The sequence below is a fragment of the Meles meles genome, chromosome 3 (assembly GCF_922984935.1).
Source record: "Meles meles chromosome 3, mMelMel3.1 paternal haplotype, whole genome shotgun sequence".
In the NCBI taxonomy this organism is placed as follows: Eukaryota; Metazoa; Chordata; class Mammalia; order Carnivora; family Mustelidae; genus Meles; species Meles meles.
The window spans coordinates 150,670,291-150,958,648 of NC_060068.1; the positions used below are offsets into that span (position 1 = coordinate 150,670,291).

The following is a 288,358-nucleotide window of genomic DNA, read 5'->3' on the forward strand; positions in this document are numbered from 1 at the left end:
CTCTGTTCTATTCACCAGTCCAATGTGTGTGCGTGTGTAAATATATATATATTTTTCCCTTATTTCTATATATATATATATCTTTCTCTTTTTTTCCCCCTTTAGTCTCCTCCCAGTTTTGGGTCTTTTCTGATTAGGTTAGTGTATACTTTTCTGGGGCCATTGTTACCTTTTAGTATTTCACTCTCTCATTCATCTATTCTTATCTGGATCAAATGGCAGGGTGGAAAAACTCACCACAAAAATAAAAGAACAAGATGTAGTGCTGATGGTTAGGGACCTAATAAATATGGACATTAGTAATATATCAGAACTAGAGGTCAGAATGATGATTATCAAGCTGCTAGCTGGGCTCGAAAAAAAGCATGGAAGACACTAGAGAATTCCTTTCTGGAGAAATAAAAGAATTAAAATATAACCAAGTTGAAATTTTTAAAAAAGCTATTAGTGAGGTACAATAAAAAATGGAGGATTTACTGCTAGGACAAATAAAGCAAAAGAGAGAATTAGTGATACGGAAGACCAAATGATGGAGAATTAAGAAGCTAGGCAAAAGAAAGACAAACAAATACTGGACCCCAAGGGGAGAATTTGAGAGATAAGTGATACCATAAGACGAACCAATATTAGAATAATTGGGATCCCAGAAGAAGAAAGAGAGAGGGGGGCAGAAGGTATATTGGAGCAAATTATAACAGAAAATTTCCCTAATTTGGTGAAGGGAACAAGCATCAAAATCCAGGAGGCACAGAGAACCCCCCTCAAAATCAATAAAAATAGGTCCACACCCTGTCATCTAACAGTAGAACTCATAAGTTTCAGTGACAAAGAGAAAATTCTAAAAGCAGCTTGGGACAAGAGGTCTGTAACATACAATGGTAGAAATATTAGATTGGCATCAGACCTATCCACAGAGACCTGGTAGGCCAGAAAGGACTGGCATGATATATTCAGAACACTAAATGAGAAAAATATGCAGCCAACAATACTATATCCAGCTAGACTGTCATTGAAAATAGTAGGAGAGGGGCGCCTGGGTGGCTCAGTAGGTTAAGGCCTCTACCTTCAGCTTGGGTCATAATCCCAGGGTCCTGGGATCGAGCTCCGCATTGGGCTCTCTGCTCCATGGGGAGTCTGCTTCCTCTCCTCTCTCTGCCTGCCTCTCTGCCTGGTTGTGATTTCTCTCTGTCAAATAAATAAAATATTAAAAAAAAAAGAAAGAAAATAGTAGGAGAGATTAAAAGCTTCCAAGATAAACAAAAACTAAAAGAATTTGCAAACACCAAACCAGCCCTACAGGAAATATTGAAAGGTATCTTCTAAGCAAAGAGAAAGACTAAAGTAACAGACCAGAAAGGAACAGAGACAATATACAGTAATGGTTACCTTACAGGCAATACAATGGCACTAAATTCATATCTTTAAATAGTCATTCTGAACGTAAATGGGCTAAATGCCCCAATCAAAAGACACAGGGTATCAGAATGGATTAAAAAAACAAGAACCATCGATATCCTGTCTATAAGAAGCTCATTTTAGACCCAAAGACACCTCCAGATTTAAAGTGAGGGGATGGGAAACAATTTACTATGTTAATGGACATTAAAAGAAAGCTGGGATGGCAATCCTTATATCAGATAAATTAGATCTTAAACCAAAGACTATAATAAGAGATGAGGAAGGACACTATATCATACTTAAAGGACACTATATCATACTTAAAGGACACTATATCATATTTCCAATGAGAAGATCTAACAGTTTTAAATATCTATGCCCTTAACATGGGAGCAGCCAATTATATAAACCAATTAATAACAAAATAAAAGAAACACATCAATAATATACAATAATAGTAGGGGACTTTAACACTCACCTCACTGAAATGGACAGATCATCTAAGGAAAAGATCAAGAGGGAAATAAAGGCTTTAAATGATACACTGGACCAGATGGACATCTCAGGTATATTTAGAAGATTCCATCGCAAAAAAACAGAATACATATTCTTCTCTAGTGCACATGGAACATTCTCCAGAATAGATCACATCCTGGGTCACAAATCAGGTCTCAACTGGTACCAAAAGATTGGGATCATTCCCTGCATATATTCAGACCACAATGCTTTGAAACCAGAACACAATCATAAGAGGAAATTTGGAAAGAACTCAAATACATGGAGGCAAAATAGCATCCTACTAAAGAATGAATGGGTCAACCAGGAAATTAAAAGAATTTTAAAAATTCATGGAAACAAATGAAAATGAAAATACAACTGTCAAAATCTTTGCGACACAGCGGAGACATTCCTGAGAGGAAATATATAGCAATACAAGCCTTTCTCAAGAAACAAGGTCTCAAGTACACAACCTAACCTTACAGCTAAAGGAGCTGGAGAAAGAACAGCAATGAAAGACCAATCCCAGGAGGAGAAGAAAAATCATAAATACCAGAGCAGAAATCAATGAAATAGAAACCAAAAGAACATAGAACAAATCAATGAAACTAGGAGCTGGTTCTTTGAAAGAATTAATAAGATTGATAAACCCCATGCCAGATTTATCAGAAAGAGAAAGCACCCAAATAAATAAAATCATAAATGAAAGAGGAGAAATCACAACCAACACCAAAGAAATAAAAACAATTATGAGAACATATTATGAGCAACTATACACCAGAAAATTTGACAATCTGGAAGAAATGGATGCATTCCTAGTGACATATAAACTACCAAAACTGAACCAGGAAGAAATAGAAAACCTGAACAGACTCATAACCAGTAAGGAGATTAAAGGAGTCATCAAAAATCTCCCAACAGAGGCTCGGCAGGGAAGATTGAAATGCTCCACACATCTTTCTCTGGAGTCTGAATTTGTCCTTCTTGAGTGCCCTTCAGAGGCTGGAACCAAGTTCGCTGCCACTCCTGGGGAACGCGGGAGTCATCTGCTCCAGCATGGGAACACAGATGGGGATGGGGGGGAAGGACCTCCTGGAGCCTCTGGGCCTTGGGCTCCACCTCTGTAAAATGGGGGTTGTGCCTTCCTCAGTGGCTCCAAGAATGACAGGGGTCCTCTCTCTTGATGTCAGAGAGAAGACTCATGTCTAGATGAGTCTTTGGCCTCAGCCCCCTGCTGGCTCCAGACACTACTGTGAGTCTGAGAGATGAGGTCCCAGATGAACCTCCCATAGTGTCCCAGTGGCTGCCGCCACCTAACCGCCCTGGCGGGGCTTAGCCTGAAATTGCCACGGAGACTTGGGGTCTCCCCACAGGACTCACCCAGAGGGGGTGTGTGCTTTTGTGCAATGAGGCTGCAACACACATAACATGATCTTATTCCCACTGGGAGGAAGAGGTGTTATGTATGGGCATATGTATGTAAATGCAAGGAAAGTTCTGGAAGGCCACCCACTGAAACATTATTAAATGGTTTTGTAGATCTTCATGTTGTTTATCTCCAAGGAACATGTATTATTTCTGTAACAAAGGGGGGTGAACAACAACAAAAAAAATCTCCCAACGAACAAGAGCCCAGGGCCAGACGGCTTCCCAGGGGAATTCTACCAAATTACAGAATTAATACTTGTTCTCCTGAAACTGTTCCAAAAAAATAGAAATGGAAGGGAAACTTCCAAACTCATTTTATGAGTCCAGCATTACCTTGATCCCAAAACCAGACAAAGATCCCATCAAAAAAGAGAATTACAGACCAATATCCTTGATGAACACAGATGCAAAAATTCTCACCAAAATACTAGCCAATAGGATCCAACATTAAAAGGATTATTCACCACGACCGAGTGAGATTTATTCCTGGGCTGCAAGGTTGGCTCAACATCTGCAAATCAATGTAATGTAATGTAATACAATGCATTAATAAAAGTACATGCAAATGTAATACAACACATTAATAAAAGTAAGAACAAGAACCACATGATACTCTCAATAGATGATGAAAAAGCATTTGACAAAGTACAGAATCTTTTCTTGATCAAAACTCTTCACAGTGTCAGGATAGAGGGTACATACCTCAATATCACCAAAGCCATCTATGAAAAACCCACAGTGAAAATCATTCTCAATGGGGAAAAACTGAGAGCTTTTCTGCTAAGGTCAGGAATACAGCAGGGATGTCCATTATCACCACTGCTATTCAACATAGTACTAGAAGTCCTAGCCTCAGCAATCAGACAACAAAAGAAATAAAAGGCATCTGAATCAGCAAAGAAGAAGTCAAACTCTCACTCTTTGCAGATGATAGGATACTTTATGTGGAAAACCCAAAAGACTCCACTCCAAAACTTCTAGAATTCATACAGGAATTCAGTAGGTGTCAGGATATAAAAATCAATACACAGAAATCAGTTGCATTTCTATACACCAACAGCAAGACAGAAGAAAGAGACATTAAGGAGTCAATCCCACTTACAACTTCACCCAAAACCATAAGATGCCTAGGAATAAACCTAACCAAAGAGGAAAAGAATCTGTACTCAAAAAACTATAAAGTACTCATGAAAGAAACTGAGGAAGAAAAAATGTTCCATTTTCATGCATTGGAAGAATATTGGGAAAATGTCTATGCTACCTAAAGCAATCTACATATCTAATGCAATCCTTATCAAAATACCATCAATTTTTTTCAAAGAAATGGAGCAAATGAAACTAAAATGTATATGGATTCAGAAAAGACCCCAAACAGCCAGAGGAATGTTGAAGAAGAAAACCAAAATCAGCGGCATCACAATTCCGGACTTCAAGCTCTATTACAAAGCTGTAATCATCAAGATAGTATGGTACTGGCACAAAAATAGACACATAGACCAATGGGATAGAATAGAGAGTCTGGAAATGGACCCTCCGTTCTGTGGTCAACTAATCTTTGACAAAGTGGGAAAGAATGCCCAATGGAAAAGACAGTCTCTTCAACAAATGGTGTTGGGAATATTGGATGGCCACATGCAGAAAAATGAAACTGGACCAATTCCTTACACCACACACAAAAGTAGACTCCAGATGGATAAAAGACCTCAATGTGAGAAAAGAATCCATCAAAATCCTTGAGGAGAACACAGGCAGCAACCTCTTCAACCTCAGCCTCAACAACTTCCTAGAAACATTTCCAAAGCAAAGGGAAGCAAAGGCAAAAATGAACTACTGGGGCTTCATCAAGATCAAAAGCTTTTGCATAGCAAAGGAAGAGCCAACAAAACCAAAAGACAACTGACAGAATGGGAGAAGATGTTTGGAAATGACATATCAGATATAGGTCTAGTATCCAAAATCTATAAATAACTTAGCAAACTCAATACCCAAAGAACAAATAATCTAATGAAGAAATGGGCAAAAGATATGAACAGACTTTTCTGCAAAAAAGATATCCAAATGGCCAGCAGACACATGAAAAAATGCTCCACATCACTAATCATCAGGGAAATACAAGTCAAAACCACAGTGAGATACCACTTCACACCAGTCAGAATGGCTAAAATTAACAAGTCAGGAAAGGACAGACACTGGCGAGGATGTGGAGAAAGGAGAACCCTCCCACACTGTTGGTAGGAATGCAAGCTGGTGCGGCCACTCTGGAAAACAGTATGGAGTTGCCTCAAAAAGTTGAAAATAGAGCTTCCCTACAACCCACCAATTGTACTACTGGGTATTTACCCTAAAGATACAAATGTAGTGATCTGAAGGGGCATGTGCACCCAAATGTTTATAGCAGCAATGGCCATGATAGCCAAACTATGGAAAGAACCTAGATGTCCATCAACAGATGAATGGATAAAGAAGATGTGGTATATATGGTATATATGGAATACTATGCAGCCATTTAAAAAAACACCAAAATCTTGCCATTTGCAACGATGTGGATGGAACTAGAGGGTATTATGCTAAGCAAAATAAGTCAATCAGAGAAAGACAATTATCATATGATCTCTCTGATATGAGGAATTTGAGAGGCAGGCAGGGGGTTGTGGGGGATAAGGAAGGAAAAAAATGAAACAAGATGGGATCAGGAGGAAGACAAACTGTAAGGACTCTTAATCTCATGAAATAAATTGAGGGTTGCTGGAAAGGTGGATGTGGGGTGGGATAGGATGGCTGGGTTATGAACGTTGGGGAGGGTATGTGCTATGGTGTGTGCTGTGAAATGTGTAAGCCTGATGATTCACAGACCTGTACCCTTGGGGTAAATAATACATTAAATGTTAATTAAAAAAGAAGTCTTTTTAACAATTAAAAGCAACTATATCTTACACAGAAGGTACTTAATTTATAATAAGTCATTATTATTACTATTACATGCCCTTAAATTTTGACATGTGACAGGAGGAAAAAAATCAAATAAGCACCTAGTCAGAATATTCAGCCTCAAAGAAAGTGTTTCATAATTTCATAACTGTTTAAAACACAACAAATAAAACCCCATAAATGTTTGTCAACAGTTTGACCGGGCTTTGGCACTTGAGGCAAAATAAACCAAAAGAAGTTCAAAAGCATTCCCCTAGAGACTTGTGATTTCCCATAGAGTGCTGCCCTCTGCCGGGAACTGTGGCCACATATGATCCCATAAATGAGTACTTTTCTGTGGTACTCATTACCAGTTTCGTTTTCATGAATGAAATGTATCTATCTTCCCCTTAAAACACTTCATTTGAAATTAGATGTAAACAAACTAAAGATGTCTTATGATATATTTTCAAGTAAACTTAAAATTAACCTCTTTTTGTATTTGAAAAGAAAATCATAAAATGATAAGCTATATACTTTCCATTGAATTGCATTAATCAGAGTACAAGAACTAAAGTTTGAAATATTTCAAAGTAATTTTAAAAACAGGTTCAAACAATGAACAATGAACAATAAAAATGAATTTAAAATTACATGTTCCTCAATACTTGGTTTAAAATAGTATCCCATAATTAAGCAGCCATCATTAGAAACAGTTTTCATATTTCAATGATGCTGTTATCATTCAAAACCAGTTTTGAACGGCTTGTATAGAATTGCCTTCAAAGTTGTTTAAAAGAGACATAAGACAGTCTATTTTATAATTACAATGTTTTTACTAAAACATTGTTAAATTTTTAACAATGAAATTGTTAAATTTCATTTAACAATGAAATTGTCAGCATTATTTATGAACTTAATTTTGAATGTCATTTTTATTTTAGAGCAGATATGATTTTTAGAGCTAAAGATTTTCTATTACTGCGGGTATTCAAGACTGATGAATGATTTTAAGAAATTCTGAAAGAGGAATTCTAAAAAGAAAATTTGTCAGTAACAATAACTTTTGTCAAAACAATTATGTATATGTTTACATGTATATATATAAAATATATATTTTCCCCTTTATATTTATATATAAATATGAAGGAAATAAATATATATTCCCTTTATATATATAGTGGGAAAATAATTATGTATATGTAAATGCCAGGTGTCAGCTTCTGCTTAGAATGTAGAAAGTTACAAAAAGAATCCCATTCCTACCCTAACAATAACAAGCCAGATAACCAATAAAATCATAGTTTATTAAAATTCATCAGAGAGCTAAATATGGGGGGAAATATCTAATGACTAAAACTTAGAAAGTTACAGACCTCTCTCTGCAGTTAGAGACCCAACAGTTTCCTTCATCCTTGGTGAAGCAGTGGGAAGGGAGAAAGTTGTCAGAGAAACAGGTAAAAGGAAAACTGCTGAACTTCTAAAAAAAAAAAAATGTGTAGACCAGGTGTGGCCTGTCATGATGGTTGAGAATCCTTAAGACACAGACCATGCCCACCTACCAATATTTTCTCATGGGCCTTCACAGAGTGGCCATGAGAAATCCTGGGGTTGGGGTAAGAATGCTAAGAGAGACTTTCAAGCACTCAGGCTTTATGGTGATAAAAGGCAGCAGGCACCTAATTTCAGTGGAAAAGGGGCAGGAATGCTGAGAGAGATCTGCTCCTCCGAGGTACAGTGTACAGAACCTCATGAACTCTGAGGGCAGGAAAGGAGAACTGAAACAAGTTCTATAAGTTCTCAGGGCCCACACTAAGTAAGAGACAGTGATAATTTATAATTGGAGAGGGGCAGGAAAGCTGAAAGGGGCTCTCCTTTGAAATGTAAGCACAGGGGGTTTATTGCAGTCTGGAAGCAGCAAAGGAGAAATGAACTGAACTCCTTAGGTACTTGGCGTCTTCAGTGAGTAACACGTAATGACCGATTGGACTGGAGTAGAGGCAAGAATGCTGACACACACCCCTCTGAGATGCAGACAACCAGGATCTGCAGAAGGCTGAAAGCAAAGCAGGAGAATGGAAACAAATCCGCCAGACACTCAGACCCAAGTCTGAGTAAAAAGAAAATTCTGATCCCTTGCACAAATTAGTTGAAGCCTGCAGTGAAATAAATCCAACTAAAGAAGGAGACAAGTCCAGATCCAACTCAATTATAGATGAGATTGACTTATCTCCTTAAATTTCATCTCCTCTTTTTAGTGGTCTGACCAAAGGAAGGTACCCTTTGTTGGTAAATATTATTTGCTTCAGCTTCTATTGTACTATTATCAATATCAAACCATCAATCAAAGAAAAAAAAAGTGACTTGTTCTCAAGAGAGACAAGAGTCAATTAAAACCTGATCCAAAAACAGTCCAAGTGCTAGAATTATCAAAAAGGGACTCCAAAATAACAATAATAAATGTATTAAGAAATCTCATGCAAAAGGTAGATAGCAGGTGTGAACAAATGGGGAATCATAGAATAAGGATGAAAACTATAAAAAGGAGCTAGATGGTAATCTAAAAATGGAAAATAAAATATAAGATGAAGAATTATTTTGATGGGCTCATTAGCATAATGAACATATCACATGAATCAGTGAATTTGGATTTAAAATTGAAACTAAAATTACCCAATTTAAAACACAAAGAGAAAATATTTTTAAAAGAAGGGTGATAAGAACATCCAATAACCGTGAAACAATATTAAATAGGCTAACATTTGTGTATCTGGAGTCCCACAACAAAAACAACAACAAAATAGAGAAGTAGTATCAGAAGAGATAATGAGTGACAATTTTCCAAAATTGACGGAGGATGTCAACATATGGACCTGAGAAGTTCAGAGAAACCCAAGAAAAGTAAATAAAAAGAAAGCCATACCTAGCCTTATCATAATCATACTGCTGAAATCTAAAGAGTAAAGATAAAATCCTGAAATCAGAAGAAAAGAAATAGTTCATACAATGAACAATGATGAGAGTGATGGCTGACCTCTTATCAGAAAAAAATGAAGGGGGTGAGCAATGGAGTGGCATCTTAAAGCTCTTAGAGAAAAAAGAAAAACTATTAATCTAGAATTGTATATCCAGGAAAAATGTTATTTTAAAATGAAGTCAAAAGAAACATACTTGGAAGCAAGCAAAAACTGAAAGGATTCATCTTACCTCCCACAGACCTGCACCACAAGAAGTATTAAGCACTAATGCTCAATGGGGCTTTTTCAGTAATTTTTCTGTTTCATTTGTATAGTTTTGATTGCTGTGTCTTCAAGTTCAGTAATTACTTCTGCAATGTCTAATCTATCATGAATCCCACCTATTATACTTTTCATTTCACACACTATAGTTTTCATCTCTGGAAGTCCAATTTAGGTCTTTATAACATTTTTTTGTCTTAACATGGATAATATTTCCAGTTTCTTGAAATAGAGGTTGTAATTATAGTAATTGTTTACTGTCCTGGTTTACTAATTCTGTCTTCTGTGCCAAATCTGGGTTGGTTTAATAGATTATTTTTCATCTTCATATGGATAATACTTTGCTTCATTGCATGCTGATAATTTTTGACTGGATGCTAGATATGAATTTTATCTTGTTGGATGCCCTATATTTTTGCATTTCTGTAAATATTCTTGAGGTTTCTTCTGGATTGCCGTTAAGTTACTTAGGCACAGTAAGGTCTTGCTTATGAGTGTTGGGAGGAGGAACCAGAATAGCATTTAGTTTAGGGTTGATTTTGCTACTACTGAGGCAAAAAACACTTCTGAGAATTCTACCCTGATTCTAGAATTACAAGGTTTCCCACATTGGCCGATATCTTCTGTAAGCCCTCATTATTGTTCCCTCTAATCCATTCTGGTTGTTCTTTCTCCAGCCTCAAGCAGTTTCTTCACCCTCACGCACTGATCAGTGCAGAGCTGAAAACATGTAGAGGACTCTGCAGACCTCCAGAGATTTTCCTCCCTCTTTCTGCATAACTCACTCCTCCGTGATACTCTTCCTATGAACTCTGGCTTGGTTGGCCTTCCCAGATTCCCTGCTGTATCTTCTCGACTCAGGGAGACCACCAGGCTTTGTCTAGGTTCTCTCTCCCTTGTGGCCTGGGAAATCTACAGCCAATAAGCTGGGGAAATTATAGATCTCATCTCATTTGTTTATACAGTGAAAGGAATCACTATACTTCATTGCCTAATGTTCGATGTATTGAAAACTGCTCTTTCATATATTTTATTCAGTTTTTTTGTTACTTAGACAGGAAAGTAAATCTTCTCTTTCTAAATTTACCCTCCATCTTGACTAGTAACAGAAATCTTTGTATCATGCAATTTTAAATGTTCTAAATCCACGTATTCTGTATTTTATGACTGAAATGCTTTTCCTTTGAGACCCAATCAAGTAAAAATCCTTTTCATTCCTGTATGATGTCAAATTTAGAATATAATATGAACTGTGGAGGGAGCAAAACTATCCATAAAGTAGGGGCTCACACATAAAAAGAAAGGCATATGAAAAAACATTGACCCTATGATATTCACCCCGTTTACCTACTTCATTTTCCATTTTGAAATTCTTCTCTAACTATAATTGTCCTAAAGGTAAGTTCCCGCATTCCCTGTGATTAGTTTCTACTCTGGGGAAGAGAGGGGTAGCATAAATTGTCTAAAAGCCCTTTTGTATACCAAACCTTTTTCAAATTTGCAAACTCTCTTTCCTCTAGGTAAGGTAGCCTTTCCTACTTTCTCTAGAATTTCCCTACAACTGAAGAAACACAAACATATACAACACACACACACACACACATCTATCAATTTCATACTAAGTGTCTACATTTTAGCTTTCAGTTGGAAATGTACTTTTAACAAAAATTAATCTCTGATGTCTCTCTTTTAGCCATCCCTCCCTCACTTCAGACAAACATTATTTACCACAATCAATCAATGATTATGAAGTGATTAAAATATAAAGTAACATCCTATCTTCCTAAGTACAGTGAAAAAAGGCAACATGAGTAGCCTATAAATCCTTCTATTACTTTCAGTATAGAGAACAGGCTACCAGCTGGTGTTCAAATAACTAAATCCTTATACTCAAAATGTAGAAGAGAGGGATTGGCTAGATGTGGATGATGCATTATGCTTAGATGATTCATTGCTAGCTTCAGGGCTTCCTGTTTTGAGGAGAATGGTTATAAAGCTCCAATGACTAAACATCTTAATTTGAAACTCATACTACATGTTGTACACCAATGAAATAGAAAAAAAAGGGGGGATTTCATGACATTCATGATAGAATATGCTTCCATTTCTCATAATAAAAATATATTAACAGCATTCATGAAATGTTTACTCCTCAAAAAATTTTTGAATTTCCCATTTTTGAAAAATACCAGCACATTTTAAATATTCTCTTAAGTATTTTTTAAAGTCAAGCAGTTTAATCCTGTATCTCTCAACTATGTTTGAGTCTAGTAAAGCAAAACCAAGGAGCCAAGATGGCAGAGTAAGAGGAACCTAAGCTCACTTCATCCCACAGATAAAACTAAAAATACTCACATCAGTGTAAATAACACAGAAAATGACCTGAAGACTGGCAGGACAAACTCCACAACCAAAGGTAGGGAAGAAGCCACATGGAAGAGAGTATGAAGGGAAGACACATGGTGGGTAGTGAAACTCTGGCTATTCACAAAGTTGGGGAAGGGAATCGAAGATGTGAAAAAGGGTAAAAAACAGAATTATCTATGCATCTCAGAACATATCCCAAAGAGGCAGTGTGCATGGAGGGACTTCTCCAGGAACAAAGAAGCAGGTGCCATCTGCCTCTCCACTCCCCAGCATAAACACATGGCCATCTGCAGGAACCAGCACAGCACCCACATTCACTACCTAGCTTAGACTAAGCCCTGCCCGCCTGCACTTTGGTTGATCAAAGTAACTCTTGCCTCAGTCTAGCCTCTGTGGGTACTCTCCCCCAGAAGACTGCTGCAAACCTTGCCATTGCTGCCTCTCCTGACCCACATTTTCCAGAGCCTCTGTCCCACTGGTGGTGGTGGCAGAGGCGGGCCCTGTGGAAGCCCAAGGTGCACCTTGTTAAAATTGTCCACTCTGCTCTGGTTGAGGACCAGACACTACCCACAACAGGCAAAGACAGCCTCTAAAGACAACTGGGCTGAAAGAAAAAGCAGCCAGGACACAACAGCTGGGTGCAAACAACATACATAGCTTTAGCTAAAGTGCCCAGTTATACTGAACAGAGGACATTGCTCTACAAGGCACTCTTCTTTATAAGGTCATTACTTTCAAGAGCAGGAAATGTAGCCGACCTCCTTAACAAAGAGAGACAGACATAGAGTGTTAGACAAAATGAGAACACATAGGATTATGTCCCAAATGAAAGAACAGGACAAAAGGATAGCAACAGGCCTAAGCGAAACAGATATAAGTAATATCTCTGACAGAGAACTTAAAGTAATGATCATAAAAATATTCACTGGACTTTGGAAAAAAGTGGAGACATCAGTAAGACACTTAAAACATAAAAAAGAACAGTCAGAAATTTAAAACGCCATAAATAAAATTAAAAATACGTTATATGTTTTGGGTAGTATAGACATTTTAACAATATTTGTTCTTCCAATCCATGAGCATGGAATGTCTTTCCAATTCTTTGTGTCATCTTCAATTTCTTCCATCAGTGTTTTATAGTTTCAGACTGCAAGTCTTTCACCTCTTTGGTCAGGTTTATTCCTACTTATCTTACTGTTTTTGGTGCAGTTGTAAAAGGGACACATTTAAAGTAATCCTTATCAAACTACCAACAGCATTTTTCACAGAGCTAGAATAAACACTCCTAAAATTTTCATGGAACCACAAAAGACGCAGATAAAGCAATCTTGAAAATGAAAAGCAAAGTTGGAGGCATCACAATTCCAGACATCAAATTATATTTCAAAGCTATAGTGATCAAAACACCTTGGTACTGGTACAAAAACAGACACATAGATCAATAGAACAGAATAGAAAATCCAGAAATAAACCCACAACTATGTAGTCAATTAATCTTTGATGATGAAGGAAAGAATATCCAATGGGAAAAAAGACAGTCTCTTCAAGAAATAGCGCTGGGAAAACTGGACAGCAACATGCAAAGAAATGAAACTGGACCACTTTCTTACACCAAACATAAAAATAAATTCAAAATGGATTAAAGACATAATTGTGAAACCTGAATCCATAAAAAATCCTAGAAGAGAAACAGGCAGTAGCCTCTTTGACACCACCCATAGAAACTACTTTCGTGATATGTCTCCTGAGGCAAGGAAGCAAAAACAAAAACAAACCACTAGCACTTCTTCAAAATAAAAAGCTTCTGCTCAGTGAAGCAAATAATCAACAAAGCTAAAAGGAAACCTAAGAATGGGGGAAGATAAGTGCAAAGGATATAATCTGTTAAAGGGTTAGTCTTCAAAATATATAAAGAACTTAAAAAACTCTACAGCCAAAAAATAAACAATCTAGTTAAGAAATGGACAGAAGACATTAATAGACATTTTTCCAAAGAAGACACAGATGGCAAACAGACACATGAAAAGATACTCAACATCACTCATCAGCAGGGAAATACAAGTCAAAACAACAATGAGATATCACCTCACTGAACCTGTCAGAATGGCTAAAATAAAAAATCCAAGAAACAACAAGTGTTGTGAGGATGTGCAGAAAAAGGAACTCTCATGCACTGTTTGTGGGAATGTAAACTATTGCAGCCACTGTGGAAAATAGTATGGCGGCTCCTCAAAAAATTAAAAATAGAACTACTCTATGATGTAGTAATTGTACTACTGGGTATTACCCAAAGAATACAAAAACGCTGATTTGAGAGGATACGTGCACCCCTAAGTTTACTGCAACATTATACTTAACAATAACCAAACTATGGAAGCAGCTCAAGTGTCCATCAGGAGATGAATGGATAAACATACAATATACATACATACAATAGAATATTGTCATAAAAAATAACAAATCCTGCCATCTGCAACAATATGGATGGAACAAGAAAGCATAATGCCAAGCAAAATAAGCCAGTCAGAGAAAGACAAATACCATATGATTTCACTTATATGTGGAATTTAAGAAACAGAACAGGGAACAAAGGGGGATAAAAGAGAGACAAGCCAAAAAACAGACTGTTAACAAAAGAGAACAAACAGACGGTTACCAGGGAGGCGATGGGGGGGTAAGGGGAATGGGTCAAGTAGGTGAAGGGGATTAAGAGTACACTTACCTTGGCCCAGGAGTCAAGATGGTGGAGAAGTGGCAGGCTGAGACTACATCAGGTAGCAGGAGATCAGCTAGATAGCTTATCTAAACATTACAAACACCTACGAATTCAACGGGAGATCGAAGAGAAGAAGAACAGCAATTCTAGAAACAGAAAATCAACCACTTTCTGAAAGGTAGGACTGGCAAAGTGAATCCAAAGCTACGGGAAGATAGACCGTGGTGGGAGGGGCCGGCTCCCAGCAAGCAGCGGAGCAACGGAGCACAAAATCAGGACTTTTAAAAGTCTGTTCCACTGAGGGACATTGCTCCAGAGGCTAAACCGGAGTGAAGCCCACACTGGGTCAGAATGGCCCCAGGTCCCGCAGGGTCACAGAAGGATCGGGGTGCCAGAGTGTCGCAGAGCTTGTAGGTATTAGAATGGGGAAGCCGGCTACAGAGACAGAGCTGAGGAGTGAGCTCTCAGCTCGGGGTTACCTTGAACCAGTCGCAGGCTGGGTGAGTTTGGAGCGCCGGGGATAGGGGAGTGATTCAGCGCTGTTCTCTGGGGGTGCACTGAGGAGTGGGGCCCCGGGCTCTCGGCTCCTCCGGGCCAGAGACTGGGAGGCCGCCATTTTCATTCCCGTCCTCCAGAACTCTACGGAAAGCATTCAGGGAACAAAAGCTCCCGAAACAAACCTGAGTGAATTACTTAGCCCGGCCCCTGGTAAAGGCGGTAGGATTCTGCCTTGGGCAAAGACACTTGAGAATCACTACAACAGGCCCCTCCCCCAGAAGATCAACAAGAAATCCAACCAGGACCAAGTTGACCTACCAAGGAGAGCAGGTTCAATACCAAGGACAGCAGCAGAATTACAGAGGAGGAGAAAGCAAAGCACGGAACTCATGGCTTTCTCCACATGATTCTTTAGTCTTGCAGTTAATTTAAGTTTTTTTTTTTTTTCTTCTTCCGCTAAATTTTTTTTAACTTTTACCCTTTCATTTTTAACGATTTTTTAACTAGTTTATGTAATATATATATTTTTTCTTTTTTATATTTTTTTATGTTTTCTTTTTTTAATTTTTTTTTTTTCTGAACCTCTTTTGGTCCCCTTTCTCCCCTCCACGATTTGGGGTCTCTTCTGATTTGGTTAAAGTGCATTTTCCTGGGATCTTTGCCACCCTTTTAGTATTTTACTTGCTCCTTCATATACTCTGATCTGGACAAAATAACAAGGCAGAAAATTTCACCGCAAAAAAAAGAACAAGAGGCAGTACCGAAGGCTAGGGACCTAATCAATACAAACATTGGTAATATGTCAGATCTAGAGTTCAGAATGATGATTCTCAAGGTTCTAGACGGACTCGAAATAGGTATGGAAGATATTAGAGAAACCCTCTCTGGAGATATAAAAGCCCTTTCTGGAGAAATAAAAGAACTAAAATCTAACCAAGTTGAAATCAAAAAAGCTATTAATGAGATGCAATCGAAAATGGAGGCTCTCACTGCTAGGATAAATGAGGCAGAAGAAAGAATTAGTGAAGACCAAATGACAGAGAACAAAGAAGCTGAGCAAAAGAGGGACAAACAGTTACTGGAACATGAGGGGAGAATTCGAGAGATAAGTGACACCATAAGATGAAACAACATTAGAATAAATAGGATTCCAGAAGAAGAAGAAAGAGAGAGGGGAGCAGAAGGTACATTGGAGAAAATTATTGGAGAGAATTTCCCTAATATGGCAAAGGGAACAAGCATCAAAATTCAGGAGGTGCAGAGAACCCCCCTCAAAATCAACAAGAATAGGTCCACACCCCATCACCTAATAGTAAAATTGACAAGTCTTAGTGACAAAGAGAAAATTCTGAAAGCAGCCTGGGAAAAGAAGTCTGTAACATACAATGGTAAAAATATTAGACTGGCAGCAGACTTATCCACAGAGATCTGGCAGGCCAGAAAGAGCTGGCATGATATATTCAGAGCACTAAACAAGAAAAACATGCAGCCAAGAATACTATATCCAGCTAGGCTATCATTGAAAATAGAAGGAGAGATAAAAAGCTTTCAGGACAAACAAAAACTGAAAGAATTTGCAAACACCAAACCAGCTCTACAGGAAATATTGAAAGGGGTCCTCTAAGCAAAGAGAGAGCCTAAAAGTAGTGGATCAGAAAGGAATAGAGACAATATACAGTAACAGTCACCTTACAGGCAATACAATGGCACTAAGTTCATCTCTCTCAATAGTTACCCTGAATGTTAATGGGCTAAATGCCCCAATCAAAAGACACAGGGTATCAGAATGGATAAAAAAAAACAAAACCCATCTATATGTTGCCTAAAAGAAACTCATTTTAGACGCGAAGACACCTCCAGATTTAAAGTGAGGGGGTGGAAAACAATTTACCATGCTAATGGGCATCAGAAGAAAGCTGGGGTGGCAATCCGTATATCAGATCAATTAGATTTTAAGCCAAAGACTATAATAAGAGATGAGGAAGGACACTATATCATACTCAAAGGGTCTGTCCAAAAAGAAGATCTAACAATTTTAAATATCTATGCCCCTAATGTGGAAGCAGCCAACTATATAAACCAATTAATAACAAAATCAAAGAAACATATTAATAAGAATACAATAATAGTAGGGGACTTTAACACTCCCCTCACTGAAATGGAAAGATCATCCAACCAAAAGATCAACAAGGAAATAAAGCCCTTAAATGACACACTGGACCAGATGGACATCACAAATATATTCAGAACATTCCATTCCAAAGCAACAGAATACACATTCTTCTCTAGTGCACATGGAACATTCTCCAGAATAGATCACATCCTGGGTCACAAATCAGGTCTGAACTGGTATCAAAAGATTGGGATCACTCCCTGCATATTTTCAGACCACAATGCTCTGAAGCTAGAACTCAATCACTAGAGGAAATTTGGAAAGAACCCAAATACATGGAGACTAAACAGCATCCTTCTAAAAAATAAATGGGTCAACCAAGAAATTAAAGAAGAATTGAAAAAATTCATGGAAACAAATGATAATGAAAACACAATGGTCCAAAATCTGTGGGACACAGCAAAGGCAGTCCTGAGAGGAAAATATATAGCGGTACAAGCCTTTCTCAAGAAACAAGAAAGGTCTCAAGTACACAACCTAACCCTACACCTAAAGGAGCTAGAGAAAGAAGAAAGAAAGCCTAAACCCAGCAGGAGAAGAGAATTCATAAATATCAGAGCAGAAATCAATGAAATAGAAACCAAAAAAAAAAAAAAAAAAACCAATAGAACAAATCAACAAAACTAGGAGCTGGTTCTTTGAAAGAATTAATAAGATTGATAACCCCCTGGTCAGACTTATCAAAAAGAAAAGAGAAAGGACCCAAATAAATAAAATCATGAATGAAAGAGGAGAGATCACAACTAACACCAAAGAAATACAGACAATTATAAGAACATACTATGAGCAACTCTACGCCAACAAATTTGACAATCTGGAAGAAATGGATGCATTCCTAGAGACACATAAACTACCATAACTGAACCAGGAAGAAATAGAAAACCTGAACAGACCCATAACCAATAAGGAGATTGAAACAGTCATCAAAAATCTCCATACAAATAAAAGCCCAGGGCCAGATGGCTTCCCAGGGGAATTCTACCAAACATTTAAAGAAGAACTAATTCCTATTCTCCTGAAACTGTTCCAAAAAATAGAAATGGAAGAAAAACTTCCAAACTCATTTTATGAGGCCAAAAACCAGACAAGGATCCCACCAAAAAAGAGAACTACAGACCAATATCCTTGATGAACACAGATGCAAAAATTCTCACCAAAATACTAGCAAATAGGATTCAACAGTATATTAAAAGAATTATTCACCACAACCAAGAGGAATTTATTCCAGGGCTGCAAGGTTGGTTCAATGCCCACAAATCAATGTGATACAATACATTAATAAAAGAAAGAACAAGAATCATATGATACTCTCAACAGATGCTGAAAAAGCATTTGACAAAGTACAGCATCCTTTCCTGATCAAAACTCTTCAAGGTGTAGAGATAGAGGGTACATACCTCAATATCATCAAAGCCATCTATGAAAAACCCACAGCAAACATCATCCTCAATGGAGGAAAACTGACAGCTTTTCCACTAAGGTCAGGAACACAGCAGGGATGTCCATTATCACCACTGATATTCAACATAGTACTAGAAGTACTACAAGTCCTAGCCTAAGCAATCAGACAACAAAAACAAATGAAAGGCATCCAAATTGGCAAAGAAGAAGTCAAACTACCACTCTTTCCAGTGATATCTTTATGTGAAAAACCCAAAAGACTCCACTCCAAATCTGCTATAACTTACATAAGAATTCAGTAAAGTGTCAGGATATAAAATCAATGCACAAAAATCAGTTGCATTTCTCTACACAAACAAGAAGATAGAAGAAAGAGAAACTAAAGAGTCAATCCCATTTACAATTGCACCCAAAACCATAAGATACCTAGGAATAAACCTAACCAAAGAGGCTAAGAATCTATAAGCAGAAAACTATAAAGTACTCATGAAAGAAATTGAGGAAGACACAAAGAAACGGAAAAATGTTCCATGCTCCTGGATTGGAAGAATAAATATTGTGAAAATGTCTATGCTCCCTAAAGCAATCTACACATTTAATGCAATCCCTATCAAAATCCCATCCATTTTTATCAAGGAAAGGGAAAAAATAATCCTAAAATTTATATGGAACCAGAAAAGACCTCAAATAGCCAAAGGAATATTGAAAAAGAAAGCCAAAGTTGGTGGCATCACAAGTCTGGACTTCAAGCTCTATTACAAAGCTGTCATCATCAAGACAGCATGGTACTGGCACAAAAACAGACACATAGATCAATGGAACAGAATAGAGAGCCCAGAAATAGACCCTCAACTCTATGGTCAACTCATCTTCGACAAAGCAGGAAAGAATGTCCAATGGAAAAAAGACAGCCTCTTCAATAAATGGTGCTGGGAAAATTGGACAGCCACATGTAGAAAAATGAAATTGGACCACTTCCTTACACCACACACGAAAATAGACTCAAAATGGATGAAGGACCTCAATGTGAAAAAGCAATCCATCAAAATCCTCAAGAAAGACACAGGCAGCAACCTCTTCGACCTCAGCCTCAGCAACATCTTCCTAGGAACATCGGCAAAGGCAAGGGAAGCAAGGGCAAAAATGAACTATTGGGATTTCATCAAGATCAAAGCTTTTGCACAGCAAAGGAAAGTTAACAAAACCTAAAGACAACTGACAGAATGGCAGAAGATATTTGCAAACAACATATCAGATAAAGGACTAGTGTCCAGGGACTGGAAGAGATTATGCTGAGTGAAATAAGTCAAGCAGAGAGAGTCAAGTATCATATGGTTTCATTTATTTATGGAGCATAACAAAGAACATGGAGGATATGGGGAGATGGAGAGGAGAAGGGAGTTAAGGGAAATTGGAAGGAGAGATGAACCATGAGAGACTATGGACTCTGAAAAACAACCTGAGGGTTTTGAAGGGGCAGGGGGTGGGAGGTTGGGGAACCAAGTGGTGGGTAATAGGGAGGGCATGTATTGCATGGAGCACTGGGTGTGGTGCAAAAACAATGAATACTGTTACGCTGAAAATAAATTTAAAAAAAAAAAAAAGGGCTAGTGTCCAAAATCTGTAAGTAACTTAGCAAACTCAACACCCAAAGAACAAATAATCCAATCAAGAAATGGGCAGAAGACATGAACAGATATTTCTGCAAAGAAGACATCCAGATGGCCAACAGACACATGAAAAAGTGCTCCATATCACTCAGCATCAGGGAAATACAAATCAAAACCACAACGAGATATCACCTCACACCAGTCAGAATGGCTAAAATTAACAAGTCAGGAAATGACAGATGCTGGCGAAGATGTGGAGAAAGAGGAACCTTCCTACACTGTTGGTGGGAATGCAAGCTGGTGCAACCACTCTGGAAAACAGCATGGAGGTTCCTCAAAGTGTTGAAAATAGAACTACCCTATGACCCAGCAATTGCACTACTGGGTATTTACCCTAAAGATACAAATGTAGTGATCCAAAGGGGCACGTGCACCCAAATGTTTATAGCAGCAATGTCTACAATAGCCAAACTATGGAAAGAACCTAGATGTCCATCAACAGATGAATGGATACAGAAGATGTGGTATATATATACACAATGGAATACTATGCAGCCATCAAAAGAAATGAAATCTTGCCATTTGCGATGATGTGGATGGAACTAGAGGGTATCGTACTTAGTGAAATAAGTCAATCGGAGAAAGACAACTATCATATGATCTCCCTGATATGAGAAAGTGGAGATGCAACATGGGGGTAGGAGAAGAATAAATGAAATAAGATGGGATTGGGAGGGAGACAAACCATAAGTGACTCTTAATCTTACAAAACAAACTGAAGGTTGCTGGGGGGAGGCGGGTTGGGAGAGGGGTTGGGGTTATGGACATTGGGGAGGGTATGTGCTATGCTGAATGCTGTGAAGTGTGTAAACCTGGTGATTCACAGATCTGTACCCCTGGGGATAAAAATACACTGTATGTTTGTTAAAAAAAATAATAAAAAAATTTAAAAAAAAAGAGTACACTTACCTTGATAAGCAGTAATATATGGAGCTGTTGAATCGCTATACTGTATACCCAAAACTAATAGAACACTGTATGCTAACTACACTGGAATTAAAATTAAATTTTTTTTTAAAAAGAAGCAAGGAGAAAGAAATAAAGTTGGCTAATATATGTAGAATAGGGTTCAAGCAGGATAATCCTGTGCAATACAATGTTCATATGTTCTCTTTTTTTCTGTCTCTCTCCCCTCACCTCCCTCTCCCAACTTCTCTTTCTTCCCCTCACTCCCCTCTCACTTGCTGGCTTGTTCTTCCCCTCCCATTCTCTGTTACATCAGCCTTCTCTGCTTACAATGCAGTTATAAGGACCAGAGTTAAAGGCAAGAAAGGTGACTCAGCAGATGACAGGTACCTGGAGCCTGCACACACTTGATCACTTAGAGATGTAGGAGCAATATTCCTGGCCAAGAACTTGCTAATAACCTCCCGGGCAGCCCCAGCAAAGGACACTTGTGGCCAGATTGGATATCAATAATAGATTGTCAATTTAAGTATATAACTGTCTTGAATATTTCGTGCCTTATGAATGTTAAGTGCCTATTTGTTCTTTCCATCCCTCCCTATTGTTCAGCACACATATGCACTACCGAATTCATGTATGCCTAACCTGATCCACAGGTTACATGCTTTAGTTTTATTTAAGAAAGACTATTCTTAAATAATGTAGCAAATATACATAAACATGATTTGCAAAATGACTATAATTATTAACCTACCAGTAGATTATTCTTATATTTTAAAAATGTTAATTGATCACCCATCATGTACTAGTGATTCTTTTGGGTGTTGGAGACAGGACAATGACTAAAAGAAATTAAAATCCTTACCCTTTCAAAGCTTACATTTTAGTGGAAGCTGTATAGGTAAGAAATATATCACATGTGCATGGGTATGGGTATCTGTATTATGTATTCACAGACATGTATGTGTGAGCACTTGTATGTGCAAGCATGTATGTGTTGCACATACTTAAAATTTTTTATTAACCTAGCTCAACAAGTATAAAACCATGTCTAAGAAGTATTTGAATATTGAGGATAACAATGAATTACATTACACTTTTTTAATATGCTGTGTTCCACTGACTACTGAATATCCGAGTGTTAGTACTGCCTCTGTCACGTACTATCTGGGTGTCTATGGACAAATCACTTAATCTTCATGAATCTTGCTTTCTGTGTATACAGTTTCTCTACAGACTTAGTGAGATAATATGAGGAATGTGGTAGGTACATTAGAAACTCATGCACAAATATAAGGTATTTTCTATATTAATACCTTGATTCGTAAAGTAAGCAGTAGTGTTATTTATTGATATTTAGTAGTGATTTTGTTCCTATGGTCCCAAACTAGCAGAGTAGCAGACCTTTTTTGTTGTTTTTGCTTAAACTTTATCCTCTAGGCTTAAGTTTATATTTCTTTCTGTACCCAAATCTTCAGTATTATTTCTTTGCTCTTCAATAAAGATATGAAAACACATGGAAGTGATGGTGGTAAAGTGATGTATGGAAATGCACCATTTAGCTTCATTAAGTCCCATTTTGGGTTTTCACCAATAGCTACCACCAAAGTTGCTAAGAAAATTCTTATCAACATTGTGCTCCCTCTACCTTCTCAGCTTCACTGGCCCACTCCATTTTACCACATTCTCCTTTCTATTTGAACCCTCTAAGAATACTGTGCTCGGTACTGAAAATTTTTAGCAACCCAGGTTTTACTTGCATCATTGCATAAAAAGGCATAAGCCTGTCGGTGCCACATAAATGAGAACAAGCAAAGCAGTGCTCTCTTAATTCATTAGCATTCACTTTACAGCACTGGTCTCCAAATTAAGATTCATAAATATTCATATTCATTCAGGCTATTCTACATTTTATTTGCTACATTTGGTTAGAAATATTTAAAGATTTTATTTATTTACTTGACAGAGATCACAAGCAGGCAGAAAGGCAGGCAGAGAGAGAGAGGAGGAAACAGGCTCCCCGCCGAGCAGAGAGCCCGATGTGGGGCTCGATCCCAGGACCCTGAGATCATGACCCGAGCCGAAGGCAGAGGCTTTAACCCACTGAGCCACCCAGGCGCCCCTGGTTAGAAATATTTAGACACATTAACTGTTCCTCCAGTCAGAACAAGTACTTCCTATGTTTGTGGATAAGCCAGTTGATAATTGTCCTTTGCCAAAAGCAAAATTTTGAAGCATGTTTTGTTCCCATTTTCAATTTTCCTTTATTTCTTTACATAAGTCATTGTATTTAGACACAGAAAAGTATATTGTTCTAAGAGTGAAATTTTGAATTGGTTTGTTAGCTTCTTCCAATGGTAATAATATCAAATTAAGCTGGTAAATATATTATATAAAACTATGAACCTGAGAAGTTTGCACCTTTGATAAATAAAGTGATCAAATGAGGGGAGGGTGAATTGAAGCTCCAACACCTCCGTAATGGTTGAAGGGTTGACAGATGATTATTTCAAAGGAAAGATTTTATGAGCTGGGGAACAGCTTTTGCTAGAACATGAGAGAAATTTGATTTATTCTATGTTGTCTCAAAAGATACAACCAGGATTGATATGTAGAAATTATAAGGAAAGAAATTGTAGTTCAAAAAAGGAAGATCTCAATAGTTATATTTGTTCAAAAATAACATAGTCTGATTTTGGAATCCCACAGGATTATGGGGCCACCAAATTTAGAGTCTCCACATATCTTCTGAATACCATACAGATCAGAGACAGTAAATAAAACTGCCAATAACTCAGGCCTACAACATGACTAAAACAGAATAATACTTCAACTTACATGTGACTAAGATAAATATTCAGAAACCAGAAGAACTACCTCTGGACTCCTCTGTAGAGCAGCAAGTGGGCACTTGAGGTGTGGAATACAGATATAATCATCTTCCAAAAGATAGAGTCCCACTATCTTTTGACAGAAAATAAATCTGATATCTGGATGTTCAGAGTTCTGGTTACGGGGAATTGAGAGGGAGGACCTTGAAAGTAGATGAAATCATATTGGGAGTTGTATCCCGTCTCCAGAAGAGTAGAAAGACTTAGAAGGAAGAATGGCTTTGGATCCCCATGGATTTGGGGGATAAGGGGAAAGGGAGAAATGAGTAGTAGAAAACAAAGACTTTATAAAAACAAAAGAAAATGGAAACATCCGAAGACATTAGTATCCTTTCTCCTATTCCCACAAAAAATGTGGACATTAATTAAAGAACCTGTAGTTCATCATACCAACAGAAGAGGGGACTCTTGCACTAAGAAATCTAAAAAGCTACCAAACTTCCTTTTTTCCTTACAATTGTTATTGCTGGCATAGGAAAATGTAAGATATCCCAAAATTAACAGAAAAAGGAAGACATTATCCATACTAAAGGTCTTGTATTAGAAAACCAAAATATGGAAAGAGAAACATTTCAGATGATGAAAATGATTCCCCCCCCAAAAAAACCACAAAGCACAGAAAAATATGTCATTTAAATTAAAAATCCCTGGGGCACCTGGGTGGCTCAGTGGGTTAAAGCCTCTGCCTTCAGCTCAGGTCATGATCCCAGGGTCCTGGGATTCAGCCCCACCTCGGGCTCTCTGCTCAGCAGAAAGCCTGCTTCTCTCTCTCTTTCTCTCTCTCTCTCTCTGCCTGCCTCTCTGCCTGCATGTGATGTCTGTCTGTCAAATAAATAAATAAAATCTTAAAAAATAATAATAAAATAAATTAAAAATCCCTAAACAAGTATTTGGTGATGTGAAAAAACTCTAAGAATATATTTAAAAGTTCAAAATAAAAATTAACATAAAAATAGGATATAAAATGAGAGTCAACTGAACTCAGGAACAAAACTGAAAATAAAGGAAAAAAAAAACCAACAAAACAAAGATAAAGTTGGAAGACATCCAAGTAACAACAGATTAGACTGAGAATATAATATGGGACATAAGCAAAAATCAAAACAAAAAAATAATTTAAATAAAATAAAGAGATGGGGCGCCTGGGTGGCTCAGTGGGTTAAGCCTCTGCCTTTGGCTCAGGTCATAATCTCAGGGTCCTGGGATCGAGCCCCACATTGGGCTCTCTGCTCAGCAGGGCGCCTGCTTCTCCCTTTCTGCCTGCTTCTCTGCCTAATTGTGATTTCTCTCTCTGTCAAATAAATAAAATAAAATCTTTAAAAAATAAAAAAATAAATAAAATAAAGAGGAAGGTAAAAAGGATCAGCAAGAAAATAATAGAAAAAGGGAAAAAGTCTAAATAAGGAAATGGTTATTAATGAAGATATTAGCACAAAGATAACATAAGAACAAAAACACAGAACATGTAAAATATATATTTTATATATAACATAATATGCAAAGTATTAAGGAACATATATATAGACAACATAGAAAAAGAAATGTAACAAATACATAACACACAGTAAATATATAAATATTACTTAAATATATAATAATGATATCAATCAATAAAAATGAATTTAACTCACCTATTAAATAAAAAACATTTTCATATTGGCTCATGTAGCAACACCCAACTGTTAAATAAACCAACCCACTTAAAACAAACTGATTCAGAAAAGCTAGATCTGGCAAGTGAATAAGAAACACTGGCATTCATGGCTTGGAAATATTAGACAAAAAGTTTATTTCATAATGCTAAAGGACCCAATTTACAGTGAAGAAGTAATGGTTACAAGCACATATTCACCATAAAATGCAGTAACTTCCTTAACAAAGTATAAATTACAGAAAACACAAGAAAAAACCCTTAGCCTTCTACCAAGACTCAAAGAATATGGAGGCAAACATACTTCCAACAAAAGAAAAATAAACAGTAAAAAGTCACACTGTGTAGTAAAAATGAACTAATACTGAAAATCAAGGGGAAAATGAGACAATATGAGAACTCTTCACAGTGCAAAATAATGATCAATATAGTTCAGCTACTGTGAATAGAAAAAAAGGCTAGAAATCTTTTGACAAATGAACAATGATCTGAGAAATCATAAGGCGTTAAAAACCACTAAGAATTTTGCTTGCTTTCAGATAGAATGTAGGTCACAAAGATTGTTACTGCAACAAGAATACACAGAATAAAATGAAAATTATACTTTAGGCCATCAAAGTTGGTACAAAAAGTCTAAATAAATTCCAAGGATAAATAGGCTCTTTTGGTGATCAAAGAGCTGTTGCTTTTATAGAACCAACTGCCTAGTCTGGGTTTTGTGTGTGGAATATCACACCTGTCACAAGGAGACAGATTTTGCTGGGATAAGAAAAAGACCACTGAAGTTTTTTGGTTTTTTTTTTTTAAAGATTTTATTTATTTATTTATTTGACAGAGAGAGATCACAAGTAGGCAGAGAGGCAGGCAGAGAGAAAGGGGGGAAGCAGGCTCCCTGCTGAGCAGAGAGCCCAATGTGGGGCTTAATCCCAGGTTCCTGAGATCATGACCTGAGCTGAAGGCAGAGGCTTAACCCCTGAGCCACCCAGGCGCCCATCACTGAAGTTTTTAACAAAAATATGATTGCTATACTAAATTGCAAACTCCAAATGTGAAAAAAGTAGAGCAACTCCAAATGTGAAAATAAATTGTTGAGCCCCTGACAGGAATTCTGACAAAAGACAGAGAGCAGGCGTGCCTGGGTGGCTCAGTGGGTTAAGCCTCTGCCTTCAGCTCAGGTCATGATCCCAGGGTCCTGGGATGGAGTCCGGCATGGGGCTCTCTGTTCAGCAGGGAGCCTGCTTCCCTCTCTACCTGCCTCTCTCCCTACTTGTGATCTCTGTCAAATAAATAAATAAAATCTTAAAAAAAAAAAAAGTTAAAAAAAAAAGAGAGAGAGCAGATCTGAAAAGCAAAAAAATGTCCTGATTTTGCTGAGGACAATTGAAGCCACTAGAGAGGAAAAAGGGAGTCTCAGAAAAGAAAAAGCCAGGAAAGGGATCACTGAATTCTGTCTATATCTTTGGCTGAACTTTGTGTGAAAAACCAACTCAAGTTGCTCACTTAAACAGAAAGATAAACTGGATGTAGAACTGTTGCTCAAGGAACAGTTTGCAGTTTATGTCTACCCATGTTAACTGTTTAAACAAACAAAAAAAAAAGTCACACATTGGAGAAAAATAGCAGAAGCCGGAGTCTCCACAACATTCATATTTTTCAGAACACAAAATTCTGCAAGATACAAAAAAAAAAAAAAAGAAAGAAAATGACTCTCATTACTTTAATTAAAAAAAGAAGAACAATAACAAAACTGAAACAAACACTTCCAAATTTGGAATAAGCAAACAAGGATTTTATTTTATTTTTTAAAGATTTTATTCATTTATTTGAGATAAAGAATGGGAGACAAAGCACAAGCTGGCGGTGAGGGGAGGGTGGTGCAGAGGGAGAGGGAGAAGCAGACTCCCCGCTGAGCATGGACTCAGGACCCTGGGATCAAGACCTAAGCAGAAGGCAGATGCTTAACCAACTGAGCCACCCAGGTGCCTCAGCAGACAAGGATATTAAAGCAGCTGTTACAACTGTGAATAGAAACTAGTATAGCAATCATATTTTTATTAAAAACTTCAGTGGTCTTTTTCTTATCCCAGCAAAATCTATCTCCTTGTGACAGGTGTGATATTCCACACACAAAACCTAGACTAGGCAGTTGGTTCTATCGCTCTCAGTGATATACAGGAATGTATGCCCTTAATGAAAAAAAAAAGAAAGAAAAAAAAAGAAAATCTGAGAAGAAAAATAGAATTTTAAAAGACAACCAAAAGGAAATTATAGAACCAATACAATAATAAATTATAAAAATACACAAGACTGATTTAACAAAATGTAAAAAGTTTGAAAACCTTAAGATTAATCATTGAAGTGATCCAAACTGAAGAACAGAAAGAAAAATAAATGCAAAGCCTCAGAGACAGCTTATAATAACAAATGGTGTAAACCATATTGTTACAAAATACAGACCCAGAAAGCAAGAAAAAATAGGGAAGAAAATACATTTGAAGAGATAATGACCTCAAATCTCACAAACTTGGTAAATGACATAAATTTCAATATTCAATAAGCTAGTAACTCCCAAGCTAGATAATTATAAACAAGGCCTTCCAAGGCACACTGTAGTTAAACCATTGAAAACCAAGATAAAAAGTAAATTTGAAAGAAGAGGAAAAAAATGTCGATTATATACAAAAGAATAAAAATGTAATTAGTGAGTAACTTCTTATCAGAAGCTAAAAGAAAACAAGGCTAAAAGAGGCTTGAGAAAGGCTAAAAGAGGCTAAAAGAAAACAAAAGAACCATCTTGAAAGTGCTGAACGAATAAAATTGTCAACCCAGGATTTTATATATCTTGAAAAAATAAAAGACCACTTTTATTATTTTGTACTATGTTTCTTTTTAACTTCTCTTTAATATATATGAACTATTTCAACAAAAACTGTAACTGTCATCTGAGATTTATAACATATAGTGGTATACTACACTTAACAGCTATAACAAGGAGTGGTTTGAAGAATAATGAAATCCACAGTTACAACATTTGTACTTATTACACAAATTGGTACAAGGTTAACTATAAGAAAACTTTCAAAAGGTACGGAAATATGTTGCAATCACTACAGCAACCTCTAAAAAATGAGGAGACATGCTAAAAAACACTAACAGAAAAACTTAAATCAATTTCCAAAAAACAATGAAACATCCAAAATAGAAAGAAGAGAGAAACAACAATAGTGAAGAGGAAATAAACAAATAATAAAATGGTAGATCTGAAGCCAATCGTATCAATAATCACATTAAATATAAATGATCTAAACATTCTAACTAAAATGTAGGTATATTACCAGAATGGAAAAGAAAAAGGCAAAATGTGCTATATTCTATCTACAAGAGATACACTTAAAACATAAAGACAGATTTAGGTTGAATGGATATTTCAGGAGATCAGTATTTTTTTTAATATCGGAGGGGTTATATTAATGTTAGAGAACGAATTTTACAACAATGAGTATTATTAACAAAAAGGACATATTAATAATGATAGATAAGGGTTGACTAATCAGAAAAATATGTCATCTATGTACGTGCACCTAAAAACATCATCAAAACACATTGAGCAAAAGTTGACAGTTAAAAAATAGGCAATTCTACATAAAGATTTTAATGCCTATTGGTAACTGATAAAACTACTAGATCAAAATCAATATGGGGCACCTGGCTGGCTCTGAGTGAGTGACCCTTGATTTTGGGTTTGTGGGTTCAAGCCCCAAGTTGGGTGTAGAGATTACTTAAAAATAAAATCTTTAAAAAAATCATATAGCCCATATAGAATATGTGAACATTATCAATTACTTTTACCTATAGATAGCTATAAAGTATTCCACCTAACAACTACAGAATATAAACTCTTTCAAGTTCATGTGGCATATTTGCCAGAATAGATCATAACTTGGGCTAGAAAGCAACGTTCAACAAATTTGAAGATTGAAATTTTAAAAATGTTCTCTGATAAAAAGAGACATTGAATCAGGTATCAATAACAATAAAATATACAGGTAACAGATTAAACAACACTAAAACAATAATACTAAATAATCCATGGATTGAAAAGTAATCTCAAGGCGTTAGAAAATATTTTAACTGCATAATAATAAATACATATTATTTCAAAATGTTTATATGAAGTTAAAGAGGGCTTAGGAGGAAATCAATAGCTTTAAATGATTATTTAAAAAAAATAAAAGAATAGTGACACCTGAGTGGCTCAGTCAGTTAAGCGCCTGACTTTTAATCTCAGCTCATTCAACCCTTGTGCTGGGCTCCACACTGGGCATGGAGCCTACTTAAAATAATTTTTTAAAAAAAGAATAGAATTGATTATCTAAATTTCTACCTTAAAGAACTAGAAAAGAGAAAATTGAATAAAAATTCAAAACAAATTTTAAAGCAGGAAAGACTATCAGAGCATAAATCAATTAAATATAGAATAAATCAGCAAATCTAAAAGGTGGGGATTTTTAAGGAATAATAATAAAATCAATAAAACTTAAGTTAGACTGGTCAAGAACAAAAAAGATATAAATTACCAATATCAGGAATGAACGAGATGACATACTACAAATATTAAAAAGAAAATAGGGAGACCTAATTTTGGCATAGTAACATAAGCTGTTCTGTGGAATGGCTCCTAGAGAAACTGGAGAAACTTATTAAAAAACAAAACAAAAAAACATTTAAAGTCTCCATAAATGGTCCCAAAGCATACAGAAAATGAAGACATATTTTCCAAAAAACAAACAAACAAAAAAAACAACTACTAAAACTCAGTAAGAACACCAAGTGTCTGGGATTTGAACAAAGACTCACTCCCTCCATCCTTCCTTCAAATCAGCAAGATGGAAACTCCAACCTAGACTGGGGCAGCCAAGGAAGAAGAACCGAAATACCTCTCTAAGTTAGAGAAGTATCTTCCCAGGAGGAAGAATGCCCAGCATTTTCCATCCTGCCCCCAACTACATGTTGCTGAAGCCAAGTTCTGAATGACTGTATCCAGGTGTAGGAACTCCCTTTTTTAGAGCAGCACCCACTCATGGACTGGAGGCTGTATATTAGTACTACTAAACTTTTTTTTTAAACTCTAACTCTAATCCTAACCCAAATACTGTGCTCTTATTATAATGTTAAAATTCCTCAGTTCTAATGAGATAGGAAAGATATATAACATTTCCTCTGCAATTTGTGAGGAGAAGGTCTTAGATCATGTCTTATGGAATGTTTTCTCTACAAGTATGGAATAGAAGTTGGCTTTAAAATGTTATTAACTTTTGGGACACCTGGGTGGCTCAGTTGGTTAAGCCACTGCCTTTGGCTCAGGTCATGATCCAGGGTCCTGGGATCGAATCCCACATTGGGCTCCTTGCTCAGCAGGGAATCTGCTTCTCCCTCTGCCTCTGCCTGCTGCTCTGCCTGCTTGTGCTCTCCCTCCCTCTCTTTGACAAATAAATAAATAAAATTTAAAAAAAAAATCTTATGAACTTTTGGTTATATGAAATAGCAAAAACTTCCAGGAAAATTATTTTCACTGAATTAGTATTAAATAGGATAGAAAGTTAATTTCTACTGTTTCAGGGAAAAAAACAAAACAGAAGCTGTATGACCATAACAATAAGTGCAATTCCAATGAATATTCCAGTCTTTAAGCAGTATATTTATTAAAAATAGATAAAAACTTCTTTTTGATAACCAGTTAAGGATCCTTGAGAAGAACCTATAGAAAGCTTAGCAAATTTGCTATTCTCCACCAGGGCAACCTTTGAACTGAAACTAGAAATCACAAAGAATGAGAGAAGTACAAACTTGTTCTTTACAGAATTTAATCTTTTAAAAAAGAAAATATAAAAGTTATCAAAAAAAAAAGTCTTGAAAGGTTCATTCAGGGGCTAAATGCTAGCACTGAAACTTTTTTCTTGTAATTGATTTAAGGTAAAAAATAAAAATTATGTAAAAAACACAGCAGTTACAGCTGTCCCAATATAAAGCCCACCTGCAAAAAGGCAGGACAAAATTAGCTGAGCAAATATCCACATCATGACCTTAGTAACAAGTTTCAAGTGGTTTCAGTTCCCAAGGTCTAAAAGAAGGCTCATCTTGCATGCTTAGATTCTACTTCTTCAAGAATCCACTGAATGCCATTCAAAAAACCAGTTAGAGTTTCAGCCTCTGTATCCTGGACCTATGAGCAGATAAGAGAGACCACTGTAAGAAACTGAGCCCAAAATCTTATTATTAAAAGAAATGTTTTTCTAGATACTAAAAAAAGAACAGGATTTTTAAAATCCTAATAAACTCTGGGTGAGTCATTTGTTCTGTCTTCTAGAGAACTTAGATTTAAAAAAATGATCTTCTGCTTATAATTATTACCAATATGAGGCTTATTGCTTATCTTGGAATTCAGTTTTGGGAAGGGGAAGAACTACCATTTCTATGACTTATTTGTATGTATTAGAAAAAAAAATTGCTCTAAAGGATCCATTTTGAAAACTAAAACATTTTTAAATGAACTCAGCTAGTCAGCTGATAAATGTGATATTCAGTATTGCAAAAATGTACTTTTTAAGACTGCCACTCTTCCTAGCCTACCACTTAGGAAGGTACACCTTTATCAATAGCTTTCCAGCTGTGTTCTAGAGAGTCTTCAGGATTCCACAGGAGGTATACGGGAAGGAAGGAAGAAAATCCTTTAACTTATTAAGCATAATCATTTCCAATTTTTATTTTCCTTTATTTTACTTAGGGGCTTCATGTAAGGTTTCATTTGAAGAAAGGATTCCATGATTAAAGTAAAATTTGGAAATGAAGAAAGGATAAAATGAAATTTTTATTTCTGATTACCCTTAAAACATATTTTAATGCTGAAAAAAAATGATACTGGTATCTTTAAAAAAAAAAAAAACAAAACTCCAAATGCTATCTCACTATATCTATGAGAGAATAGACAAGTAAGTAGTGAGCAAATGATAGGTGAAACATTGATACCAATCAATAGTTTCCCCACTGATTAAGCTATTAAAATTAACTTTAGAATGCTATTTCATTAAAGAGAATGAGTAGAAAAGAATAAAATTGGATAGAGAACAGTGAAGAACTAAAATAAGATTTTCCTCACCAGAGAAGATAGGACCTTACCATCCATGGGTGGTTTAGATGATTTAGATGCAGCTCATGAGCCAAATAAAAACAGGGCATTCTTTTTACATTTGCTTGAGAAATACAAGATAAAACCAGCATAGGTCTTCCTGAAGATCCAAAAGCTGGATCTGTCATTGCCATAATACGAGAAAATTCATCTTGCCATTCATGTCCTAGAGAATGTAGTCAAAACCCGTAATTTACATTACGTATAAGGATTTTAAAAATAAAACAAACTTAAAACAAAACAAGGAAATAAAAATATTACCAGGAACCAAACATAACAAACTGCCTCTATTGTTGTTCATTTACAGCTCTTCATTTACTGATCTATCATAAAATTACATTATGTAGCCTTCAAGGATAGACATTTCAGTGAAATTAGAGGAAAAAAAAAGTCTTGGTACCATTCAGATGTCTCCATATTTTAAAGGCAAAAATACATTGATATAGGTATTTTCCTCTCATACATTTTATAGCTATCACCACCCTTTCCTTGAAAGACTAGTTTAAACAATTTAAACACAGACTTGGGTCTAGCACTATTATTCAAACTAACAATCTCTGCCTTTCATTGGACTGTGTAAAATCACTGATATTGTGAGGTAGTCAAAATTCTAAAAGGACCCCCAATGACTCACACCCTTGTATAATATATGAATCTAGAAGGGAGGAATCTAGAATCAGTGATGAAATATCACTGCCACGAGTAGGCTACATTTTAAGACACAGCTGAATTCAAGAATGAGTGATTATCATCAGTGATGCTGATCTAATCAAGGTAAGCCCTTAAAGAGATGAGGTTCTCCTGGTGAGAAAGATTCTCCACTGTGGATCTGAAGACAAGAGGGAGTCACAAGGCAAGAAATGAAGGTATCTTCTAAAAGATGATGTCAGCCCCCAGCTGATGGTTGGCAAGAAAACAGAAACCTTCTTCCTACAATAGTAAGGAACTGAATTCAGCCAATAACTTCAGTGAATTAGAAAGCAGATTTTTCCCAGGAGCACCAGAAAATGCTGCAACCCATCTGACCCTGATTTCAACTTGTGAGGCCCTAAGCTGGAAATCCAGCCATACTGTGCTGACTTCTGACACACAGAACTATGAGCTATCAGTGTTGAGAACTATGAACGATGAGTGTTGTTTTAAGCCACTAGATTGGAGGAAATTTGTTATATATTAACAGAAAATGAATAAATATTGAATGTCATTATCAACAGGGTGCATTTAAATCTAATCATATACCTCTTAGATTTTGACTTGTCCCATCTGTTCTTTGTTCCTTTATCCCCCTTCTTTGGACTGAGATTTGTAATAGTTCCATTTTTATCTTCACTAATGGCTTATTTAATTGTACCTCTCTCGCACTTTTTTTCGTGGTTACTCAAGGATTTACAATGTACATTTTTAACTTCTGGCAGTCTACCTCTAGACAGTATTACACAACTTCACATACTGGAGAACCTTATAACAATTTATCTCCATCTGTCCCCTTCCATTCGTCTGTATTGGTATCATATATCTTACTTAAAGGAATCATATGCCCGCAATACAGTCTTACTATTTTTCCTTTACATATTATAAAAAAAATTTAAATTAGGAAAAAAAATCTTATCTATAGCTACATTGCTTCCCTCCCAGGTCTCTTAATTTTTTTTTTTATAAAGATCCATTTTTCCATCTGGTATCATGTTCTTCTGCCTTGAAGAGCTTTCTTTAATATTTCTTGTAATATAAATCTGCTGATATTTAACTTTCTCAGGTTTTGTCTGAAAGTCTTGATTTTGCCTTCATTTTAAAAGATATCTTTGGATACAAGATTTTCCCCACTTTGGAACACTGTAAAGATTTCCCTTAATTGCCTTCAGCAATTCTTTCAGGAATTCTCGGTCCTTATCTTTGGCCCTCTATATATATGATTCCTTTTGCTTTAGCTGTATTCAAGATAATCTGTCTGTCTTTGGTTTTCATCAGTTTGGCTCTAATGGACCTAGATTTTTTTTTTATGTATTATTATTATTTTTTTTAATTTATTTGGAATCCTCTGAGCATCCTGTCATCTTTCAGTAATTTTGAAATAATTTTGGTCATTATTGGTTCAAAAATTTCTTTTTCCTTGTTCTCTTGCTTCATATTTTGGGACTCCAATTACACATGTGTTAGACCAGGTATTGTCCTACTGTAGTCTATAGATCTATTTTTATAAATAATTTTTTTAAACATCCATGCCTATTCATTTATAAATTGTCTATGGCCACTTTTGCACTCTAACAGCAGAACTGAGTAACTATAAGAGATCATATTTATTATATGGACCCTTAAGAGAAAGTTTACTGATCCTTGAGTTGGGAACCCCTGATGGGTTCCTCCAGTTCTTGGACGCTCTGTTCCTCACTCCTACTCTTTTTTTCTGTGTTTTACTTTGGATAATTTCAGTTTATCTTCAGATTCACCAAAGGTTTCTTTTGTTGATAAATCTACTATGGAAAGTGTTTACCTCCTATATTTTCATATTTAGCATTCCCATTTTACTTTTTCACAGCATCCTTCTCTCTGCTGAAAATCCCTATCTATTCACACATATTTTCCATCTTTTCCACTAGATCCTTTAACATATTAATCATAGTTATTTTAATGTCCCTTTCTGGGAGTGCCAACATCTGAGTCATCTCTGGATATGGTTCCACTGATTGCTTTATCTCTTGAAATGGGTCATTTCATTTTGATTTTTTTGTCTTATAATTTTTAATTTAATGCTAAATGTTTTATGTAGAAGAACAGTAGAGATTGAGGTAAAAGAATATATTCCCAGAAATGGGCATGCTTCTCCTGTTAGACCGCTAACGCTGTGGGTTGATTCCAACTAGTCATTAGTTGAGCTGGACTTAGCTTTTGTTGCTCTGGTTAACTTCAGTGCACCACAAACTTTAAATCCTTTCAGCAATGTTGCTACCTTGTTCTGAGTGAGAACAATATAGTATATATTCATTCCCTAACTTATTCACAAAAGATTTGGGAGAAAAATTATAATACTGGTTTATGGTCCAATAATATTCTGATTTGATGCCTATATAGCATCGTGAAGGGCAATTATTCAGAATATGTGGAGAGTGTTCTTAACTAATCTACTTAATTAACACTCCACCCCACCTTTCTCTTGACTATCTGGGTAATTCAAACAAAGGTAAAATTTTCCAGTTATCTACATAAATTATTTGAATAGAGCTAGAAGCAGATAAAACATCAATAACAAGTGCAGAAGCATACAACAAAGAAACACTATGTACTTACACTATAAAACTTCGATATGCATCAGAATTTTGTAGGTTTATTAAAAAAAAAAATACCCAAGAGAAAACCCAAATCTATGAATTATAATCTATCAGAATAGGAATCAGGCAGCTGTTTTTAACAAGCTCTCCAGGTGGGTGATCCTAATGCACATTAAGGTTTGAGAACTCATTATTAGCAATAACGGTCATTAAATCACATTTATTAAATTAACCATCATGCTTTTGAGAAGCCACAGTAAAGCCTAAAAATGTATTTTCTTATTTGCTTAGAAAAACGTTTCTTAAAAAGAAATAAAATAATGCTTACTTTTATGAGCTTCAGCATTTGCAACATAGATGAATCCATCAACAACTTCACACACCTTCTGAATTTGTGGAATTACACTATACCGGCTTCCTTGTTGATCATCTCCTTCATTCTGTACACTGAACATCTTGTTAACTGCACTTGTATGCTCTTCTCTTGCTCTATCTCTTTCCTTTCTGTAAGAAAAATGTAAATATAAAGCATAAATATTAAAGCATAAATACCTCCCCCATAAAGTACCCAAGTTCTGATGCTCCAGGTAGGCCACCAAGTAGGCAGCCTTACCTGGTAGTTGAATATAGTATCAGGATGTTGAATTTATGTTGGTTGCTCAACTGAAAACTGACTCCAGATCCAATACCTAAAGAAGAAAATTATAGTTATCAAAACAAGTCATTAATAAATAGAGAAAAAGATCACATTGAAAAAAATTACCTAGTGCAAGCAAAAAGAGCAACCAAAAAGCCCATGACATTATATATAGCTTTGGAATAAAATGAAATGTTTACGTTGAAGAAAATGTGCTGTATGCAATTTTCATTTACATGGTAATAAAAACATGGATAAAGAACAAAGAACAGATAGGCTTATAGCATTCCTTCTGGATCATCATATCAGTAGCAGCTGCATCATTAACAGTTACTATTTATCACCAAGACTAAGACTCATTTTCCAACTTTTTCATTTCTCATTAGTCATATACTCTGCATATACATTCAGTGTTTTCTCTCCCTGAAAATGTTTTTAAATTGATGGGACGTCACCACTGGCACTGTAGAAAACTGAAGAAATATTCAGATAGTAAAATTTGAAATTAAACTTGGATTTGCCACATTTCCATTTTTTGTGAACCTCAGTTTTGACATCAAAATATAGAAATAATATTGGGCACCTGGTGGCTCAGTCAGTTAAGCATCCAACTCTTGGTCAGCTCCGTGGGGAGTCTGTTGGAGATTCTCTGATCCCCTAATGTCCTCTCCCTACACGCTATCTCTCTCAAATAATAAATAAATCTTTAAAAACATATATACATAAATAATGCATACTTCTTAGAGATTTTGTAAGCATTAAACGAGATTACATATGTAAAATTCCTAGTAGAGTGGTAAATAACAGATACTAAATACTAGTTTCTTACTACTTTTACCTGAATTATTCAACATTGTTACTTGTCCTTGTTTCTTAACCTCCTCCCTTCTTTGGCTGTGTTAACACTCGGGCTGCTTCTCCTCTTGCCTCGTGAAAAGATCTTCCTTTCTCCCATGGCTCTACTACTTTTTGCTATACAAATGCCCCTTTAGTTCTGTCCATCCTCAATCCCTCCTTTTAGTCTAAATTACTATACCCTCAACTAGAAACTAGACTTTTGCAATCACTTCTAACTAGTCTCCCACATCCATTTTTTACCCCTACTTTCCATTCTTCTGACAGCCAACTGGAGAGATGGCTTAAAAATGCCTATCTTGGGGCGCCTGGGTGGCTCAGTGGGTTAAAGCCTCTGCCTTCAGCTCAGGTCATGGTCCCAGGGTCCTGGGATCGAGCCCCGCATCAGGCTCTCTGCTTGGCAGGGAGCCTGCTTCCTCCTCTCTCTCTGCCTGCCTCTCTGCCTAGTTGTGATTTCTCTCTGTCAAAGAAATAAAAAAAAAAAAAAATTTTTTTTAAAAAAAAATGCCTATCTCGGGGCGCCTGGGTGGCTCAGCAGGTTAAAGCCTCTGCCTTCAGCTCAGGTCATGATCCCAGGGTCCTGGGATCGAGCCCCGAGTCAGGCTCTCTGCTTAGCTGAGAGCCGGCTTCTTCCTCTCTCTCTTTCTCTCTCTCTCTGCCTGCCTCTCTGCCTACTTGTAATCTCTATCTGTCAAATAAATAAATCTTAAAAAAAAAAAAAATGCCTATCTCATTATGCCTCTTTCCTTCAAAGCCATTGCTCTTCAAAAACAACTTAATATAACCTTACCTTTACTTTAGGACAACTCTACTTTTCATACCTTTAATCCCTGCATCATAACCAATCTAGTTGTTTAAATTAACCTGTCACACCATCTTATGTCACCATTTCAGTTAACACATATGCAGAAATCTTGGTGGCTGAGACTGCAAGCATGACCCTAGTCCCCTGGCCAAAAGGTTTGGTGCACAAACTCTCCAAAGAGATCAAAGAAAAAAATTCTACTATTTTCTCTGATGTTTGTTTTCATCAGCTTAATTTCCAGACATTACCTGCTTAACACATCTAACCTCAATCCAATATGATCTCTATGCTGTTCTGTACCACACTGCCAACAACCCATTCCCCCTTCTTCCTTGATCTTGCAGGGTTTGAGGCATAATTAGATTGGCATTTATAAACAATCATTTCTGCTGCTGTCTAGAGAATACGATTGACAATTCATGATTAGCAAATTTCCCCATATCCTCAACCTCTTCTTTAGAGAGTCTTCTACCCTATGGCCTTACCTGAACTAGCCTACCCTTAGGGGCTGCTTCTCTTGCAGTATATCTCAAGAAACAAAAATGTTTCTTCTCACATATCTCAGGGTAAAGACGTGGAGTCAATGTTCTCTTTACTCATCACTGCCATGTCCTGTTACTCACCAACCTTCTTCAAAACTCCATCTCTGAGATACACCATTCAGATGCAGTACCATCCCCCTTTTCTCAACCTCATCATTTGTGAATCTCCTTTTGATAACCCCTTCCACCAAACATTCACTGAAAATTTCACACCTGGTTCACAATATTCCTCTACATCCTCAAAAACTTCTAAGTCCATGTGGACACCATGAGATTTCCAAATCTTGATTCCTTACCCAGATCTTTCTCTTGAGATATGGATGCATAGAGTAATCCACAAAGTTATTTGTTCATTTAGTCATCAAATCTATATTGAGTGCCTACTACATGCCTGAGTTCAAACACACAGCTAAGAACAAAGCTGGTTAAGACTCCTGCCCTAATGGAGCTTCCATTCAAATGGATTGCTTATAGCAGGCATCTCCATTTATATATCCCAGAATTATCAAAGTCAGCATATTCCAAATAGCACCTGTCCTTCTTCCTATAAAGATCCCTCAAAAAACTTTCTCTTCCTCCTCCTTATCCTAGTGAATGGCACTATCATCCAATATGAAAACCACATCAGAAATAACACTCAAACATATTCAGTCAACGCTATTCCTCATGTTTTTACAATATTATAGTGCTTTCTTAACAGGTCTCCATGTTTTGTAACCTCTTCTAATCAATTTTCCACTCAGGAGCCAGATCTTTCTAAAATGTAATCTTGATCATCTCACTGCTCTGCTTAAAATCTTTCAACGGCTCCCAAATGCTTAAGCATGGCATACACATATCTTCTCACCCAGCCCACTCTAGATACATAGATCTACTTCAAATGTGTCATATGTATCCAGAGCTCTGTGCTTTTAGAAATGTAGTTTTCACTGCTCAGAATACTTCTGTCCCTTTTTTTTTTAATGGCCTACTTTAACTCATCATTATGACTCAAATAAGGCATCATGTTCAACAAAGAGCCTTCTTCAAGCTTTGTCTTGAAACTCTACTTTGAGTAGAAACTCAGGAGCTAATTACACCATATTCTAATCACCTATATACTTGTCTTTGTCCTTATCAAGACCAAGTGTCTTCAGGGCAGACAAAAATTTTTGATGTTTGTTTTTAATAGCTACACCTCTAGCATTTTAGGTGCTCTCAATAAATGAATAAGCAAAGCATAAGCTAGATTATAGTATTATTTATACTTATATTTCCTGCTTGCCAACTAACTACATGATTATTGTTTCCACAGAAAGAGGAGGTGTTAATTTAGCTCTTTTTAAAAATTCCACTACATATCAAAGTACTTTACACATAGTAGATGGGTTTTTGCCATTAACATTCTTTTAAAATATGGTAACCTCTGTACAAACATCCCGATAACATATAATTTACTTGCACATAATCTTATATTCTGGATTACACAAATCTGAGGAAATAAGAGGAAGCTCACCTCTGATAAAAAGTAAATCAACCCTTTCAGTCCACTGGGACCTGGGGAGGAGGAGTGCCTATTCACCAAAATACTATATTTCATTATATCAATGAGTTAATTAAAAATTTCTTTTGATTTAACATTAGTGTCAAGATCAAAGTGTTTTAACTATTATATGCTACAGATTAACATGAAAATTACCATCAATCTGCCTCTGAGGCAAACCAGCTGTTGGGCAAAGTTCCTCAGAAGACATCAAGCTCAACACCAAAGATGTATTCAGTTCTTCCAAACCTGGTCCAAACATAGCAAATCGTGGTTCATTCTGAATGATCAGTGAGTGTAAAAATGATGTGACAGCTCCATACATAGGACGGCTAGATTTCAAGGATCTTCTTGTATATGGACAGCACATTTTATAGCTGCACAAAATTGTCACAATTAGAAAATAAACACAGAAGAAAACATAGCCAGTTATTCATTCAACAATATATAGTTTATTGAGAACCTGCTAGACACATTATATTATTACTGTATTATATAATACAATAATTATATAGTTCCAATCCTCATGGAAGGAAGTGGAGAACAGACACATTATAATATGTATGCTGGATGCCATCACATGAGAAAGCAAAGGCACTCTGGGAGTAGAAGTGGTCCAAATGTTAAGGAAGTCTTCCCCAGGAAATGGTTACTTACTTTCTAATTTTTCATTTAGATTTTCTCATGGAACACTTGGTCTAACACTTGTTTCAGTCATAAATATTCACTACACAGAGCAGTGATTCTCAGTCTGGGGAGATTTTGCCTCCCCACCCCAAGAGAGCATTCATTTGGCAATGTCTGCAGTCATTTTTGCTATCATGACTAGGGGTCAGTGTGTGGTGTGCTACTGGCATCTAGTGGACAGAGGTCAAGAATGCTGCTAAACATCCTACAGTGCACAGCACAATTGGTCTGAACACTTGATCTAAAGCGTCAATGGTGCCAAGATTGAGAAACCCTACACTAACCTATATGGATACTTAGCATAAATGTCTTTAGAGGTTTAAAAAAAAGATAGAAATTAGTAATGCCACCAATAGAACCAAATTTCTTAAGTACTCCTATTAACAGCCTCCAATGTTAACAGTTTAGTAAGTGTTAAATATACAGGGAGGATCTAATGTTCCTTAAAGATAACCTAGAAAACTCAGAATCATGTGAAAAAAAACAAACCAGGGGCACCTGGGTGGCTCAGTGGGTTAACCCTCTGCCTTCGGCTCAGGTCATGGTCCCAGAGTCCTGGGATCAAGCCCCACATCGGGCTCTCTGCTCAGCCAGAAGCCTGCTTCCTCCCCTCTCTCTCTCTCTGCCTGCCTCTCCAACTACTTGAGATCTCTGTCTGTCAAATAAATAAAATTTTTTTAAAAATTAAAAAAAAAAAACCAACAGTTTCTTTCAATAGCTATAAATTTCTAAATTACCAATTCTACATGTTATCAAAAATTAGAACACAGTAACCAAATCAAAATAAAACCTAAAGCCCTTTGACTAAATCAAGGTGGTTAAGACAATTACTGACCTAACAAGACCATGATCTTTATTTAGGAAACTTGTAATTCAAGAAGGAAAAAAAAATCAATTCTTGAGGCTAGGTAGATCTGACCACTTTATTTATATAAGCCACTTATATTATGAACTTATGTTTTTTCATCTGCATTATTTGAACAATAACAATTAACCCAGGGTTGTAAGGGACAGAAATTAATTTATATGATTTAAGGAACAAAACAATGAACAAAGAAAAAAAACAGACAAAAAAAGAAACTGGTGGTTGGCAGAGGGGAGGTTAGTGGGGTGGGTGGTATAAAAGGGGATTAAGAGTACACTTAAAAATGACAAGCACTGAGAAATGCATAGAATTGTTGAATCATTATATTGTATATCTGAAACTAATATAACACTGTCTGTTAATTATACTTCAATAAAAAATACTTTATATGATCACAAATGGTAGTTCTATGATTATTACTATTCCCAGGGAAAAGCTGGTTCCACAGCATTATATACTTGATGCTATGGTTGGTTGTGGGACAATGTAGAAGTAACAACCAGCAAGTGAGAGGACAATAGCACTTACTGAAATTATATATATCGCATACATTTTAATCAAATAGTCTTAGAAGACTCGGCTTTTAGATTGAAGAAAGATCTGAATAACTCAAAATATGAAAAAAAAATCCTGTATCTATATACTAAATATAGCAGAGCAAAACAGTTCTTATCTAAAACATAAATTTTTTTAAAAAGATTTTATTTATTTATTTGACAGACAGAGATCACAAGTAGGCAGAGAGGCAGGCAGAAAGAGAGGAGGAAGCAGGCTCTTAGCAGAGCAGAGAGCCGGATGTGGGGCTCGATCCCAGGACCCTGGGATCATGACCCGAGCCAAAGGCAGAGGGTTAACCCACTGAGCCACCCAGGCACTCCTAAAACATAAATATTTTTAAAATTTTATTTACAGTGTCTTAAGTATGGGGCCCTCAGTAAAGTAGGTTATATCCAGATCCAATGACATTATATATTTTTAAGGTGGCATGATGGGGTTCTGATCTGAATAGTCCCTTATAAGCTATATAACTAGGTAAATCTATAACCATTCTGAGCCTCAATTCCACATCTATAACACAAGGGTAATACTTCCTTATTGGGTGATGGCTAAATAACTAAACATACATAACACATCCCTCAAAGAATTCAATACACTTACAGTTGCTCAACATTAATTCTCTCAGCTACATGATATTTAAAAGTGTCAATGCTTCTGGGTGATAACAAAATCTTAGTTCCCAGAATCTTGAGAATGGTTTTCTTCCTTGCTAAAGAACTGGTGTCTGATCACTGATCATTCGTTTTTTGGGTAAGGAAAAGTATTCACTATTTAACAAAATGACAAGTGTTGTAAAGATGATGAAAGCTTTAGGAAATGTTTTACTTCTTTGCATATGAACTATCTACAATTATTCAAATAATTACCACAGGTAAATAACAAAATGTGAAAACTGAAAGGGTCATATGAAGGAATTTAAGTTAATCCCCAACTTTTACAAACACAACCAAATTCCATGAAATATATTATTGGCAGAGCCAAGACTAATTTAGACTATTAACTTGCAACACAGGCAAACTTAGTATCTTCTTTTTAATTCATAAAACTAGATACTTACACTGCCATGTAGTCAAAAAATGCACCATCAGTGACCTCAGATACAGGCTTTTTTAAGATTTCTAGATCTGGAAGAGACTTCCAGTCAACAGAAGACCAGGAAGGAAGATCCCGCAGCAGAAAATATCTCCACAGAATTGGATCTCGTACAGTTTCATTCCAATAATGGCTTGTACTTCCCAACTGACACAGATCATGAGGTGAAAGAAATGACAAAATATATAGCTGTACGTCAATCTGAAATAGAAATGGCAAATAGGTAAAAGGGAGGAAAAACTTAGCTTAAAAATTTTCTGATAATTATAAACAAATAATTATTTTATTATACTGGGAATCCAAAGGTCAACTGGACAGTCCATCTTTTTAATAATTGTATCTATCATGATGAATTACAAAACAATTAAACTATATAACCAAAGATCAGTTTAACAGTATTTTTAGTAATTAAATCTGTAATGCTGAAGTTATTTTCCTGCCATCAGAAGAGAAACGTATCTGAACATTCAACTGTTGACACACTGAAACATTCATGAAAGACCAATCATTGTTCTGGTATTTTTCAAGCAAAATAAACAGGTCCTTTAATTTCTCATGGAATTTTGCCACTTCATTACCTGAACAAACCATTTAAGGAAACAATCTCGCCTTCAGAATAAAACTTCTTTCAAAGCACTTCTGATTTTGTCATTAGTTCTAATCAAAGAGTAAAGCTGCCATCTCACTTTCTCCATAAAATCAGGATTTCAAAGAACTTCTACAAAAGGGAGAACCTTGGAGGCGTCCTTAGCCTGCAGTTGTTCATTTCTGATAGACGGCGCAGGGAGGGAAGTGTCAACAGTCCAGCTGAGATATAGAATTTGTATAATGTCTAGGAATTTCTCTTCTCTCCCATTTTCCAAACTGCCTGAAAAGTTTAACAGTAAGTGGTGTGTATAATTCTTGTGGTGTCTTGTAAGTTGAGGCACGACTTAGTCACTGTCAGAGTGAGTTCTGTTACGTGAACTGCGCGGTAAGGGACCAGCCTCGATCGCCTCGCGGTGTCCTGGTACACTGAACCTCAGATGAAAGACACCGAGCACCCAGCGGCAGAAGGCTTTCCCAGTGGTCTCCTCCTATTTCCTTAACCTGACGTTCGGGGTGTTCTAGGGCCAAAACTTGGTTTGGGGGGCGGAAAACTTGAGGGGGACCTGGCCGGTTACCGGGGCGTTTCGCTGCGACCTTCGGTCCGGCTGCGGAGCACCAAAGGTCAACGCCTCGGCGTTTCTGGTCAACTGTTGCTCCCAGGTGACGACACTGCCCGGAACAGCCTCGCTGCAGACACACACTTGAGCGCGGTGAAGCCCCCTGAGGCCGCCGGTGCGGGACGCCGCCCCCCGCCCCCGGGCCGGCCCCTAGGTCCTCCGCGGCCAGTGGCCGCCACTCACCGGCAGCCGCGTCAGGGTACTGGCCTCCTCATCCGCCTCCTCTTGAGAGGCCCTCGGCGCTGTCCTCTCCTTGCCCACCGACTGCCAAAAGTTCCTCCAGCCGCTGAGGATGGCGGCCTCTAGACGGCTCCAGTCGCTATGGTGCGGCTGAGGGGAGCTGCCTTCCCGCTCGCTTCCCGCCATGGCTGCCGGCGTCGCACGTGACGCGCCGCAGGGTCACGCACGCTCCCCGCTCCGGGCGGCCGGCCTCCCGCCTCGCGCCTCCCTCCTTCCACGTCGGCCCGAGGACGGTCTCGGGACCGGAGAGGGTACGGAGGTGTGGCCCAATCAGATGTGTTGTCTCCAACGGAGCTTGAACCTCGCGCCAAGAACTTAATTCAGGCCTCAACCCCGCGAACCTCGCTTCATTCACGTGCAGCCTCTCCCCGCTTTATAACTTCCCCCAAAGTCGTTCTCTCTGTCTGGGACCCATTTCCACTTAGTCTGGGTCTAGGTGGCCCCTACTTATTCGATAGCTGGCCCTCCTTCCCTACTGTAGGCTTAATAGCCGGTTGCTTCCTTCTCAGCACTGGCGTGCTGGGTGTGCTGGGTTTTTTACTGTTTTTCAGTCTCCGATTTACTATTAGTTATCCTGCGGATTAGCAAAAATGGAACAGGGAGGTGACCCGGCACCCAATCACGAGAAAACTCATACCAAGGCGAGGAGTCTATATTTTCTCTATAAAATTTTAGGTACATTTAAAAATTCCTGAAGGTAGGCAGGCATCCCTTAAAAGGGCAGCAAAATAGGGCTAGAATAAGAGGAGAAACCAGATATGGTACTGTTAAAATCCTGCTAGTTGTTTTTGTTAATCTGTCAGAACAGTTATCCATTTTACTTACTTTGTCCAGCCTTACTTTGAAAGGGTTTTAAGAAACTATACTATAGGCCACATTAAAAGATATTAAAAACAAATACTCAGTTGAGTAATGTAAAAGATCAAACTGGCTTTATTGAACAATTCATGAATCTGGAAGCATCCCATCCAGCAAATGGAAAGGAGCTACAGGACAAGGAAGGATTTTTTAAAGATAGAGAGGCGCGTGGGTAGCACAGTGGTTAAGGGTCTTATTCTTGGTTTGGGCTGAAGTTGTGAGGGCAGGGTCCTGATCTCAGGCTCAGTGATGCGCCCAGAGTCCGCTTGGGATTCTTTCTCCCTCCCTCTCTCCCTCTGCCACACTTCCTCGGCCCCCCTCAAATAAGTAAATACATCTTTTTAAAAAATTGAAAATAAACGCAGAAAATGGGGGCAACTGCCTGGCTCAGTTGGTGGAGAATGTAACTTTTGATATCAGGGTTGTTCAGCTCCACATTGGGTGTAGAAATTACTTTAAAAAATTAAGTCTTTAAAGACAGAAAGGAATGGGGAAAAGGAAATTATTGACAAAAAGTACACTACTGTAGGCCAAGTCAACCTAGTGCTAACCAGGAATTCCTTGTTGAAGGTTACTTTCTTGGGGTGCCTAGGTGGGTCAGTTGACTAAGACTGGAACTCCTGATTTCAGTTCAGGTCTTTATCTCAGGGTCTTGGGGTTGGGCTCCATGCTGGCCATGGGGCCTACTTAAAAGGAAAAAAAACAAAAGTTTACTTTCCTGAGGGGTCTGAAACTGCAGTTAGGTTAGTCTTGGTTTGCTGAAGTGAGGCCCTTAAAATAAGTGATTCCATTTGGGGCCTGTGGTTTTCTTTTCAACAAAGGTAACCTATTATTTGGAACTGTATATAGTCTCTACTGGTAAAATGGACACACTTATTTAGTACTATGTGTCATTCATTTTTAAATAGATTACTTCAATCTAATCCAAAGAATACTCTGCTCAAACTCTAGAGCTCTGTTCCTTAAAGGAATATTTCATTCTAAAGTTATAAATATAAAACTTTAAGTCTCTAGGATTATTCAATAAAGAGCAAGACAGCATTATCTGTTACAACATGCAACAAGAAAAATACACAAGCCACAAGAAAAATACATTCAAAATAATCCAGGGGCTTTAAAATTCCATTTTTGAGGACATAATAGATCTCTACATAATCTGGCTTAAACTCATTGTCAACCAGTAGTTGCTTACAATATCCAGATCTGCAATTATCTTTTCTTTTTGTGAAGATATCAAATATGGAAATTTCAAATTTCACAACCAACCTGTCCATCATTGTGTTATCTTGTCAAAATAGTCTCTCACATATAACCCAAATCACATATTGAAAAATTAATCCCCTTTTTTTAGTCTTCAAGACAAAAGGATCACCAACTTCATAAAGCTATTAGTCTATAAGGATCATGATAAGCTAAAGGGAACATATACGTAAGTCGTATGTATGTACAGATATTTAAATGCCTAATTATATTTAACATAATATACATACACCTCTCTCACACACTGTCGCTTCACATATATTAAGCAGAGTGCTTAATGCTTAATAATGAACACAATAGTTACTGGCTTGAATTTAGACTTCAAAAGTAAGTATCTGGGGATCTAAATATCAAATAACAGAAATCCAGTAAAGCCTGATCACTGAGGTTCCATGAGATCTGAACTTAAAGTTTCGTTATTTTCCTTGCATGCTCTTGCTAATGGCCAATAACTGATCCAATTGCAAGCTTACTTCTGTGAGGCTGGCCGGACAAGAAAAAGAATCGTGAATTGATTAATCGTATGGCATTTCTTCCCCCTCTCTAGGAGGAAGAACTAGCACAAGAAAAAAATATTTCAATTCAAGTATGAAGTATTGAAATGATTCTCGGCTTTACAAAGAAATGTGAACACTTACAAAGGTATGGGTTATAATTTTTTTATCATGAAAATTTTTAGAACATGTATAGGAGAATTAATAATGGAATGGAATCCCATGTTTCCACTAGCTGATTCAAGTTACCGATTTATGAGTCTTGCTCTATCACCATCTCTACCTAATACACATCCACGTTATCCCTCAGTTATTCTGGCTGATGAGTATTATATTTTTCAGGATGATTAACTGATATATAGAACTAGACTTAAGTCAAATAATAACTATTTTGAGCTCTTAGATGTGCTAAGCATCCTAAGAATTAATCCAATTGAATTAAGCAGTTTGAACATTAACTCATTTAATCTTCAATAACCTGTGAGGTAGGTACTATTATTATTCCTTTGTTAAATAAGAGGATGTTAAGGTACAGAAAAGATAAATAACTTCTGTGGAGTCACATAACTAGGAAATGACAGGGCTAGTAATCAACCTCAAATTTCTGGTTCCAGAGGCCATACTCCTAACCACTATACTACCTTGTCTGAAAGTTATTAGAACCATAAGAAATAACATTCAGATGTCAATGTAAACTGACACAGAGTTTTCATTCTGACACAACACTCAGATATGAAAGAAAATGAACAAGATACAAATATGGGAATATTGTTTTATTAAAAAAAATTTTATATGCTCCAAAACATTTTATTTGGCAATCTCCACTAGAAGTAGGAAAACAAAAAACAGCAAAGAACACCAGCATGAATACATAACAAATACTTTAATTGCAGATACATTAAATGTATTTTAATATAATACTTCCAATAACATACTATCTCATACTGTGTCAAAAATAATACAAGGAAGTGACACTAGAGAACTACAGAATCCTGGATTCTGTTGCAGATAAGGTATCCTTATTAGAGCCAGGAACAGAACCCTGAAAGATGACAAGAGAAAAGTGACACATAATCCAAAATCCAAAACTAGCATGTCATCCAGCTGTGGGTTTTTAAAAATGCCATTAAAATAAATCTGAGAATTACCTTTAGACACAGTTCTCACATTAATGAACATCATAGAATCCACAGTGTGAGTGTAAAAGTTGGAATATAATTTTATTGCAGGGTTTTAGCCATAACTCTCACCTCACTCTACTATATGCAAAGGAACGAGGGAAAGTCTTGTCATGATTTATACCTTAATCAACATCATACAATTCACAGTAGCCAGAAACCGTATAAATGCCACAAAGCAGACAGGCCTTTAAGTTTCAAAGCCTACTTAACATCATCATCATCATCACCATCATCATCATCATCATCGTAATTTGCACTGGGAAAGAACCACACAAATTTAAGGATTATGAAAAATCCTTTAACGGAGTTTAAGTTTTTGTAACGATCAGAGAACTCAAAATGTAGAGAAACCCCCAGTGTAATAAACAGTGTAATAAACACAATAAGGCCTTTAGGTTATCACTCACTCATGAGTGAAGCCCACACTGGAGAAAACACCTTAAATATAATCAAAGTAAAAAGGTCTTAAGTAATGACTCATTCCTTAATTCTGTATCAGAACTGTATCAGAAAAAACCTTTATGAATGTACTGGATGGCAAGGTATTTAACCAAAGGGTCAGAATTTGACAACACTAATGCTGAAGTACACCGGTGCCTTCCCAACCCCATAAATAATATAGTACTACTTTCCAGATTGTAACAAGCCCTTTACCCTGCTTTATTTATAGTGCTAACCACTTAATACACTATAAATTTATTTTGTTAAATGTGTTAACTTCCTCCATTAGAATATAAACTCCAAAAAATTGGTGTTTTACAAAGCTATATCATCAAGGCCTAAGATGAAACCTGGCATGTACTAGGCACATAATAATTAGTGATGAGGAAATTATACTGCTTTCCTTATGCAAAGTATCTGTTATCTTAAAGATACTTCATTCTAAATGAAATAGAATTTACTTAGGCTTTAACATATAAAAAAATCTGTTGTTCCTTGTTTTGTAATACACCACAGTTAAGAGCATTATAACTGCTATGGTCTACAAATTATTCTCCAATTGTTGGGGGATGGAAAAGTACAAAAAGCACCCAGAAGTGCCCTCAGAACTATACCAGTGAGGAACCCAAGTGGTTCACAAGGGTCATGAAGGCAAAATGGAAATTTCCATTTCTGAAGAGAAAGTTCTGGTTTTCTCAAGGTCTAAATCTATTCGATACTTTACTCCCCTGAGGAGTAATTCCTTATCTGCCTTGTCAACCACTGGTATAAAGGGCATGGCAGTTTGGAATCCAATAGCAGCAATCCTTTTGTGCAGTGTTCTGCACTTAAGAACCATGTCTCTTATTAATTAAAAAAAAATACTAAGGGCCTACCATTCATTAAGCACAATGTATAGATAATTTTTTTTTTTTAAATAGAGTTCACCAACTCATGAAAACTATAAAGCAGTGTTACCTGTTTGATTAACATGGGAGGGAATATTAAGGGAGCAGAAGCAAAGGAACATCTAACTTTGAGTGAACAGGGCTGGAAAAAGCCTTTGGGATACAGTTATCACTGGAGTATTCACTTGGCCACAAAGAAAGGCAAAGGACTCTCGGTAGAAGTAATGAGATCTTCAAAGAGTACTGAGGAGAAAAACACATAGCATGTTAGGAAAGGAACCAAAATACTTCCAACTGATCATGATGCTCCAAAAAGAGTGGGGGAGAGTGGTCTGTGGTTCTTAAAACCACACTAAAAATGATATAAATCTTTATACTTAGAAAGCACAAAGGCATTTTTATAGTAAAACTTGTTGAAAAGTGATGTTAAATAAATATCTTAGTTGCGTAAGATTAAGCGAAAAGACGGGGCAGAGATAGGGAGATATTTTCCTTATACCAAGAGGCTCTATCAGAATGTACATATTTATCAAAAAAAGAGCCTGGGTTATTAATGTTTGAGGACTGGACTAGAACTGGACTATGACGTGATTACACAGGATACATTGCAGAGATAAAACAGGGAATGTGGACAGAAACTAGATTATGGCATTCCTTATTGCCCTGCACTGTGAAAGATCAAAACCACCAAAAACATGAACCAAAAAAGATTTTAGATAAAGATGAGGGTTAGTTATTTGGACATATTGAATTTAAAATTATCTAAGTGAAGACATTTAATAGGCAGTTAGAAATAAGGCTCAGAGAGCAGAAGCTGGGATTCAAGTTGCAAGTCTAGAAGTAAGCTTAACATTATAGGTGTCCGAAGAAGCCATGGCTATGAATGACATCACCTAAGAGTAAGTTTAAAAGAGAGAGAGAGAGAAAGGAAAAGGGGGAGAAGAGGGATAAAGAGAAAAAGGATAGACCTCCAGGGAAGAGTAATACCTAAAAGGTAGGCAGAAAAAAAAGCCCCAGGGGAAATGAGGAAAGGCAGAGACTGGCTTTCAACAGCGTGCAGGCAACCTCTTTCCTTCTAAAAATGGGGAAAATGAGTAGGGTAAAGCCAAGGAATAGAAGTTTAAGTCCTCATAGTCTTAATTTTCTGTAAGATAGGACCAAGAGCCATATGCTATGGTAGAGGATGGGACAGAGGACCTCATGAGGAAAGTGAGAGGTTTAGATTAGCCAGCCACACCAGAAACAAAGAGAAGGCTTGTACTGAGGGCTCTCCTAAAGTTGAAGCTGAGGTACTTATAGGGATTACACTTTGAACGGCTGCATGTACTTTACATGGGATGCAGCATTCCAGAAAAGGTGGGTGACAGGATTAATTCAACACTGAGACTTGCAGAATGGTCAGACTGAAGGACAAGGGGACAGTGGACTTGAAGGGACTGTGAAGAGCACTTCATCTGGTATCCCATATTAGGCTGAGGCTGGATAAGGAAGGAAGAAAATCTCAAAGGGGCTGATGGTTTAGGAGAAAGAGGAACAGTCAAGAGAAAGGGGCTGTGAAGAAGCTGAAGAGATAGAATAGAAATAAAGGAGAAAGAAAAATCAATAAAAATGAGGAAGTGAAAAGCTGGAAAGATGTGAATTACCATCAATTACTGAAATTTAAGATTTCAGAAAGAAAAACTCAGGATGGTGATATTCATTCAAGGTGTAGCCATGGGAGTTAAGTTCCTGGAATGTGATGAAGTCACTGGTACAGAAGTCAAGGATATCAGCAAATTATTCGATCATCCCAAGATGACAATAGGAGTTGAGGTAGACAGTAAGCAAGATAGCAAGTTAGGTTCTCTGGCCTTTATCACTCATCTCTACTATTAAAGACAAAAATACTAAATTTTCAATACATATGAAAAGGTACACTCTAAACACATACGAGTTAATGATGGACTAACCTAACTTGATTTCATCTTCATTACTCATTTGATAAACCATCTGTTTTCTTTTAAGTAATTGTAAAGTTAATTTCCAATTTAAGTAAAATTGGAAAATCACTTGAAAATCTTACATAATGCCCAATAGCATAAAAATTGTAAATGCCATGAGTAATGGTAAAACAAAAAAATGAAACATTTCTTTCATCTTTCATTATTTATCTATAATAAAAAGTGGCATCTTTCATTATTTATCTATTCTGGAAATGGAGCCTGAATACTAGTCATAATTTTTTATTTTGCCAATTTTTACATCTTTAGAATATATCTAAAGCGATGAGGTGACTTGATTTTATTCTCTGAAGCACAGCAAACTTCAAGACAGATTTAAAAATAATCTGAAGATATTTAAAATGGTCAATTTATGTCACAAAAAAGCTAATAATTAAAAAAAACTTATTATAAAGCTAAACTCTATTCCTACTTATTATTAGTTATAGAACATCTGCAGTTCAGGCTGAGTTAGAATAACATACATGCCATCTTAAACATTAAAGAATCGTTCTTTCATAGATTTAAAAATATATAATGAAAGATGATGATGGCATTAAAAATAGGTAACCACACTGGGTATCTTTATGTAGTGTAACATTCTTAAACACACTGTCAGTATGTCTTCTTTTCTGGAACTTTTCCATTTCATGGGTTGTTTTGTTTTCCTCTTTGAAAAGGAACAGATGACCTTACTGGTTAGTGTGATGCTGAAAAAAGTTTAAAATTTGTTTTGCGTTTGTTGTATTCCATTCTTGTTCCTTCAGGGGTCCTTCACACACAAATACATACTTTTTCAAAATTTTTTCTCCTACTTCTCGGAAATCCAGAGGTTCTTTTTGTGTTGTGTAGCTTGCTCCAGAAACACCAGAATCCACTTCGTGATTTTCTGGCTGTTGATCTGCACAATGCTTCAATCCCCAGTAACACATTTCTCCACTGTACATCATAGCCAGCAAATGAATGTCACTAAATATTCCTGGGGAAATCATTTAGGTTGAGAAATTAGAATTTAAGTGTTTAAAAAGATAACCTGGCTACTTAAACTCTAATCCATTCCTTTTATGTCATTAAGCATTTTTCCTCTTCATTTAACAATTACCCGAGAAAAGCTGAATTATCACTAATACATTCTTTATGTAATTGGCATCTCTATCTACTTATAAAGAGATCCATCACCCGCACCCCCCAGAGTACTGTCAGAGAATTTTTTAAAAATAAGTATTTAGGCCACTTGTTCTTAACCTTTAGGGGATTCTCTTTAGGCCCTCTCTGAGAAACTAATATAATCAATGGAACCTCTCCAGGAATATATACCCCAAACTCTCCATAAAATTTCAGAGCATTTGGAGACTCCCTGAATCTCATCCATGAACACAACTTCTTTTTGGGATATAGTCTAGGATCAGCAATACAGTTCCAGTCAAGTATTCTACACCTCCTGTATTTCTATAGGAGTCACCAGAAATTATCATACATAAATATAACCCCAGGAGGCCATATAATTCTAAATTATGTAAGATATTAAATTACATACAAGATACTTTATATTCCCAGAAAAAAAGGAATACAATGTAGGACTGCCATCAAGAATTAAAAGCATTCTTATTATGAAATAAAGTAATTGAATAATTAAATATTTATGGCACACTTAAGTATATTAATTAGGTAGACAGACATATGTCTGTCTACCTAATTAATATACTATACAGACCTAGAATCAAAAGACTTGGGTATAAATTATTGACAATGATTTTGGAAAACTTTGAGCCTAGGTTTGCAAATCTGAAAAACGTCTTATTTTATGGAGCTGTCTTAAGGAATACATAAATAAAAATATATAAAAGAGTTTTAGAAACCATAAAATGCTATTAAGATACACTAACTTCTTGAAGCCACTAGAATACAAATAAATGATTTACTCTAATGTATGATTAGAAAAGTTTACCTCACATCAATGAGTATCATAATCTCAGCTGCTCACCTAATATGGCTCATCAGGAATGACTATGATGGTACCAGAGATATACAAATAGAAGAAATATCCAACATTCAAATCTATCATAGTTTCGATTGTCTTGAATCTACTGCAAGCTTTTTAGTCTCAGAATTTGTCCCTAGTCTCAGAATTTGTCCCTAGTTATCCCCCTCACTTCGCCTCAAATTCAGGATCTAGTACCACCAAGAGAAAAACAGGTTTAGCAGGAGAGATGACTCGCTAAACCATCAATAAAAGAAACAGTCACTGAAGAGCAGAATCTGAGGCCTACATTCATGAAAATGATAGGCTACTCTACATTAAGTATGCTTTCTATGAATAAAACATTATATACATATTATAAAAGTGTTATGTACTATGTTTAAATATAAACATTATTGTAAATGATATATAGATATTAATATATATAACCATTTTTCACTATTCCTTCAGTTAAAAGATCATAAACCTCAGAGAGGAAGCAGTAGATGTTATTCAGAATTATATTTTGTATCAGTTATGGCATTTTGTTGAATGCATGTCATTTTTATTTTTGTAATCCTATACCTTGTCTAGTTATTCCTAAAAAGAATGGTAGAGGGGAATAAAAAGATAGAAACAAAAATGGAGGGAAGGATGAACTTTTAAACAGGCTAGAGCTTTGGGAGGAGGAACAGAAGTATGTTTCACAAAGTAAGCCTCTTGGGAAGGGTGAGAGGAGTGTTTGCTTAGGGGACATCTGGGATCCAATTTGTGCCCAAGTCTAAGCCACAAGGAGTGACTGCTGAACAGTGGACACAGGTGTTCCATAGGAAAATGTTACTAGAGAGAATGAACGGCTATATGCTAAAGAGTGGTTCTCAAACTTGAGCCTACATCAGGATTGCCTGGACACACTAACATGTTGATTGCTGCACCCCCAACTGTAGAGCTTCAGATTTGAGTATAGGGTTGAGCCTGAGAATTTGCATTTTTCACAAAGTCGTAGCACTTATGGTGATGCTGATCCAGAGACTATGCTAAGCTACTGCTGTTAAGTATCAACAGAAGAGATGAACAATGTAAATTAGGTACTTTCTCCCTTTCAACTCCCCCAAGGATTCCACTATTCTCTAGCTGTGGAGTTTTTGTTCCTATGAACTTTCCTTGATATTTTTTCTCTTAATGCTCCGCATGGTTTTCAATACAACATTCCACTTTGCACTATGCAAGTCAGTGCACTTGGTAAAACACATGTGATAATGGGGGCTGCAGGCAGGGAAGAGGAGAATAACCCATGAAGTGAGAATGGGGACAGAAAGACTTCTATAGGAAGGAAAAAAAAAAAAAAAAAAGGCGGCCAGATTGATATCCACTAGGAAGAGTGATGTCTAAATCTGGTGCATCATATTATGGAAGCTTCCTTTTATTTTAAAAAGATGTTATTTATTTATTTATTTATTTGACAGGCAGAGATCACAAGTAGGCAGAGAGGCAGGCAGAGAGAGAGGGGGAAGCAGGCTCCCCCGCTAAGCAGAGAGCTGAGGACCCTGGGATCATGACCTGAGCTGAAGGCAGAGAGGCTCTAACCCACTGAGCCACCCAGGCCGATTATGGGAGTTTCTTAAAAAGAAATTCTCACACTCCATATATTGAACTGACCCTGCAGGGGGTATACAGAAATCTATTAATTTTCAACAAGCTACCGAGGCAAATAGTAATGCTAGTTCAGAGCTCCTTCTTTCAGGGATCTAAAATTCCAAGTTCTGGGTTAAGCTATGAGGCAAAATGCTGCTGAGAAGGTACCAGGGAGGTCCTCAGTGGTATGAAAAAGGTCATAAACCAAGGGTGTGCAAAATTCAGAAGTACTTTATTTAATCCCTTGACTCCAGGGTTATTCTGATAAGGCTATTTCTACAAGGGCCCACAGAAGAATGAGACTCAGAAATGACATAAAGAGGATTACTGAAGACATTATTTGGTAATTTTTAAAAGCTAAAAATTTAATGGCATATATAAGTAATGTTCAGAGGACAAAATAATTATCTCATCTTGGAAAAAGAAATAACAATCATACTAAGTATACAGTGCTTTGAGTTTTACCTAAAGCTGGGTAAATTATCATTAAGATCTGGCCACAAAAATATTTTGTTAATTCATATAAACTTTTTAAATTAATATTAAGGATTATTCAGAATTATGCTTCCCCTCTCTACTGGGGTTTCAGGAGTAATTCAGCCTGTGAAAGACAGTCTTGCTAGCTTCTAACCTACATCTTGAAAAAGAAGTAGGGAAAAGCAAAATGCTTTAGATGACAGCAAGAAGCTAACACCAGAAGAGGACCTAGCCCTATGGCAAAAGTGCTAGGGAAAAGATATGTTTTCCTTCTTCCTGGAAAGAAGATCTGTCCCTCTGGATTCTTCTGTTGAAGAAGCAGTGGAAGCTAGGGGCTAGTGCAATCAAATTATGATTTAAGAGAAGACACCAGTACCAAAAACATCCTAGAGAAAATTCCAGGCCATTAAAGTATCCTACCCTATAACTAGAAATGGGAGAATAAGGGAAATTGGTGATCTTCTTCCTTTCTTTCATTTTAAATAGGCTTTGGTGCCAATCCTGCTGTTTCTTCTCTGTCAATCCATGCGGGTGGGTTAAGATTTTAGAAAGGCCATTGCCAATGCAGCTATCACTGTACTAGTTATCTGAAAGAAATACTTTCTACAAATATGTCAAAATACCCGATGTTTGTCAAAATAGCATGCCCACTGGAATGGCACTTGGTATTCACAATTTTTAGGACAAACAACTTGCCTGAATTAACTGAAAGTAATAACTTTCAGTAGTCAGTCCTATGTTAATGATACTTAAATCATGCTGTTTTTTTCTAAACAATGTTTCCAATGAAAAGCCTACAGGAGCTAACAAAGAAAAATATTTAAAAATATACTTATAAAATTAAACTATAGAATTTTCCCTAAGTTTTCTTCTTCTTCCCCGTATTTGATATTTCCCCATCACGATTTCAGATGGAAGTATAAAAGACAATTTACGCATATAATGAAATGTTACTCACCAGGTATGTGACCTTTAAGCAGATCATCTGGCTTATTAGGACCTCAGTTCCTCCATTTATAAAAAGATGGTAAAAATAAGTGGTTCTTCCCTCTCACACCTCAGTCTAAAACCCAAGTGATGAATCTGCAAGGCTTTCACGTTATCTTATTTAATCTTCACAATACTTCCTATTTGTTTAAGAATACATAGCAAGTAAAGAGCTGGAATATAAAGCCTAACATTTTTAAGTGCATAGATATTTATGACAGGAACTAACAGTTGCCACCCTATACTCATTCCTCCCTTCTTTCTCAGTTAAGAGATAATTTTATTTGGGATGGCAGTGTATCAGGTAAAGGGCTATCCAGTACATCCCAGGTTCCCTTGGAAGTTGAAGTGTCAGAAACTTCTAAGAAGGATACTCTTTTAGTCTTGGCTGGAAGAAACATCCTTTTGCCATTCTATAGACCGAAACATAGATGAGGTGAAAGGAGCTCTAGCGTGCCACCTGAGTGGCTCAGTCAGTTAAGCGTCTGCCTTCAGCTCAGGTCATGATCCCAGGGTCCTGGGATTGAGTCCTGCCTCTGGCTCCTTGCTCACTGGGGAGCCTGCTTCTCCCTTTCTGTCTCCTGGCTGTCGTTCTCACTCTTTATCTCATATAAATAGAATCTTTAAAAATAAAGAAAGAAGGGTGCCTGGGTGGCTCAGTGGTTTAAAGCCTCTGCCTTCGGCTCAGGTCATGATCCCAGGGTCCTGGGATTGAGCCCTGCATCGGGCTCTCTGCTCAGCAGGGAGCCTGCTTCCTCCTCTCCGTCTCTCTCTCTCTGCCTGCTTCTCTGCCTACTTGTGATCTCTGTCAAATAAATAAATAAAGTCTTAGAAAAAATTATAAAAAAAAAAATAATAATAAAGAAAGAAGAAGAGAAAGAAAGGAGCCCCAAGAGCATCCTGAGACACTGAGAATGCACTATCCTCAATGGGAAGTCTTGCTGCACAACTCTGAGAAGCGTTTACATGGTGGTCTATGTGCCTCCCTCTGAGGCCATAAGCTGTAGTTCTGAAGACGATGGAGGAAAAAGGCAGGAACCTGATGATGCCATAACCAGCTCCAGACCATTTTTATGTGATAGGGCAACATAATATATAATTCTCCCAGAATTGCTAGAAAGAGATTAGCAGTAGTTTTCTGTATTATAGGAGAAGATATTTAAATTTTTTAAAGTCCCTTTTATTATTTTTTGGTATATAATTTAACCTGAAATTCATTTAAATCAGAGTTAAGTCTAATAAATTTCTTAAAATTTTTTAAAAACCTTCAAAACAGAAAACTTCAAAAAGAGAGCACATTACCTTCACTCAGTAATTTAGCTGTGTCTAAGTCTTGGAAAGAAACTCCTTCATTTAACTGGACAGGACACCGATAATTTAACATCTGTAGCAAGTAACTGATTCCATCAATAAGGTACTAAATGAAAGTCAAAGTCAAAGAATTACAAGTATTACATGCAGAACTGTAGAAACTTCAAATGCTTATTCCCCCCCATTCTTTACTCAAGAAAAAATTGGCCATGATATAGACATAGCTTATGGTTATTATATTACAATGGTAGAAGGACCCACCACCCCAAACACTTTTATAAATGTAACCTTCCAAATGCTCCAATTTGCAAAAAATCATGTAGAAAAAAAAATTAACCAAGAACACATGATTCAGTAATATTCTTGCCAAAATGTTATCAGAGGAAGAAAAGAATAAAGATAATAAAGATGAGTTCAATAACAATTTATTAAAATATGTATGCACTTACAATTTAGAAAGATTATGACCAAACTTTTGTATCAAGTGTGACCTCTCACTAACAGACTCACATAAACCATGTGTACAATTAACTCAAGTTAAACTTCCTAGTGATACTTAACACTAAGATTTATTGATTCAGTCAGAAAAGCCAAGATGAATCAGAGGGCTACAGTATTCTAGCAGCAGGGTCACAGTGGTTCTTTATGAGTGATCTGTTGACAGAGAGGTTCACAACCAAGTTTGTTTCCTTCAGGCCAAATATATGCTTAGAAATTAATACAGACTGTCTAGCTTGTATTTTAAAAAATAAAAATTCAGAACTTAAAAAAAGCACATAGAATTTCCCAGTTTGCAAGGCTTTCACATTATCTTATTTAATCTTCACAATAACTCCAATTTGTTTAAGAATACAGAGCTAGTAAGTACAAGAGCTGGAAAATAAACCCAGACTACTGACTCCACCACTTTTCTTAATACAGCAAGGACAGCTTTTTGAAACCTATAAATGTTAATGATCAAAAATGTGTAAGGAATGCCCTTTTACCTTTTTAAGCAAATTGGATTTTCTTGTGAGCCACTCCCTCCTTTTGGTCAGAGAATGACAATACATATAGAGTAGGGCTCCCCGTCTCCAAGAGAGACATTCCAGGAGTTCATCCCCAAGCAAATCGCAGGGCTGAAACAACAAAGACATAGCTAAAAAAAGAAACCTTGCATCTGTAAAAATCAAAATTAATTTCAAAATATTGAGCAATTCAGAAAACTTTCATTTCACAAAATTTGCCCTTTACTTAGCTACTTACACATGAATGCCTTGCTTTGAATCAGAAGTATAGAAATCTACTGCTACATGAAAATTAAAATAACTATTCCAACTTACATTTTTTTACAAAATAAATGCTTCAGTATTTTAGTAGCTAATTCTAATATATCTAAAATAAAAGTTTTTCATAATCTAATTAAAAAGATAACTTTTCATTCAGTAAGTGGTGTGGGAAAACTGGATAGCTACATGCAAAAGAATGAAAATGGGCTACTTTCTTACACCATAAGCAAAAATAAACTCAAAATGGATCAAAGATCTCAATGTAAGACCTGAAACCATAAAACTCCTAGAAGAAAATACAGGCAGTAATTTCTTTGATATTGGCCTTAGCAAACTTTTCTAGGTATGTCTCCTGGGGCAAGGGAAACAAAAGCAAAAATAAACAGAAAAGAAATAGTAAAGAAAAAGAAAGAAAGAAAAAAGAAGAAAGAAAGAGAAAGGAAGAAAGAAAGAAATAAAGAACACCAAAACAAAAAGCTTCTGCATAGCAAAGGAAACCATCAGCAAAATTAAAATGTAACCTACTGAATGGGAGAATATAATGTACACATGATATATATAGTAAGGTGTTAATATCCAAAACATTAAAGAACGTATACAACTGGGGCTCAGTGGGTTAAAGCCTCTGCCTTAGGCTTAGGTCATGATTCCAGGGTCCTGGGATGGAGCCCCGCATTGGGCTCTCTGCTCAGCAGGGAGCCTGCTTCCTCCTCTCTCTCTGCCTGCTTCTCTGCCTACTTGTGATCTGTGTCTGTCAAATAAATAAATAAAAAAATCTTAAAAAAAAAAAGAACGTATACAACGTAATACAAAAGAGCCCCCAAATCATCTGACCAAAAAGTGAACAGAGGACCTGAACAGATATTTTTCAAGAGAAGACATACAGAGATGGCCAACGGGCACATGAAAAGATGCTCAATATCACTAACCTTCAGGGAAATGCAAATCAAAACAACGAGGTATCACCGCATCTATCAGAATGGCTACAATCAAAAAGACAAGAAATAACAAGTGGGGGTGCCTGGGTGGCTCAGTGGGTTAAAGCCTCTGCCTTTGGCTCAGGTCTTGATTCCAGAGTCCTGGGATCCAGCCCTGCACCAGGCTCTCTGCTCGGCAGGGAGTCTGCCTCCTCCTCTCTCTCTGCCTGCCTCTCTGCCTACTTGTGATCTCTGTCAAATAAATAAATAAAATCTTAAAAAAAAAAGAAGAAGAAATAACAAGTATTGGTAAGGATGTGGAGAAAAAGGAACCATTATACACTGTAGGTGGGAATATAAATCGGTGCAGCCACTGTAGAACACAATATGGAGGTTCCTCAAAAAATTAAAAACAGAACTACCATATGATCCACTGATGGATCCACCAGTATGTAATTCCATTAGTGCGTATTTACCCAAAACAAAGACTAACTTGAAAAAAAAAAAAAAATACACACACTCCTATATTTATTGCAGCATGATTTACAATAGCCAAGATATGGAAGCAACCCAAATGTCCATCTATAGATAAATGGGTAAAGATGTGGTGTATATATACAAAGATTATTCAACCATAAAAAAGAATGAGATCTTGCCATTTGTGACACCATGGGCAGACTCAGTATAATGCTAAGCGAAATAAGTCAGACAGAGAAAGACAAATACCATATGATTTCACTAACATGTGAAATCTAAAAAAAACAAAAACAAATGAAAAACAAACAAAAAGCAGAATCAGACTCATAAATACAGAGAACAAAATGATGGTTGCCAGAGGGATGGGCAAGATGGGTGAAGGTGAGTACAGGCTTCCAGTTACGGAATGAGTTAAGTCACAGGGGAAAAAGGTACAATAGTACTGAAATAGCCTTGTAAGATGTAGCTACACTTATGAGCATAGCATAACATACAGAGCTGCTGAATCACTCACTATCTTGTACACTTGAAACTAATGTGACGTTGTATGTCAACAATATCTCAATAAAAAATAATTTTAAAAAAGGGTAACTTTTCAGAAATGTTACCTGAAACAAGATCACACTTATCTGTACAACTGCTAGAATAATAATGAAGATAAATAAAAAAAAACTTTTAATAAATCGAACTTTTAGTGACGCCTGGGTGGCTCAGTCCATTAAGCATCTGCCTCCAGCTCAGGTCATGATCCCAGCGTCCTGGGATGGAGTTCCACATCAGGCTCCCTGCTTAGCCAGGAGCCTGCTTGTCTCTCTTCCTCTGCCCCTCCTCTCTCCATTCTTGCTCCTCACATGTGCACACACACACTCTCTCTCTCAAATAAATAAAATCTTAAATAAATAAATAAGGCTGTTTCCTGAGTTAAGATTCCTAAAATTAGGCTGTTGTGATTTCGTCCTTTATCCTTATAAAAAAAAAAAAATCAATCAACCAAACTTTTACTATGATGTATCATTTAAAACTTGGGATTATGTGTTTCCACAGTTGGCATCCCCTGACAAACACACAGAGAAAAAAAAAATATCCTAGGTAAAGAGAGCCGGCAAGCAGTTAAAGAATTATTTGCCTGAAAGAGTAGCCGGGTCTAGAGATAAAAATCTTGGAATCATCTAAACAGGACACTAAAAAGCACGTGAACAAGTTATGAAGCAAAGACAGAACAGATAGGATCAGAGATGAGGAAGACATTCTTGGCAAGGGCCTATCTTTCCAGGATGGGAGAGAGGGGAGATGGGGGAAAGAGCAAGAGCAAGGCTCTGAGACATGAAGAGGAGCCTGCAGGACCTCAGACGGATGGGGTAATCAATGGGAAGGAAAGCAGCAAATGTCCAGGGGGATGAGAACTGTAAAAATGACAAAAGAGATGTGGTAATTAGATCACTAGGGACTTTCGGGGAAACAGTACCTGCAAAAGTAAAGGGAACAGAAACAGCAAATATCTGTGTTTAGAAAATGATCAGGCACCATCAATCCCAACACAATTCCATCATGCAAATATTCTGAAACATATAGGTGATACTTTAGTTATGATGTTGGTCTGAAGTGTTAAACTCTCATATACCCCTCCTTTAATCTTAATTTAAAATAGAGACAAACACACATTCCAGAGGAAAAATTACAGACTCTGAAGAGCAATACAGCAAGAATCAGCACCATTTCACTATAGAATCAGCACATTTCACCATTTCACTATAATTTATAGGAGTGCAAAACTTACTTTTGGATGCATATTATTTTCTTTAACTAAAATTTCTGGTTCTGAAAGAAAACTGATCAGCTCTTTTACTTTCTGTGAAGAATCTTCAGGAAAATCTTCATCTACTAGTTTGTTCTCCTCAAAATATGTCATGTCCAAAATTGCCTGAAGGGGAAAAAAAAGAATATCCATAAAACATGAGTAATTCTTACAGTTTAACCTTACATATACAGATGCTTTATTAGACAGTTAAATCTTCAGCACTATATTTAAATTTGAAAAGTAGGAAAAATGTCTAAAAAATATTATCTGTATATGTAAAGAATCTGAAAATATATAGAAAAATATAATCTGAGATGCACTTTATAGGAAACTTCATAGGTATTTTACTAAAATACTGAATTAATGATCTTGCTTCTCTCAAAAATAATAAGTAAATAAAATGGAGACTTTAGATAAGCTAATCACACATGATATAATTATGAAAAATAAAATTATTATGCTCTTTGCAATTTACACATAATACTTCTTGAACATTTTCTCAATGCTTGCTCTATCAATTTAAGGTCAACAGCTCTAGTTTTACTTATTTAATCTTCAAAGGATTTGTTTCCTTAAGTGCAGAACCAGCATTTGGGTGATTTGTATCCTGCCACCCAATAAAGGCAGCATTATCACCAACATTATGCAATTTAAAACATCAAATCCCTAGCATTCCTAAATACAGGGATGCTCTGTTCAAGTACCTTAAAACTAACCAACCCTTTCTCTTTTTTTAATTTATTGGACTAAGACTAAGGAAACTGAGTTCTACCACTAATCACCTAACTAACTGAGGACAAGACTATTTTCTTTTGTTGGTAAAATTGCTTTTCAAAGCTCCTTGCTTTGAGGATAAAATGAATTCACATCTGTGAAGCACACAGAACACGAACTAGCACACAGGATTACTTAAGTGCTAAGTGTTCTTGTTCGGAAGGCTTAAGCCACAAAGGGCAAGAAATTATCTCATGGAGAATTACCTGTTGATTCAGAACCAAAATTAGGGTCCAAGGAAGCCTAGAGAATTTAAATCTATATCTCTAGGCCTTTCATCTTATCTTTAGGAGTAAATTAAAATGTTTAGGGTCACTTGACTGGCTCAGTCAGTACAGCATGCAACACTTTGTCTCAGGGTCATGAGTTTAAAGCCCCATGTTGGGCATGGAGCCTACTAAAAAAAATGTATTAATAATAAATAGATAAAATCTTTAGAACTCTCCCACGTGAAAGACATGAAACAAGCAGAGTCTTCCAAAGGGAAAGAAAGCCAGGCAAAGCTCTGCCAAATAACAGCGGGCCTCTGGGGTTTGTGAGTACAGTTTTTACAGGCTCACTGAACCATGATACCTAAAGGCAGACTCCAGCTTCCTAACAGAAAGCAGAGTGCCAGGCACCTAAGTGCTACACCTTCGCAATCATGTAAGAGCATGGAAAGAACTCTGTCAACTATAAAGTACTACAGGAATGTTAGTTACGTAATGGAATTATGCTTCTTAATGTCAACTTGCCTCAGCAGTGTTTGAAAAAAACCAAGAAAATAGGTCTTGTCCACAAAGTGACTGGAATTTTAAAGTAAGAATGGGGGTGGGGCACAGAAAAATCTTATAGACCTGCATGACACTTGCAGGAGAGTTCTGCTGAAAATCCTAAGAAAAGATGAATTTCAGGGGGAAAAAATAATCAGGGCTTAACAGAGATCTTCATTCCTTCCTAATAACCTTCAAGAACTTGGAAATTGCATGTATTTGGGTTTGCTTAATTATATATAAAGAGAAGCAATTCTGTGATCTCTAAGATTTTTTCCCTTAATACATTAGATAATAAATCTTACTTTTTTGTATATCGCCTCAAAGTTTCAAGTCCATATGTTTTATATATATAGGTCTTTTTGACAAAAATTAAACACTTTGTTTTTATTTTAAAGTTATTATTTAGAAGTAATCTCTACACCCAACATGGTGCACTTACAACCTCCAGATGAAAAGCTGCGTAGTCTACCAACTGAGTCAGCCAGGTGCCCCCCAAGTCAAACACTTTAAATAGAGAATAAACTCTACTTCGCTACATCTAAACTTCGGAGTCAGTCATCTCATATAGGCAATCTTCTCCATAATATGTCAGAAATCACATCTGTTTCAGTACCTGTGTGTAAAGTTCCAGAAGATTTGATGGATTTGAACATTCTTTGTCTTCTCCACACAGAAGTTTCAATTTTTCGAGAGCTGCAGAGGCCCGAATTAGAAAGTGATCTGTAAGAGATAAAAACGTGAAGATTAGTTCATATAGTTTCAAAGTGTTAAAGAGAAAAAGGTGTACCTGAGATGATACTATGTTATAGCACTGAAGCAGCATGGTATTAATATCTTTGTAAAACATGAAGTACTGGGGTGCCTGGGTGGCTTAGTCCTTAAGCATCTGTCTTTAGCTCTGGTCGTGATCCCAGGGTTCTGGGACTGAGCCCCAAATTGGGCTCCCTCCTCGGCATGAAGCCTGCTTCTCCCTCTTTCACTCCCCCTACTTGTGTTCCCTCTCTCACTGTCTCTCTGTCAAATAAATGGGAAAAATCTTTAAAAACCACCCAAAACATGAAATATCATAATGCCTAATCCTTCTTAACAAATTTATCATGGTAATTTATTCTGGAGAGCTAGAATGGACTTCGAGATTCAGTTGTCATTTCTTCCAATTTTAGTATATGTGCTGCCGAAGCGAGCACTCAGTTGTCGTTTCTTAAATGCAATTTGTATTTTCATTTTCATGATGCTGCTTTTATGATGTTCACACACAATGTTTAAGTAATAAATTTAACTTTTATTGGAATAGTACAATATACATAATATATATAATATACATAAATCTAAACAAAGGGCTTCTACTGAACTTGTAATTTCATAAATGATTTTTCTAAAATAGGATTAAATCAAATGCCTCATAAAATGTAAGCTGAGCAATTATAACTTTATCCCGTGTCTGTGTATTTATATATGTAAATAGCTGTTACAATTAATTAAAATTACATAATTTATCTGCATATTTTAATTCCTTTAAAAACCTAGAAATGGAAAAAATTACCTAATTCTTTCAAAGAAGGAATTGAGTATTCTAATATGTCCTCTAAAAATAATTCACCCTCTCTCCCCTCTACATTGTCTACTTTCTCCCTTTTATGTCATATTCCCTTTGCTTCTATAGTTTCACTTTTTCTTATGGATTTTTCCTCCCTAACCTACAAAGTGTCCATACCAAGGTGCTAGGTATCTACCCTTCTGTACCATCTCATGTCAAATTTAGACACGGCCACCATCAAGAGTTTGAGTTTGCCCCTCTGTGCTTCCTTTCTGAAATATGTACCCTTTCCAACACTAGCCAATGGACAGAAAATGTAATACTTGGTGCAGGCCCATCTGATTCATCTTTAGCACTTACACAAATAGCTAAGGTGTTCACCGTTGAAGTAAAGGCACTACCAGCTTTAGTGACATCTGCTGGTAAACATACGATGACCTCAAGTTTTCCTAGGTGAGGCCTAATCTGTATCTAAATCAGATTCTGATTATTTTTACTTTTTTTTTTTAAGATTTTATTTATCTATTTGAGAGAAAGAGTGCACGAGAGAGAGAGAGAGACTGAACAGGGGCAGAAGGAGAGAGAGCAGCAGACTCCTTGCCAAGCAGGAGCCTGTAGTGGGACTCACCCTGGGATCATGACCGGAGCCCGAGGCAGACGCTAAACCGAGCCACCCAGGTGCCCCTCTGATTGCTTTTAAAGTCCACTATTCACATGAACTGAAAGATACTTTGTTAGCACTGCCCTCCCTCCCCAGCCGAGAAGTAGCATCTATACAACCCCGGGGAAAAAAAAAAAAAGACTCTACTGTGAAGTGAAATTATATGGAACATGGCGCTCCTTATTGTGCTTCTTTAGAAACTGAGTTGGTATTTTCTTTTTAAATTGCAAGATTATTTTAAATGTAAAGACTTGCACTGAATTCAGTAAACCACTGCTGAAGGAGTAGCTCACATAAACTCATAAGTACAGTGGAGGGGGGATAATGGCTCACATTTTAGCAAACTTTTATAAAATGCAATACTTTCACCAGAACCATTCAGTCAAAAAAAAAAAAAAAACACTTGGCAAGGGATAGACAAGTCATTATTACATAATCCTGAAAAAAAGTCCATCTCATGGCATACCTCCATATGGTAAACACAGCATGTTTATACAATGAGAAATAAAAAAACAAAAATTGACTCAGTAATAAAAAGAGCATTCTTAGATGGAATATGTAGCCACATTCCATCTGATCTGATCTGAAGTAGAAAACAGGAACTATCAATCCCTATAACTTAATAAAAATACATAGTTGTTACATTAAAGGGCACATTTTGAGTGAATATTATTTTTGTTGTGTGGAAAAGAATGTCAAGTTCAGGGGCAGCTGAGTGGCTCAGTCTGTTAAGCATCTGCTTTCCATGGAGGTCATGATCCCAGGGTCCTGGGGTCAAGCCCACTGGGCTCCCTGCTCAGTGGGGAGTCTGCTTCTCCTTCTCCCTCTGTTCCTCCCCCTCCATTCCTGTTCTGTCTCTTGATTTCTCTCTCTCTCTCGAATAAATAAAATCTTTAAAAAAAAAAGCATGCCAAGTTCAGTTCAAATATGAAAGCACATTTTAAACTTCATAAAGTAAAAATATCTTGCTATTAGTACTGATTAACGGCTCATAACATGGATCACTATCATTTTAATTTTAGTAAATTTTCACAACTTTAAAGTGTCCCAACAAGGAGCACCTGACTGGCTCAGTCGGTAGAGCATGCAACTCTTGATCCTGTGGTTATAGGTTCGAGCCCCATGTTGTATGTAGAGATTACTTAAAAATAAAATCTCTTGGCGCCTGGGTGGCTCAGTGGGTTAAAGCCTCTGCCTTCAACTCAGGTCATGATTCTAGGGTCCTGGAATCAAGCCCCGCATGGGGCTCTCAGCTTAGCAGGGAGCCTGCTTCCCTCTCTTTCTGCCTGCCTCTCTCTGCCTACTTGTAATCTGTCTGTCAAATAAATAAAATCTTAAAAATAAAATAAAATCTTTAAAAATAAAATCTCCCAACAAAAATATAAAGCACTTTACTTTTACTTCCACCGCTCATTCTAGTCTAAACTCTTCCACGGGAAAATGAAAATGGCTTTTGGGTTCAGTGATAAATGAATAAAAACACTCTTTGATCTCTTTAGACTGGTTTAAATGGAGAGGGGGTGGGGTGGAGATCACTGTATAGTTTATTTAGAGGTAATCTGGATACACTTTCCAGTAACAGCCACTACAGTCCAAAAACTATTCAGATGAACCCTGGGGATACGCTTACCAGGTACCAAAAAAAGAAATCAGCTTCAGGGTCATCTGTCAGTTTTTAAGAACATACTCCTAAGAAAAGATAATCCAGCAAATAATCTTCACTGGAACTTGAGCCATTTCATTGTGCACCCTACTTAATAAACTCACCAACAATCAATCATCTGGCAAAATGTTTCACTACTATTTTCCCGTGAGTCCGATGACAATGAGTCAGTCCACAAAAATTTTAAAACCTACCTGTATAATGGCTCAAAACTCAAAAAGAAAATAATGTAGAACCTATAGGAAGCTGAAATGTAATAAAAGAGAATTGGACTTAAAACTAAAAGTCGAGAAAAATAAATTTATAATAATAAGTAACAGTCCAGGTAATTCTCTAAGCCAGTCTGTCCGAAGAAAACCATTTAGACACTTCCAAACCAGTGTTCTAATGCTAACAGAGCCCTTATGAGAATTGAGATGATGTATATGAAAGAATCATCCAAACTATACCAATGTAAAGCTCTTCCGCAGAATACTATTTAGAGTTGGATTCAGAATCCAAAACAGAAGAAATATATAACGCAGCAATGAAAAAGTGGAACTGTTATGCACGTCTAGCTATCGTCACTGCATCCAAAACAACCATTGCTGATTTGTGTACTACCAGACACCTTCAAACACTCATTTAAACTTCTATACTTTTATCCAGATCTTAACCTTTTCCCAGTCGCTAGCAAAATAAAGACGAGCAGCACGGATCTGAGATGTAAGCGGTTGTCATGGGTTATGAAAAGATGCAGTTTCGACGCAAATGCCCTTAGCATAAGGGAACGTGAGTTCCTGGAGGTGGACAACCGACCCTGCAGCGAGGGTCAGAAGCCCAACACCTTGGGGAGCTCTGGTCTGGGTATTATACTGACCACAGGCCGAAGCCTCCAGCCTCTACCGCCATAGAGTGCCAGCTTTGAACTATGGCCGGCCCGCCCGCCCCCCTCTCCTCGGCTCCCTCACCATCTTCGCCGGCGGCTTCGCTAAGCTGCTGTATGTGGGCCTGAGCCAGGTCCCCGAGCTCTTCCACTCGCCTCACCACACTGGAAACAGCGGCCGCCATGGCCACAACGGGCGGGCGCGCCCCAGCCACGTGACTGCGCCAGGCCGCGGTCACCTGATTTCCCAGCGCAGGCGGGGCGTGAGGGCGGAGCTCGCCCGGCTGGTGGGAAGGAACCCCGGCTCCGTAAGAGGGTTTGCACCAGCGGGTAAATGTGGTTACAGTTTATTTTCTTCCTTTCTGAGTTCCCCTCACTCCCAGAATCCAGAGCAAGAGGGATACTTTAGCGGCGAGCATGACGTCAGAGTACACCTCTCTCCCGCCCCCTCCTCTAAACCAATCGGGGAGCTGTCCACGCCCTCACGTTGGTCCAATGGGAAGCCAGCTTTCTCCGCGGGCGCTGGGAGGAGAGGGTGGATGCGACTGGCTGGAGGTGGTTGGCTGGCGATCTTGCTGTTGGGTCTCTGGCTCAAGGCAGCTGTAGTCTGTAGGGCAGACGGGAAGCTCTGGAAGTTGGGTTGTCCTCGTTTGGCCTTGTAATGAGGGCGTTGCCTAAAATAAAATGATTATAACCTCCTGGTCAGAAATGGAAAGCCTGACAGCCCCCTTGAGGCACATAAAAGTCTTCAAGGACTTATTGTGTGTCTGGGTGGGGAGCTCCAAACACTGGTGGGCGTTCCTAGTCTGCTTGTTGAGTGTCGCTTTTCCAAATCTTAATTATAGCACCTGGGTTTGTTTTATTTCTGAACTGCATTGCCTGGCTCGTATTAATGTACTTTAACCGTCTCGCGTCCAGTAGTACCAAAATTTTGCATTTACAAAAAGTTTCATTGCCACACATCTCAACCCTCAATGCGCTCATGTGTGAAGTTCATCCTCAAGAATGAGTTTTAAAGCACTTAGTCTACGAGTCTAATTTCTACTTTTCATCCTCTATATTCTCGCCTCTTGCCAAACAAATCTTAACGCGTGTTTTGTTTTTCATTTGGACAAAGTACATCTTGAAATATCTCTATTCCATCTTACTTTTAATGAAAGATAGTTTTTCTTTACTAGGCAATACTAAAAATAGGGAATGTGATAGTGTTGTGATTTATAAGTGATTAATCACAATGGCTTCTTAGCTGATCCTTATAAGTTTCTTTCTCCTTCAGTTCACCCTAAACATAGGGGATGAACAGAAATCATAAGAATTCAGATGTGTATTAATTTAAAATTCTATGTTATCTTGTCAGTATATTACTCTCTTGTCATGAATGTAAAGGCCAGGAAGGTTGCATTTTATGATCAGTGTGGCTAAAGAATCAAAACTCTAATAAGCATTTGGCACCTTGGTGTTTATTTTACATAAATTTACAATTCCAGTAATTCATTCAACAACCATGGACTTTTAATAGAAAGCATACTTGACACTGGGAATTATTGCTCAACCGATAACTCAAGTGTGTGCATGTTTTCAGAGAGTTGAAAGGGATGTGAGAGTATATAGTACAGCCCTTCATCTCCAGATGAAGAAATTGGACAGAATTTGACTGTGAACTGCTCCAAACCCCACAGTACACAATTTTGTGATTTGTGCAAGATCATACCAAAGTATGTATCTGAAGAAGAGTGTCTCACCATAGATATAAACAAGTAACAGCCAGCCCCTCACCATAGATATAAACAAGTAACAGCCAGCCCCACCATGAAAGGCTCTGAAGAAAATACTTGAAGCCAAAGAAACCCTGTCCTAAAAAAGAAAATGAGTAATTTTCTCCAACTTTATTAGTTATTTTTACTTTAAAAAAAACCTGTAAACGGCTCTCTGCTCAGCAGGGAGCCTGCTTCCCCCTGTCTCTCTGCCTGCCTCTGCCTACTTGAGATCTATCGTTCTCTGTCAAATAAATAAATAAAATCTTTAAAAAAAAAAAACCTGTAAAAATATAATGCTAGATTTAAAAAACTTCTCAAAGACATTAATAACTCATTATGAATCTACCAAGTTATCTTCTAAAATAAATGATTGATCTATTTGTACCATTATCCTCATCACTAATATGTAATTGAATAAAATCCAATTAGCTAAGAGGAAATTAAGTTTAATCAAATTTTGGACCAGGAAGACTTTTTGTCTCTTGCAGTGTCTCTCTAGTTCCCTCTACTGACAATGTTTAACATCGTATCAGCTTACCAAAAAATATTTAAAGGGCCTATTCATGCATTCATTTTTCTCATAGAAGAGGCAAAAAAGGATAGATTTAGAGCTCATAGTCAATAAATCTATAACCAGATCAGTAACAGCATATGCAATGACTCTAAGTTTGGAAATTGCTTGGCACTTTGGAGGAATGGAAGGAAGCCAGAAGTTCCTAGTGTGAGGGGGAAAGTGGAACAAGGTGAGGCTTTAAAGGCTATCTCTTAAGGTGGATGCCCCACTCATAACCATGGAAATAAACTTCAAACCCTGCGCTTCTGTTGACCATTTCTATATTAATTGACCCCATCTTCTGGCCATGGCCAATTCATTTATTCAATTAGTTACTCATTAATTCAATATTTAATGAGCAACTACTGGATACCAGGCATAGGTGTATGATAATAAACAAGACAGAGTGGCCTTTGTGGAGATAGATCGAATGGTACATAATAGATAGATCCAGAGGTAAAAACTGGACAGAATCCAAGCCAATCAGATTCTTTCTCCAGGTAATTTGAAACACTGAAGAGAGAAGCACAGAGAGAGGACTAATCATACTAATGTCAGTGCTCCAGGGAGAAACCCATCTGCTCCTACAGAGGTTCCTAAGAGAGGACTTGGGTTTCTTTGGCTCCCTAAATCTTGGTTACTCAACTTTTTCTTGATCATTTCCCATATCTTTACCTTGAAACTAGAGTCAGTTTCTGTTGCCCACAATAAAAAAAAAAAAAAAATTACAGAATGGGTATATGTTAGTAGGGGCATATGAGGCAAGGCTTCTGATGTCATGTTAAAGATTGGGGGCTTCATCTTTTTTTCGGGGCGGGAGGAGAGGGACACTGTAGAGGGGGAAGGGCAGAGGGGGAGGGCTCCACACTCACCACAGAGCCAGATGTGGGGGTCATTCTCACAACCATGAGGTCATGACCTGAGCCGGAATCACAAATGGAATGCTTAACCCACTAAGCCACCTAGGCGCTATTAGGTAGAATAATTTTGACTGCAGTTCTCAGAAAAATCAACTACAACCTAAACAATGAGGAAATAAATGATTTGGAAAATGAATCCCAAAGGTAGGACAGGCTTCAGTGCTGACTTAAATCAGCAGCCCTAGCTCCATTTTTCTGCAAGTCTTTTGGCTCTGCGTTTTTTGTATGTTGGCTTTACCCTCAGCCTGATTGTGAAAAGGCTGCAGCCATTACAGGCCTCATATCTAAGAAAACAACCATTAGAGGAAGAGAATGGCAGTACGTAATTTTGTGATTTGTGACTGAAAGCTCACAGAAGAAGAGGAAGAAACAGACTCACTGTTCATGGAGAGCCCACTGTAGGGCTTGATCCCAGGAACGTGAGATGATGACCCGAGCGGAAGGCAGACGCTTAACTGACTGAGGCACCCAGGCGCACCAGAAAGGGCTTTTTTCAATTAGACATTCTATCAGTGAATTAGAACTAATTGTGAGTTATAGACAAAACCACAGAGGCTTAAGATAGATGCTCATTGCTCTCTCAGATTCCGGAAATCTTTAAGTTTTCAGTCCAGAGTTGTATAAGCACTCCATGGTGTCAGGGGGCCCGATTTCTTCCATCTTGTTGTTCTGCCACAAGTGTTTCTTTCCTAAGGAAGGAAATCAGCTCTTGATCTAAGGTGGGTTGTGGAAGTCTAGCCAGTATCTTCATATTCCAGCCAGTAGAAAGGAAGAAAGGCAGATCATGTTCCCTCCTTTTAAGGGCATTTCCTGGAAACTGCATTGACCATTTCCACTTATATCCAACTAGCTAGAACTTAATCATATGGCCGTACCAGGGTATAAGAAGTTAGAAAAATGTAGGTTTTATTCCCAGCAACCCATGAGCCTTCTAGTGTGACCAATGATCCTAGTTTGTCTGGAATTTAGGGCTTCCGTGAGACACAGGATTTTCAATGTTAAACAGTTGGTCACCATAGTTCCATTACTCTGGAAAGAGAGGAGAATGGATATTTTCCAACACAACCACAATCAGTTGAGAGATTTTTTGTTGTAAATGATAAGAAATTAGACATAAAATGGCACAAGCTAAAAACAAAGGAAAAAAAAACAATTTGTTGAATGATATAACTGAAAAACAGAGGCCCAAATAAAGGCATTAGAACCAGGTCTCTCTCAAACTGCCTATTGCCTTTGGTTCTCTGTTGGCGCCATTTTTTTAAAAAAAGATTTTATTTATTTATTTGACGGAGAGAGAGATCACAAGTAGGCAGAGAGGCAGGCGGGGGGGGGCAGGCTCCCCACTGAGCAGGGAGCCCGATGTGGGGCTCGATCCAAGAACCCTGAAATCATGACCATAGCTGAAGGCAGAGGCTTAATCCACAGAGCCACCCAGGTGCCCTATTAGCGCCATTTTCAAACAGGTGGTATGAATGGTGGCAAAAGGCTGCCAGCAGCATTGGGCTCCCATTCTTTAAATTAGAAGCCAGTCAAAAAGAAGAGCCTTAATCTCCTAACAACCAGAACAAAATCTAAGAGCCTGGTCTTCACGCACCTGAATTTGATCAGCTGCTCATCCCTGATCCCATTACTGTCCCCAGGGGATCACTGTCCCTTGGAGCAGGTGGGTTCATCCCTCCCTGCCAAATTATTAGACCTGAAAGCAAAGAAAGAAGTTTTATTTTAAAAACTGTCAGTACAGAGAAAAGGGTGGTCAGAGGCTACTGAGCAGCAAAATCACAATGTTCACTATTGTATGGTCCCCGATCCCTTTGCCATGCCTATGATATCTGAAAAGCAGAGAGACTGAGACCACTGCCAGAAAGAAAGTCTTGCTTTCTCATAACGACAGATACACAGGAGGTCTAGGTGATGCTATAACATGTTTTTTTTTTTAATATTTTATTTATTTGACAGAGAGAAATCACAACTAGGCAGAGAGGCAGGCACACAGAGAGGTGGAAGCAGGCTCCCCGCAGAGCAGAGAGCCCCATGCGGGGCTCGATCCCAGGACCCCGGGATCATGACCTGAGGCTTATAGCCCACTGAGCCATCCAGGCACCCCTATAACATGGTTTTAAACAGCCTCTTCTGTCTGGCTTTTCCTTCCTCATTCCTGTCCCACCTGATCCTCATGGTCTTAATCAATCCTTTATTCCTATTCCCAGTGAGCTATAACCAGTTTTCCTAAGTGGATACAGAAGATTAAAAACTTCAGATTCTGGGGCGCCTGGGTGGCTCAGTGGGTTAAGCCGCTGCCTTCGGCTCAGGTCATGATCTCAGGGTCCTGGGATCGAGTCCCGCATCGGGCTCTCTGCTCAGCAGGGAGCCTGCTTCTCTCTCTGCCTGCCTCTCTGTCTACTTGTGATCTCTCTCTGTCAAATAAATAAATAAATAAAAATCTAAAAAAAAAAATTAAAAAAAAAAAACCTTCAGATTCTTCAAGTCCCTAACAGAAAATTATCCAAAAGGCCAATACACCCTTGCTCAGTTAATCTGAGCACATTTTATGGTTTAACACCCGTGGTATTATGCAGACAGTCTTCTATTGTTTTTTTCAGTCTTACCAAACCCCCTCCACCATACCAGTACCATATATCCTGCATAATATATCTTATGTGTGTATATGATGTTAATATAACATATGTAATTTTTTTCTAATTCAGATTCTGAGGCAAAAACACATTTGGCCCATACGGCATGACTTCAGAGTGGTAGTGGTATCAGAAAAGAATTTCTTGGGGTGCCTGGGTGGCTCAGTTAAGTGTCTGCTTATGGCTCAGGTCATGATCTCACGGTCCTTGGATAAAGCCCCACATCAGGCTCCCTGCCCCGAGAAGGCCTCCTTCTCTCTCCACCTCTGCCCCCCTCCCAGTTTGTCCTTTCTCTCTCTTGCTCTCAAAAGAATAAAAATCTTAAAAAAAAAAAGAACAAAAGGAATTACTTTACTCTTCAAATAATTTATATTTGTATAGCACTTTTAACTTCCCAGAAAATTCTTGCACCTTATCTCTAAGTCTCAACAACTCAGTGAAGCAGGTAGGTATATTTTTCATACTTCATAGGTAAAAACCTGAAGCTCAGAAAAAGTTACATGACTTGCTTAATTTCCCACAAGTAGCGAGTGGCAGAGTACATTGGAACCTCCTCTCTCTTGGTTCCTCGATCTCTGATCATTCCACACGTGTGCCACCACTCTCACCTTCTTCCCCATCTCTCCACTTTCCAGAACCTCAGCTGATTTACCACTGGCCCTTTGGGGATGCTTTATATCACAGCAGTTACCAACTGTGCCCTCAGACTATGAGAGACCTGGGTTCGAACACCATCTCCCCTTCTTACTTCTCACATCCTTTCTGCTCTGTTTAACATTTCTCACTCTCATGATTTGGCTATCATGTATACAATGTATATATACAATGACACCCAAATCTATCCTATCTCCAACCTAAACCTCTTCATTGAGCGTCATACTTCCATATACTGTTATATGAAATCACTTACTGGGCATGTCAGCTGTAAATGCCATAGGTATTTCAAATTTAAAATGTCCAATCCTGGGATTAACCTTTTCCTACCCCATCTGTGATACCCCAGCTCCTATCTTGGAATCATTCTTTTTTTTTTAAGATTTTTTATTTATTTATTTGACAGAGAGAGAGAGAGATCACAAGTAGGCAGAGAGGCAGGAGGAAGCAGGCTCCCTGCGGAGCAGAGAGCCCGATGCGGGGCTCCATCCCAGGACCCTGAGATCATGACCTGAGCCAAAGGCAGTGGCTTAATCCACTGAGCCACCCAGGCGCCCCTCTTGGAATCATTCTTGAATCCTATTCACTCAGCCCCATTCCAGTTCCACCCAAATAGACACAAAGTTCTGAATATTTTACCTCCTTTCCTTTCCAAGGAGAGGTGAGCAACTATCCAACCAAAGTCTTGATTAATATATTCGGATTTAATTTTATTTATTTTTTAAAAGACTTTATTTATTTATTTGACAAAGAGAGAGATCACAAGCAGGCAGAGAGGCAGGCAGAGAGGGAGGCAGGCAGAGAGAGAGGAGGAAGCAGGCTCCCCGCCGAGCGGAGAGCCCGATGTGGGGCTCGATCCCAGGACCCTGAGATCATGACCCGAGCCGAAGGCAGAGGCTTTAACCCACTGTGCCACCCAGGCGCCCCTATTTTATTTTTTTTTAATATTTTATTTATCTCTCTGGCAGAGAGAGAGATAACATGTAGGCAGAGAAGCAGGCAGAGAGGAGGGCGGGGGAAGAAGGCTCCCCGCTGAGCAGAGAGCCCGATGTGGGGCTTGATCCCAGGACCCTGGGATCAAGAGCTGAGCAGAAAGGCAGAGGCTTTAACCCATTGAGCCATCCAGGCGCCCCCAATATATTCGATTTTATTAAGAGGATAATTGACCCATTGTGGTAGATACAGCAATAGTCCCACAAACACATCCACATCCTAATTTCTAGAACCTGTTAATGTTACCTTACATGGCAAAGGAAAAGTAAGGTTGCAGATGGAATTGAGACTGCTAATCAGCTGAACTTAAAATAGGAATGTTACCCTGGATTATCTGGGTGAACCCACTATAATCACAAGGGTGAAAAGTGGAAGAGGGAGGCAGATGTTAGAGTGATGCCAGAGGAGAACTGGACTCACCTTTGCCAACTTTGGAGATGGAGAAAGGGGGTGATGAACCAAGGAATGTGAGTACCCTAGAAAAAATCCAGAACCTTGAAAAGGCAAAGAAACTTGGCTAAGGCCTCCATTATGAATAATGAATAAACAAATATGACTATATTTGTTTGTCACAGATTGCCACAAAATCAGTGGCTTAAAACAACACACATTTATTTCCTTATGGCTCTGGAGGTCAGAATTCCAAAATCGGTTTCAACAGGTGTCAAAAGGGCACACTGCCTCTCACAGTTCTAGCAAAGAATCCGTTTCCTGTTTTTCTCCAGCTCCTAGAGCTGCATTTTTTACATTCCCTCATAGCCCTTTCATCTGTCTTCAGAGCTAGCCATGTGGCAGATTCAAATCTTTTTGTGCTTTTATCATATCACCTTCTCCTTTCTGATGTCAAATCTGCTTACATTCCAGATTCTTCTAAGAATCCAACATCTAATTGTTTGCTCCCCACTCTTAAAAGATTTGTTAGAAATTATTCATGTCTAAAGGACAGCCAGCTCTTTTATTACTATTGGACAGAACTTTCTGTGATAATGGATATGACCTATACTTGTGTTGTATTTCATAAAAATTGAATCACATATGGTCTTTTGTGACTAGCTGCTTTTGCTTACACAACGTCTTCAAGGTTCTTCCATTTTTGTAGCATGCATTAGTACTTCATTCTTTTTTCTTACCAAATAAGATTCTACTGTTTGGATTTACCACATTTTGTTTATCTATTCATCAGTTGATGGGACCTTGGGTTGTTTCACCTCTGGCAATTAATATTGCTATAAACATTTCTGTACAAGTTTTGTGTGGCCCTATGTTTTCACTTTTTTAGGGTAAGAAATGAACTGCTGTGTCATATGGCAACTCTATGTTTGTTTGACAAACTGCCAGACTGTTTTCCATTTTACTTTCCCACCACTATGTTAGGGTTCTATTTTCCTAACATTCTCACCAACATTTCTTATTACTTCACTTCTTGATTCTAGCCATCCTACTGGGTGTAAGTGGTGTCGTGTTTTTGATGTGGATTTCCCTAAGGAATAATTATGTTGAGTATCTTTTCATGTGCTTATTGGCCATTTGTGTATCTTTGTAGAAATGTCTATCCAGATCCTTTGTACATTTTTTAATGGGCCATTAAAATTTTTATTATTGACTTGTAAGAGCTCTTTATATATTCCAAATAGAAATCGTTTATGAGATGTATGATTTTCTATTTTTTCCTATTCCATAGGTCATTTTTCACTTTCTTAATGGTGTCCTTTTTCTTTTGCTGCTCATGTTTTGTTTGTTTGTTTGTTTGTTTTTCTTCCTTTTCTAAGAACCCATCACCAAATCTGAGGTCATGAAATTCATCTGTGTCTTCTGAGGAGTTTATAGTTTAGCTCATTTTACATTTAGGTCTTTGATCCATTTTGCATTAATTTTTGCTTCTGGTGTGAAGAAAGGGTCCAACTTAATTCTGCATGTGGATATCCAGTTCTTGGAAAGACTATTTCTTGCCCATTGACTAGTCCTTGCACCTTTGTTGAAAATCAGTTGATAAGTCTATTGATATTTTTACCTAGTTATACTATCCATTATTTAAAGTTTAGTATTGGAGTCTCTATTACTATTGAATGGTCTATTCTTTGTTTCTGTGTTTTTACTCCATTTATTTGGCACTCTGATGCTAGTGACATATATACTTATAATTTTAATATTTTCCTTTTATCATGATTTGATGGGTACCCTTACAAAAAATCTGGCTATGGGGAATACTTGTGTTTCTCTTCCTGCCCCACCCTTCAACTAAAAAGATGTAAAAATAAGCCTTCTCTTACATGCAGAGAGTCTAGTTTTATTATTACTAGGATTGACTTTCAATAGACAATTCAATTATTATTGCACACCTATCCAATTATTGTCAGAAAAGAGGGCCACAGATTATTCTAAAACACAAGACATTGTTTTTTAATTTATTCATTTCATTACGACAAGAACATGACTCTCTTGTTTCCAAATCATTAGATTCTAGCTCTTTTCTAAGCAATGCCAAAGAAATATTTCTTAGAAAAACTAGACGTCTATGGGTTCCTGGGCAGCTCAGTCAGTTAAGTGTCTGCCTTTGGCTCTGGTCATGATCCTGGGGTCCTGGGATAGAGCCTCAAGTCAGGCTCCCTGCTCAGCGGGGGGTCTGCTTCTCCTTCTCCCTCTACCCTTACCCCTGCTCCTTCTCTCTCTTTCTCGCTCACTCTATAAAATAAATAAATAAAACAAAACAAAACTAGACTTCTTGTCCCATGAAAGAAGGGAATATATCTCATTCCTTCTTATACTGCTGCTGTATAGAAGAGAACCTGCTCTAGAACAAATGTCTGATGACATAAAATTTTGAAATTGTTTTTATCAACTCTTCAGGAACAGATATTTATAGATATTTCAAAAAGAAGGTGGAGGTTATGTAACTTTTTATCCACAATGAATTAAGAGTATTAATTATAACAGCATAAGTAATAAAGTCAAATCACCTGAAATAAAAATAACTCCTATTGAAATTTCTATAAATATTCTCCTGGGCATTCATGAATAAACAAAGGCAATTTTTTTTTTTGTAGTTTCATACTGTCATAGGGCTTTAATCTGATTTTTTTTTAAGATTTTATTTATTCATTTGACAGAGAAAGACACAGTGATAGAGGGAACACAAGCAGGGGGAGTGGGAGAGGGAGAAGCAGGTTCCCCACCAAGCAGGGAGCCCCATGTGGGGCTCGATCCCAGGACCCTGAGACCATGACTTGAGCCGAAGGCAGAGGCTTACCCCACTGAGCCACCGAGGTGCCCCTAACCTGATTTTTTGACTTTTCGATGTCTTGGAGATATTGAAATGTGTCATTCTTTTTAATATTTCAAGGTCTGCATAATTAAGAAATTTCATTGGATAATGATTAATTTAAAAAAATACACAAATAGTATACAATCACCTACAGTAAAAATTAAAACAAGGCAATGCATATAGATGGAAAATTATAAATGTCTTCACTTTGGATTCCTACTCTCTCTAACCTTCTAGAATAACCACTGTTAGTTTTTTTCATATATCTTTCTATGAATTTCCATATGAATACCACAAATATATAATTTTGGTTTATTCCTCTTTACATAAATGAAATCACATAATACACATTATTCTGCAACTTGATTTCTTCAAAATATATCCTGGTGAAGTTTTCCTGTAAGTACATGTAGATCTCTCTTATTCTTTATGACTGCTGTGTAGTATCTCTAGGTAAAGATATCTGTGAATTCCTCCCAGTACTTTCCTAACTGCATTCTAGTAAAATAGCACTTTAACACTTTTAGACTGGTTATGCTCTAGGACTCATCAGTAATATTTGTCCATTCTGTCCTTTTAGCAGAAGTGTTTTGTTAGACATCAATAAATGAGACAGGCTACTCTGAGATAGGCAGAAAACCCAGTGTAGATATGCCTGGAGGGTAGCCATGTTTCAAGTCACAGCTCAAGACTACAGGAAACTGGCTAGTGTCCATTAATAATTTTTAAGTGGGGAGATGTTGATCGTGTTGATTTATTTTCCAACTTAATAGCTTTTTATCACTGAAGTACATGTAGATTCTTTTCATTGAAGGCTGCCACTCCCATTCATCTATAGGGAAATACATGTTGGAAGATTATCACTGCCATTCCATTTTGGGTCACCATAGAAACAACTAGTATGTGATGTGAAACACAACAGTCTCCTGAAATGCTCCTCTGGATTCCCGAGTTAGGACTGGAGAAGGCAAAGTTAGTAACCAAATTGGAAATACATATTTGTATGTATATACATACATACATATGAAATACATATAAATATTATCCACAGGGAGTATATAAACATGTATATTTTGTAAGAACACTTCACACGCGATAGACCCTCTTAACACATTTTTGACTGCACAATACAGTATTATTAACTACACGCACAGTGTTGCACAGCAGATTTCTAGAACTTACTCATTGTGTAATGTGAAACTCTATACCTGTTGGATAGCAACTCACTGCCTCCCTGAGTCCCTGGCAACCATCATTCTACCCTCTGCTTTTATGAATTTGACTCTTTTTAAACATTTTATTTATTTCACAGAGAGAGAGAGAGAGAGAGAGAGCGAGCGCGTGCGCGCACAAGCAGAAGGAACGGGAGGGAGGGAGAGAGAAAGAGAGAGAGAAGTGGTCTCCCTGCTGAGCAGAGAGTCCAATCCAGGGAGGCAGAGGCTTAACCAACTGAGCCACCTAGATGCCCCTGAACTTTGGATCTTAAAGGCAGTGGGGAAAACCACTGAGGGGTTTTAAGCAGAAGTAACAGATTTGAATGTGTACAAAATGGCTCCGGTGTGTTTTGCTCCTGTAAGTTTCTTTAGCCTTAACGTAAGTTTCATTTTCATTCTTGGAGCTGAACCCTCTCCAAACATCTCATGTACTTATTTTACTTTTTCTCCCCCTACATTGTAAGTAAAATTTAACTTACTTTTATCCACTGACTATTAAATGTATATTAGTTAATACAAGGCACTGCTTCAAAGAATCTATGAAAACACATAAAAGAAGTAAATTAGGAGATGACGATTTGCATTATAAAACAATACATTTACAGATTTATGTAAAATTTCAAACTTATGTCTTTCATATCTACTAGAGGAAAATTACTTCTCTGAAGGGATTTGTTTTTATGTTAACAAGCCATTGTATAAAATGAAGCACACATTCTTTTTTTAATTGACTCAAAGGTTTTAGTAAAAATTCCTATAACTAGTTAAACCAGTCAAACAACCCTTGAAAAACAAGTCTTCAAACGCCCCTGTTTATCAGTGTGGAGGAGTAAATACTCCATCAAATGTGAGGGCAGGATGTCTTATCTTTCCGAAATGAGAGATGATGCTAATAAATAGCATCTTAGGATAATTTAAACAAAAATCTCTCAAGCAGAGAATGACAATTTACAATCTAACTTTGACAAATTGTCTATATTTATTCAACAGAGAGGGAATATATATATATATATACACACACACATATACACATATATATACATACATATATAAATGTGTATATGTATATAAAAAACAACATATAGTAAACATATATACCTACACATATATAAAATGACATCATACAAAATAAACTTTCCTTATCGCGTATCTGGAATCAGGCCTTTAGTTTAAAAGCTTTGAATTCAATTCAATTCTTCCAATTTTTGAGAATGTGTAAATTAAGCTGTGCAAGATTACACAAAGAAAAGTTTCCAGAATATATTTGCCACAAGCTGTCCTTCAAAGCAAGGGGGAACTATTCTTATTAATTCAGAAAAATTCAGATATTCAAGAAAATAGGTTTTTACACAGACGAAAATTGAAATGGCTTTGTGGAACCAGGAGGGAAATGTGCACAGAAGAACTCTTCTGTAATTTGTTCAAGTTACTCCTATTTTAGATAAAAAGTATAAAACACAGCCATTGAGCCATTAAAAAATAGTACAGTGTCTTGACCATAGAGTAGTGAGGGTGATTTTTTTTCCCCCACAAGAATTAGAGTCACACAGAGTACAAGACTGGAAATGTGTGTCTTTAATTTAGCCAGAAGCAACAGAGATCAGCCAAGAAGAGTGAGTCATATGACCACAGTTAGACGAAGTTGCCAAAGTTGTTTTCCATTTCATATGCCCTCTGGAAGGGCGAAAGTGGAAAAGTAGACCCAACTGCGAATGTCAGCTTTTTCACATTCTGTAAGCTACAGTACAATAGCTGCTATATGCTGTATTAGGACTAGTAATGGGACTTAAGTTCTAATACCTGAGTTTCACCTCTATCCAACTGCTTAAGATGTGCTGAAAATAGAGAACATTACTAAGTTAATTTCTCCTAATGTAATTGGATAGTCTAACTTGGTATCTTATTCCCTCATTGATGTTGATTAAAATGATAATATCCATGAAGAAAAAAGAGCTAAAAGAATACAATAAAAGGGCAAATGCTTTTATGGACAGACTTGAAACTGGACCATGATTTTTCATTGCATTAGGTGTACTTGCTGAGGAAGCTAAGGTTTCATTTAATTTCCTTGTGTGCTTTGCTTTGTTTCAAAACTAACACCCATATTCCCAGGACTTGGTCAGCACTTAATAAAATAAAGCCTTTACTGAGTTTCCCCTTGGTCCTTCTAATCTGCTAAGTGCAGAGGATACTTCTGAAGAAATCAGATTTCGCTCATGTCCTTAAGGGGTTGTTCAAAAGATAAGGCTTTGAGAGCATATATTTGCCATACCAATTCAGGACTGCAACTTGAATAATGCCTAACATTTACTGAGTGTTTATAACAGAGCCAGAAGCTTCCCATGAACTATCTCATGTAAATCTTAGATAGTCCTGAGATTTAAAATTTTCAGAGGAGGAGGCGCCTGGGTGGCTCAGTCCTTAAGTGTCTTCCTAGCTTGGGTCAAGATCCTGGGACCTTCAGATGGAGTCCCACATCAGGCTACCTGCTCAGCGGCAAGCCTGCTTCTCCTTTTCCCACACCCCCTACTGTGTTCGCTCTCTTGCTGTGTGTGTGTATCTCTCTCAAATAAATTAAAAAAAATTTTTTTTAAATAAAATAAGATTTTCAGATAAGGACACTGAAACTTAGGAAAGTTATTGTAACTTGCCCAGGGACAGTCAAAGGGGTGTACACACCTGCATGTTTATTTACAGCTGCTGCGTAATCTCTGGAGGTTTTGGGACTCAGGTGCCAGAAAAATCCTGAAAAATACAGACTTGGAGGATGGGGAAGAAGGGAAAGAAGGAAGAGACGGTCCCAGAAGCCCAGCCCTAACCTAGTCTCTCTTGTCCAGGTACAGTGTTGCCCGGGCCTCCCTGGCCACACCTAATGACAGATGGCTTGTGGCAGGTTCTAAAGGCAAACTTAATGTTACACAAGCCAGGGCCAAGTGTGGGGGGAGGGGACTGAGAAATGGAAGAAATGGGAACGCTGCTCGGATGGGTAAGGAAGTAGGGGGCCTCCAGGGGGTATCCCCTTTGCAGCCCACACAGGTGCCAGGCACTGTCTCGGAAAAGCAAAAGACTCCGAGACAGACCCTGCGGCGCCCGAATGCTAGGCCAACCCTTACCGCCGACCTTGGGGAAGGCAAGCCCCCGCAGCCCCTCAAAGCTAACGGACTGAGGAGGGGTTGCAGCAGCAAGTGCGTGCGGACGCAGCTGCCTGGAGCGCGCGGGCAGCGGACACTGTCGCCGAAGGACTGCGGCGCTTCGCCCTCCAACCGCCCGGGCTGCACCCGGCTCACGCTCCCCGCCGGGCCCCTCCCAGCCCCGCGTCTCTCTAAACCTGCAGCCTCAGTGGGCGAGGGAGGGGAGGACGTCATCGACGCGCGGTCGAGCCTCCAGCCCGCCCCTCCAGCGTCTTCCCTTCCCTCCCTTCGCGTTGACGCGGCAGGGCTCGGCAGCGCTCCTACACCCTCACGCGCGCGCCCCAACCCGTCGCTTCCTCCACGCCCGGCCCGGAACATGGCGGCTCTCAAACTCCTCTCTGCTTGGTCCCCGCTCTGCGCCTCCGCCCGCCTCACCGGGGGCGTCTGGTCCAAGGTAAAGTGCCGATGAAGAAGGCCACGCGCCAGCAGGACGCAGACGAAACCCCGCGTGGTGCCCGCGTTCTCCCCCGTGACTACACCACCCGCTCCACCGCACCAGTTAGCATCCGTGGCGCCGTCGCCGGGGGCACCGAGACGCGCTACGCCTGCCTTGCCTCGCTGGCCCTTCGGGTGTCTGCCTTTGCGCCGTTCTGCAGCCGCGGTCCCTGGCCGGGCAAGACCGGGCGTAGGAGCACGCGGAGGGGCTGAAAGGGGCCGGAGGGCGTCTGACAGCGCCGCGGCGCCCTTTAGGGCTCGCCCGCGTCCTCTGGGTCATACGTCCTGGCGGCTAGCATCTCTGCATCGCGGGCAGCCTGCCGGGAGGGCGCGCCGGTCGAGGGACAGGCAAGGGTGACGGCAGCAGGGGCAGGTTTGCACCTCGCGTTGGGGATTTCGGAGCAGGTTAGCTACGGGTCCGCGCAGTTTCGCCGCGGAGGGGGCGGATGCTCGGCGTCGCCGGGGTGGATGCTCGGCGTCGCGGGGGTGGAATGCCGTGCCCTTCCTGGCTTCCCTTATTTGGCTGCGCTGCACGGTGCCGAGAAGGGGAACCCGCACTGGAGCGCTGGTCTGGGCATCTTCCCTGTCGCGCGCGCTCTTGTGGCGCAGGCATCCGGGTTGGAGGATTTACATTTTCAAACTCTTAGGAAACCTTGTGCCGCCCTTAGTGCCAACTCTCCACCAAGTGGTATCCTGAGACATTTTTCACCGCGATTGTTGGTTGATAAGCCCCCCTACTCCGCCCGCCACCCCGCTGGACTCTGTCCCTACCTGTATGCCCACGCCCAGGTGGGGTCGCTGTCCGGAGCCCTAAGAGGCCAGTACAGGCCGAGAGTGCTAGGTCCTGGAGGGTGGTTTACCTTAGTTATCAGCGTAACCGCGGGAGCCTCTTCCTTCCTAGGGAAAAACGAAAAGTGGCGTTTTAATTTAGTAGCGCATTAAATAGTTTCGAGCTTGAAAGCGTATCTTGCACGAGGTGCGTACTCACAGGGAACTGTCCCGCTCCAGTTGCTCTGTCTTTCCCGCATCCAGTCTCTGAGAACAGTGAATGCAGAGGGGCCACTAAACCCCTTAGGTAAATGCTATGGGATGGTTGAGAACTGGGACATTTTATTCATACATGGATTTTAAGAAGCATTTTGGTAATTGCTGATAGCTTTGGATATATAAAGCATTATTAAAAGGGCACTTGACTGACCTTCAGTCACACTGCTGCGGGTGCTGAAGCATGCGGACCAGGACACTGCCATACCCTTGGATCCAGCTCAAAAACATTCCCTCTTTTGGTGGTTACTTATTTACCTAAGTGTTATTTACTCACTTTCCTATGGCGTTAAATCACTTCAGAATTCCAGCAAAACTCTTAGGTGACAGAGTTACAAATTAGAGGTTTTCCGGTGCCTCACTGAAAGTTCCTATCAGGGTTCAAACTTTGCCCCTTTGAGGTTTGGTTATCATAGGCTCAATGCTTGCTTTCAGGTGTTTCATCGTGTTTGGCATTTGGTGCCCCTTACTGCTTATTTAGTCCTTAGATTTCATCGAACCTGCCTTATAAACTAGTGTGTGCTTGTTCAGCTTTTCAGATGTATCCATTGACTTTTTTTTATTCTTTTAAGCTTTTATTTATTGATTTGAGAGAGAGAGAGAAAGACAAAGCAAGCACAAGGAGGGGAAAGACAGAGGGAGAGGGACAAGCAGACTCCCCACTGAATGTGGAGCCCAACCCAGGGCTTGATCCTAGTTCCCTGAGATCATGACCTGAGAAGTCAGACATTTAACCAACTGAGCCACCCAGGTGCCCCTACATTGACTTTGTAACAAGATGAAAGTTTGTGGTTGTATGCCTCTGTCTCCATCCCGCTCAACATTATACACTATTAGGCATAGTATAGACACTCAATACATGTTTAATACATAGATGAAAGAATCTGGGTGGATAGAGGTAGTAACCTTGAGAACTTTTATGCTAAACATAACCAACAGCCAAAATGAGATGGGGTATGTGTGTGTGTTAGGCAAGTCTGTCAAGCTTTAATGAACCAGAATTACCTGGAGGTTTTAGCAAACCAGTTTCTGGGTCCACCTCTAGAGTTTCTGATTTCGTAGGTCCTGTGTGGGGTCCCACACTTTACATAAATGAGTTCCCAGATGATGTTAATGCGGTTAGTCTGAGAACTACATTTCAGAGTCATTGGCATGGACTTAGATTTGAATACACCATCCAAAGTTCTCTTTCTTCCTCCATTACTGATTCAGAAGGAGCATTTAATACTATTCTCTATTCACTTTGGAAAATCATTACTGGAAGAAGTTCCTAAAAATACCATTAACACTTACCTGCCTTTCTTCTTTGAACCTGTTTTTTCCCCAGATCTCTCACAATGGTACCCCAGATTCCATTCTCCCCTGGTACAACTTATCATCTATTCCACCTGGATAACACTTAGTCCTTCAAGCTCTTTCTGACCCAAAGTGAACCAGTCATAAAGTGATTGTTTCCCCCCTTGTTTTGTTCTGTTTTCATTATGGCCAATAGCACCGATATCTGTCCAGGGAAATCTTGGACCCCTTCTTTCCTCTCCTCTTCCCTCCACCTCCAGTGGATAACCGGTGTCATGTATTCATCTTTAACTGAAATTTCCCTGGGGATGTCCTTAGTACTCTTTCCCAGCAACTATCTGTTTCTTCCTTAGAGCTCCCCGATGAGATATTAACATTTCTATTTAAATTTTTGTTAATTATTTAATGACTATTACCCTTGCTAGTTTGCAACTTTCATCAGCGTGGGGACTATGCCTGAGTTGTTTTTTGTTTGTCTCAACTCTGTATTCCAGTATTTCGTATATTTTATACAAAATGAATATTTTTGAACAAATGGATCAGTGAATGAAAGAATGATTTCCTCTGCCTCTTCCTGTTTCAGGCTTTTGTATGAGTTTTGACATCTCTGTTTCAAAAGCTTTGGTGTCCCTTCCTCATTGAAGGAAGAAGTCAGATCTCCAGTGAGGTCCTTAAGGCCTTCTCCAGTCTTCCCAGCTTGATCTCCTTTCCAGCTTGATCTTCACAAGATCAAGGTCTCCATGGGACCTGATCCTGCATGTCCCTGGGCTTGGCTCCTCTCAGTACCTTTATTTATGCTTCTCCTCTTTCTGAGTTCCCCATCCTCATTAGTATTTTAACTCCAGGTAAACTCCTCGAGCTTTCTGATACCCTGGGAAGAATGCATCATGACTTTACCTTTGCTCCTTTCAAGTACTGGGCATCACTCTATTGTTAGAATAAAAAGAACATGTATGTTCCCTCAAAAACAGTATGCTACTACTTTAGAGAATTGGCCTAGAGTCAGTAACTCCCTATAGGGTTCTTGTGATTTATTTTTATTCATGTCCTAAGTGCGTAACCGGTAGTGTTTAGTGTAAGGTAAACATGCCACCTTTAACAAATACTGGTACTGTCAATTCACCCTTGACGTTGGTAAGTGTTACAACACATATTACTACCTCCACTTAGCACTGATGCCATATTCTCCTTGCCAAGCGCATGTATCCACCTGCATATTCTTGCCTTTACCTTCCAATAGGGTCCTCTTCATCTCTCTCCATATGGCTTCTCCCCACTTCCGTTCATCAAACTTAGGTACTGAAGTGGGCAGTATCAATCTTCCTGTGTCCTGATTTTTTTAACTGCAAGGTAACAAGGTAAATAACACCTGGGTGTACAGTTCCGTATCACTAACATAAGATTAATTTAAAAATAAAGCAGTATGCTGTATGGATTTCCCCTGAAAGACCTTCAGAATGAAGTATATATTTTCTTCAAGTTGTGGAGTATTGAATGACAAGAAAAAAAGAAACTCAGGCAAAAGAAAGAACGGTAGGAGTGGTTAGAAAAGAAGGAGATTTTGAATTGGGAAACCATGAGATAAAATTTAGGCTCAACAGAGCAATCAGTCCTCAAATTCTAAATGTAAGGATTTGAACTAGAGGACAAAGGGTAAAGATGGAGAGAATTTTAAAAGGAGAAATAGATTACATAGAAAAAAAAGACAATGTAAGAATTTTGATTATTTCTTATCCTACAGGACCTTGACTGTTCTTTTGCAGTATAGTCATTATTATTTTCCTCCCAATAGTAAAGCAGAAGCTAGGGGCGCCATAAATCAGAATTTTGCACAAGGTGGGAGAGTGAAAAAACACAATGAAACGTCACCCAAATGTAAAGGAAGACCTTGGTGAAAAAAATCATCCCCAGAATACATTAGATGCTGAAGCCGCATAATTCATTATTCTTCATTTTTTTTTTAGTGACCTCTGCCGACTTGAAGGCAATCTGTTTATTTATTGATGTAGTAGATGTTGCTTGAATCTTTTCACCTCACTGTTTGAGCATTTTAGAAAGTAAAGGTCAATTAAAGCAGTTTGGAGCCTCACTTTGAGTTCAGTTATTCATGAAAACAGGACACCAGCTCTGCTCGGTCTTAGGGGGTTTCAGCAATGCTACTCCTTAACTCCCAGAGGCTGGGAGAATGGGAGAGAACGTGGGCAGAGAGGAAACCTGTTCAGAAAACAAACCTAGAGACTTTCTCTGGGGTGCTGCCTCCAAGGCTCCAAGCCTTGAAGATCCACAGGAAACACTCTGGTGCAACTGGTTTCAGACATTCTCCTTCCTCTTTGCCTCACTACCTGTGTTTGTATGGCCAGATTGCCCAGTCCTTTCTCAATACTTAGAATGGCAAACTTGACTACAGACAAAATAAACATGTTAAAGTATCTTAAATTTTTCAAAACCCTCAGCAAGGATGGCATGGATTCATTTGCTATAGCATAGGTCATGTTAAAAACAAAAAAATTCTTAGTAGAATTAGTAATGCATGCTTGTGTATATAGGTAAGGTAGAGCGAGGCGGGGTGGAGGGGGTGGTTACATGTGAAAACTAAAGCCCAGTCAATGGCAAGTTAATTGTACTGCCCTGGTGGAGAATGGAGAGGGTTGCGTTGCTTAAAGGAAGCTAACAACCCGGGCAACTTCTGCACCGAGTGGTACGGTTCTGATACACCATTACTTAATCCTTACTGCATCCTTAAGAAACAACTGAAATCCTTTTGTAAACTAAAATTTTGCAATTTTCCCAGTTTCTTGCAAATTGTGGCTGAACCAGGATTTGAAATAAAGGTATTTTGACCCTGGGGGCGCCTGGGTGGCTCAGTGGATTAAGCCGCTGCCTTCGGCTCGGGTCATGATCTCAGGGTCCTGGGATCGAGCCCCGCATCGGGCTCTCTGCTCCGCAGGGAGCCTGCTTCCTCCTCTCTCTCTGCCTGCCTCTCTGCCTACTTGTGATCTCTCTCTCTGTCAAGTAAATAAATAAAATCTTAAAAAAAAAAAAAAAAAGGTATTTTGACCCTGAGATGACTGGAGTGTGGCCCATTATGTCACACTATTGATTTCTTAGCAAATAGTTATCAAATGTCAGTATAACAAATAGATAACAAAGGTCAACAAATATTAATTGAATGTGTGAAAAAAAAAAACCCACCAAAGTTGGGTGTAAATTCTTCATTATCTTGAGCCATTCTCACATTGCCTGCAAACACTTCACTTTTATTTCTTTTAACTCTTGATTATCTGGATAAATGTGAAACACTTGAGTCTTTTCTAAAATACTTCTGAAGTATTTTTTTTTAAAGATTTTGTTTATTTGAGACAGAGAGAGAGTGAGTCGGCGGAAGAGTAGAGGGAGAGGGACAAAGTAGAGCAAAGAGGGACTCTTTGCTGAGTGCAGAGCCAGACATGGGCCTGGATCTCAGAACCCTGAGATCATCACCTGACCTGAAACCAAGAGTCAGATGCTCAATCCACTGAGCCACCCAGGTGCCCCCTTCTGAGGTATTTTTTTTTAAGGTGTGGGGCAAGCGTTTCAATAATTTCTATTTGTAATGAGGACACTAATTATCAGCTGGAACAAAGGAACAGAATTCCTGACAAGTCTGTGCTTATATACTTTTGTTTCGCTTTGGGAATGTAAAAAGTATCCTGGATCTGTAGGAGAAATGAGTTTTCTCTTAACTTCCTCTCTGTAGGATTCCTGTTTCTCAGTTTACGATAAATAGTTCAGTGTGAGTTTAACCCCTGACTACTTAGGTGTAGAAGAGTTCTTTTATTTTCTTCCTCCTGCCGAGGCCCTGACTTTTCACCCCTTTTTATTTGGTAAGAGATACAGAATAGGATTTGTTTATTTATTGCATGTTTTTGCATCTTTGACTTTTTCCAATTTTATTGAGATACAATCGGCAAAACAATAGTGTGTCAGTTTAAGGTGTACAGGGCAATGACTTCTCCTTCACTCTTTAGAAAAGATGGCAGTAGGGACGCCTGGGTGGCTCAGTTGGTTAAGCAGCTGCCTTCGGCTCAGGTCATGATCCCAGTGTCCTGGGATCGAGTCCCACATCGGGCTCCTTGCTCGGCGGGGAGCCTGCTTCTCCCTCTGCCTCTGCCTGCCACTCTGTCTGCTTGAGCTCACTCTCGCTCCTCTCTCTCTCTGACAAATAAATAAAATCTTAAAAAAAAAAAAACTCTTAAAAAAAAAAAGAAAAGATGGCAGTAGAGCTCTTCATGAAAAAATAGGGCATTCATAAAGATTTGTTGTCTATAAATAATGAAATTGAAGTAGGATAAGATTGAGGGCTTTTAAAAATCATGGAGAGGAGCAGATTGTGGTAGAAGGATGCTATGATGAAGGCTAAAATCCGGGATCTGGTCTTGCTGTAACACAGTGTTGGATACATTTCGAGAACTTGCTTAGTTGCAGAAACTTGACCTGTGAAATGCATTGGTTCGATTAGAATATCTGTATCTTTCTTCTTCTGTTTTTGAGCAGATACCCTCGACTTTATTTTATGATTCATCTTTTGGCCTCTTTATTGAGGCTATTGAACTTTTAATTTCCAAGATTAAAAAATATATATATATTTGCATGTACACCTGTGTGTTTAAACAGAATCCAGTAAACCCTTGCTACTGACGGTAGGACAGAGAACTAAGCTCTCTGCAGCTCAAGCTCGTTCCTTGCTAGCTCTGCCGCCATGTATTTCCCACCAGCAAAGAGACAACTGGGAATAGACAACTCTCTTCACCAGACCTGAACCAGGGTTGAATTTAAAGGGACAAAAGTCATCTAGGTAACCTCTACTTTGGCAGATCTCATTTGACCTTCAGTATTGTTCTCTTAAAGGAAACAGACTTTTCTACTATTGGATACTTTTTATGAGAGAAGTTTATAGAGGAATAAAAGAATGCTAGAAACTCCTTAATCCTTAACCTTGACCCCACAGGATGTCTTCAAAGACCAATAAGGCAGTGTGTGTGAGCCTACAGTTATAAACTTGTGGTGGCGGCATATGGGGAGCCAGGAGCCTTTCTCTTTGCTCCCTCCCTTTTTAGATTGAGTATATAATAAGAGCAAAGGAGAGGTGATAATTATTATGAGTGATTACAACATAGTCAACTCTAATTTTCTCCTATCCATGTTGTGGATGAAGCACAAGGAGGGAAACTGTTGAAAAACAAACTGATGATAAATGTTCAGTAGATAACCTGTTATGCGCCTAAACAGGTCACTGTGGTAAGACTAGCCATGTCGTGCTGTGAAGTGTGTAAACCTGGCGATTCACAGACCTGTACCCCTGGGGAAAAAAAATACATTATATGTTTATTAAAAAAAAAAAAATTTGGAAGGGGAGGCGAACCATAAGAGACTATGGACTCTGAAAAACAACCTGAGGGTTTTGAAGGGTCAGGGGTGGGAGGTTGGGGGAACAGGTGGTGGGTAATGGGGAGGGCACGTTTTGCATGGAGCACTGGGAGTTGTGCAAAAAGAATGAATACTGTTACGCTGAAAAAATAAATAAAATGGGAAAAAAAAAAAAAAAGACTAGCCATGTCTTCCTTGCAGATAATAGTTTGCTGTTTTTCTCAGCATCTGTAAACTCCAAGCCTTACGGGCATGGGTCTTCTTACATACTGTTCCTTACTTGTTCCCTTAGGAGGCATTCGTTGACTGAAGATTGCGTCAGGGCCCAACTGTGTATTTGTATATTGGTCACACTGTACCTGATTTCCCACAAAGCAGCAGTCATGTCTTAATATTTACTAGATGGGAATAAACAGCAGAATAGTTGACACATAGTACGTTCTCAGTGAATATTTGTTGACTGAATGCAAGGTTAGCTCGCTCTCAGAAACTGATGCTTGATGGCATCGTTATTGTGAATCTGAGTCCCAGTGTATGAGCTATCTACTTTCAGTCTTTTGGGTGGCCACAAATGTTGGCCACAGAGTTTTCCTTTATACAATGGAAGACATTCATCATGATCACAAGGGAATTCTGGTGATAATCTATGGATAGAGTATGTCCTTCCTTCCTTCTTTTTTTAAAGATTTTATTTATTTATTTGACAGAGAGAGATCACAAGTAGGCAGAGAGGCAGGCAGAGAGAGAGGAGGAAGCAGGCTCCTCACTGAGCAGAGAGCCTGATGCAGGGCTCAATCCCAGGACCTTGGGATCAGGACCCGAGCCAAAGGCAGAGGCTTTAACCCACTGAACCACCCAGGCACCCCTGTCCTTCCTACTTCTAAGATGAATTACTTGCAGCCCCACTTTTTGTTTCAAAGAGCAGATAGTAAAATTATCCTTGTATATATGAAAAGTGAATATGTTGGTATACATGCAAAATAAAGATGTGTCTCCAAATGATGATTCACTTATAATTTTTAAAAATGTTTTAGGGATGTGTTTGCTACTTTTCAACCAGCACGCGTCGCCACACCAAATTCTATAAAGATCCAGTGGAAGCTGTAAAAGACATCCCTGATGGCGCAACAATACTGGTTGGTGGTGAGTAATAGTATTGTTTTCCTTTTGGTGATGGTAACATCCTTATGTTTGTAGCAGAGCAGGAAATCACAGTGGCAAAGCTGTGAAGATTAGAAATGCCAATTATTTTATTACTTATTTTATTCGTTTACTTTTAGTCATTTATTGCATGTTATGTAATTATTTTATTATGTAATTATTAGTGTCCTCATCTTGAAAATTTAGCAGGGTTTAGTACTTGATGTTTTACTTTTCCCTTTGCGTTTTTCCGTTATTTTGAAAAGCTAAAGTTTTAAATAGTGATGTCTTGTTAGTAGCTTTGAAAACATTCCTAGATCCTTGGGAATTCTGTTTAACTAAAACATTGCATTGATCTCATCAGCCCTTACCTAGCCACTCCTTTTATCATTCCTCATTTTAGGAGCTAGAAAGCATATAAGCATCTGTCTGTTGTCGAGGCCTCTGGGTTCTATTGCTGCACCTTGTTTAGAATGTCTTTTAGAACCACTGTCTCACACTCATTAAACTTGCTGCCTGATTGAGATATATTTTACATATGTAATATATATATGTATGTATGTATGTATGTATATATGATTTTTTTTTTTAATTTCTAGAACTTGGTTGTAGGAATCTAGGCTGGCTGGTTTTTAGGGCTGTTGTTCATTCATTCATCTGACCAGTCATTGCTGTCCGTTTTAAACCCAATACTATTTGACAAATTGCAGAAGTTATAAAGACATATAAGTCATTGGACTGGGCTTCCAGTTCTGCAAAATCTACTCAGGCATTTAAAACAAACATGCTTGAAAAAGTAGCTGTATAAAGGTTGAATGCTAAAGGTGGACAATAATAGTTGTGCAGTTCAGTGCAAGCTGTGTGATGTGTAGCTATGTTATCTGGTGGTACCTGGCTTTATTCTTAGCATTCGAAGATTTTACAGTTAGGTCTGGTGCTATTTAACAGTGCAAAACATTTGGGTAGAGCTATGTAGCCACTTACTGAGTTGCTGAGATACATCTGTGTATTTTGTTTAATAGATCTCATTATGTGTTTTGCATTGTGTGTGTGTGTAAAAGAATAATACATTTCTCTGAGAGAACATCACCCTTTTCACAAATTGTCTTTTTCACTTACAGGTTTTGGGTTATGTGGAATTCCAGAGAATCTTATAGGAGCCTTGCTGAAGACTGGAGTGAAAGGCCTAACTGCAGTCAGCAACAATGCAGGGTATGTGTGCCTTTAGAAAACAAGTGACTTGAAAGAAATGACAGTTCTCTATAATATTTATACAAAGTTCATGAATGAAATGAAAAATTTCCTCATTTTATGAGCAGTATGCTCAAGCATGGAAAGATAGTTTTTAATAAGCTCAAGAGTTGGAAGTTACATTTCTTCAAATATTTTTGGTACCATTCTTCATAATCATAAGTAAAGCAGACTTGCATAAATTTATATCTTAGTCTGATGTGCTTTTATTTTTCTAAATTCCAAATGCATTGTTAAAGTTAAGATATAGATTTTCAAATTGAATCGTGCATTTTATAATTTAGAGATGCCCCTTTATGTTACTATAAGTCCTTGTATGTAGAGGAAGATTTCCGTTTTAATTTGTTTCAAGTCTTTCGGGTATGCCACATTCTAGATGATATAAAAGGAGGTCACTTACCATTAAAAATATGGCTGGTCTGGGTAGAAGGAGGAGAATATGCAGCTAGCACTTAAGACAGTACGATCTCATATCAAAATGGTCAACAATAGCTGTAACATTTTAATAATGACATGCACATTAAGATATATTTTGTTATGAAGAAAAAACTCTATTTTTATATAAGATGATAAGTTATCAACTCTCTTTCAACAATGAAAGACTTTAAAGATCTTTAAAAATTTTAAAAACTAGGGGTGCTTGGGTGGCTCAGTCGGTTCAGTGTCCAGCTCTTCTTTTTTTTTTTTTTTTTTTTTTTTACATTTATTTATTTTTATTTGTTTATTTACAGCATAACAGTGTTCATTGTTTTGGCATCACACCCAGTGCTCCATGCAGTACGTGCCCTCCCTATTACCCGCCACCTGGTTCCTCAACCTCCCACCCCCCCTCACCCCCCCGCCGCCCCTTCATAACCCTCTGGTTGTTTTTCAGAGTCCATAGTCTCTCATGGTTCATCTCCCCTTCCAGTTTCCCTCAACTCCCTCTCCTCTCCATCTCCCCATGTCCTCCATGTTATTTGTTATGCTCCACAAATAAGTGAGACCATATGATACTTGACTCTCTCTGCTTGACTTATTTCGCTCAGCATAATTTCTTCCAGTCCCCTCCATGTTGCTACAAAAGTTGGGTATTCGTCCTTTCTGATGGAGGCATAATACTCCATTGTGTATATGGACCACATCTTCCTTATCCATTCATCCGTTGAAGGGCATCTTGGTTCTTTCCACAGTTTGGCGACCGTAGCCATTGCTGCAATAAACATTGGGGTACAAATGGCCCTTCTTTTCACTACATCTGTATCTTTGGGGTAAATACCCAGCAGTGCAATTGCAGGGTCATAGGGAAGCTCTATTTTTAATTTCTTCAGGAATCTCCACACTGTTCTCCAAAGTGGCTGCACCAACTTGCATTCCCACCAACAGTGGAAGAGGGTTCCCCTTTCTCCACATCCTCTCCAACACACGTTGTTTTCTGTCTTGCTAATTTTGGCCATTCTAACTGGTGTTAGGTGGTATCTCAATGTTGTTTTAATTTGAATCTCCCTGATGGCTAGTGATGATGAACATTTTTTCATGTGTCTGATAGCCATTTGTATGTCTTCATTGGAGAAGTGTCTGTTCATATCTTCTGCCCATTTTTCGATATGATTATCTGTTTTGTGTGTGTTGAGTTTGAGAAGTTCTTTATAGATCCTGGATATCAACCTTTTGTCTGTATTGTCATTTGCAAATATCTTCTCCCATTCCGTGGGTTGCCTCTTTGTTTTGTTGACTGTTTCCTTTGCTGTGCAGAAGCTTTTGATCTTGATGAAGTCCCAAAAGTTCATTTTTGCTTTTGTTTCCTTGGCCTTTGGAGACATATCTTGAAAGAAGTTGCTGTGGCTGATATCGAAGAGGTTACTGCCTATGTTCTCCTCTAGGATTCTGATAGATTCCTGTCTCACGTTGAGGTCTTTTATCCATTTCGAGTTTATCTTTGTGTACGGTGTAAGAGAATGGTCGAGTTTCATTCTTCTACATATCGCTGTCCAGTTTTCCCAGCACCATTTATTGAAGAGACTGTCTTTTTTCCATTGAATATTTTTTCCTGTTTTGTCGAAGATTATTTGACCATAGAGTTGAGGGTCCATATCTGGGCTCTCCACTCTGTTCCACTGGTCTGTGTGTCTGTTTTTATGCCAGTACCATGCTGTCTTGGTGATCACAGCTTTGTAGTAAAGCTTGAAATCGGGGTAACGTGATGCCGCCAGTTTTGTTTTTGTTTTTCAACATTTCCTTAGCAATTCGGGGTCTCTTCTGGCTCCATACAAATTTTAGGATTATTTGTTCCAGCTCTTTGAAAAATATCAGTGGAATTTTGATCGGAATGGCATTAAAAGTATAGATTGCTCTAGGCAGTATAGACATTTTAACAATGTTTATTCTTCCAATCCAAGAGCATGGAACAGTCTTCCATCTTTTTGTGTCTTCTTCAATTTCTTTCATGAGTGTTCTGTAGTTCCTCGAGTATAGGTCCTTTACTTCTTTGGTTAGGTTTATGCCCAGGTATCTTATGGTTCTTGGTGCTATAGTAAATGGAATCGATTCTCTAATTTCCCTTTCTGTATTTTCATTGTTGGTGTATAAGAAAGCCACTGATTTCTGTACATTGACTTTGTATCCTGCCACGTTACTGAATTGCTGTATGAGTTCTAGTAGTTTGGGGGTGGAGTCTTTGGGGTTTTCCATATAAAGAATCATGTCATCTGCGAAGAGAGAGAGTTTGACTTCTTCCTTGCCAATTTGGATACCTTTTATTTCTCTTTGTTGTCTGATTGCTGTTGCTAGAACTTCTAATACTATGTTGAACAAGAGTGGTGAGAGTGGGCATCCTTGTCGTGTTCCTGATCTCAACGGGAAGGCTGCAAGCTTTTTCCCATTGAGGATGATATTTGCTGTGGGTCTTTCATAGATAGATTTTATGAAGTTCAGGAATGTTCCCTCTATCCCTATACTTTGAAGCGTTTTCATCAGGAACGGATGCTGGATTTTGTCAAATGCTTTTTCTGCATCAATTGAGAGGACCATGTGGTTCTTCTCTTTTCTCTTATTGATGTGTTCTATCACACTGATTGATTTGCGAATGTTGAACCAACCTTGCAACCCAGGGATGAATCCCACCTGGTCATGGTGGATAATCTTTTTAATGTGCTGCTGGATCCTGTTTGCTAGGATCTTGTTGAGAATCTTTGCATCCATATTCATCAGTGATATTGGTCTGAAATTCTCCTTTTTGGTAGGGTCTTTGCCTGGTTTGGGGATCAGGGTAATGCTGGCTTCATAAAAAGAGTCTGGAAGTTTTCCTTCTGCTTCAATTTTTTGGAACAGCTTCAGGAGAATTGGTGTTATTTCTTCTTTGAAAGTTTGGTAGAATTCCCCAGGGAATCCGTCAGGTCCTGGGCTCTTGTTTTTTGGGAGGTTTTTGATCACTGCTTCAATCTCATTACTAGATATCGGTCTATTGAGGTTGTCAATTTCTTCCTGGTTCAATTTTGCGAGTTTGTAGCTTTCCAGAATGCATCCATTTCATCTAGGTTGCTTAGCTTATTGGCATATAACTGTTGGTAATAATTTCTGATGATTGTTTCTATTTCCTTGGTGTTAGTTGTGATCTCTCCCTTTTCATTCATAATTTTATTAATTTGGGCTTTCTCTCTTTTCTTTTGGATTAGTGTGGCCAATGGTTTATCGATCTTATTGATTCTTTCAAAAAACCAGCTTCTAGTTTCATTGATACGTTCTACTGTATCTCTCGTTTCTACCTCATTGATCTCTGCTCTAATCTTGATTATTTCCCTTCTTGCATGTGGAGTTGGTTTGATTTGTTGTTGATTCTCCAGTTCTTTAAGGTGTAGAGACAGCTGGTGTATTCTGGATTTTTCAATGTTTTTGAGGGAGGCTTGGATGGCTATGTATTTCCCCCTTAGAACCGCCTTTGCTGTATCCCATAGGTATTGGACCGAGGTGTCTTCATTCTCATTGGTTTCCATGAATTGTTTAAGTTCGTCTTTGATCTCCTGGTTGATCCAAGCATTCTTAAGCAAGGTGGTCTTTAGCTTTCAGGTGTTTGAGTTCCTTCTGAACTTTTCCTTGTGATTGAGCTCCAGTTTCAAAGCATTGTGATCGGAGAATATGCAGGGAATAATGTCAGTCTTTTGGTATTGGTTGAGTCCTGCTTTGTGACCCAGTATGTGGTCTATTCTGGAGAAGGTTCCATGTGCACTTGAGAAGAATGAATATTCTGTTGTTTTAGGGTGGAATGTTCTGTATACGTCGATGAGGTCCATCTGGTCCAATGTTTCATTCAATGCTCTTATTTCTTTATTAATTTTCTGCTTCGATGATCTGTCTATTTCTGAGAGAGGCGTATTAAGATCTCCTACTATTATTGTATTCGTATCAATATGACTCTTTATCTTGATTAATAGTTTTCTTATGTAATTGGGTGCTCCCATATTGGGGGCATAGATATTCACAATTGTTAGATCGTCTTGGCGGATAGTCCCTTTAAGAATTATGTAGTGTCCTTCTGTATCTCTGACTACAGTCTTTAGTTTAAAATCTAATTTATCTGATATGAGAATTGCTACTCCGGCCTTCTTTTGAGGCCCATTGGCATGAAAGATGCTTCTCCATCCCTTCACTTTCAGTCTGGGTGTATCCTTAGGTTCAAAATGGGTCTCTTGTAGACAACATATGGATGGGTCCTGTCGTTTTATCCAATCTGCAACCCTGTGTCGTTTTATGGGCGCATTTAGGCCATTCACATTGAGAGTGATTATTGAGAGATAGGTTTTTATTGACATCGTGTTGCCTTTGAAGTCTTTCTGTCTATAGATTGTTTCTATATTTCTGTTCAATAATATTCTTAGGATTTTTTCTCTCTTATAGGACCCCCCTTAATATTTCCTGTAGTGTCAGCTTGGTGGTTGCATAGTCTTTTAAGCCTTGCCGGTCTTGGAAACTCTTTATCTCTCCATCCATTTTAAATGTCAGTCTTGCTGGATAGAGTATTCTTGGTTGCATGTTCTTCTCATTTAGTACTCTGAATATATTTTGCCAGCCCTTCCTGGCTTTCCAGGTCTCTGTGGAGAGGTCTGATGTTATTCTAATGGGCTTTCCTCTGTATGTAAGAAGCTTCTTTGTCCTAGCTGCTTTTAAGAGGGTCTCTCTTGAAACAAAATTCCCCATTCTAACGATAAGGTGCCGTGAGGACTTTCGAGAATCTAAAATCTTGGGAGGAAATCTTTCTGCCTCTAGTACATGAATGTTGTTTCCATTCGTGAGATTGGGAAAATTTTCATAGACAACTTCTTCCACTATATCTTCTAGACTTCTTTCTTTTTCTTCCCCTTCAGGGATTCCAATAATTCTGACGTTGGAACGTTTCATGGCATCGTTTATTTCCCTGATTCTGTTTTCGTGGCTTCTGAGCTGTTTGTTCCAGGCTTCCTCCTGATCCTTTCTCTCTATCTGTTTGTCCTCCAGATCACTAATTCTATCTTCTGTCTCAGTTACCCTAGCTTTTAGAGAATTTAGATTGGATTGGAACTCATTGAGAGCATTTTGAACATCATCCCTGGTGGCTTTCAGTTCTGCCCTAACATTGTGAACATCATCCCTGGTGGCTTTCAGTTCTGCCCTAATCAATTCTGTTTGGTCATCCATAGCTTTCTCCAACCTAGCTATTGCCTGGATAATTGTTAGTCTGAATTCCTTTTCTGACATATTGTCTATGTCGATAGCCATTAGCTCTGTTGCAGAAGGCCCATCCTCTGTATTTTTCTTCTCTTGGGTATTCCTCCTCCTAGTCATTTTGGTAAGAGATGACTAAACAGATGCAGCTGGACTTATCGATTGTGGTGCAGTCAATGTGCACCCTGGAACGCTTCTGTGCAATCAGGATTCCCCACCCAAATGAGAGAAAAAAGAAAAGAAAAAGAAATAGAGAAGAAGAAAGAAAAAAAAAGGGGAAAGAAAAAAGGAAAAAGAAAAGAGAGAGAGAGATAGGAAAAAAAGGGAAGATAAAAGAGAAGGCTCAGCCCAAATGGGCCACAAGGTAAGATTTGTGGAGTATACAAACAAAAACAGACAGACAAAAAGAGTGATAAAAGTATATGACAAGAGAAAAAAATATGTATATATAAGCAAAAAAAAAAGGGAAGAACCTCATCAGAAAGAACCCCAAGTATAAGGTTTATATATTATCAGGACAAACACAAATTCACAGAAACACTGACAGAAGGAAAATTGGGAGAATGGTTATAGATTCTCAGTGTGGGTGAGGAAGGTTATTTTGATTCTTCCTGAAGGTATCTTGATGTTTTTGTTAAGGGACTCAACTTTCCTAAGTTGCAGGGGGATTAGAAACTGGTTTGCCTATAGGGGTAGCATTGATTGGGGAAAGGGGATTACCTTGACGTTTAACTCTATATGTATAGTAGAAAATAAAAATTAAAAAAGAATAAACTAGACTAAACTAAGTTAAAATTAAAAAGAATTAAAAAAATAGAAAAACAAAAGAAAAACACGGGTATATGTATCAAAAAGTTCAGGTTAGAAGGTTATTAAAGAATTTGATGTACTGGACATCTCAGTGTGATGGTAAATAGGTTAAAAAATTATCTGTATGTATAAAAAAAAAGAACCAGAATATTGGTAAAGAGTTAAAAATAAAAGTTGTATTTATGAAGTAGTGGTGGTTGTTCTCTTGTAGTCTTTTTTTTTTTTTTCCTTCCTTCCTGGTTGGTTTTCTGGGGGAGGGGCCTGCCACGTGGGTTTTCAGACAATGATGTTCCCTGAGTTAGGTCCTCCCGCTCCCCTCAAGGGGGTGAGCTCTTTTTTTTTCAGGAAACTGTTTTTTTCAGCCTTTTGTTCTCTGGGGGTTTTTGTGTTCTTTCATCTGCTTTCTCTCGCCTTGACAGCTTTTGTTGGTTTTTGGAGGTTTAGAGGAGAGCAAACAGCACCCCAACCTCCCTCTCAGAGAGAAGCCTCAGACTGTTTTGCAAAAGCTGCTGGCAGAGTCGGTTCTGAGTCACTGTCCCTGGGGATGCAGGAGCTCCTCGTTGTACCCAAAACCAGGGCAAGCGGTGGCTGTCTAGGCAGCTCCAGACCGCCAGAGAGGTTCCGAGCAGAGATCGCACACTGAGATTTTCCCGCTGTCCCGGGCTGGGAATGTCTGGTTTTTCCGGCTGCCAGAGCTCCAGGCTAGTGCCGATGAGCACCTCTCCCAAGGGAGGGTGTGGGACGCGCCCGTTTCAGGATTGCCGTCTGGCCAGGCTCCCAGCCCCTCACGGGAGCCAGACCCCACTCGTTCTCGGGCGCGCTGGTGTTCAGGTGCACTCGCGGCTCAGGGACTGAGACCTGATTTCTCCGCCGCACTCTCTCTGGCTCCGCGCCAGGGGAGGCTGTCCTGGGTCCGGGGACTTAGGTCCCTGACCCTAACCGCCCAGGTTCCCACTATTACCCCCCCCCCCCCCCCCCCCGGGATCCTTTGCTGTTTGTTTTTTGAGTGCTTTCAACCAGACTCCAAGTTAATGCTGGTCCCCAGACGCAGAACACTCTCGTGTTGGGGTGTTACTTTCCAATCGGTCACCTCTGGTGGCTCCCTCCCCCTTTTGTTTATCTTCCGATATCAGTGGGATGTTCCCAGTCTGCTTTACCTGCCACTGGCGTCTTCTGCACCTGTAGAGATCCAGACGTGTATAATTCTGATCTCAGGCTGATTTCATGGGTGGTCGCAGTTCTTTGGTAGGTAATCAGCTCACTTTAGGGTACAGGTTGAAATGGTGCCTCCTCCTACTTCCCCGCCATCTTGACTCCTCCCAGTGTCCAGCTCTTCTTGATCTCAGCTCAGGTCTTGATCTCAGTCAGGGTAGGTGCAAGTTGTGCTTTGGGCTCCATGGGCGTGGAGCCTACTTAGGAAAAAAAAAAAAACCAACTAAATTGGTAGTTTAGCCAAGTGCCAGAAATGCAGTTAGACTAAATAGTACCACTTATTCAGGACATGAACCTGATCCTACATTTGTGCTCATTCTTCCTTTGCTGAGTTTATTTACACTATTTTTTGCATCTGGAAGGCTTTCCCACCTCTTCTCTGTATATCTACATCTTTGCCATTTTTCAGGATCCAAATCCAGTTACTCATCCTCAAAGAAGCCTTATCCAATTATAGAACTTCTCTAGCCTTCATTGATCTTGCCCCTTTCTGAGTTCCTTTGGAGACTTCTAGCCTTTCTTCATATACCAAATCGTATTTCTTCTCCAGTATATATTATGGACTGATCGTTTTGCTTAAAATAGTTTTCTCTTCTCTTCCCTACCAGTGCTGGAGCTGGATGGGATTGGAGAGATCATCTGTTCCACTTCCCTCATTTAACAGAGGAAACTCATCTGTAAATAGAGAAGTAACTTGTTCATGATCACTTGATATTTCTTAAACATATCCCGTGCTTTTTGAGCTTACTTTGTATTTATTAAAAATACTTTTGACTACCAGTACTTTTCTAGATAGCTCAGTGCTCACAAGGGGTGGTGTAAGTCAATGTAAATTCTTGATAGAGTAAGTACTGATAACCATCATCAAATGCGAAGAAAGCTCTTTTCACACCCTCACTGACAGCTGATACTCTTAATTAGGTGGGTTTAAGCCCTAGAGGTCTACAGGAATGAGAGCTTTGTTCTGGCCATTAGATCAGATAAATGAGGAAAACTTAGCCTTGCTTTGTTGGAGAAACAAAGATGATTTGGATTGTGCAGTAAATGGAGAAAACTTAGAATTAGAAGTAATAACTGCTTTCTTGGGGTACCTGGGTGGCTTAGTCAGTTAAGCATCCAGCTTCTGATTTCGGCTCGGGTCATGATCTAGGGCCCTGGGATCAAGCCCCTCATTGGCTCCATGCTCAGGAGTCTGCTTATCCCTCTTCCTCTGCCCCTTCCCCCCTATAATAAATAAAATCAAATAAATAATAAATTATCTTTTTTTTTAAAAGTAATAACTGCTTTCTTATTTAAGAAAAGGCTTTTTATGGAAGGGTCTACCTTAATTAGAAGACCTTCCAAAGCTCAGGGCTCTGATTGTCTGTGTTTACTTTGTTTTGTTTTTAGTTATCAGTGAGACCTGTTGCCATGAGGTACCACTTACCTTGGTGTGGAGTATTAACTATTAGTCTTGCTGAGATAAACCTTCCCTTTTAAGATCACTCAGATGAATTAGGAATTTGCTATAGATTGATTAGGAAAGTAGAAAAATAGAAAATATGCTTTTCATTGATTTTTTTAAAAATATTTTATTTATTTATTTGATAGACACAGATTACAAGTAGTCAAAGAGGCAGGCAGGAAGAGAGGAGGAAGCAAGCTCCCCACTGAGCAGAAAGCCTGATGTAGGGCTCTATCCCAGGACCCTGAGACCATGACCTGAACTGAAGACAGAGGCTTTAACCCACTGAGCCACCCAGGCGCCCCAACTTTTCACTGATTTTTTAAAGAAGACTTTGACATACGAATTACAAGCCCATAGGAACTAAAAGTTTTACAGTATACTATATATCAACCAATTAAATCGGAGAAGTAAGGGAAGAAGAGATGTGTTTTATTAGTCACACTCATTTCCTCATGACAAGATTATTTTAGATGACAGTTCTTGAAGGTGGGAATTGAGACAACTAAGGACAGCCCAGCTTCCCTGTGGACGCCTGTAAGTACCCTGTGGTAATACACGTGCCCTGTGCCTGTGGTGACAGTGCTATTCCTTATATGCGCTTTATCCTAGTCACAGCTGTAGCAATTCTGTGAGGACCCGGTGAGCAGTTTTTCACTGTAAATAAAATTTCTGTTCTGTACCAGTGGTTTCCAGCCAGGAGATGAAGGCGGTGGCTCCTTCGCTGTGCCGTCTTTACTATTTGTTGAGGCAGCTGCAGCTCTGAAGGGCTCAATGGAGAGCATAAGCCATCTTGTCTGATTATAAGCATTCCCCCCAAATTTCAACATTTTGTTTGAGAAGAGCTAACCACTTCCGGGGATGTGTACTTGAACTTCTCTGCTCAGCTCGTGGAAACGAGTGTTCGTTTGTTCCAATGAACTGTGTCCTAAGTTAATGTGCTGTCCAAATACATTTTCTTTTGATATTCTTGATATTACCATAGTAAGTACACACTGTACCTGAGATTTAAGCATGCCTAAAAGGAGAGGAAATAAGGGAAATACAGTTTGGTGAATGGCTGCAAATTCACTTTTATTAGAGTTTTGTTTTGACAAGAATTACCAATTAATGAGATTTCAGAAAATGAAATGTCAGATTCAGAACATGAAAAATGTTTGTGGAACATTTGTGTCTTCCATGAAATACTGTTTTGCTTTACATGAATGTATCTCTTTATTGAATTCTTGACTTTAGACTTCTTTTACCACTAAAATGTTTGAGACCTGAGTTTGTTGTACCGTAAGAGAATGGTCAAATCTCTCTCTCCTTAGGTGTGCTAGGAAGATGTTGGCTACTAAAAAGGCAAAGCAAGATAATCTCTTTGAAAGTCCATCAAAATTACCTTTAATTTCAGAGAGCTATAAGATGTCATAATGTGCATGTTTCTCTACTAGAAATACATGTTTCTCATTTTTTTTTTAAATATTTTATTTATTTATTTGACAGAGAGAGAGAGAAGTCACAAGTAGTCAGAGAGGCAGGCAGAGAGAGAGGGAGAAACAGGCTCCTCACTGAACCGAGAGCCCGATGCGGGGCTCGATCCCAGGACCCTGAGATCATGACCTGAGCCGAAGGCAGAGGCTTAAACTGAGCCACCCAGGCGCCCCCATGTTTCTCATTTGTAAAAGATGACCTGTGTCTCTCTTCTCTCTTTATATTGTAAGGGGTTTGCCTTTTTCATTTTTGTATTCTCCGTGTCTGATACACAGTAAAGAAGTACAGTAAATACACATGTTTGCTAAATTTGTGAGCTGGAAAGTTATGTGGCAAAAAGACACTCTTATTGTAAGCTACCTAACAGCATTTTTTGAGACATAAACACTAACTTTGTACCTGGTCAGGGGGAAGCCTGGGCTAGCATCCTAAGCACTGCTAGGTTGCCAAGCCAGTTGCTAATCCAAAAAGAAAGCAAAGGCCCAGTATACATAGTTTCCAGAGCCAAGATCAACAAATACAGAGAGGTCGTCTCCAAATAGAGCTAAGTTCAAATGTGTAATGGGTTGAAAAGTCAAACAGAGATCCATGAAAGAGTGTGTAATGGGAAAAATCTCCAAAGTCAGTGAACTAGGCAAGTATGTTATGGTTGGTTTATCATATAGACCTGTATACTTGGAGGGAGGTTTAGGTATTTAAGACTACAGAAAGCAAATGGACTATATTCACTTTCATGGATTATTTTATTGTTACAACTCTATTTAGACAGGGCTCCGGAGGCTATATCAATGGTACTTTCATATTGGGTAGCTGAAGAGAGTTTACTAAAGGGACTGTCTTTAAAGGAATGGTCGGGGTTGACGGAAAGCAGTACGAGTATTGAAGTACCCTGGAGCTAATAACAGAGGAGCGCTGTTACCACCAGCTTTAGGCCTAAAGAATGAAGGGAGGGAGCTGCCAGGACCTCCAAGAAAGCTTTATGGTGAGGGCTGTCCAGTGTGCTGTAGCTTGGGAGGGAGGCAGGGTAATATGCATCCTGACATCCTTCTTGGACCTGGTCAGAAGCCAGAGGGCAAGGGAGTCAGTCTACACAATCTGCCATCCCAGCACAGGGCAAGCTGGAGACTGACGAATGGATCTGGAGGGGCAAATAGAAAACATCCAGCATAAGAACTTGGAGATTTTCATTTTGAGTCAGTGAGGAGAGGGGAAGTGAAATAAAGCAAAAAATTCATTCAATGAATGTTCCATAAATGTTTATGTAGTGACTTCTGTGTGTGGTATAGGCTTGCAGGTGCTTGGGGGCACAAGAATGAACAAAATAGACCAAGTTCCCTGCCTTCGTGGACTTTACGTGCCAGTGTAAGGAGAGGCAGGCAACAAATAGTAAACATAACAACTAAATTTTCCAGTATGTTACGTTATCATCTATGGACAAAAAAGAAAAAGAGCAAGAGAGGGGAATTGGGAATGTGAAAATGGGCGGGCAGATTTCGGTATAAAATCGGGCACTCAGGGAGGGCCTCATTGAGGTGATGGTTGACCAGAGACTTGAAAGAAATGAGGGGTGAGCCTTGCATTACCTGGGGGAAGAGTTTCGGAGACCGGGAAAGGCCAGTGCAAAGGCCTGGGCAGGATGCCTGGTGTGTTTGTGGAACAGTGAGGAGGTCAGCAGAAGAAAAGTGAGCAGAAGAGAGGTGGGAGGAATGAGGTCTGAGATGTCAAGGGCATCTCATCTTATGGGGCCGTGCAGGCCACTCTAGAGACCTCGACTTTTATGTAAACAGATGAATGCCAGGGTGGCATTATGGGCAGAGTAGTGACGTGATCTGACATTTTGTTTTATTCTTATGGTTTTGGCCGCCATTTTGTGAGTGGATTGCAAGGGGCAAGAATAGAACTGGGCAGGCTGCTGTCTTTAGGCAGGAGGTGGTGGAGGCCACACAGGAGAAAGTGAGACATGCTCAGATTCCGGACAGGTTTTGAAGGTAGAGTCAGGATTTTCCCGTATAGGTGATGTAGACTTAGAGACAGATCCACGGCCATTACTTTTGTACTAAAGATCTGCAGGGATGGGGCAGGAAGGCTGCAGGTGTAGCTGAATTTAGGAGAATGGAATTGTTAACCTGAAGAACTGAAGGCCCAGCTAGGTATCCATTAGGAGTAGGTAACAAAACAGACCAGAAACAGGGCATTGTGTGTGTGAACTAATTTTCCAGGAGACAGAGAATCTGTGGTGATTTGGCGCCCTCTAGTGGCCAAGCATATTATTAATCTCCAGGGAATTCTCTCCGTATCTCAAAAGCATGCTCTTGAGAATAGTTGTGTGGGTTGTAGTTTTCTTTTGAAACAAGTAAGAATAAATCACGCAGCTATTCCTTTTATACTCACAGTGAGAGGGAATTGTTATCAGATTCAGTATTGGAAGGCTGGAACTATAAACTAGTTTAGCAAATGGTTGACAGTTACCTGGACTACTTTGAGGTTGTCAGTGTGCCCCAGACCTCCTGGTCTAGGTTAGAGGCTTGGAAGTGATACATCCTGGGAAGCAGGAGTCAGTTGAGCTGGGACGGGCACTTACAGGCATGAGGAGTGTGAGGACAGAGAGCAAAGTGAAGGTGGGAGACAAGGAGGTTGTTAGGAGAAATGTCAGTGGTTTGTCACAAAAGGTACCGTACTTATCTCTCCTTAGGTCAAACACTAGGGACCATAGACTAATTTCTCACCAGTCCATTCTCCCACGCTGTTCCATTGCCAAAGCCAGAATTCTGGACTGGGTCTGTATCTACATCAGGATGGGCAACAAACCTATGATTTATTCCCCCACAAATATCCTTTGATTTTTCTCCCCTCCTGTTGGGGCTGCCTTAGTTCAGACCGTTTGTTGTCTGCTTCTTTGGATTATATCAAGCCTCTTAACGTTTCTCCCAGACTTTTATCACTGAACCTCTCCAATTGTATACCCTGTTATTTTCTACTTAAAATTACTCACAGGGTCTCCCATTTCTGTCAGGATGAAATCCTCATTTCGTGGTGTGGCTCATGTGACAGGGGACAAGCTAGACTGCCTTCTACCTCTCTTGCTCCCTTTTGCTTTCAGTTCATACAGCAGTCACACTCAACACGGAGCCTGTCTCATGACTGTGCACCTTTGCAAAGCTGCCCACCTGCCTTTTTGGTTCATTGCTTCCACATCTCTACTCTGCCCTCAAAGTCTTTTTTCTTCAAGTCTGCTCAAGTGTCATTTTCCATAAGCCTTTCCTGGACCTCTTCGTCCTCTGTCGTGCGACTTCAGTGTTCTCATAGCCCTCGATGCAGACCTCTTAGCACATCCTCTCCCTTTGTTGTAATTATAGTTTTACATGTTTATCCCTTGATATCTCAGAGCCCTCCATGGCCCAAGACCTGGGATACTAGCCCTGGGGAAGGGTGCGGGGGTGGGGGCGGGCAGTAAGTAAGAACTTAGTAAAGGATTGTGGATGAGTGAACCATGTAGGAGACCGAGGCTCCAGAGAGGAGAGCCCGTCAGAGCACTCGGGGAATCAGGAGGGAGAGATCATAAAAGAAGGCTTTTATTTCTGGGAGGTGTTCTGGGAGGCTTTATTAGTGTATTTCTGTCTTTTAAAAAAACCTTATCATAGTATTATGTAAGTAACACAGGAAACTAATAATATCACAGGTGTGAAGGAAAGGATATTTACAGGCTGCAGACCCATGTAACCAGCCCCCAGATTCTTTCAGTGGAACATGACCAGTACCCAGGAAGCCCCCCTCACGCTCTTTCGAGTCATTGTTCTTTTTTCCTACCACTGAACTTGAGCATTATCCTCACTTCTGATCGTATCCATTAGTCTTGTGTGACTTTGAACTTCATATAGAAGGAATAGTTCAGTAAGTACTCTCCTGTGGTTCTTTTGCTCACATTTTACCTGTGAGAGCCCTCCATTGTTGCAGGGGTTGTAGGTGATTGCTTCTCACTGCTCAGTTTGTCTGCTCTGCTGTGGAGTAGTACTGGGGAGGCTCCATGTTTGACCACCATGGATAGTGCGACCGAGTATCCTTGTCTCCTGGGGAACATACTTATGCATTCCTGTTGGATGTAGACCGAGGAGGAGAATTGCTGACATGGTGTGTCCATATGTTCAGCATCTATAGATACTGCTATTAATGTTTCAGAAATGGTTGGATTAGTTGACATTCTTTTCTTCATATGTGAGAGCTCTGGGTATTCCATGTTCTTGCCAACATTTGGTATTTACTTTTTTTTTTTTAAAGATTTTATTTATCTGTGTGTGTGTGAGAGAGAGGGCACACAGCGGGGGAGCAGCAGGCCGAGGGAGAAGCAGACCCCCGCTCAGCAGGGAGCCCAACATGAGCCGAAATCAAGAGTCAGATGGTTAACCAACTGAGCTGCCCAGGTGCTCCTGTTCTTCTCCCTTTTAAATATGAGAAGGCATGGTCACTTTTTAGGACAGAATGAATTTCTCTGTTTGGAGCCATGCAGGTTAAGAGAATGGCATTACCTTTGCATTTACGTACGCCTTCAGAGCATAGGGCAGATCCAGTCTGCCTTTTGTCTACCCTATTATCACTTGGGGGCAGTGGAAAGAGTGAAAGGTGTAGGGCAGACTTGTGGGACTGATGTGGGTTTGAATACCAGCTGTACCCCTTACTACCCAAGATATCTGTTGGCAGAAATCACTGAAAGGTCTTGAGTTTTAATTTCCTCAGCTGTCAAATAAGAAAAGAATAGCCACCTTGCAAGGCTCTTTGGGTGGTAGGAGACTACAAGAGAACGTGGGCTCCCTGCCCAGCAGAGAGGATTCCTTTGAATGAATAATACTCCCATGTTTTTGGAAGTCAGGGATATTAGTGTTCTATCCGATGTTCCTTTGATTGCAAGTTGCTTGCCTTTTTCCTCTAGGGTTGACAACTTTGGGCTGGGCCTTTTGCTTCGATCCAAGCAGATAAAACGCATGGTCTCTTCATATGTGGGAGAAAATGCAGAATTTGAACGACAGTATTTAAGTGGTGAATTAGAAGTAGAGCTGACACCTCAGGTAAGGAAATTTCTGTGCTCCTCTTTTATAATCGTAACTTAGTTTAAAACTTCCCTCTTTCCCTCCAGGAATTTTCTTTTGCAAGAGAGGTAAGGCAGAGAGGATGTGATTTTGCCAGGCCAAGGAAATTTGTTTGTAGATCACACCAGTGGATTGCTAGAAGCCCACTAGCCTCTGTTGCTGTGCACTGAACAAAGGAGGCATTTCTAGTGAACTATATCTAGGCTACAGGGTAAATTTTTAACTTTGGCACCGTGGTGTGCATTGTTCTTGCTGAAATGCTTGGGGGTTGTCCCAAGAGTCCGTTCCTGTGAATCATACAGTTAGAAATGTGTGAGGATTATGTTCTTGTTGAGACATCAGGAAAGTGAAGTCCTTGGAGGGTGAAACTGGCCATGTCATGGAATATGCTGGAATCAGAGCCCAGGTCTCCAGGGAACTGATGTTCCTTACCAAGCAAGCAATTACTACAGTTAAATCCAGCAAGTTTCCATTCATTTCAGAAACTGTATCTTAACTGGCTAAAGAGTTTGTCATAGAGGAAACTTTTTGAAGCCATTTGAGTAAAATTAGCCATTTGGTTAGAACATAGAGGAAACTTTTTTAAGCCATTTGGGTCTATAGGTTATCTGCATTGGTCTTCTTAATTTGACATCATCTGCCTTCATCTCTGAAATTGAACCCACCACTCTGCTTTATTTTTGTCAACAGAGTTATTGTTACCACCGACTTCACTAAATCGGTGATACTGTGTGAGATAGCAACATTTTAAAAAATCGATGATGAGCTCCCAGTATACGCTTGTCCAGAAAGAGCACACAGCGGAGAACTTTTCCACCTGAGGCTTCACAGCATTGCTCACATCACAGCCAGTCATCCGGCAGTGCTGGCGGTTGTGCTTGTTGTAAGCCTTTCACTGTGCCTGGTCTTATCCGGTTTTTACTGAAAGTTTCTTGAAAATAACGAAAGGTATCCTGTCTTAGTCTGCTTTCGAGACTGTAAAAAAATACCACAAAATCGGTGGCTTGGACAAGAGGAAATGATTTCTTACTGTCTGGCAGCTGGGAAGTACAAGGTCAAGTGCAAGCTGATGTGATTCTTGGTAGAGAGGAGGCGGGGGAGGGAGAGAGCAAGAGCAAGTAAGGACTCTGGGGTCTCTTACTGTAAGGACACTAATCTACTGGATCAGAGCCCTACCTTAGGACCTCATTTAGCCTCAGTGACTTCCATAAAAGCCCTGACTCCAAATACAGTCATGTTGGGGTTAAGGGCTTCACCATGTGAATGAGATGGGGACACAGTTCAGTCCATTGCATATACTTTTCCTTTTCACATTATAGATTGAGATACCTTTCCTTTGGGTTGTGGAGACCATGAAAATAACCTGTCAATTACTCCTGTTATCTTTTGTATTATTCCTTCTTTTGTCAGAGGGCATATACATGGGAATTCCTTAGTATTTCTTTTAGATTCCTCCTTTAAACTGAAAGAGATCAGTGCCTCTCTCCCCACCTTAGTGACAGATAAATAAACATTGCCTGTAGCAACGTGTTTCGTAGCCTGTAAGCCAGAGAAGTGTTGATGAAGTGGTAGGGATATTAGGACTTCTTTGGGGTTTGGATGTAGGGGGTTGGTTGTACCTGCAGAGAACCTATCTGTAGAAATTGTCCTGTTTTAGGTCCTTGCCCATTTAGATAGAGAGCAGGAATAAAGTATTCAGGGAGGGTAGACATAAAAAATATTTTATAGTAGGGAGTGTTGTTATGGTTGATTTGATGATTTAATCTGTGAATGTTATTAACTTAAAATACAAGACAAAACGGAGTCATCTGTGTCTATTAGATAGAATAGAGAAACTGTTAACTGGAAGACTGTTAGTTATGCCTCAGATCCTGCCTACCCAAGATTATCCTACCTACTTCAGACGCTCCGCGTCTGACGTCCCAACTTTTAGTCCCTTCTTTGAGTTTAGTACTTAAAGGACCCAGTTAAAGTAGAAAATTGTTTTCAGGTTGAGATAATTTCAACATAATATTATTAAGACCTAAACCAGTTTTTACTACTGATTGACCAGTTATGTAGTATGAATATGACATGGCTAGACTGTAACAGTGGGTTTCAGGGTTAAGGTGGGTGATTGGAGATATTTAGGGCCAGAATTACTCTGCTATGGGAGAACTGGGTTGGAAAGTAGTTGGGGTTTGGGGGAGCTAGGGAAATCAGGTCCGAACTACTGGTACCTAGGAAGGGAATAAAGATGATCAAAAGAAGATCCAAAGAAACTTTGCATACAGTTGTTTCTACTCTGAGATAAAATTTGAAGTATTCTGAGCTTTTAAAAGCCAAATTACCTGTATGTTGTACTCTTTGCCTAACTTTTGATTTTTCCGTAGATAATGTAGTAGATAAAATGCTTATAAGAATATTTTAGAATAAACTCGTAAGTAAATGAATGTATTATTGTTATCTAATAATGGCATTGTTATGCATCATAAGCTTCAGGCTATACCTGCATAGGGCACACAGTAAAACACAAAATTTACATACATGTTTTTAAATATATATAGTGATATATATCAGATTTGAAAATAGATTTTAAAATATTACAAATAAGCCAGTGGAGAATACGATGTCAAGAGAGCAGTGGGAGACCAGAAAGCTGAGAGCACAATGAGGCAAAGAAGCAGTTGCATTTGAACGTGGATTAAGAATTGAGAGATTGTTGTCTGGAGGGACAATACTTGTTTTCAGTTAATCCAGCATACAGTGGTAGCAAAATACACTGATCATACAGTGCTCGGTACTGTTTAGAAAGATAAACCTCTAGAGAGAGGAACCATGTCTGTAAATGTTTCTGTATCCACACACACAAGTGTGCTCGATGAATCTCTTATGGTGTGTTGGTTGCTCACTTGTAGGGCACGCTTGCAGAGCGGATTCGTGCCGGTGGGGCTGGAGTTCCCGCATTTTACACCAGCACCGGGTACGGGACGCTGGTGCAACAAGGAGGGGCACCGATCAAATACAACAAAGATGGCAGCATTGCCATTGCCAGTAAGCCGAGAGAGGTAAGACGTGGCCCTTCACCCAGGCGACACCGGAATACCCCCTTTTGTAGCTTAGGCTTCCAGGTGGACTCAGTGGGTAGATAAGATGAAATCTGCTGTGTGTGAGACCAGACGCTGTTCTCCATTTATGTGCGTTTGCCACGTAAAATTTCTAGCTAAAGCCGAGCATCTGCCAATAATTAAAAATCTCATAGAGAAACCAGAATAAGTAAATGAGAAGAAAAGAAACTATGTATGTGGGAGTCAAGATTAGTTTTATGGTGGGTTTTCACAGATGTAGGAGCATTTATAACTTCTGATCATGTTCATGTGGAAAAGAGAGAAGGTATAGGATATATATTGTATTAAACTTTTCATTCGCAAGCCCCTTCTAGATATGGGTGAAGGAGAAAAAAAAAAGCCAAGGACATCACAGGTTTGTTTGTCTACAGTTCTGAAAAGGAGGGGACAGTTGTAATTACATAGTAAAATAGAGCATTCATCCTGTCTCCTTTATCCTTCATTTTGTATACTGGACATACTTGAGCTGACTGAATAGTTTAGTTTTATTTAAAGTGCTGGATAGGATGGAGTGCCTTTATACTGGGTAACTTCACTCACATGTTAGAAAAGAATATGACCCAACATACAGGTATTTGAGATACTCAGATTTGAGCCAGTTGTAATAATTACACAGGCCAGTCCATTACTGTATTTTTAGTCCCTCTCCCTTCCCCCGGCCATGTGGTTCAAGAGCATTAGTTCAGGCTGCAGAAATGCTGAGCTTAGCTCCAAGGAAATGACAGCTTAGTAAATCAAGGGATCTCTTACCACTTGCTTTTTGTGTTTTTTATAATTTTTTTTTTTCTTATAGGGATGTTAGTTCTGAACCTCCATGTTTTGAGAAAAGATAAAAGGTCATTGAACACACCGCTTGCTGTTCAGTGTTTGTCTCTAGCAGCGTCCTCCATCTGGAGCTTTGCCTTTCTGCTTAGAATGACCTATATTGACTCAAAGCTTTGATTAACATTTTTTTATATTCTATCTTGTTTCTTTCTTTACTGCCTAATTAGGTTTAAAAAGTTTTCAACAAAATAAGACAGGAGCCTAATTTTTAAGATGGATCTTAGTAATTAGATAATGATGCCCAAAACAAGTAGGCTAATACTTCAAGAGTTTGCCAGAAGTTAGAGCATTAACTCGCCCTAGGAAAACCTAGGATAGACTGGAGTCTGTCCTGAAGGCCTGGGTTCATTTTTGCCTGGAGTCAGGTACACAAATCTAGTGGTTTTTTACTTTTGTCTGAATTATCTAGGAATGTGACAAACAATTTCTTGAAATGATTCTTGTTGGCTCTTTATTTCCCCTACTTATGGTAGGAAGAGGAGGTGAGTAAATTTCTTAATTCAGTGGTATTTGCTAGGCACTGGCCCAAGTATGGTAGAAAAGGGGATGATCTGGACCAAGTCCCCCACTAATGGAGGAACTGACAAGGACTGAATTAATAAACACATAATGTCAATAATGAAAGTGCTGAGAAGAAAAATCAAGTAGGGTGTAATAGCAGAAAGAACGGTCACTGGCCAGGGAAGGTGTTCCAGATTGGGTCACGGGAAACCTCTCTGAGGAAGTGACAGTTGGTAGACATCACAATAAAACAGGAGAATGAGTGGGCAAAGATTATTGGGTTGTGCTCTGGTCAGAAGGAAGAGGAAGGATGTGGTCCTTGGGCAGGCTAACCCTGTTTGTGGAACAGCAGGGCAGTGAGACTGGAACAGAGTAGACGGGGCAGAAAACAGTAGGATGGCAGGCTGAAGGGAGGTGTGAACCAGATCACATGAGTTTCGGTTTTACTGAGTGGTGAGAGGACAGCAGAGAGTTCAGAGGTGGGAGGGTGATGTGATCTGAGTTGCATTTTGGAAGGATCACTGTGGCTGCCTGGTAGAGAGTTTTTTGGTATTCTAAGAACAGAAGCAGTGAGCAAGTGAGGTGGTTAACAGCAGAGCTGTGGGAGGTGGTTGGAATCAGGACATGTGTTGATAACAGAGCTAGCAGGATTTACCAGTGGATTGCCTGCGGCGTGTGAGGAATGACCAGAATCAAGCATACTGCTTACTGAGATGGGCAAAATATGGGGGTAACCAAAGAGCCTCGTCAGGGACTGTGTGCATTTGAGACATCCTTTAGGCTCCAGCGAAAGTTGCTCAGTCGTCTCCAGCTTGGGGAGGGTTTAGATCTGGGATAGGAGCCTTGGGAGTCTTCAGCATGTAGTATTTAAATCTGTGGGACTAGCTGAGTGTCTAGGGCTGGAGTACAGGTAGTAAATACCTCTTTTGCATTTAAAGGGTGGGGAGAGGAAAAGGAGCAGCAAAGAATGGGAACGTGTCTAGTAAAGTGCAGAGAAAACCGAGGGGAGTTTGGTAACTTGAAAGACAAGGGCAGTTTTACAAAGGAGGGAGTGATCAGTTGACAGGACAGGGCGTTGAGCATTGGGTTTAGAAACATGGAGGTCATTGGTGACCTTAAAGAATTATTCTTCTGAAGAGAGGATTTTTCTGGAAAGGTGGAAATTTGATTGGAGTGGATTCAAGAAAGGGATGAAAAAAGAGAAAGTGGTAACCGGGAAACACACAGCTCTTTCTAGTGAGTGTAATAGCTAGTATGGCAAAACCAATCTCTTCCCTGTTTTAAAATTTTAGAATGGATAGCATCAGCAGCTGCTGGTTTGTAGACCCATCAGGAAATTGTATGATTGGAATAGAGGAAAAAAAGTCAATTTTTTCACATTGCCTTGGATTAGCATATATTTAGATCTGTATGTAATTTTCTAGATCTGTATGCAACATAACTCCTCTGTCATCCTTGGTGTTTTCAGTAATGACTTTGAAACTCTTTAAAAAGCTGTGTATTGATGTGTAGTTTATGAATATCTTTCATATGATTTGTCTAAGTTTCACATTAGTGAGATCTTCCTTCTTCAGGAATCCCCTGGATTCATTAATAGTCTCTAGCAGGAACGTGGGATAAGGTCTTTAAGGAAGCTGTTCTTTATTTAAACAATGGTTAAAGGAAAGTCAATAGCGCGAACTTTGTCCCACAGCTTTCGTAATATGCGTGCACTTTGTCCACTAGAGGGTGGTGTCGGAACGAGAAGGGAGGTCTGCCTTCCTGTGTGGGATGGAGCCCGGTGCAGACGTTCTTTCCTCTTCTTTGTTTCGATTCCCAGAGCTAAATGCCCAGGCAGAAAAAAGGAACAAAATGCCACGACCTAGTTTTACTTTATGCTTCTTCTCCCCTCTCCCCACTCCATCTGTAGTAGAATTGAAAGACAATACACGTACAAAAATCAATACCTTTCCATTAGATCAGTGATGACGGAGAGGAGGCATAACAGAAGAACACAGAATACTCATAGTAGCCTCAAAAACCATGAAGTGCCTATGAAGAAGCCTAAAAAACATATACAAAGCTTTTGGGGGGGGGATTAAAAGCAATTCGAAGAGGTAAAAGAAGACTTTAGAAAATGTAGGCATATATTATGCTCCTAGGTGGAAAGCTGTGGCTTGTCAGTTCTCCAGTTTCATCAAATTCCAGGAATTCCAATTAAAATTTCAATGGGCAGGTATAAATAGGAGAGATGAATGGATTTTTATAACTTTTATGTACAAAATACATTGCCCATTTTACTCAGCTTATATAGTTTTGTCCCTCCTGCCCCAGGGGGAGGGAAAGATGGGCTATTTTCTATGTTATATATACTTAATATATATAGTAATATATATAACATATGAATCATAACAAATAATAAAAATATGAAAATGATATATAATATATAAATATATAAAATATAAATAATAACAAATAATAAAAATATATAAATAATAACAAATAATAAAAAGAGTGCTAACATACAGCCTGTGCCTTAAGCATGTAGAACTTTCAGTTCCTCAAGTTTACCAAGCTCTCTTGCTGCTGAGTCTTCACACACGCTGTTCCCTCGGTTCTCCCTCCACCACTTTGACTAAATCCTAGTTGCCTACCACGACTCACCCTTGAGGTCTCTGTTTAAGTTGTTCTCCCTTGGAGAAACCTTCCCTGACCAGGCTTGTATCTGTATTCTCTGCTTCTGTCAGAGCACATACCTGACAATGCCCTCTTTGTCTCCTGCAGGTGAGAGAATTTAACGGTCAGCATTTTATTTTGGAGGAAGCAATTACAGGAGATTTTGCTTTGGTGAAAGCGTGGAAGGCAGACCAAGCAGGAAACGTGATTTTCAGGTAGTATGATGGCTTAAAAAAAAAAAAAAAAAAAAATTAACAAAATGCATGTCAGGAACTTTACATTTCCTAAGTTATGATTAGAAAAACAGTTATCTTGATGTGCTTGCTGTTTAAAAATTCATGTGAAAAGTAGCTAATAATCAAGCCCACAGGTCAGTGTGTACATGATGTGGTGTACTTGGGGGAGTCTGTTCTGGTTGGATGGTGCCCACATTGCACTGCTTGGTAGCTATTTTGAATCAATATACCCTTGTATATAGTCACATACGAACTGTTTTTTCCATGTGTATTTTAGTTGCCAGGACAAGTTACAGTGTTGAGACATACTTAGCAAATGTGAGAAAAAGCACACAATTGTATTTAATTTTTTATATTGTTATTAATTTGCATTATCTCAAATGTCTAAATTTTTTTGATATTCTGGAAAGATCTTGCTAACAACCATTTAGGTCTGTTCTTTTCCAGTCCTGTTGGTGTCTACTAGGAAATACTTAAGTAGGTTTTATCTGAAAAGTTGATTAATCTTGATAGTGCTAAACTTCCATTCTGTTATTTGGATAGCCACAGATATTAAGCCATAGGCTTAATAGATTTCAAAGTCTTTTGATTACCCTGAGCATACTAAATACCAAGTATTTAGTATGTTGGATTTATACATTATATGGTTGTTTTGAAAATTGTACCATCTTTGAATATACATGTACAAGTCTTGAAGACTTTGCCTGTTAGCTTACAGAAATAGTTTTCTTTCTTATAATATGGTCATTTACTGTTAGTAATAATTTTGATCTTTACTGAATCCACCTCTGGTGAGATCACAGTTAAATTCTTAGTGACTATTCTCATGTTTTTGTTCATTTCTGAAGCTCTTATATGATATTATTGCTATATTTGATTTTTTTAATTCAACCAGGTTTTAATTACAACTGATCTTGGCAGTTACACATTTTGCATCATGCCTGCCTTACTTGACACCTTGGTGTAATGTTTGCAAAGTTTAGTTCATTTTGTTTTTTTTTTTTAATATTTTATTTATTTATTTGACAGAACGAGAGATCATAAGTAGGCAGAGAGGCAGGCAGAGGGAGAGGGGGAAGCAGGCTCCCCACTGAGCAGAGAGCCCAGTACTGGGCTAAATCCCAGGACCGTGAGACCATGACCTGAGCGGAAGGCAGAGGCTTAACCCACTGAGCCACCCAGGCGCCCTAGTTCAGTTGCATTTTTAAAAAAGATGAATGAAATTGTATAGAAGCAAATGGAAATGAATTATTTAAACTATTTCCATGAGTTTATCGTGTGTGTTTCCTTGCCTGGCTCTGTTATCTGAAGACTGCATTGACTTAGCCTGCGGTTACTGATAGGAGATGAGACTGCTCATCAGCAATGGTCAAGTGACTCAGATTCTTAAGATTCTGACTTCTAGGTTGACCTTCACTGTTAATGGGACAATTGGTCAAAGGTCTGTCTAGGCCATTGTTTGGGCAGCCCTGCACACCTTTGCCTCTGACCACACTGCCAGAGCTTTCGATACTGGACATGCTGGATGAATCCGACTTAGCAACCTGTGACAGTACCCAAGGACTTCTGTCTCAGGGACATACCTGTCTTTATATTTATCCTTGAATCTAAGTGAGATAAACATTGGTGGCCTAAAAACACCGGTAAAAGAGAGATATAATTCATTTCCCTTTATCAAATAAGCATTTTTTTTTATCAGCTTACACTCTCAGAAACAAAAAAAAAATTAAAATTTTAATGGATGGCAGTGAGTGATGCATTAATTTAAAAACTGGAGTGCAAAATCATCAGCAAAATTGGCACTTTCTGAAAATTTTTACACCTCAGGGTCTAGTGTGGGTGTTGTACTTCAAAAAACTTCATTGGAATTTGGTCCCCCGGAATGATATTTGTAGATGACTCACATGTTACCAATGAATGTTTCATTTTATTTCAGCAATAGGTTTCTTTTTAATAGATATAATTACTGTACCTTCCCTCATATAAAGCACTGGGTACTTTTTAATATTTAACAAGAGCAGGTTTGGTGAAATATATATCTGTAGAAACAGCGGGATCCTAGTTAAAAGATTTAGGCAAATTAGTTTTAAATAGAGTAGCTTTATTCATATATATTTTATCTTTCTGTATGTGATCTATATGTTGAACATGAAAAATAGTACCTCTTTCCTTCAACTCCATAGAAACTGTGATTGAATGATTGCTTTTATTTATAAAATTATTTTAACACTTATGGAAAATATGATGCATTCTTTTAAAAGTTCCATAGATTTCTAGTTTATAGAAATTCTTCTAATCTGTAAAGCCGAGAGAAACTCTTCTTATTTTTGGTCTTCTTTTCCCACTTTCCCCGACTCCTATTATAGGAAAAGTGCAAGAAATTTCAATTTGCCAATGTGCAAAGCTGCAGAGACCACAGTGGTAGAGGTAAGAGAAGAGGTTATTGCTGCTTTCCAGAGGTTGCTTTTTAAGCTTGCTGTTATGTATTAGTTCAGAAAAATGTATAACAGTTCATTTGTCTTCTGGAGGGCAAATAATGACTGCTTTTAAATTTTAGATATCTAAGGATTCTGTTTAAATATGTATTAGTTGAGGGACACCTGGATGACTCAGTCGGTTAAACATCTGCTTTCAGCTCAAGTCATGATCCCAGGGTCATGGATCAAATCCCACATCAGGCTCCCTGCTCAGTGGGGAACCTGCTTCTCCTCCTACCTGCTGCTCACTCTCTCTCTGTCTCTTCGGCAAATAAATAAATAAAATCTTAAAGAAATATATGTGATAATTGAAATTTTACTGTAACATTGGCTTTCTGGTTGGGTCGGGTCTCACTGGAATGCTCTCTTTGGGATCAAGCCATGAGACTGGTTTGCTTATAACAGTCCTTTGGTACTTGAATAAAATAGGACTCCTTAGGTAAAATTATAAGATGAATTTTTATATACAGAATCCCAGAAGAATAGTTGAATTGTATCATTATCTTACTGTGTTTGATACTATGAATTCTTTAAGGAAGAAGGAGTGTAGTATAAGTAATTGCTTTGATGTGGTTCTGTTTGGAGCATTTGAATTAAGGAACTAACTGGCTCTTCTTTGGACATCTCATGGTGTGGGAGAAACTTCACTAATTCTAGAGCCTTTCTAGGGTTAAAGCTCTGGGACAAAAATAGGTGGCTTGCCCCCCAAACATGCCATTTTGTTTACATGTATTTGAACCTGAAAGGAGACTTCAAAATGATTCTTAACTTGAGGCTTTGAGAATTACCCTGGAACCAAATTTTCATGAAAGTTTGAGATAGCTTGTCTTTGGGAGAGCTTTATAGGAACCTGTTATGGGATCTGGAAATGAGAATGTGTGTTTGAGGTTTTTCTCATGATGGTAGTGTTGTATGTGGCATCTTTGACTCCTTGCATACTTTTTGGCCAAGGTGGTATCTCATAGGGGCAGCATAGTGGTATTTTTGAAAAAATCAAATGTTAGAATTCTGTTCCTCTCTTGAAGAGTGAAGTGTGGTATTTTTAAAGTTCTGGAGGATGTGGTACTTCCAACCCAGGCATAGTGGTTTCTTTTGAAATGGCTTTAGTGTATTTTCTGCATTCAAAATGGACAATGTGGTTTACTCTCACTGTGTAATTTGTTTTTTTAAAATTTATTAAATCATCTTAATGACCAGTCCATGGCACATATACACACTATCACTGAAAAAAAGCCTATAACCTAGCTTAAAATAATTAGTAGTTTAACCCTGTTGATTTTACATGCTTCTGTAATACTTCCTGGAACTAATATTCCTTCTCTGAATACCAAGGGCATTATGCATCATCCTGGCTGAAGTTCTTTTTTTCTTCTTCTTTTATAATCTGGTTCTTTTCAGCCAATCTTATTTCTTCTAAGAACAGAAAATGACTCTCTAGTGTCTGAGAACCACTATAGATAACTAGAAAAGGGAGGAGTTGGTTTTTTGTTTTTGTTTTTGTTTTTGTTTTGCATAAGGGATAGGGAGGTCAGTTCCCTTAACTGAGCCTGTAAATATGGTAAAGGCTAGCCCCCTCCTTCTCTGAGAACAGACATCTCTGTCGCTTACTCTTTCCTGCTAAATGCAGACTCACTGTGGGATCCTTTTCAATACAGTGTTTCTGTTCGCTACTCCCAATTGACTATACCTGCAGTGTCCAGCATGGTGGCCACTAGCACATGTGACGTTGAAAATTTAAATTAATTAAAATTAAGATAAAATTCATTTTCTCTTCAGTAGCTGCATAGGGCTAGTGACTACTGTCAATGATAGTGTCAACACATAGAACATCATCACTGTGAAAATTTGATTGGACAGAGCTTAGTTCTGATGATCAAGATGAAATCTAATTTGTCATTCTATCTTAGGAATCTAAGCAAAACAGCTTTTAGGTAATGGATTATCGTAAGCTCCATGGTGGAAGAGGTCCATATGCTCATAACTTGAGTTATAAGAACTGTGTTCTCATAAAAGGAAAATCATTTGGAATTGGGGATGGGAGTATTTTCTGATATGACGAGTCCATTTTGACTGTGACTTTTGTATTATTCTGAGTCTGGTGAGTACTCTGGACCTCCAGCTCCTCCTGTTTGCTGTGTTCTGTGCACTGTTACCTGCATGGACCTCCTGGATTCTCTAATTCTCTTCTGTTCCTGTCCTGCTTTATTTGCTGCTGATCCTAGTAGGATGGATGATTGTGAGCTGGTCTCTGCAGTGTGGTATCAAACAGGAATCTTCAGAGATCATCAATTACCCACACTTTTCCCTGCCTTCTAGTTATTAACAATAATAATAGCTACTGTTAATCAAGTATTATGTATTAGTCACTGCTGTATTCTTTGTGTACATTATTATTGTTGTAATCCTCATAATAATCTTATAAGGTAGGAACCAGTATTATCCTTACTTTACAGAAAAGAAATTTAAAGTTCAGAGAGGTTAAATATGTGACCTGATGTCACACAGTTAACACAGCTAGGTAGACCCAGAATTACAGAGAGACTGATTCCAGGTATCTACTCTTTTCCATTATTTTATGAAATACTCTCAAATCATCATAAATGGATGATTTTTCAGACTTTTTGAAAGATACTGAATCTCTGGAAGTCATTCATTTCAATGATGACTATTAGAATCAAGCAGAGAGCTCTTTGGCTAATTTATTCCTCTCTCCTATTCTTCCTTGCCAGTCATCCTGATCATGGTCTTTTTCTCCTCCACGACTATGTACCTTGGAGCTGGCTTTGAGAAAAGCTCGTCCTGGGATCAGTAGCTCTCTAGGTCCATTCAGTCTTTACCTCGGTTCATTCTGTCTTGCAGCCTCTTCGAACCTTGCACCTCTCCACAAATTTCCCTTAAATATGGTGAATGTCTGTTCTGGTATTTTCAGATGGTCAAAACATATATTTTTTTAAAGATTTTATTTATTTACTTGACAGACAGAGATCACAAGTAGACAGAGAGGCAGGCAGAGAGAGAGAGAGAGAGGAGGAAGCAGGCTCCCTGCAGAGCAGAGAGCCGAATGTGGGGCTCAATCCCAGGACCCTGGGATCATGACCTGAGCCGAAGGCAGAGGCTTTAACCCACTGAGCCACCCAGGCACCCCAGAGGAAGCAGGCTCACTGCTGAGCAGAGAGCCTGATGTGGGGCTCGATTCCAGGACCCCAAGATCATGACCTGGGCTAAAGGCAGAGGCTTAACCACTGAGCCACCCTCAAAACATATTTTTGAGAGCTCTCAGCTCATCTCCTTTCTCTTCTCGAAGAGGGACTAGAGAACTTTCTGAAGCAGAGCCTGGGTTCCAGCCTGTCTTCCGGAGCTCCCGGCCACTCTGTGGTGCAGCGTCTTTGCAGTCTTTTGCCCCGTTTACGTCCTGTAATTTGATTTTTAAGGGGACGGTAGAACTATAAATACCTATAATATTAATGATGGTTCCTTTAGGCATCTCAAAATTGTTTTTGGCCTTAGAAGCAGAGTGAAAAAGGAACATACAATCGCCTCTTTCTTATTTTTTTTCTTTTGTTTATAGTTTCTTCTCTAATTAATTTACAGTTAGTGTTTTCTCTCAAGAAGTAAACCAGGATGTTTATATCTTGAATTAAAGGGAGTATCCAATTTGCTCTCAAAATGAGTTATTTCTAGTTTCTCTAAGAGAGGAATATTCCTCCTTTCCAGAACACTTTTCCCTTTCTCATGCGTTCTCCATGAGCTTGCCAGTTGTATAAAGCTAATGAAGTGACTGAGTATGTCTGTTTTCCCCTTTAATAAAATAGATAGGAAGATTGCATTCATATTTCTTAAAACCTGCAGCCACTTGCATGCGATCTGGTGAATGCCCGTTGTACACCACCCCCCCGCCCTGCCCGCCATCACCCCCTTAACGAACTGGGTGGCTACTGGGAAAAACAATACAAGTGGGTGCACATGTTGGCACACATGCCAGAGAGATGTTTCTCTTTTGGGTCCAGACAGTGATATTTTTGGACCTCCGTCTCTTTGAGTGGGTGCAGTCGTCTTCCCTGATAAACTTCACAAGTTTAAGTGTAAAACCAGCCAGGGAATGACTCTTGGCGTTGCGTTCTGTGTATATAATGAGAAGAGAGGACTGTCCTGTCTTCCTAAGGGAACTCATTTGGGTTTTGGAGGGGTCTTCTTATCCCTCAATTCCCCGTGAGCCCCTCTGCCAGTCTCCTCGGTGCCTATTGAGGATAGGCGCCTTGGATTTTCCTTGGAAGTGATCTGTTTCTGCATTTTTTAAAAAGCACCTTATAATAGAAAACCCAGGGGGAGGTGTTGGAGTGCTTCAGTCAGGAGACTGTTGAGCTTTTGTCTCCTGCAAGCAGCCTGGCATGCCTTCTCTGTCAGAAAAGGTCGTCTGACTCAGCCACCGAAGGCTCTCGAGGCTGCCTGAGATGGAAACAGCCCCGCTGGTTTCATCAGTGTTGTGCAGTGGCTGGTGTTAGAGGGCAGCACAGTTTATACAGAGCCTCTTCTCTTTTAGCTGATTGCAGCTTTTAGTTAAAACAGTATATTTGTGATCACAACGTGAATAGAATTAGTTTTATGATATTGACATTATGGTATATTTGCATATTTGCACATGAAAGACTTGGTTCATGCAACTATTGCGTACATGTAGCCCACGTGGGTTAGGAAGCATAATAACATGTTGAACACCTGTGAACCCACCTCAGGTGAGAATTAGAAGATTGCTCATATTCCTTCTCTTCTGCTTGGGTCCCCTGCAGCCCACACCATCATCAGGAATGTGGTGTTTTATCAGTCCCTTTAAAAAAAAATGTACTAAGTCGTAAGGTGCGGACATATTGAAATTACTTCCCAGAGTGTTCTCCTAAGACTTGCGGGAGAAGAGGCAAGCTTCAGGAACTGTGACTTCTGTGTTCTGTGCTAATGCCTGGCACATGCCGTCTCTCCTTAAGAGATTAACTGGAGGAAAACATGGCATGTGTGCCTGTCTGCCGAGCAGACGTGTCATTTCTAATTGGTGGGTGAGGAAGGGTGAAGATTAATTGCAGTATAAATGATATTAAAAATTTTTGTTTTTGATGCTTATTATGAAGTTTGATGAACCTGTGCAACAGTAAACAGAAGAGGATAGTGAAGCCCCAGGAGCTCATCCCTCAGCAGCCAATGACTGTCAGCCCATGGTCACGCCCACCTCATCTACATCCCCATGACCCTGCTTCTCCTCCTTTATTATCTGTAAAGAAACACCAGATAGTATATCTCAACCACATTTTAAGGAGAGGCACTTTTCTAGGTTCTGGAAGTCCAGCAGTGACCAAACAGAGACACACCCTGCTCTCACAGAGCTTACCGTGCTGCTCAAGATAGACATGAGATACGTAAGGAAAGTATGTAGTATGCTGTGTGTTGATATGTGTGAAGGAGAAAAAACAAAATGTATGAAAAGTGACATGAAATGTCAGGAGAAGAAACTGAAGTTTCAGATAAGGCAGTCAGTAAAAGGCCTTCTGAGTAGAGACCCGTAGGAGGTCAGGACACCAGCTCTGCAGCTCCCAGAGTGGGAGCAATGTAGGCGGTAGGAGTAGCAGGTGGAAAGGGGTGTGGCGAGAGTATTCCTGGTGGGTTTGAGGACAAGGAATGACCTACTCTCCCTTGTTCATTGCAGGGTAGGCTGAGGAAACTCCCATTAAGGTAGCTTTCTCGAGGGGTAACAGCAATGTCTCCTTCTCAGGCTATGGGAAATAGAATTTGTATTTTTAGTTCACTTTGTAATAATGCCCAATACATGATTAGGCCTAAGTCTGGCTTTAAAACTCTGAGATGAATGGAGAATGGTTCTAAGATTGGAGCCTGGCTCTTGTGACTCTCTGGCCCTGTTTGAAGAACTTTGCATTGATAACTCCTCGTGAATTATCTTAGCAAAAGTGATCAAACTGGTTGTTATTTCACTTTACAATTAGAAGGTTGGAACACAGTGGATTTTAGTGACATGACTTAATCACTTCAGTGGATTCTGTGAACATTTAATCTCCACCAAGCAGGCCAATTAATGTATCCATGTTTTTAGAGACTTTGGTTATCTTCCTTCCTGCTTTAGAGAACACAAAAATGCCTGAGGGATAAACAAAATTCCTTTCCTTGTAAGTGTCTTTTATTCTTAATCTTGACATTGCTAATGCCTTTTGATATTACGGCTTTTAAAGCAGCGAAACTTGTAATTTTTGCAAGAGACTGTAAAAAGAAAAAACATAGGCATAAACAGAAAAAAATTAAAGCTTCTCTCCACATAAGACAAGCACTTCTAACCAGTTAAGAGACCTCATTAGACAGATACAGTTTGGAGCACACGTATCTTTAGGCAGGCTTTTAGTGGTCACCCCTGTATGGAATTCATTCACACACACAAATCTCTGATTGACATGTGGAAACATGATATTTACGAGAAACTGAGTAGACTCTCAAGTTGGACATTGACAGTGTGAGACATAATGTTGCTAAGTTATCTCCTACTGCCCTTAAGTATTTACCTGGTAAAACTCTGCTTCAGTTAGTTAACTAGAATGAGGACAGCAAGAAACTATTACTTTACCCACCTGGGCCAGTTGAGTTGAACACTTGACACAAATTCTTTTTTAAAAAGGGCAGGGAGGGGCGCCTGGGTGGCTCAGTGGGTTAAAACCTTTGCCTTCAGCTCAGGTCATGGTCCCAGAGTCCCAGGGTCCTGGGATCGAGCCCCACATTGGGCTCTCTGCTCAGCAGGGAGTCTGCCCCCCCACCCCCCGCCTGCCTCTCTGCCTACTTGTGATCTCTGCCAAATAAATAAATAAAATCTTTAAAAAAAAAAAATATATATATATATATATGTATATATATATATATATATGTATATATATATATAAAGGGCAGGGAGAAGTAAGAGCTATTTGATACAATATGGAAAGAACGAATTACTTTCTTTCCTCCAACCCCCATGAACCCTGGAAGAGTGCAGTGACCTGCCCAGGTGTTAACTTTGGGGACGGTTGTGGTAAGCAGTGGGTATCATTTACATTGATTTTTGGTTTTAGACCTGTTAAATTATGTAATATATATATTTTTAAAGATTTTATTTATTTATTTGACAGAGATTAAAGGTAGGCAGAGAGGCAGGCAGAGAGAGAGGGGAAGCAGGCTCCCTGCTGAGCAGAGAGCCCAATGCCGGGCTCGATCCCAGGACCCTGGGATCATGACCTGAGCCGAAGGCAGAGGCTTTAACCCACTGAGCCACCCACACACCCCTATGTAATATCTTTTTTTTTTTTTAAAGATTTATTTATTTATTTATTTGACAGACAGAGATCACAAGGAGGCTGAGAGGCAGACGGGGGCGGGGCGGGGAGGGGGGGAAGCAGGCTCCCTGCTGAGCAGAGAGCCCAATGTGGGGCTCGATCCCAGGACCCTGGGATCATGACCTGAGCTTAAGGCAGAGGCTTTAACCCACTGAGCCACCCAGGCGCCCCTATGTAATATCTTTTAATTTACATTTCTTTCTCTCATAGTTTTTTAGTTGTAAGATTTTATTCATGCTTTGCATTTCATTTTATAATAATTACTGAACTAGTCTAAGAGAGATACCTGTAAGTTTCTTATGCTACAAAATTAGCCAGGTATACAGTCTTTTGACAGATAAGATGATAATTTCCTTACACAGCTGAACTGACTGAACTGATCGACTCTACTTACTTCAAAGTAATAAAGTATTCAAAGATCATTTATGATCATTAAAGACCATTGAATTTTCATGAAATGCTACATTGGTTTGAAAATATATGAATGCTAATGAAGATGTATTTAATGAAGACAACTTGTAGTTGAATGTTTTGGTAAAAAATAACCTCAGTAGTAGAATTACTATTATGTTAACTCTTCTGTGTCCACCAAAGAAGCAGTAAATATTTAGAAAGAATGGGCTTGGTGAGTGCCTGGTGTTAACTTTACTGCTTTTTTGCTTTTTTTCTTTCTTTCTTTGCATACTCTTATAGATTACTAAATATAATTCTTAGACTAATGACCATTTACATCCAGAAGAATAGCAGAATAGAAACATGGTTTATTGATGATAAAAATATATTAAATCAAGTGCTAATCCTGACATTTTATTTCTTGTTGCTTGGTAACAATGCAGCAGCTATGTGAGAGAGTTCCATTATCTCAGGTACAATGAACTTCATTGCATTGTGGGGTAGAAATACCAATTACAGCAAGTCATTTGTATGCCATTATCCTTACAAAATTTTGGTGCTATTTTTTATTGTTAGTGTAGAGATCCTGAAAGTCATTTAATAACACATGGATGGATGTGTTATTTTGATGGATTGGTGAATTTTATTCTATTTTTGGCTTTTTGATTTTGTGTCTATTTATAATTTTTGAGGGTTTGCGAATTTGCATTTTACCAACTTGCACTGTATAAACTTAGGCTTTTACATTTTACTGTAAGTATGTACATTCTAAAGGATGCTTCATTAACTCTAAGTGAACATTTTTTATCCATGACCACCTAGGGAGGGGAAAAAATACCTGGACAAAATTTTTTGCCTCATGAGAAATAATCAGGGTATATTCCTCATCCTTCTGTAATATAAAACATTCCTAGTTTAGTACCTGCTTCAGGGGGGGAGAAAAAAAAGCAACCTCGTGGAACCAGTACAATTCATGTTAAATGAAAGATTGGTTTATATTGTATGTAACTGTGTCTGTTCTATATACTGTTAGCTCACAGTTATTATTTAGAAGGGTTGCAGAACTTTAGCCCATGGCCTCTTTTTGTACCACACAGAGTTGAGAATGTTTTTATATTGTCCAAGGGTTATTAAAAAAAGAAGATTATGTGGCAGAGTCCACAAAGCCTGATATATTAACTGGACTTCACAGAACAAGTTTGCAGACTCTTAATGTATAGTATGATTTCCATTTCTGTAGTCTGAATATCTTAAATGTCACTCAGTATTATTTCTTAAAAGACCCAACGGGTTCAAGTAGAACTGAAATAAGCTAATAACTACAAAAAAAAATCAATGGAAAATTAAATTGAATAATAAGAATTTGTGTGGTAGTGAAATGAATGTGCAATTTGGCAGGTCTTTCTTGGGGGCAACCATAATGAAAGGAATATCAGATACAACAACTTGTGTATCTGTCCACAGTTGTTACAATTTCTTTGAAATCTCAGTGCCTTTGTTCGTAAATCTGACTTTCATATTATCATGAATCAAAGGACTGATTCTATCAGAAGCATCTTGCCTGTTCCTGCCTGTTTGACTTGTCTTATTCCTGAGGGCTAGTTTCTTGTGTCTGTAGCGCACAGCCAGGTGAATGTCGGTACGTCAGGACTTCTCCAGCCAGAGCCATGCAGCTGCAGCTCCCACTGTCTGGCTGGAGTTGGAGTCATCCTGGGTTCCTGGCATTGGGAGGGACCCTACAGCCCTGGGCTTTCATCTTCTCTGGAGCTGTACCCTCTGCTTCCCGGAGAGAGGGAGGAAGAGAGAAGTATAGAGACTTTGGGCATGGTGAGGCCGATTTTCTCAGCCTTTCGAACTGTGGCTTTTAGCTTCCTGTTTTCTTTTTAGTCAGAAACACACTTAGGATTTGTCTGGTTATTTCTTACTTGTTGGTAAAGTAAATTGGGAAATCAAGGACTAAACCAGGGCAACTCTGTGCTTTCTCATACAGCACTGGTCCTCGGAAGCGATAGAGAAGGCTGGAACCAGCCTACATGTATTCTGGTGACAAGAGGCAAAAGTCAGTTATGTTAGATAGATGTACTTAACTCCTCTTTCCTGTAAACAGAAGCTCAAAACACTCCATACCTAGGCGGCATTTCTGCAGTAGCGTACATTTTATATCACTTACTGTTTGTGTCATGCTGTATGTTTTTCAAACTACGTTCACATATGTTCACTCATTTCATCTTCTTATCACCAGATGACATAGGAGGAGAAGCGGTTTTGTTACAACATTACAAATGAGAAAACTGAGATATGGGTAGGTTTCTAGGACTAGAGCACTAGGAAGTTGAATGGTCTAAAGAAAAAGACTCTTGGAAGACTTGGTTGAAGTCCTGACTTTCCAAGCTCCATCTGCCATTGGCAGGCTATGACAACTACCAAGGCTTTATTTTTGAGATGCTTATCAATAAGAATTGTAAAGTTGAAAATGTAGGTAGGTAGGTATGTGGGATTTTACAGGAGGTGTGACTTCAGCACAAATGACAGGTCATGGTTGTAGTGTGGGTCCTGTGTGCGGAATGGGTTTTATGATGGCACGAAGGGAGGCAGGGTGACTAGTGAGGAGCTGACTGCCCTGTCCAGGCAAGAGGTGGTGGTGGAGTACAGGTGAGAAAGGGAGACGGAATCGAGGTAGACAGTATTATGGGAGAGGAATCCATCAACTTGCTGACTCCCTGGATCTGGGGTGCTGGGTAGAGGAAAGGCAGAGATTAAGATAATTTCGACCTGACTGGAGCAATGGTGTGCCACTTCCTGAGATAGGAAACCTGGCAGAAGGGGAAACAAGGGTTCTGCTAGGGGTGAGTTGACTTTTTTAGGCATTCAGGTGGTAACTTTACAGGTGTCCCTGGACACGTATATACGGTGCTCAGTGAAGAGGTCTGGAGGGGTTATGCTATTGGGAATGATCTACATGTATTTGGTAATTAGTCGTGGAATGGGAAAGACCACTTAGGGAAAGAAGTCCTGGGACTAAGCCCTTAGGAATCTCAGTCTCAGAGTCTCAGGGTCTCTTTGTTTTTGTTATTTCTTTTTATGAACAGAATCTGAGATTCAGAATTTTATCTTTGTCTCTCACTAGCATTGTGACTTGGGACAAATTACTTTAGAATTTGAGCTTCTTTATAGTATCTCCTATCTGCCCATTTCATGGGGAACAGTGGCAAAGGGCATTTGAATATGTTTTCTAAACCTCTCAAGTGCTATGTGCTCACCTTGATCCCTCCTGCTGCTTTAGTCAGTGAACCTCAGATGACTGCCAGTGTTCTCACTGACCCAGTGAGGATGACTTTGGAACTCTGTGCAGTGGGTGGCAGCTGGCAAGGCTCACCCTCCTTATCCTTGCTATGCCTTCCAAATTTCTTGAGATCAAGGGAATGAAAATTCCATAACATCCCCAATTTCTAAAATCTTTACCTAGTTATCAAAAAACTAACCTAGATTGTGCTTCAAATGTATTGTTAACTTTAATCATCAGTAAATTACGTAATATTTAAGGCTCATTAAAATCAACCTGAATATGTTGATTTTTTCATTCAAAAACTGTGATGACTTTTAAGGGGAACGTCATGGACACCTTGAAGAAAGGAAGGTTCTTATAATCTGTCAATAGCATAAGTTGCATATGCTCAAAAATTGATGACCTGTCTTAGCTGTCGGGTTTTAAATGACCTACTTATCCCTTTTTGTACTTTGGTCCGAAGATTTCAAATATTTTGGTTTGGGGTGAAAACTAAAGTTTGTTCTCTGAGGAAATTGGCTTGTCCTGACTATCCAGCTTGACTTCTTTTGAATGAAAGTAACATTTATTATTCTTTTGGAAGCAGGAGAAACAAAATGAATAAAGAGGGACTCAGATATTCATGGGTGATTTATGTTCAACCATGGGCACACCACTGCCTGCAAACACCAGAGGGATTAAGTGTTCAAAAATAGATACTTTCCATATTCCTTAGGATGGAGCACACGGTTACATAGAAATAAGTAAGACTGCAAGTGTGTTTTCAATGCTTCCTTATGAAAACTTTGCCTTATTGAATTTTTACAAACTCATGAAAAAAAACTATGTCTTATTTTGTTTGTTTTTAGAGGGAAAGGTTTGAAACAGTTGCTTAATTTGGGAAAAATAATGAAAGATTAGAGAACAAGTTATTAGAATAACTTAACTGCTAGAAAGTAATGGTTTTCTGCTCTGTGGTTCATTCCATGACAAAACCAAGACCACTCAGGTCCAAGAATGTAGTCAATTCTTCCATTCAGAAATTTAACATTAGGACATAGTTTCTGTCACTAAATAACTAAGTCCACATTTAATTGCTCTGAAGAGTATTTTAAATCCAAATCCTATGGGAGGGAATTTAAACAGGAATGTGAAGAACTCTGGTATCTTTTTCATGCTTTCTGTGAAAAAGAGCTGGGTTATTCATTTAAAGAAGCTATTTTAGTTTCCTTAATAATTGGGGGGAAAGGATACAGGTTTTGCCTTGTATTGTGAAAAAGTTCTTTTCGGTTTCGAATTTCATTTTAAATTTTGGAAAAGCTTTGCTGGCATAGACGAAACTCGGAGAAGAAAAATTCATCGTTAACAAACTCAGAAAAATAACAGGTTGACTATTAAAAGCTACGGGATTAAAGCTGTTGAATTTGAAAGTTTTGGTATAATTTAAATTTCTCTCAGTTTGAGGAATTTATTCCTCATTCATTTTGAGAATTGGCATCTCAGAAGTAGAATTAGACCTTTAGAAATAAAGGAAGTATTAATAGAATTTTAGAAGCAGTTCTATAAATCCATTTCTGCTACAAAAAGTTTTTTAGTCACTGAGTTATTATTAAGTTTTCCCCCAGTGCTTTTGGCATTATGTTTGCATCCAAGAAGTTTTTATTTTTCTTCTTTGTTGGTTCATATTTTTAAATATAGAGTAGCATTTTACATGCAGGTTGATGAGAACTAGGTTTTATAAAAATGTAGGAAAATAATAGAATGGAAAACTTTTCTTCATGAAATTCATTCCTAGGAAGTAGAAGGGGCCATAGAATGGTCTAAGTAGAATGAATACAGCTAAGGTATGCCCTGTACAGAGTGCAGTAAACTCTGTCCCTGAAATGTTTCCAGCACTGACAATAGCAGGTGGAGGAATTACAGACTTGTAATAATACAAATAACAGCAGAGTACTGTTATTAAGTACTGTTTGTGCCATGCCCTTAAGTGCAGAGCACTTTACGTCATCCATTATAATGATCCATTGAGTTAAGTTTTATTATCCTTACTTTACAGAGGAGAGAAATGAGGATAGGGAAAAATTTTATCCAAACACATTTCTTTCTGCCTCCAAAGCTTATATGCTTAAGCAAAAGTAAAGGGTAGATGTATTTTAAGGTACATTTTGTTTTATACTTTGCAGTATTAACATTTTATTTTAATTTACTACCTCCTTACTGGCAGGGTCATAGATCTTTAGTGAATTGAATTTTTTAGTCAACTAAGTATAGCTGCAGGACAAAGTGAATGCTTCCATAAACACAAAATTAGAAATCATTCAGTATATTAATCTTTTAAAACTTTTAAAATAAGATGGTCCCCTAATAGCTATAAAATGAGAGCCTTCACATTTGAGGAGCTAGAATAGTTTTCCTCCAATGAGAATGAGGTGGATTAGTGTTATACAATGGTCCAATTCTAAGAAATTTTAGGATTCTCTATAATTCTCTATAATTGTTGGCAATGATTATTTACTTAAAAACTACAGACGATCCCCCTCCCCATCCATAGCTTTACTTTGCACAGTTTGGGTTACCTGTGGTTCGTTGCCATCCAGATGCAGATGACCCGCCTTCTGCCGGTCAGTAGAAGCCTAATGCTGCATCAAAATGCCTGCATCATTCACCTCACTTCATGTTATCATGCAGGGTGACTGTAGTACAATATTTTGAGAGAGAGAGTCCACATTCACATAACATTTATTACAGCATAGTATTATAGTTCTATTTGATTATTAATTGTTCTTAATCTCCTACTATGTGAATTTATAAATTAAACTTTATCATGGTAAGCATGTATAGAAAAAAATATATATATATAGGGTTTGGTACTATCTTTAGTTCATGCATCCACTGGGGTTTTGGAACACATCCCTCACTACTTCCGGTTTCCCTTACTACTTACGCTTCCGGTTTCTGGGCTGGCATCTGAGGAGCCTGGAAGTCACCAAGCGTGTCCTCACAATAAGAAAAAAACTGAACAAACTGAAAATCAACAGTGTTTCTTAGAGATTCATCAGGGAATTGAGGTTGCAAGGAAAACCATTGCCTCCAAAATGGGGACAAACACGCTGATACAGAGAATCATAGCATACTGGAAGAGGAACCCAGAAGCAGAAATCTCTGTGGGAACCAACACTCGGGTGGGAAACCCTAAACTAACTGATGAATTGCTGGAGGCTCAGTGTGGACAAGCTTGAGAGTTCAAAACTTTGAGGTGGCCACATCTTGGGCGAGGTAGGGGCGTACTTGCCTGGGTTTTACTTCCAGGATCTCTAGCAGATTCTCGCAATAAACATTGGAGAAAAATCTTGTGCTTCTGGCAGGAGGAGGGGGAAGTAGCCATTTTGAAATAGACCTAGAGTATTCTCATTATCTTCTTCTTGAAAAGGCCTGCCTTCAAGAGGAACATTTTCACCAGAGCCTAACTGACCTGGGGAAAAGGAAATACCCAACTCCACTTCTCTCTAGCCTTCCAGGTATGGGAAAGGGAATGACCAACCCTGCCCCCTTTCATCTTCCTGTCTCTCTTAAGGAGAGAGAAACCACAAAACTGAGAGGCACTAGTGAAGGTCACACTAGTGGGGGGCAAAGTCTCACTAGAAGACAGACCTAGTCACAAAACTGTGGATGCTTCCCTGGTTTCCCTACCTTCACAGTAGCCACCACACAGTAGAGTTCCTATATTATGATAGGGAAATACAACAGAAAGATCTTCCTCCCTCGGACCTTATTTAAGAAGCAGTCTCTAGGGAAATCCAGAGACAACAGAGGACACAAAAAAACAAGGACATCACAGAAAAATTTAGCCTCTGACACCTACAGTGACAGCAAACAGTAAGTACAACCTGAATGCCAGCTCACTGTAAGGGCCTGTTTACCTCAGGTTCTTTTACCCAGTACATCGTGTCTGGCTTTCAACAAAATTTTTAAAGCATACTAAAGGCAAACAACACTGTTTGAAGAGGAAATCCCACTTTTAATATAAAGACAGATAGATTAAAAGTAAAGGGATAGAGAAAGAAATTCCATGCTAACACTAATCAGTCACAATAACCGTGGAGTAGCTGTATTCGGACAAGCAGACTTCAGAGCTAGGGGGATTATTAGGAATAGAGAGACCTTCCATGATGACAAAGGGACCAATTCTTTATGAAGACATAACAATCCTCAGTGAGTGTGCAGGGGCCGTTGGTTTTTGTTCCTGATATTTCCCCCCATATTCCTAGTACTTGCCTCGTCTTGGCTTCTAGAGATCCCAGCACTAGCTGCCCATGCCGTCTTTTAGCTCTTTGGACCCCGGCTCTGTGAAGCCCTTTTCCCAAGCACCAGTTCTAGTCACTGCTTTTGTTCCCTCTTGGACTTACTAAATTGTGTCACCTCCGTGCTTTCTTGCCTTTTCAGATCTCCACTTTCTTATTTAATTTCTCCTTGTTAAAATAACTGACAAAAATTAACTCAAAGTGGAGCACAGACCTAAATATAAAATGCAAAATTATAAAACTCCTTGAATATAACTAAGAGAATACCTAGGTGACCTTGGGTTTGACTGTGCCTTTTTAGATACAACACTGAAAACAATCCATGGCCAAAGATCTGTATAAACACCAAAGACAGTCTACATATGGCAAATAAGCCAACATCATATGTCTTTAGAGAATTTCAAATTCAAACAATGAGATAGAACTATCCCCTTATTAGAGTGGCTAACATCCAAAACCCTGACAACACCAAATTCTAGAGAGAATGGAAATATGGGAATGTTTCTTTATTGCTGGTAAGAATGCAAAGTGTAAAACTGCTTTCAAAGACAATTTGGCATTTTCTAGCAAAACTAAACATGCTCTTAACGTATAATTCAGCAACTGCACTGCTTGGTACTAACCCGCTCTGCTGCTTGTAACCCTTCCTGAAAGATTAATAAATTCCTTGTTTTTTGTTTGTTTCCATATAGATTATATTGTGAGCTTGTTCCATGCTCTCAGTCTGAGCCATAGTTGAATTTGATATTTGGTTTCTTGTATTTTTCCCCCAATATCCAAGTACCACTTTCCAAGTATTGTGTGCAGACTTTTACAAGGAGATAAAGATTTTATTCTTTCAAGAGGTTACTTCACAAGTGACCACGTAGAGATAAAAACAACACTTCACTTAAATATGGGATGTGGACAGTCGGCTAGAAATCCATTCTAGGTGCCTGTTGAGTCAAGTTTGTAGCTTACCAAAACAACAAATTGGAGTTGTTTGGGAATATAGTAAAAAACATGACTGTTAAGTTCACAGATGAGAGGGATCTGCTCCGTACGACACAGAAATTATTTTTGTCTCAGAATCTAGCTGATGAGATAGGGCTCACCTAGATATTAGAAGTTGTATTTAGAGCAATGTGTGCTAAATTTAATGGTAAAGGTAGCAATTGCTGTGGGATCCTGCCTGCTGTTGTGGGCTGGGGGTTTGTGCCTCTAACCCCACAGGACCCCCTTCGATTTCTTGGCCTTGTTTCTGCAGATATTTATAGTGGTGTGTTGTGAAAGGGGGCTAGAACTCTGGGCATTTGCTACTCTCCCTCTTGGCTCACAGATCTGAGGATATTTGGGTGGGGATGGGCCAAAATGGAATGTGGAGACACTTCTTACGTGGAACCAAGGGCTTTGAAGGAACAATGGAATTGATTATCTCTTGGCTTGATTTCTTTAATTCCTGTTCCTATATATTATAAAATTATAACCATATTTTACATATATATATATTTCACTACATAAAACATTAAGAATGTTTTTGCATGTTATTAAATATTTCCTCAAAAAAGTCAAATTTATATTACCAAATCTCTGTTGTTGGACTTGTTAGACGAGGCTGGATGTTGTTTTCCATCTTTCCCTATTACTGACAGTGCTTTAATGAGTATTCTTGTTTCTGTGCATGTCTGATTATTTTCTTTAACAAAATTCCTAGAAGTGGATTTTTTGGGGTGCATGCATCGACATTTTACAAACTTTGGATAAATATTACTAAATTATTCTCTAGGAAGGTAATTTCAGTTATCCTGTAGTGATATATTAAAGTGTCACTTTTGAACCATTCTTGACAACATGGATATGATACTTAAAATTATTTTGATTTACTGTGTAAAAAATGCTGTCCTATGTTTTTAATTTATTTATCTTTGATGACAAGGGAAGTTGAATATTTATTGGCTATTTATTTTTCTTTTGTGATTTTATGTGTTATAGGTATTACTCTCTTTTTTTTTTTTTTTTTTTTTTTTAAGATCTACTTATTTGACAGATAGAGACCACAAGTAGGCAGAGAGGCAGACAGAGAGAGAGAGGAGGAAGCAGGCTCCCAGCCAAGCAGAGAGCCCGATGCGGGGCTCGATCCCAGGACCCCGGGATCATGACCCGAGCCGAAGGCAGAGGCTTTAACCCGCTGAGCCACCCAGGCGCCCCTACTCTCTTTTTTTTTTAAGATTTTATTTATTTATTTGACAGATCACAGGTAGGCAGAGCAGGAGGGCGGGGTGGGGTGGGAAGCAGGCTCCCTGCTGGGCAGAGCCAGGTGGGGGGGGTTCAATCCCAGGACCCTGAGACCATGACCTGAGCTGAAGGCAGAGACTTAACCCACTGAGTCACCCAGGCGCCCCACTGTCCTTCTTTTAGTGGGAATGTCTCTAGTATTTCATTCCCAGGTTCTAGAGTCTCCCACTTAGATGAAGACTTGTATGAGGGAAGAAGGGGAAGTGCAGGGTTGTGGTTGATGTGTGCTCTGAACTAGGCTCTATGGGTTTGAACCCAGCTTCCTGGGGGTATCTTCCTAGCTGTTCCACGCTGGGAAAGAACTGGATTGGCTCTGGCTAGTAAACTAGAAAAGGAAGAGCATCTTGAACCCATAGCAGTAACTTAGTTATGGAAGTAAAATGGCTAAGGCTCTCAGAGAGATGTAACTGGGACTGGCAGCTATACCCACAGAACGAGCCCATTCCTAAAATAAGGTGTGAGTCAGGTGCTCTGTTGATACACGGTTTTGAGACAGCTCTCTAAAACTTATGGTCATGATTTCTCACAAAATCATCTCACTGCAAATGAGGACATAGATTCTGTTGAGAAAGGGAGGGCAGGAAAAGTCCAGAGGGAATTTCTAACATAATATAATGATTTTGGAATCTTTACCGGTGATACTCTCTCCTAAAGGTTATTGAGTAGTAAGGCACGGTATGACTGGGGTAAATCGAGGGGATACTCTCCCACAAAGCTGTCTTATTGCAAAAAAGGACAAAGATTCCTTTTACTAATTTTACTTTCTCCTTTAGTTTACCTAACAACTTTTGACCTACTTATTGATTTATTCCATGTTGGTGTTAAGAATTTAGCGTGTGATTTTAAAGTCACTCCTATTAAAATAATAGTGGCTTTCCTCACTCCTTCCAGAGACCTTGTCAAAAAATGTTATTTTTTCCACTTCAAATATAGATCTCATCTACAAATACTGAAGTGATAATTAGGGCTTATGCAAGATTGTTTCATTTTAAAAATTAGCTGCTTTTTTTTTTTTTTAAGGAGTTACTCTCCAAATATTTCTTGTTCAAGAGTATAGCTTAAAAAAGAAGACATTTTAAAGTTATGGCTTACATAAATGATTTAAGTAAGACATGTGTGAGAGGAAAAGTGATAAGCATTACTCATTGACCCCTTTTGTGTTACTGGTTATATTTCTTATAAACACATTTCAGGATGTATCATTATTATAATTTTAGCACATAGCATATGGAGCCTTCTAAAATTAGACTATATCCAGATTTCCCAGTGGCCTTTCACTAGGCCCCTAGAAAATCCAGGTGCACAACCAAAAATTAATAAAAGTGAGAGGATGTAATTGCCAAGTTGTTAAAAATTTCTTTTCTGGAGAGAAGCCACAGTAATCAAAAGAAACTGCCCTAGCAGTATATTAAGTTCAGGTGAACTCTCTTGTAAGTTTTTTGAAATATGAATGAAATCACATTTCTTTTTTGTTCAGGATAGCTGTTTGCATTTTTGATAGTTTTTCCAAAATTAGGCTTTTCATTTCATAAAATAAAATTTTCAGACTTCTTTCTGCTGCTCCTGTTCCTGCATGCTGTCTCTTCACATTCCCCCACATCACAGTCTTTCCTGACTCCAGGACTTTGCTCTTGCATTTCTTCTGCCTGAAATGCCCTCCCCACCCTTCTTTCTGTGGTTCATTTCTGCCTTCCTGGTAGAGCTTTCCCTCTGTAACAGCATTTATCACCAGGTGTACTGGGATTTGCTGTTTACCTCTCTCCTCCATTTGATGAGGAACACCTTGTGGGACCTCATCCTACTCATCTTTGTATCCTCAGTATCTGGTCCAATGCCTGGCACATAATAGATGCTCATTAAATGAGGTTAGTGTTACTGAGCCAGCGATTTTAAAATATAAGCATTGCTTTGCAGGCTTAGAAATGTTCTGCCCATTCTCCTTGATTGGTATCATTATCCTGCTGTGGTCTAAGGAAGCAAAAATGCCTTATCCTCAGTGGTTCTTCCTGACAGCTTTATATTTGAGGCCTTTGCCAGGCCCTGAATTGAGAGACTTGATAATCTCCTGCCAGCTGTTCTGTAATTCCTTTCCTTATTACTCTGACTAGCTTCCTCTGACTTCCCTGGGATCATTTTATCTCAAGGTGTGCCTTTTAATGCTGGCTGGAATAGATAGTGTGTCTAATTCAGTAGGCTTTTCTTAGCAGTTAAAGTAGAACAAAAACAATGGTAGTTAACTAGATATGTAGAGGGTTATCCATTGGTGGCAAATAAACTGGCCTTGTAAGTGCAACTGCCTGTTTACCCAGGTGAGCACTGGCCTAGCAAACATGGAAGTCCAGAAGAGTATTGAAGGTAACTAAGTGGCACAGAGTTAAAATCATATGTTCCATTTAACAAAGTACACCCAGTAGGAGGGGAATGATTTAGTGTTCAACAACCTGGAGTAATGAAAAAGATACATTAATTTGCATACTTTAGGGTCCTTTTATAGCACATCTGAGAACTAATATAGACTTACAGTATGTAAGGACTGGAAAGAATATTAGGCATCATTTAAAACTCAACTTCCTGTGACCCTGCAATTGCACTACTGGGTATTTACCCCAAAGATAAAGATGGAGTGAAAAGAAGGGCCATCTTTACCCCAATGTTCATAGCAGCAATGGCCACAGCCGCCAAACTGGAAAGAGCCAAGATGCCCTTCAACGGACGAATGGATAAAGAAGATATGGTCTATATATACAATGGAATATTACGCCTCCATCAGAAAGGAGGAATACCTAACTTTTTTTATCAACATGGATGGGACTGGAGGAGGTTATGCTGAGTGAAATAAGTCAAGCAGAGAGAGTCAATTATCATATGGTTTCACTTACTTGTGGAGCATAAGGAATAACATGAAGGACATTAGGAGGAGGAAAGGAAAAGTGAATTGGGGTAAATTGGAGGGGAGACAGACCATGAGAGACTGTGGACTCTGAGAAACAAATAGGATTTTGGAGGGGAGGGGGGTAGGGGGATGGGTGAGCCTGGTGTTGGGTATTATGGAGGGCACATATTGCGTGGAGCACTGGGTGTGGTGCATGAACAATGAATCTTGGAACTCTGAAAGAATAAAATTAAATTAAAAAAGAAAAACCTCAACTTCCACATTTTAGAGATGAAATGACTTTAAGTGGTTCACATAAGAACATAGTGCTAGGGGCGCCTGGGTGGCTCAGTGGTTTGGGCTGCTGTCTTCGGCTCAGGTCATGATCTCAGGGTCCTGGGATTGAGTCCCACATCGGGCTCTCTGCTCAGCGGGAGCCTGCTTCCCTCTCACTCTCTCTGTCTGCCTCTCTACCTACTTATGATCTCTCTCTGTCAAATAAATAAATAAAATCTTAAAAAAAAAAAAGAACATAGTGCTAGATGACATTAGGGTTAAAACCAGAATCTTCATCTTCTTACCCCAAATCCAGTACTCAGTCATACTCTGTCGTCTCCTTATTTTTTAAGTATAGGAGAAGTGGATGAAATAGATGCCATTAGAATCATATGGACAGAATCACTCTCTTACAAAATATTGGCATCAACAAATTACTGTTTACCATCAGCCATAGCCACTTATCTTTACTGCAGGAAATTCTGTCTAAAAGATCAGGGTGCTTCTTTTAATTATCACTTTCTTAACTTTTCAAATATGGTGTTGAGTTTCAGAGATGAGCTGTGTATGCCAAAAGGACATTTTAGGTTTGGGAGTTCATCAGCTTTATTCACTGTAGGTTTTTCAGTGATTGCTGTGAACAGTGGCCTCAGAAGCAGGACTGGTTCTGCTTTCCCTAATGATAACTAAAGGCTGAAATTCTTTGTGGGGGGCAAAGAAGGAACAAAGTGATGCCAGCTGTAAAATCGACTCTGTGTACCTGCTGTTTGTATGGAGGGAATGGCCATTTGCTTGTTCTTACTGTTAACATCATGACTGAGAAGGTGATAAATATGTTGGAAATTTCTTAGGACTTAAAGATCTAGTTTTGGGAATTCTACTCTGAGGGTGGGAAGGGTATGTTGTCTTGAAGTTTATTTATTTTTGCATATTTTTCTACCTTTTTTTTTTAAGATTTTATTTATTTAATAGAGGGAGGGCAAGAACAAGGGAGAAAACAAGCAGAGGGAGCAGCAGAGGGAGACAAAGGAGCAGACTCTCTGCCAAGCAGGGAGCCCGATATGGGGCTACATCCCAGTACCCTGAGATCATGACCTGAGCTGAAGGTTCAGCTGAAGGCTCATAACTGAGCCACCTAGGCACCTCTTTAAAAAAAAAAGATTTTATTTATTTATTCATGAGAGAGAGAGAGGCAGAGGGAGAAGCAGGCTCCCCACTGAGCAGGGAGCCCGATGTGGGACTCGATCCCTGGGATCAGGACCCAAGCTGAAGGCAGATGCTCAATCATCTGAGCCACCCAGGTGCCGGACCTAAGCGACTCTTATGTCTGCCTTTCTTATACTAAATCAGGGAAAAAGAAACATGGCATTTTAATGTTCTTAATGAAATAAATAGGATGCCACTTTGCCTACTGCTTTATAGAATAAAAACATACAAAGAACATTTAAAAGGTGAAATGAGAAAAGAAAGCTCTTGTTATCTCCCACATGGTGAAGGATTTTAAATTTAAATCATCGAGTCATTCCCAAGGGGAACACTAGTTGCAATCTCTGTTAGATTAAGCAGCCATGAACTGTGTTCCAGAAATGCTAGTTTAACCCAATTCTGTTTTGCAGTTTATGTGTTAAATCCTGGGTTCTTATATTGTAAAAAGCTCCAAGGATGATTAACAGCCCCAAATGGAAGGAAACAGTTTTAAAAAAAGAGTAACCAACCTTTCAAAGTTTTAGTTGACATCACTAATAGGCAGTTTTTTGGTGACTGTAAAAACTGAACACAGACTTTCTTCCTCTTCCTATTTCTCATAACTCTCTTCAGTGAAAAATGTTCCCAGTTTAATTCTTTTAATTATATCATGTCTCCCTGTTTTCCTTGGGGTATATGATAATGGTGTAATGTTTTCCCTTAGTATTGTAGATAAGACTGGTGCTTTGAACGTGTTAGAAGTGTTTTAATTCCTTTGGGTGGATATGCTCCTTTTAATTACTTCTCTGGATTAGCTATAGCCCTAATAAAATTTCCTTTTAGAAAAAGATATGACAAATAAAATGTGGCTATTTATAATACTGCCTGAATGTTATTAAATCACTTACTTAGTGAAGATTGGCATTTTTTGGTCAAATTAAAACAAAACTAGCAAAAACCCAGCATGGACTAGGCTGTTTGGATATAGTATTATAGTACGTGGAAATGAAAATAATACTTACACTGCTTTCAAATTTGTTTTTATTATTTTTTTAAAGATGTACTCATTTTAGAGAGAGGAGAGAGAGCCATGAGCGGGAGGGGGAGAGGGAGAGAGAATCTCAAGCAAATTGTGCACTGAGCGTGGGGCCCAACGTGAGACCCAATCCCACATCCCCGAGATCATGACCTAAGCCGAAACCAAGAGTCAGACACTTAACTGACTGCACCAGGCAGGTGCCCTGCTTTAAAATTTGTTTCTAAAATATAGTCTTTCTATTACAAAAACTACTGGGGTAGTCCATGAAGTAAGTATTATTCCTACTTTTTTTGGGGGGGGGATGAATATGGTCTATTAATTTTGTGGCTAATCATAGTTTTAGTAAATTAAGCTATTTTTAGGTGAAGCTTTCTTTCTTTCTTTTTTTTTAAAGGATTTTGTTTATTTATTTGACATGGAGAAAAAAAGAGAGGGGGGAGAGAGTAGCAGAGGGAGAGGCAGATTCCCCACTGAGCAAGGAGCCTGATGCGGGGCTCGATCCCAGGACCCCGGGATCATGACCCGAGCTGAAGGCAGGTGCTTAACCAACTGTGCCACTAAGGCACCCCAAGCTTTTCTTTCAATGAGCTCAAATGGCTTCATCCATTTTCCTTCTCATCCGTGTTTCAGATGAGACATTGTAGAGTGGAAGGATAGTTTTTGTTTTGTAATGAGGAACATGAGGTTTAAGATGTTTATCCTGAATTCTGAGGCAGGACAGCAAATGGAGAAAGGAAGATTTTTATGGCATTTTTGGATGTTTCTGTCACATGTAGTCTTTGTGCTGGTGCTTAGTCAAACCCTTTTATATTTTATATTTCCTCTTCAAAAGATTATTAGACAGGTATTACTTTGCAATATTTGTTTCCTGTTGAATTTCATTTAGTTAATATTCGCCCATTTTATTTTCCTAACCAATAGAGACCAGATGGTAGCCAGCCTGCCTGCCTGCCTGCCTTCCTTCCTTTCTTTTTCTTTTTAAGATTTTATTTGTCAGAGAGAGCACAAGCAGGGGGAACAGCAGGCTGAGGGAGAGGGAGAAGCTCCCGGCTGAGCAAGGAGTCCAGTGTGGCGCTCAGTCCCAGGACCCTGGGATCATGACCTGAGCCAAAGACAGACACTTAGCTGACTGAGCCACCCTGGGGGCCCCAGATGGCAGTATATTTATCTTATTAGTGTCAGCTCTTTTTTTTTCTGGCCTTGTATCATTCTCCAATTTGATATATGACTCTTTAATTTTTACCCATTTTGTTTCAGAGATGATGTAAAGTACCTTACAAGACATGGAATATATACAAAACAACATCATTTTAAAGTAGGACTATAAGAAGAAAGAAAGACAAGGGTAGGGCTTTAAAACGGAGATGGAATTGGACTAAAAAATCATACTGTCATGGCAAACATGAGTGAGCATAAGATGTCAGGTAAAAGTGAGAGTACTTATGCAGTTGATAGTACATATCATATAAAGGAAACCAACGATCAGATCAGGGAAAGTACAACTATTCTTCGTATTAAAACTAGACAGAATTTTATCTTGGCCCCTCTTTTTAATTGCACGGAAGAACTCATTGATTTTGAGAAGGAGAAACTGACCCTTTATAACAATGGTATAAAGATACTGCTTTGATCCAGGGGCAGACTCTTCTTGGAACATTAAAAGGATATTTGGGCTCCTTGAGTATTATTTTTGTCACTCGAACTTTTGCTGAATACTTGGGAGGTCATGAGCCTGAAATTGTCTTCTCTGACAGCAATGGAAATGTATCTGTTCAGAATTGCCCATTGCACACAGGCCCTTTCCTCTGAACCACAGTGGACTCACAATGTGTTCTCTGTCTTCATTTAAGGCCTTGATAAAGGTGTTTAACAGGATAGGACCAAAGATCTCACCCACCAGAGTGGGCTTTTCTAATCTGGGGTCTGGCTGAGGCTGAAGAATAGGGAGGTTTTGTTGTGGACCAAACCCCTGAAATCTCATGAAGGATTTTATAGATTGGGAGATTGTTTTGGATGTAGCTTTCATGGGATTTGTAAAGAACTACACATTTCCCCCTAGGTTAAAAAGTACAGTATTAGAGTCTTCTAAGTATTTGTCAATCCATCAAGTACTTCTGTGATTTCTTCAAGTACTTATCTACCTATCTGCACATCATAGCAGACTTCCTGTCTGTTTTCTTCATTGCTATATCTAGTAGGTGCTTAATCTGTATTAGCTGAATTAAGTGAATGTATCCAAAGCACACTTCCCTGCTGAATCTGTACAGTGTTCATGAGGAACTTGGTCAGGTTCTTTGTGAAAATTACACAGTTTTTCTGATGGCTTACCAAGTGTTAGCCTGATCTTCAGATCAATGCAGTCCATTCTGGATGGTGTGGTCTAGGGGAGGCTTGTCCTGGTGCCTCCCAATATTCTATTCTCTGTTTCATGACCTTATAAGCTCTCTGTTTAATAACCCATTTAGAATACTGCTGTGAACCAAGCCCTATTTTAAAAAGGAGTTTATTTCCTTCTCTCTGTCTTTTAACACCACTATCATTTTTCACTTGACTGTAATTCTGTGACCATATTTTCAGGCTCTTTAAGAATCCTGGGATATCATTTTGTCTAGGGCCTAGTATTAGTTCAAAGAATCTATCTCTTCTTGGAATTCAGTTCCTCCTTAGCCATATTAGTACTGCCCTTTCCTTCTCGCTGATGGGGGAGTCAGGAACAAAATGGAATCGAACTGCTGTACGTTTTTCTGTCCTGTCTCAAGCTGATTACCATTTCTAAATTCTTCATCCACAACAGCAAAATCACCCCAGAGACCACTCTCTCCTTATCTATAGCATTTTTGGTTATGACTCACCTCATTTCAGTTTTATACCTTTTGACACACCTCTGAAGGTTTCATGTGACTCCCTTTTGTCCTAGATCATATTTGTCTCTCTTTTGTGGGAGCGCTTGTGAGCTAGGCAGAACCACATGCCGTCCATGTTATAACTCTTACACTCTTCTTTGTGTGCTCTTCTCTTCATCATCACGGTGGTCCATTTTCCTCTTGTCAGAATGGAAAAGTATCTTAAGTTTGTCATTTAGGGTTCCTGACCACTTGATCCTGCTTCTTTTTTTCTCAACTTTTTGAAATCTGCTTTTCTTCAAAGACCAGGATACATCTCTATGTATGTCCAGGATGCAGTTCCTGGTCTTTTACAAATTCCAGTTTCCCATTGTCATTTTCTCTCAGGGTTTCCATCCTTTCTACTTTACCAACTTTATCCTTATTGGTTAAAAGTCCAGAATCAGAATTTCTCTCACGTTTTCCTTCTGAAATACAGAACTTGTCAGAAGGCAGTATAGAATTTATCAGAGGAATATGATGAACAGAAGATGTTCAGATAATTAGGCTTCTCATGATATGACTGTCTTATTTCTGAGCAGTGCTGACATTCTATTAAAAATATGTCCTCCGCAACTTTAGTTCGGTGAGCACGGATTATGTGACCATCACTGTGATGTTCTTTCTCCTCTTAAACTCACGTTGAATATACTTCACTGTGTTTCATCATTAGGTCTGTGGCTTTCGGGCACGTGCATGTTTTTCTTGAGATAGCTTGTTCTTCTGTCAGCTGGTTTTCACTGAACATTGTAGAATATCTATGGGCATGAGATCCAGTCAATGAAGTGTCAGTAATGACTGTGCAGTCATATTTATCAGTGTTGTTAAGGTTCCAGATTTCCTTAATAGCTTAATAGATTAATTCCTTAATCTTTTCAGTCTTAGTGCTTTTATGTATAGACATCTAAGACCATACATAATTTGTTCCAGGCCCTTTTAGCTTCCATGCCTTTGTAACTTGTGTTTTTGTAGTAATCATATCATCCCTAGCAGGAAGCTTAATACAATATGCATCTTCTTGCTCCTTTGGAAAAAAAAATTTTTTTCCTTTTTTGGATTCTTCGGAAGGATACCTTGCATTCTACTGACCTCCTTTTGTTCTACATTTTCTCATCTTACCATCCAGAGCACCTCTGGCTTCTAACTTGTAATGTTTTCTGTTATTGCTCATGCTTCCCTCTTCCATTTTTCTGGTCTTCCACAGCTCTTCCTAATTTGGGGTCAGTATTTTTTCTGATTGTAGATATTATTGCTTGTCGTTGTTGGCTTTTTTATTTCTTAGCAAAAGAAGAATGTTCATCCTAACCTGTTTTGAGAGTTAAAATGACTCAGGAAAAAAGCCTGTAGTGTGATTCTTCCCCCTTCTTCCCCAAACAGCCCTCACTTTGTATCACAGTGAGGTTTGCAGGGTTGGGCCCATTTTTTTGTAGTGATCACGGATTCAGGTTGTCACTAAAATGAGATTAAAAAAAAAAAAAAGTCACTGCCTTGCATCTCCTCTGTTCCCTTACCTGAGATATAAATAATGTTTGCTAAGGAAAAAAAAACATTGTCACCCAAGGATGAATTCTTATTCTTGTCTGAGCTTTAAAATAAAACTTTTCAGAATGATAAACTAAAAGGGGTACAGGGCAGAGAAAGCAACCTTTTAAAATGAAGTTCAAATCAATAATAATTAACATCTCCTAGCCTCTATTTTCCTGCTAATGACTGAAGACAAGTACTAATTACAGAAGCCTCAAGTGTCTGGGTTTCTAGATGAACCAGATGGTGCTGCATAAGAACTATGCTTCGCGCCGGGGAGAACTCTTGGGTGTTCTTAGCTACCTGTCCTCCCTCTTGCTCTTGTCTGAGGATACCTAAATCTGCTCACTGCTTTGCACTGAGACTGCTTCTTTGTTCTTTATTTTCTGTCTTGCCCATTTCTGATGTCGGGAGGCGCCGTGGTTAGTGAGTGCTCCTATGAGCGTTTATTTTTAAACTTTTTTCCTAACAAACTCATTTTACGCCTCTTTTTTTTTTTCAGATTTCCTTTAGCTCTTATGTTATCGCCTGATCTCACTAGACTGTCCCACACCTCCCGCCACATTGATTCCTCCGTACGGTTCTTTCTCCAAATCACACAAGAGCAGTAGAGAAGGCTTCAGTCCCGTCAGTAACTTGCATTAAGATAGTTCTGCCTTTCCAGTTTTTTGAAACCCTTTTCACAGATTGTCTGAAAACATATGTTTTCTTCTTTTGGTTTGTACTTCACATATTTTCTTCCTTTGCTATTAACTCTGCTAACCAACTCTGAGAAAGCTTTGATTTTTGTATAGAAGTTTTCAATACTGCTGGGTGTTGATGTTGTTTGGACAACTGCTGCACATGCGTTTTCTACAATAGGAAAATCACTTCTATCAGGATGACAAAGCGTACAACTGATGATGTTTAACCGGATTCTTACTTTCTATCAGAGTTCTTTTGTCAGGACACATTCGGTCGCCTTATTTGTTGTGAAAGTCATGATGTCATTGTCCTTGGTAAAAAAAACAAAAACAAAAACCGAAAACTGTCTTTTTTTTTTTTTTTTAAGATTTTATTTATTTATTTGAGAGAGAGGATGAGAGCAGGGTGAGAAGCAGAGGGAGAGGCAGACTTCCCACTGAGCAGGGAGCCTGATGCCGGGCTCTATCCTGGGACTCCAGGATCATGATCCAAGCTGAAAGCAGCTGCTTAACTGACTGAGCCACCCAAGTGCCCAAAAGAAACTGTCTTAATTTGGTGTTTTGGGACAAAACTTCCTTTTTTGGAATCAGAAGACAATAGCAATTGGTTACCATCAGCATTTCTGGTCTAAGTAAGAAGGATTACTATCTTTTTTTCTTTTCCATTACGTTTCTTGTCCTTGCTGAAGGGCAGAGGCAAGGAGACCAATTAGGAAGCTGCGGTAGTAATTGAAGCAAGAGATATGAGGGCCTGGACTTTTGGAACAGGATCAGGAGAATAATTTGCATTATCTTTAAAAAGCGTAGGCAAAGAGTTTCCTTAATTCATTTCATAACAGTGTAAGTGCTTTTAGAGTTTAGAAACTGCAGTTTTTCTTTAAGTTCCTGTCTTCTTTTTAACATGTCCTTTTGGTACATGTGTAACTGATTAAGGAATTTATGACATCCTCCACTTCATGTAGTTTTCAGTTTGGGAAACTCCTTACTTACTGTCTGCTGCATCTTAAAAAAAAAAATCTAAGTTTCATTGTGGAAGTAAAATGAAAGAAAAATAACTTGTACTGTTACCCAGAGGTAATAATTACTAGCATTTCTGTGTTTCCTTTCAGTTTTTTGTAAGTGTAGAGATAATTGTGCCAAAGGGCATATCTGTAAATATTTACTTGTACAAAATCTTGCATTTTTATGAAACAATAAATTATGATGTGTCGTTAAGTATGATGAAAGCAAGGTCTTGGTCCCTCATGTGGATGTACCACATATATTTTACCATTACTCTATTGCGGATAACTTGGGTTGTTTCCAGCAGATTATTTTACCAAATGCTGTGGCCAATATTTTCATGAATAATGAGTCTTCATATATATCCTCAGGATAATGGGTTAGTGTATAAACAAGTTTTTTAAAGTCTGGACCTCTCTGAAGGCTTGAATTAAATACATATAAAAATATGAATGAACTTGAATGGCTACAAGTTCCAACTCCTTGAAGAAGTAGTGATAATGCCTCGTGGCTCTGCATTTCCTACATTCACCTGCTCTTTACCTGGTCACCGCCTTGAGTTGGAAATACCAGAGCACAGAGGTCCTGGGGGGAGGATACAGATTCCAGTGGTGGGGAATCCTTTGCCCTCCCTCTAGAGCTAGATTCTCAGACAAATGCGGATATGCGTCTCTACCCACTATTTCAAGTTTGTTGCCCACATGTTTACTGACTCTTACTTGGAATTTTTGTTTTATTTTGGCTATAATCCTTCTAATTATCATTGAAGATAGCTTTTATCTACCACATTCTATTTTTTTTTTTTTCCCAGCTGTCTGGGAGCAGTGCATAATAACAAAAATGATTCTTGTATCCCCTGGTATTATTTCATTGGAAAAGGAATTTGGTATGGGTATACAGGGTAAAATAGCATAAAAAGTGCTACTTGACCTCAAAATTTCCAGAGAGTTCCGTTATTAGTGTAGGAGGCATGTTTACTACAACTCAGCTTGCACAAGTTAGTTCATTTAAGCAACTGCTTTGCTTTGGATATGGTATATATTGAACTGAGCACCCAACAGTCTTCAAGATAATATTTTTTCTTGGCCCCAGAAAGGTAATTCTTTGACCCCAACAACATTGACCTTAGTTTTTGTTTTTTGTTTTTAAGATTTTTTTTCATTTATTCGACAGAGAGAGAGATCACAAGTAGGCAGAGAGACAGGCGGAAGCAGGCTCCCCGCCGAGCAGAGAGCCTGATGTGGGGCCCGACCTCAGGACCCCGTGACCATGACCTGAGCCGAAGGCAAAGGCTTTAACCCACTGAGCCACCCAGGCACCCCAGTCTTCATTTTTCTTGATCATTGTTATTCTGAGGTTCTTTTTATATTGATATAAAAATACTATTTTGTCTTTTTTTAATGAATTATAAAATAGCAGACTAACTTGGAGCTTTTCATACTGCTGTAAACTGCCCTTTTGCTCTGTGAATGACTTTAATTCTAATTACATTGAGTATTTCTAGTTATTAGTATTTCCTTTTTGAATTTCCATATTGAAATTAAGATTCATCTTTAAGTAAAATTACTTTAGCAATTGCAGTTCTGTCATGATCCTAGGAAGCTAATAACAGAAATAATTAAAAACTGTTACAAATGGCATTTGTATCTATATTTAAAAAGTTCTTCAATTGACCAAGCAGATGTTGGTACAGATTTTTGTCTTTGATATGATAAATCTCCCATTAATTTTGAAAATCTGGGTTTAAGTGATGTGCTTTCAAGTTTTGAGCTGCAATTTGTGAAAGTTCAAGCAGCTGTACTGAGAAACCATTTGACAAATTTGTAACTGAGACTCTTTTAGGCAAAGACTAAGTTATGGAGCTTTGTGTTCTGTATGTTATGTTCAGACATAAGTATTTGAATTTCTTCTTTTTTTTGTGGGTCGAGAAGTGTGTGTGTGTGTAATATATTCTGTCTCTCTTTTATATATATATATATAATTTTTTTTAAAGATCCATTGATTTGAGAGAGAGGGAGGGAGGGAGAGAGAGAGAGCATGGGGGGAGGGGCAGAGGGAGAGAAGAGAGAGAATCCCAAGCAGACTCCCTGCCTAGTGTAGAGCTGGATGCTGGGCTCCATCTCACAACCTGGAGATCACAACCTGAGCGGAAATCAAGAGTTGGATGCTTAAGTAACTGAGCCACCCAGGTGCACATATATATATATATATATATATATATATTTACATTGTATATATAATCTAAGTTGGAGGTAGCAATGCATATACTTCACTTTTTTAAGAATTAAGCTCTCAATATTTATTTATTTATTTTTGGCTAGGTTGAAGAAATTGTGGATATTGGATCATTTGCCCCAGAAGACATCCATATTCCTAAGATCTATGTACATCGCCTTATAAAGGGAGAAAAATATGAGAAAAGAATTGAGGTAATTGACTTAGCTTCTTTGTTAGCAGTTATAAATCTGATTACCAGAGATATGTGCCCCTAGGGCCATTCCAGATGATAAGGAATTAGAACTGAAAGGAAAGTCTTGCTTTGGATCTTAGTAGGAGCCTCTCATGTGTCCATCCTAAGGGAACATGATCGTCTATGTTATTGTCCAGTCCAACAGTGATTTGTGTTTACCAAATATATATCCCCAAGTTATGTGACATACATGACATCTCCGGGCTGTGTTTTCAGGCTTCTGGAACTGTCTCAATTTACAAGGCATAGTTTTGGCTGGCTGTCCTAGGGTAGAAAAGGTTTTAGCCCTGCTGGACTTGGTGTTTGATTATTCAGAAATGTCTATCTTGGAATTGCTTTGCACTTTATAAAGTCCAGAATGTCATTCCCATTAGCATCAGGCTCTGGGCAGCTGGTGGATATGGGATCATGGCAAGGAGTAGGTACGAGGAGCAGTGGAAGTATTCTAAGGCTACCGAGAGCATAAAGAATGTTCAGTTGGGCTAGAATTGATATCGAGATTCACAACTGTCTCGGGAACAGCAACAGAATAGATGACATCCAGTAGGAGATACTGGGCAATCAGAGATACCCTCAGCTGTGTGTCAAACAAAGACATTTTGTAATCTAATACTAATGTTAGGGGGCTAGGGAGAAAGGATGTGGGACATCTGCAAATAGAAACCAGAGTCTATGTCAAGGAGATTTAGTAATGGAAGTAGTTTCCTGGCTGGTTTCTGGATATTTTTATGATTCCCGCGATGCACTTGTAGCAAAACCAGTCCAGACTCTGCAAGTGGAAATATGCAGTTGGCAGTAGCAACACCTGGTAAAAATATTCTGACAGCCCTGCAAAAACAGAGTCCCAAGGTCTCTTCATTTTCTTTGTTCTGGCTCAATCCTTGAACACCTGAGAATTCAGTTTCAGAAGTCTTAAAAATCATAGTAGTAGCAGTCAGTGTGACAGTAACAGAGGGATTATTTGCTTCAAAAAAACAGCAGAGCAAGTATATCTTCTTGAAACAAATCTGACCTCTTTCACTTTCTAAAAAATTATTTTTGTCATCAAATACCACTCGTGTTATTCTTTAAAAAATATAACCCTCTCTATTATATTATAGATTTGTCTAATAGTAGTAATGGTAGAGACTTAAATTTTTTCCAGTAAAATTCTGTATTTCAGCAGTGATAAAATACAAGGTATACCTCAACGATGAATAATTTATTTCTGTTTATTTTAAAGCGTCTATCAGTCCGGAAAGAGGAGGATGTAAAAACCAAATCTGGTAAACCTGGAGATAATGTAAGGGAACGTATCATCAAGCGGGCAGCTCTTGAATTTGAGGATGGCATGTATGGTATCCTTTATCTTTCTGGGGCTGGGCAGAGACATACCCTCACTTTTTCTGTATTCATCAGGCTACTAGGCCTCCTGCATAGTGATTCTTTTCTAGTCTGCTGTAACTTTTAAAGCAATGAATCAATTTTTACAAAATGTGGCATATAACCTAAAGATATTGAAGTATATGAAATTGGAATTATAATCTGTTTGCCTTCTTGAAACAAAATGGCAACCAGAATTTGCTTAGCTATTTTATAATATACAATGGATTTCTAATATACAATTTGGCATTTTGCTAAAGGTTATTAGGAAAAGAGATTACCCAAGATGAGGTTTCAAATCTCAGAAGTACTAGTTATAACAGTGCTATTTACTTTCTCTATGTTCTGACATTTGCATACTCATTGAAACATAAGATCCAACTTCTTAACAACCCCTGTTTCCTTTGGCAAGGATCCCATGAGTGCACCCTTTTATGTCTAACGCTTTGTAAGGGTATTCAATGAATGATTCAAATCCTGCTTTAGATACTTTGTCAAAAAAAAAAAAAAAAGGAGGTAGGTTGAGATAATTCAGTACAGTTAACATTCAGTTTTTTTTTTCCCATTTTATTTATTTTTTTCAGCATAACAGTATTCATTGTTTTTGCACAACACCCAGTGCTCCATGCAAAACGTGCCCTCCCTATTACCTACCACCTGTTCCCCCAACCTCCCACCCCTGACCCTTCAAAACCCTCAGGTTGTTTTTCAGAGTCCATAGTCTCTTATGGTTCACCTCCCCTCCCCAGCATTCAGTTTTTGAATGTGTTTTTTTTGTTGTTGTTGTTTTTAAAGATTTTATTTACTTATTTGACAGACCAGACAGAGATCACAAGTAGGCAGAGAGGTAGGCAGAGAGAGAGAAGCAGGCTCCCCACTGAGCAGAGAGCCCAATGCGGGGCTCGATCCCAGGACCCTGAGATCATGACCTGAGCCGAAGGCAGAGGCTTAACCCACTGAGCCACCCAGGCGCCCCACTGAATGTGTTTAACAGTGAGTTCTTTGCCACTTTGCTGGTTTTCAATGCATCAAACATTGAACTATACAATAACAAATACTGCATAAAATACAAATAGAGTTTGATAAAATAAATACTTGTTGAGTAGTAAATACACGAAAGCCATACTTAAAGGCGTAAAGGCATACTTAAAGTTCCTAAAAGAGAATCTAGAAACATGACAAGTGTCTTCATTCTGCGAGCTTCCCCCAACAATGAATATCCTGGTTCAGACTGATCCTGACTGGGGGAACTCTCTGTTTCTACTTTATTTTTACTTCCACCACCTCATTTTTATTTTATTTTTTCCAGTTTATACCTTGCATTATAGTGAGAATTCACATAGGGGAGGAAAATATAATAGCACCTCTCTTCACCTCGATATCAGTAAGATAGAGCATCAACCAAGTTAACTGAGCAGGTAAAAGCTAGGCCCCGGGTTTTCTAATGACCACCAGTCAGTTGTTTTCCCACTGACATTTAAACACTGACAGTATGATACCACTAATTTTAGATAATAAGGCTTCTAGGTGTTCTTTATTTGCTGTTATCATATTGCCTATGAAAAATATTTGCAAGTTAGTTCATATAAATGGTCATTCCATTCTACCCACTTTTTTTTCAACCCAGAGTACCCAGACTTCTTTATCCCTGGCATATTTGACCTACTAAAAAGCATTGACTAACTGAAAAAATTATAGGATATGATGAAAGAATTCAGGTAAGAAGCTTGTCATTGGGGTTGCCCTTATCTAAAATACTTGCTGTTAATTAATTAATTAATATCTCAATGTGATCTGTATATCACTGTGAGAAATGAAGTACCAACCACACTGAACTAGATGGTGATCTGGTAAGAAATGAACCGAGGAGCTTTTGTCAGAGCTGCTTAGAATTACTGTGTCTACAAGCAGTGTCTTGGTTCATTGACATCTTGCTAGCCTTCATAAGCTATAATAGTGCAGCACATACAAACCTTATTTTTTCTGGCTCTGATTCACAAAGATCTCACTGTTCCTGGAATCTCATCAGAGTGCCATGATTCTTTGTTCTAATTCTAAGGCCAGTCCTGCACTCTGTGGTGGTCATGGACAGTATGGACAGCAGTTTCAGGCAGTGTGGGTATCTCTGATCTGATCAGCCTGTTTGTGTTGAGAGGGAAGTTTAAATCTACACCATTATAGACAAATCAGGACCCAATTTTGATCACTTGAGGGATAAGAGTCAAACCCTCAGCCCTTCAGTGGACGAATGGATAAAGAGGATATGGTCCATATATACAATGGCGTATTATGCCTCCATCGGAAAGGAGGAATACCCAACTTTTGTATCAACATGGATGGGACTGGAGGAGATTATGCTGAGTGAAATAAGACAAGCAGAGAGAGTCAATTATCATATGGTTTCACTTACTTGTGGAGCATAAGGAATAACACAGAGGACATTGGGAGATGAAGAGGAGAAGTGAGTTGGGGAAAATCGGAGGGGAAGGCAAAGCATGAGAGGCTGTGGACTCTGAGAAACAAACTGAGGGTTTTGGAGGGGAGAGGGATGGGGGTTGGGTGAGCCTGGTGGTAGGTATTAAGGAAGGCATGTATTGCATGGAGCACTGGGTGTGGTGCATAAACAATGAATCTTGGAACATTGAAAAAATAAATTTAAAAAAAACAACAACTCTCAGCTCTGTGATGCCTTAGCTCAGCTACTTTTTATATGGTCACAGTTATATTCACTGAACCTTAGCCACCTCCTCCATCTTCTTTATATCTTCGAGAAGATTCAGTTACCAATGAACGTTATCTCAGTGACCCAAAGGAATCATTGTGCTTTTAGACAGACATTTTGGTGTTGTCAGAAAACTTTCGTTTTAATTTAAAAATGATACCCCTTTTTGGGAATACTAAATCATTGTTATTTTTAGTGGGAGGTTTGAATAGTGAAAATTACTTTTAAACAAAGGTCAAGCCTTGTTTAATAATGTGTCAGTCATAATAAGTCATAATATACCAGTTCAAATTTGCTGAGCACATTAATGAAAATAAAATGTCTTACAATAAAAATGACCTCTGAATCCACCACTTCGATACCTTTACAGGAAAGCCTATTAATGTTATTGAAATTTGAGATTTCGTTTTTTAAAAAGATTACAAAATAGCGCCTGGAGAGTGATGGGAGAATATATTCAGTGTTTACATTCAGAGCAAGTGCCTTTAAAGATCAGAAGTTCATACTTCTATATGTGGCAGATTTATGGCATAATCTTTCTACCTTTTATACGGTGGACCTTAACATCTTTTTTCGCCAGCTAATTTGGGCATAGGAATCCCACTTCTGGCCAGCAACTTTATCAGCCCAAATATCACAGTTCATCTGCAAAGTGAAAATGGAATCCTGGGTTTGGTAAGACAGAAATTAATGTTTTATTTATCCAGTCTTGATAGAAAACTAGATAGTCCATAGAGTGAAATCTTCTGAGAGTTGTTAGCTTAAAGTTCCCAGCCTTATTTTTAAGGTAGCTTCCGGATTATCTGCGTTTTTTGCCTGTTCATCCTGTGGCATCTTGTCAGTGTCTTCCTCCCCTGGTGTGTCTGTTTCAGAGAGACCTCACAGTGTCCTGTTCAGATTAACTTTCTTAACTTTTGTGTGGTTGGACAAGGTAGTGAAAGTCATAAAGAATTCTGTAGTAAACAATGATCCATAAGACTCTGAATGAGAAACTGAAAAGTAAGGTTTTTACTCGAGGAATAGGGACATGTTTTGACAATTAATTAAAAACCTTCTTCTTACCAAATTCTCATTTTGAGACCATGTTGTTCAAAAGGAAAGAATTTTTCTCTTCCTCAAGACTAACCTTCCAGATGAGCTCAACATTCTCACAGAATTTGGATATACTTTTTACTCAGTACTATAATAATAAAAAATACTTTTGCTTCCTGGATGACATTTTTTAATGTAATGTTAACTATGGCAGAGATTATTTATAGTTTGGCCAGTTTATAGGATTTCTAATCTCCTGTTGTTCTGAGTAGATCTTAACTGTTCGTGCAATAAAAATTGTGTATATAGAAAGGTATATCTAGTCTTTAAAACATAAATAATGATCAGGAGCATATAGTTGATACTGATTGAGGTGGTAATCATCACCATCTTCGGGTGCACAAAACTGACATGAGTCTGGATAAAAGATTCATGTTGCAGCCATAGAGGGACCAATTCGCTCATTTAGAAGACAAGGGAAATGAGTTGATATATCTTATCCGTGGTCAGTATTTAAAGGGAAAATTTACATAGTCCTAAAATACTAGTTACCACTTCAGTTTATTTAAACGATACATGTTCGGTCCCTCATTTTGAAAGCATGTTAGAATTCCCCAGCTCAGATTTCCTCACTCTTCGTTCTCTCTTGTGCCTCGCACCCCTTTTTCCATTTCCTCCTGTTTTGTTTACTGTATGTTATGTTATGAAACAACTCACCCCATTCAAGTAATGTAGAGATGCCTTATCAAAACACATAAAAAATTAAAAAAACAAAACTGAGAGTAACCAGGCAAATGAAAAATAAAGGCTTCAAAACTTAGGTATTGTGAGAAATAAGGTTAGGACTCCAAATATGAGCCTTTAAGTGCTGCATACCAAAATGATGAAAATTTGCCTCTCTGCATCCCTCTAGTCAAATAAGGCAGCCATTTTGTTTGTAGTCATGGATGCTACCAGGAAGAGTTACGAGTAACACTGACTGCATCGTAGGCACTAAATAATTACTTTTGGTTTTAGTGACCTGTATTTCTAATAGCTTAACATTTCTTTTCAAACTTGGTAATTTCTAGGAAATAATTTCTTATTTATCACAGTTATTAGTGTGGGAAAGACTAATCAATATGAGAAATAGCCATGAACATACTGGAATTATTTTTAGAAGGTTCTCCTCAAGTCTTTTGATAGTACTATCCCAGGGTTTTTAGAGAAGTTATTTATATTATGATTTTAGTGTGTGATTCAGTGAGAAACTTCTTTTACTAACTCAGTGTGTGCTTTGACAGGGTCCGTATCCACTACAAAATGAAGTTGATGCAGATCTAATCAATGCAGGTAAACTCCCTCACGTGTTTTTCCAATGTTTTCCTTGGCTATTAATTTAGTTCTCTGCCAAATAAGAGAAAGGAGTTGGGCTTGATTGTCCTTTCCTGGAGAGTGCTCCATTGTGGTTTGTTGTTGTTGTTGCTTTTAATAATTTTTTAAAAAGATTTTATTTATTTGACAGACAGAGATCACAAGTAGACAGGCAGGCAGAGAGGAGGAAGCAGGCTCCCCGCCAAGCAGAGAGCCCGATACAGGGCTTGATCCCAGGACCCTGGGATGGTGACCTGAGCCAAAGGCAGAGGCTTTAACCCACTGAGCCACCCAGGCGTCCTCCATTGTGTTTTTCACTGAGGAGGGGAGAGAAGCCTTCTTAGTCTCTTCTTTGCCTGGCTTGCTCTTCAGAGATCATCTCTTACTTAGGGAAAAGTAAGATAATAAAGAAATTGCAGGTGGGGCTGCATATAGTGGCAAGAGCTTTGATGGGTCAATCAGTGAGGGTCCTGGCTATACATAAGGGCACTCCTCAAATGGGGTAATGAGGAGAATTAAAGGAAAGGACCATTTACAAGGGTATGACCAAGATTGAGGGAAACCAGAAAAGTGTGGTGAAGTACCACAGGAAGTTATTATCACCCTGAGGTCTTAAGGGACAGCAGTGGGAGAGGGCCACCTAATCAGATCTATGCCCTTTGCGAGAGGAATGCAGCCATCTTGCAGAAACCTGGATGAGGGGTGGGGGTCTTCTCTACTCAATCTTCTTCTTGCACCTTCCATTGGCCAATCCCAGGCTGAAATATGTCTGCCTTCTTGTGATGAGAAGGATGACAAGTGGATCCGTAGAGGCAAGAAGAAAAGATTGGCACTCTGGTGTTTTTGTTGTGAGCAATACTTAACTGTCCCCCAGTCATCACTGGAGGAGAAGAGCATCCTTCAGAGGTTCTGGGATATTTAGAGATGTACTCTGCCCCTAAGTATAACCCAGTGATGTGAGTAATAGGGATTTTTGAACTGGCACTCTAGCCTGTCTTCTTTATTCCCACATTTATATGCTTTGCCTTTTATTATAAGCCTTTTATTTGACTGTGACATAGAGTTGCTTGTAGCAGCCTAGAGAAGCAAAAAACAGGCCAGACCCTTTGGCCATTGCTACCGCCCATGCTTGAGGCAACACTCCCACTTTCTGGGGCTGAAGGTTATTCTTACATTGGGGCTGCTCACAAGAAGCTGGTTTTTATACTCTAGTGTGATTTTCTTTACCTTTCTTTTACTCTTGAATTCAATCTACCCCCACAAAAGTATTATTCTTACTTCATATTCAAAAACAGTACATGTAAATCTCAGAAGAGCAGCAATATTAGCTGAACATAAAGGCCAGCTGCCAAGCAGAATTGATGTTTGATACTTAGAATTTTTGGAAGTAAAACCGCTTCTGGTTGAATAGTTGAATTAGCTAACACGACTCAACCCTGAAAGGCCCACTGTGATAAAGCAATGACATTTAACTAAGGCTGTAATTTAATTGTACTGTACCCTTTAGCAATAGCTCATTGATCTGTGAAAATATTTGCTGCTTGGTTTAATTAATTTATGATGTTAGTGAGTTATTTGCAAAATGAATAACTCCATTTTCCACATTTTAGGCCTGAGTTCATAAAACCCACTTTCCTTGGAAAAGTAGTTAGTCTTTTCAATGATTATTGGACAGTAGGCATTTTTGATTCCATGAGCTTAAAAGTAGCTCAGTCGTAATGAAGCCACTAGTTTTGTTTTTTGTTTTTTTTTGTTTTTTTTTTAGTTTATTTATTTGACAGACAGAGATCACAAGTAGGCAGAGAGGCAGCCAGAGAGAGAAAAGAGGAAGCAGGCTCCCTGCTGAGCAGAGAGCCCAATGTGGGGCTCAATCTCAGGACCCTTGGATCATGACCTGAGCCAAAGGCAGAGGCTTTAACCTCCACCCAGGCACTCCTGAAGCCACTAGTTTTATATTTTAACTCCTGAAATACCATGTATAGTCTTAGACTGCTTTATAAAACAATAATTCATTGCTTTTTGGAAGCCAAGTTGTAGATCAGCTTATTAATATTTTAACTTTCATCAAAGCTCTGCTTAGGATTTATGTTGCTTTTGACTTTGGAGCTATCTAAATTAGGGAGGAAATACTTTGAGCTAAAGAGCCCAGACTACATATTGGTGATCTCCTCAACTCCCCAGATTTGGAAGTTACCTGGAAGATCAGCCCCTTCTAAATAATAACCTCAAGGTTATGAAAAAATGAATGACCACCTTACAGCACCATTTTGTTTGCAGAATATTTTTTCATACTTATATACCATTTGAGTCTCACGTGAAAACTTACCGTACAGATTGGGAAACTGAAGCCCAGAGTAGTGATGTGATGTCCCCAGGATCCCATTGCTAGGGACTGGACTCACACAGTGTCTCCTGGCCTCTTCCTCTACACATTGGAGCTATACCCACTGCTACCCTAAGTTTTAAAAAGGTGGAAACGGCCAGGTTTACAGCAACATTTCAGAGGTTCTGTTAAGATTTGCATTATTCTGATGCAATTATGAAATTTCCAATGGGTCTCACATTTTAGCTTTCCTATTAATGTACGTTTTGCATTCTCATTTCTTAATTGTTTTCTTTAATATACAATGTTTTAAATGACGTACCTTTGATTAAAACTGCCTTAGAAAGAACCACCATGTTAATCTCATGTCTCATAAATATCCCTGGCCCCTGCCATGTGCCTCGGCAGTGGTTCTTAGTAAGCAAGTGGGGATATTTGACAATGGCTGGTGACATTTTTGATGGCTGGTGTTATCAAAGTAGTCAGTAGAGGTCAGGGCTGCTGTTAATTATCCTGCAATAACTGAAACAGCCCCCCCCCCTTCCCCCCGCCAAGGAGTTATTCAGCTCCAAATGTCAGTAATGCCTTTTCTGGAGGCCTTTGTGCCATAACTGAAGAATCGCAGGACTGCAGACTAAGGCACAAAAGAGTACAGCATTCAGGACCTATCTGATAGTTGCACCTGCCCTTTCCAGCTTCATCCTCGCTGCACCCTTCAGGGACTCCTGGGTTCACCCATCCTGGACTCTGTTCTGATCTGATCTGGATCTGTTCTGATCATGTATCAACCTTCCTTCCTCCATACCTTTTCTCTTCCTGTGCCTATCACCAGAGTTTTTGTTCTGTCCCCTTCTTTTTGCATCCCCATCTCCTTATCACTAATTTCCTATTGAAATGTGTTATATGCATTCTTTTAAGTTTTTTTTTTTTTGTTTGTTTGTTTGTTTTTTTTTTAAGATTTTATTTATTTATTTGACAGACAGAGATCACAAGTAGGCAGAGAGGCAGGCAGAGAGAGAGGAACAGAGGGAAGCAGGCTCCCTGCTGAGCAGAGAGCCCAATGCGGGGCTCGATCCCAGGACCCTGGGATCACGACCCGAGCCAAAAGCAGAGGCTTTAACCCACTGTTATATGCATTCTTAAAGCTCCAGTTCATTCGATCCTTCCATGGTTCAGAAATGCCCCCTCCTTCGAACCTATAACACATCTAGTGTCTCTCATCTTGCCTTGTAAGTATTCATGTGTATTTATCTCTCTAGCTGAATAGCATATTCCTTTGGCTTCGGGCAGTGGTTCTCTGAAGTGTGGTACAGCAACAGTGTCACCATCACCAGGGACCCATTAGAAATAGAGATTCTCAGGCCCCATCACAAGCCCACTGAATTCCAAACTCTGGGAAGTTAGCTCAGAGATCTGCCCTCCATGTAATTCTGATGGGTGTTAAAGTCTGAGAACCATTAGTTTAGGGCATCTGTGTTTTTGGTCTGTAACACTGTTTAAGGCACACAGCAGCCGTTTACTTGATGTTGAGTAAACTACATGTTGACTCATGAGCCAAAGGACTCAGTAGCTGTGAAATGGAATAACCATGTTTGCCCAAACATCATGAAAGGATCTAGACACCTGCAGAGAAAAACTGGAGGAAACAGAAATCAATCAGGAATAGTCAAATAAGAAAGTTCTTTTTCTTTAGGATACTGGTTGTATGTTGATTACAGTTATTTCTTGACCAGATTTGGGCATCATATTTGAAAAACATGGATTTAACTTCAGGATATCTATTTTTATTTAGATATTGGATATTTAAAAATACTAACAACTAACTTGGCTTCCAGAGAATGTAATTTATAACACGCCAGAATGTATTAGCAGGTGCCTGACAATAACTATTTTTTATGAGAGTTGTTTTCTGGGCTCTTAAAACTATGCTCCATAAATCACATGGGGAGCGCCAGAGCCTCGCACTGATCTCCAAGTTTCCTGTGTCTGGTAAATAATGCCTTCTATGTACTGTCAGCTGGTGGAGATTGCCCTTTAGAAGTCATTGTGATTTAGCACATGGAGAACAAAGAATTGAAATTTTTATGTTTCTCTGCTTTTTTGTTCCTACACATTTTTGGTCCTTGCTTATCCACCTCACAGGACCAGTGAGGAACCGGATTTGCTGGATATGGAAGCAGTGTTAGGGTCAAGTTTAGGGGCACCTGGGTAGCTCAGTCAGTTAAGCATTTGCCTTCAGCTCAGGTCATGATCCCAGGGTTGTGGAATGGAGCCCCATTTCAGGCTCCCTGCTTAGTGGGGAGCCTGCTTCCCCTTATCCTCCCTACCTGTGTTCTCTCTCACTGTCTCTGTCACTATCTCTCTCTCTCAAATAAATAAATAAAATCTTAAAGAAAAAAAAAAAGAATCAAATTTAGTTGTATTATGCCTGTCCTGAAACCTGGAGCTCCCATGCTGGCTTTTAGCTCTGCTGTATGAGACAGTGGCTGGGTCCTGTAGCATTTATCCCTAGAGGGGCAATGGCACTGTCTCTTTTATAAGTAGGTTTGGAGTGAGGGATTTAAAAAAAAAATGGTAATAGTAAAAAAAGCTTGTCTATGGAGTCTGTTCTCTCTGCCAGGTGCTGTAGTAAGGACTTTGCATGCAATATTTCATTTAATCCTCCAAATCTTATGTGCTACCTAAAAGCCCCTACTGACCACACCAGAAAGTATTTTCCAGACCTTTTTTTCTTTTTTAGTACTTTGGAAGATGTGAAAATGTTTCCCCTGTTTAGAATCCAACTCCTTTGGCGAATAAATATTTCAGCATGATATAAATAGCCTTTTTCTCTCTACTTGAGTTCCAGTAGAGAGGGATATTGATAGAGAATTTAGCTTTCAGGCAAGGCTTGAGAAGCTGAGGGTACAGCTGTGTTGCACACCTGGACAGGATCTGACCACTCTGGTTCGGCTTTTCTTTGTTCCAGCCGTGGAATTATAACTTTTCTTCCCCTTCCATTGACTGCTTTATTACACTGGGATAATGCATGGGGTATTCTCATACAGTTGGCTTCTGTTTGGCAGAGTGGCATGTGGGCACTTTTCTGGTTAAGACTAGAAGCCTCCTCCTGGGCACTGTACACACAGGAAATGGATCACAAAAAGAAAACAGCTGAAATATACAAGTCAGGTGGTAGGATTGGTTGTGTGGGGACTGCGTGATCTTGGAGATCTTTCCAGCTCTGAACTTTTTATTATGAGGTATAAGTTTTGGAAGAGGTCTTTCCAAGGGGACCTCTTGCAAGTTACCATTAGATATGTGAACCAGTATTAGGATGTTATTCCTTGATCTCATCAAAGTCCTATGATTTTAACAAACAGCAGCAAGAAAGGAAATATGAGGCAGAGAGAGATTAAAAGAAGAGATTCAGACCTAATGATATTATGATATTAGGGGGCAACTTCCTTTCTAGATCATTTCTTGATTTTTAAGAAACATCTGAGGAGCATCTTCTGTGTCATTCCTTCGAAGTTGCATTTCTTCCTGCTTGTTCCACGGTCTCCTTGCTCCAGTGACTTACAGTAGCGCTGAATTCTGACAGGTGCTTTCCAGGGGCTCCTTTTCCCTCACTCTCATCAGCATTTAGCAGGGGTTTGTGGAGGGAGTGGGGCTGGGGAGAGGTGGGAATGGTTAGAGGTGACGGTGGGGGGGAGTGCTTTGTCTGTAGAGAATTTCAAAAACAATAATAAAATTAAAAGTTGGTCTGCTTTCTGTTATCACCATGCAGGGTCAAATCTGAACAATGTCACGGACTAAATACTCCTCTTCACAGGGTAAAGTTCCCACTGTACCCCACAGCCCAATTGCCACAGCAGTCCTGTTAAAGGGACCTCAGTTCTTTAGGAAACAGAGAAGGTATAGACCTCTCTCTGCATGATTTCCACTCTTAGAAATCTAATAGCTTTTTCTTCTCTTTGCTCCTTTCTTGTGTATGTGTGTTTAGGCAAGGAAACAGTTACTGTTCTTCCAGGAGCTTCTTACTTCTCCAGCGATGAATCATTTGCGATGATTAGAGGGTATGTAACGACAGAGCCCCCATGTTTCAAATGGCATGGAATGAACTGAGTCATCCCCCGAACGTGTTAGCAGGGCTCCGAAACGTAGCCACGTCTCCCAGCCAGAAAATGGTCATGGGCTCATTCAGCTGCACCAAGATAGGAAATTATTCACATTGAGTGTTGGGAATTGGAACATTGAGCTCACTGTTATTAAAAGAACCCCCCAAATGGAGTATTTATGTGCTGAGAATACTGAAGTAAACATTTTTAAAGTTCTGAGGGTCCTAACATTTTCTATAAAACTGTTTTCATTTTCTAGCTAGCATTTACCTTCAAATCAAGCCACATTACCCCTCACCAAAGGAAACAAACTCACTGTATACACCTGTTTTTAATTTGTTTTTGGAGAAAATTTAGGCTATAATTTTTTTTTAAAAGAACTCTTAATGGTTATTTCTCTACATCAGCTTGAGCTGATTGATTTGGAAGATCCGGGGTTGGGTGGGAGAAAGCAAATTTATTTTGGAGGGTATAGAATTATTTTAATTGCTGGCAATTTCAAGCAAATGGGACACAGAGCTTATGAAATTTGCTTTATATTTCCTTTTTCTCTCTCAGGGGACATGTCAATCTAACAATGCTAGGAGCAATGCAAGTTTCCAAATACGGTGACCTGGCTAACTGGATGATACCTGTAAGTAGGCATTTTTCTTCTGAATTATGCTTGGGTCACCATAATTATTTTTTAAGAAAAATCTTGTTGAATTGCTATGAGAGCGCAGCATAATTATTATGAAAATAAGGAAATATTTTAAAATATTTAATATTTTAATATTAAATTAAATTAATATTTTAGTCAAATTTTGGTAAAGCAGCTACTGAGAACTATTTGGCTTTACTTGTTTACTATGTAGCTGGAACTAAAAAGGTGGGATCAGGGCCAAAACATAATTTTCCATAAGGAACAGAGAAATGGGGAAGTTGAAAAATAAATGGGTTAATTCTGATAAAAATAAGGAATACCAGTATTTGTTATAGCTAAGTTTTTATAGCCAGAAAGAACAATTAACAAGTTCATTAATTTTGTGTTGATGATCTATTTTCTTATTCATGATGATTAAAGACCTCTCTGGTTGGTCATGTGACCTCATAAGTAATCAATCACATTGTCTTCTGTTAGGGAATACAGAACTTGTGATGTTTAAACATACTTGTAAAATGCAGTTTTCATTTACTAATGGCTTAAATCAAGGAAAAACCACGTAGAATCAGCTTTGGAAAAAGGACTGTAATCAGTTGACTTAATTTATGAGTGTGGTTTGTTACGTTCCAGGTTGTTGCTTTGTGATATGCATATGGAAACAAGAAATAATGCATGTCCATGAGTATGAGCTCATTTTGGCTGGTGGCTCAAGTTACTCTTTCTTTTTGTATACTTAAGGGTTTCTGTGTATTTTTCTGTATCATCAGCTAAAAGGAGTTTAAGTAACTGATGCTGATGTTCTATAATTTGAAAGTTTTTCTGAAATCTCTTAGATTTTTTTTCTCTAGTAATTTTTTGAGGAAGGTGGATTAATATAGTTGATGACAGTGTCAGAGAGCTCTTTTGATCTAATACACCATGAAACATTATTTTAAACTTTGAATAATTATTAAAGCCCTGGTTCTCAAACTTGCTTGCATAGTAGAATCACATGACAGTTTTAAAAAATATTGACAGCTGGGTCCCACTCCCAGAATTTCCAATTTAATTAGTATGGGATATAGCGTAGCATGCTGCTCTTGATTGGGGTCATGAGTTCAAGCCCCACATTAGGGATAGAGTTTACTTAAAATAATAATAATGAAAAAAAATATAAGGGAGAAATATCACTGAACCATTAATACTAAGAACCCTTAGCAGATCATGGAATATGTTGTTATTTTAGTTTAAAAATGTTTATCACTCTAAATCAGCCATGGTTATAAGAGTTGGCAGCCTTTGAAGGCTTCAGAGGAATTAGGGAGGATCTCCTGAATGTTGTACAGTGAATCAGATTGACAATTTATGGGAATACTTATTTGTGTAGAGAATCAGAATATATTTCTATTTTCAAATTTTAAAAAAAGGCCATATGGAGTAAAAGGAGTTAAAAATATAAGCCCTGGATTCTAGCTCTGACTCTACCCAGTAATCAAAGTGTGACCTTGAACATGTCACTTAAACTCTTCTGGTTAAAGCATCCCAATCTATAAAATGAGGATTTGAGACTAGATGATTTCAGGTGTCCTGTCTGGCTCTCATAGCTGGTGGGTAAGAGCAAGGGCCCTGTAGTGAGACAGATGTAGGTTGAAACCCAATTTTTGTGCCTTGCTATAGCAGTGTAAATGAGTCAGTTGCCTACTTTTCTTCATCTGTATAATGGGAATGATAGAATACTACCTACTTTATAATAGGATTATATAAAGAAATAATTATACAATGTAGACAATGTATACAAAGTACATATCACTTTACATATGATATATATGAGTTTGACATAGAGTACAAGCTAAATAAATGGCTTATTATTATTTGACAACTTAAGAATGAAAATTGAGGGTACCTGGCAGAGAAGGGAATAGAATTAGTTACTATGAACAGAAACAATCTAGTTTTAAATACTTCTGTTTCTCTGGACTGTTAACAAGTTTTGAAATCAGTTTGCACAGTCGTCATTAGTATGGAGCAGAAACATGTTCAACACATTGTTGCCTTCAGGGAACGTGGGCATTTTTAAAAAGTCAGTATATGTTTTGTTTATATTATGGTTTAGTGCACAGGGAGGCTAGAAGCTCTTACAGAGTATGTGTTCTGCATTCCTGTGTAGGAAAGCTTTTTCAACATGTATCACTTTTTTACATATCCTGTGGGGATTCCTGTGAGTGACTAAAATATCAGTGTTTGTTACTTTATAATTTTCTTAATACTCTCAGAGCTCATGTGTTTCCAAATGACTGGACCTAGTAGGACGGTGACAGAGAACTCTGGAGTTCTGAAGAAACAAAAACTAAACATAAAAAGTGTTCTTGTGTCTGGTTCTATTCTTTTGGTAGTGGAAGTTGGTAGTGTCATTTCTTTTTCTTTTTCTCTCTCTTTTTTTTTTTTAGAGAAAGAACTCGAGAAGGGGGCGTGGGGAAGGGCAGAGGGAGAGGGAGAGAGAGAATCTTGAGCAGGCTCCATGGCTAGCTTGGAGCCCAACACTGGGCTCGATTTCATAACCCTGAGATCATGACCTGAGCTGAAACCAAGAGCTGGATGCTTGGTTTCCTTGCACCTGAGCCACCCAGGCACCGTGGTGGTGTTATTTCTGATGAGCTTTTCTTTTGTTCCTTTAATAACTGATAAACACTCCTTGGATTCTTCATGTGTGATGCATAGTGGATATTTTGACTCTTTCGAATGCAAAATAGGTTAAGAATCAAGACCATGAGCTTTAGCTTGTAAATAAATTTGAATTTCAGTTCTCTCCCTAACAGATCATACAATCCAGAGTACATGTTTTTGTTAGGATTAATTGAGAAGAAAATGAAAAGTGGCCACCAGAAGCACTCCATAAATAGTGGCTATTTTTCTCTTCTTCAGTGCTCTGTTGCTTAATATTAGAGAGGAAATATTTGTCTTAAAGTACACTGGCGTAAGCAACACTATTTTACAGTAGCTAGTACAATCTGCTTATCCTGAGTTCATATTCAAGTACCAAAAATTAAACCCTTTGAGGGCACATTTCTTGCTCTTACTGGTTATGGATAAGATACAGCCTATCCTCTTTATATAAAGTTTCAGTGAGAAATCTATTTCTCTTTGTCCCAAAGATTTATGTTGATTATTAAAATTCAGATATATTTTTATTGCAAGATCTGGCAGTTAAGGTGAAAAGTTCAGCTTTATTATATCATTTTTCATTTACTTTTATCTTTTTTGTCAGTTGAATAATCTTTCAGTGGCTGTAAAGCCTTGAGTTTCTCTGCATCATGGTATCCTCATCAATTACCACGATGTCAGATTACAGTAAACATTATGCTTTTAAGGCAGGCAAATGGTATGGATACTCTTTGTCTTATCCTTTCATAGCTTCTTAGTATGCATTGTTTGTCTCCTGTACACAGAGTTTTAAAAATTCTGCCCTCAACATCCAAAGAGAGAAAATGTGACTAAGTAGTCATTGTCTCCTTCAAGTTCCCTGATTATTGTGATGACGGTAAACCCCAGGCAAGCTATGAAAATGTGGACAGATATGTAGCCTGTTGAATCTGCATTCAGAACTGCTCTTGCTTTCCTAATGCCTATTTTTGGAAAACAGCTGCCATAGATTATTGACTTGTGAGGGGAAGCAGATGTGTATGAGCAGTGATGGGAACTAGCTACAGAAAACGTGCAACCGCGGCTGGCTGGCCACGGCTGCTATATGAGAGCGACACGACAGCCAAGGGCTTGCCCCTTCTGCATGGGGAGAATTGAAACAAGGGAGTCTTAAGGCAAAGGAAAACAGGATGTATTTTGTTTGTTTTTCCTTCACACTTTAAAAATTTCTTTGTACATTTTAAAAGAAGAAATACAAGTGGGTGTAGTCATATATGCTTCATGTATGAGTGCACAAAATTGGTTTGGTATTCTAGTTGTGTCTTTTTAAAATAAGGCTAACTCTAGTCTTCTGTTTGTACAATGAAGGAGGTTTGTGTTCAAGATTTAACCAATGTGATGTCAATATCTCAGTAAAGTTGGGAAAAGTTAGAAAATTAAAAAGAGATTTAATCTAGTGGTTTAATTGCATAAATATAGTCTAAATATTAAATCCACAGTTACAGATACAGAAATATAAAGATTAAAGCACAGATATAAACACACAGATATAGAGCTGGATTTAACATACTCGTCTTGTTCTACAAAGCAGAGGTAAGGAAAATGCCGGAGAAAATATGTATGTGTGGTATTATGCTTTTATAGTTACTCAGTAATACGTTTGCCATCTCAGTGTAATGTAGTGGAAAGTATACAGAATTTTGGGATTAGACCTAGGCTTAAATACTGGCTCTGTCACTTATTGGTGGTATAGCACATCATTTTATTTTGGTATACTCATTTAAAAAATGATACTGTTTAACTCATATGCTGTTCTGGGGATTAAACTAGTTAATTCAGCAAATATTAGGCATGTATTAAGGGCCATGTACTGTTCTTGCCTCTTAAAGATGAAGCAGTTAACAAAAGACATGAAATCCTCTGCAGTTGGGAGCTGATGTTCTAGCGTGCTCCACACATATGGCCCATGTGCTGACTGTGGCCCACTGCCTCTTTTTGAAATAAAGTTTTACTGGAACATGGCCACATCCATTCATTTGTGCATTACCTGTAGCTGCTCTTGTGCTGCAGCAGCAGTTGAGTAATTTCAACAGAAACTGTATGGACTGCAAAGCCTAAAATAGTTACCATGTAACACTGCACAAAGAAGCTTGCCAGCTCCTGCCTTAGATCATTGGTTTGAAACTTTCTTATTTACTAATATAAGCAAGTAATGCTATTAATTTCTCTCTATGCACAGTATTAGTGACATCCCACAAATTTTTATATATTGTGCTTTCATTTTCAGTTCACTTTTCTTCAAAATATTTGCTCATCTCCCTTTATGATTTTTTTCTGCGACTTGTTGGTTATTTGGAAGTATGTCATTTCACTTCCAGATACTTGGTGATTTTCCACATAACTTTGTTAATTTCTAGTTTAGTTGTCTTGAGGTCAGAAAACATACTTTATGTAGTTTCCATCCTTTTAAGTTTGAAATTTATTTATGACCTAGAAGAATATGTATCCTGCTATTGTTGGGTAGAATGTCCTTTAACTCAATCAGGTCAGGTAGGTAGATAGCATTGAAGTTTTCTATGTCTTATCAGTTATTGAGAAAGGAGTAACGAAATCTTCATCTGTAATTGTGCATTTGGCATTTTCTACTTTCAGTTGTATTACCTTTTGCTTTGTATATTTTAGATTTCCATTATTGGTTGTATTACACAGTTAAGTGCACAGTTAAGACTGTTATGCTCTTTTGACGAATTAAGCTCTGTCATTATAGCCCACCTTATTTCTGGTAATATTTTGCATTCTGAAGTCTACTGTCTGATATTAATATAGTCACTCTGCATGGTAGATATTTTTTCCATTCTTCTACCTGCAACCTATTAATGTCATTATATTTAAGTGAGCTGTATAGTTAATATATTGTTAGGTCTTGATCTTTTATCTAGTTTTATCTCTGATCTTTAATTGGAGGTTTATGCCATTTACATTTATGTGATTATCAACATGTGGGCTTAAATCTATCAGCATATGATTTTTTTGCCATTTGCCTAGCTGAGTTTGGGGTTTTTTCCCTCTATTTTCTTTTGGGTCAGTTAAGCATTTTTTATGATTCCATTTTATCTTCACTATTGACTTATTTTCTTACTTTTTTTTCCAGTGGTTCCTCAATGGTTTACAATACATACCTTTTACTGATCACAGTCTAAGTAACACCATATCACTTTACATATAATGTAAGAACCATCCCACTGTAAACTTCTGTTCCCTGCCCTTATCCGGTTTGTCGCTGTTGGTCATACATTTTATTCTGCATTTGTTTTAAACCCCATGATACTTTGATATTTTTGTCCTAAGCATTCAACTCTCTTTTAAAGAGATTGAAAATAAGAAAAAAGTATGTTTTGTATATTTTTATTATATAGTATAATTTATATATAAAAGTTATCTATTGCCCAACATGTTTGCCCTTTCCTACACTTCTCCTATACATTGATCCAGATTGCCATCTGATGTTACTGTCCTTCTGCTTGAAGGACCTCCTTTGATGTTTCTTACACTGCAAGTCTTACAGATGTCACTCAGGTTGATTCCTTCAATATTTGCTTTTCAACTTTGCTTTAAGGTTAGTTGAGAGAAGCCTTTAGTTTCAGTGTAGTTAACACCACTACTAATGTGATTTCCTTTTGAACACTTTAGCTGATGCCCCACATATTACGAGGCCTTTCCCCTCTGGCTAGTAGGAATATGAATTGTTCCCACACCTGTGTGAATTCTGGATATTATTTTGGTCAATTCTTCCTGTTGCTTCTTTTCCCGGCCTTGAATAATTTCTTTTCATATATACACACATGAGTACTCCGTCAAAGGCTTGAAATGAATCCTTTGCAAATCCTGTGAGCTCTGTCTCTGTATAGCAACCTGTTTTGGTATTTTGAGATTTCTAGTCAAATTCTAGTTGACTAGGTCTCTCTGAACCCAGCAGGGTTACTGGGTCCCACTTGGGTTCCCCTCCCTGCACTGGGTTCCTCTTTCTAATCAGTAGGCTGGGGCATTTGTAGGCCTACCTCATTGATTTTCCTTTTCTCAGAGATCACAGTCCTGTACTGCCTGTTTTCTAATCTGAAAGCTACTCTCTCCTGTATTAATACCATTAATAATATTTTTGATCTTTTGTCTTCATATAGTTCTTAGATGATTTTCTTAGTATAAATTCCTAAAAGTAGAATATGTTGGTCAGTTTTTTAGGGGTTTTGACACATAATGAATTACTTCCCAGAAGAATTATCCCAGTTCATGCTCAGACTGTTTTCATTGTGTTACCAGTGCTGGTATCTTTTCTATTATTTTGCATTTCTTTAAAAACTGTCGTCTAGGACTGTTTAAAGGGTCAGCAGGGCCTTACTCCTCTGCCTTACTCCTCACTTAATCCTCTTCTCTTTTGTTCTAGAGGCCTTCCTTTTAGCTTTTAGCAGCTATTACCTCTTATCAAATATTGTTAGGTGCTGCTGTCTTTGGTCATTTTAAAGATCACATTCAGGGTGATTGTTCTCTGCATTAGTGAATGTGTCTGAACAGACCAGCTGTAACAAGCGTGTGTGTGTGTTTTCTGTATCCAGTATGTTGAACAAGCTCTACACGTGGGATGAAATAAAAACACAGCTATTTTTATCTCCTGTGGTGTCTTTAACTTTAGTTAGGGAAGTTCTCCTTCTTCGTGACATTTCAGCTCATTCTCCGACGATATAGTAACTATCACTGGGTCACTTTAATTCACAAACTCTGTTTGGATTCAAGACTTAAAGAGTCCAGTTCAAAACAATGAACATTGTTTCACCATATGTTTAAAAGTGGCACATCTCCTCTCCCTTTGACTCCCCAGCTAGAGACAAGCCTGGCTGCCTGCATTTGGGAAAGGTTTTGTGTGGTGGTCTGCTTTTTTCTTCCTTGACCTCCTTCCCCAGTTACTATTTGGCACCTACCTAGGTAAAAAGTCAGGAGAATGAGAAGGCAAGGAAATAGGGCAGAAAAGTTCTTACATGGCTGGTAGTGCTATGAGCTGATCCTTTTTTCTGTGCATGGGGTCTTTGGAGAACCCCTTTGGGGCCCCTTCTGTAGCATCTGTCCTGGAAAACAATGGCCGGGTGCTTCTCCTGCAGATATCGGTTTTCCTGTGGTCTGCTTCACACAGAAATTCTCATTTGCCTCAGCATCCTGTTGAGAAAATGTTAAAGCGTCTTTAGGCTTGTCTCTTATGACCACACCTGGGAAGCACTCATGTCATGCATTTCTTGTCCACTTCCCCAAGTCAATTCAGCTTTCTCAGGTAGAAGTCTGGTGCCCTGTGCTGCAGTTGTTTCCTGACTCTTCTGGAGGCGGGATGCTCTGGAGTTGTCATCCAGGCTGTGCTGTCACTTGAGTTAGGTGCAGGCAGACACTTCCCGTCTCCTTGTTGCTGGCACAGAGGAAGTAGGACCACAGCACGCTTTTCTTCAAAGTCCTTCACACACAATCCTCTGTGCCTGCTGGACTCTGATTTTGCCAATCGTCCTGGGTCTTAGAATTTGTTTGTGACCATTTTCTCTGTAAATTGCGCATCTGTAATCTATCTCACGTAGTGGTATCTCCTAGCTATCATACTCGTACATTCATGAAAAGCAAGATAAAAGAAGTTCTGATTTAACATCTGGTTACTGGCGCTGTTTCCTTGCTGCTGTAAAGTCTTCCTCTGAGCTCATATTCCGCTAAGCCTTCATAATACATGTAGGGGTGTGTTCATCTATGGTTTCTGTACATCAGGGCGATCTCCAAGCCTATTCTGTTTACCAGCTGCCCTAGACAGAAAAGAGGACCATGGAAGAACCTATCCACGCTCTGTTTATTCTAACTGGCAAATAAAAACTGACCGATCCCTAGTTGGCAAGGGGTGGGAGAAGAGGAGGAAAAGGAAGGGGAGAGAGGGAGGAGTGTCAGAAACCCCACCCCACCCCCCAAAAAAACAAAAAAAACCAAACTGCTCAGACCCAATGGATGGACCTTTATTTCCCGTGCTAATTTAGAGACCATTTAATGCTTGCAAAATTTCCAAGAGGAAAGAATGATTCCTTCTTGTATAGCAATTTAACAAATGAGCATTCATTTTTAAAAAGACAAGTTAGTATTTATGAAAATTATTAGAAACATAAGCTATTTATTATTGCTCTTTACTTAGAGACTATATTTAGTTATTCAAAAGTGCTTTTTATCTGTGACTATCTGGAAAACATGTTGAAAATTAATCCTTAGTTTTATTATTTATATACAGTATTTTTTAGGCTAAAAGCATATTTATAGACTAACATATTTGATACATTAGTTTTATAAGGAATTTTCCTTTTACTTGGAGGATACTGCTTGTTGGTGATTAAAAGCTATGATTAAAGTTTAAGAGCCGCAGCTAAATTATAAATCTAAAATTTTCACAAGGAGGGAACCAATAGCCATTAAGCACATGCCATTGGCCAGGTACTCTTTATGTGTATATATATTGTCATTTAATCGGTATAGAATGTTATAGAATCCCTGTTATTATAGATGAAGAGGCAGATCGAGAGTTAACCATTCAAGTTTGCAATATGTAACCCGGTTTTGACTTAGGGATTTAATCATAGTTTCCTTTGCTCTTATGCACTTTGTATTCCACCACACGTTCTTTTGGAAGTATGTAACTAATGCTTTTCATGATAGAAATAAAACTACCCGCAAAATAAAGAAATATTCTTACAGCATTCCTATAAACTTGATAAAGAAATTATTGTTTCATTGTGTGGAATAAAGCTTATTGCAATTGGAAGGATACAGGTTGTATATATGATCTTAGTTCAACTTGGGGTTTTGAAAGGTTCTGGATTCACCATTTGCATGTGCTTTTTTCTGCATCTTATCATTTTTCAGAGCTCTCACACTCAAATTCCAAAGTCTTCACTACCTAATCACATATAACTAGCATAAATCTCATGTATGAAGTATTTTACCCCTTTTATTTACCTTTTTTTTTTTTTTATAATTTACCAATTGAAGAGTTCTTTGAAAGAGTTCAGGGCTTCTACCAGGATTTTAAAAAATAATTTTAGCTTTTAATATTTCTTAAATGGGAAACATTGAAACATAACTGTGGAAATGTGAAAATCATTGCAAAGGGGAATCCTAAATAGAAGTTAAAAAAATTGAGATCAGACACAAACAATAGCAAATTTATTGGCAAGTCATCTCACTCAGCCTAGGTCCCCACCAGTGTTAATCTTTTAAGTAGGTAAAGGGCATGAGAATGTGAAATAGATTTTTCTTTTTGGAAATCTCAATTTGCATTGATCTTAGAGAAATTTTTTCTTTTAATTGCTACCTGAGATTTTTTGGGCTCTGGAGGAAAAGAAATACTTTCCTCCTTGCTATATTGCATATGATATGTTTGTGAACAATTGCTTAATTCTAAGAATGTCAACTATGTACTGGAACTCATGTATTCAAACCAGAGACTGAAAAAAAAGTGAGCTAGACTTCTGATTGATTCCAAGCCCTGTGCTACCTGGCCTCCCAGCAGCTATTGTAAGAATTTCTTTGATCATATACCCTCCATTTTCTCTGGTGTTGGAAGGCAGACTTCTGTGCAAGGAGTGTGAATTAGGTCGTTGTCTTCTTCATCTTCTCATTCTTCCTCCTCCTTCCCCCTTCTCCTCTTCTCCTCCTCCTTCCCTTTCCTCTTCCTTCTCCTCTTTCTTCCCCTCCTCCTTCCTCCTTTCCCTTTCTCTTTACAGAGAGGATGAGCAAGGAGTGAGTTTGATATTTTATATATATATATATATTTGATATTATATATATATTGATATATAGTTTGATATTATATATATATATTATTATCGCTTTGGCTAGTGATGTATTTGTATGACTGCAGCAGCCCCTTCTCGTTAAACAACAACCCACTTAAAAGAAAGGGAGGAAACAAATGCTAGATGAGGTCTCTTAGAAAACCATTATTAGTAATTTCATAAATAATGCTGCTGCGGATGTAACTTAGCAGGGAATCAAGCTAAAGGGCCGAAGACAGTGTGACCCTGCTGCTAAAGGCTAATGAATCTTGGAGACTGAATTTTATCAAAGAACTGGATTTGGCATTGCTAGTTGATGAAATCTTTACTTCTCACTTTACTTTTTTGGTTTACAGATAATTTTTGGTCAACACTTTCATTTATTAACAGGAAAAAGTTTTATTAGAGAAAATGTCAAACATACACAAATGTAGAATAGTAAAATGCATATATTCAGTTTAGACAATTATCCAATCTGTTTCATCTATACTCCCAGTCACTTTCCCCTTCTCCCCAGATAGCACATATATTATTCCATACCTTAATGTTTTCGTTTTACCCCTCAAAGATTCCTTTTGAAAGCCACTGATCTGTTATCTTTTAAGCAGTAAGGAATGAAGGATATAATTTTAACATCGTCCAGCTATACAGCACCTTAATTTTATTGATGGAAAACTTGAATCCAGAAAAATGAAGTGACCTGACTCAGGTCACACCACTAGTTAGTAACTAAGCTAATCCTGGAACTCATCCCTTCTATCATGTAATCTAATAGGAATATTGTTTCCATTATGAGGATAAGTTTGCTTTTGAAATGCAACATTCCCATACAACATTCCCATTTTCCTTTCAGGTACACTTTGAATTATCTGTCTCTGTGAACTTACTTAACCTTTCTAGACCTTAGCTCTTGATTTTTAAAATGTGGTGAATGACATGGGTTTTATTCAACAAATTTATTAGGAGTTTTGTTTGTTTTTTTTGTTTTTGTTGCTGTTGTGTTAGGTATATTAACCAGTTTGGATAGAGTGGCGGGTAGACTTAATTTCTGTGGTGAATATGATAAAAATAGGGGTGAATGATGGTACTGTGCAAAACATTTTATGCCCTAAATATTAAATATATTGATTTAGGAATAACAAATAGTTTTACAAGAGTTTGTCTCTGGTCCAGGAATATGTTATATTTTGGCATTTATTCAGGTCTCATTTTATGTCCTTCATTACATTTATTCCTAATTGTTTTTCAGTTTTGCCAGTGTTTCAAGCTGGGTATTTCATTTCAATTTCTAAGTGTTCTTGTTAATATAAAAGAAAATTATTGGTTTTGTATATTTATCTTTTATTTATTACTTTTAAAATTCTCTTATTAGCTAGTATTTTTTTTAGAATTCTCTTTAATATTCTACAGTGCTTTTATCTATAAATAAGAATCCTTTATTTTTGGGTGCCTGGCTCAGTCATTAAGCGTCTGCCTTCAGCTCAGGTCATGATCCTGGGGTCCCTGCCCACTGCTCTGCAGGAAGCCTACTTCTCCCTCTCCCACTCCCCCTGCTTGTGTTCTCTCTCCCGCTGTGTCTCCTCTGTCAAATAAATAAATAAAATCTTAAAAAAAAAAAAAAAGGAATCCTCTTTTCTAAAAGGCATGTCACTTAGTTTATTTTCTTTAAATAACAGAATATCCAAAACAATATGAGTAAGTAGTAGTGTTTAAGGATTTTCTCGATTTTGATAAGAATTCATTTAGAATTTTAACTTTTAATATTAAGCTTGCTGATTGTATTTTTAATAGAATGTCCTTTATATTGTTTTAGAAGTTTCCTTTTGTTTATAGTTTTTAAAGTGAATGGCTGTTGAATTTTATTCAGTGTGTATTTTTTTTTTTTAATGATTTTATTTATTTATTTGAGAGAGAGAGAGCCAGAGAGCATGAGTTGGGAGCGGGGGCCAGGGGGTGCAGGTGGAGCAGAGGGAGAAGCAGACCCACTGACTCGGAAGCCCAAGCCCGGGTTGGATCCCAGGACCCCAGGATCATGACCTGAAGGTAGACACTGAGCCACCCTGTCGCCCCTTATTTAATGTGTTTTTAACTACTGATTTAATCACACAGTTCACCTTTAATTTGTTAATGTCCTTATTTAAGTTGATAGATATTGATAGATGTTATTACTTTTTTATACAATGATCAATTTTTAACAGTCTGTAAGATATTTTTATGCTAAATGGTCACCTCAACTTTTGTGACCTTTCTTGTAGCAGTTTTGTCAATTTTTATTTTGCTAGAAAGCATTCATTTCTTTTGGATTTTCATATTTATTTGTCTGGAACAATATGCAGTATTCTTTTTTTTTTAATAAAGATTTTTATTTTATTTATTTGACAGACAGAGATCACAAGTAGGCAGAGAGGCAGGCAGAGAGAGAGGGGGAAGCAGGCTCCCTGCTCAGCAGAGAGCCTGACGTGGGGCTCAATCCCAGGACCCTGGGATCATGACCTGAGCCGAAGGCAGAGGCTTTAACCCACTGAGCCACCCAGGTGCCCCAATATGCAGTATTCTTGTTTAACTTCTTTAGTATCCTCAAAGACTGCTACTATTACCTACTTTTTAATTCCAAATTCTGTAAGTGTTAATATTCTCTCCTCTCTTTTAATTAGGCTTGTAAAAATTTTGCCTATTTTAAAGTAAATCATGTGTACTTTAAGAAATATGTTATTTGGAGCACCTGGGTGACTCAGTTGGTTAAGTGGCTAGGTCATGATCTAAGGGTCTTGGGATCATGCCCCAGCTCCCCTCCCAGCCCCATGTTGGGCTCCCTGCTCAGTGTGTGAAGGAGGTCTCCTTTTTCTTCTCCTTCTGCCTCTCCCCTTGCTTCTGCCTGCACACTCTGCTCTGTCTCTCAAAAAAATAAATAAAAAATCGTAAAAAAAGTAATTTATTAATGTCCTTTTTCTTATTTATCTTCTATTTACTATTATACTGGTTATAGATTTATATATTGAATGCTTTATTTTTAAGCTTTCTCTTTTAATTATAAAAACATTTAGGGTTCTCCATAATTTTAAATTGCATTCTATAAACTTAGACATAAAGTTCTTATATTTATTCATTTCTTAGGTAACTTTTAATTCTAGTTGATTTCATTTTTGATTCCATAATTTTTTAGAAGGACTTAGAGCATTTGATCATATTAGCACTGTTATGTGTATTAATGAGACACACAGGAACACTGCCAGATCCGACATGGCTATGCTGTTAAGAACCGGACGGACAGTTGGCTTCTATTTGGGGGTTATAAGATCTAACAGATCTTTCAACCCTAGAGTTATCTTGGTAAATTTACATTATTAGAGGCATATGGAATTGAGATAGAGTGAGTATCAGTTTCCCATATCACATCTTATCCCCTTTCTAGACCTTCACTATCAAAATAGAATGCCAGGCAAAATCATCAGCATTTTACATTTAGTTTTCTTTTTCCTTTTTCCCCTCTGCTCAGCCAATATAGTTAAATTTTCCTAAGTAAAAGATAGCATTTTTGAACTTTATTGTACCAATAAATTCATGGGGAGCCTGCTTCTCCTTCTCCCTCGCCTCTAAGCTTGTGCTCTCTATTGCCATCTGTCTCCCTCTCTCAAGTAAATAAATAAAATCTTAAAAAAAATTAAAAATGGACAGAAGTTCTCAATAGATATTTTTCCAAAGAAGATATCCAGATGGCCAACACACACGTGAAAAGATGCTCAACATTAGTAATCACCAGGGAAATGCAAATCAAAACCACAGTGAAATACTGCCTCATACGTGTTAGTATGGCTTGTCAAAAGGACAAGAAGTAACAAGTGTTGGCGAGATTTGCAATGAAGGGAGTCCTTGTGCACCATTGGTGGGAATGCAGACTGGTGCAGCCACTGTGGAAGATAGTTAATAAGGTTCATCAGAAAATTAAAAATGGGGGCGCCTGGGTGGCTCAGTGGTTTAAGCTGCTGCCTTCAGCTCAGGTCATGATCTCAGAGTCCTGGGATCGAGTCCCACATCGGGCTCTCTGCTCAGCAGGGAGCCTGCTTCCCTCTCACTCTCTCTGTCTGCCTCTCTGCCTACTTATGATCTCTCTCTGTCAAATAAATAAATAAAATCTTTAAAAAAAAAAAAAAAGAAAATTAAAAATGGAACTATCATATGAATGAACAAATCTCTTTTTTGGGTATTTATCTGAAGAAAACAAGAATACTGTCTCAAAGACATATATGCACCCCCATGTTCATTGCAGCTTAGTTTACAGTGGCCAAGATATGGAAACAGCCTAAGTGTCCATTGATGGATGAATGGATAAAGAAATGGTGGTATATCTATAATGGAATATTATTTGCCATATAATATGAAATCTTGCTGTTTGTGATAACTTGGGTGGACCCTGAGAGCATTACGCTGAAGGAAATGTCAGAAAAAGACAGATACCGTATGATCTTTCTTATATGTGGAATAGAAAAAGAAAACAAAAAGCAAACTCGTAGATGCAGAGAACAGTTTGGTGGTCGCCAGAGGTGGGAGATAGGGCTATGAGAAATGGTTAAGGAGGGTCAAAAGGTAAGAAGAAAAAATAAAGTAAAAACCGTAACAACAACAAAAACCCACATATGTGGTTTCAGAACTATCTTATTCTTTATCCAGCTACTAACTTGTAGTTTTGTTAGTGTACTCTGCATTGGTAAGTGGTGGGTCTTGCAAAGAAATGAAGTTCACTTATGACAAGAGAACATTGTAACCAAAAAGAAAGCATGGATTCATTTAACAGTCATAAATTTACTTGTTTTTAGGGAGTTAGAATTTACAGAGGTTTTTAGCAATAAGCTGGAAGACTTATTAGGAGAGGCCCTCACAGAGGGAAATCGGAGAACTAATCTCCGTTTTGTTTTGATTTGGGGAAAAAACAAAAACCACAGGAACATGCCACATACCGAGATTTTTAAAGACATAAACTATATTTTGGAATAACTAGATTTTTAGAAAAGTTTCTGAGCTAGCACAAAGAGTTTTCATATTCCGTCACCCAATTTCCCTCATTTTTACAGTCTTCTTTAGCACAGTACATTTGTCAAAAGTAAGAGACACACATTGCTATATTACTATTTTGGGGGTGGGGGTGGGGTGTTGGTCTCTTTTTTTTTTAATTGTAATAAGAAGACTAAACGTGACATTTACCCTCTTCAGTTTTCAGGTGCACAAAACAGTATAATTTTTAGGTGCACAATACAGTATTACAGCTGTAGGCACAGTGTTGTACGGCAGATCTCTAGAATTTATTCATCTTGTATAACTGAAACTATACTCATTGAACTATAAAAACTATACTCATTGAAACTATACTCTCCCCTAGCCCCTGGCAGCCATGGTTCTACTCTCTGCTACTATAAGTTTGATTATTTAGATAGTTTGTGTAAATGGAATCATGCAGTATTTCTTCTGTGACTGGCTTATTTTATTTAGTATAATGTCTTCTAGGTTTATCCATGTTGTAGCACATGGCAGGATTTTTCTTTTTTTTTTTCCTCCCCATTTTATTTATTTTTTCAGCGTAACAGTATTCATTCTTTTTGCACAACACCCAGTGCTCCATGCAAAACGTGCCCTCCCCATTACCCACCACCTGTTCCCCCAACCTCCCACCCCTGACCCTTCAAACCCCTCAGGTTGTTTTTCAGAGTCCATAGTCTCTTATGGTTCGCCAGGATTTTTCTTTTTAAAGGCTGAATAATATTTTATTGTACGTATACACCACCTTGTCTCTGTGCATTCATTTGTCTGTGGACATTTAGGCTGTTTTATATCTTGGCTATTGCGAATAATGCTTCAGTGAACATGGGAGTGCAGGCCATCTCTTTGATATCCTGGTTTCAGTTTTTCCGGATATATACCCAAGAGTGGGATTGCTATGTCACATGGTTGGTTTATTTTTAATTTTGAGGGAAACTACCGTACTATTTTTTGTGAGCAGCTGTACCATTTTACATTCCCACCAGTAGAGTACAAGGGTTCTGATTTCCTCACATCCTTGTCAGCATTTACCTTTTGGGTTTGTTCGTTTGGATAATAGATAGGAGGTGAAACTTCATTGCGGTTTTAAGTTGCAACTGTTTTTTTGTTTTTTTTTTTTTTTGAGATTTGTGATATGGAACATCCTTTCATTCAACTGTTAACCATTTGTATGTCTTTGGAGAAATATCCAAGTCCTTTGCCCATTTTTTTTGGTTGAGCTGTTTGGTTTTTTGCTATTGTTAAGTGTTTCTTATGTATTTTGGGCTTAGCCCCTAATCAGATGTATAGTTTGCAAATATTTCCCCCCATTCCTTAGGTTGCTTTTTTATTTTATTGTTTCCTTTGCTATGCAGAAGCTTTCTAGTTTTAGGTAGTTCAACTTGTCTACTTTTGCTTTTGTTCGCATTTGTTACTCCTATAGGATTCCAACTTTACTCTTTCCTATGTGGATAATCCAGTTTTTCCAACACCATTCGTTGAAGAAACTACCTCTCCGCATTGTCTATTCTTGGCACTCATGCTGAAGATCGATTGGCTGTACATGGCTGGATTTATTTGGGGCTCTCTGTTCTGTTTCATTACTTTTTATTTTTATGCCAATATTATAATTGTTTTAATTACTGTAGCTTTGTAGTAGGTTCTGAAATCAGGGAGTGATTTCAGGAAAACAAATTCAGCTTTGTTCTTCTTTCTCAAGATTGTTTTGACTATTGGGGTTTTTAGTGCTTCCATATAAATTTTAGGATTTTTTTTTCTATTTTTGTAAAAAAAATGCCATTGGTATTTTGGTAGGCATTGCTTTGAGTCTGTAGATCACTTTGGATAATATGGACATTAAAACAATATTAGGTCTTCCAATTCATGAACATGGAATGTCTTTCCATTTTTTGGTATCTTAATTTGTTTCATCAATGTTTTACAATTTTCGGTGTAAAAGTCTTTCAGGTATGTTACTATTAATATCAGTTTTTCCATTAATGTTCTCTTTCTTTTCCAAGATCCAAATCAGGATACCACATTACATTTAATTGTCATATCTCCCTAGTCTTCTCTGGGAGAAGACCATTTCTTCTGAGAAAAAGACTTCCCTGTGGCAGTTTCTGTCTTTCCTTGTTTTTCATGACTTTGACAATTTTGAGAAATATTGGTCAGATGTCCTGTAGAATGTCCCCCAGTCTTGTTATACATTTTCATCAGAATTCCTGGGTGACCAGGTACATTGTCAATGAGCAGTAGTATTTTGAAAGGAACCTCTGTGTGTGTGTGTGTGTGTGTGTGTGTGTTGTAGGTCTCAACAGTAGGCTTAAAATATTTAGTAAACCATACTGTGAACAGAGGGGCTATCATCTAGGCTGTGTCCATTTATAGAGCACAGAGTAGATTTAGCATAATTCTTAAGGGCCCTAGCTTTTTGGAATGGTAAATAGGAATAGCTTGGAGGACATTAGGAGAAGGAAGGGAAAAATCAAGGGAGGAAAATCAGAAGGGGAGACAAACCATGAGAGACTATGGACCCTGAGAAACAAACGGAGGGTTTTAGAGGGGAGGGTGTGGGGGGAAGGCTTAGCCCAATTAAGGAGGGCACATATTGCATGGAGCACTGAGTATCATACACAAACAATGAATCATGGAACACTACACCAAAAACTAATGATGTACTTTATGGTGACTAACACAGCATAATTTTAAAAAATTAAATAAGTTCAGCAGCAATGTTAGCCCCTAAGAGAGTCTGTCTCTCCTGTGAAGCTGTCAAGCCTCTCATTGACTTCTTCTCTCTAGCTATGAGAGTCCTAGATGGCATCTTTCAACAGAAGGCTGTTTCATATACATTGAAAACCTGTTCAGTATAGTCATCTCCATTATTTTTCTGCAGCTAGTTCTGGGTTGATGCACCTTCTGCATCAGCACTTGGTGCTTCCCCTTGCACTTTACATCATAAAAATGGCTTCTTCCCTTAAACCTCATGAACCAGCCTCTGTTAGCGTCAGACTTTTCTCCTGCAAGTTCATCATCTCTCCCAGCCTTCATAGAATTGAATAGAGATAGGGCCTTGTTCTGGATTAGGCTTTAGCTGAAGAGGATTGTTGTGGCTGGTTTGATCTTTTATCCAGACCACTCAGACTTTCTCCACATCAGCAGTAAGGTGTTTTACTTTCTGTGATTTGTACGTTCACTGGACTAGCACTTTTAACTTCCTTCATGAACTTTTCCTTTGAGTTCACAGCTTGGCAGACTGGCACAAGAGGCCTAGCTTTGGGCCTGTCTCAGCTTTCAGTGTACTTTGCTCACTAAGCTTAATCGTTTCTAGCTTTTGATTTAGAAAGCTTTCTTTCACGTGATCACGTCTTTCACTTGATCACTTAGAGGCCATTGTGGAATTATCAATTGTCTTTATTTCAATATTGTTGTGTGTCAGGGAATAGAGAGACCTGAAAAGAGGGAGAGAGATGACAGAGTAGCCAGTTGGCGGCACAGTCAGAACACCCACAACATTAATTAAGGTCGTTATCTTATGTGGGTATGACTCATGGCACCCCAAAACAGTAGTAAAGTCAAAGATTACAGATCACCATAACAAGAACAAAAAAGTTTGTCACCAGAATTACCAAAATATAACACAGACATGAGCTGAGCAAACTGTTGGAAAAATGGCTCCAGTAGACTTGTTCGATGCAGGGTTGACATGTACCTTCAATATGTAAAAAATACAATATGTGCAAAGTACAGTAATATAAAATACGCTTGTACTAACCCACAGTCACACAGCTTTGAACAATAAAGAACTTTCCTGAGGTTAGAGGAAAAAAAAATAACTCTTTCCTGGACAGCCTTGTGTCAGAGTGATTATCAAGAGACTGTTTCCTTTGAAATACTGGACCTAAACACAGCATTCTTGGGAATAAAAATAATTTCTAGCAAGTACACCCCAGCTCTGAGAATTGTCATGCATGAGTTCTAGGTGAATGTGAATGAAGTCATGTCTGCCCACCAGGTGTTGTTAACAATAAAAGCAAGAAAATTCTTCTTTTCTTACTGTAACTGTGGCTACTCACCAGAGGATGTACTAGATGTAAAATACCCTTCAACTTAGGCTCCATATAGCATGTATCTGAAGTCATCAAGTTTGTTTTGTTTTGTTTTTTTTACGATTTTTTATTTATTTACTTGACAGAGATTACAAGTAGGCAGAGAGGTAGGCGGGGTGGGGGGACAGCTGGCTCCCGGCTGGGCAGGGATCAGGACCCTGGGATCATGACCTGAGCCGAAGGCAGAGGCTTCACCCACTGAGCCACCCAAGCACCCCATTTTTTTTTTTAGATTTTTTTGAAATAATCAGGTTTTTTTACTCACACATTGGCTTTTAATACTATTTTGTCATGTATGTGATACCCATTTCTAGTAGTATAAAAGTTAGAGATACAGTATCAGAACATCAAGATCAGAAACTTATGAAATTTAGGGGTTTAAAACCCTAGTGTATTAGGAAATGAGTTAAAGTGTATTTGTTTCTCTATATTCCTACTCTTTTTTTTTTTTTTTAATATTTTATTTATTTGACAGAGAGAAATCACAACTAAGCAGAGAGGCAGGCAGAGAGAGAGGAGGAAGCAGGCTCCCTGCAGAGCAGAAAGCCCGATGTGGGGCTCGATCCCAGGACTCTGGGATCATGACCTGAGCCGAAGGCAGAGGCTTTAACCCACTGAGCCACCCAGGCGCCCCTATTCCTACTCTTTTAATCTTTCTTTGTATTTTACTTTAAAAGAATATTTTTACTTTTTTATTCTGTTCTCAGTATTTTAATTTCTACATTACCAAGATCTTCCACCAAAAAGTTTATTTTTTTTTTCTTGTTACTTGTCTTTAAAGACACTTCACTTGGGGTACCTGGGTGGCTCAGTTGGTTAAGTGTCCAACTTTTGATTTTGGCTCAGGTCATGATTTCAAAGTTGTGGGATCAAGCCCCATGTTGGGCTCTGTGCTGGGTATGGAGCCTGCTTGAGGTTCTCTGTCTCCCACTGCCCCTCCCCTCTGAACTATCTTTCTCCCTCTGTCGCTCTCTTAAAATAAATAAATCTTTTTTTTTTTAAGATTTTATTTATTTATTTGACAGAGATCACAAGTAGGCAGAGGCAGGCAGAGAGAGAGTGGGGAAGTAGACTCCCTGCCGAGCAGAGAGCCCGATATGGGGCTCGATCCCAGGACCCTGAGGTCATGATCTGAGCCGAAGGCAGAGGCTTAACCTACTGAGCCACCCAGGCACCCCTAAATAAATAAATCTTTAAAGACACTTCACTTTTCATTTTTTTTCCCCAGCATCATCTCTCTCTCCTTTCTCTCTCTCTCTCTCTCTCTCTCTCTCTTTGGTCACCCAAGAGCTGGCTCTTGAAAAGATCAGAAGGTAGTGATTAATGCTCCCTTAATATCCCTTCCAAAAATATTAAATTTATGGCAAATTCCCTGAAGTAATTTTCTCAACCTATTTTAGTGTTTGAAAAAGTTCTTGGTTTCCACCTTATTCTCCCCAGTTTTAGGAGGAGCCATTTTGGCTCTTATGTACTTTCAGTTCCAGAGTCCTCAAAGGAACTGTGATGTTAGGGCTCCCCACCCCCTCAACACACACACGGTGACATGGCTCTCTAGCTTTCTCTTTGTTCTCAGGGTGGGTTATTCTCAGAAAGACGGTGTGCTTCTCCCTCTTGGGGTCAGGCCACATACTGACCCCAGGATCTGAATCTCTATGGAATGAAGTTGCCCATGGTTTTCCTAGTCCTGAAGGTAGGGTGTGCTTTCCTATACCAGAGGTGGGAGTTTTCTTCAGATGTCAGAGCCATCAGGTCAACATGTTACAGATCGGAACTTGGTACAGGAGGGAAAAAAAGACTCTTCAGTAATGACTGAAGTGTTATCAGTTTGACATGAAGGTTTATAGCTATTAATTTCCAGGAGGTATGGGGCAGTCATTAAACTGGGTCATCAAGTGACTCTGGAGGACATCTCGGGAAGAAACAGAGTACTTATTAAGTGTGGAGTCAAAGCAGTCTCATACACTTGCTTAATAGGGCACCCACACTTAATATACACAGCATACTCTCACAATTTCTTAGAAGCATTTTTTTGTCTTGTTTTTAACTTTTAAATGATCTTTTACATTATTTTTAAAATCTTTTCTACTGTGGATTAAAAATGCTGGTAATGATTTCCATGTATTCCTTAATACTGTTCCTTTGGTCCCTGTGTCTCTCTCTGGGAATTCTGTCCAGCTATCAGAGATGGCGGCATAATTGCAGTAACTCTGGTACTGTGTGCCTTACAGCTTGTAGACAAAGGGAGAAGGTGATGGAGCAACTGTGTTTCAGCCTGTGATTCTTGTTCTCAGACCTCTCTCTTCATCCCAGCCAACCCATGTCCCATTTTAGGAATCAGAAAATAAAATTTCTGAAAACAACTATTTTCTAGTTCCGAAAAGAAGTAGTAATAATTTTGTATTCCATGTGAATGAGTTGTTGAAGAAACTGATATATTTTATCATTTATGCATGCAGACAAATAAAAATGATTGTTACCTTTTCATTTGTATTTTTACATGACACATTGCGATTATCTAGGGAACTCCTAAATATAATATGTGATATTTTTGTGTGATAGTAAATGGAATCTGTTTTCCCATTGTTAGAACATGAGTTTGAATGGACCATATGAAATTCCTGTGTTTGTAGGTCACACATGGTCATAGGTGGCAATTTCCTGTGATTCCAATACATTTCTGTCTGTGATCCAACGGAAGGAAGAGGTTGTTAATGTAGAAGATAACTTACCCTTGGATTTTAAGTATTATGCTTATTCTGTCTCTGGATAATTTACAAGACCAGAAACTCCAGTACTTAGTTGTATTTAATAAATTCAATTAAATATTATTTATTTATATGTAATAATCCTTAATCATTTTAAATAAAAACAAATCCCCTTATATGTATCCTGGAGCACTTACTCAAGCTCTTTCCATCGATGTCTTCTGTAGGAGGTTTGATAAAACAAGGTGAAGTCTCTTGACCAGGTTCTTTGATGTCTGTTTTCATCTTGGCAGAATTATGAATTGACTGTATGAAAACTGAAATTAGAGCTTTGAAACAGAGCTAAGAATAACAGAGTTTTTCTCCTGTCCATTTTATTAATTCGGTAAAATAGAACAGAATGTGAGTCTGTCTGATCTTGTACAAAGAAGTTAACCTATCCAAAGGGCCTCATTTATAACCAAAAGAGACCTAGTCACCCATTGATTATAACTTAGGAAAAGAAAATGTGAAAGTTTCATACTTCTAACTATTCACCTAATAAATGCTTACTGATCTCCTGTACAAAGGTGGAGTTAATGATTCACAATCAATTTTATGTGTGTTGCAGTTTTTTTCTTTACTTGGAATGATGAGGTTTCATAAGTGAACTCTGTAGACACTATTGAGTGGTATTTATACTTTTCAAAATGAGAGAATCAGGGTAGTTAATTGCTAGAAACAGAACTCACTTTTTCTGTGTGAAGCTAATTGAGTTCTTTAGTGTATAAGCACTGATTTAGTCCGAATAAATGTGATCAGTCAGAACAGAGGGTAGTCATAGCTGGATAGGGTCTTGGAGGCCCACTGTTGTATTTTCAGTAGCTAGATGGTGGTGGAGTTGGGAAGGGAGGGGTTAGGGTGCCACTCATAAGGAAGAATTTCAGTTATAACTGCCTGTATGGCCTGACCACTACCTGTTAGTGGAACATCAGTCCTGATGTTCATGCAGGTCATTTGGCAGATTCTACAATAGGGATAAGCAAGGATGCTGTGGGAGCATCCAAGAGAGGTCCCTAATCAAATCTTGTTGATGGGGTGGGGCAGAGGCCTGTGAAACTTCCTGGAAGAAGTAGTTGAGATGTGATACATAAAGAGAGCTGGAGTATACTTACTAGAATGAGAATGGGCGCTCAGGGCATAGTGTGAAGCCATATGCTGTGTGCAAGCAGCTCACTGTTCCCGACACAGAAATGGGATCTGTTTTGCGAGGGTTGAGGCAAGGTTGTCCCAGGCCTCATATTCCAACTGAGGTGTTTAGACTCTGCCCTGGCACACTAGGGAACTACTGAAAGGTTTTAATTAGAGGAATAACATAAAATATTCATTTTAGAGAGATTATTTGCATGGCTGTCGGAAAGGTTTGAAAGAGACAAGGCTGGACGTAGGCTGACTACTAGGGATGTTGTTACAGCACTCGGGAGAAATCACAAGGATCTTCAGTGGGAAAAAATCAAGAAATACTAGAAGAATTGGAGTTCTTTGTGATTGAATGGCTGATTGCACATAGATCGTGAAGGAGAGTTAAGAGAAGAAAGTCTCCGATTTGGATCTTGATGTGGATGGTTGGCTACCAGCTGAGATAGGGAGTTAGTAAGTAGATGATATTTGACTTGGTAAAAGATACTTTATTTAATTTGGACTATACTGAGCAGAGGCATGTCAAAATTAACATAAAGAAGTTTTGGTTTCTCACACAGAACCCAAAGGAGTATCCCTGATTGGCAGGCAGCTCTGTGTGCACTGATTTGGGGATTCAGATTCCTTCTATCCATGGCTCCACCATTTTAAACATGTAGTTGGCAGAAAAGGGAAGAACATGGAACCATAGTGCTTGGAAGGCTTTGTGGTCTAACCCTGGATTTATTATATGTCACACTCACACACTCTGTGTTGGCTAGACCGTATTCACATGACCAATCCTAACCTCAGGAAGGCTGGAAAATGTCTTAACTGTGCCCAGGAATAAGGGGAAAAGATTTTGGGAATTAGCTTATAGATTGTGCTACCTGAAGACTGGGAAACTTTTGGATATTGAAGTCTGAGACTTGGAGGAAGGATCTGAGCTGAAAATGTGGCTTTAGGTGTCATTGGAGACAGGAACAGTTTATATCAGGAGAGCAGATGAAGTCACTGTCGGAGAAAAAGTAGAGATAAGAGCAGAAGGTCAAGGACCGAACTTTTAAGTTGGCCAACACACAAAGTTGGGGTGGGAAAAGGGATGCTGGGAAGGAGCTGGAAAGCCTTGAAATAGGAAGACCAGGGGAGTATCTCAAGGAGTTGGTTAAAAAAAAATAAATAAATAAACATAAAATATAGTAGAGAGGTACAGGAATATAGTAAAGTAAACCCACGCGATGTCTACTGAATCAGGTAGTTAAATGTTAGAGACCTGAGAGAGTAGTTCTCACTTCAAAAGCATGGTCAAGGCAGAAAGGATATTTTAGCACAGGAGGAATCAGCAGGCAGGAGCTACAGAGTGGGGAGGATAGAGAAACTGGAGCCAGGGGAATAGTTGATGTAACAAAGTCCCCTAGAGAACAGGAATAAGAAAGTTTACTAAATGAAGTTTTGAGTGTAGAAGTGCTGCTTTTTTACGTGCTTTTCTTTTTTTGATAACTGAGATTTGTTACAAACGATTTTGTTAACTTACCTGGTAATAAAGACTGCAATTATATTTCTAGCTCTATATTAGCTGTTTTAACGTGATCAGTCCACCTGTCCTGGGAAATACAATTAATCTTTGAAAGGAAAATCACATTTTTCTTGGTTTTGAATACAAGATACAATGCAACAAAGAGAAATATTACTACTGCAACTTTGTTATAACTTGGCAAAACTAAGGCAAATTGTAAATCTTTTATTTTCTCTAAAAAGGAATTCTAACCTCTCTTTTACATTTAAACAAATATTGATATTATATTTCTTATCTTCCTCACTCCTAGTCTTTAGCTAGGAGAGTGTTTAGAGGCCCTTTCTTTCACAGAGTATTTCATAATGGGGAAATGAGATAGATATAAAGAGGCTTACATTTGGATTGAGGTGGGTACTGAACTTTCCGATGTTTAGTATTGAGCCACAAAACCTAGTTTTATTATTAAATCACTCCACAGCTATCTTTCCCTTTTTCTTCCAGTCAGTTAACATTTTCCAGTAAGTCACATAACATTAATTTAAAATGCTTAAAAAATTATTTCTGTAGGGATACCTGGCTGGCCTGGTCAGTAAAGTATGTGACTCTTGATCACAGGGTTGTGAGTTCAAGCTCCATGCTGGATGTAGAGATTACTTAAAGATAAAATCTTTAAAAAAAAAAAAAAAAAGGCCACAAATTTTTAACAAGTCAGGAAATGACAGATGCTGGCAAGGATGTGAAGAAAGGGGAACCCTCCTACACTGTTGGTGGTAATGCAAGCGGGTGCAGCCACTCCAGAAAACAGCATGGATGTTCCTCAAAAATTTGAAAACAGAGCTACCCTACGACCCAGCAATTGCACTACTGGGTATTTACCATAAAGATACAAATGTAGTGATCTAAAGGGGCACGTGCACCCGAATGTTTATAGCAGCAATGTCCACAATAGCCAAACTATGGAAAGAAACTAGATGTCCATCAACAGATGAATGGTTAAAGAAGAGTATATATAGGGGCGCCTGGGTGGCTCAGTGGATTAAGCCGCTGCCTTCGGCTCAGGTCATGATCCCAGGGTCCTGGGATCGAGCCCCACATCGGGCTCTCTGCTCAGCAGGGAGCCTGCTTCCCTTCCTCTCTCTGCCTGCCTCTCCACCTACTTGTGATCTCTGTCTGTCAAATAAATAAATAAAATCTTTAAAAAAAAAAAAAAAAGAAGAGTATATATATATATATAGAGAGAGAGAGAGAGAGAGAGAGAGATATCTCTAGATAGATAAATAGATATCACATCAGCCATCAAAAGAAATGAAATCTTGCCATTTGCAATGACGTGGATGGAACTGGAGGGTATTATGCTAAGCGAAATAAGTCAATTAGAGAAAGATAATTATATGATCTCCCTGATATGAGGAATTTGAGAGGCAAAATGGGGGGTTTGAGGGGTAGGGAAGGAAAAAATGAAACAAGATGGGTTCGGGAGGGAGACAAACCATAAGAGACTCTTAATCTCACAAAACAAACTGAGGGTTGCCGGGAGGAGGGGGTTAGGGAGAGGGTGGTTGGGTTATGGACATTGGGATGGTATGTGCTATGGTGAGTGCTGGGAAGTGTGTAAGCCTGATGATTCACAGACCTGTACCCATGGGGCAAATAATACATTATATGTTAATAAAAAAAATTCTATGACCAAAAAGAATTGTTTCTGTATATTGTAATTGTTTCTCACTTAAGACCAGAATATAGGTAACAAATCTGCAAATAAGCCATTTCTACCTATATATGAATGATAAAGGTGATGGCAACAATCATTTTTAGTATGTTTTATATTGTATCTTAAACAAGATTTCACAGACCTGTTCAAATATATTCATTTTGCCTTTCTGTAAAAGCCTTAAAGCATCACCAAAGGTGATGTTTTGAGCTTGAATTACTGTTTTTGGGAATGAAATTAAATATTTGTACTTGGGTGCATTGAGGTTTTTTTTTTTTTAATGTCATGTTATTAACATAATTTCTTCTACTTTCTTTCAAATTCTCCTGTTAGGAAATAGAATCAAAGTAATAAGTAAAATATATTTAAAATATTGACTTCAGTTTAAATCTACTTTCTAGAAAAAAGTAGATAACTATATTCATCTTTTATTCTTAATAAAAGATCCTATTTTGCTATCTAGTTTATAATTGACCTTGAATAAAAAATATTCGTGAGTTTAGGATAATGCTTCCGTCAGTATCTTTTTAGTAACATTTGTAAGTGTGACATAATAGAGCATACAGCATTTCTAGTTCATCTTATTGCTGTGTTCTTTGCATACTTGATATTGGAGTCTGTTTTTAACGGCAAAAAGACGAGTTGGCCATGAAATAGGTATCTAGCAATCATCTCTCCATTATGCTAGCCAAAATACATTTCAGAGCTAAAGTTGCACCATTCAAGAAATGTATGTTTGCTGATGAGATTTGAAAGAAAGGCACGCTTCGTGTCACCCTGGCCCAGTGCTTCAGTCATGCCCAGAATCTCTTCTGCATCACAGTCCTATTTTTCTCTGAGAATCACTTTCACTCTTGTGATTTATGTAAAGGTGTATTTTTAGCTTTGTAACTTCTCTGTTTTATCAGTGTCTTGTTTTGTGTGTCAAATAGGTTGTTGGATTTTGGGGAGGGAGATAGAGATGGCTGTGAGGTCTGTTTCTCGTCTCTGTAAACTGGCAAGCATTGTGTTGGACATGTGGATAGAGAGGTAAATTTTGGTATCTGGCATCCTCCCCTCTGTCAGGGAGCAGTAGATATGGTGTCCCTCCGAGAGGCCTGCTCCTTCCTCTCTTGCACAGCTATAACAGTTCTAATTCTACATCCAGTTCTGTCCCTTCCATAGAACTCACTTGGGCATCACATCATGATATTAGTCACACTAGCTGCTATAAGGAATAGGACTCCCAATTTCAATGGCTTAGCACCCTATACATTTGCATTTCACTCATATCAAACAGTGCAGTGTGTTTCTGAGTAAGTGGGCTCTATTGCACACAGTGATTCAAAGACCCTGAAAAACCGTGAAGGACGGAGGAAGCTCAGCCATCCTCCGAGGTCACCTTGAATGTCAATGTCCAGGTTGCAGAAGGCAAAAGAGCATAAGGGGCCTGGAAATCACAGGTATCCCCTTCCTTGTTCCATTGTCAAGAGCTCACACACAGGGTCACCCCTAGCTGCAGTGCAGACTGGGAAATGCAAGTCGTTGAGCCCCAAAAGAGTGGCTGCTAAGGTGGGTTGAAGGGCAGTGATGAATTTCCCACCATTGGAGAGTTAAGTCTCATCTAACCCTGTTTCTTTCTGCTGGGATAGCTAGAATGAACTGTTTTCCTTTAGTAATTGATTCTGTTTCAGAAATCACCCGGGAACTGAAGTGGAAGGGAAGAGGTTATTTTCTTTCTCCAATACAATGAACTTACTTTAAAAAACAGGAAAACCAAATATTTGAAGGTGTTCCTGTTAACCTGCTAGAAATACTTTATCTTGGGCGATGCTGCTGTTCTTTGGGCCATCTGGTGCCCTGCTCTGGGGAAGCACCTCCTCTGTGAGATCCACTCTCCAGCCCTCCCCAGCCGCCTCTTTCCCCCTCCTGTTTCCCCAGGCATAGTCAGCCCTGGTGGCCTCACTGCCCAGCTAGGACTTGAACATGCCTACGTCCGTTTAATCCTTTCGCTCCTCACTCATGCAGGCACTTACAAGACGAAAAAAAAAAGTTAAAATTCACTGTGTTACAATCATAGACTAATTAGCAAAGGTGCCGGGGTGTGAGGGGGGAGGCACTCAGCACCAGGCTCTTGGGGATGAGGGAATTGTGGCAAGGCTTCTTTCATAGGGAGGAAGTTTGGGGTGCCTGGGTAGCTGAGTGAATTAAGCATCGCACTCCTGATTTTTGGCTCAGGTCATGGAGACTGAGCTCCGAGTCAGGCTCCCCACTCAGCAGGGAATCTGATTCTGCCCCTTTTCTCACTCTTACTCTCTCTCTCTCAAATAAATAAATAAGTCTTTGAGGGAGGAAGATTGGTCCAGATCTCCTTAATTACTTATGGATGCTTTTCCTCCCCCTGATGATGATATTGCTTTTATAAGCAAAAGAGGCCTGCTGTGGCCATCTCTAACTCTAGCACCCAGTACAGTGACAAGCTCATACTAGACACTCAGTAAACCAAATACACTGGATGATGATATATGTCAGTGCATTTATAAATTTTATTTATTCTGCAATTTTCCATACATTATCTCATACTCCTCATTACAGCTTTAGGAGAGGGCAGATATTCTTACTATTCTTACTCTTGGTTTATAGATAACAGATTCAGAGATAGTTCAGAGAATTTGCCAGTGTTGTTCAGCGGCTTCATGGGCCAGATCTCCGGTATTCTGCTCCTGAGCTGATGTATATGGGCAAGAATGTTCTTTTTAGCAGAAACAAAGTGACAGTTCTTCTACCATGTTCTGTAGCTTTTTATATTCCTGCCAGTACAGTGTTTTGTACTCAGTACATGTTCTATAAATATTTCTTAAACAATTGACAGTGATTTAAAATGTATAAATCAGATTCATCTGAATTGGACAAGCTTCTTGTTAGAGGTTGGCATAAGCTTTTACCTATCATTGTTGTGCCACAGGTGAAAAAAATTTGCCTCCAGTATATTCTAATTCAAGGATTTTTTTTTTTTTTTTTTTAAGTCAAGGCATCTTTAAAATGCTAGCTTAGTTTCTGCTTTTCTTTGGCTTCTTCATTCTGCTAGCACTTACCCCTTTAGAGTCTTCCCAAGGACACTGTGAAAGCTGAGACTGGATGAATGTTCTTACCACAACAGGTTAATTCATTTCTATAATAGACTTGCTTTAATGTCCTGGGATGCTCTAAAATCTCAAACTTACTTAGTATTGGAGTTTATGATAGACATTGATGGTTTCCATCTCGGAATTACTTACATTTCATCCCATAAAGGTAGAGAATATATATTTCTCTACAGAAATACTATGAAAATAATATGCTTAGCTTATTAAAATCACAGCTAAGGATGAAGGCATGGCTCATGGAAGCATAAAATTACATAGATATTCTGCTTCACTGAAATGTACGTGTCTGAAGACAGATTTACTTTGTACCTTCCATGTCTGTCCTGCTCCCTGCTCCTCTCCCGCCACTATGCCACAGCCACTTCCGGTCGCTGCCCATCTCATTTAGCGGAGATGGACCACGAAGACGTCCTGACCACTTGCTCCTTTCCTTTATATAAAGCACACCTAATTCATGTTTGTGCGGTGTTGGCATTGGCTTCTAAAATGTTTCTGAAATCAGAGAACTTGAGACTCCTATGTTTGAAAGCCAGGTGTGAGTGCATTGCCTCATCTACTTGTCACTTATGAAAGTATGGAGAAGGAGCTGAGAGTTTACTGTCAAATCATCAAGAGGACTTGGATTAAAAAAATAAATAAAATTTTAAGGAGGTTTCAATGTTAGAAGATATTTCTCTTTGAGTAAGAATTTATTTCATCGTCTCTGGCAATACGCTTCTTCCAAGACTCTGGAACCAGGAGACAGAACAGACAGTGGGAATTATTCAGAGTGGCCCATAGAATGTGGCTGCTAAATGTTTAATGAATGAGGAGATGGGCAAGTGAACAAAAATAGAATGGTGATGGTGAAAGGCCCTGAACTCTGCTTCTGTTTTTTGTTTTTGCTTAACAGCAATATACTTTTTGTTTTGTTTGGCTTATTTTTCTAAGAGCAAGATAAATGCTCAGTTTTAGAAAGACAGACCCACCTTTTCATATTAATGATTACTAGAGAAACACCGTTAGTGCCTTAGCCTACTACCTAATGACATTTTAGTCTGTAGGATATCCAAGAGAGTGCTTTAGAAAGTGTTTGCAATTGAAGACTCAGTGGTGGCGATTATGTGTTTAAAAAAGGAAGTGGATGTCAGGGGTATGTGAATTTCAGTCTCCTATCATTGTAGTAATAAAGTGCCAGAATTCTGAAACGGTTCTTAAGATTTTTCTTTAAGATTTTTTTTTTTTTTTGCTATTTCAATTTTTTTTTCCATTTTATTTATTTTTTCAGCGTAACAGTATTCATTCTTTTTGCACAACACCCAGTGCTCCATGCAAAACGTGCCCTCCCCATTACCCACCACCTGTTCCCCCAACCTCCCACCCCTGACCCTTCAAAACCCTCAGGTTGTTTTTCAGAGTCCATAGTCTCTTATGGTTCGCCTCCCCTTCCAATTTTTTTTTTTTTAATAAACATATAATGTATTTTTATCCCCAGGGGTACAGGTCTGTGAATCGCCAGGTTTACACACTTCACAGCACTCGACATGGAGAAGCAACATGGGGGGGTAGGGGGATAGGAGAAGAATAAATGAAACAAGATGGGATTGGGAGGGAGACAAACCATAAATGACTCTTAATCTCACAAAACAAACTGGGGGTTGCTGGGGGGAGGTGGGATTGGGAGAGGGGGAGGGGGCTATGGACATTGGGGAGGGTAAGTGCTATCGTAAGATTTTTTTTTTAAAGATTTTATTTATTATTTGACAGAGACACAGCAAGAGAGGAAACGCAAGCAGGGGGAGTGGGCGAGGGAGAAGTAGGCTTCCTGCTGAGCAGGGAGCCCGATGCGGGACTTGATCCCGGGACTCTGGGATCATGACCCAAGCTGAAGGCAGATGCTTAAGGACTGGGCCACCCAGGCACCCCTTAAGATTTTTCTTATCTACTGATTGTCTTATTGCTAATATATCATCAACAAAATAACGTTAGCCACATGTAATAAAAATGACATCAAAGTATTCGTCCTGAACTTATCCTTCAATCATAGAATAATAGAATAACAGAATATTAATATTCTAAAGGTTCTAGTACTAAGCAATAAAAGTCAGTGAGTTATTCTCACTCATTATTCCAGTGACTTATTCTTGCCAGTTAATTTTGTTCTGCCACATACCAAAAGAAGTGAAAAATAATTACATCCTCTTTTCCATTTCTGTTTTGCAGGGGAAGATGGTGAAAGGAATGGGAGGGGCTATGGATCTAGTGTCCAGTGCGAAGACCAAAGTGGTGGTCACCATGGAACATTCTGCAAAGGTAACGTGTGCTGCGTTTGGAAATTCCCAGTATGCCAAAATCCTGTATGTCCGGCCATGCATCCGTGGTTTTTGTTGGTTTCTCAGTCTCTTCCAAATTGATAGCATTTATATTTTAGAGAGAAAGGTTGCAAATAAACACAGTTACTTATTCTCATTCAGCTAAATGGTTCTTTAATGTTGAACAGAAGAAACAGTGGGGTATTCCTTAATTATTTGCATACACAATAAGAGTAAAAGCTGTAACGTCTTCAAACTCAGTGAAAAGATATCAGGGCAGATGTTACGATTCAGGTTTAAAGATGATTATAGTGGTTGCTCTCTGCATGCAAAATGAAAAACACAACAAAATATGGCCTTTCAACAACAGTTATTTTCAAGTGGATAATATGGACTCTAACCAAGACTGTGAAGTGCCATTTTGGGAAGGGTGAAAATAGTGGACTTGATGATAGCAAGTGTCCTTATTCGGAAAAGTAAGATACTTTTATTTTGGTAAATCATTAAATTTTTATTGAGTACGGATTATGTGTTAAGTACTTATGTTATTTGGAATGACAAACCACACAAAAGTCATGGACCTCATGGAGCTTACATTTGGTGGTGGTCAGGTAATGGTTGTGATGATGATGATGGTTCATCATGCTACAATAATGAGGGCTACCATTTATTGAGCTTACGATACTGAGTATCGACAGTATACTAAGCATTCTGTGTGTATTTGCATGTATAAGCCCATGAACCTGATATAGGTGGTTTTTTTTTTTTTTTTTTTATGGTTTCGAAACAGCTTCAGAGAAGTTAAGTTACTTGCATGAGGTTGTATAACTAGTGGAACTGAGATTAGAACTAGGTGTCCATGATTCCAAAGTCCAGTCTTCTTTTTTTTTTTTTTTTTTAAAGATTTATTTATTTATTTATTTATTTGACAGAGAGAGAGATCACAAGTAGGCAGACAGGCAGGCAGAGAGAGAGGAGGAAGCAGGCTCCCTGCAGAGCAGAGAGCCCGATGCGGGGCTCGATCCCAGAACCCTGAGATCATGACCTGAGCCGAAGGCAGCGGCTTAATCCACTGAGCCACCCAGGCGCCCCCAAAGTCCAGTCTTCTAACTACAGAGCTGTCAGTATAACTTTGCTCCTTGTTCCTAACTCAGTGTTTTTGAATCAACTGAGCTTAATTTTAAGCCTTTCTGACTTGAATCCATGGGTTTCTGATGATTTGCAGAATTCATAGTGGGTAGTACTCTCTTCATTGTCTATGCTTTGTTCATTCTCCCTAATTTTTTATAATTCTTAGTTTTAACACAAAATCTACCTGTTCTCACCTTGAGACCTGCTAATTTTAATGGAAATGTTAGTTCAGTTGCCCTGTGTTTTGTTTTTTTGTTTGTTTGTTTTTTTGTTTTTGTTTTTGTTTTGTCTTGTCTTTTTCTGAGAGACAGAGAGAGAGAACATGAGCGGGGAGGGCAGAGGGGCTGAGAGAATCTCAAGCACTGGAGCCTGACACGGGGTTGATCTCAAAATCTTGAGATCATGATCTGAGCTGAAATCAAGGGTCAGATGCTTGACCAACTGAGCCACCCAGACATCCGTTGCCCTGTTCTTATTTAGAGATGCAGCATCATGGGAGAGCATAGAGCTGGAAGATTCGCATCTGTCTTGCTTCCCAAGAGGGAGTTCTGTTACAGAGTGATGTGTGCCATGAAATGGTTTTGTTGTGAAAACTGTAATAAATATGAAAATATCATGAATTGTTTTGTAAACAGTGGAAAGGAAGCAGAAGAGCATAAATACGGAACAATAGAAATGAAACCAATGCAGGTGACTTCTGAGAGATGTCTTGCAAAAGCATCCAGAGTACTTCATTTCAAAGGCAAAAAGGATGCCAACCATGCAAATCAAATCCAAATCTTTTCTGGAACATGATGTCTAATTTGGAGAAAACTCTCTGACTTCCTTTTTCTTGTTACTTCAATGTTGATGCATAGGCATTGAAGTCCAGCTCATTTTAGATTATTTTTGTGCATTCATTTTCAAAACATTAGACTTGTATTTAGCAAATTCTCCTCCCGCCCCCCGCTCTCATTTTCCAAAGTCTTTTCTTTTATCTCAGCCAGAATTTCTGAAACAGGAAAAGAAATGGTTCTTCAAACCTTTGATTAGAAATCCCTACTTAAAGCTTTTTACAAAAGCAAAATATTTTCACTATTTTCTTCTTCCTAGGCAGTTTTTTTTTGGTGTCTAGCTACCTTTTTTCTTGATATGTCCTTCTTCTGCCCTCTAAAACTGGCAGGAAAACGAAGGAAAGTAGTAAGAGTTTGAGTCCTTATGAGGCACAGCACCCTGTGCTTGGCGTTGCACATACTGAATCTCATTAGCTTCTCAGTGCCCCTCTTAAGACTGAGATGTGGGCAGGTTAAGAAACTTGTCCGGGTGTGTGAGAGAGCCGGGAGCTTCATTCAGCTTGGTCCAGCTTGTGTTCATTATAGCGTACAGGCCGCATCCTCACCAGAGCACACTCTGCACCAGTTTCATCCAAATCTGCCCTTTTCTGGAAGCTTCAGGTTTCAGAATGATCACTTTCCCTTTTTAAATTTCCCCTAAGGCTCTCCTTGCTTTGGTGAGACATTTACCTGCAAAAATAACTGTTCTTCTCGAGGCCTGGAATGCTGTACCTCTCATACCTGCTTGGCCTGCTCCCTCAGTTCACTCAGGTTTCTACTCAAAGTATCAGAGAAGCTTTCCCCGAACTATTCCATAAAACAGAAGTCCCCCCCCACCACTTCTGATGGACCTTCACTGCCTTCTCCACTAGAATGTAAGTTCTGTGAAGGAAGAGGCTCTGTCCATTATAAGAGCTGAAGAGTATCATGTCTAATGCACATTAGGACTCAATAAATACGTGTTGAATTCATTAATTCTTCAAATAATACTGAGACTTTGAACATGTAAGAGCACTTTTAACTTTTTCAAAGCCGTTTCACAACTCCTGCCTCCATATCTCATCATTACAATAGTTCTATGAGGAAGGTCTTGTTTCCCCTGCAAAGGAAAACAAACCCAGTGCCGCAGAGGTTGAAAATTCCTGTAAAAGTCAAGTACAGAATTAGGAGCAAAAACAAGCTGAGAATCCATGTATCCTGCCTTTGGGCCCCCATTTTTTTTCTAATAACCTTTTTTGTCTGGCAGGTACCATTACCACTAACAATATAAAAGAAAGTGCTTTGTTCTCAGTATTGTGTACTGGAAATATTTCCCAAGGGTATAACTTTCAGAGCACAAAAGCAGAGAAATTCAGTCGTGGTTGTCATTTATTGGAAACAAGCAAAACTTGGGTACCTATTTTAGAGAACATAAATGAAAGCCCTCTTTCTAAAAGAGGTTTAGATTTTATTTTACAGTAGGAGGTCTGGATTCTGAAAGGATGAAAAGAATCATAATTATATTGTTAGGATGTTGGGGATAAGTCTTTATGAATAAGGTTTTGATTACATCTAATCTATATCTGATAACAAAATAGAAATCTTGAATGTGGTTTTACGTTGGAGAGGAATTATATGGAGAGGAATTATATAAAGTAAGTGAGGTTTATTAGTCCTACTTATTTTGGACCAAATGTCTTACCAAAGGCCAAGAAATGTGAAAGATTTTTTTTTTTTAATTATTTCCTGAGAAACATTCTTGGATTAATTTTCAGCAGCATTGAGAAGTATCCAAGGTAAATAAAGTATTTCTTTGTTGGAATAATTTATAATTAACACAGTTTCAGCTGGTTTAATTTTTTTTTTTTCATTCAAAGAAGCTTGTCAATATTTTATAATTTGTTAATGAGACTATTTTGTGGCTAGGATCTGTTTAGGAAAAAAATATTTACCTTTAAAAAATAGAAATCCTTACATGGTTTTCCCTTTTTATTTCTCCATTCATGATGGAAATGCCTGCCAAGAAAAATTTTATAATGGAAAAGAAAAAAAGCAGAACACAGTCCAACCACCAATAAAGCTCTTTAAAATGTCTTATAGAAATTTAATTAAGCTAATAACTCTAAATTCTGAGGCTTTGAGCATCCACAGTTCTTAAAAGGAAAACTAGCTCACAGAGAAGCTTTCTGATGTCCAACAGCAATTCATGAATGGAAAGAGAAAGTCATTCCTGTTCATGCCTGGGCTGTGCCATTCTTAGACTAGAGATCATAGGATGCAGTCTTTAGAGAGAAAATAAAAGGCTATGATAAAGATTTTTGTGTTATATGTAAGAAAAATGGCCTTCTATTCTAAGATCTCAAAGCCCTGAAGACTGTTTTCAGGGAAATGCCTTGCTGTATGTACCATCTCATTTGGTTAGCCTTCCCCTTGAGAATATGCCTGTAACCACAAATGGTTATTACATCCACGTATAAAAACCATTTGTAGTAGCAACGGTTCTCTACTTCAGAGCTAGCTGAGTTTTTCTGCTAAAGTCCTTTGTGGATTATTGGAATCCCTGCCAAATAGGTACTGTGTAAAGGCCAAAAATACCCAGGAGTATAAATTCAGTGTGAATAATAGCATCTTGTCCTTTTACCCTGTATATCCTGATTTTCTTTAGTTAGCCAATCTCATGTTTCTTTTCTGTGTTTTCTTTTCAATCTTCATAGCAATTTGACAGTCCATGGATTTTGTAATACCACATTCCCTGTGAAGTGTGTGTTTGTGTGTGTATGTTTATGGATGCTTTTTCCCTTAATTTAAATATTGAGACCAGTGGGGAGAAGGAAGGACAAGGGACAGTGACATTCAGGCTTCTTTTATATTTCGGCAAAAACCCAGAGAGAGATCTGTCCTAGGTTTCACTGTGCCAGCAGACGAAGTATTGAATATTCCTCTTGTCGAGTTCAGTTTATGTAGTGCCTCTTTTCAGTGCATTAATGCAGGCCTTGCAGTTTTAGGACTGAGTAGGCAGAAGAGGGGGAGTAACCATAATTCACTCACCTCCTCTCTTGACTTATAAATTTGTATGTTTCATACTGCAGTCTTGAGATGTCTTTGCTTCTCCCTTTATCATACCTTTACGTCTCTTCGCAAAGTCTTGTAAGCCCTGTCACAGACCTGCTAGCTGTGCTTCTCCTCGTGGGTTCAGAGATATTGGGAATGTACAAGTACATATCTTGGGACTAGACAGCAGCCTTCGGTGGGCCTTAGATGCTCAGTCACGTGGTATTTTACAGCTGTAGCTCTGTTGGAGTTTCTTCAATCAGAATTACAATATTCACCCCCCATGTCCTGAAGACTAGGGGTCTTGAATGTGGGGTGATGGAGTCTGCGGTGGAGTGTGGTTCGGGTAGCATGAACCAGGCCTTAAGACTCCGTCCCTTAAGGAGCAACCAACTTCTAGAATTTGCCTTTTCTGTACTTGATCATTAGGGCTTTTCTGAGGAAGTTTCCTGAAAGAAGAAATACATTGCAGCCACATTTAAAAAGCACTTAACAGAAAAGATGGGCATAAAATGGCGTTTTATGTAAAGCAAAACCTTACTCCATGCACGCTCCATTGCCTCAGGTGAATAAAATGCTGCTATCAAATGCAAAAATCATTGTATGGTGAAAAAGAGAGCTTGTTGTTTGGGATTAAGTTCATTGCGATAACATAAAGCTTACCATCATGATAACAAGGGGGATTTATTATCATTTAACCAGAGTTGTTTGTTGCTATAGAATTTAGGTGCAGGATGTCACACAATTATCTAAAGAATTAGAGAACACCATGAAGCAAGTGATAGAAAGAAAGTACTGGAGAGGCTAAATCATTTAAAAAGAAAACGGTGACTTCCCAGGGCTTCCATGAAGCCTGTAAGTGACCAAGGGGAGAAAGAGAAAAACTGGAGAAGCAGGTGGAGGAAAGAGATTTAGCTCTTCGTCAAGGCTATGACAAAGTTAGCAAATATAAGGGCGTAGTGAAATCACGAGCTACTCAAAGCATTTTAATGCTATACTTTGTATCCATTCCTCTGCCTTTTCTGGCATTTCTTCGTGAAGAAAGACAGAAGCAGAATGATAAGGAAGCACCAACCCCACTGACCCTAAATACTTGTGTGTGGATCCATTCCTCCTGGTTTACTGCACTTTCGGAACATTTTGTGTGATTCCTATAGTGAATCAGGTAAGGAAGACGAGGCCATTGTAGAGGAAACCACAGCACAAAGAATTGAAGGGACCAAATGACCGTTCAACGGCAGATGCAAGAGAAACATAAATGGGTCTTTGGACCCTTAAGACAGTGTTCTTTGCTACCGCATTATCCTGCATCTCTCTTTTAGGATTTATTTTTAAATGCTAAAAACTCAGCAGTTGTTCCTCCTTTGTGAATCATTAATCTATGCAGCTGCCATTCCACATTGTGAGGCTCAGCCTGGCATGGTTAGAACAGAGCACTAAAGTGGGAGTTAGTCCTGTTTTGGTTTCATAGCTAGCCTGTTGTTGAATATTGAAACTGTGACATTCTTTCATCTTTTTGTCTCTCGTTTTCTCTTTTTCCTTGATCTGTGTTGTGTATTGGAGCTAAATGTGAATGGAGTCCTTTAGCAACATTGTTCTCCCTGCAAGAATGCACTTGGTGGCAGTTTCCTAGGTCAGCCATATGCGATTTTAAGAATTGTGGTTAGACCATCTTCTGCAGAATTACGTGTCTAACTTCATTTTGGAACCTAAGAGCTCCTAAAGAATTCCCTGGTAGATGGTAGAAATGTAAATATGTTTTGTATAAATAATAGTCGCTAACATTTATTGAGCACTTGTTAAGTGACAGATACTTAACATGAGATGAATCAGTTTTTGGGGGAAACATAGGCCCAGGAACTTTGCATAGCCAGCATGGAGTAGAACCAGACTTGGTTCTAGAACCCCTGAGTGCTTTGGTTCTAGTCCACACCCTGAACCATACACTACACTGTTTATACAGCAGATAGTCTATAAAAGGTCTCTCTACTGGGAGCACACAGTTAATTCTGTCAATTGAAATTCCTGATTCCTCCTAAAATGGAGTTGGTTGGTCATGAAAATCCAAGTCGTTTCTTTCACACCAGACGCAGACCTTGCTCAAATGAGAACGAGGTATGAGATCCCTGCAAAAGCTGTTCTTCAGAGGCCCCCAGATTGTTCACTTTGTTCCCAGGCAGGCCCACAATTCACTGTGACATGCCTTGTTTGAGTTATATTAAATGTAAGGAGACCTGACAACTTACAAGCTTGAATATTCATCATTAATTTCAGCTCTTTAATTAAGTTTCTCTGACACGTGCAGACTTTCTTTGAAACTGGAAGGGAAAATAGAGCATTAAAAATGAAGTGAAAATGAGGTTTTTATTTCTACAATTATGAATGTTCCTATACAGTAAGATCCAGAGCATATAACTTGTTATTAAAGGTGTAATGTCTATTCATTTTATATGTATTTCACACTCATTTTGATTAAAGTAATAGAGTTTGTCTTTTTGAAATCCATCTGGGATTCCTAGTAGATCTTCCATTTTCCTACCCATTTATTTATTCAAAAAAATACTGAATGCTTTTTATGCCATGCACTGAGTTAAGTACACTAAAACCTTTTAATTACTGGTGCATTGGTGAGTTGACAGTTTATGAAGGAGCAAAATCTTCTTAATTAATCTTAGTTATGTGAAAGTCCTTGCCTAGGACTATATACTTGGTCTAACAGAAATCCTGAGAGGAAGATAAACTAGGTAGCAGGTACATATTTTAGTAGTAAAACAGTCAGAAGGCTAAAGATGATGACATCATGTGGGGTGTTTTCAGATCCAAAAAGAAGCAATAGAAGCATTTTGCTATTTTTTTTTTTTAATAGAAGATCTGGAATATGATAGGGTAGCCTTCAGCCTCAAGGGAAATACTAATTTAAGCTCCTTTTGCTTGATACTTGGAAAGGACCTTAATCATAATCGTAGTCAGATAGATCATCAGAGCTATTGTTTCAAGTGTGTTCCATACATGTCCCAGAGGCCACCTCCACACCTGGGATGTGGGGATGGGGGTTGGAGGATGGGAGATAAGGCGGGAAAACCTGCTTTCCACTATTTTCTTTTCTTTTCTTTTCTTTTTTTTTTTTGCGAGTATAGTTGACACATAGTGTTAGCTTAGTTTCAGGTGTATAACACAGTGACTCAGCAAGTTTGTACATTATGCTGTGCTCACCAGAGGTGTAGCTGCCATCTGTCCTGAGACACTGCTACATCGCTAGTACTGTATCATTGACTATACTCCTTAGGCTGTGTCTTTTATTGCCACGACTTACTCATTCTGCAACTGGAAGCCAGTACCTCCCTCTACTTGCTTTCTACTTTTAGTCCCTTTTTATTTTATGTTTGAAGAAAGGGTACAGTAGCTAAAAGAAACTTTGAAAAAAAAATACGAATTTTAGCCAGCTCACACATTCTACAATTGAGCAAACTGAGGCTCAGACAAACACCAGGAAAAGCAAATAGCTGTATGGGCATGTGAATATGGGTATTGTGGACTACACTGTCTTGCTCGGAGTGAACAGTTTGACATGGTCATTTAGGCAGAACCATGTACATTCTAACCACGGAGTTAACTACGAATTGTGACACAAATCTGCTGAAGAACTGCAGATGATGGAGGAGGTTGGGATTTTGTAAGAGAGTTAAGTCTTCAGGTGCCTTAATAAGAAGTTAGTAGAGGGTGCCTGGGTGGCTCAGTGGGTTAAAGCCTCTGCCTTGGGCTCAGGTCATGATCTCAGGGTCCTGGGATCTAGCCCCGCATCGGGCTCCCTGCTCAGCGGGGAGCCTGCTTCCCCCGCCCCTGCCTGCCTCTCTGTCTACTTGTGATCTCTGTCTTTCAAATAAATAAAAAAAAATCTTAAAAAAAAAAAAAGAAGTTAGTAGATACCATCCAAAATGGATTAATCAAGAAATAAATAGCATGGGGGTGCCTGGGTGGCTCAGTTGGTTAGGCGGCTGCCTTCTGCTCAGGTCATGATCCCAGCGTCCTGGGATCGAGCCCCACTTCGGGGTCCCTACTTGGTGGGAAGTCTGCTTCTCCCTCTCCCACTCCTCCTGCTTATGTTCCTTCTCTCACGGTGTCTCTCTCTGTCAAATAAATTTTAAAAATTTTAAAGAAAAAAAAAAAGAAAGAAAGAGCATGGTAAAGACAATATTTAAAAATGAAGAGGTAACAGGAGAAATGTGTAGAGATACGAAATGCTAACAAAAATAACATAAAGTGGATTCCTGTTGAGAACAGGTCTAAAAGTAAGGGAGAGAGGCTAGGCACTGCTGTTTTCACATATGTTTTACTTTCCTAGCAAACCAAATTAATTTTAAAAAGGGTATTAGACATTCGTGTTTTATGTGTGCTTCCTGTCCTTGGTGAATAATAGATCGTGTTTGTCAAGGACACCATTCCCTGAAAGAGAAAAAATCAGCAGGGCACTAGAAGTGAAGTTTTTCATTATGGGATATGAGGACTGAGACCTGAGAAGTCCAATTTGTGGCAAGGTGTTTCCCAACTAAATCATTTATGACTTTGGCTCTTCATGTGGTATTCTTCCTAAATTATTTTAGGGACAGAAGCTGTCTCCAGAAAGAAAGCAGAAGTGGGACAGTGCAAACATTTTCCAACAGCTTGTACCTAAGAGACAGTTTCTCTGATGGTTCCTGTTTGTCCTTTTGGTATTCTCCTTCTAAACGAGAATTGGTCCCTCACTACTCTTTTTGATATTCCTTCTTTAAAACAGGGAAATGTACATAAAATCATGGAGAAATGTACATTGCCACTGACTGGAAAGCAATGTGTCAACCGCATCATTACTGAAAAGGTACGGTGTCGTTTTTATTCCTACTAATGCCTGCCACCACTTTTAAAATTTATAAGCATTTCTAGAATTTTGTTTTGTTACCCTCTAAAACTGTTGTGTTGGTAGTCATAGGATTAATTTAATCCATGAGTAGACTGAATAGGATAATTCATCAATTTAATGTTTCTAAATGTAGAATTCTTAGCATGCTACTCTGGAAATACCCATATACAGACTTGAACTGCTGGCCTTGGTAACTTTGACAGTATAACCAAAGAAAAGTTTTATTCATCCTTTTACTTGGACGATTAAGATGTCTAAGATGGATGATATATATAAAGTTAACAATATATTAATCATTCCTACCTTTCTTCTTTGCTTTCCCAAATCACAAGTGCAAATTGTTGGAATTCATTTTGGGAAAGTCAGCCAAAATTGGGTTTTAATCATTTGGGTTCAAATTGCAGTGAAAGTCCGACAGTGAGCCAAGAAATTTGTTCTGTGGTTCTTGCATGCTTTCAGCTCTCTTTTATAAGGTGGACTTCAGAACACACCAGCCATGTTCGTGCTTCTCTTGATTTTCTTCTTAGATGGAAAATGTTGGCTAATGGCACAACTGGAAATGACTCAGATCTGAGAGCAGCCTCACAGACAGGTGTCTGTAGTCATTTTTCTGGCCCAGATATGAACCTAGAATGTTGGAATGACATAACTCTCTGCAGTGTGAGTTAGGAGGGCATCGTTTTGATTGAATAACTTGGTTAAAGCAAAAAACCAAAATTACCTGTATCAAGGCTGGTTTGGGTGCTGTTCCTTTTGCCAAGAGCCGTAGGGATAGCATCCTGGCATTTGGCTGGTTTGCTGCCCCTCACTGAGGTGTGGTAAGAAGCGCCCTAAAGCAGCCCTGTGAGGGGGAGGTTCATAATATCTTACAGAGCCCCATTTGAAAAGTATTCTGTTCTAAATGGTGCCTTCCCCTAGGACTGTTTATGTGGAATTCCATAAAGATGACTTACAGAGAACAGAAGTAGGATAAAAGGGCAGAATATTTTATTTCGCCATTCATTCCCTGAGTCTTACCACTTCTTGCACTTCTTGAGCCCCTCCCAAACTGTGGGGACAAGATTTACTGAAAAGAATCCATTACTTTGAAAAGAAGAAGAGAGTAGGGGGAGAAGAGATGAGACAGAGTCCAGTTAGAGGGCTCCTGCAGTGATCTAGGTCCGAAATAGCAGAGTTTTAAGCCACAGGACAGAAGGACAGATCTGAAAGATCCAGATGGACCCAACCTAGCGAGATGATGAATTGGATATGACTGCTGCAGCAGAGGTGCTTCCCAAGATTTCCTCAGGAAGCCCGGACTGTGGGAAGAGACGGGGAGGAGCAGTGGGAGGTAGGAAGAGAATGGGTTCAGTTGAACATGCTCGGTTTGATTATTCCTGAATATGTTAACATCCGGTGAGAGATCTTTTTATTTATTTATTTATATGTTTATTTATTTATTTATTTAATTTGAGAGAGAGCCCATGGGCAAGGGTGGGGGGTTGTAGAGGGAGAAGTAAATTCCTCACTGAGCAGGGAGCGCAATGTGATGCCAATGCTGGATCCCAGGACCCTGAGATCAGGATCTGAGCAGAAGGCAGATGCTTAACCATCTGAGCCACCCAAGCACCCCTCCAGGGAGAGATTTCTGGTAAACAAATAGAGATGTGGATCTGGAGCTCAGAGGGGAAGTCAGTATTGGACCAAACCTGTGGACGTAATTAGCATGCGGGGATAATTGGAGCCTGTACTGTAGATCATAGCAAAAAATGGGCAGAGTGAAAGGCAGCTGTGGAACCTCAGGGAAGGGAATGGTGCATGTTTACCCCTGTGCTCTAGATACAGTATGTACTCAATAAATCTTTGTTGAAGGAGTGAATTAGAATGCCATGCCATTAAGGGCGATGAATGTGTTCAGCCTTGCCATGGCAGATATGGGACTAGAATTCCATTTTCAACTTCTAAGGAAAATTCCATTGGTTTGCCATTTGAAAGAGGCTTTGGAGATGTTTTGACCCTGATTTCCTAGTTTTGTGCTGCTAGAATGAGATTATGAAAGATGCTTTCCTCGACAGCATCTGAGCTGTGATTAACTGCTTTATCTGTAATGGAGTCTCCCATTTTTATCAAGATTTTGTTTATACTTTATACTGCTAAATGGAATCTTCCTAAATATTTCAAAAGTAAATTTCCTTCATTTTAATAATAGATACTTGACTTCCTAGTATACGACCTAGAGAGCTAATTAGGGTTTGATAAAGGTGTTAAAAGTTTTTAAAAGCAGTAAGTCAATTTGTCATAGATTTTCTCTCCCTGATCACTGAAGCCTTATATTCGTGATATCACAGTTATCCTCTCCTCAAATCCCTTTCCTGCCTATTCTTAATAACACAATCTGGAGGCTCCTTTTTAAAAAAAATTGTTCCATTTTGATACGTCTATAGCTGTTCATAGTGCAAGGAAAGGAAAATCAGTGTGAATAATGCCCCAGACACGTTTTCTGCAAAACAAAAGTAGCCATTTAAAAAAATTTTTTAAGTTGTCATTTTGGAATTAAATAATCTAATGCAGCACGCAGACATTCCTAAATGACCATTTTCTGCCCTCTCAAAGCATATATTTCTGCTGAAAAAAGGTTTTTTAAAGAACATTTTTTGTGTAAATGAAAAGGATGTTTGGCAGAATATTTCCTCCAAAATTTAAATCCTCTTTTCCAGTAAAATCAACCAAGTTATCTGTGAATTTATCAAACAGAGAATACAGGTATTACTCGTCCTCTTAATGTTTTGCTCATGGGGGAAAAATCAATTAACTGGAGATTAATAAGCATTTCGGGTCTTTGACTTGAGTTCACACACAAGTGACAATAAGTTCAGCTATTAAGGGGAAAGAATGTGCAGGTATGGTGCCCCTTCTGAGTCTTAGGCATGATTCCAGGTGCTCAGAGTACGTTTATTTTATTTGTCCTGTAAAGCAATCTTGGGGAGTGGGGGTTTTGATATCCATGTGAACTTGCAAAGACAGGTTCACCAAAGACCACTTAGCTAGCACATGGCAGAGCTGGACTTCCAGTCCACCTCAAAACGCAGGGTTTTCCTCTACATGTGGCTGTATGTTCATATTAGTCTTCTAAGCAGGAGTGTATTTAAATTGGCAATTTAGAGTTTGATTTCCAAGCTAGCTGAAAATCAAGATCAGCCTGCGAAAAATAGTTGAATGTAAGGTAAATCTGGAGGACGGACGGAAGAGATATGGGAAACATTAAGTCTGGGTAAAACAGAACTAGCTGTGGAAGCCTAGAGAGAGAGTAGTCCTGTTGTCCTGGAGGACAACTTGAAGACCTAGCAAGTGACAGTCAGAGGAAAGCAGTCAAGAGGTTAGAGCTTCCTAGCCGTAGTCTAATCTGCCACGAGCCAAGTGAGCCTCCTGACACAGAAGGCTTCCCAGCAGAGCCCCAGTGACCATCTCAGAAGAATGTTTTTTCCTGAGTGGGAGTTTATATTCAATGACTTCGTCAGTCCCTCCCACTCAGTTTGTCCTATTGTATTGTGACAACGGGTGCCCTGAGTCAGGGCAGGCTGAGTGTGCCTGCTGAGGTCACACTGTACCAATTGGTACTACTGTCACCTGGTGTTACCAACCAGAATGTCGGAAAGGAGTGTTTAGAGCGCTGGTTAGTCTTTGCGTGCTTGTCCCAAACACAAGCATCTTCATTTGAGGTGCATACCAGAGGGGAATCCTCTCTGTCCTCTTGCACCTGTGTGTCTTCGCAGGACGTAAAGGCAAAGTTTTAATACTTACCTGAAGGTCTTTCAGCATCAGCCGTACTATCCCTTTGTAGTGACTCGTCAGGACTTCCAAGTGCCTGCCTTCTTTTATTTCCTGTAACTCTTTACGCAGCAGCCTTGACTAGCTTTCCCTGCCATCCTTGTGCATTCGCCTTCCAAATTTCTCCTCCGTCCCCACTTTTCTTCATTCCTTTCTTTCTTCAAATCATCATGATTTTCTAATTGAAATTTTGACCAGAAGTGTTAGACCTAACTAAAGGAAGGTAGTTAAACAACAACAACTGGTTACAAAAGTGGCAAGTGCCATCAATAGTCAACACTCATTTATTTTTTGGCATCAACAATGTTCCACAGCTAATTGCCGATTAGGGAGCTGGCATTTATTCTCACCAAAATATAATCGTTAGAGTTGACATTTTCTCATTGCTGATTGTCAGAGTCTTTTGTCCTGGGTCTTGTCTCTCCTTTAAGAACTCGAGAGGTTATTTCTGTTTTGTGTTATAAAATTATTACTGTGATAGAAATTGTCATTGTTGTTTTCTTGATTCTGACAGGCTGTGTTTGATGTGGACAACAAAAAAGGACTGACTCTGATTGAACTCTGGGAAGACCTGACTGTGGATGACATAAAAAAGAGCACTGGGTGTGATTTTGCAGTAAGTGTTTCTGTGAACAAATCCAGCCACTTGTCCTATATCATGAGCTTGATTAATGGGTGTTTACAGGACATGAACCATTAATTTGTGATCATTTTTGGAGTTGACCTTTACAGAGAACAGGAGTGAAAAGGGAGAGTGCCTTCAGATGAGAGCAGGTGGGAGCAGGAGCGGGCTCTGACTCATGGCCAGCCAGCATTTGGCTCAGGAGTCAGAAGCAGGAGGCGGAGGAACCACCAAGGGCTGCTGGAAGCAGAAGGTGGAGTTTGAACTCAGAGCTACTTTCTATAAAGTCCCTTGCGATCCTTTGTTCTTGGTTACCTATTAGTGTGGCTAGACTAAATTAACTCTAAAATGTGAGCCACACAGGAAGAAATGAGACTGCCTTGGTTTAAACCCAGCTGTGGCTTATGGCTTTCTCTTTGATTAACTTTGATGCCTGATTATTCTACCCATGGACCGTATTAGAAGGATGAACTCTGACACTGACTGATAGTCACAAAATAGGTGTATCCTGAATTTAAAGAAAAAAACCTAGTTCATAAAAACTAAGACTTACAAAGCACATATACATCAGGGGAGTATACATTTAAGAAACCCACAAATCTCTTTTTAAAACAAAGAGAATAGTACTATAATATAAATAATCACTCTTTAATGCCAGTGCTTGCTAATGAATCACCGATCACCTACCTAATGCGAGTTGAGAGGATGACTCAGTCCATTGGAAGTGAACCAAAAGTAAAGGTGAAATGTCTCTGAAGAACTGAAAGAAAAGAATTTCCTTCTCACATACCTTTTTAAAAAGGGATTTACTAGTTAAAATGAAATATATTTATAACGGGAAGAAATTTGAAACTACCCATCCTAGAGAAAGTGATTTAACAAAACTTATTTGAGAAATCGTGCATAAATTTCATAGACTTCTTCTTGCTTGGCTGGTACCGATTAGTGCATAACAAATTCCTGTAAAAACAATTCTGCTGCATAATTCATTATCCACATATAACTGTTTTGGTACTGTATGAGGGTCTTTGTCTATTAACCTTTTTTGAATTTCCCTTTGGAAAAAAGAAGTCTGTCAGCAATACCTCGCACAAAAAGCACATCTTTAATTAGCTTTTCAATAACCTCAGGGGGGAAAATAAGATTTGTTCATACTTTAACTATTTGGAATTCCTTACCCCAGTGATAAAAGCAAACAATTCTTACATATCAGCTCTTCTTTATATTTTTTCTCTATGTGAATAAATTCACCTCTTCGTCGTCGGGTAACAGTTTTGAGATCCACATCATGTTCAGTTCTTGGCTACAAAAGAGAATATGCAAAGAAAGGATCCTTACTGTTACTATTTTTTTTCATTCACGTCGATAAGTCAGGATGAACAACGTGGAGTTTTACTGTTTTTGCGCTTTTATTTATTTATTTTTTTAAGTGCAAATTTCCATGTCTCAGTGCACCGAAAAATAACTCTTGGTTTCCGTTTTATTACCGTATCACTCCTCCTTCTCTTTTGACATGAGCCTGTGGTCGATCTTGTTTCCTCCAAATTAGGGCGTTGAGATAAAATGTTAATTTGTATGTTCCTGTTGTCCTGAAAATGACAATGTGTGGTAGCAGCTGAACCGTCTCAACAAAAGGACCCACTTTTGAGGATCTGATGATCAATGGCATCTCTTTAGACCCCGACAGATGAAATCACATATGACGATTGTTTTTCTGTAATGCTAGGGACTAGAATGCTCTAATTAATAACTTGTTCTGTTTAATAGCTGGGTTATCAATAAAATACATGTAATCATAAAAGCACATTGAGGATAACACTTCTTGATCATTCAGAAGGTGTTTCATGCCATACTTCAGAAGCTATTCCATGTGATTATTATTGCATAGGTCGCATTTTACTCTACATGTGACTTTATGTCAGTCAGTCAAAATTTCTTCTCGAGGAAAGGCCCACTCAGTCTTCACTGTATATCTGGAGATAAGCATTCTAGAAGGGAATGGTTAGACAACCAGGTTGTTGCATAATTAAAAAGGGTAAAAACCTAGGTCAAAGTAATTTTGAAAACATGTTGGCTAACATTTTCTTATATTAAAGCTGTGGCCAGCTAATGAAAATGTTGGATTTCTGTATATCACTCTGTGTGTTACTTACTGCCAGTTACTTGATGGGCCAAAGTAGAAAGAAAAGGGGAAATCCCACCACCTAAATTGCATTATCTCCAAAGTCTCTCTTTCCACTGAGTAGTTAATTCAAACAGTTTCTCATTTCTTTCTTCTCTAATGCATGCTTATGTTACATAAAATAGGTTTTTTTTCTTTACCATAATTGTCTGTGGACCTTTTTTGAAACAGAATATTTCCTTCTGTTTTTATTTTTTAATTACAAATTTTTTTAAAAATTTGAGTCCATATTTGAACATCATGTGGTCAAATAAACTTCCAGAGGTCATTAGTTGTCCATGATTATTTATTAAACATCCAGTTGTATCCCATATTGAGTTACGAAATGTGAATAAAATAGAACAAATTGGTATAGTTTCTACTCCCAAGGGCCTTGGTCTTATTCTCCAGGCAGGAATACACCTAAACCACCAGTGGCAAAAAAAAAAGAATACTGTTTATTTATATGTTTGCAGTGAAATCTGAAAGAAGGCAGCTGGAGATATTTTTTTCTAAGTTGAATAAATTTACACTCAGTATCTATTATGAACTGGCATTATACCAGAATTAAAGAGTATATACCATTGGGATTTCAGTGAACTGGGCAGACAAATTGTTGGCTTATCTTCTAAACTTAAATCATATAATCTTGTGCCACCCTGTAGATCACCTTGGCAGATTAAATCTTCTTCAGCTTGCATGGGCTTAACATGTTGATAAGACTGTGAGAGAATAGGATGAAATAAATGGTGGTTTAGTAGATGTTTTTCATTATAAAAATAGGCCAAGTCAGTCTGTGTAAAGCTTCTTTTCTGTTTTCATAGAAGTCGGAGTCCACATTGAATATATAAATAATAGAACCCCAAACAGGGTCAATACGCCAAGGAAAATGATCAGATGTTTAGTTTATAAAATTAAGGTGTCCAGTTTCCTTTTAAAGGAAATGCTACAAAGCATCTATCAGATGTGATTCCCCCCCCCTCAAAATAGTTTTATTTCATTAAATTATTTCTGCAGATGCTCTGTTGTTTTAAAAAAATAAAATGGGTTGTTTGTGAGACACACTTTTGAAATACACAGAGCCCATATGTCTTTTATTCTTTTCAGTAGAGTTGAAGATCTATGCACATGTGGGCTGTGATTTTTGTCTATTTATTATATGTCTATTATTTTGTCTATTATTATGTATCTGCTCTTGGAACTGGCAAATCTGAATGAGCTGTCATTTATTTTAAGCTATATATGAAGCCATACTGATCCTTTTTATTCTGATCATGTCATTCTTTTAATAGAAAAATGGAAAAGGGGGCATTAACTCTTGACATTATGAAGAGTTAATACAGAAACAATTTATAAATGAACTAAAAATATTTAACCTCATCAAAGCCAAATAATTGCCTACTCCTTCTATTTTTAATACTGTCTTAAACTCTATTAAAACTTTCCTCTAGTTCTTTGAAGCTTATTTAATCTTTGTTTCATTTGTTCATTAATTTAACAAAATATTAACTTTATTCTGGAAGGCAAAATGCCAGCTAGGCCCACTTCCATCGGTTCATTGTTGAGGGGCTCAAAGAATCATTAATATCCCCTCCTGTGCTTTCCATGGACACTGTTACTTATTAGGACTCAATAGATATTTGCCAGATTTAATGACATCTGTACTGACATTGCACCTTGAAAGATCAGTCAAAATTAAACCAAACCACTTATGTTTTGTTTAGGTTTCTTCCACCAGCTCTCGCATTAAATGTAGACCTGTCTTCATTTTTCTCTGCTTCAAGGCTTCTAGGAATGCATGTACTGTTCTGTACATTGAACATAATTATGGTCAATTTTTACTATTTCTAACTGTTACCTCCTTTTTAAAAATAACTTGGAATCTTTTTACTGCCTTTATATCATTTCCATTCTGATTTTGAAATTCCTGACAAAAGTTGTCATTGATCATACTTATCTTCATTAATATGTATCCAGTTGATCCAAAGACTACATTGTCTCTTAACAAAATTATGAATTGACTGGGACTTATTTTGACCATTTTGAGACTTGAGCCTTCCTCTATGTCTCTGTTTCAAGTAGCATCAGAGGTATCAGTCTCAGAGCTCAGTGATCCATTCAGTAGAGAGCTTGGTTATCTGAACCCTTTATTGTCTCTGTCTGCTCCTCTTCCACTCCCTTTCTTGCGAGTCTTAATGATCCTTAATTTAGGAGGTATAATGTGCAGGAAGGTTGAGAACTACTAAATACACAAAATGTGAACAGAAGAGTTGTCTGTCTTGTTGGTTTAGAATGGAAAATAATGAGGAAACTCTAGGTGATGTCCATGGCAAGGCTGTTTGTTACCAACGTCATTCAAGTTTGGAGATGCTTATGCCGTGAGGTTTTTGGTTTTTTTTTAACAATTTAAATTGTTAAAAAACAAATTTTTAAAAATTTAACAATTTTTTTCTCTTTCTTTTACCAGGTTTCACCAAAACTCATGCCAATGCAGCAGATCACAACTTGAAATGTGGAATAGATATTTGTCCCAGACTATGTTTTTCATTTTAATCACATAGGATTTCATTGAAAGGGTATCAGTAATTGTAATTGTGTCTCTTATGTAGTTTTTGACTAGTTTTCTTCAAGCATTTTCCACTGTACCTAGCCATATAGACTTTGTTCTCTCAAGTGTGCATGACATCTTAATGAAAGGCTATATATATATATATGATTATCTTATTTGTTTTATAAGTGCCAAGAAGGCTTATCTTTAAAATAGGTGCTCACATTGGATTTATCTCTATTTTTTATGGTAGGTACATTAAATTGTACCAGGATGGACCCTTAGGAAGACTTTCATTGATGTGCTTTTCCTCCTAAATCCTGACAGAGAAAAGAATGAGGGAGAAAAATAACTCCACCCAGAGTATGCCCAAGGCAGCATATTGTACTAGTCCTGAATGATATGTGAATTTTGAATAGGAGAAATGCTGTCTTAATGATTATGTTTTTCTTTTGGCCTCCCTGACTTTTCTTTTAGAGCCTCTGATTTTGTGATTGTATCTTGTTTCCCTAAAGTATCCCTTCTCCTCCCACACTTCCTATAACTAAAGAGTTGCTCAGTTAGGCAAATAGGAACATCTCTGTATGGGAGAAGTAACTGGTTCATGGGAGAGACCAAGGGTAAAGGGTTTATTGGTACTGATGTCCCACCAAGAAGTTGCCTTTATAAACCAACCATTAGTGCTTTGCCGAAGACCAAGGTTTGTTATAACAAGAGGGTTGTAAACCTAACTGATCTAGTCAGCTTTCTCATTTTAAAATAATGCAGTATTGGGACGCCTGGGTGGCTCAGTTGGTTAAGCGGCTGCCTTTGGCTCAGGTCATGATCCTAGCGTCCTGGGATCGAGTCCCATATCGGGCTCCTTGCTCGGCAGGGAGCCTGCTTCTCCCTCTGCCTCTGCCTGCCTCTCTTCCTACTTGTGATCTTTCTCTCTCTGTCTCTCTCTCTCTCTGACAAATAAATAAATAAAATCTTTTAAAAAAATAAATAAATAAAATAAAATAATGCAGTATTTCTGTGTACCCAGAGAGGTCCCTAAGAGGCTTTCTCTATATTACTGAGGCCCAGTGGGCTACCCCAGATGACCTCTTCAGGCACAAGGGGCTATGGGATAGTTTATCATAAGTCCAGTCATAATGACAACACAATTTAAATTTTTTCTTTCTTTTCAGGCTTTCTTCTGTTCAGAGAACTTTCTAAATATTGAATGCCTTTTTCTATAGAACACTGTTCTTTTTTCTGCCCAGGCTACTTCCTTGAATAAAGTATTTTTATTTAGCCTTATCAAAATAGAGGAAATACTGATGAGCATCCAGGATTTGAAGAGCAGTGAACTTCTATTGTTAGAAAATAAACATGGGGGACTAGGTTTTGCAAGGAACTTGTCCTCAGAGTGGTCCTCCTTACTACCCAGTTGCCTCAGGGGGTATACCAAGCATCCTGGGTATCAAATGGGAGAAAAATCCAGGCTCCCTAAAGACAGGTCAGACAGCTGTCCTCCAGACAGAGGTAGGCACATAAACAGTGTAATATAGTTATTGCTCTGGCACCAGATATAGGAATTTATGCATATGTTTAGGTGACAGGTATCATTTAAACTCACTTTTCTTCAGGTAGGACTATAATTGCGTCATGTATGGTATTGGAGGCGAGAGGCTTTTTTGGCCTCACACTCTCTATCTAAAATAGTCTTAACTGACTGGCTGCAGGATTGAAAGCTTATTTTCCCAGTACTGACAAAAAGGACTCTTCTTCGAATTTGTGAGGTAGGAGAATAATACATATCTGTTAGGATTATAATTTGAAAAAATGCATGTTATTGATGGTTGCTATATTTGCAGACTTAGTTGCTTATCATTCCAGTCCATTACTTTAGGATAATGTGGTTCGAAGTGTGTTCCCAACTTTGAGTGGCAGAACCTATGTAGATGACTTTATATTCTTGATTAAAGAGTTCCATGGGTGTGGTGCAAAAACAATGAATACTGTTATGCTGAAAAAAAAAAAAAAAAAAGAGTTCCATGGATATTAAACACATTAAGAAATAGAATAAATAATCGAAACTGTTGTAGATCGCTGTGATTGTCTTTTTTGTCTTTTTTCTTGTTTGGGAACGGTGTGACCAGTTATGGGAATAATATACTAGAGACTGGTGGAAAGATCAACAATAAATAGTTCACATACTTTACTGCTTCTAATCAAGTTGTCGCTTTTCTTTTTATCTTACCAAAGAACAGGTACCGTTTTTCATGAAAGAACAAATGAAGTGTTTACCTAAATGAATTCTGATTTTACTCCTTGTCAGAGCCAATCATTTATCTATAAAAATAGACTTCATGTGTTAATGTGTATTTTTTTTTGTTTTTATCTTACATTCTTTTAGGATATACATACATTAAGTAGCTTCCCAGTGGTGTGTGGAGTTTGCTTGGATTTTGAATTGGCTCTAGTATAGTCTGCCCAGCATCTGTGTTATCCCTCTGGTTACAGACTCATCCCCTGGCCAAGGAGTGGGGTGTGTTCTCAGTTTATGCCTCTTTTGATAGCTCTCATTTGTCCACACTTACACCCAGGGTGCACTTATGACCCAGGATATACCAGTAAGGTTATTTCTCCCATGTTTAAAAACAGGAGATGAAAGAGAAGCTAATTTTCTTATTCCTCTCTGGTGACTAAGCAATAAGAGTGTGACTGTGGAACCAATACCTCCTTTCCTCCTTCTGTTTCTCTCTCTCTCTCTCTCTCTCTCTCTCTCTCACACACACACACACACATACACACACACACACACACTACCAGCTGAGGTGCAGTTAGAAAGAAGCTGATGCGCAAGCACAGGGAGTGTAAGAAAGGAATATCCTAGAGGTATTTGCGTTCTTGGTTCTCAATGTGCCTAAGTCCAGCTTCCCTCCAGCCATGCTTGTATATGAGCCCAAAAGTCTCTCATTTTACTTGGGCTCAATCTTTGTGGGTCTTTGTCATTTACAACTAAAGTATGAACTCAAACAGCTTTTGTAATTCTTGAGTCTTGGGAGGGATCTGGTCTGCAGAAGTGGCATAGAATATTAGGAAAACTGCTTGTAGCTGGGCCCAGAGAACACATATAAGAGCATTTATAGGTGTTACCTGTGGGTAGGAAGGTTATGGGTAGGGGTGTTCTTTTTCTTACAGTGTCAATATATTCAACCAACTTTGGAAATTATTCCAGTGGAAGTACAGGCAGAGATTTATTCAGTGGATGGGTTTCTTAGCACTAACCTTTTCCTCCCAGGGTGTGATCTTCAGTTTGGTTTGTTTTTTTTTTTTTTTTTTTTTTGGAGCTCCAGTTTCTTAAACTGACTTTCAGGTTCTCCATCTTTAAAATAGGCAGAATGTACTGCTTTTCATCATGGTTCTATAAGGTATAGTTAACATATCTGTAAGATTAACACATAACAGTATATTAATTAATACATTGGAAAATGTTGCAAAAATACTGACAGATATTTTTATATTTTTTCTGTGTCATAATATTACTTTGGGAAAGAATTGTTCCTGTCTTTTTATTTGTTAATAACTACAATGCCTTCCACCTAAGACCATACTAAATTTATCAATGTGGATTTAAGTACAAATATCACTAGATGTTATGTGATCTGAATGCATATCTGTGTGACATACTCTTGAATTCTCTCGTTTCTGTTATGTCTGTGTAAAATCATCCAAAGACACCCTTTATGGACCATGCAGCAAGTCCCATGAGATGCCTACACCAATCCAGGTAACTCATTGATAAGATAGTTCCTTCCCTCAAAACCATAATGAAACAAAAATGATATTTTGGCTTTAGAGGTTAAATATGCTTAATTACCATAGTCATTATTACCTTTAATGGGATGTTACTCTGGATGATCCACTTAGAAATGACCTCAGGCAGCTTTCCTTGTCCTTCTGTCACATGACCCACACTGAGTCCATAAGAAACACTCCTGTTCCCACTGATAAACTGTAGGAGCCCAGGTACTCAACATAGTCATTTTATTTCTTTGGCTCATTCCTAGGCATTCTGTCTCTTGCCCTTCCCTCTTGATCTGGGCACAGGAGGTAGCATCTCTCACCTAGCCTTCTTGACATTAGGGTGTCCAACAACTCCTTCCAAATTTTCTCCATAAATACTCCTCTAATCTCCAGGTTCCAAGCCTTGTACGTACGCAGTGTGGGTAAGAGTTTAAGAGCTGTCTAACTGGTTCTCAGCCAAATATTGCTTCAAAATGTGTGCATAATGGCCTCACGGGGATGTACATACACTGTGTGTGTGTGTGTGTGTGTGTGTGTGTGTGTCCACACAGGTGTGCTCTTGCATGCATGTGTTTGTATTTTTATGATGACTCCATGACTTGTCCCTGGTAGGTTTCCAAATGTATATATTGAATCAATTTACTGGTTGAAAACATGAGTTGATAGTGGGCCAGGCTTGAGAATTCCCCTCGGCTAAATAATTAGGAATGATCTCCAAGGAGGAGATAGGAAAAGAAAAGAGAAGGCACAAGAGGCGGAACTGCAACAGAGGAGTACCGAGGCCTGTGGTAATCACATTTATTTAGCATTTCATAGTTTACGAGACACATAGAATATGCTAGCTAGCTTATTTCATTTTCAGTGTAACCTTCCAGGGAGACATTATAACCGCCATTAAAATTGACTTCATTAGTCTGAGAGAAGTAATGTCCATCAATTCTTTAATCAAATTAGCCTTCAAAGCTAATGTTGAGTTTTGCCAAGGTAGTTAATGAGATGTGAATTAAATCCCCTGAAGAGAACTAGATTTGTTGCTCTCTGGTAAGCTGTAGAACAGAGAGTCCAAAACCTTTAAACCTAATGGGACAGATCTTGAAGTATTGTTCTCCCTGTCCTCACAGCTCTTCTGTATAACCCAGTTTTTAAGGAAATGGGTAGTTGTCAAAATAAAAAGGATAATGGCACCCACCAAGCAAACTATCCCCTGTGGAAGACTTGAAATTACCGAGTTTGCTCACATGAAAGGCCCCGTGTAGGCAACCACAGGTCAGAATGCTAAGCTGACAACAGGAGTGGCTGATGGGCATTGCTTCATTTCTGTGACTAAACACCTTCATAAAATTTGTTTCCCTTGGTAGTAACCTGTACCCATGTTCAAAGTCAGAGTTGTGGCTCAGACACATTCAGCTGAACTCCAGAGATGAGGTGGAAATTGGCAACCTGAAAATAAATGTTATTGGTGACACAAGGAGGGTATCACTCAGTGAGATCTAATGCCATTCTCTTCACTGGGGAAGAAAGGGTCCACAGAAAGAAGAAAATTGGTCACAGCCCTGGAGCCTATGGAGCTACGGGGGGTGAGTGTGGGGATGAGAAAGCATTAGGGCCATCAAGACACATACCATATGAGAATACCTTTTACTACCCTTTCTTTGAATATTAGATACCATCAATTTTTTACGATAAAAGTATTTAACATGAGATCTACCCTCTTAACAAATTATTGCTAACTGTAGGAGCAGTGTAATACAGCAGATCTCCAGAATGTACCTTACATAATTGAAACTTATACCCATTGAACAGCAACTGTTCATTTCCCCCTTGTCCCAGTTCCTGGCAGCTACCCTTCTACTCTCTGTTTATGTGAGTTTGATTGTTTTAGATACTTCATATAAATATAATCATGCAATATTTGTTCTTCTCTGGCTTACTTCACTTAGCATATTGTCCTCTAGATTGATACATGTTATTGCATATGGTAGGATTTCCTTTTTTTATGGCTGATTAATATTTCACTGTATGTATATACCATATTTCCTTTATTCATTTATCTGTCAGTGGACATTCAGGTGGGATTGTGGGATCACTTGTCATTTTTAATTTTTGGAGGAGCCTCCACACTGCTTTCTCTAGTAGCTGCACCAGTTTACCTTCCCACCAGCAGTGTGCAAGGACTCTGATTTACCCGTGTCCACGTCAATACTTTTTCTTTCCTTTTTAGATTTATCTATTTCACTTTTTAAAATTATTTATTTGACAGAGATCACAAGTAGGCAGAGAGGCAGGCAGAGAGAGGGAGGGGAAAGCAGGCTCTCTGCTGAGCAGAGAGCCCGATGTGGGGCTCGATCCCAGGACCCTGAGATCATGACCTGAACTGAAAGCAGAGGTTTAACCCACTGAGCCACACAGGCGCCCCTCTCTACTTATTTTAGAGAGAGAGCATGCACATGTGAGTCGGGGGGAGGGGAAGAGGGAGACAATGAATCCTGCAGTCTCCCTGCTGAATGTGAAGTCCAACACAGGGCTCAGTCCCAGGAGTCTAAATCATGACCTAAGCCAAAATCAAGAGTCGGACACTTAACCAACTGAGCCACCCAGGCACCACTTGTTCTTTTTTTTTTTTTAAGATTTTATTTATTTATTTATTTTTTAAAGATTTTATTTATTTATTTGACAGAGAGAGATCACAAGTAGATAGAGAGGCAGGCAGAGAGAGAGAGAGAGAGAGAGGGAAGCAGGCTCCCTGCTGAGCAGAGAGGCAGACTCGGGACTCGATCCCAGGACCCCGAGATCATGACCTGAACCGAAGGCAGCGGCTTAACCCACTGAGCCACCCAAGTGCCCCAAGATTTTATTTATTTATTTGACAGATGGAGATCACAAGTAGGCAGAGAAGCAGGCAGAGAGAGAGAGAGGAGGAAGCAGGCTCCCCGCTGAGCAGAGAGCCGGATGCGGGGCTCAATCCCAGGGTCCTGGGATCATGACCTGAGCCGAAAGCAGAGGCTTTAACCCACTGAGCCACCCAGGCGCCCCCACTTGTTCTTTTTTTAAATAATAGCTGTCCTAATAGGTGTGAGGCAATACTTTATTGTGGTTTTGATTTGCATTTCCCTGATTGGTGATGATGAACATCTTTTCATACACCTGTTGGTAGTTTCTGTGTTTCCTTTGGAAAGATGTCTATTCAAGCCCTTTGCCTATTTTTTAGTGGGGTTATTTAAATTTTGCTGTTGACTTGTGGAGTTCCTGTATCTAAGTAGCCCCACTAGTCAATTTTTGCTTTTGTTGCCTGTGTTCCTGGAATCATTATCTTAGAAGTCATTGCCAAGGCTAGTGTTCAGAAGAGTTTCCCCTATGTTTCCTTCTAGAAGTTTTATAGATTCCAGTCTTAAGTTTAAATCTGTAATCCACTTTGAGGTGATCTCTATGTGTGATGTGAGATAAGGGTCCAATTTTGTCCTTTTGCATATGGATATCAAGTTTTCTGAAAACCATTTGTTGACAGTATCCTTTCTCCATTGTATATTTTTGACACCCTTGTGGAAAATCAGTTAACTAACTATATATGCGTGGATTTATTTCTGGTCTGTTCTGTTCTGTTTTAGATACTTCATATAAATATAATCATGCAATATTTGTTCTTTATAGCTGAAGATACCATCAAATTTAAAAGGCACTATGATTGCATTTGCTTTTCATCATTTATAAATTTTGTTGTGTGAGTTAGCCTAGTATTTCCTTTTTGTATTTAAAACAAAAAGAGTTGTTAATGGATGCTTTATTCAGCTGATAGATATCATGAGCCATTAACGGCCCAAGGAAATCCACCTGTCTTGAAGTGTATACATTTACAATGTAGGTTGCTTCTCACTGATAAGGGTTTGATTTGTCCAGGGGACAGGTTAGGGGTGTGAATCAGGTTGGAAGAAGGATGGGAGGGAGCTGAGGTGCCTACCTCAGCCTCTTTAAGAGCAGTGGTTGCTAAAAGGTGAAGGAGCCAAGTCAATTGTAGGATGCTGTCATTTGTGAAACGCATTCCAATTTCAGAGATGTTAAAATGTGAGATATTATTCATCTTAGAATCAGTAAATTGGAAGGGATCATCTAAGGCCTTTATCAGTTAGCATAATGTCTTCTTTAAGAATATTTTAAAGAAACATTTTAGTATAACTTTAAGTATATACAGAACTGATATCATAGGAAAAGACTTATGAACCTGCTTTATGAATAGGAAAGAATTGATGATTATATTAGTGTATATGTAAATGGTGATTTAAAACAGTTCTTCCAAGTAGTCCAAGTGCTTATTGTACAATCTTTCTATTATTATTTGCCTTCCAAGTAGCTCTCTATGTCCTTCTGTCCTCCCCCACCCCCTTGCAACTCTTATCTTTCCCATAAACATAATTTCTATCTTAGGTATATTACAAGTTTACCATAAATGTGAAATGTTTTCATTATTTTTATTATGTTCAGTTAGCCAGCATATAGTACATCATAAGTTTTTGATGTGGTGTTCAGTGATTCATTAGTTGCGTATAATACCCAGTGCTCATGACAACACATGTCCTCCTTAATACCCATCACCAGATTACCCCATCCCCCCACCCCTTCCCTTCTGTAACCCTCAGTTTGTAATTAAGGGTGTTCAACGTATCACAGATACCCGAATACATGAACAAACATATAGAAGGCCAAAGCATTTGAGGAGGCACTTAGATGAGATCACTAGTATCAAACTCTATATGAGCTTGTCACAGAACGATGGTGTTTGAGATGAAATTACCACTAAATAAATGTTAGTGTCTCCATCCCCCGCTCCACCTAAATTAATATGTTGAAACCCCAGTCTCCATTATGGAGGTAGGGCCTTTTGGCAGTAATGAGGTTTAGAGGAAGTTAAGCAGGTGGGTCCTTCATGGTGGGATGAGTGCCCTCCTGAGAAGGGGGCCCATTTTCTCTCTGCCATGTAAGAATACAGGAAGAAGCCACCATCTGCAAATGAGGAGAAGGGCCCTCACCAGACACTGAATCTGCCAGCACCTTGACCTTGGACTTCCAGCCTCCAGAACTATGAAAAATAAACGTTTAATGTTTAAAACATCCAGTCTATGGTATTTGTTATAGCAGACTGAACTAAGACACATGTGATCAACTTGGAGAATGCTCAGGAAGACAAAAAATTTAGAAGAATCAAACTACTGGGAAAGAATAAAGTACCTGGTATATTTAACTGAACAAGAGGAGCTAAAGGAGTGATTTAATAAGAACTTAAAGAGGTACTATGTGTAACTATTGAAGAATGCCCTAGGCCCAGGAAAGAAGATGAAAAGGAGGGGCAAGGAATTTAATTTAGACATTAAGCAGCATTTCCTGACATTGAGATTTTAAAGAACAAGAATTAAATTACTTTACCTATCTGTTTACTCATTTATTAATTTACTTATTGGTAGAAGTTGGAGGGAGAGGGACAGGAGAAATATTGCATAGTCTGATTTAATGGCATCTTATTTCCTGGAATCTTGATATTCAAGGAAATTTCTGTGGGCTTTATAGTCTGGATTCTCTTTGTAGACTCACCAGCTCTCTCATTATCTCAAGAAACTTCTTGATATATGCTCAGCAAACTCGTTGCTCAATAAATTTTTAGTGATGGGATGAATAGAGTGGATGAATTATTGAAAAAGAATCCAGTGGCACAGGATCATAAATTTCTGATTCCAAATAATAGCAAATAAACACACAACTATTTTGGGACGTGACAATAATAATTTGGAGTTCTCTCTATTTCATTTTTTTCCTCTTCTTATTTTCTTTCAACAGACATTTTTTGAGCACTTTATCAGCGTCCAATCTGACACTATATGGTAATGAACAGAGAAAAATTTTTTTAAAGATTTTATTTGTCAGAGAGAGACACAGCAAGAGATGGAACAAGAGCAGGAGCACAAGCAGGGGCCATGGGAAAGGGAGAAGCAGGCTTCTCCCTGAGCAGGGAACAGGATGTGGGGCTTAATCCCAGGACCCCGGGATCATGACATGAGCCGAAGGCAGATGCTTAACCAACTGAGCCAACCAGGCATCCCTAAACAGAGAGATTTTAGTGTAAAGAACTAAACTGTAACAGAATTGGAGTATTGAGGAATTAGCTAGTAAGAAGGAAAGAGAAGTCTCAATAACATATGGTTAGTAGACTTAAGGAGCAGCCATAACCCTGGGTTTGAGATGGAACATCCAAAGAAAAGGCTTATAGGACTAGATACCTTGTTGGAAAGTGCATAGCTGTGGCTCATGGATGGCAGAGGAGTCACCGTGGTGCCATGCTAGCAAAACTTGCTAGAAATCGGTCTTTGAGGGGCGCCTGGGTGGCTCAGTGGGTTAAAGCCTCTGCCTTCGGCTCAGGTCGTGGTCTCAGGGTCCTGGGATCGAGCCCCACATCATGCTCTCTGCTCAGCGGGGGGCCTGCTTCCCCCCACCCCCTCTGCCTGCCTCTGCCTACTTGTGATCTCTCTCTCTATGTCAAGTAAGTGAATAAAATCTTTTAAAAAAAAGAAAAGAAAAAATCTGAGTTTAAAGTTTCAGTGAGATAATAGTTATTGAAAAGATATGAACTAGAACAATCCTGGTCCAGAGTAAGGGACATACCACTCAATGGCTATTGTGGTCATTTGATTTGGGATGTTTTATTTTGAAAGTGTATTACATGGATGTAATCTATTCTGGGGAGGGGTCAGTTGAAATACTGTGGTGACTTAGGAAATGCATCAATGAGAATGTTGCTGACCAAACTAAGCCAGCTGTGTTTTCCAGAAAAGAAGCAATTGTGAAATGACCTCATTGTCATATAGTAGTGTTGAAAAGCAGAAACATTCCCAAAACAGCTGAGCTTGTGGTAGGACTGGACATCTTTACAAAAGTTAACTCAGGCATAAACTTAGAAATCATATTCTTATGGGAGGAGGGGAAAAACAAGGACTTAAAGTCAGCGTCTTGTGCATACAGTAGATGGATAGGTTTATCTCCTATGACTTTCCATTGAATAAGGAAACATCTTTTTCATTTTATTAAGACCATAGCAAAAAGACTTAACCTGTATGTCTAGAACAGGGGTGTGTAGTCCAGAAGAAGAGTAATTAATTCAATAAAATAATTCAATAAAACTTTCCAAGAGATACACCTGCCTAATTGATCATGTTCTGAAAGCATGAATTTGTTTTTCAACAATACAGGAAGAAAACGTTTGAACCTTTGCTCTGTAATCAACTTATGTCCTCCAGCTTATGACTTGAACTCATCAAGAAAGGTATTGATAGTAGAGTTATATGACAAGGATTTGGTTTAAAATACTCTGGCAAATGGGAGTGCCTAGTGGCTCAGTTGGTTACCTTTGGCTCAGGTTATGATCTCAGGATCCTGGGATTGGGCCCCAAGTCTGGGTCCCTGCTCAGTGGGGAGTAAGCTTCTCCCTCTCCCTCTGTCCCTCCCCCATACTTGTATTCTCTCTCTCTCTCTCTTTCTCCAATAAATAAATAAATAAATAAACTCTTTTAAAAATACTCTGAAAAAAAATCGGGGAAGAGATAATAGATGGCAAAATTTGGGTAATTATTGAAGCGGGGGTAATTGATACATGAGAGTTCTTTATGCTATTCAATTTAGTGTATGAAATTTTTCATATCAAAAAGGTTTTCAAAGGAAACAAATGAATATCCATTTCAGCATCCTTATAATAACTACGGTTCTGAAAAAGATTTGAAGGAGATGCAAAGGAGTGATATTTCCAGGGTCCACTCCGATTACCTTGGAGAAGACGATGAAGGGTGCATTTGGAGTTGAAAGACAATAAATTGATAGCCGATGTAAGTACCTGCTGTCAGCCAGCAGTGTGCTAGGTTCTAGGGATATAGCAATATCAATGTAGAGAAATGGTCTCTTAGACTTTGGATGAGAAATTTAATCAACATGAACTGAAGTCTCAATGGAGAATAGAATATGAGGATGGGTTTTTAAAAATTGTTTTATTCTTCCAATTACCAATAATGCAAATTTCAGTGCTAAATGGAATTAAAACAAGTGCAAGAAGCATGAAAAGACGACAACATCATTAGCCATCAGAGAAATGCAAATTAAAACCACAATGAGATACCACTCCACATGTATCAGAGTAACTACAATTAAAAACAGTGACAACACCAAATGCTGAGGATGTGGACATACTAAATAAGTCTGATGTTGGGAATGTACAATGAGAGAGCCACTCTGGAAAACACTTGGGCAGTTTCTTTTAATACTAAACGTACAATTACCATATGGCCTAGCAAATACAACTGGGCATTTATCCTAGAAAATTTAAGACTTATGTTCATACAGAAGCCCGTACATGAATGTCTATAGCTGGTTTTGGGTTTTTTTTTCCATAAAAGCCAAAAACTGGAAACAGCTCAAATGTCCTTCAGTGGGTGAATGGTAAAACAAACTGTGGTAAATCTGAAACATGGAATCCTGCTTAGCATTAAAAAGGAATGAACGTATAATAACAGGGTGAATCTCCAGGAAATTTTGCTGAGTGGAAAAAGTCAATACCAAAAGATTATAGACTAGATGACTTCATTTATGTAACATATTTGAAATGATGTAGTTTCAGAAATGTAGAACAGACCAGTAGTTGCCAAGGGTTGGGGACTTGGGAGAAAGAATGGAAGGGAGGTGGGTGTGGTTAGAAGAGGATCATTCCACGGGTCTGTGTGGTGATGGATCTGTTCTTTATTTTACCTATGGTTGCGGCTATACAAACCTACACATGTGATAAAATGGTATAGAACCAAATGTCCATACACATATATATACACAAATAAGCACAAGTAAAAACAGAGAAATATGAATAAGATGGTGGGTTGTATTCATGTCATTAGCCTGGATATGATATTGTAATATAGTTTTGCAAGATAGTGTCATTGGAGGAAAACATTCCCCATACTGGGGAATTGGACATCTTGATATTCTTACAAGTGAATGAAAAGTCAAAATCATCTCAAAAATTACAGTTAAAAAAGTTAATGCAAAAATAAAAGTTCAAAGACTGCTTTTTTAATTTGCTCAAAATGTTGGTGGTGGTTCTCGATTTCTTTTCCACTTGGAATAAAGAAAAGGTTGTAATCTCCATATTAATTAATAATAAGAAGTAGTTGTTTTGTCTAGGAATGTCACCCACTAGTTGGATGTCTCGGAACAAGTTTCTTGAACTCATTGGTCTCTTCTAATATATAAGTGGATATATCTTTCCTCATAGGTCTGTTTTTGGTATTAAAAATGTATCTTAAGTGCCTGATACATAGTACCCACTCAAAAAATTCCCTTTCACATTGGAGATAATGTTTTCATGTTTAGATTGTTTTTAGGACACTTTTCTACTTCTGCTCCTTTTGTCTTTGGAAGTTTTCTTATGTTCTTGTGTGTCTTCTGGATATGAAAAATATTTATGTACAATAAACTCTCTTGTTTAAGAAAATTGAGTTTGGAGAGAAAGTTTAAAACCAGTGGCCAAAAAGAGAAATTGAATTATCTGTGGTTTTCAGTGATCTATCTCTTCCTGGCCAAGTAGCATATGAATTCAAGAATTACTGGCAATGTAAACTGTTGAACAATTAAGCCATTAAAGATGATGGTTAAATTCTCATGGTGGTCTCTCATCAGTTCTCATTTATCCCCAAGGACACCTGTTGATTTAAAAATGTAAAAGTACTCAGTGAGAGCCTGTTCTGGCCTTATAAAGAGAAGTTATGAAAAACCAGTAATATGTACATTTCTGAGTTCACCTACTTTTGTGAAGCAAGCAATGAAAAAGCAAAAATGAGTACTTTTTTGAAGATAAAATGAAAACAAATTACTCTTTTAAAAAGCAAGCAACTGAGGAATATTATGGTGTTGGTATAGATTGCCAGAGATAAAACTGACCACAGAAAGCAACCAGGTAAGCTGAATAAAATACCCATCACCATCACCACAAAAAAGTGCTGAGGGTATCAAGGAGTATGCAATGCACCAAAATTTTCTGAAGCCAAAAAAACAGCACAGTGCGGTTCATCTTATGTTCTTGAGCTTGCCATTCCATGGCATTTTTCCCTTGAGGTATTTGTTAATTTATATGATTTGTGGATCCAGAGCCCTGGTAATGTAAATCTAAAGTGACAACCTAGGAGTCTGAAAAGATCTGAAGAGCTAGAATTGCCTCGTGAAGTTGGGAAGACAAAAATTAGAAATCAGGGCCAGCTGAAAAGGAAAGATCCTAGTAAATATCTTAAAATTTAGTTCCCCAGAAGGGCTAGACCTAAGAAGAAAGGGTGGACCAGAAATAGACAATCCTTTGTAAGGGCAAAAATCCATCTTCAAAACCTCTTAGTCCCTGAGTGAAATAAGGTGATCTATCCATAGTATGACCACTCAACAGAAAGAAAAAAAACTCTCAAGAGGACCTCAGAAAGAGCCTCAGATTATTGCCACAACTTTTAACAGACAGGTGATTGAGATGTTGGAATCAGTGGACCAAGGTTTTTAAAAAGATTAATATATTCAGAAAAGTAAATGGTATAGAGAACATAACCAGAGAAATTCTAACATATAATAAATTGAAATTAAGAATTCAGTAGATGAGTGTAAGAGCAGATGAGACAGTGAAAGAGAGGATCAATAAACTGGAAGATAGAACGAGGTAAGGTATCCAGACTGAAGCAGAGAAGGAGTAAAAGGATAAAAAAAATACTGAAAAGTGCGTAAGAGACACATGGAATGCAATAAAAACATTGAATATCCATTAAAATGTTAGAGAAGAAGAAAGAGAATAGGACTAAAGATTTAATGGACAAGACATTGGCCAAGAATTTCCCAAGACTTTCAAAAGAATTTAAGCTGCAGATTTAAAGAAGCTCCACCAATACTAAGCAGGACTAAAAACAAAAACAAACCCAAGCATATCAGCAGCCAGTCAATAAAAGTCAAAGAATAAGAGGACTCTTAAAAGCAATCAGAGGAACAAAAAACATGAATTTTTAAAGGAGAAAGAATAAATTGGGAGAGTGAATTCTTGAAAAAAAAAAATCAGAATGTAAATTAGGTTCTAGCATCTGTGGGGGGGGGGGTGTGTTTGGTGGGGGGTGGGGGGGATGGGTTGTGTGTAGGGGGTAATCCCACACAGCACCAAGAATTCAATTCAACTCAATTCTGACGCTATCTACTTGGATATAGCATCCGATTCTACAGGTTAAGGGTTCCTAAAAGACTGCTCCCTCTACCCTCCTACTTCAGATGCCAATCACAAGCCCAAATGGTTACCTGTACTTCTGACTGGCTGTAAATGAGAGTTTCCCAAGACCATCCCCCCGCTTTGGGTTCAATTAATTTGTTAGAGTAGCTCACAGAACTCAGAGAAACATTATATTTACTAAATTACCAGTTTATTTTTTAAAAGGATGTAACTCAAGAGCAGCCAGAAGGAAGAGATGACGCATGGGGTAAGAGGTCAGAACTTCCATGCCCTCTTTAGGTACACCACTCTCCCAGCATCTCCAAATGTTCATTAACGCAGAAGCTCTACAAACCCTGTTCTTTTGGGGTTTTATGGAGGCTTCCTTACATAGTCATGATTGATGAAATCATTGGCCATTGGCAATTGATTCAACCTCCAGCCCTCTTCTCTGTAGCAGTCTGGTGTGGAACTGAAAGTTCCAGCCCTCTAATCACAGGTTTGGTTCTCTTGGTCCCTAGGTGGGCTCCCCCCTCAAAAATCACCTTATTAACATAACAAAAGACACCTTGATCACTCTTGACACTCAGGGAATTCCAGGGATTTGGGGAGCTGTGAGCCAAGAACTACGGATAAAGACCAAATATGTATGAAAAATCATCTGGATAATCAAATATGTATTTCTTATAAATCACAACATTGCAGTCTACCCCCTGGTCTTCAAACATGAACCTCTTATAGGCAAACAATCATAAAAATCAAAGATAGTAGCATACTAGTAAAATCTCATTCAGCTATTAGTAACTATTCAGTCTAGCTTTGTATCACATGAAAATGTCTCCCAGAGTTAGGCCATTCATGTTTGTAAGCTTCCATTTGATCCAGTGAGGTTTCAAAAGCAGAAGTGGTCTCAGTAATATATAGCTTTACTTTTTACCTTCACATTTAGCAAGTCCAATTCATATTGCTTGAACGGCGGATTTGCAGGTCTTCTGTTTTACCATTCTAGGTAGGGGAAACATTCCCCAGTGAGACAATGTCCATACCCATAATATAGTCAGGTAAAAGAGTTGCAGCCATTTCACATGAAGCCTATTCAAACATACAAATTCTCCTACAAACTTCTACCTTAGTTCCGTCAACTCTTACATTCCTAACTGTAGCCTCCATTAGGACTTTATCAACAGGTCTTGATTTTACAATGCTGAGCATGGTTCCCTGGCCAGATATAATATCCATTCCCATAAAACTTGCAAGTTGATACAACCTCTTTATATAATATCTGCTTAAACATTCTCTCATAACCCTATTAACTCCTGCACTTTTACAGTTTCTCATTCTAATTGTAGCCCAAATCAGGGCTTCACAAATGGATTTTGGTACCACTCTTCCCGAGACCCCTAAATCAAGAGGAAACTTCTCTAACCCCTGGTCATTTTAGCCACTTTTGGGCAATCCCCAAATCCCTCCCCAGTGAGGGATTGAGGGACCCAAAAAATAATAAAGGAAAAGTTACACTAGAACAAATGGAAATAAAATCATAAATTGGCATATGTAAGCCTAAATACATCAGTAACCACAGAAATGTGAACGTATTTGTTTTGTTGAACTTGAGTAAATTAAAGGTTCATAAGTGTAACCACTAAAAAAATAGCGAAAGAATGTAAAATTAACAAAAGTACTGGACTAATTCAAAAAAGGGGGGGGAAGGAAGTAAAAGGAATATTGAACATATGGAACAAATTGAAGAAAAATTAAAGTGGTATGCAAATATAAATGTATCAAGTTACAATACAGAATAAATACTCCAATTAAGAGGTTTTTTAGTGGTTATGAATATATAAAACCCAACTTATGAGCTTATAAGAGAACCACTTTAAATATAAAATATGAGAAGTTTACAGTATGGTGTCTCCTCAAAACATTAAAAATAGAATTACCATATGATCCAGTAATTCCACTGTTGGGTATTTACCCAAAGAAAATGAAAAGACAGCTACGAAAAGATATATGCACCCCTATGTTTACTGCAACATTATTTACAATAGCCAAGGTTTGGAAACAACCCAAGTGTTCATCTATAGGTGAATGGATCAAAAAGATATGAGATATACACATACATACATATATACACACACAATGGAATATTACTTAACCATAAAAAAGAATGAAATCTTGCCATTTGTAATAGCATGGATGAATCTAGAGTATATAGGAGTAAATATATAGAGTAAATAAGTCAGAGAAAGACAATTACCATATGATTTTACTCATGTGGAATTTAAGAAACAAAACAAATGAGAAAAGAAAATAAAGATACAAAAAACCCTAGACTCTTAAATATGAAGAACCAACTGGTGGTTGCTGGAGAGGAAGCAGGTCGGGGGATAGGTGAAACAGCTGAAGGGGATGAAGTACGCTTACCACGATTAGCACTGAATAAGGTATAAAATTGTTGAATCCTTATATTGTACCCCTAAAAGTAGTATTACACTGTATGTTAATTAATTATACTTGAATCAAAAAAATTTTTTAAAAAAGATATGTAAAATTTGAAAGTACAATGATAGTGTTTCAGTTAGGGTTTATTCAATGACACAGAACCACTACGAGAAAAAAGGAGTAAGGGCTTCCATAGGAATTAGAATGTATACAATTAATGTGGGAGGAGTTAGGTAGAATTTTCTGAAAGAACATTACCTCAGTGTGTGGTGGTGGCCTAAAGTAGGCTAGCAAGGCAGGCACTTGGGAGGAAAAGCTGAATGTGAAACTGGGGAAAGTGAGGACAAAATGGAAGCCATACAGACAAACTAGAACCCCTGTCTGTGTTTCCCTCACCAACTTTGATCCCAAGTATGGCTTGGAGGAGAAGCCAGCATCCTTCACATGGAGTGACATGCACACCTGGTTCAGGACTTGGAGAAGCTGAAAAAGGACATCTGGCAGAAACTGCAGGAGCTACAGTCCTGGCTATGGACCCGTAGCAACAAATGAGCCAACAGATTAGTAATACTGTCTGTAACTTTTGCTTCATTTCTGCTTCCAAATCCCATGGAAATTTCTTTTATGGCTAACCCAAACTGGGAGCCAGTTCTGACAAACATAAATCAAATTCCGTGGTAACTTAGTGCTCACATTCTCTGCTAGGGCCTGTGGAAAGCCAGAACCTGTTTAAAAAAAAAAAAAAAAAAAAAAAGACTGCTGTGCAGAGGATGGGATAGCTTGCTTCAAAATCCTAAAGGCTTGTACTGTTACACTGTTACTGGTTTACAGAGAAGGGACCCATAAAAGATACCATACAGTGGTCTTATATGCTACCATCACATCAGATGCCATTGAATCTTTGTCATGTGACTCAAGCATCATACTAGCTTGCATAGTGGCCTGGACAAGTTACAGAGCCTTTTTATTCTGGACCCACTGAAAACTGGCCAGCTTTTGGGTTACTTGGTAAACAGGTATGAGGAGCATGCCCACATCAATTATATGCTGCCTCAGAAATCCAAAGAGACTTAGTATGTGTTGTGCCCCCTTTCCAGTGTTAGGATGGACTAGATGCCACCTTGTTTTTCGCCTTGGAAGGAATATCATGACATACTCCAGATAGCTGGGGCTCTACAAGTTTCACCAAGGTCACAAGCTAGTATGTTTGGGGGATTTAGGTATACATATGTCTTACAAAGGTATCTAAACTAGTTGCTGCTTCCTGCGCATCAGATTCAATCAGGACATTATCATCAAGGTAATAGAGCAGCGTGATACCCTGTTTAATGGGGACATGGTCAAGATCCCTACAGACTATATTATGATACAGGACTGGAGAACTTATAGACTCCCTGAGATAAGAAAGTGAGCTCAGTGAACTACCAAAAAACTGCTTCTGATGGTTTTTACCAAGAGATGCAGAGGAAAAAGCATTCGCCAGATCTGCAGCTACATTCCAGGTGCCAGTGGTTGTAGTGATTTACTCCAGAACCACATCTGGAACAATAGCTACAGTTGGAGTCACTACCTGATTAAGATAATCTATTGTCTTTCTCTAAGATCTGCATTTGGTCACCCAACACCTTTTTTTTTTTTTTGGAGCTCGAGAGAGAGAGTAATTGTGCACGCACAGGCTTGGGGTGGTGGTACAGGCAGGGGCAGAGAGAGAGGAACAGAGAATCCTAAGCAGGATCCACACCCTGGGTTGGGTTCCATGCCAAAATCAAGAGTTGGACACTTAACTGACTGAATCACCCAGGCACCCCAACCCATTACTTTCTATAAGCGCTTAGTTACAGGTGTCTACGAGTGATCACTTGAATGACCCTACTGCTCCTGCATGCCATATACCATCAGTTTTCCCTTTACCTCTGGACAACACAACCATTGATGTCCTTAATCCTCAAATCAGAAAACCATTTCTGGATAAGCCAGAACTAAGTTATAGAACCCATACTTGTAGTTCTGGTTTGCTAGAACTACTTCCGGTACCAATTTCTGTATCAGTTAGGAAAGCAGAGCCATACTGAGTGATATGGAATAAATATTATAGGAATTATAATGTACACAATATGGAACCTGGTGAAGAATCCTGTGGAAGACTGTTCTCTCTGCATCTGGAAACTGAGTGTGGAGTCACTGTAGGTCAGCACAGTTGGTAATCAAGAACATTTCGACATGAAATGGAGAGGGAGGACAAACTGGGATCCATGAGAACACGGTGCAATCTGCACCTGTCTCTTACCATCTCCAATCTGAATATCATTGGCCTGTAGAAGCAGCTTATCCCTGTCATCATGGAGCTACAAATGCATCTGTTCCAGAACTCAAAACCTGAAGGAGGAAATCCAGCAGCTCTGGGAGGGCTGGCTACTTTTCCACATTGTAAAGTGAGCCAGCAGATCAGTTGCTAAGTAAGAGAAATAGGAACTTATAATTATTAGTAAATAAGAAAACTAAACAAAGGGCACTTCATATAGAATATATCAGAGCCTATAATTATTAGTACGTAAGAATACTAAAGCAAGGATGTTCATAGAGAATATATCAGATCAATTGATCTGCTGGCTCACAGTATAAGCTACAAAGCATCTCATACTGCACACCACCTTTTAGAATGTAATGTCAACTGCCTCACTTTCATTTTCCCAATCTCACACAATTTTCTCCTGTTGCTACTGCAGAACTATGCAGGGAAAGGAATTATGGGAAATATACTTCCAGTTTAGCTAAACAGAAACTCAACACAGATGGTTTGGAACTAGAGATGGTGGTTGAAGAAGGGAGACACAGGGTGGTGAGACTAGTTAACAAATTTTAACAATTGAGAATAAAAGTAATGAGAACCTATAATTATTAGTAAATAAGAATACTAAACCAAGGGCACTCACATAGAATATATTGTAAAGGAAATACCCAAAAGCTTGTTTAGGGAATGTGCAGAAAAAGAAAGAGTGCCAAAGTAAGTCTTCAATTTGTTAATTAGGAAACTGGAAGAATGATATGGCCAGAGACCATATGAAAATATGAAAATATGAAAGGAAGGAAGAGGGGAGAGTTATGGTATATTATGTTTGCCAAGGTAGAGGTGACTTGTAAATATTTAAAAATTAAATTAAAGAAAGAATTAAAGAAAGTTGCAGTGTAAATGACTCTGAGATGGTTAGTATATTAATAACTAAAGTTTCATAACAAGTACTTAAATCCATGATCTAACTCACAAGGGTCATACACACTGGATGGTATATCTATCTTTGGATAAAGATATAGATCTGGACATACAGATGAGTGTGTAGATATCTTTTATTATATGTCCAATGACATTACTTTACCTGAGAGTTACATTAAATTTACTTTAAGCTCCCGTTACCATCAAATGGAAATGCTGATGTACTCTCCAAGATTTCTTCAAATTCCAGGGAGTTGACATTCTTATGATCAGACCTTACTGTAAGTTCTTATTCTTTCTGAATTCCTCATTTCACTCATGCTTCATATCCACCCGCTGTTCTCTTCCATTGGTATATTCATGGAATGCAGCTTACTTTCCTTAATTTCCCCATATCTCTACCCACACAAGTAACATCTGTGTGCAGAGATTTAGCTTAAGTTTAGAATGACAGAGAAGAGGTGTTCACCAATATTTAATGGTCATGTGGCTATCCCTGCCCCCAAAAGTCTCTCTCTATGTGATACTGTTCTGGAGGTCCCTCCCGCCATTATGATTAGCCACTTCTTCCTTTCATTCCCTTCCCACCCCCATTTTTTTGTACCTGCAAATTCCTTTTCATTTTGTGTTTGTGAAACAGTTTGTCCTCTCTTTATAGCTGTCTCCTTCCAAATTGTTATCTGGGTGCCCAACCTAGTTGATCAGGGTATTTGACCAAACAAAAAGCCATCTTCTTCCCTAAGGGCCAAAAAAGCCACTGTACCCAATTATGGGTTAAATAGCAAATATAAGGTAATGCATAGATAATAGATGATAGATAGATAGATGATAGACAGATAGATAGATAGATAGAAGAAAGGAGAAAAGAAGGAAGGAAAAAGCCAGGAAGTAAGACAGGGAGGGAAATAGGGAGAAAGAGCTGACTATTCACCTACACCTTTCACCATTACTCTCCTCCTTAAATATAGAATTTGTTTTTTCTTCCTTTCCAAAAATGTCCGTACTGATAAACATAAATCATAAGCCTTTAAAAACAAACCAAATAAGGAAACTTGCCCTAGAAACAAGTTTGCAGGCTGCAGCTGATTTACTTGAAATGGGGCAAAGGTCCACTTTACCACTGCCCAGTCTACAGGAAGGCACAAAATGTCATGAAAGAATTTAAAAGTGAAATTCAGCCTTCAGAGTAAATCCATGGGTCTTGTATCTCCAAGCCTGGAAAGTAAGCCAATTTCTTTAGGAAACAGGTTCTTTTAGGTGGGCACAGCTGAGGTCTGTAATGACAAATACAACTTGTATATGGTGGTGGGGATAGAGGGAGTGCTTATCCTACAATGGAATACAGTGTTGTTAGTAGAGAATGCCATCATTCAACAAGATGGACAAACAATGTTTATTTTAGGTTTGGGCTATTTGGTTATTTTTGTTTTATATTTTTATGTATATATTAAATGTTTTATTTTATTTATATAACTTTATTTTTGATTTGGTTATTTTTAGATTTAGATACTCAGTCACTTCCTTGAAAGTCATTCAGTCCTAAACACTGTGTCTTGTCCCATCCTACCTACTACTTTCCCACTGCTACTTCCCACACATTGCTATAATAATTAAGGACCACTTATTTGCAGCCTATATACCCTCGATGCTTGCTCCTCTTTTGGTATAAATTCTCATGCATTTTCACTACCTTTCTTCCTTTTCACTTACCTGTAATCTACTCCTACTTTAAGACCCGGGTGGAGTCCCATCTCTTCCCAGCCTGCTCATCTTAACCCCCCAGGGCCCTCTTAGTCTCGTTACTGAAGTCCTGTATTTTCAGTTAGTCTCGCATAGATTGGAAAATAATCATTCCCTAGGCCTTGTTTTTCTTTTAGAGACCCTTTAATGCTCCCTTCCCCACCACACATACACACAAAGAGGGTCCATAATTTGGTGATCAATCTTAATTAATCGGTTAATAGACTGATAACAGAATGATTAACTTCTCACGTGCTTTGACCATTCTCCAATAAGACTAAAATTCAGCCATGGCCAACATTAAAGCAGTGGAATTTTCCAGTGAAATTCCATTTTCAACCAGTGTTTTTTCAATGAGTAACAGTTCAATTTTTAGATGGGAAGGATTCTAGAGAAAGAAGCAAAAAGTCATGCAAACTGTGAAATTCCACAAGTGTGTTGACATCTCTGTGCTTGGTAGAATGGGCCCTGATTAAACTTATTACCATCATTGTTCTAGAAAGTAATGGTTTTCCCTGTAGCACTGAAAAGGAAAAGAGGGAGGTGGGAAAATCATGGTCAGCATGGGGTAGTGAAGAAAGAGTTCAAATGGAGGCTAAGGGATATAGGTTCTGTTTCTAGTTTGCCACTTAACTGCTTTGTGACCATGAGCACATGCCCAAATCTTGGAAGCCTGTTTTCCTCTTCTGTTAATAAAAACACGGATTTCCACGGTCCTCTAAAAGCAGCCTCCCTGCATTCAGTAGAAGATGCCTTTGATAACGGACCAGAAAGCCTCTCAGACTCCTAACATGGTCATTCCAAACAACACACACAAAAAAATCTAGGGTCAGGATGAGGGAAATTATTTAATTTGATAGCATGAGTAAGTATACCTAATGCTTCATGGAAAAATTAATCTTTAAAATCATGGATTCAGAATTGTAAAATATAGATGTTGTTACAGTTTCTACACAAATGACTTTACAGTTGTATAGAATTTTATGTTTTTTCTTTTCCAAATTAATCTTGAGAAGTCTTTTATGTTAGGGACAGAGAAGAAATGGCAGTCAGGAGAAATTTAAAGCTAAGAGGAATATATAATGGCTTCAATGAAAGTCTCAGTAGATTTGACTGCCATTTGCAGATTTTGATACTTAATGGAGATGTGAATATAATTACACAATTTTTTATGTGTTTATATTCCCATGTATTAAATGGGAAGAGTACTTTATGAAAGACCTAGAGTATCACAAAGTCAAATGTCTATAGAAACCAGACAGTTAAAGGAAATGGATAAAATGAGCTGTAGTAAGTAATAGGGAGTGGTGGGGAGTGTGGCACATTAGAGAGTTCAGGCCCAGTTTAACAACTTGACTGACGTCAGGCAAGCAAATTGTTTGGCACAATATTGTAATGTCATTTGATTTTTCATATATATTTAATATGTGATTCTTTAGATTTTTGGCATTTAGTTTAAAAATTTTAATCACTGTGCATTCAAACAAAGCCTATGTATGGGTCACTATGTGAACTCTACCTTAAAGTGTACCATCAACAAAAGGACATTAAGAGAAGACCATACCTGATTCTGTCTTCAGTTCATTTTATAAATACAGAGACAAAAACCCAAGAGATAACCTGACCAGTAAACATTTTATGTATTCAACAAATATCCAGACATTATGCTAGAGACTGGGAAATATTTAGTGAACAGGAGAGACACGTAGCCTCTAATATCATGGAACTGTCCAGCTGGACCAAGGAAATTATATCCTAGATCGTCAAGACTCTTAACAGCCAAGATGGATTCCTTCCAAATCCATTCCCACCTGCCACAATACAGAATCTGATGTTGCCCTAGGCTGGATCAGGCACTCTCAGTCACTGGAGTGTTCAGATAATCTGAAATGTGCAAGGAAATTGGGCTATGTCACAGCCTCTTTCTTCACTACTTTAACAAGAAAGATGAGTAAATGGTAGTAGAAGAAATGTATTGAAATGATGGAAAAAAAAATTTTTTTTACATACTTGATAGAAGTGGCATTCATAACTTTAGCTTACATAGTAATTTCCTAATGTGATATGGCTTAGATGTTTTAAGTAAGTCTTTGGGAAATAAAAATTTTTTGGAGATAAGTATTGTGTTATCACTTGGTGAGTAGTTGTAGAGATAGAACAATTAACACCTTGTTTGTACTCACACGGTCTCAATCCCTTCCCACTTAATAGCTTTTGCTCATTCTGTCCTCTCTTTACCTCCCTGGAATGTCTTATGCATGTTTAAATCCTGTCCATTCATCAAGGTCTAGCTCAATGGTCTCTTCAGTAAAGTGGGTTATCTCTTCCTCTGCTCAATCCACATTTGTGTTTATTTCTTATTTCAGTAACATGAGTTTCTTAAAGGCATAGATATGTGATTTTTTTTTTTGTCCCAAATTATGGAGTATATCCTCCTGTATTTAGAATAGTCGAGTCATCTTAAACTCCGTGTTCACTTATAAATCTATTCTACTGAAGTTCTACTAGGGAAATGACATAAACACAATAAATCATGTCATGATCCCGGGATCCTGAGATAGAGTCCTGCATTGGGCTCCTTGCTCAGTGGGGAGTCTGCTTCTCCCTCTGCCTGCTGCTCCCCCTGCTTATGTGCTCTCTCTCTATGACAAATGAACAAACAGACCAATAAATAAAATCCTTAAAAAATATTTATAAAAAACAACAAAATTAAAATAAGTCCCCTATGGCACTAGGAAGGGCATACATAATGCCCCTCTCCCAGCTTGAAAGGAAAACAAAATCTGTTTGGAGTGAAGGGATAGGAAGGGCCAGGAAAGAAAACCACTCTTTTAGAGAAAAACAAACAAAACTATTAGTTACTTCAGTTTAGGCAATTCCAGAAATAAGTCATTTACTCTTTGTTGCAGAAGGAATATCCTTTTTCTTCTCGGTACTTTTTACATCATTATTCCATTTTCTCTTTCTCTTGTAAAGATCTGCTAGGTTCTACACAAACAGAACTAAGTTTGTTTTAGGTCCTAGTCTAGGTGAGCAGAATACTTGGGGAAAGAAAATATTGCCTTCTCCATACTACTCATGTCACAATATGCCCACTCCTTCATAGTAGCAGAGCAAACATTACATGATGAAAGGAAAGAACACAGGGCATGGGAAGTAGGGAAAGGAACATTTGGAAGGAAGCTGTTGGAATAACACAAAATTGGAGGACATATAACCAGCTATATAAATTGTGAAACAGCTCATGGCCCTATTTCTTCTAGGAAGATGTAGAAATTAGGTTTTTAAAAACTAAGGTCAAAGAAAAAATATGAGCACAATCTTGCAGAGAAACCTGGATTAGCTCTGAGGTTAAACTGATCCAAGACCAGTGTCAATATGAAACTAACTTCTCAGGGATGTGACGGAATAAAGGACTAATATAAGACCAAAAAAATGAGGAACTTCTAGCAGTGGAGAGAACCATGGCATCAGGAACTTCGTTTGAAGGGATCTTTAAGGTTCCCTAGGAAACTTGAACCATCAAGTGCTGTTGGAGTCAGAAAGAGAACTAGACTTAAAGACAGAGCCAATGGTGCCTTCCTTTGCTGAGGGATGTAAGGGAACTTCAAGGCCTCAGCTGCTGTACAGAGCTGCAGGTTCGGACTGAGATAAAGCACAGCTCGTTTCTTCAGGAAGTTGCTAGAATATAGCTAGATTTTCTAGAGGCACTGAGCCTCGTTTGAAAGACTGTTGGCCTGATGATCCTTCAGGAAACTAGCATTCCTATTGTGGAGGCCGAGAAAATTAAGGCCATCCCACCTCAGGTTTAGCTTTAGCATAAGTACAGTCATCTTGGCAAAGCAAAAGCTGGCACCTTGCACCCCCTCTCCACCTGCTCCCCTCCCCTCAGTAGTATGTGTGACATTCCTTGGCCACCCCTGGCTGCCCTGGGGGAAAAGCAAATAGTTAACTTGCAAAGATCACAATCCTGCAAGGCAGGAGTCTCCCTGGGTTTACCAATGTCCTAGAGATTTACAACAAAGAAGCTGTCTTAACAATAGCACAATTTCCAGAGGCAAATAACTCAGTTCCTCAAACCCTAAATAAAGGGCTTTAATTTAATTAAAATTTATTTTTTTAAATTTTCTTTCTATCATTTGGGTGTTTGACTTAAAATAATTCTTAAAATATTTTTAAAATGTAAAAAGAAATTTAATTAAATTTCTCCTAACCTAAATCTCACTAACAAGAACACTTGATAGGAGAAATGTGAAACTTTATCTCTAAACCTCCAAGATAGTGTCAGCGATCATTCCCAAGCATACGACCCACTGATACACATCTAAAGGGTCTCACGAGAAGATTTTTATTATTGGTAATGAATAACCTTTTCTCCCAGACAACAGCTAGCCCCTCAAGGTCCTAGAGACCTGCTTCCAAAATTCCTTAGAGACTTAGATCATCCATAACCCCCTTTGTCCTCACCCACCGCCGAGTCCACCCCTACTCTGCCTTTAAAAACTTTGACTGTAATCTGGTTCGAGGTCCAAGTCCCTACTCCACTGCGTCGGGTATACCTGGGCCCAAGCTTAAGCTTGTCAAACAAACCCTCATGTGATTGCATCGGTGCTTGGCTCCTTGGTGGTCTCTCAGACGCGAAAACTCGGGCACAACACTATCTTAGCTCCTGTGACCATGGATGAATCTACCTACGAAAACTGTCAAATGACCTAAATCCTACCTACATTTTGAAGAAAGCATCTGTTGGAAGAAATGGATTCTGTTCTCCCTCGTAGACTCTTCCTCTTACCCCCATTCTCATATTCTTCACCTCTGGATCAGCCAAATGTACTCTGGTGTAAAAATCATTTCCATTTAGTGAGTATCTATTATGCATCGGATACTGGTGGGAGGTGTCTTACCTGTCTTATTTCATATTTTTTTCACCAACCCTACAAAGTTGAAACAGAGGCTCAGAAAAGTTAATGGAATCGCTCAAGGCTGGTTAGTAAATGACAAAGGTAGCATTTGACCCTAAACGTATTTACTTCCAAAGCCGGCCATGCGTAAGCTTGGGAAAAGAGTAGGAGTTAATACACCTTAAGTAATTAAAACTATCACCTTAATTGGCTAATCCTCAGCTGCACCAACAGAATATCACAAATAGTGGTCAGGCAGCTGCTTTTTAACCACTGCTCGGAAGTTTCAAATGAAATACTGTTGTTATGCAGATTGCCTGGTTTAGGAACAAAAAGCAAACAAACTCCAAAGCTTTAGCAGGGGCTTTGAAGATAAGAAGCTTTTAAAAAGGAAAGAATGATTGCTTAAAAGTGCTATTGAATGAGTTTCCAGGGGTGGCTATTGGTATGTTTAAAATCAAAACAAAACAACTTTGTATTCTTTTAAAAAGCCTAGGACTGCTAGCAATTTCAAGAGGGAGGGTAGGAGTCGGGTTCAAAGAAGTTTCCCCAAATGTGAGCTGCAATGTCACAGCAAGCCCAGGTTAAGAGCTCTCCTGGAAAAGGCAATTTCCAATCAAAAACCATTGTTCATTGGTTCTTTCATTTACTCATTCAGTGTTCTTTTTCATTTCTAAGTGCTGAAATACACAAAGGAACGTATTAACCACAATCTTTAAAGAATTATTTTAAGTCAAACACCCAAATGATAGAAAGAATATACTCTTAGCAGTTCATGCCCTCTGAGTGCCTTTTCCCATCAGGTCTCATTGAAAAGGTCACTTTTGAGTAATGGACAGAGTTGTGTATTTCTAAGGGAAGAGCATTGTAGGCAGAGGGAGCAGAACTTCTAAAGGCCCTGAGGCAGTAGCAACTCTGGCGTGTTCAAGGACAGTGGAAGTCCAGATCAACTGGAATAAAGATTATGAGGAAGAGCATTATGAAACAAAGCCAGAGACAAAATGGGGGGGCTCAGTTATGTGGGTCCTGAATATATGGGCCTTGTAGATCTGTAAGGACTTTATGTTTTATTCTAACTGATTTTGGAGCTATTGGAGACTTGAACAGAGGAGTGTCATGAACTGATTTACATTTTAAACGGATCAGTGTGGCTGAGGGCAGAACCAGAAAGACACTTTAGAAGGATCATTGCAACAATCCAAGCAAAAGATGATGTTGGTTTGACTTCGGGTAGCAGTAATGGTAGTAGCGAGAAGAGGCCAAAATATCTATGTGGTCTGGGCCAGATGCTTTTGCGTTTCTATTATTACTTACCTATGCTTAAATATGTTCACTTATGTGTGCTCATACTTAAACAGTTTCTATGCTTTTTATTACTTCTTGCATCATAGATATGTGTTCACTTTACTTCTTCCTTTAGAATCTCCTTTTGTGGGATGCCTGGGTGGCTCAGTGGCTTAAGCTGCTGCCTTTGGCTCAGGTCATAATCCCAGGGTCCTGGGATTGAGTCCCGCATTGGGCTCGTTGCTCAGTGGGGAGCCTGCTTCTCTCTATCCCTCTGCCTGCCATTCTGCCTGCTTGTGCTCCTCTCTGTCAAATAAATAAGCAAAATATTTCTTTAAAAATTGCCTTTTGTGAGAGTCTGCTTTTATTCTTTTTTCTGAATATGAATTTATTTCTCCCTTAACTTTTTTCCCCTCCCTTATCTTGATTGGCAAGTATTTTCTCTGCAAATTGAAGATTCACATTCTATTCTCCTATAGCTTCCATGGTCTCTGTTAGTTGAAGTGGTGCTTCTTTGTGGTAATTATCTTTTTCTCTCTGACTGCCTTGAGTCTCTCAGTGGTCTTTGTTGTTGGGCAGTGTCTCTATGATATGACTAGATATGCATTTTTTGGTATTTATCCTGCTTGGGATTCCTTAAGATTCCTATGTCTATGAATCAATGTCATTTTTCAGGTATAGAAATGTCAGCCATTATAGTTTCAAATATTGCCCATGTCTCTTTCTTCTTCTCCTCTTTCTGGAACTCCGGTTATACGTATGTTACAACTTCTTACTTCATCTTCTCTGTCTCATAGCTGTACATTCAGACTCTGCATCTCTTTTGTCCGTGCCATGTGTTGAAGTGTTTTATTTGGCCTATTTTTCAATTTAAAGTGACTTTGTTCAGATGTATCTGATCTGCTGGTAAATCCATTTAATATGTTTTCTATTGCAATTATTATATTTAATATTTCTGAAAGTACTATCTCATTGTCATTCAAATCTCTTCATCATATTTTATATTTCATATTTCCTGAAAACATTTTCAATCATGTATTCGATTTATTTTAAATCATGAGTTTTTTTATTTCAACGTTTGGAAGTTTTAAAGGCTCCATTTCTGTTGGATTTTACTATGAAGACTTATTTCCTTAGACATTTTTGGGTTTTGACTGTGTGCATGCCCTGACAAAAATATCTGTGGGAATTCTCAAGGCCTAGAGTGTTGGTACATTCTTTCAGAGGGGACTTGAAGAGAGGAGCATGAAGCACTTACAGTCTGGAACCTTTTCAAAGATTGCAGTCACTTATTTGAATGACTGAGAGAGAGAGAGAGCTGGGGGAGGGAGAAGGAAGGGGAAAGAATCCCAAGTAGACTCACACTGAGCACAGAGCCCACCTTAGGACTCACTCTCACACCCCTGAGATCATGACCTGAGCTGAAACCAGGAGTTGAACACTTAACCAGTTGAGCCACCCAAGCACCCTTGGAGACTTTTTAAGGTAAAAATTCAGTTTTGGATTTTTGAGAACTCTTGGAGTTAATTTTTTTAAATTAACATATCCCTTCTCCTACTATACGCAGCCTCCCCTACCATCTACATCCTATACATGTGTGCTCCATTTTTATATTTTCTTAGTGAATTTAAATTTAGCTTGCAAACTATCATAATAGCCAATTTTTTTTTTAAAGATTTATTTGAGGGAGGGGGTAGGGGGCTCCATGCTGAGTGTAGAGTCTGGCAGGGGACTTGATCTTATGACCCTGAGATCACGATGTAAACTGAAGCCAAGCATCAGACATTCAGTCAGCTGCACCACCCAGGTCCCCCCAGGCCAACCTTTCTTAAACAACTTTTTAGGGACATTTTCCCTGTCTTCGTTCAGCACCCAAACAACTTTTCTTGAAGTATCCTCACGTTGGGAGAAGAGGTAGTTTGCATCCGGTTCAGACTTGAACTGCAAATGGAACTATATGAAGAGAAGGTCTCCTATTAAAGTCCTCAGTCGGCAGGTTCGGAGTGTGGCTTCTGTTCCTGTACCCGTGACGCCGTGAAAACTGACCTTCAAGTTTGCCAGGTTCAACAAATCCTCCCAGAGTAAAAGTGATTTCCTCTCATGAGGGAAAAACTGCGTTTTCTCCTACAGATAGAATTTGTCCTGAAGAATCCCCACATTCTTACAAGGTCTTCAGTGCAATTAATAAGGCTTAACAGGTATTTTCCTCAGTCTTTGTAGTTATTTTCAGTTGGATACTTGACCAAACGTTTGCTCAGAAACACAAGTCCATTCATTTTTTTCTCTCAGTCAACAAACAATATTTGAACCTCTACTCCCATGCTGGATATTTGAGGAGGCAGTCATGTGTTGTATGTTGTTCCTGTCCTTAAGGAGGTTTCAGTCAAGTACAAGAAGAAGTTCATAAAAACTATTTAATGTAAAATTTTGCTGAATTGTTGAAAAGTTCAATATTATAATGCAGTGTCCCTGTGCTTTCTCCAAATGCATTTGGAGTAATTAAGAACTCAGCTCTGTGGCAAGAGATCTGTGAATCATTACTCTCTGTACCATCACCTCATTTTTTTCTGGAGATAACCAATCTCCAACAGAAGAAAACCCAGGTGGAAATGGGTTTCTTAAGGATATTGTTACTGGCTAAAACTCTGTTTGTTGGGGCTGTTAAAATGCTGATGTATTTTGCTCTTTCTGTCATCTGGACCTGCTTCTCTTATGTGAAACAGGAGTATAACCTTCCTGGGGAGCCTACTACCACCAAAATTGTCAAGGAGATCTTATAGGTGTCACTTCCAGTGCTAATCGTAACAATGGGACCCTTATTTTATGCTTTCATGTGATCAGAGGTAGTTCTATGGTCACTGAAAAAACCTATATCATACCTGCACCTGCCGTAAGATTTGAGTTTACTTGACTTCCAGGTGTACTTTTTAATCCCAGGAAAAATACTCAATGCATTTTTCATGATTAGGACATTAGATTTTATTTATATAGCATAGAAAAAATCCAACAAATCAACTTTAAACAGTGACATATTTGATACCATATCTTTATTTACACAGCATTCTGAGAACAGCAGATCTGAAAGGCAAACCAAGGTTAATGTTCTGGCAATCAGCTAAAGTTAATTGATGGAGACATTTCAGGGTAAAATAAAATTATCTTGACAGCTTTTCATTAGGATAACAACCTGACAGTCAAGGACTACCTAATTTTTTCCCTAATCACGACAAATTATTATTAATAGCAGCTTACGCATGTATTACATCTTGAGAGACAGATTCGTGCAGACCTTAGAGCATAAACTGAGGAAGTATCCCCCTCCCCATTAGCTAGATCCTGGGCATTCTTTAAATAATGATATAAGACTAGTTTATTCCAAATAAAGTTCAAATGGTGTTTAGCTTCTTAAATTTAGACCATAAGGCAAAGATCTAAAAATATGAGGAGTGTTAAGAAGTAATGTTCCAGAAACTTTCACCAAATAATTGTAGCCCACATGAGTAATTTGTCTTTTCTGTTTTGGAGAGAATGACTCACTGATCGGAAAACTTTGCTTTACTCACAGAATATACATTATATACCTGATGTGAATAAATGTTTTATGACTTTGGAATGTGTCATAACGTCCTAAGATGAAGGGGAAGAAGGAAACTCTTTATTTGGACACATTTCCTGAGATAGACTTGGAAATATTTCCCCAACTTTCTGGTGAGAATTTGATGGCTTTCATTCCACTAAGCCTTGAGATCATGCCTTTATATATTGATGAGTGCTGGAAGAAAGCAGAACATGAAAGATAATATCCTGGGTGGAAGCTGGAGAAGCTTCATCATCACTTTGGTCTATCTTTACGTCCTTCTGAGAATCCAAGAAAACTCCGAAAGAGTAGTATGCAGAGAGGAGCCTGACAAGAGACCATCCAGGTAAAGTGAAACTGAACACAGAATTGAGAATTCCTGACTAGAGGTGAACAGGCCTGCCCGTTGCATTTATGTGGCCTAGGAATTTGTCAGTTAAAAATCAGTTGACAAACTGTTAAATAAAACATGTTTTATCTTCCTATCTTGAAATTGTACCATGACAAGTTTCAGAGCAGGGCACCCCAAAATATGCCACTTTGGAATTCTGATGACTTTGAATTAAAGTTACTTAAGAAACAGCCAGTAAAATAAGAACACTCTGACTGTTCTCTGTCGCCCTGAAAGCAGGAAATAAATTTCCCTTGTGAAGTGTACTCTACCTGTACCCAGACAGCAACAGGCATACTCCTCACCAGAGAGGGAATTCAGGGCCAAGAAAGCTGGATAAACAAACTTTCTTTGTCTTGTCAGTTCTTCACAAATTGTTTCTTTGTCTAAAAGGTATAAAAGCTGCCTGCTTAGGTCCCTTCCTTGAGTCTCATACTTTTATGAGCTCCCAAATGTATGAAATTAAATTTCTTTGTCTCCTGTTAATCTGTCTTATGTCAATTTAATTATTAGATCAGTCGAAGAGCCTGGAAGGGAAGAAAGGACAGCTTTCATAATGACAAATAGAACATTTGTGTAAAGCTATTGTTTTTATACAGCTTCATAAAACTTAATATTCATCAATTAAATTTAAAGGCGAAAATATGTACTGTAATAAATATCACATTTTAAATAAAAATAAATGAAGCTGAAATTTTAAAATATTTAAATATTCAATTTTACTAAGTATTCTTATAAAAGTATTTACAATTATATTATTCATCTTCCAGCTAGTTGCCAGTGTAAAGAAATGGTATCCTGCTTCTTGGTGTTATGCCTAGATGTACAGATCTAAGGGAAAAACGAATTGTTTAATATTGCAAAGTATTCCTCAGCCAAGTACAACTGTTGTGAATATTGCAACAATCTATGAATATTTTCAGAATCATGAGTTGGAACACAAAGAAGAGCAAGAAAAAAGATGTTTAGCATTACTGGGAATGATGCTTTATTCTGTAGGAATCTATTGCTATCTGAATCTCATGATGCCTCAGTGGAAAGATTTGACGAATTAATTAAATCATCTTAAAAATTTTTTGACAAAAGAGGTTTAAGAATTCCAGAATCATCGAATCTTTTTAGAAGCCTCATAAGGAGCTTTCGCAGATGACCTGTGGAGGCAAGCACAAGTGTCGCCCAGGGCACCCTGGAAGAGAGGTGCAGGAGGTTCAGAGGTGCAGGAGGTTCAGAGGTGCAGGAGGGCTCCTTGGCTGATGGTTTGGGTGGGGAAGGGGCTGTAGATGGGATCAGGGATGGGAGCAAGGAGTTATTCAGAGGTGCAACTCTTTCGTGAGGTTCCCACACCAATAAACTTTGAAAAAGTTTATTCCTCTCTAGATTTGAAGTGTATGGTATGTTTCATGGAGTGTTTTTCCTTCATCAGAGTCTGTCAAGGATTCTTCAAATAACCCAAGACTCTCCTAGAATCTATTAAGAAGCACTTTCAGGAAAGCTCTCCGGAGCCCCATTTCAGCTGCCACAATAAGGTAAGATAAAAGGAGTGGACGCTAACTACCTGGATCATAGGCTCAATTTTTAAAGTATTTGTTACATCTGGCCATCTGGCTCCTGGTTTTGTTTTGTGTTTTTTGTTTTTTGTTTTTTGTTTTTTTTGGGGGGGGTAAGAGGACAGAGGTTAAAGCTGTGAAAAAGAATAGCATAAAGCTACATGATAATAAAAAACTGTTTTTGGTGTTTTCTTTTTGTTTTTGTTTTTGTTTTGTATATTCTTTTGCTTCCAGAGACATCAGAATTCAGAATGAATTCAATTTTTTTTTTTTGGGGGGCCTGTGATTTTTGCAACCAAACAACCAGATAATTAGTACTTAAAAAAGATAATACTAAAAATTTTTTTTTAATATTTTATTTATTTGACAGAGAGAAATCACAACTAGGCAGAGAGGCAGGCAGAGAGGAGGAAGCAGGCTCTCCCCGGAGCAGAGAGCCCGATGCGGGGCTTGATCCCAGGACCCTGGGATCATGACCTGAGCTGAAGGCAGAGGCTTTAACCCACTGAGCCACCCAGGCGCCCCGATACTAAAAATTTAAAGAGAAAGAGTGTTGCTATGGAAATTATTCTATGTGCATGTGATAGGGGAGTGTCTTGATTTGAAATGTGAGGTAGTCTTGTTATATCCAGAGCAGCAAGTTATACAGATGGACGCCACATTCAGTAGGCCAAACTGAGGAGTCTTCATTAAAAAGCCGGCAGCTGCGAGGGGCTCAGGCACTCCAAAGTCTTGCAGCCCTGAATGAGCTCAGGGGTAGACTTACAAAGGCATAAACTACATCTTATTGCCAGATTCTAAAAATTGCCAAGCACAGTACAGAAGCAAAAATGCTGGGTTAAGCAGATATTTAGGGTAGGGGTACATTTCCTGAAATTATGTCTGGAGTATTTTGCAGGGTTTTTTTGGTTGAGGTTGTAATAACACGTGTATAGTAATATGACTGTGTTATGAAATGCCCACTCTTTACAAAAATGGCGTGACTTATACCAAGTCCATCTCTTGGGTGTCTCAGTCTCAGAAGAAATACAAGTTTAAACTGCATTAATAGTATTTTAAAAATCCACTAACCTACATGAGAAGGATACTATTTGTGTTGAAGGAACTCTCATATTGTATTTATTCAATAACGAGTACATAATCCTTTATGTTAAAAGAACAAAATCCTTTATGTTAAACTAAAAAGTGAAAATTCCCCTTCTGTTATTTGTGTTTTATTAGTTAGTACATAAACATCAAGTTTGGAAGAAAATGAGCACATGTCCCCTTTTAGGACAGGAGTGGGAATGGTTCACTGATAAATAGTGTAGGGGTGGTGTATGTGCCAAAATACCAGGGTCTATATCAAAATCACTTTACTGAGCAGATACATAGTCTCTAAGGGGGGTCTTTCTAGACAAATTAGAATGCCCTCTGCTATGTTGAAAGGATTGGGCATGATGAAATTTGCTTTGAACACAAATATTCCATGATGCAAGCTTATGTAGACACTGGAATTACTACAGCGCTGAGAAAGAAGACGGACAGGTTGGAAAAGGCAGGGATCCTGTTGGAAGGACAGGGGTGTTGCTTTGACTATTTTTTTAATAACTTTTCACTGAGAAGCTGGTTTCTAGACCCATAATATAACACCCTTCTATAGTCTCTAATAATCTATAAACTCTAGAGAACTTACTTCTGCTGGTAGGCTTCTTGAAGGCTTTGGAGTTCTTTAAAATGTGTTTGCTGGAGTTATCAGATTCAAGAGACTCTGACTCACAAGGCCTGTGCCTTTATTACTTAGCAAGAGTCATGGAATTAAGTACAGAAGAACCAGAGTTCCAGCTTGACTATGACTGTGCTGCCAAAACTCTTCAGGAAAAATTAAAATCTTAGCTGCACCCAAGGTGAGGCCCACAGATGGCAAGACTTTTTGTTTTTATTTCCTTAAGTAATCTCTACACTCTGTGAGGGGCTTGAACCCACAACCCAGAGATCAAGAGTTGCACGCTCTACCACCCTAGCCAGCCAGGCACCCCAAGACTATTTTTCATTGTAGCTCAATGCACAGATTAGGATCACTGTTCATATCACTATTTTATATCGTCACCTGCACCGAGCTCATGCTTTTCTGCTCAACACTGAAAGAGGTAGATTAATTTTTTCTGGACAGTAGGTGTCATTCAGCCTGCTGTCATTGCTATGCCTCTAATGACACCCTAAAGACTTGAAAGAGTTAATGTTCCTTCCTTTGTATCAGAAAGTAACTTAAGGCTCCAAAAAAATTTAGATTCTCATTATTATAATTAGAGATAATGAGGATAAATGTGCAGAGATAATTGGTGCATAGCGACGGCAAAAGGACAACAAGCATGGACAACACTATTTGGCAGGAACACACGTTAATACATGGGGAGCAGCTGACAAGCTCTGAATGCTTTAATTCCTCAATCTAGTCTGTTTCAGGTTTATACAGTGCCCATCACCTGGGCCCTATTCTTTATGACTATGTGCTGAACATTGACTGAGTCAAATAGTTTTGTTGTGAGATATTCATATCACCTCAGGGAGGTTGGCTTATATTATGACCCTCAATTTTCCTATAAGCTGTTGAACATGAAAACACATCTTAGAGTAAATGAGTTCCTAAGAGGAGAGTATGACACCATGAAACTGTTATTGCTTATTCTCCCCCACGCACTGAACTAGGAAGCAATTTTTAATATTTTACTCCCTCTGTCAGTACTATTCCAAGGTAAGAACACCACCACGGATAGATTCAGTGGTTGGAGGGAGGCTAGGGTGATGTGAGGGGGCTGGCCCAGACTTAAGAGCTAAAAAGACCATGATCTGAATTATTGTATGGTTTCACTCATATGTGAAATATAAGGAAGAGTGCAGAGGACCACAGGGGAAGGGAGAGAAACCTGAATGGGAGGAAATCAGAGACGGAGACAAACCACGAGAGACTCTGGACTCAGAGAAACAAACGGAGGGTTACAGAAGGGAGCGGGGTGGGAGGATGGGCTAACCAGGTGATGGGTATTTAAGGAGGGCACGTGTGGTGATGAGCACTGGGTGTTATAAGCAAATAATGAATCGTTGAAGAGTACATCAAAAACTAATGATGTACTGTATGTTGGCTAAGTGAATATAATTAAAAAATAAAACAAACAAAAAACCCAACCCAAAAAGACCACGACCAGAGAAGGCAGTTGGCTTGAGAGAAAAGGGATGGTAGCACTGTGAGTTAGCACTAAAAAAAGACCTCGAGTTGATGGCTATCGATTACTTGTACACCCTCTTATCATCTCCAAGATACAATAATGGAGACTGCTTCCTTTTCTGGTCACATAACATATCTTCTCTTGTCTATGATTTTCCTTTAACTGTAGGGCTACCCTTGGTGTTCATGTTACTGTGATTTAACTTGAGTCAATTCATGGAGGAAGGAGTAAGGGGAACTCATGTGTGTGATATACCTAGAGTCTATATCCCCTTACAATTATACTTGCCCACTAATACTGCTATACTTAAAGACTATGATCCAACAAGCATTTTGCCTTCTCAAAGAGCCAGTCTAAAATGTCATATTTTTCAAATTTGTTACCATTTCTTCTTTACACATTTTATCATCCATCATTCAGATGCAAACATCTAAGTTCATAGTATTTTAGCAGCTAGTGTGTCTCTTTTGTATCCCAACAAATGCAAGTGGTTTAAGAAAACCAGAGGAAGAAGAGTTTAATCTTCCACACTTTTTCCCCCTCCCCAGATGATCTTGAAGAAAACTTCAGTTTCAGTTTCCCAGTTGTCAAATGAGGACGGTTGTATTTGTAATGATGACTTGAGATACGTGGGAAAATGCTAAGTGCCATATGAACACTGTTACAAAAATGTAGCTCCAACAGACATGTAAGAAGAGAATCCTCTACACTGGAGAAATATGTCTTGAATTTCATAAAGAGTGAAATTTAGCAAAGGTTTTATATATGTTTGTATGTATGTATGTATCTTAGTCTTTAAAGTGTTTTTAATTGATTTTATGAGAATAGTAAAAGGATAACTTCTACATGATGAACACTAGTGATTTAGGGCCAGGGACATATTCTTTATTGAATAAAATAGAATCCAAACCTTAAGTTAAAATATGCCATGAGCAACTCTGTGTGTGTGTGTGTGTGTGTGTGTGTGTGTGTGTGTGTATGAGAGAGATTGTCAAAAATCAACGTCAGTTTCTTTAACATTTATTTCTTGATTTAAAGCATAAAGCATTTTTCACATGTCAGTCTATAATATCATTTGGCAATTATCATTTGGCCATGTGAATTTCTTCCTATACTGAATGTCATAGTATTTATAGCCCACATCCTTCATGGGTTTGTGGGAAGCCCATCTTGCTGCTTCCTGACACTCACACAGGAGACATAATTGAAGTATGAACTCTGATTGCTTCTAGTCTTGATGAATAGTGCTTTGCTTTTGTTGCGGTTAACTAGACAATGAGAAATGAAGGTTATGAGTTCTTGGTCTTCCCTGCCTTGATTTCCTTGGGAGACTCACAAGATACCTCATGACCTTGGACAGTTTACTCCAGATCATGAAAATGGCATATTTATCTCTCTCATGACTGATAGGGAACAGGATTTTAATAGCATTATATCTACAAATCACTTATGTCCAAGAATTTGATCTCATTGGTAGTTCCACTACCAACATGAAGAAACAATGGATATTCCTCAGTAATTGAAACAGCTATCATCTTGCTTGTGATCTGCAATTGGTTGAAAATTGTCATGTGACTTGCCATGGGGAACTCTGGCATCTCTTCTCTCCACAACCATAGTGGAGTGGTTCTTAATCAAAGATGATTTATCTCTCCCACCCTAGGGGACACTTAGAAATGTCTAGACACAGGGGCACCTGGGTGGCTCGGTTGGTTCAGTGTCTGACTCTTGATTTCCGCTCAGGTCATGATCTCAAGAGTCCTAAGACGGAGCCTCGTGTGGGGCTCTGTGCTCAGTGTGGAGTCTGCTTGTCCCTGCCTCTGCTTCTGCCCCCGTGTGTTCTGTTTCTCTCTCTCTCTCTCTCAAATAAATAAATAAATAAATAGATGAAATCTTAAAAAAAAGAAACGTCTGGAGACATTTTTGATTGTTGTGACTGGGGAGGTATTGCAGACATCTAGTAGATAGAGGTAAAAAATGTGGCTAAACATCCTGCAATACACAAGACACCTCCTCCTCTCACATATATACACACACCAAAGAATTACCAGGTCCGAGCTATCAATAGTGCTGAGATTGAGAAATTCTCTGTTTAAGGGTTCAGGGTAAAGGGTTTCCACTAGCTGACTTAGGGCAGGGAGAAAGAACCACAAGTCTGGGTAGGATCCACTGCACATTGTCTATGCAAAAGAGTCAGGTTTGGTGATAAGTATGATTCAGAGCATTCCTGTCGGAAGAAATACATAAAGCTCCCATTTTCCTCTTGCGACCACATTACTACTGCTTACACTTCACTGCTGATTCTCTAAAATAAAGCATTCAGTGTTTACTTTCCCATTTCTTGATAATCTTTCAGGCAGGAAAGAGATCCACAGCAAATAATGACATGCCACACTTTCATCATATTCTTCTCTATCCCCAGCCCAGATATACAGGGGATTGTAAATTGTGCATATGTGGTGACTTGAACGTCAGCCCGTATGAGCAGGTTTCTAGGAGCTGCCCATCATCCACACACAAGATATGCAGGTGGTGCAGCAAAGCAGCTGCAGAATAACGGAGCGACCTCCCAGGATGATGCCGAGACTCATTCATATTAAGTCAAACCTGGGCTCTGCAATCTACTATAAACTGAATTAATTTAATCAGGGCATCCGTTATGTTTCCTTCTACTTTGCCTTCAGCAGGCCTTGCTTTTTTTTCTGGTGAGTGAGGTTTTCGTTTTTGTGTCTCGTGACAGCACCTCTTTCCTCCATGAAGCACTGAGCTTTTGCCAACTTTCCAGCGACCTTCTGAATAAATCAGCTGTGTTCCGTCAGGCGGCAGAGAGGGCATTTTGAATTTTCTGTGGCAGATGGTTTGACACACTTAATTGAAGTAATATATCTTCTAGATAGTCTTGATATGCTGTAAGGAAATGTACAGCATGTCACATTGTGACAAATCTCTGCTGGCTGAAGTAGGAAATTTGGAGTGAATGTGCAGCGCTCTGCACAGACATGGCATTTTTCAAGGGAGAAAAACCCCCCACCTCTCGACATTCGGCTTTATTAAGGCAGACATTTATGCCAGTTACATCTAAGAAGGGCATCAAGGGGTCTATTAGCCAATTTGGGAATAGTGTTATAATGAACTGAATAAAAAAGGCCACCTGTTCAAAATAGGCATAATCCAGGAAAGGAATGGCTTTCAAAAAGCCCAAATAGAGGTATGTAATTTAGAGAACTAAACTCCTTTACGGCTTTCAAGATCCACAAAATGGGACTACATTTTCTTATAATAGAATCTCACTGGGACATAATGGGAAAAAAACAACTGACTTAGAGCTCTAGCTTCTGAGAGAGTTTTCAGGTATGCTCCAAATTATCTGTGGAAAGACATTCCATGAAGAAATTTTCAGCTTCCACTAAGTGGAAGCTTTTATGTATTTAGGTCTGGGTCTTCAGGTGGAAAAACTTTTGCGGTGGAGAAACATGTAAAAAAGACTGTCCTTTTTAAAAAAAAAAATTAATTGTATTATTAGCCCCAGGGGTCCAGGTCTGTGAATTGCCAGGTTTACACACTTCACAGCACTCACCATAGCACGTACCCTCCCCAATGTCCATAACCCCACCCCCCTCTCCTGACACCCCTCCCCCCAGCAAACCTCAGCCTGTTTTGTGAAATTAAGAGTCTCTTATGGTTTGTCTCCCTCCCGATCCCATCTTGTTTCATTTATTCTTTTCCTACCCCCAAGCCCCCCACGTTGCCTCTCAACTTCCTCATATCAGGGAGATCATATGATAATTAAGACCATCCTTTTTTTTTTAAAGATTTTATTTATTTATTTGACAGAGAGAGATCCCAAGTAGATGGAGAGGCAGGCAGAGAGAGAGAGAGAGAGAGAGAAGCAGGCTCCCTGCTGAGCAGAGAGCCCGATGCGGGACTTGATCCCAGGACCCTGAGATCATGACCTGAGCCGAAGGCAGCGGCTTAACCCACTGAGCCACTCAGGCGCCCTAAGACCATCCTTTTATCAGAAGCTGGATCATACCTGTCTTCAGCCTCAGAGGTTCTTTTGTGGGGTTGGTGGTATCGCGAGGAAGCCATTGCTGAGAGAATTGCTATCACAGAACTGAAGTGGGGCTATGGTCCTGAGAACCAGCCAGGAGTAAATGGTATAATAATGTATTATAGGGGAAGAAGAAAAAAGAGGTTTATGAGAGCAGGAATAACCTGGAACCTGCAGCCTCCCCACACCCTACAACTTAGCACTGTTTAGACTATAACGATTGATAGCTTGGCCCCTTCATGTTGCCTGGGCCTCACAGATTCTCTGGTCTCACCCTGCCCCAGACATTCTTAGAAAGACAGAGCCCCAAGCCATTGTCGGTAGGGCTTGCTGCAATTTCTTAGAGGCCTGGTCCTTATTACTTATTATAGGTAATTATCAATTTGGAGGACACTTCCCCACCTGAGGGCTTGCCGAACATTTTCCAGAATTCCCAACATATCTAGAACGATCTGTATAGGTCCAAAATATAGTGCTTTAAAATAAATCTGGTTGCTATTTATCCTGTTTCTCTTTTCAAATGCTCAAATGTCACCACTCCAGGGAGGTCTTCTCAGATGATTTTGTCCCAAACACCAGGACCTATTATTCCTCTCTATATCATTACACTGGTCTGGTTTGATTTATGGTACTGTTAACTACTTGACATCTTTTTACGTATCCATTTGTGTATTTTCTGCTCCCCTTCCCTGGACATCCTCATTTCCTCTCTCCACCCCCATCATAAGACCACAAAGGCAGGAACCAGATAAGTCTTTCTTGTTCACTGTTGTATCCTCGGCATCTAGACCAATGCCTGGAAGGTAGTAGCTGAAGAAATAAATTTTTTAGATCATCGCCATGTTGATTGTGACTTTCTGACCTAGGCCCTACCTAAAGGGTGGATATGCTTGACATTGTCATGTATGTTACATGAGTCAAGAGAGGCAGACACACAACAGGTGTTTAAGACCCTTAAATGATCTTTTCATGGATGGAGGGTTTATTTTTCTGACCTCTTGTCTTCCAGATCTTGACCCTGACATGATGAAGTTCTCTTTCTTTCCTTTGTTTTTAAAATTTTTTAAAATTTTTATTTATTTGATGGACAGAGATCACAAGTAGGCAGACAGGCAAGCAAGGGGGTGGGGGTGGGGAAGAAGGCTCCCTGCTGAGCAGAAAGCCCAATGCGGAGCTTGATCCCAGGATCCTGAGATCATGACCTCAGCAGAAGGCAGAAGCCTAACCCACTGAGCCACCCAGGCACCCTGATGAGGTTCTCTTTCTTCCTCAAACTTCTGTTCTTTCTGACCTTAATACATCTTTTTGGCTCAAGCCTTCTGCCTCCCTGACTTTGATTTCTAGAGACCTGTTCTGCTTTGTCCAAGATTACAGTCAAATTTCTGATTTCATCATCCCCGTCCGTCAGACCTATTGTTTCTCAGTCACCAAGTCCTTCTGTTGCCAGATCCACGTGATCCTTGTATAGCTTATTTGCCATTGATGCAACATTGATGCAACTCATAACACTCTTCCTCTTGAAATATTTTCCTCTTCTGTTTTCTGTGCCCCTACTCATTCCCAACCTTTCTCTTTCCTTAATGGCCACACCTCTCCAGTCTCATTTACAGGCATCTTCACTCTCCAGCCATTATGAAATGGAAATCTCTAAGCCAGTGCTTCTCGGTTTTTCAATGTGCATACACTTAACACAGGGGATTTACTAAGATTGAGATTCAATATGCTTGGTTAGAGCCTGGGGTTCTGCATCTCTGGTGAGCTCCCAGGTGATGATCACACTGCTAATCCAAGGCCATCTATACCTAGCGATCAGAGGGATCTTTTAGAAAGTGAATTGTATCATGTCACTGTTCTACTCAGAACTCCTCAGTACTTCCCACTACACATTGAATTAAGTTATTTATCATAGCCCTTTCATGAGCTGGTCCATACCTACCTCTCCAAATTCACTTTAGGTCATTCTTCTGGCTCCATGTACTCTAGCCACATTACCATCATCCTGTTCCATAAATACTCCAAGCATTGCAATTAAGAGTGTGGGTGTGAGAGCTAGACTTCCAGGGAGTCAATCCCAGCTCCACCACCACCATCTTTATGACCACTGGTGAAGAACTTAGCTTCTCTGCCTCTGTTTCTTCTTCTGTAAAATGATAATGATAACATCACCTGCCTTATAGGAAAATGTGAGGTCTAAAAGAGCTAATAGATGTAAACAATTAGAATATAGCATGTGGACAGTGTCTAGTAAATATAAACAATTATTAATTTTTCCTCCTCGTTTGTCTTTCTCCTTGCCAGCCTTTAAGAGATAATACTCTTTCTGCCGGGAAATATTTTCCCTTGCTCTTTGTATTGCTGGCTTCTTCTCATCCTAATGAATGAATGTCTGTTCCTGACCTCAGTTTGTACGCTGGTATGGCCTGACCTGAATTCCTAAAATAAAAGGAATCTAGGCTCTAGAATATAGACACTAGAAATTGACTTCCAGCCCTTTTAGCTCAACTCTCCTATTTTATTGATGCAGAAAGTAATAACAGCACCTTCATTTTGATGACTGAACTAATATTCCCAAGTGCCTTGTGCCCTGATGCTGATTAGCTCTGGTATACTAGTTTAGCAGAAAGTATGCAGAACTCCTTGCTGTTTCCAGATTCTTCATTCAGCACCCTGACCCTTTTTTCACCCCAGGCACCTTGGTCTATTCCACATAAAATTGCCTGGAAGGAAAAGAATTAGTCAATGTTTGGGTGCTTTTGGAAGGAGCCAGGAAAGAGGCTTTATGGAAAGACAGTTGAGAACGAGATGGAAGGAAGACAGACTCATTTTGATCAGTGGCCAACTTTCTAGAAGTTCAGAATGGACTCAAAGTTTGGTATGCTGTCCTCTTCTTCATCCTAGCCCAAAGAGTGATTTACTGCCACCTCTTCTTTCATCCAAACCCACCTCTACTATTCCCTATGCATCACTGCCAAATTAATTTTCCAAGGGCTCATCTTTGTATATGTCACCTTCCTGTTCAACAATATTCAGTAGACCCTTTCTCCTTATATATTACTAACTATTGGCTTGGAGTTTAAGGTCTTCCATATTATAGTCCTATCCATCTCTCTTATTCTGTGTCCTATTCCCATTATGATACCATCTCTGCTAGAAATTTGCTTCACTTAGTTCGTCTGATGCTCTCTCCTGCCTCTATCCTTTACTCAAAGTGGTGTTCTTATATGCAAGATTCTCTGTTCATCTCAGAGTGTGACCAGTAGTTCCTTCTAACCCTCTGGTGTTAGGTAGTCCACAGGACGGCACAGGGCATGCTATTCTAAGAGCTCCTTCTAAATGTAGAATCTTCTAAGCTGTAATATTAGCCATTAGCAGACATTAACCTGAAAGATAGGATCACAGCAGATATGGAAGGAAAAAGACTTAGGATCGGGCTAAAACTGCCTAGTCTAAGGTACTGAAGAAAGAGACTTTTAATTAAAAAAGGAGAGGTCTGCATGGAACAAAAATAAGAAGGACTTAAAATTAGTAGAGAGTATATCTAGCTCAGCCCAGGAAAAAGAGAACTTTGAAGTGATGGACACAGGAAACCAGCATGCTCTGAAAGGAAATGGCCCGTGCTGCAGCAATCTCATCTGAGACAATTTAACTCCTTTGGCGTATGACTGTCTAACTCATTTCTCTTTGATCCCACCTCACTAACTACATCTTATTATGAATCTAGTTTCCTCTCTTTCTCTCCTATCCCATCAGGTATCTTGAGTCCTAGCAGAAGGCTGCCTTCCCTGGTTCAATTGGGTTTTGTCACAGGAAACGAATATGCCCTTGTAAATATTTTGATATACTGATTTATACATCGCACTTTTGTGAATATGGTTATTGGAAGTCAGTTCTCCACTTTTGGATCAGCCCTGGCCACCATAACTATTTTTTTTAATATTTTATTTATTTGACAGAGAGAGATCATAAGTAGGCAGAGAGGCAGGCAGAGAGAGAGGAGGAAGCAGGCTCCCTGCGGAGCAGAGAGTCCGATGCGGGGCTTGATCCCAGGATCCTGGGATCATGACCTGAGCCGAAGGCAGAGGCTTTAACCCACTGAGCCACCCAGGGGCCCCCCTGGCCACCATAGCTAAACTGAGCTTCTCAATCTGTACACATGAGGCCAACAGCTTGGAGAAGTGTAACCTCACTGAGCTCTTCCCTTGTGAGTGAGTGGCATCCAGGGCACCTTTTCAGGCTTTTCACCTCTATCCTCAATAGTACTCAACAGTAACATTCACTGGCCTTTAGTAAAGGTGCCAGTTTTATATAACAGCTCAGCCTCCCCTAAGAGACTGGTATCTCTGATAAAGTAGGTCTTTTTGTCTTAATCCCAGGGACTGGCACACTACCTTGACAGACTATGGTCGATGTGATGTTTATATAGTTACTGCTGATCTTCTACCGCTGGACTATAAGGTCCGTGTCATCATCTGTTGCCTCTCATGCTCACTGCTGTATCTCCAATGCTTAATAAAGATTGCCTGGCCCATATTTGGTGTTCAAAAATATTTGATGAATGAATTGTCTGAGAGGCCATGATGTTCCTTTCCTCTTAGGGTCTATTTTATTTTAATTTAAAGATTTTATTTTATTTTATTTTATTTTATTTTATTTATTTGACAGAGAGAGATCACAAGTAGATAGAGAGGCAGGCAGAGAGAGAGAGAGAGGGAAGCAGGCTCCCTGCTGAGCAGAGAGCCCGATGTGGGACTCGATCCCAGGACCCCGAGATCATGACCTGAGCCGAAGGCAGCGGCTTAACCCACTGAGCCACCCAGGCGCCCCTATTTTATTTTAATTTAAATTCTAGTTAGTTAATATATAGTTAATATTAGCTTCAGGAGTAGAATTTAGTGATTCATCACTTACATATAACACCCAGTGCCCATCACAACAAGGACCCTCCTTAATACCCAGTATCTATTTATTTTAAAACAAGCAAGAAAGCCAGTTAATTTAACCTGACCATGCCCCTGACTTCCTGACACCTCCCTCCCTGCATTGTCAAAGTTTTAAAAGCACTTGCTCTGGTTCCTGGTCAAATGTAGTTTTTTGTGCATGTACGTGTCATGGACTTCTGTAAGTACTTTGTATATGCTCACTTTCTCGATCTCACAAGCACTCTGTGAGGGAGATGCGGTAATTAATCCTCATGTTGTATGTAAGTAAATAGGCACAGGTAGTGAAATGATAGCATTGCATGTGAACTCAGGTAATCTGGCTTCAGAGTTTGTGTTCTTTTTTTTTTTCTCCTTAAGATTTTACTTATTTATTTGTCGGGGGGCGGGGAGGGAGGGGGCGGAGCATGTACAAGCAAGGGCAGTGACAGGCAGAGGGAGAAGCAGGCTCTCCACTGAGCAAGAAGCCTGGTGCGGGATTTGACTCCAGAACCCAAGGACCATGACCTGAGATGAAGGCAGATGCTCAACCAATTCAGCCACCCAGGTGTCCCAGAGTTTGTGTTCCTAATCACTAGACCAGCTGCCACTCTGATGGTTATGGCACCTGCCTCTTTATTTGGAAACTATCTAATTCATGAGATTCTAGTGCATGTGTTAAAAGGGAGGCTTGGCTAAAGCATGTGGGAAGAAAGACTTCTTGGTTTATTGTTAACAAATCATGTTAATAATGAGCATAGTTTATTTGTTCACAACATCATGATTAAAAGAGCAGATCATCAATAGATAGATAGGATTAGATCAGACAAAGAGCTCAAGTTCTGCTAACCTAAAGGTGTAAAATACACTGTGTGGGCTCTGAAAGTAAGACCAACTAGGCTTGGAGAATGACAAAGAATTATCACCCTTCTCTACCAGCAAAGGGCTGTCTCTAATACCCTGCATGATGGAAAGAAAATTGGCCTATAATATGTTCTTCCTATGGTTCTCTCTTTTCAGAGCAGAATTGCCCTTGCCAGTTGCTGCTGATGAGGTTCAGGCTTGTCCAGCATTCTTGAAAGCTGCTATAAGCCTCTCCTCACCCCTACCAAAAGGCTGAAGCCCCTGCTGGCTTGGTGCCCTGGGCTCAGGGAGCCACTTGAATTTATGTTAGGGAGCATATATTTTGGAGCTAGACACTTCAGATACTACTACTTAGTCCTAATTAACCTGTTAATTAACTACCTATAACCACTGTTCTCTCATCTATAAACTGTGTACCTCATAGGTGGGTCTTTAGGTAACTTGGGCCATTGCCCAGCATGTAGTAAGCACTCCATTATACACTGTATATGTGTGGGTGTATGTGTGTGTGTGTGTGTGTGTGTGTATAGAGAGAGAGATCCTCTATTCTCTAGAAAAAGGCATCAGGTTCCAGAAGGACAAGGAATTTGCATTCCTGGTAGATTGTTAGGCTCCAGCCTAGGCACTTAGCTTTTTCGCTGTTTTCTTACTTCTACAGTAATACCCTGCCTTACAATTACTGAGCAGTTATCCTGTGTCAGATGATGCCTGCCCTATATTTTAGACTTCCAGAAGAACAGAGATGGCAAGCTCAATTAGAATAAATCATGGAGAATCTAATAAAAGGACATTCACAGAAGTGTGGGCAGGATGTATGGAACCCACAGAGGAATAGGGCAACACCCTATGGGTTAGTAGGAAAGAATGAGAGAAGCCTATCCAGTGCTGTAAGAATCAAGCTTGCCCCTACCCAGCTGGAGGGGATTGGACCAGCCTGTGAAGTGATCTTGATGGGAGAGGCTCAGGAAATACATTACCTCATTCTCCTCTCCCTATGACCTTGTGCTGGGGATCTACAGTGACCAGACACAACCTGATCATGCACTGTTCTATGTGCTTTACAATTATTAACTCAGTAGTTCTCATAACAATCTTATGAGGCAGGTACTATTATTATGCCCATGATATAAATGAGAGAGGTTAATGACCCTGAATAGCCAAAGCAATCTTGAAAAAGAAAGACAAAGCTGGAGGCATCACAATTCCAGACTTCAAGCTGTATTACAAAACTTTAATCATCAAGATTGTATGGTACAGGCACAAAAACATACCCATAGATCAATGGAACAGCATAGAAAACCCAGAAGTGGACCCACAGCTAATAATCTTTGACAAAGTAGGAAATAATCTTTGACAAAGCAGGAAAGAATGTGTAATGGAAAAAAGATAGTCTCTTTAACAAATGGGCATTGGGGAAACTGGACAGCATGCAGAAGAATGAAACTGGACCACTTTCTTACACCATACACAAAAATAAATTCAAAATAGATGAAAGACCTAAATGTGAGACAGGGAACTATCAAAATTCTAGAGAAGAGCACGGGCAGCAAACTCTTTGACCTTGGCCATAGCAACTTCTTAGTAGACATGTCTCCAGAACAATGGAAACAAAAGCAAAAATAAACTATTGGGACTTGAAGATTAAAAGCTTCTTCAAGTGAAGGAAACAATCAACAAAACTAGAAGGCAACCTACAGAATGGAAGAAGATATTTGCAAATGTCTGATAAAGGGTGAGTATCCAAAATCTATAAAGAACTTATCAAACTCAACACCCAAAAAACAATAATCCAGTTAAGAAATGGACAGAAGACATGAACAGACATTTTCCCATTTTCCCAAAGAAAACATACAGATGGCTAACAGCCACATGAAAAGATGTTCAACATCACTTATCATTCGGGATATACAAATCAAAACCATGATGAGATACCACCTCACACCTGTCAGAATGCCTAAAATTAAAAACACAGGAAACAACAAATGTTGGTGAGGATGTGGAGAAAAGGGAATGCAAACTGGTACAGCCACTCTGGAAAACAGTAGGTTCCTCAAAAAGTTAAAAATAGAACTATCCTGACAGGTGGTGGGTAATAGGGAGGGCACGTTTTGCATGGAGTACTGGGTGTTGTGCAAAAACAATGAATACTGTTATGCTGAAAAAAATAAATAAAATGGGAAAAAAAACATAAAAAAAAAAAATAGAACTATCCTGACCTAGAAATTGCACTACTGGGTATTTACCCAAAGGATACAAAATACTGAGTTGAACGGATACATGCACCCTGATATTTATAGCAGTATTATTAACAATAGCCAAATTATGGAAAGAGCCCAGATGTCTACCAACTGATGAATGGATAAAGAAGATGTGGTGTGTGTGTATATGTATGGGTGTGTATACATATACATATAATGGAATATTACTCAGCCATCAAAGAGAATAAAATCTTGCCATTTGCAACAGTGTGGATGGAGCAAGAGTGTATTTTGCTAAGTGAGATAAGTTGGAGACAGACAAATACCATATGATTTCACTCATTTGTGGAATTTAAGAAACAAAACAGAGGAATGTAGTGGAAGGGAAGAGAAAGAGGGAAGCAAACCATAAGAGACTTTTAATAATAGAGGATAAACTAAGATTGATGGAGGGAGGTGGGTAGAGGGGATGGATTAAATGAGTGATGCGGATTAAGAAAGGTACTTGCTGGGGCACCTGGGGGGCTCAGTTGGTTAAACAACTGCCTTTGGCTCAGGTCATGATCCTGGAGTCCCGGGATCGAGTCCCACATCAGGCTCCCTGCTCAGCAGGGAGTCTACTTCTCCCACTGACCTCTCTCCTCTTATGCTCTCTCTCTCATTCTCTCTCTCTTTCAAATAAATAAATAAAATCTTAAAAAAAAAGGAAGGTACTTGCTGTGATGAGCATTGGATATTACAAAATTGGAATCACAAAAAAATCACAAAAAAAATTGAAATCACAAAATCCTACTCCTGAAACCACTATTACACTATATGTTAACTAACTAGAATTTAAATAAGAACTTGAAAAGAAAAGATTTTAAAGAACCCCTCCCCTCCAAAAACAAGAAACTGAGAGACATTAAGTAATTTGTCTAGAGTCAAATATCTAGTGAATGGTGTAGTTCAGAATCAAATTCAAGCATTCTAATTCCCATTCTTAACCATTCTACTCTACTGACTCTGATTTATGATAGATAGATAGATAAATAGATAGATAGATATAGGTAGGGATGATTGCAGAGTTGAAATTGTGTTACACATTCCCATTTCCTACCTTTGTTTTGTTTCTAACTGTTGTCTTCAGCATTCATTTTGTTGCAGTTATTTTTTTTATTATTTTAATCTCAACTAGGTATGGAAATAAACATTTCAGCAAGAAATAGAACATGCTAGTAACAAGCCGTTAAAAAATCAGGTAGAAAAAAAATGTACTCCCCAACCCATACACATGCACATTCGCTGAAGAAGCCAAAAGAAAAAAGTTTATGATTTTAGTCAAATATTGAATCATTTGACATGTAGTTACCCTCATATGAGTTACTTAAGTAAGACTCAGTGTATTTAATTGGTTCTATGTGTTTGATTAATTGAATAGAGGCAGAAATAATTCATTGGCAATTAGTTAACTATTAATTTATTAACTGGCATTTGTTATGTACCAGATGCTTTGGGGATTTAGGAACATATAGGACAGGTCCACAAAACTCTCATACTCATGGTCTAGTTGTAGAAGTAAGATATATCTGCATGGAGGAATGTTATGGACTGAATGTTTATGTCCCCTCCAAATCCATATGTTGAAGTCCCGAACCCCTCAATGTGCTAGTATTTTGAGATGGGGCCTTTGGGAGATAATTTGCATTAGATGAGGTCATGAAGGTGAAACCCTCCTGCAGGGATTTGTGCCCTTATAAGAAGAGACATCAGAGAGATTCCTCGTGCTCACTCGCTTTCCCTTGTCCCTTCAAAGAAGAGGTCGAATAAGCACATGGCAAGATGGCAGCCACCTGCAAGCCTAAAGAAGAGACCTCTGAATGAAACCTACCTTGACAGCACCTTGACCTTGGACTTCCCAGCCTCCAGAACAGTGAGGAATAAATTTCTGTTGTTTAAGGCACCCAGTCTGTGGTATTTTGGTGTCATGACCAAGTAGACTAATACAAGGATGATAATTTTAAAAAGTAGTTTAAGGCAGTAAGTACTTAGCACTTAGTGAAGGACATAATACGTATTTTACAGGAGAAAGGCATCTAAGCGGTTGTGGTGGTTGGATAAGCCTCCCAGGACTTGGGGGGATTGGGATGGAGACAGAGGTTGCAGACTCACAAGCAAGAGTACTTAGTGACCATGTGGATTCTAAACATGCCTACTTAGGGTTCACATGCTTGGTCTGAGCAAACTGAGCTCCTCTCCGGGCTCTGTGTCTGTCCTTCTCTGTGACTGTCATGTTCTCCTCCTCTTTACATGGCTACTGTTAACATCTACTTAGCCTCAGAAATATCTCATCCTCAGGAAGCCTGTATTGGCTCCCAGTCTTCATTATGCTTCCAGTTAAAATTCCCTGACCTTCTTCAGGGCACTTTTCATAGTGATATTTAAATTATTAATTTGTGTAATATTTTGTTAGTGCTTGTCTGCCTCATTGGACTACAAGCTCTTTAAGTGTCCAGTTTGGATTTTTTTTTTTTTTTGCTCCCCATTGTGGTCCCAAATCCTGGCACAGTCTTAGTAGGCATTACATATAAATGTTTGTTGATTGACTAAATGGATGAATGGCTATCTCCCCCAGCCCCCATGAGACAGCCCTTACTTGCATAGCAGTAACATATTTTAAAGACTCTCTCTCTCTCTCTATATATATATATACACACACACACACACACACACACACACACACACACACATATATATATATATATTAGACCTGAAATAAGAACACATATATAATCAAAAGCAAAATGTTATGGTCTCTGAGGGTGTTTTTTAATAAAAGGAGTTTATTTATTTGTTTGAGAGAGAGGAGAGAGAGCAGGAGCGAGGGGAGGGACAGAGGGCCAGGAACAAGCAGACTCCCTGCAGGGCAGGGAGCCCTACACAGGGCTCGATTCTTGAGATTATGACCTGAACCACAGTTAGACACTCAACCAACTGAGCCACCCAGGAAACCTCTGAGGCCAAGTTTTAAAAATACATTGGTTTGCTCTGACCTGTCATAGCCCTCTTTAGAGCTTCAATTTGTTTCTGACTTACAGTAATCTGAGAGAATGGGAGCCTATGATCAGATGACAAAATAGACTTTGGTAGAATTGAAGGCCACATAATAGCTAAAGGAGAGCTGGGGTGTGGTTCAGACATTCCTTCAAACTTTTGCAACTTGTCAACTTATCACAGGCTGAGAAAAGGTTTTTTTTTTAAGATTTTATTGATTTATTTGACAGACAGAGATCACAAGTAGGCAAAAAAGTATGCAGAGAGAGAGGGAAGCCGGCTCCCAGCTGAGCAGAGAGCCCCATGTGCAGCTCGATCCCAGGACCCTGGGAATGACCTGAGCCGAAAGCAGAGGCTTTAAACCCACTGAGCCACCCAGACACCCCAAGTTTTTTTTTAATTATTATTATTATTTTTTTTACTCTCTGATTGAAAATACAAATATAATGGACTAAACTGCAAACATTTTCACTAGAAGCCTTTCCAGGTAGTGGAGGTAAAATAAATGCAACTACATTTCCCTTTTTTTTTTTTATTAAGTGCTTAAAATGGGGCTTATGCTCATAACCCTGAGATAAAGACCTGAGCTGAGATCAAGAGTCAGATGTTTAACCAACGGAGCCACCCAGGCACCCCCATTTCTGGCCCCTTAACTCTTTAGTAAGAGAAGTGGGGAGCTAAGCCAAGGGCATTTCTTCCTTTTCTGTTGGGTTTCTCTGTGAGAGTCCTTAGATTGTATTCAGCCACTCCCATTTCCAGATTGCTATGGTATCAGATGTTTGGGAGAGAAGGCAAAATCTGTTTTTAGAGACCTCTAATTAACAGTGAATTCAGAAACTCCCACCTTAATGGCTGTGAAATAAACTGCTTCTGATATGTTTCAGGACAGGTTTCCATCTTTCTGAGATGACCCTGGTGGTGACAATCCTACCCAGACACTCAGGGATCTAGTTCCTCTTCACATCCTGCCTGCACAGAGCTTACAGCCATTCATGCTCATTCCATCTTGGTTGTGGAGGTGAGGGAGCTTGTCGTGGTCAAAGCCCCTTTCTCCTTTGGACATTTGTGGAACTATAAGGCCTTCCCTAACCAGGACTCTGTGTAGAAGCTAAAAAAAAAATCATGAAAAAACCATGACTCAAAACCATCTCACATGTCTAAATGCCGGAGCATGTCTCTTTCTCACTGGTCACTTATTCTATCAGCTATTTAATAGCCAGAAAGTAATATTTTAAAAAAGCCTATAAGCAACCAAATAGATTTCACAATACCGATATATTAAGTTCATATAGTTTATTCACATAGTTAAGATCTTCACTTTGTCCCTGTGTATTCTTGCTGTATACAATATTTTAACAAGTGTAGGAGTATGTAATATATGTATTCTAATATAATAATATATTAGAAACAATATATCAGAAAGGGAAAACCCATTAGAATGAGCAAGAAGTCATGATGGCCATATTGTGATGGAGGATCCAGAGAGATGAGGACAGGCATAGTCAAGGGGCACCTGGATGGCTCAGACATTGGGCGTCTGCCTTCAGCTCAGGTCAAGATCCCAGGGTCCTGGGATCGAGCCCCATCTCAGGCTCCCTACTCAGCAGAAAGCCTGCTTCTCCCTCTCCCATTCCCCCTGCTTGTGTTTCCTCTCTCACTCTCTCTCTGTCAAATAAATAAATAAAATCTTAAAAAAAAAGGCATATTCAAGAACTTCAAAGAAAAAAATAACAGAGTAGTCTGGGGCCATTTTGTACAGGGACATGGCCCTCTCCCCTCATATTGGAAAGCATTGCTGTATGACAATCTCAGGATAACAGGATGTTCATGGGGTTGACCCTGAATTGTCAAGCAAAATAAAGAGACAAACTCATGACAGGTAATCTCTGTTTATGAGGCAGATAAATATTTAATATATGTTAGAAGTATTTTCAAAGAAAATAACTATTCAAAGGCTGTAATGGATAAGTTATGGTTAGCTGGAAAATTCATTTATGTAAAACACCATACTTTGTGATAGTGTCAAATAAATGAGGTGAGTCATCTTGTAAGAGTTGAAGAGTACAACTAATACAATCTTGATTTCATAAACATACTGAAATACCCATGAGATAAATCTTCCTCAATAAAATTTAATAATAATATATTATTTCTGTTTCTAACATGCCTGGAGTTGGGACTGGGAGTAGAGACCAAAAAAAAAAAAAAAAAAAAAAAAGGTCTCTATCCTATATACAAAATGTTTGCACCTGACTGGTTACCTCCAATTTGTAAGCTCTGGGAAAGATAAATTCTCCAATCTGCATAAACTTCAGACAATGCAATTAACAACAGATTGAAATAATTCGGTTAACAAATATTTCAGTAGGGTGCCTGGGTGGCTCATGGGTTAAGCCTCTGCCTTTGGCTCAGGTCATGATCTCAGGGTCCTGGGATTGACCCCTGCATTGGGCTCTCTGCTCAACAGGGAGCCTGCTTCCCCCTCTCTCCCTGCCTGCCTCTCTGCCTACTTGTGACCTCTCTCTCCCTGTCAAATAAATAAAATCTTAAAAAAACACAAAACACTATTAAAGAATAGTGTGTGTGTGTATTCATATATATATATATATATATATATATATATATATATATATATACCAAAAAAACCACAAATGTTTCAGTAGAATAGAGGAATTGCATTTAAACCTCCAAAACTAGAGGAAGAAAACCTTAGCATCCTAAAGAGTTTGGCTTACATATTTCAGTCTTGCATTTGGGAAACAGAAGGGTACGCATATGCTGCATGGGGTGGTTCAGATTCACCTGGTTTCTCTGTAGGAGACACCAAGGATATTTTCTCTTTCCTCATTATTAGATTTGTCTTTGGCCTTTTGGGTACTGTGGAGATAAGTGTTTTGAAATTACCCAGAGAGAAGCAGATTAATGGTTTTGTTTTTTGAATATCTTAGTAAAAGATTCGAAAATTATTATTTGTTAGGTTGTAAGTAAATACTTAATGAAGCATGCCAGACACACTGAATTAGCACTATGGACCAAAGACCTACAAAATAACCATATTCTAAGCTAAAGTCAGAAGTGCTTAGGATTCCTCATTTACCTCCGCTTCCCAGATTTCATTCCTGGAAATGATCCCTGTTGTCTGCCGGGCACATTGTTTTGAGTTTGCTCCACCTCACAGCCTGTGATGCGGGCTCTACAGTGCTGTGGAGCACAGACAATGTCTCATCTATTTAATTTGGGGAGCTTAGCACAAGCTGCTCAGCATCCCAGGGTCTAAATCACTGCACATCTCTTTCATGCATCCTCTACCTGTCCAGCATGATATGTATCTGTCATGATGCAAGAATGAGTTACTTATGACAGCTTGAGCTCCTCTAATAAGTCAAGGAAGACTCTAGAGTGCTGTGACAAAAATTTGCTGATGGAAAAAAGATTTTTCCACTCAGAAATATCCCACCCCACTCCTGCCTGTGTGCCACAAATTCAGTGGGTGCTCCTTCATTTGAGGTCCTCCCTTAGTGGCTGCCCTCTGCAGCCATTCTTTTTCTAACTCTGATGCCATTGCCGAGAGCCCATTTCTTTTTCCGCATCTGGTCCACCTGCTTTGGGAGGGAATAGTCTCTTGGAATCCAGTTTCCATATGATTCTCTGTAATAAGAGAGATGACCTCCTCCCACTCCAAGTCAGTGATTACGTTGTCCTAGTAGAACTTAAATTATCGTTTACTACCTCAGAATGTACCCCACTGGCTTTTACCCATGATTGACGGGTGAATTGTGGCTCAAAATGGTGCATGGAAATAACCGAAAGAAGTAATTTTTCTAAGACTTTAGTGTTTAATGCAATTTCAAATGTTTGATCTACTGTGAACTTCAAAATGGTCCTGTGTGGAAGGTACTACAGGGATTCGTTTTATCATCCTTATTTTACAGATGAAGAAATTGAAAGAAAGTGACTTAACCTGTGCTCATTCCATCAATTGCCCTCCTGAATGCCCAAGCAGTGGGTGTTATATGCAACTGATGAATCACTAATTCTACCTCTGAAACTAAAAATATCCTCTATGTTAATTGAATTGAATTCAAATTTTTTTAAAAAAGACATTTTCTAGAATTAAAGCCTTTGGATAAAAAGAAAAAAAAGTGACTTATCCAAAGTTACATAATTAAGGATTGGCAAAATGGGGCTCCTGGGTGGCTCATTAAACATCTGACTCCTTATTTTGGCCTAGGTCATGATCTCAGGATCCTGGGATTGAGCCTTGCAACCCACTCAGCGGAGGGTCTGCTTGTCTCCCTCTCCCTCTGCTCTCTCTCTTTCTCAGATAAATAAATAAATCTTAAAAAAAAAAAAAAAAGAATTGGCAGAAGGAAAAATGGACGGAGGCCTTCTGGGTCGGCCATACTTTCTATTTCTGGCTGCTGGCTCTCTTGGCCATTCTAGAGCATCATGTGATGTTGCAATATGACAACAACATTAACAACAACAAGTCATGCTTTCCTTCAGATATGAAGGTGATGGTATGGATCCCGTGAAAGATAGTGCAGAACTACTCATGTTCTTGCCCCTCATGTGACAATGGCAGATATTTACAAGCTGTTTGGGATTCATGAGTAATGAAGCCTTGAAATGAGGTAAAACTAACTGGTCCTCCTGGTAATGAAGTCTTTGACCTGATTAGCATCAGGCTCTATCTAATCAAGGTAGCCTATGTGTAATGAAGAGATTGATAAGCGACTCACATTAAAGGGTAGAGAAAACCAGAAAATGCCTACAAATGTGTGGCTTACCAAATTAGAACTATATTATGTGCCCTTCCTCATTTGAAATCTGTTGAACTAATTAAGTTTGTTTATATATCTCTTCTTTGGAGCAAAAATTCTGGAATGAAACCCCGCCAAGGCAAGGCACAAATGACTCTGTGTTGCTGGAGCTCCTGCCTCCCCTGCTTTCCCTCATGTTACAAACACATTTCAAAGGAATCTTAACTCCCACTCTCCTGCGGTCCTGCTAGCTCAATTAGAGGGGCCAGCCTGGCCTTTTTCACCTTGCCCTGTGGGAATATCCTTTGAGATCAGTGGGGATCCTAGGGCTGAATGAGAGAATAGAATGAGAAGCTGGCTTCAGGGGACTATTTGATCTCAGAGTTGGGTCATGGTGAGAGCAGATGCCGCCTGTGAGGATAGTTTCATGCCAACTGAGGCGATCAGCCTCTGCCAGGCTGACTGCAGTGGAACGCAGGCGTTTACCTTAGCTAAACCCTGAATGACTGCCTGTGTATCCTCAATGAGCATACGCAGGGAGTCTAGAGTTCCAGACGGTCATCATGCCAGATCTGCTTTCTGAAGCAGGAAGTTTGTTCAGGTTCCATACTCAAGCTTCCCGCTGAAAATGTTACAGAGAACAAGTGCGTGGTGGAACAAACCCCAGAACCCGATCCAGTGGCTGAAGCTACCAGATTGCTTCAACCCCACCCCAACTTTATCCCTTCCACGTCTCACCTAGATCCTGAGAGTACTGGCCTTTTCTCCTACTGTCTACATTGACTGGAGAGAAGAAAGAGAAGAAATAAAGATGGAGAGAGATGAAGAAAGGAAGAGCAAAACAGGGCACCGAGGTGGAATGGAAGATGGGAAATGAGGCAGGTTTCTGAGTGGTTTGTAAACCTGGGGCAAAAAGAAATATTACAACAAGGCCCTATGCCAAACAGAAGACTTTTCTTTCCTTGGTATTCTTGACCTCAGAGTTTCCTTCAGTAAATACCTTGCCTTCATCCCCAAAAACACACTCAAGATTGATCTCACTACCTCTCGTCCTTGGAACCGTAGGACTGAAGGCAATCCGGTTCCAATCCAGGCAATCCCGGAGTGCTTGATGGAAAAGCAAAGTGCCCATCCCTCAGTGAGCTTCAAGGCATGCTTTCCTCTCCTGTGCTAATAAGTGACCACTGCAGTGTACATAGTGTCGCTGTCCATCCGCTGCCCACTCGACGACAGAGCCAGCCTCTCTCTGAAGTACTTCAGTAGGAGCCAATAATGGCACAAAATAAGGAAAAATGGAAGGAATGGGCTCGATGAGATGAACCCTCTCCATCTCTATTTGGTCTAATTTTTCAGAAGCAAGAAGACTGAAATATGAGAGAAGTAAAGAGACATTGGTTTTGTCATTAAAACATGAAGGAGACTGTAACATTGGAGCCCATTCTGCTGTGAGGCAAGCGTGCAGAGTTCCTTATAAATATGGCATATGGTTCAATGACTGATACCAAGAAACCTCTATAAAAACACACTGGAGGAAAACAACAAATTAAGGTCCATTTCAACTTAAATTTATGAAGAATCATGGTGTCTCACTTCCAAAAAAAGGAGCCTCAAAAATATTTTTGGCTCTCCTGGGCTGGGAGGATTCGTTTTGCCCAAATCAAATGGCATTAGTGTCCATCAAATGGTGCCATTTAGAACCATTATCAGGAGATGATGAAGACCATCTCCAGCGTGGTCTGCAAGATTTTTTGGGAAACATTTGCTTCTGCATCAAGGCATGCTGCTCTGCATGATCCGCATGAGTTGTTTCCACTTTCAAAATGTAGTACTCTGCTGGGACAGAAGTGAAGGAATAAATTATTTTCTGTAGTTAATGCCTCAGGTCAGACACCTTCCTGAATCAAGTATTGTTACTGGCAGAATTGCCTAAAAGCATAATGCATGACTCATGAGCACATATGGCAGTGATATTTAAAACAAAGCCTGGGTGTGGAGCTCCATTTTTACTTATTGTGCCATTTGCACTAATGAGGGCTTCACAATGAAGACCAATACTGCCTGGGTAGTTCTAGCCATGCCTAAGGGATAAATGAAACATCTATTATCAGGAAGACGAATCACTCAGTTACTCTTATGAAAATGTAAAAAGAAAAATACAGTGTTAGCTTTTTTTTTCAAATAGAGAAAAATAGAAAAATATTGATTTATTGTTACTTACTGACTTGATTCCCCCCCCCCCCCCCCACCTTACTTGTTAGAACAAGGCTTGAGGATCTGAGCAAAGCCTGGGTTCAGAGAGCACCATCTGGTGTCGTTCAGGCCCAGAATCCATGGGGAGGCATCAGTTCAATTCCAGTGGAGCGGAATGTCCCATCCAAAGGGAGTGCACAGTATTGTGAAAGTCTCCCAGGCTATGCTTGAATACTCAGAGGCACAGGGGGCATCATCATGGCTCTAGAGATGTGGCCATGTGAGGGCAAAAACACTGGTTCTCTGGGGGAGTCCATTATCAAGATCCATGAGGGGCCTCAGAGCCTCCATGAGCAGTCAGTGTTCTTTCTAAGGTCTCACCCCAATGGCCCTTGCCATATCTCTCTGTGCTTCTATTTGCCATCCCTCAGGATCAGGGCAGGATCAAATCTGAGCCACAGAAAACTTTTTAATCTAAAGTGATCTTGGGATTGCCTGGGTAACTCTGTGGGTTAAGCAGTTAAGCATGTGCCTTTGGCTCAGGTCATGATCTCAGGTTCCTGGGATTGAGCCCTGCTCAGCGGGGAGCCTGCTTGTCCCTCTGCCTCTGCCTCTGCCTCTGCCCTTCCCCTGCTTGTGCTCCCCTCTCTGTCTCCCTCAAATAAATAACTAACGTCTTTTTAAAAAATTTAAAAAGCTAAAGTGACATTGGGCCTGGGGATATAATGAAGTGAGTCAGGTGAACCATCCAAGGGCAGAGTCAGACTTTGTCTTTACGTAAAATTTCAGATTTTATTCATCATGCATTTGGGGGAATTGCTTTTCTAAAAGCATTGCATAAAAATATTATTTAACGTTATCCTGATTACTGAGTTTTATTGAACATCATTAATTTTGTACCTGAGCTGAGTGCCTCACTTGCATCCCCCTGGTTTCATGTTTTGACTCTTGCTTTGTCTTAAAGGTATGATTGAAACAGTTAACATCCCAAACTGATGCTTCTCCAGTGGATGCTCATGGAGTTTAGGGAACAGTATCTTTAGATGGCATGGGACAGACACTTTCTGCCATACAACATAGAAGAGATGGTAAGAAATCAACAATTTTCTGTGACTTTGATTTCTGTTAAGCATTAGCCATCTCTTCAAGGACATTTTTATATATGAAGTTTAGTTAAAATCAATTGAATTTATTTAAAATTGGAAACCAAATCCAGTCATGTTCCATGCATGACCCAGGCATGGGTTGACTTAGCATTAAAAAAATATAGGAATCCATTGCTCTTGGATTTAAATGAATCTAGTCATTTGTATTATCCTCTATTTGCTTGGCAATGAAAAAACTTTTTTAAAGCATAAACGTAATAATTGGTTCAAAATTAATTTAAGAGTTATGAAATGAGTTTGCATCTAATGCAGTAGAAACATAGCAGCAAGGAATACTTTTATGTAGAGAAATAGGAAATCTGTCAGAGGAAGGCAGCTCGGAGTGGCTTCTTAGAATATAGTCCGGCTTCAGTCCTCACTGTGGGGGGGCCTTCCAAGGGTTGGGCTGGGTCTGTGACAGGTGTGAACACTGTCAAGTTTTTTCTTTTTTTGTAACTACCTTTTCCCTTTTACATTTTTTGTACCCCTTTTGCACCCTGTCTTGATCAGCCTATATGCTCCAGACAACAGTTTGTGCTCCCGATGCTTCCCTTTGCTTGCTCTATCTCCCTCCGTCAGTCAGGACTGCCTTTGACTTCAGATAATAGAACCCCAACTGTATTAGCTTGGTCAAATATTGGTCTATTTTCTCACATCCAGAGAAAAGGAGTTCATGACCGATAAGGATTATTTTAATCTAGGCCTATTGTCACCCCAAGCAAAATTGGATCAATTAAAAAAAAAAAGGAGAAAAAAATTGGTTAGGCAAATAGTAGCATCTGCCACGCACTTCATTAAATCTGACTGTTCAACGTTCTGTTCTTAAAACAACTAATTTGCTCCCTAAAAGACATCAGAAAATCTGCTCTAAATGCCTTAAAACCTATTATCTTATTTAATCCTTGCAGCAATCTTACAGCACTTAGGGTTATTTCACAGAGTAAGTCAGAATGCTGGTGAAGTCAAGCGGTTTGCTTCAAGTCAGAGGCCTGGCAAAGCACAGCCTTTGGCTTAATAACACTCTTTCTGTTATCCTAGTGTGATGAACAGATAATGTGCCTTGTATTAATGGTCTTCAGTGTACTCGTCGGAACTTTACCTCTTTCTTTTAGTGGCCAATACTTTATATCAAAGGAATAATTTTAATCACAGGAATTCAGGAACTAGGTAACTTTTGAATGGGCAGGGTATAGTCCTCAGCTGATGCTGGAGGTCTTGAAGATAATACGAAACTGGGTTTTACAAGAGAGGCTGACAAATATCTCTGTATTCTTGGTGGCTCAATATGAATCAGGATAAAGTGGTAAAAAGCATTGCTTTTTCAATCTTTGGTTAAACCTCAGATTCTGAAAGGTCATGAAATCCCACCATTACACAGAGAAAATGTGTTTATGATGAGCAATCACAAACTTAACAACTTGGAGGGCAAAAGCCGAGTGAACGAAGCCAGACAGGGAAAGACAAATACTGCATGATATCACTTATATATGAATCCAAACAAACAAACAAACAAAGTTGAACTCATACAATCAGAGAATAGAGAACCACTTGGTTACCAGGACCTTGGGGGTTGGTGAAATAGGGAGAGGTTTGTAAAAAGGATACAAACTTCCAGTTATAAGACGAATAAAGTCCGAGGATCTAATGTTTAACATAATGACTATAGTTGATAACATGGTGTTGTATAATTCAAGTTAGCGAAGAGAAAGTAGTAGCTGAATGTTCTCAAATATACACACACACACGCACAAAGGTAAACACGTGAGAGGATAGATGTGTTAATTAACTCCACAGGGAGAATTCTTAAAATATGTGTGCGTGTGTGTGTGTGTGTGTGTGTGCGCGGGCGCGCGTGTGTGAGAAATCATCAGGTTGTACACTCTAAATATCTTACCATTGTATTTGTTAATTACAGCTCAATAAAGCTAAAAAAAATTAGAAGAAAAAGAAAAGAAAATCTTCATTACAATAAGACCAATTATGCAAACATTTATTTTTAGAATATTTATATGCTTTCCTATTACTTGTTTTAATTACTTCAGTTTGTGGAATAAATGTACTCATTTCTCCAAAATATGGAACCTGAAACTTAAGTGTGTGGCCACCAGATATCAGACTGCATTAGAGTCACATTTATGAGTAGAACATGAGCCATCTCAACAAAAATATATTAAATCCTTCACTGAAAGAGTTAAGCTAAAAAAGATAAATATTATGTAACCATTAAAGTGTGTACATCTTTAGAGGAATAGGATTTTGGAAATAATTATTGAGATGGTCTTTCTTTTATTGCTGGAGGATCTCACGATGGCTGTGCTACATCTCAGAGCATCCCATCTCCTTCCCGGGTTTACATTTAATTAACATAAAAATCCTTCTAGCTGCAGAAGTATGTTTCTCTTCTCTGCAACATGTTTCCGTTTCATGTGTATATGAGATGTAAAATTTCAGCCGTGTCTAGATTTTATTTTTCCAAACACGTCTAAATAACATACATTCTTAAAAGAGACATATTAAGTGGTTTTCAACCCATTGTTTTTTAACTGATTTCATTGCCATTGACATTTTCAGTTCGGGTTGTTCGATGATTTTTTCTTTTTTTTAGAGGATCGACATTTCTAGGGTAGTACTATCCCTGAAGAACAGAATTCTTTTGAATTACGTTTATTTCTGACTGTCAAAAAACCAGAATCAGCTTCATATTTTGAAGAATTTGATCAAATACTAGATATCTTCACTTAGTTTTTTAAAAAGATATATTTATTTATTTGAGTGGGAGGGGCAGAGGGAGAGGGAGAAGAAGAGAATCTCGAGCAGACTCCCAGCCAAGTGTGGAGCCCCACTCCACATGTCCCCGAGATCATGACCCCGGGATCATGGCCTGAGCTGAAATCAAGTGTCAGACACTTAAACCCACTGAGCCACCCAATGGTCCTTGACTCAAGGTTTTGAATAAATTTTTATTATCAGAGGTGTTCAAGTAGTAACCATCACTTTACCATTCTTAGTCTCATTTATCCCATTTTGCAACTCCTGTGTTTGCGTATGTATGTGTGTCTCCTAGAGTTCTTGGTTGCTGTTTTATTTCAGTTTTCCAAATAATTCTTCCTTCATCTTCCTATAACCTTCGCTGTGTCCCTGCTTTCCTCTACTACACCAAAGACAGGTTCTAGCCGATCCATTTGCAGCGATCCTCTTCTCAAACTCATACTACACGTCTTCACTGCACAAGCAGCTCTCTGCATTATTCAGCAGACTTCTGTGTTTGCCTTTTCCTTGCCTGATGCTCCATAACAAACTGGCATTAAAAGCATCTTGGTTTTTTTCCCCCCTCTATCTTTATTGAGATATAATCAATAAAATTATATATATTTAAGGGGGACAATGTGATGATTTGATATACATATACATGGTGAAATGATTATCACAATCAAGTTAAGTAACACATCCATCCCCTCCCATCGTTACCATTTGTGTGTATGTATGTGTGTGTTGTGAGGACATTTAAGATTTACCCTCTTGGCAAATTACAAGTATCCAATACAGTATTATTAACTACAGTCACTGTATTGTACATTACATCCCTAGAACATCTTATAGCTGAAAGTTTGTACCCTTTTACCAAAATTCTCCCCTTTCTCCTAAAACCTACCCCTGGCAAACCACCATTCTGCTCTCTGTTTTGATGAGTTCTACTCTTTTTGCTTTTACATATAAGTGAGATCATATAGTATTTATCTTTCTCTAACTTATTTAGTATAATGTCCTCCAGATTCATCCTTGTTACAAATGGCAGGATTTCCTTCTTTTTATGGACAAAATATTTTGAGAGAGAGAGATATATATAGTATTATTATATATTATTTATGTATATTTGTGTATGTTATATATAAATATATAAAGTGCTATATTATATATTATTTATATATATAAATTTATATATAATTATGTACATAACATATATAAATTTATATTTATATATATATTTAAAATCTATTTTCTTTATCCATTCATCCAAGAACAAACACTTTGGTTGTTTCCATACCTTGGTTATTGTGAATAATGCTGCATTGAACATGGGAGTTAAGATATCTCTTCAAGATACTGATTTCATTTCCTTTGGATGGGGTACAAATATCTCTTCAAGGTTCTGTTTTCATTTCCTCTGGATATATTCCCAGAAGTGGGATTGCTAGGTCATAGAGTAGTTCTAGTTTTAATTTTTTGAGGAACCACTATACTGTTTTCCATAGTGGCTGTGCCAATTTACATTCCCACCAAGAGTACACAAATGTTTCCTTTTCTCCACATCTTTGAAAAAATCTTGGCTTTTTAATCTTTTATTTTTTAAGTTAAATTAAAAAAAATTTTTATATGGTCAAAGGATGGCTGCTTTTTGTTTAAATGAGTATAAAGGAAAAAGGAAAAAAGTAACCAAACACAGCTCTCTACCTAAGCAAAGAATATTTGTCTTATTCTATAAATACCTAAAACTTGAATCAAAAGGGGTGAGCTGCTCTTTTGGATGCTGATGATCCTCAGAGTGGAAACTTATCGACTGATTGTTCCCAAGATAAGCTCCTCAGATCCTCCAAAAGTAGCTTAAGTGTATGAAGGTTGGGGCAGGTTGGGGGGAGGTCTAGGTGTGTGTTTTTACATTAAGCAGCAAATGGCATCGTTTTACTGAGGACACGGTGAAGCCACAACATGTCCCTCTGAAGGGAATTTATTGCCATTCTTCAGGTTGATGTTTTTAATATTATTTATTGCCCGTGAGGTAATGTTTAAATAAATCAATTTGCCACTTTATTATGCAATGGTAAGAGAGTCCAGGCCTTCAAGCGTCCCTCGAGCTTAAGCTTAGCTTTTGGAGTTCACTTTAAGCAATTTCACTGCCTTCCTCCTTTACTGGGCTGACTGGGGTGTATAAATAGCATATGGTCTCCAGTAGATAGGGTTGTTCTGGTAGCTGCGTGCTTGTCTAATAATGGACCTTCTCCCATCACTGCCTGGGATTCCTCTTTTTCTCCCAGTGTACTGGTATCCTCGATATACATGCAGGCAAAATTTTCCAAATGACCTAGACCTTTCCAGGTCCAAGCGGAGACCAGGGAGCACTTGAGTGGTTCCCTCTGCTCATTTTCCTGGAAGCTGAGATCCACATGTACATACTTTTCAGTCATTGAAAGTGGATCCCATTTTTTGAGTTGTATCAAGGCTAGAAGGTTTTCTCCAAGACTGGCACGGAAAAGCTAATGGTCAAAGAACTGAAGTGTATTTGTCCTGTTTGCTTGATGAAGGTTGATTGGTTTGGGACCCAGGGGCACTGATAAAAATAAAACCATAAATTCAGCTTGTATCAGCATGTAAGCAGCGTTTCCATAAAGATCAATATGTCCTAGAGAGGCCCATTATGGGAAAGTCCTAAGAACGTTCACCGGTAAAACAATCTGTGGGACTAGCAAAACCCTGAGCTGAGATACACCCCCAGTTTAACATAACCAATTAGGAGCCATAGAATGTAAGAATGACAGGGACGGTGAGCTTATCCCTCCATTCTTTGCCCTTGGAGGCTGCTGGGCTCTTTGAAGGTTAGAAAGACATTCTAATAGCAAATCTCCTCAATTCCAATTATCTCTAAGAAAAAAATAGGCCCATCCTCCTATTTACATGATAGTTGGGAAGCTTTTACGACTTAACCCATTTTCCTCTCTCCTAAAAAATGTCACCCTGGCTATGACCTCTGGATCAATGGGTCTCAGGCTACCATTTTTCTTACAAGTCCAGTGAACAGCTCCTGAGATAGGATTTCATACTGATAGAGTAAGGTTGTTGCGATCTTTATGAATGGTGCACTGATTATTATTTCCTAAGGGTCAGGTTTATAAGATCCCAGCTGTTGGGAACCATGATGTTAATTTTATGATCAAACTGACTGCGCCATGGGGTGCCCAGAAATTTGGGGAAACACTACTCTTCTGGGTATGTCTCGGAGGCTGTTTCTGGGTGATTAATATTTGAAGTAGTGGATTGAGTTAATCAGGTTGCCTTTCCTAAGGTGTGTGTATGGTGGGGGGGTGGGGTGGCTCCATCCAATCAGCCAAAGGACTGCATAGAATAAAAAGACTGACTCTTCACTGAATACAAGAAAATTCCTGCCGGTGGCCTTTAAACTAGGATATTGGTTTTCCCGCTTTCAGACCTAACTGAAACATTGGCTCTTCCTGAGTCTCAGGTTTGCCAGTCTTCAGGCAGGAACTATACCATTGGGGCTTCAGATCGCTGACTTACCCTACAGACCTGGGGACCCTTCAGCTTGCATAATTGCATGAGTTAATTCCTTATAATAAATAAAACTTTCTCTCTCCCTATTTTACGTGTATATATACCCATACAGAGTTTTGCCCACTGCCCAAATGTAGAGCATTCCTATGACATCTTTTGTAAGCCAAGATGTTGTAGAGCAAAGAAGCAATTACCATTAATTCATATGGAAATTTTTTTGGTGTTCCCAAACTCAAAAAGTAACCTCTCTTAGCCTTTTCTGATACTTCAGGATAAGTCTTGCTGCAGGATGCACAGAAAATTTAAGATAAAGCAGAGGTGCTCAAAGACACTTCTGGGGCTTGCTGCTGTGATGCTGAGTGTAGTCCCTCGGGTAGGAGCCTGGCCGCACTCCTCTGGCTGCTCCGGGTACGAACACTACCGCTGCAAGGGCTCCCCCTCTGTCGTGGCTCCCTACAAAACCCACCCTGAGCACATTTTCACTTTTTGCCTTTTTCTTTCTTCCTTTTCTTTTCCTTTCCTTTCCTTTCTTTTCTTTTCTTTTCTTTTCTTTCCTTCTTTCTTTAGAAATCTTCTACAAATTTCTTTCAGTTAGCCAAACTAGGTACTGACGTAGGTCTTTCGCAATAGCGAAGTGGTATAATGTGAACTTTGAGAACTTTGAAAAGCGGAGGATATACACAATCTGTTGGTTCTGTTTCTCTGGAGAATTGTGATACAGGACTCAATCTCATTTCCCGTGTGGGGAGAGCGGCCAGGCTCCTTCCCCAGGGACTACACTCACTGAAATCTGCAAACCTTCTTTGATTCCTACTTCCAGGTTTCTTATATACTTACATGTTTATGTATATAAGTATATGTGTATCTAGAGAGTATTTACTTATTCATACTTCCGTTTCCGAGTGCTAGAGGTAGACATGGTCTAGTGCCTTACCGGAAGAAAATTCCCAACATGTGGGGGCAGGGTCTGCCTCCTGAGCCTGAGGCTCTTCCCTCAGAGGTTCTGAAGCTCATGGTGGCCGCCAGCTGCAGGCGGGCAGATAGGGCACCACGTGAGTCAGAAGAGCTGACAGTGTTCGGGCCCCTTGTGCTGAGACCTAGAAATAGTCTGCTACTTGGGTTCTGTGGAAGGAACAGGCGGAAAGAGGAGAATGAGGAAGGGAACGAAGACAGGGTTGCTGTGGATGGTTTGTACTTGTTTAGGATTGACTCACAAATGGGGTTTATGGCCTCTGGAAAGAGTGAGGGCCCTTTCCTCTGGTTGCCTCCACACCTCTTTCTCACAAAAGGTTTCCCTTCCACTCTCAGCCCTGGGGACAGATAACACAGCCTGGGATTCAGCGAGAGAGATCCAAGTTCTGCAGTGACTGTGCCTCAAACCCTCTCTAGGCCAGAGATGTGAAATGGGGGGAAGTGAAGGAACTCTGTGAGAGGAAAGTCTTTGTGGAATCTGACTTTTCCACTGTTAATTTTTGTCCTGGTTTCCTGGGAAGGAGGCTGTAACTTGTGGTGCTCCTCCACAACCCCGGCCATGTGCCAGCCTCTCCCACATGCTCACGTGTTATTTGGGTGGCCTCCTCCCCCGCCATCACAGGGGCTGCCCTCCCAGAACAGGCTAACAGTTACCCGTCCTTCCCACACAGTGCAAGCACCAATCAGGAAAACAGGCTTTTTTTTTTTTTTTTTAAATTCCTTTAAAATGTGCTTCTTTATATCTCCATTCTCTCAAACAGGAAGAAGAGAAATGAGCTACAAGGGAATTTGAATTTATCAGTCTCTGGAAGCCAGTGTCTGTGGAGGCTGCTGCTCAAGACTTTCCCTACTATTATTCATTCACAGGGCGGGAAGCTGGTGTCCAGTGAGGGAGGCTTCTGCCTGCAGTGGCCTGGGGCAGTGTGGCCAAGGTCAGGGGCACAAGGAGAACAGCAGGAAAACTCCTTTGTATTCTGGAGATTTGAATAAACACTGCTTGTCAGCAATCAACAGTGGGCTCTCCATTGGGCAAGACCTTCCTTTTTGTCATGTCTGTCTACCCTTTTCCCATGCACCGTCACTTATATTGGCATTTGCAGATATGAACAAAGTGTCAACCAAGAACGAATAAGAAGTGATCCAGACCCAACTGAAAAGGGCCAGCCCAGGGCACAGGAATCTGGCTATCCCATTGGTTGAGGTCTTCCAGCAGTTGTCTATTCAGAGTAACCTTTGCATGCCTTCCCATTGGTTCTCAGGAACACTGTTACCCCCTCTGCTCCTCCCCACATTCAGGGTGCTGTGAACACAGAGGTATCCTGGGCTTGCTGTGTGAAGCCGCTCATCCAGCCCAGAACCGAAGATGGCTCTTTCAGACATGCTGCTTCCGTGGGACAGTAAACCTGATACACCCACTGGGAGGACAGTAATCCAGTGGCATAGTGTTCGAGAACTGTTTTCCAGTCAGCACTGGCGTGTTTTTCAAAGCCAGCTCCATAGCTCCTTTAAAATGGGCTCAGTATAGCATCTGCTGGGTTGTGGGAAAAGGTCGTTCATGTGATTTCATCTGATTTTTCTTTCGTTTAGTGACAGGAAATTTCTCTTCATTCTTTTCTTTCTCCTTCCTACCTACTTCCTGGCCTCCATTCCAATTTAAAAATCCAAGAGTTCTCAAAATTTCCAGCGTGAAGAACAACATGGAGTGTTTGGTGACTAACTTGATGCTCAGGACCCACCTTCGGAAGATCTGGAGTAAGTACAGGAATTAGCATTTAAATAAGAGAAAATTAAGATGCGCAGGTCTGCAGCCAATGGTCGGAGAGAAAATCTTTAGCCTTTGCTGCTCGAATTTGAGGAGTTATCTGTGATTATATAACATCTGAATCCATTTTCAGCTTCATTGCTTTGATGTACTTTATTTTTTCCAATTTCAGATTTTAAAAAACAAAACAGAAACAAACTAAATGCAGAATGCCAGAAAATCTTGCCACTATCTTATCATTATATTGAGTGAATTTTTAAGAGGTAAAAATATGTATCTAAACATTTCTTCACAAAGTCAACTTGAAACCAGAACTTTCAACAAAGATTGGATTTAAGCAAAAATTTAAAGGAAAAGAAAACTTTATCATGTTTACTCTTCTGATACTAAAATTCTACAGTAAGATACATTTGGTAGTAGTTAACACGTAAATGGAAATCTTATGAACTAGGTAGGACTTTTTTTTAATCCATCCGGAGAGGTTTGTCTCTGTCTCTCTCTCTCTGCCTGTCTGTGTCTTTCTCTCCTATTTTAATTCAGTGAGAGGGGAAACTATTTTTTCCCACTGGATCACAATTTCTGCATTCAGAGTGTAATCGATTCCCATGGTGGAGTTTATTTTCAGGGACACATCAAGTTATTAGTTGCTCCAACATGTCAGAGGGCAAATTTTGCTTTTTAAAAATAGTATTCTGATTAAGAAATTAAGTGATTCCTGGAAAATTAAATATTGATTAGAGTTGATTTCACATAAAAATAAAAGTTTGTTAATCAAGTGGCATTTTAAATACTCTGAGGATTTTGGATATCTTGAGGAAACTTATAACCAATTTATTGGTTAAGTGAGCACCAATTTTTCATATGACTAACATGCTGTAATTTAGCCTATATGTATATTTGGTCATCCGTACACTGTATCCTATTAAAGTCAGGTGCAATTTGTGCTGTATGAGTAACTATGGTCATGAGCAAATGAGACATCCTGAGATGAACTTGGCTTATCTGGAGAATAGGAAGGAAGTGGATCTTGCTGGAGGGGGTGGGGAAGGAGGAATGGAAAGGACATGTTGCATGTTAAGAACTGAGCTAAGTCTTTATGTGTGCTATCTTATTTGATTATCAAAATCCTACTAGGTAAATATTACCATTATCCTCATTAATGGATATTAAAAAAGTGAGTTTAATTAACTTACCTAAAGTCACAGAGATGGTAGGTAGCAGAACTGGGATTTTAGTCCAGACTCGATTCAGAACCCCTGGTCTTTCCATTGCCCAGTGGCTGACTCTTGGCATGACGGTGGATAAGCTGTAGGATCCAGAACAAGTACATTGAGGGTTCTCATCTTGTCATTTATTCATAGACTCAGCTATTTCCTACTTTAAATAATGTATAAGCCCCTTTTAAAAAAAGACTTTATTTATTTATTTGAGAGACAGAGAGACTGAGAGAGAGTGAGAGAGCACGAGCAGGGCAGTGGTAGAGGGACAAGCAGACTCCCTGCAGAGTAGGGAGCCCAACACAGGGCTTAATCCCAGGACCTTGGGGGATCATGACCTGAGCCAAAGGCAGACACTTAACTGACTGAGGCACTCAGGCAGCCCTGTATAAGCCTCTTTCAACAACATTCGTCAGTCATTCTTGTCAACCCTGGAAGTCACCCACTTCTGTCCACCAAAATGCATAGGGGACCAGATCATCTAGGCAAGAAACTGGAAGTGACCTGAAGTGATTATATTTAGTTCATCTATTGCTCTGCCTTAAAACTCTCTGGCAAAACTATGAATGGCATATTTGCGTACTGCATCTGGATTTATTTTGTAATAGCTTTATGAGGTATAACTGGTATACAATAAGCTTCACGTATTTGAATTGTGTGAGCTGATAGTTTCCACACACACACAGGAATCCATAATCAAACTCAAAATAATGAACATATATATCACCCCTTTGTAATTACTCCCTCCCATCCCCCAGCCACCTTGACATCCCTAGACAACCATGGAGCTACTTTTTGTTAGTATTGGTTAGTTTTATATTTTCTAGAATTTAATATAAAGGAATTGCATAGTATGTACTCAAT

At 38.8% G+C, this 288,358-nt stretch overlaps 3 protein-coding genes across 4 annotated transcripts; 1 reads left to right on the forward strand and 2 right to left on the reverse strand.

Annotated features, from left to right (window-relative positions):
- Positions 1 to 27,044: 27,044 nt before the first annotated feature.
- On the reverse strand, positions 27,045 to 45,345 carry FBXO4 (F-box protein 4). 2 transcript variants are annotated; one of them, XM_046001221.1, is made up of 7 exons: positions 45,147 to 45,345; positions 43,724 to 43,959; positions 40,713 to 40,933; positions 36,809 to 36,884; positions 36,524 to 36,699; positions 32,920 to 33,095; positions 27,045 to 27,411 (listed from the first exon to the last, which is right to left on the reverse strand). In XM_046001221.1, the coding sequence occupies exons 1-7, from the start codon at positions 45,327 to 45,329 to the stop codon at positions 27,397 to 27,399; spliced, it is 1,083 nt and encodes a 360-aa protein (XP_045857177.1). In that variant the 5' UTR covers positions 45,330 to 45,345; the 3' UTR covers positions 27,045 to 27,396. The 2 variants fall into 2 exon arrangements, with proteins under 2 accessions (XP_045857177.1, XP_045857176.1); XM_046001220.1 differs by lacking the exon at positions 27,045 to 27,411 and adding an exon at positions 31,174 to 31,966.
- Positions 45,346 to 48,679: 3,334 nt separating this feature from the next.
- Positions 48,680 to 69,765, reverse strand: RIMOC1 (RAB7A interacting MON1-CCZ1 complex subunit 1). Its single transcript, XM_046000502.1, has 6 exons — positions 69,474 to 69,765; positions 65,276 to 65,382; positions 63,113 to 63,256; positions 59,660 to 59,791; positions 58,665 to 58,779; positions 48,680 to 53,282 (listed from the first exon to the last, which is right to left on the reverse strand). The coding sequence occupies exons 1-6, from the start codon at positions 69,571 to 69,573 to the stop codon at positions 52,996 to 52,998; spliced, it is 885 nt and encodes a 294-aa protein (XP_045856458.1). The 5' UTR covers positions 69,574 to 69,765; the 3' UTR covers positions 48,680 to 52,995.
- Positions 69,766 to 84,780: 15,015 nt separating this feature from the next.
- On the forward strand, positions 84,781 to 217,398 carry OXCT1 (3-oxoacid CoA-transferase 1). The gene is made up of 17 exons (XM_046000874.1): positions 84,781 to 84,959; positions 93,781 to 93,889; positions 95,008 to 95,098; positions 110,680 to 110,815; positions 113,734 to 113,883; positions 118,033 to 118,139; positions 120,527 to 120,587; positions 152,010 to 152,117; positions 153,381 to 153,495; positions 156,823 to 156,917; positions 158,558 to 158,606; positions 164,936 to 165,008; positions 165,609 to 165,684; positions 197,687 to 197,776; positions 207,523 to 207,603; positions 211,967 to 212,068; positions 216,703 to 217,398. Exons 1-17 carry the CDS (start codon positions 84,882 to 84,884, stop codon positions 216,742 to 216,744), a joined length of 1,563 nt encoding a protein of 520 aa, XP_045856830.1. The 5' UTR covers positions 84,781 to 84,881; the 3' UTR covers positions 216,745 to 217,398.
- Positions 217,399 to 288,358: the final 70,960 nt, after the last annotated feature.

Coding starts and splice junctions, on each gene's coding strand:
- FBXO4 (XM_046001220.1), bottom strand. CDS start 45,329: ATGGCGGGAAGCGAGCGGGAAGGCAGCTCCCCTCAGCCGCACCATAGC. Junction 36,700..36,808: donor ATACTATATTCAACTACCAG/GTAAGGCTGCCT, acceptor TTTTTCTTACAG/AAAGGAAAGAGATAGAGCAA. Junction 31,967..32,919: donor ATCTAAACCACCCATGGATG/GTAAGGTCCTAT, acceptor ATCTGCTCATAG/GTCCAGGATACAGAGGCTGA.
- RIMOC1 (XM_046000502.1), bottom strand. CDS start 69,573: ATGGCGGCCGCTGTTTCCAGTGTGGTGAGGCGAGTGGAAGAGCTCGGG. Junction 65,383..69,473: donor CGAAGCCGCCGGCGAAGATG/GTGAGGGAGCCG, acceptor TATCTCTTACAG/ATCACTTTCTAATTCGGGCC. Junction 53,283..58,664: donor AGCTAAATTACTGAGTGAAG/GTAATGTGCTCT, acceptor TGATTTCCCCAG/GAATATTTAGTGACATTCAT.
- OXCT1 (XM_046000874.1), top strand. CDS start 84,882: ATGGCGGCTCTCAAACTCCTCTCTGCTTGGTCCCCGCTCTGCGCCTCC. Junction 156,918..158,557: donor AAAATGGAATCCTGGGTTTG/GTAAGACAGAAA, acceptor GTGCTTTGACAG/GGTCCGTATCCACTACAAAA. Junction 212,069..216,702: donor GCACTGGGTGTGATTTTGCA/GTAAGTGTTTCT, acceptor TTCTTTTACCAG/GTTTCACCAAAACTCATGCC.